Source organism: Cotesia typhae, unplaced genomic scaffold, assembly GCF_013202065.1.
Source record: "Cotesia typhae breed Kobodo isofemale line unplaced genomic scaffold, CoteBio_Ctyphae contig_42, whole genome shotgun sequence".
Lineage (NCBI taxonomy): Eukaryota > Metazoa > Arthropoda > Insecta > Hymenoptera > Braconidae > Cotesia > Cotesia typhae.
The window spans coordinates 96,880-309,592 of NW_027423751.1; the positions used below are offsets into that span (position 1 = coordinate 96,880).

Genomic DNA, 212,713 nt, shown 5'->3' on the forward strand with positions numbered 1-212,713 from the left:
TATAGCGAGCAATTAATATATATTTGAAAAATGATTCTTTTGTAACAAATGTATTATTATGTAGAAACTTTTTGTTCAATATTTAAATTAAAAGATATCCCGTGCAAAAAAAAACTCTGATTCAAAATGAATTCAAGATTGAAATTCATATTTTGACACAAATATGAATTAGTTTTGAGATCAATCCAAATTTAAAATTGATTTGTAAATAGAAATTAGCACGCCTGTAGAAATTTCAATCCTGCTTTAAAATATTAATAAAGACTTGAAAATATTTAGGATAAATTTTATCTATAAAATATTCTCAAGTCTTTCTTAAAATTTTACAGCAGAACCGAAATTTCTACAGACGTGCTAATTTCTATTTACAAATCAATTTTAAATTTGGATTGATCTCAAAACTAATTCATATTTGTGTCAAAATATGAATTTCAATCTTGAATTCATTTTGAATCAGAGTTTTTTTTTGCACGGAATAGTTGTGAATATGAATATTATTTTTATATAACAATAACCTGTTTTTGTTTAGGATTAGTAACCTTATTGAAAAGTATTTCATAATGAATTTTCTAAGTTTTTATTTAACTAGGCAATTTAAGTTTAATACATTGTTTTTAAATGGCTATGTTATTAGTTCCCTATATTCTATCGCTCATCAATCTTTTAAATAAAAGTGTAATATTGCGATCGATTACTTAGCTTTAGTGATTGATTCATAAGATAGCAGGTTAATATATATATATTTTTTTATTTTTTCACCATGGAATACGTAAAAATAAACGGTAATTGATTTCACGCTCTTGATTTATTATACAGCGATATAAAATGTCGATTTGGGGTAAAAGTTACGATTCTTCAACCCCATCATTCGACATGTGTTATATCCATTTAGTAAAAAACCTGAAAGGTCAAAAAATGAGTAAAGGGGTGCCATGTTAAATTTCCTACTTTATCTGCGACTTGCTATTGCGTCACGGACAAATAATTTTCGTTCCAGTTGAGGATAACACTTTCAAATAGTTTTCATAATTCGTAAAACTGGTTCTAAAAGAAAAATGCAAATCAGTTTTTTTTGCTTTGGGTGCCGCTACTGTAATTCTAATATATAAGTGCGCATGCGCCACATTGACTTGTTTGTACGATTGTAGTGGAGAGAGCAAAACTGAAAATATATTTTACCTGCACTTTTTTTTAAAGAACACTATTGTTAACAAATATTTTCGAGCTAATCTTGATGGCTCTTAATGTTTAAAGATCTTAAATTTATATTTTGACTAGCATACGTTGCGCGCGCAAACGCGCGTCTGAATTTTGGTATGGAATTACATATATTTTTATATTTATGATATATTTGAACAATCATGTTATGAATAGTTTGGTTACATGATATATTTCATATTTTTCATCTAAATTATAAGAGTGGAAAATGTTTTTTCTTCTTACACTATCATTATATCAGGTAAATCGATCTATTGGATTCTTGATATTTCTGGAATTAACTTTGATGAAATTTTACCGAATTCTATAATATTGAATGATTGTTGATTAATAAATTATATATGTTTATAAAGAATGATAGTTACTAGATAAGAATTTTTTGTACCTGAGAAAAATATCTTCTAAAAAGCCTTACACCGGATCACTTTCCAGCCATCCCCTAAATTAATAAATCAGTTTCATTGTTGTCGTATAATATATCAAAATATAAAAGAAACTAAGTGTTGTTTTCTATTATATTCTATTTCATATAAATAAGATCACAGGACTTTATAGATTAGCGTAATATTACTCACTATTATTTTGAGTAAACAGATAGCTCCAGCTTTAGAAGAGAATAAATTTCTTTCTTTCATACCATCAAAAACCTTCCATTTTTTCATCTCATTCTTCATCTTTTTTACTCAAACACGGCTTCGGCTTTCAGTAGTTTTTTTCACCATGCATAACTATTCATAGTAGAAAGAAGGCGGATAGGGTGGCTCTTCATTGATAGATTCAGGTCGGCTAATCCACTGATTTTGCCGTCGGTAGATGACACAATTGTCCCGTCCTAAGATTTAAAGTTTCTTTCATATTTTTTTTTTATGTCACTCTAACGCTATTCAATTCGAATTTGAAGTATCCTCTATATAAAGGAATAGGTAACAATATTTTGTTTATAATATATTTTTAAGAGGCCAGTTTTTAACCTTTTGTTCTGAAAATTGTAAATTTTTAATTACTCGAAGTTTCTCAATCACGTTATTACTTTTTGGCCAAAGTTAAAAATTAAGTTACCGTCAGAACTTGATGTTATTCTTTATAAGTCCCGAACGGATCATTCAGAGCATTTTTTACAACGTTTGTGTGTAGACTTATTATTATTATTTTGAACGGTAAACAAATCTATTTGATTGAACCTTGACTTTCGAATGGTTTATGATCTATTGACATTTTCATAAAATTTAAGTTTTATGGATTGAATAAATTTTGAAAAATCTCAAAATAAGTTTTTCGCTTTTTATACATACACTAAAAAAAAAAATAACTTGAATCGAGAGAATAATTCTTTAACCAAGAAAATCATTTTGAAGAATTTTATTGTCTTGAATCCAGAAGAAAAATTCTTAATTCTTAAATATTTTTTTTTTTATTCAAGTCAATTTTTAACTTCTCGCTACGAAAATCAATGATTTTCAAGAAATCAGGAAGTTATTGGTTTCACCCCGGTTTTCGAAAATCGAGTTTTCATCAGGTTTTCATGTTTTGCTCCACGAAACTTAGATTTTCTATACCATTTAAACCGATTCGAACCAGTAGATTTTGAAAAATCTCAAAAATAAAATTTTCAAAAAAATTTTTTTTTGAAATAACTTTTAAACAGCTTTGATGATCAATTCCAAAATCTCATTGGGTCTTAAACATTAAAAACGACGTCGATTGTCGCAAATCGCACCAAAATCAGTTGATGCGTCGAAGAGAAACTGACGAAAAATTTCGAAAAAAGATTTTTTGTATATAATTTAAAAAACGCTCAAACAACTGCATCGAACGCCGCTCATTTTGTCAAAATCAGTCAATTAGTTCGTGAGATAATTAATTTTTTTAAATTGCAAAGAAGCGTTCTTTTGATATAACTTCGAAATTATACGTCGAATCGTTTGGTAGGTAACAAATAATCTTTTTGTGCTTGAAAAACTGCTGCAAGTCTCATAAAAAACTATTGATTCGTTCGCAAGATATCACAATTAAAAATTTTCTCGAAGAGCGGAAGAACGGAATAGATCAGTTTTCGACCGTCTTGTACATAGTGGGATGGTCCAGGGATGGCCTGCAAGGTCAATCGTTTTCCAGATTTTTTTTTCTATGAGCATTTACATATAGTTAAAAATTAATCCATACTTTTAAAAATTTACTGTGTGCACTAGAATGTCCTTTTCTCATTTTTAATACATGTATACTTATAGAAAGAGAGAGAGAAAGTCAAATTGTAAATAGACTTTGTTCGTACACACATGTTCTTTTTATCCACTTACTAGCTGACCCGGTGAACTTCGTATCACCTACAAAAATTTTTTTTTTTACAAATTTTGATTTGTGATTTTTAACCTGTAAACTCTAATTTATTTTTGTCAACAATTAACACTGGTCGTATTGTAGACGGTTAAGTTGGTATTAAGTTATTAAATGAAACTTGTTGGTCATTTTAATATGTTTTATGTGTTTTATTTATATAATAAATGTATAACAAATTATAGAGCCTTTGGCGCGTAACCAAACGATCCGGGTTCGATTCCCGGTCTGGGCTGTCCGAATTACTTTTTCAGTTACCGAAAATTCCTACTGAGTAAAGGTCCTCCCCTTCCCCCTTTATCCTTCATTTCCCCCAGTTCCCAAAAATTTGTCTGTAATGACAAATTTAGCTATTATATATGGCTTTTATATATATATATATAGAGATACCCAAAGTATACTTGTACGTATCTTCCTGCATATTGGACAATTTTGTATACTCTTGCAACCTTGAGGCTCAAGCGTAACAATAGCGATTTCGATACAAAATTAACAATTTTTTATTTTTTAAGCTGAAATTTTTTTCAATTCCAAAATTCCAAAATTTTTTTTTTCTAAACCATCCCTGAACTATAACGAACAAACCAAAAAAAAATTTGAAAATCGGTCCAGCCGTTTTTGAGTTTTAGCGAGACTAACGCACAGCAATTGATTTTTATATATATAGATACGGCACAGTATTACCTTTTGCATTCTGATAATTAATACAGAATACCTGAGTTTTGTGGCTATTCAATTAAACTTATATAACTTTTTAACCCAATACTGATGACCATATGGGACCTTACAACTTTGGTCGAGTGATGAAAAATTCACCGGAATACTTTTAAAACTATACCCTGTTGCCATATCATTCACTTTTGATGGACAGCAGCAAGAAGCCTATTCTTAACATAAAGAAAACGCTGCGAACAAAATTTTTTGTTATATAACGACTCTCTGGTGAATTGATGAGGAAAATTCTTCGAATATAAAGTGATCAGTTTGGGGTTAATTTATAGATTATTCTATAATTTATCAATTAAAGAGTCAATAAACTGTTTTCACTGATTTTTTGCTTGCTGTAGACAGAGTAACCTTGAAGTATTAGATATTTCAGATAAATTGATATGTTTATTAAATTGAAATAAAAATAAATCAGTCACAGTAACTGTATTCGTTAGTTACCCTCCTTATATTTTTGAGATGGTCAATTGTAACGATCAAGGTCTGAATAATGAAAGTGATTGATAGCTATTCATGGAAGCTGATCTGTGTAATTCGCGTACATAAGAGGATCACTGCGAGATCACATTGTTAAGCTGTCAGCTAAAAGCATATAGATTTCCTTCCGTCGGACCAATTCGTTTGCGCACTTTTTTTCATCTTCCACTAAAGAACATTTATACCTGGCAGAATGCAACACACAGAATGAAAATCATTCTGTCATACGCTTTTCTGACATTAATTTCTGCCCGTCAAAGTTTCAAGCATTGAAACATTTCAATTTCAAGTATTGATCCAATGTGTCGAACATATTTTTTTTTTTTTTTTTTTTTTTTCAAGAGATGAAGGAAAGTCATTCAACCAATAATCGATCCAAACAAAAGTAAAAAAAAAGTGAATATCCTACACATATAGTGCAGATGAATCGATGGCTTGAATATTGCTACCTTTGATTCCTACATTATATTATATACAAACTTTGATTGAAAGTCGTAAACATATTTTCGTGCCATTATCAAATAACCAATGACATTTGGATCTTTCTAAAATAATTGTCAACTGTAACTTTTTAACTTCCCGCTAAGAAAATTGAAAATTTTTATTTAATACTTTCACAATCAAATTTGTATTCACAATTTATTCTCGCTAAGAATTTTATTAACAACAAAAATTTTTAATTTCCAGGTTATAGCTCCTATAGACTCTAAATTCTCATTTCAAATTTTTTTCTTCGTGTCAATTATTATTCATTTTTGGAAAAAAGCCACGCGAATGTTATGGTGATTGCACATTGAAAATTGAAATGAATATTAGATAGAATAATCACATGGATAAGAGGTACAGGCCAATTAGATGAAATTTGGAATTTGTGAGAGTCAAAACAATACTCCAATTAAATTTAAAGTTTAGATCTAAAAATACAATTCTATAAAATGCCCAGCGAAGCGGCTGGGTAACAGCTAGTAATTTATAAAAAAAGTATAGTAAAAATATTGATTGCCTTTTTTTTACAGCACCTCAAAAAATTACCTAAAATTCATGCTTTTAGACCAGAATACCCCCTTGAAGCATTGAACTTTCAATATTTAAAATCTTTTCAAATACTGTCTCTTATGAAAGTTCTGTATATGAAGAATCATCTTTAATCCTTTTTGTTTGTTTAGGGAGTAAACAACGTCTTACATTCAATTTTTTTAATTTATCTAGTGAAAATCGCATCGACTTGGCCGTACAGAACCTCTCTCTCTCTTTCTCGTCCTTGCCTGTAAGAGCTGTGTTTGAGAGTCAAATAAAGAGAGAGAATGTGGTCAAATATAGAGAGGTCAAGTTTTTAAATAAAATGGTTATGTGTGCTTGATCACAACAGTAATATAGAGCGCCATATGGGAAATAACTATGAATTCTCAAGATTGTCAGTCAAAATATATAAGACTTAAAAGAGTCAATACTTAGCAATTTCCTAAAGTAATTATTTAAAATTTCCAATTTTCTTAATTGCACGTTAAAAGTATCGAATGATAGATTGAAATTCTTTGTTCTAACGAAAAAAATATTAATTACTAGCATCTGTATTTGAATGTGACTTGAAAACTCTGTAAAACATATATTTTAAAAACTATTCAGTGGACCATCGTTTTTGGTTTCGCCCCAAATTTTGACACTTTTTATTTTTATGGCTACAGGATACTGACACCTAAGACGCATCAAGGGACTAAAAAAAGTAAAACGCGTAAAAAAAATCTGGTTATAAGCATTTATTTCTTAAAGAGTCTACTTTGACGAATTTGTACAGTAACAATCTAGTAGATAGTCATTCACATAGGATATAATAAGAAACAGGGTAAGTAACCGCTAATTTTACAGTCATTTAAAAGTCGATAATTCAAAATGATTTATGTTGGTTGTTTCGACTTACATCTTTTTGACATCATATTCCGTTATTTCGTTCACAAAGATGTGCCGAAAATCATATATTCAGCCTAGCACTTTTATGGGTTTCTTCCGGGATATGCATGTATATAGATATATAATTCTTCATCCAATATCTGATACCAAGATATTATTAAATATTTATAATTATTTAACAAAAGAAAAAACATTCTAAATGATGAACTAAAAAGTGTAAAGTAAAACAAACGCAATAAAAGGAGGTTACTTCGAATACATGTCATCACGAAGGTTTGTTAAAAGGCGAGAAAGCACAAATCGTTGCATAGCATTAGTTTGAACGCTAAAATCAACTTTTACTTTGAACACAATGTTAACGTTTCTCAGCGTGATGTCAAAATAACCAAATGTCAACACAGTCGAGCGTCAAGGGGTTTATGATCGAATTATAGGGGACCAACGATCTCCTGGTGAGACATTTTTTTTCTCCAATTACGTAACAATGTCAGTATAACGCAGCTGCGTCTTTATCCTAGTGCCGCCTTCTGAGTATGTCGTCACGACGCTCTCGAGTGTATTCTGCTCATCAAAAAAGCAACACGGCGATGCACGTTTCAAAAAATTATACAAACTGACCGCCTCCAAACTGGACACACGGCCAATTCTAAAATACTGTTAATAACACTGGGCGGATGTGCAAAGTACTCTTATTCACTCGACTGGTCCCTTATTTCAATGCATGTAAAGTGCTGTCCTCCTATAATAAAATTGAGATGAAATTTATGTGACATCAATTTATTCGTGATGTGATTGGTCGAATATATCATAAGCATGAAAATATATGCAAACCCTACATTCAGTCGCGTGCTTGCGCCCTCATATAAAATTCTAGTTAATTAATATAAATTGTAATTGTAATTGTAAAAAACCAAAAAAAAACACGATTGGAAATTATAGAATGTTGAACGCAATTGAATATTATCTAGATTTAACGTGCGCGCACAAGCGTGTGCCTGAATGTTAGTATAGAATTGTATATGTCTTCATGCTTATGATAAATTTGACCCATCAAATTACGAATAAATTGGCTTCACAAATATTTCATCTCAATTTTATTATGTTGGGATTTAAAAGTGAATATCTAAAAAAAAATAGATAAACAAATTTCCTGAAGGACAGGAACCGGATGAAAAATAATTAAAAGTGCCCGTCGGCTTGATACTCTTGTCAAAGGATCCGCTACGATTTTCATCTAGCGATAGTGTCCTATCGCAGTACAAAAAAAAAATATGACTTCAACCAAATGCAAACATCTCCCAGTAATAAAACCGTGCTTTAACGATAATAAAACATGCCGTTTAGACACACGTGTTTGTTGAAATAAATCTCAGAGCATCCGCGTAGTCTCTGATGTCTGTTAATATGCGATGATAATTTTTTGCAATGTAATAAAAGTAATCGTTTGCGGAGAATTATTTATCTCGTTCCACGATAATTGTGTTATTTCCCAGGAATTCGAGACTCAAATTTAAATAGAAACATGGGATTCCGGAAGTATTTGTATGTCTATGCATCTCATAAAAATAATAAAGTTTACAGACTCTTCTGTTCAAAGCAAGTTTTATTTTTATTGTTTTATGTTACTAACGTCTTTAAATATAGTTTACCGTCTAGGAGCCGGAGATATTTTTTAGATCAGTATGTGTCAAAAAAAAGGCAATTGTTACCTGATTTCTGCAGCTTTGCTTTGCTAAAGTACGATAATAATCTTATGAAATTTTCAATGTCTATATATTCACAGTAATATTTTTAAATTTTCTGATTAAAAAATTATTCATGTATTCTAAGTTCCATTGACTCCTCTTCTTGATCAAAATTTTAACTATAATTCAATTAATCATACCAATTTAAAAATTTTTCTTCCCTTTCATCATATCTATATTTTTAAGTATATTTAAAATGTGAACTAATAAGTAACTTATTAGATGTGCACTGAAAAAAAACCTCAAAACTTAATTCAAGAAAAATGTTTTCATCAAAATTTCATTCTTGTTTCAAAACAATCAGTTTTCATAATTCAATGAATTAACTTTTGAGTCAATTAATTAAGACTCTTAAATAAAGATCAGAAAATTTTCCATTCGATAATTTTGCTCTTCAACGAAGCACTTTACTGTTTGCAAACAACAGAAACTTATGTTTCATCCAAAATTTTTTTCTTTTGGATTTAGATACCAGATAACATTGTTTTCAAGATATAACTAACTTGTATCGAGAATGCCATTGAAACTAACAATTATTGATTTTTTATTTTTTATTTTTTAAAAAATTTTTTACTATTTTTAATACAGAAGCTTATTCTCGAACCAAAAAAATGAAGTTTTTAAAATTTTTAACGAAAACAAAATTATAGTTACAATAATTATCAATCACAAATTTTGGTCTCTTATTAAATAAAATCAAGATGAGATTGAAGGCAAGAAATTCTTGAAGCACGACCTTCGATTATCTTCGAAATTAGTTTTGTGCATCAAAATTATTTCACTTGAAGCAAAATAGTTTTCCTATCAGTGCAGCTGAATGTTTTCTATGGTCTGACCATGGATAGATAACATTTTTCAAAGTACGTCAACTTTTTTAAGTCACTCCAGTATATAAAAAAATAGTATATGTTATTAAAAGGAATGAAGTCTAAAATTATTATATCAATTTATTAACTACTGTAATTTAAAAGAGTAAAAAAAATTTGATTCGAGGGTGCATCACCTGGTACAAACATTTATCATGGAAAAATAGGGTTCCGAGATTATATGATCCGTTGAGCGAGGGTGGTAGGGTTAATTTGTTCTCGTAATCTTTTACTATATCTAAACATAAAGGGTAAATACTCTCTTTGACTCCAAGTTCATAATTTTTATTAGTGTTAACTGTTGAGCCGAAATGATTTTCAATTTTTACTCGTCATATTCTGCGCGTACAGAACGAATTATAATTTATGAAGAAAAATAATAAACTTCTATCGTATAATAATCGAGAGAAAAATCATAAAATGCAGCCGGTGCAACTTTAAATAAATTCTCGCCTATCGAAGTAAGTATAGAGAGCTCTATTCTCATTTATGTTATACGAGGGTGCGAATTAAGCATGAAAGGGGTATAAAGTCGAAAACGTAAAAAAAAATTTACGATTCTCTAGTTCTTGTTTTAATCAACTTTTTGTTTTACCTTTGTATTTCAGCGTCAGACATTTTTTTCATCCACTGCGTCCCTTTTTAGTGAAATTTAACCCACGCAACTACTCTATTATTTTCATTTGTGTAATCAGCTTTTACATATATCCAAACATGATTCGCACTTAGCTTTATTTTCTTCCTATTAGTTCTAATAATTTAATTAACGTATAAAGAGTCATCGTAATACAATAGTTTGCACGAGTTAAATTTAAAGAGTACAATTTATTACTTTCAAAATATAAATCAGAATGATTTTTTTTCCACAACATACCACAACCTACATTTAAAAGTAAAATTGGTTGACAGTCTTATTTAAAAATAATAGGCTCGTCCTTTTTTCATCAAGTATTTTATATCAAAATAACAATAACTTATGCAGATGTTTATTTTTACTTTTTTGGATTTCAAACATTCACAATTGTATAAAAGTAGCAAAATATTTTCAACTATTTACTGAATAAAAGAAGAAATATTTTATTTATTTTCTACCCATGCACGAAAATTTTTGAACGAATATTTCAACTACAAAAGTTTCTAAAGGTAATGTAATTAGTCACAGATCCTTCAAATTTTCCAGTTTGGATTTTATGGTTACTGTTGTACGTGGATGCCCCGTTTTAAAACTTAGTATACAGCTCTGTTTAACTGCAAAATTTTTAAAACTGATCTGTTTTGTCATTTTTGCATTTTGTGTTACTTTTGGTAAATTTACAGTCTCATAAAGATCAAAACTTTGAGAAAATTAAAGTTAGAAAAGTTTATTGACTTAAATAATTTAAGAGAACAGTACAACCTTTAAGATTTTACGTCATTACGTATATGAAAAATGTGAAGAAACTCGGTTAACAAAAGCCCCTATTATAAGAAACATTTCCAGATAAGTCAAGCATTAGCGTTATTATAAAATCAATTTTAATGTAAAATACAATTTAAAATGTATTATATAATTATTTCATGATTTTAAGACTAATATTTCTAGCTTGAAATAAATTATGAGACATTATACAGGTACATATGGTCTCAGTGTTCCATGATACAGGTCCTTATTTTTAAATCGTATAAAAAAAATTGATTTTGTATTATATATTTTCAACTTCCCGCGAAGAAAATTAAAAATTTTCAAAAATCGGGAAGTTATTGGTTTTACTTCGTTTTTCGAAAATCGAGTTGTCATCAGGTCTCGATGTTTTGAGATCCTAGGAAGCTTCCCTAAATGTTTTCGCGATGATGTCCGTATGTCCTCAAAATAACTCAAAAATTATATTTTAGAGCTCAAAGAGCTCAAAAACAAAAGAAGTGAAATTTTGAAAGCTTAAGTATGGATTAAGCGGGAAGTAGCAGGGATGGCCTTTAAGGTCAACCATTTTCCTAACTTTTTTTTTTTTATAAATTAGTGGATTCACATAACGTACCATAAATGGGGATTTTGTCTCTAAAAGTAACTTTAAACTTATTGGAGTTTTTGTCAATTTTGAAATAGAACAGACAAAATTAGTCATTAAAATTTGCCTATAAATTTTTTTTTCAATTTCATGTATTATTCAAGTTTCGCAAAATTTTTTTTTCTTCGTTAAAGTTGAAAATAATATTCTTTATTGCGGTCAGTTTGACGATGAAAGTCTAAGAGAAGCCACAAAAAGACTATAAGTGGTTTGCAGATTCATCAATTCAACTGTTGTCAGGACGTTTTTTTTCTTAGTTTGTTCTCATGTGTTTCTGAGTGATTCTTTTAGTGGGCAAATTACTCAGGCATTACTCGAAAAAATACATTTCTTCTTTACTTCTTTTTTTTTTTTTAACTTCCTATACTTACTCCTTATTCTTATTTTTTTTCATCGACTCTCTTAAACCGCAACGAATTTTTTCCTCTAGGTATCAATTTAAGAGATGCCGTATAATTCGATACCGGTAACTTTATACCATTTGGAACACACGCAAGGTCTCATCATTGGCTGCTTCATTATTATCATGATATGACTTTTAAAGTTTTCTTGATAAAATTAAACTATTATTATTATTATTATCATCATCATTATTTAATTTTTTATATATAAAAACAAACGTTCCAATTCTTTAAAATTTTCTGGTTTTATAAAACTTTCGTCGCATAATTTTATACTAGTGAAAAAAGTATTTATGAAATTTCATGCTTATAACAAATTCATGGAATTTTTTAGAGCATTAATAATATGAGCTTAATTATATATCTATTATATAGCAGATAATAAAGACACATGGTAAACATGAGCACTTATTTGCGATAAGATCTATGCTACTCTATGATTCATCTAAAAGATTGGACTATAAATAAATAATAATAGATAAAATTAACAAAATCAGTCAATTCGTTTAAAAATGGCAACCATCAAAAATAAAAAAAATAGAAATCACCGCAAGTATTGTTTTATAAATGAAAAGAGATAACTTATTTCTGAAAAACATAAGTTAAAAGTAATTATGTTGCTTTCATTTTAACCTATTATACAAAAGATAATTCCAAAGATTCTGAAACTGTAAATTAAATATAAACCCTGATTAAGAAATCTAGTTTAAAATGATTTAAAATGATTTGAAACCATCGGATTTGAATACTATATAGATATACAATTAACATGGAGGTAATAATTTCAAATCATCTTTCTGAATCAGGGAAGTACACAGAAAAAAAGAAATATTTGATCGAAATAAGATTTATTTGTGCCAAAAATATAAGATATTTGGATACGGCCAAATAAATATTTCTTTCTGGTATATATAATATATTTGAGCAATTTAATTGTTTAAAATAAATAGTTTATTTATGGTAAAGATATGGTTTATTTGTGGCAAATAAATCATAGTTGATGAAAATAATAAACCTTAAAAATTTATTTGATGAATTTTCAGAAATTATAATGGTTTTAAATGACACTGAAGTTGGCAGACATTAAAAATTATTTTCAAATTTTATAATAATGCAATTATTAAAAAAAAAAAAATGATTAAAAAGTTTCACATGTGAAAATTAATAAAAATTACAAGTGAATATTTTTAGAAGCATTTTTGTATTGTAATTAATTTGTTAAAAAAATTTTTAAAATTGACCGCTGACCGCTAATTTCAGTATGATTGGCTTTAAAATTAAAAAAAAAAAGAATTGATTTTTTATTCTTTTAGTCGAATAATGAAATATTTTCCATTTCTTCTATTCAATGAAAGTGTCAATTATAGATTAGATAGATTAAGAATAATTTAGATTTGTTTTCCTAAAATATAATATTTTAACCAACTTACCATATATGTTAGGTATGCCTTTTCTTAATTCTCAATTAATTAATAGTTATGAATTAATATTATTTATGCAAACACTATAATGTATGGAAATAAACTATTTTTTATAACACCGCTGAAGCCTGTAGCTTTCACTTGTAATCAAAATAATCAACACTTGATACTAGTGGTGGTCACTTTTGACTCGGTTCAAGTGACGTCATAAGAGCAGTTGTTGAGAGTTTTAATACTAAAGATGTCGTTCTTTTCGAAAAATTTAGCATCTTTTCTACAAATAAATGATATACTTCTGACAAATAATAAAATAATTCGAGTCAACGGTTATATTTACTTGTACCAAATCTGTATAGTTGTCACAAGGAAATATTAAAAAAAAAAAACGACTTAAATAAATTGATTTATTTTCGACAAATATTTCTTTTTTTCTGTGCAAATAAATCGCACTTATACAATTTGTCTTATATCTTGATTAAATTTCGATACGCTAATTCTGCAGATATTAACCTTGAATAATTTAAAAAAGATCATTCGACAGCCGAAATGAAGGTAAGTTTCTCGAATAAAAAAAAAGATATTTTTTATCAAATAATATCAATAATTATATAAAACTTCTGTTGGAATCAAACAATGACATCAAAACGAATGCAAAAGTAAAATTTCATTAAATCTGTCTGAAAAAGTAGGTAATTATTGGCCTAGACTGATGGTGAGGTATGTAAATTAAAGTTTATTTAACCAGCTATCAGATGCAATTTACAGAAATTTGATAGGATATTGCGTTCAATTGTTATTGCACGGAAATATGGTAAAAGAGAAAATTTTTGCGATTTTAAAAAATTTTTGAATTTCTATAATTTCTAAACTATTAAATTTGTAAAGATAAATAAGTATGCAAATTAAAGCTTATTAACCCAGATTCAGAAAGATGATTTCAAAATGATTACCTTCATGTTAATTGTATATCTATATAAACTGATAAAAAAATTAACTGGGCTCAAGAGCCGAAATCTTGAAGCAAGAATACCATTTTGAAGAAAATGATTTTCTTGAGCCAAGAGAATAAATTCTTGAGATTAGATTTTTTAATCAGGGAAATAAGCTTTCACATGCAATTTACAGAAATTTAATATGATTTCGCATTTAATTGTTATTGCACGGAAATACGGGGAAAGTGAAAATTTTTACGATTTTTGAAAATTTTTGAATTGCTCTCATTTTTGAACTAATCGACAAATTTGGCTCATTTTAGAACTTAACCTCAAAAATCATCCTAAGAATGTGTAAAATTTTTCAAAAGTTCCGTCATGAGGACGAATGCAATAGTTTGATTTCTGTGAAATCTACTAAAAATGGGCAATATTGCTCGGCTAATTTCAAAATAGTATAGATGTAGGAGAAATATGAAGATCACTCAGAAAATATTAAACCAAAAAAAAAGTTTAAACCGCTTGTTGTCAGAATAGAGCCTACACAGAAAAAAAAATTTACTTGAATCAAGTAAATAATTTTGAAGAACTTCATCTTATTCTTGATTTGAGTATAAAAATTCTTAAACTAAGAAATTTTTTTTGATTTAAGTAAATTTTACTTAATTCAAAAATTTTTTGTCTTGATTCAAGACAATAAAACTCTTCAAAATTATTTTCTTGGTCCAAGAATTCTTGTCTTTATTCAAGTTAATTTCTTCTTCTTATTATAATGAAACTTGGCACATATTAATTTAAAATTTTTTATTTAAAACTTTATATATTAGAAATCTAAAAAAATCTAATGAAAAATTAATTGTAGTAAGAATGGCAATTGTACAATATAGCACAGAATGTAATCAAGTATTAAAACTTCAATGGAGATTTCTAACGCGTGGTAAATTAAAGTACACTTGTTCTCACTACGATTTATTTTCCATACTATAGTTCTTTCAGAAATTAATTAATTTTTTTGTACTATGGACAAAAAACGACCAGCTGCACATTTATTTAAAATTATATATCTTGTATACATTTCAAGTTGAAATAGACACTCCGACAATTTTGAAAAGTCTTGCGAAGTCCATCTGGTGTTTGCGTGATCTCTTCAAATTAACTTCTTCCTTATATTAAATCAAGAACTTTTTATTGTTTGCTTTGTTTCCATTCCATCAGTATCAACAAAACAAAAATAATAATACTTATTTTATATTATCAAAATATTTTAACAGATCCCTCTTTTTTGTGTCTCTTAAATTTACTCTTCCGAATTCTGAGCTGTTTTTTTCCATCATCATATGTTACCGCCCCTTAAAATTCCCTTCTTTTCATTCCCCGTAACACGATACATACCTCGCAAAACGTTTGAAATAAAACGGTCGATGACGAGGGGTGAATGCTCACAAACCCACTCTGCGCGTTAGCGCGTAACAAAAAGGGCTGCTAACCCCTGTTTCAGCCAATCGCAATGTTCGCAACCCGCCCCATGACGTCATATATTTTCCCTGCTCCCTACGTACGTAATTAGCCAATCAGATTGAGAGATTGTTCGTTGCTTTATGAAAATATTTCTTTTCAACCAATAATACATATTCAGAATACATGTCTGTTGAGGAGCAATTTAAAATTCTGATGTTTCGGATTAATAAGATTATTTTTAAACACGTATAGCTTATAGTATAAATAATATTATTATTTTAATTTAAAGTCTGTAATAGTTAGTTAAAAATATTTCATATAAAAGGGGATCAAATTTATTTTCACCATATATATTACATATATCCGTTTATGAATATGAAAATAACTTGGAATTCGTCGAAAAAATCGGTAAGAGACAAATGACTTATTTAAGCTGTTAAAATCACCATCTTAAGTTGGTTTTCAATAACAATAATTTACCTTTTAGTAGATTTCATAGAAGTCTAACTGTTGCATTTATCGATTCATTTCGTAAAGCTGATTCAGAAAATACTTGTAGTTTAAGAGTTTATATATGCATCTACGAAACAACGCGACTTGTCCTGACGTTAGCGTCTATTTAGCCAATTCTCAAAGGATCTTAATAAAACTCAATATATTTATTTTTTGGACAATCCTCGTGGTCAAGTTCGAAGATAGCTAAATTAGCGGATTAGTTTAAAAATGAAAGTGATTGAAAATTTTCAAAAAATATAAAAAATAAAATTTTTATAAATTTTTCTTGAAATAACTTCTGAACTCTCTAAAGTTGAATTAGTGGATATCCACTGTTTGTTTTCTGCAAGGTATACCGCGGTATACTTTGGACATTCAAAATAGTAAATATTCACTTCCAAATAGAGGAAATCCACTAATTTAGCTTAAGAAAGAATGCGATAACATCAAATTTTTGTAACTTGCACTAAAAGCCCACGAAGAAAGCTTTAAATTTCATGTTATTTTATTTTGCTCGACTTCAAATAACCTACTTATCTATAAGTATTTGATGAAATTTTACTATTGCATTTGTTTCACCAATGATGCAAGTTTCAAGTAATTTAAGATAATAACATTCTGGAGGTCGAATAGGCCTTCAAATGTGAAAGCGTGTATTTAAATCGAAAACTCGTGTGTCATTTTATTTCGCTTAATGTATGATGATCTAGTTTAATCCCCTCTTATAATCCTAATATAAAATTAAGATGAAATATATGTAAAGCCAATTTACTCGTAACGTGATTGGTCAAATATATCATAAGCATAAAAACAAATGCAAAGTGCGCAGTCAGGCGCGCGCTTGAGTGCGCAAATTCATTTCTAGTTCAGATGAAAAATATGAAAACATATCCTGTAAGCAAACTATTCGTAACTTGATTAGTCAAATATATCATAAGCATGAAAATATATCTAAAATTCCATATTAACAATCAGACGCGCGCTTGCGCGCGCGACGTATTCTAGTATCTTAAAGAGTGCCATTCGACAACCTAAGTAGAAGTAGATTTCTTATCTTAAGAATGGTTCCCGTCGTTTTCTCTTCTTACGTTCATCGAAAGACACTGCACTACCTTTATTGCACTCACAACAATAAAGCTATTGCAGATTCATGAATTTTTCTTGAACAGATTGAAAAATCCGAATAAATAAACGCTCTGCTAGAAAATATGTGAATAAATAATCTATCAAGTAGCAGAGCGTATTTTCTAAAAACTTTCTTCATTTAGGAAAAATTCATGAACCGGCTATAGCTAGAACCGCTCTTAACTTTCGATTTTTTACAAAAATAACAAATCTTAATACAGAATTTCGTTCAACAAAAAAATCAATAAATTTAAAAATTATGATTCACGTTAATTCCGAAATATAATAAAGGACTTAAATGGAATTATAAAAGAAATATGTTGAAAATTAACATTTTAATTCTCAAAAAAATAATAGCAAGAATTTAAGTTTACTAAAGTAATAAAATAAAAAAATTAGGAAAACGGTTGACCCTAAAGGCCATCCCAGCAACTTCCCGCTAATTCCATATCTAAGCGCTTTTTATTTAAATTACTCAAAAATATAATTTATGTTATTTCGAGCTCTCCGAGCTCAAAGAGTTAGCTGTATCGAATATTCCAAAATATTTTATTCAAGTTTCAGTGTAACCCAATAGTAGGCACTGCGATCAGATTCAGAAAAATTTATTCAAGTGTTATTGTTGTTAATAATTTTCATCAAAACGATCCAAACTGATGCAGCTTATTCGAATAAGTTTAAAATTTTTAAATTTAAGACGTGTGTACAGGACAACGTCTGTCAGGCCTGCGAGTAGTTATACAAAAAATGAATTTTAATTATCATGGATAGTTGAAAAAATTTGATTGATTTGTCCAAAAAAACTGGTTTAACGCGTTGTATTGAAAACTTACTAACCTATCAGAGCTATGTTGCACTGTATGAGCAAAAACTGATAACATTAGTCTTATTTCTAGCAGTTATTGTAAAAAAGAAGCTTATTTATGCAAGTTAGAAAAAAAAACTTAAACAAGTTTTTTTCTTTAAACATTAATTAAAGAAGAATGTTTATTTCATTGGATTTCCATCATAGTGATCCTAATTCTTAGAAGCAGACGAAGAGTCGTGTGTATCAATGTCAATACTCAAGGATAATCCGCTTATACAGTAGGCTTCTGTTCAATCTTTTTATATCTCAACGAAAATCTCTTTTTAGCTGTATTGTCATCATTTTTCGGCTTGACTACCAGTACCTTTGTTCTCACATCTTGTGAGAAAACAGCATTTTTATCGCTCAAGGTGGCAATCTCTTAACTTATCTTTGTTACAAAAAAATTCAAGTGTATTTAGTTCCTTGATAATTGAAATATTATATAATAATCGACTGATGTACGTTCAACTAGTTTTTATGCTTAATGTTTAGATTTATGATATATATTTTCCAATTGAAGTTAACGGAAATAAGATCAAATGTTAAAATTTTACAAGTACAGGTCATACTAAACTTTTTAATTTAAATCATACAAAAAATTCAAAATTTTACAAAATAAATTATAAAAAAAAATTAGGAAAACGGTTGACCCTAAAGGCCATCCCTGCAACTTCTCGCTAATTCCATACTTAAGCGCTCAAAATCTCATTTATTACGTTTTTGAGCTCTTCGATAACTTACCAACTTTTGAAAATTTTCAATTTTCTCAGCAGGAAATTAAAAAAATCATTTTTTAGAATTTTTTCAACAACGATTTTTCACGAACAAATCAACCGATTTTGATGAGATTCACGGCATTCTACGTAGCCTTTTGAGAGCTTAAAAAGATTATTTATCACTTACTCAACAATCTAACGTGAAACTTTAAAGTTATGTTGGAATAACACTTTTTTTTTTTATGACCTCTTTCATAAAATCAAAGAGACTTAATATAATGTCTGGAAATTAGATAAAAATAACATGATTTTAAAAAGTGAACATAACACTTGCTGCAAAATTTAAAATAGACTCATTAAAATAGCAAAAGCTAAATATGAAAGGAACAGGGTTGATAAATACATTAACGATAGTAAAAAAATGTGGTAATTTGTAAATAGTAAGCTAGGTAAAAATATAAAAATGTCCAATAATATTGATAATATTATTTGTAATGAGAGGATAATTGATGATAGTAAGAGTATTGCTGATAATTTAGTTGAATTTTTTAGTAATGTTGGAGTAGAGTTAGCTAATAAGATTAGAAATAAACCAATTGATGCTGATAAATTTATTAAACATAACAGCAAAAGTTTCTTTTTATTGCCCACTGACTCATTTGAAATAAAGAAAACTATATTAAACTTGAAAGACAAATCTGGTGGCGTTGATAGTATCAGTAGCAAAATCTTAAAGATTTTAGTCAGCGAAATTTCTCTCCGACTAGCAAATATTTTCGATAAATGTATAAGTTTGGCAATATGGCTAGATTCATTAAAAAAAAAAAGCTGATATAACTCCATTATTTATCTCGCTGAGTTCTAATCTTGCCAAAGTTTTTGCAAAAATAATTCACATTAGATTGAATGATTTCTGTACTAGCAATCATTTAATATCGGACAATTAATTAAGTTTTATGAAGGGTAGGGGTTCTAGTGATGCCCTTGCTTTAACTTCTAATTACATTTATGACAATATTGACTCGAAAAAACCTACTGTACTAGCTTTCTAAGATCTTGCTAAAGCTTTTGACACCGTTAATCACAAAAACGTCAAAAAAAAAATTCGAAAATTGAAAAAAAAAATTTTTTTTCGTAAAAGCTTTTCTTTTTTCATTCAAATTTACTGATGAGCCGATGCAAAATTGAGAGTGAAACGAAAAAAATAGTATATTACACTACTAGGGCCGAAAGTTGAATTGTCGGCCTTGCGCGTCATGATGCCCGAGGCGAAGCCGAGGGCACCATGACGCGCAGGACCGAGATTTCAACTTTTGGCCTGTGTAGTGTATACGATTTTTCTTCATAGTCGGTCGAAAGTACGTTATCAATTTTCCTTTTTTTAAATTCAGGTGCAGATAAGTATGTCTTTATGCCTGCCCCGATATTTGCGGCACGAGCGAAGCGAGTGCTGCTGGTCGTGGGGGCAGGCATCAAATACATTCGAAGAGTCAAGTCTGGTCATATTTTTTAAAAATAAATTAATTTCATTTTTTCAAAGATGTATTTATTTTCATTAGTTTAACAAACTATATTAGTTATTATAAAATTCATCAAACAAAACATATTATAAGCGAAAAACTCTTATTGCATTTTTTTTAATCGTTTCAATTTTCTCTTGAATGATCGCAATTATTAATAATCCTTCCATAAAATCCACAGTTTTCAAACTTGATATTGGAGCAGTTAAAAATTATATTTCCACTGAGTATACAGTTTTGATAATTCATAACTTGATTATTCAAATAAAAATTTTTAGATGAGTATTCTGATGATAGTTTACTGGTAGGAACATTATTTTCAGAAATTTTTCTTATTTAACAGATGACAAAACAACATTGATAAATATTTTTAAGGTTAGAGGTAGCAATAGAAATTACAGCGGTTAAGAATTTGCTATAGTGACGGAATAAACAGTCCCTAGTTACAAGTGTAATTACGCATGAGAAATTCTTTCCTCCCGCCGTTACAGAAGGCGCGCGTGTACTTCTCACAGGGAGTTAATGTTAAACTATCTTTCCTGCCATTAGAGAGGAAAGTACGTACTTTCGACCGAGGTATGAAAAAAAATCAATTTTTCATTTTTCTGAAGATTACGCCACAATAATTGATAAAATCTTATTCCTTTAATTTTTTTGAAATTTTGGATACTCGGGGCGGAGAAACTGCTCAATGAATCGATCTAAAAATTTACAGGGTTTTCAGGGGTACATTGAGGTGTAAAAATTCCTGTAATATCTAGCTTCCCCGTCGATGTTTATTACGATACAATCGATTAACCAAAATAAGGGAAAAAGTCACTTTTTTCAAACCGGTATCGTACATCGATAAGATTTTTTTTTCTGGATTTTTTTTATGCGATTTTATTAGGAATTTTTTCCAGTTTCCAAAACTATCCTTTTTTTTTCACTGTACGATTATTGGTTGCAGAGATGTTGACGGTTAAAGGCGTAAGCGTCCTTTTTTGTCTAATTTCGGATATCTCCGCGATAAATGGTCGTATCAAGCTAAATAAAAAATGAAATTGAAGTTATATATAAATATATATAAACTTTTGAACTATATGCATTTTCTAGAATCCGCTTGACGAACTGAGTCGAAATATAACAAAATTTTTCATAAGTTCCGTCATGAGGACCAATTCAATTAGTTAGATTTCTATGAAATCTAATAATAAGTTAAGCCGGATAATAGACTAATCGATCTGAAGTATTTTGAATAATAAATCACACTCAACTCTTTGCTTATTACATACTTGATAGTTTCAAGATACAATTATTTTATAACGGGAAGACATGCATGGATGATTGATGTTCTTATAATGAACACAACATAATACCTATCATTAAAATACTTGAACTTTAAAATGTGTATAATATGATACTTTGTTAGTAATATAGAAGCGAGAAACCGTTTCGCTCAATGAAATAAACGAAGGGTTCTCGTACCCTTCTCTCTGCTTCACGTTAAGAATATAATACCATGAATTCAAAATCGCGTGGGTAAACAGTCGGCACGCGTATGCCTGAATTTTACATTATTCTTGTAATATTTCACGGATTAAATACAACATTCAAACCTTTTTCATAATTTATCGCAACATGATCATAGATTGACTAAAATTTATATTCTGTATTTATCACCCCTTCTCATTTTTTTATTTTCATCCCGAGTTAAAGTTAAAGAAAATAGTGATATCTAGCATTTTATGTTATCATTACTTTTTTTTTATGTACATGAATGAAAAAAATATTGATGGATGACTAGCAAAAAAAAGTATTAGGCATCACTTCTAATGCTTACATGATTTCACTTAAGTTTTATCTAAAAAATCAATATTTCAGCTTTAAGGATTTGTAAAAAATAATAGAACATTTTTATTTATTCACTATAAGAAATTAATGTATTTGTTTTAAGTTCATATTATCAACAACTATACTTAATTTACTACATTTTTACATGATTAATTTTTTCGAATAAATCATTTTTTTAAAAAATGATTTCAACTACAATAAAAACAATTTTAAAATTCATAATTAAAAGAAATTAATATCAAAAAGTTATTCATTTTTTTTTCTTTACAATTATATACAATATTTGAATTAAACTTATAATTATTTTGAAAAAGTTACATATTTTTTTACATTTCTTTTATATTCCATGGGTTGGTTTTTCATCAATTTGTCTTGACAGCTATAATCTGAGAAGACATAATTTACAGTCTCAATGACCATGTTATAAAACATCGTATGCAATAATGAATTTATTAAAATAAGAAAAAAAAACATTACATCAAATAAGATTTTTTTTTCCAGTAATTAATTTTAGTTGAGTATAGTTTTTAGCAATATTAAATACACTTTTTAAGTACATGCTATGTGTTTATTTTTCTCTCACTTATATATAAAATTATTCAATTTTTGGACGGATTCAAAGAGTTAACCATGAAACAATCTTATTAATTAATATTATTAGAGTACTTTAATATTTAAAAATTATCTATAATTTATGTTTTTCTTTTAAAATATAACGAAATTAGTGTTTAAAAATAATTAGATCGTTATAAAAGTTATCATTTATTATAATACCATAAATTTATGTTCGCATAAACAATGAAAGTTGTTTTTAGACTTTAACTCAAGTCCTAAAACTTTGCAGGCCAATATTTATCCACTTTGCTAATTTACATATTTTTTTAGTACACATATATAAATATATAAAATCAAATCATTGGAAAAATTACAATCAATTTTTTTAGAAATACAAAAATATTTAAAAGAAACAACTACACAATTTTAAACATAAAAGTGACTGGTACTTTTTTTCATCATTTAAAAAATTGATTTCCAATTTTTCTAGATTAACTTTAATGAATAAATAAACAAACACAATTTTGCATCGTGATTGTCAAGGTACGTCAGAATTTTTAAAAATTTATTGCGAAATTCATTAAAATTATGTTTTATGCCACTATTATCAATATATAGATGGTTTAATTTATTAATTCACAAGATCTACTATTACGAGAATAAAAGTTATATTTTTATTTTAATATATTTGAAAAAATTTTTTCCTTTTTGTTGAACTAACTGTAATAATATTAAAGTTTCAATAATAGAAATAATATTAATATTATATATAGAGTAAAAACTGAATGTTTTAACATCAGCAAGAGTGTAATAAACTTAATTGGAATCACACACCAGATCGAAGTACATCCATTTCGATCTGCTCTGTTTTTAATGTTTTCAAGTATTCATGATTCCGCACATTATTGATCGATAGTACTACAACGTTTAAGATACAAAGAACAACTATTAGCATAAGTTTTTATTAATCGGGCTGTATCTAATTACTCTAAATTTAATTATATATATTTAAAGGTCTATTCTTATTTATATGATATTCATGAGTAATATGGCATTAAAAATAATATAACAATAGACTGTTAACATAGATCACTTTTGAACAAAAAAATATACTTTTTAAATTTTGTTCCATTCATTCATCTCTCGGAAAGACTAGTCGGCAACCGCGAGGTCAAACAAATGCACTAAAGTACACAATAGGCTTTTATTTCAGTCTCAATTCATGAGATTGGCAATTCTTACACTTTTTGGAAGTTTTTTGTAGCACCGCAGAAACAACGGCTTGTAATCGCCTCGGTCACACTAGCGTATTCATAAGCACATTTATTTCACGGAAAGATGACCCAACTTGTCCTGAGATCATTTGTTTTTTCTTTATCAAAGTCCTCATTGCTTCCAGTTTTTCATAGCATGATAGACATTTATGATATCTATATGAAAGAAATCAAATTCATACTTTTTTTTTATTTTTGCATTTAAAGAATATAAGATACCGGCGGATAATAAGACTTAGTTTAGAGATATTTTAATTTTATCAAAGTATTTATGATTTTAATCATTATTTAAGGATATTTTCTAAAAAATATAAATAAAAAATGGTAACTATTACCACGAAGAAAAATAAAATTAAACATTTTAAAAAACTTTACAGTTAGGCCTTATTTGGCCGGTCGATTATAATTTATATAAGGCCTACTTCAACATAATTAAATAGTTAAATTACAATTTAAATATCTTTGATATTTAATATCAATAATCATAATTTTATTTAAAAATTGATATGATTATTGATTTCCAATACCAAATACATTAAGTATAGTTTAATTATTCAAGTAAATAAGCTAAACCGATAAAAGCCTTATTACCCTATTACACGTGGAATATTTAATTTTTTTTTTTTTAACTTCCCGCTAAGAAAATTGAAAATTTTCAAAAATCGGGAAGTTATTTATTTTTTTACAGCAAAAATAACGATTTTTTGTTTAAATTTTATATAAAGTTTCTTCAAATAATGATTAACATCAAAATTTATAAATAGTTTACTTTTCGTGATAAATATCTCTAAACTAGACTTAATTACAAGAAGGTATCTTATTAATAAGAATAAGGTAATTACCAAATATATTACAAAACATTAATTAAAAATTACCTTTCTTCTCGGGAAACATCTACGCCAATGGTATGCAATGGCGCCTCGACATTTGACTTAATCACTGGAGCAAAGTTCCGCAAAATCAATTTCAACGCCGTGCAACCAACCGTCACATACCTACAAGTAAAACGAGTTTTAGTATAATCTCTAAATTTACCAGGTGATCGAAAAAAATGTATTATTTAAGATACTGTAAAATATATTTTTTCATTACAATTTAGTATTTTTATTCATTTGTATAATTTTGATCAGTAACCACCTACTAAATAGTAACGCCTTATGATTTAGAGAACATTTATTGAAGCATAACAATTGTAATATATAACGGGGGCTTGCAAATGTTCTAATTTAACTCGCTTGAATTTTGTATACCAATAAAGGGTTTTTCAAAGGCTTATTCTTGAAATACTATGACAAATTTTAAATGTCAGCAATAAATTTCTGTTTAGCGTAGTAATAAATAATATATTTTGATATATAAAAAATAATAGATTAACTTTACTAAAAGTAGATAATGATTTTTTTATAAATTTTATCGATGCATCTGTAACTCTGTTCTACAAGATGTATCAATTAAATAATATGTTGTAAAACACATACATGAAGATTTATGGCTGAAATTTTTTTCTCACGAGTTTGGGGTCGGGCGATACGTTGTAAATAGTGTAGCAAATGAACCGTGAAACTAAGCATGTAGTTATGCAAACTTGACTATTCTATACAAAACTGTCAAGCTATAATCCTTACGTGATAACTTAATATAAAAATTAATTCATCCAAATTTAAAAATTGAAACTCTAAAATTCGGACAATTTAATAAATTTTTTGATAATTTAAATTAATGACATTAAATTTAGCTGTTACTTCACAATTTTTTTAATTTTCTTTAATCAATTATGACAAAAAAAATGATTGAAAAAATGGACTTGTAGAAATTTTAATAAATTAAAAATGCAATGTTTTAAAAATCATTTTTAGAACAAATTTTTTTGTTAAAGAAATTTAAAAAATTGTCAACTGACAGCTAAATTTAATGTAATTTTGAATCAAGATCTTCACGAACATAAAAAAATTAATTTTCCTTATCTTCTTATCATTTTGATTTGACACGAACTAAAAAAAAACTTTAATAATATTTAATTACTAATATGTTAATAATAAATAAGTGAAAAACCTTGGTAATAGTTATTGTTAATAATTTTATGTTTAGAAGAGAGGTCTATTCGGTTTTTTGGCAATTAAATATCGAAGAATAGACATTAGCGGTTTTTTTTATATTCTATTAGTAAAAAAGAAAAGAATTCGATAAAATACGAAAATGTAATTTTTAAGTTTTTTAAAATTTATTCCATTTTTGATAAACTTAAAAAAAAAAGAATATGCGATTGTTTAAAAAAAATTTTTAATATTTTTAGAAGTTAATATATTGTATTGTGGAACCTACTGTCAAATAATTATCACAACTTTTATTAAGATTATTATAAAAACTCAAACTAGCATTAAATAAGAAATTTAAAGATAAGAAAAAAAAAGTTCCTCAGATTTTGTCAATAAATGAGTAAAGTATTTAAAAATATACATAAGTAAAAGTGAGTAAGAGATAGTAAGCGCGAGAAAAGGAAACAGAAAATGAGAGAGTAAGTAATAGAATAATCTTCATAACACGATACAACTATTTTAAATATATTAATTTAAAATATTATCACGATAAAAAAAAGAAATATTAATACACTTGATATCTAGCATGGACATAATAAAATAAATTTCAACAGACAAACAAGCACGTGTCTGGTGTCTATCGTGTGACGAGCAATCCTATTGAAAATTGATAATAATAATAATAATAATAATAATAATAATAATTAAAAAAAAAAGTATCAACATATGTGCGCAACTCGTAAGCCCTTTAAAATTTCAATCCACTATTCAATAATAGATACACGTTAGAAAATCTCCATTTAAAAATTTGCATCTGCTACTGTATCTTTTTGTCTTGGCTAATTTTCCAGTAACCCTACGTTCTCTATTTAAACTGCAGCGTTGGGTTTAAAATATTGAATTAGCTTTTCCTATACGCAAAAGTATGAACAGAAAAGGTTTTACTGCAGTAGAAAGACAACTGGTTTTATTCGTGAGAAGATTTACATGTGCGTGCATGCGATGGCTATTGTATTATAAATGTTAACAATAAGAATATTTTTCGAGTTTATATTACACAGTTGTCTTTTATTGATAGTAATAGCAGCAATAATACACATGAAAACTGTCTCTTCAAAATATAAATCATTTTTTATATAACACTTATTTAATATTGTGCCATGAAATATAAGAGTGTAATTTTAGCATCTACTTTCTTTTTATTTTAAGAACATTATAAGGAAAAAAAATAATAAGTTTGTGGCTAAAATATAATAACCTAACCACTAGCAAGATGCGCTCAAACTTTTATAGTCTTTTAACTTTCAAGTTATTTATATGGTGATGGGCGTAAATGATAAATATTGAAATAAATCGCTAATTTTAATCTAGAAATACTAATAATTAACTTACATTTCGTATTTACTCTGGATCAGTTCAGTAATTGGCCTGAGTAGTAAATTGCATACATCCAAATTCCAAACAGTTCTAAAAAATACAAAATAAAAAATATTCGTTATTAGATATTTTTTGTTAGTTAGATATTTAAAACTATGTCAAAAAAGATTATGAGTCAACTGAATTTATCTTTCATTATGCGATATGATAAAATTCTTATTGCTTTCATAGAGTTCAGTTTTAAAATTATAGTAGAACTAAAAAAATAGCTTTTTGATAAAATTGAACATCCATGTAGAAGAACCTTGAAGTAAACTTTTTATTTCTACTTGATTTATACTATGCAAAAATATTTCGTCACAGCTTAACTGTACATCGTAATCTTGTAATCTTGAGAGACAGTGTTTATTAGTAACGAAATTAACTCTCTCAAAAGCCGTTTATACCTTTTTTTCACTCATTAAAAGAAATAATATACGATTCTTCTTGCTTTTGTACAATATTTGAAAACTTTGAAATTAAATTTCCCCTTAACAAATAGATTTTTTTTTTCCAAATCACAGCGTTTTTTTTTTTTTTATTTTCATTTGTTTATCAAATTGTATTTTTTTTTTTTTATTTCAAAAAGAATTGTAATTTTTTGTGGTTTATACCAAGAAATCCATTGCGGTTCAACTTTATGTATTTCTTTTATCGATTGACTAATTTTTTACATTTTTCATCAAGCATTAATTTATTTTATTATAAAAATTTATTAAAGTCAACACACCGGTAGTTTTCGCTATAAGATCTCAATAAAGCTGTACGCGCATAGAACACTATATAAATAGTGAATTTTTATTATTGGTTTTAAAAAACTTTTACGCTATTATTTAAAACTTATTTTAGATAATGAATAGTTAACTACCATTTAAGGTAAATATAAAATTGAATGCATTTACAACTTACGGTTTCAAATTCAGAGCTCCTAAAAGATCAACAATGACAGATAAGTCATTCATTCTAACCGCAGAATCAATGGCAGACTTTATATCTTTATTATGCCAAAATGAATAAATAATTTGAAGAGATTTTTGACGATTTGTTAAAACCATCATCATAGAATCATGTCCTCTGGTTATACTACTGATAACTTCAATTTCTGATATTTCAGTTAATCTCTGGCTATACCCAAGTCTTCCCAATCCTGCAAGGTTATTTGGTAAGAAGTCTTCCATCTCTAAACCAATTGGTTTATCGGATATTATTGGCACAAATTCATCATTCTCAATCGTTTCAATAGGCCTCGGTTGTGATGTTCTTATATCTACTTTTGGACTAGGAGGTACTTGAGCGCGATTATTTTTTTTAACAGCTAATAGGTTTCTAGCTGATAATGGTCCAGAGTTGATAAAGTTTCGAGCTATTGAATTTGATCGGGTTTGCCCAGTATTTGGTCGGTTTAAAGCCGGATCTGAAGGACTGTGTCTTATATTAGTGTTTATTTTCACTGGAAAATCACTTTCATACCCATGTTCACTGTCTTGACAGCTAGTTTGTCGTTTAAAAAAATGTTTTGGAGAATCTGGACTTGGTGCACGACTTTTCGATTTTCCATCACCTCCGACAACTGGAGCAACTGCGGCCATCGGTGCAACTCGAGATGTCAAAGTAGAATTTGATCTTTGAGGCCCCATAGGTTGATGAATATTTGAATTATTAGGCATAGGTTTTTTTCCAGTGAATGGTGTGATGCTTTGTCTTAAAGGTGGAATTTGCGCAAAATTTTTAACATTTCTGCTAATACTATTATTTATACTCTGTGAATTTAATTTAACTTGACTGCTTGAATGAATCAAGTGTCTTTGAACGGGTGGTGATGATTTTATAGAACTGTTGCGAACAGACACAGGTTTTGTGAATAACGTTGATGGCTCTAATGAACTTGAAGATGTTAAATTATCTACAGTACTTAATTCTTCCGTTGTATTCAGATTTGTCATTGAAGTACTGAGATTGTGAATAATTTGTGGTTGTGTAGGATCTATAAAACAAAATAAAATATCACATTGCAGTAAAAAAAAAAAAAAAATTACTAAGTCTCTCAAGATACTTGAAAGATAAAAAAACTAAATAAAACATCAATCATACATAGAACATATCAAACATGTAATATTAAAAGAATGCATTCACAGTTAAAGACGATTTTAAATTTACAAAACGTAAAAACATTTATTACTTACCAAAATCATGAGGCCTTGCAGCACTCTCAGGCTCTGGTGGAGGTGTCCGAGACACTAAAACATAACATGCAAATCATGCGCATTCACAAAAAGTACATAACTCAAATATAATGCTCAAAATTAGTAATATTAAGATTGTTTATAAAAAAATTTAGTACTCAAATTATTTTAGACCACAAAACAATACTATTTAAACATTATAATTTTAAAGATCAATGCTTACATGAACGATGAGGTTGAAAAATATCTTCGCAATTAGCTAAAGAAGGTAATTCAACAGGCCGAATTTCGTCTTCAGGCTCGAATCCTAATTTATCAGGTCCCTCTTCGATAGTTGTTTTTACATTCACTCTAAATGGAAACAATAATAAAAAAATAGTTGATAAAAAAAATTGATTATGATACAATAGTCATTAATACTTACAAAGGTTTTTTAAAATTTTCTTTTGTAAAACTTCTCCTTGTTGGATTTCCATGAGCAAATGGTGAAGATGATTGAGAAAAATTAGTGAAAGGTGCTATTTTTTTTAAATCACAAACAAATAACATCACATTGGAACCATTAAAACTTGCACCAATCAACTGAGTTTGTGCGATAGCAATATCTTGAATTTTACCCCAGTTTGTTGATACTGTATCTAATGTTCGTGCTGGTTCCCAACAATGTATTTTCAAAAGATCTTGACTTCCAGTAAACAAACATTCTCCACCTTGACTAAAATGAAGACATCTTATTGCTGATGAATTAGGTTCTGTGGAAGATACCAATTGAAAGGATTCTAAATCCCAAAAATGAACTGTCTTATCTAAACTTCCACTGGCAAGTAAAAATTCATGAGGATGAAATTCAACAGTTGTTGCTGCTCTTCGGTGTTCTGTAAACTCTTTCAACTGTCGTCCTGCCCTCAAGTCCCATAACTTAACCATACCTTCTTCTCCAGCACTAGCGATCCATTGTCCATCAGGACTAAATTTCAAACTATTAACTATTTCATCATGGCCTTTGTAAGTAAAAATACAACCTTTTCTCCTGATGTCCCACAATTTAATTCCAGTATCCAAACTTCCTGATGATAATAATTCTCCGTACGGATGAAAATCCATACACTTTATTGCAGCTTTATGTCCTGTAAGTGTCCTAGCTAATTTCGCATGTTCCAAATCCCATATTTTTAAAGCTCCAGTTTGAGAACCAGCACAAACTAGGTCTTCAGTTTGCCCAAAACGTACACATTCGATAGGAGTAGTATGCCCACTTAGGCTCATTATACAATTTTGTTTTCCTACTGCCCACAAATTAACTTTTTTATCATCTCCGCCAGTCACTAAAACTCTTCCCGATTTGTGACCTAGTGCAAGACAATTAACATTCGAAGTATGAGCAGTAAAATCTTCTGTAAAATAATAATTATTATTAGTATAGTAAAAATAAAGTAGATAAAAAATTTACAGTTGTATGTTTGCATAAATATATATATGTAGACATAATGAGAATTAATTTAGCAGATATTTAATAATTTTTAGAATTTTTTAAAAAATAAATTATGGTAAAAATAAATGAGAAAAAAAAATTGACATTTAAAAATTTTTTAAAATTATAAATGCAATTTTTTAAAAATAGTTTTTCAGAAAAGATTTATTTGTTAAATAAAATTAAAAAATTATCAAGTGGCTGCTAACTTTTGTCATATAGTAAATGCATATAAATACGCGAATCATTATGTAAATCGAAATAAGATTAATTAGAAATTAATTGAACCTATTTTACTTACGGAGTTTCCAAGATTTTTTAGTTGACGTAGCCATTCTACTAGAATTATAATTCAATTGTACACTAAATTCATTTGATGAAAACAATAAAGTCAACGTAAAAGCCAAGAATAAGAAAATTATCTTTATTAGTAATGTTTGTCTGCATAATTAATTGTTTGCAATTACAATATATGGTCAATATTTTTTTTAGGCGAATTTAGGATGAGAACATAATAACAACAATAAGTCATGAACTGCAGTCTCTTTCTTGAGATACGCTTGAGATTTTTATAAATTTAATACAATTATCCTTTGCTGCATTTTATTTTTATAATCCACCCATTGGTGGGTAGCACGAAGTCAAGTGACGTGTTGATTGAATTGAGAAAATATTAAGAGGAAACTTATATTTAAAATCACTTGAGATACTATTTAATAGCTTGAGGTTGAGATTGTAAAAAATCTCGATCACAATACCATCAGACCCGAGGCAAGAATATTTTACTATACACAGAACAAAAATTAAGGCCGATAACTCCCGAAGCTGGTTTTCTCCCCGTTATAGGAGCTAAACAGATACGATGCCTATAACATCCATACTCGCTGCTGCCTGCTGCTCGTATGCTCGTATGTATACCTGGTATTCACATTATTTGCATGTACTTCGAAGTCGAGTCGTTAGATGTCATATTTGTCGTTTTTTTCATGATAAAACATTAAAATTTTCCTGTTTAGTCGTTTTTTAATAAGTAATAATAATATACATAACATACACACTTAGCTAATAAATATGTTAAGTAATCATTATTAATGTAAACTTAAACTTGTCTCACCATATAAAGACAGTTGTTCTGTTGTAAAGTTATTATGAATTTAATTAGCTTTGTCGTATACCCCAAAAAGGATTTTACTCAAATAAGTTTTTTTTCTGTATAAGTCTTAATATTATTCATGGAAATATCTCAGATTATTTTTTTTTCAAGCAGAATAATTTGATGAATTTTTGTAACAGTTTATAATTGACTTTAAGGATTATTATTAAAAATTTTATAAAGACCTGAGCATTAGAAACATGATGAATATATTGAAGTACTCACGTTTTATTCAAATTTCTAGCACTCGGTCCTTGGTTACTTATATACAAGGTCAATCGTCAAAACCTCGAATACGAGAATATTTTTATTTTATCAATCATCAAGGAATGGTATGTACATTTTGTTAACGTATTCAACATTTATTTTACTTTTATTAATTTTTTTTATTCCCGTTTACAGTTATTTTTAGATGATGCTCGAATGAAAAATTTTACATCTTGTTTTAAAGGTAACAGCATCAGTATTGGTTCTAGTAAAATTTTTTAGGACTTAATTGTTTATGGAGGTATAAATTCATATGTTTATTGTAAAAACAAATTAATTCAACTTTTCAATTTAAAATTCAAGTTATATTAACATTTTTTTGATTCGCAATTTTGATATTTAAGAAAATTTTTTTATTACAAAAATTTTTTAATCAGTAGTTTAAAAAAATAATTCTTTAACTGTATTCGAATTACTCGTTTATTTTGAATTTATTTATTGTCAATAATTTAAAACATTATGAAAACAAAACAGTTTCTAAAAAAAATTTAGTGATTTCAAAAAGATTTTTAGCAAATGTCGGATGTGTAAAAATTTTTTTTGTCGTTGGCCAAAAAATTATCGAAAAATTGAAAGTAGTGTTAAGATTTTTTTTTTTCTAAAGGATAATCATAACAATTATTTGAATACAGTCGAGTCTCGTTACGAGTCCTATTTGTTTTATTTTTTTTTTTAACCAGACTCGCGTTAATATGAGAAGACACCAAGGGCGAATTTTTCAATCATTAATTAAAATTTAATTATCATTGTTAATATATCTCTATACATGAAATGTATAAGATATTTATTCATTTATTTATTTATTCAAACGCCAATCGGCTTTATACATTAGATTTACATCATTTACTTTATAAGTTTAAATTATTAGCATTATAAAAAATTGATATATTGATATATTCCCAATAATAATTTAATTTAACCATTGATTGAAAAACTGGCCCTAATAGCACTCATAACGAGACTCGACTATATTTTTTTCTAGAAAAAAATTTCTTACGTTTTTTTCAAACGACTTAAAATAAATGATTCAAATCGGTATGCTAATGATTTTCCATATTTATCATTATGTGGCAAAGAAATAAATTATGTAAGATGTGATAATTTGCCAATAGTTTTTACTCACATAATTCAAAACAAAAATGGTTCAGGCTTTTTAAGTTATGGCTATGCAGAAGATTCTTTAATGGTTCGTATTTTTTTTTTTTTTATTGCTTTTAATAATGTATTTTTTTGTATTTTCTTCAAAAGAATACTATAAAGTAGTTGACATGAAATAGGTGCCATTCGAGCCAAATAAACTATTTATGAACATTCAAACTGGCAAAGTTTATCATCCAGGACCAATAGCAGCAAATGGAATAGGTCTTGTCAGATCAAAACTCGGTATAGAATTAAGTTCATATTTTGAATTTGACAATGGTGAGAATGAAGCCCCTACATATTTTAATTGGAATGGAACAAAACATTCTCTTGAGAAACAATGGTATCGAGATAAACTTCATTTGTTGAAAAATAATACTGATACATAATTTTTCCATTGTTAGTAATTTGAAAGTTATTAACACTCTAATTAGTAATTTTATAGTATAAAAAATATATGAATGATGAAAATAATCTTGTCTGTTTCCAGCAAGAATGAAGATTTCTATAATTTATGCTTTTTATACTCTCTCTCTCGTTGTTGTTTATAAAAATAATCATTAGATAAAAAAATTAGTATTTATTTTCAGTTAATAGAAAAAAAAAAAAAAAAAAAATTTGGAAAAAATCAGTGTTGAAAATGATACAAAATCATTATTTATACATATTTTTATTTTTTTGTTAATCTTATCATAAGAAAGAAATATCAAAAATTCGAGCTGTGCCATCATCCGATGTTGTTAAAATTATGTTTTGAGCCCTAAAACAAAATAATACAGATAATAAATCACAATAAAAAAAAAAATAAAATAAAATAAAAAAAAAGTTCAATAATTACTTGGCAACGCTTAAGTCAAGAATACTTCTAGAATGTCCATGAAGTTCTTTGAGGCATTGACTCGTTCTTGCATCGTAAAATCTTACGATGCCATCTAAGCCAGCTGTACACAACAATGGCGAATTTCCTATCCATTCAATTTTAACAATACCACTGTCTTGAGTTATTGTATGTCGTATTACTTGTTTAGAAATATCCCAAATAAATACTTCTCCTTCAATAGTTCCTGTAGCAGCTAAATGAAGTTCAAGATTTCTACAAAATCTTATTGATTCAACCCAATTTTTTTGAGGTTCAGATTCAGCTCCTTCATCATCTATTTTTTCTATTTCAACTGCCTTATTTTCTTGTAATTTTTGGAGTACATTAATAATCTTTCCATTTGAAACGGTACTAATCACTGTTTTTCCATCCTGCGCTGCTGACATCATCAATTTACCGTCGACTTGGCACTCTAAGCTTATAATATTTTGAGAGTGTGCTGTATTCGCCGGTATCGTTGATTCTACAACACCCCCTTTTAAATCTAATACACGTATTGTTCCATCTTCGTATCCCACAACAAGCTTTTTTCCTAATTAAAAATGAAAAATTGTAATAAATTACTAGATGATTGATCAGCTTAAAAGAATTATAGAAATACCATCTGGTGTAAGGGTTCCAGTTTCATTTTTGTGACCATATCCTTGAAATACTTTACATTCACCACTTGGAATTTTCCACATATATGTTTCACCTGTTGCGCTACCAGCCAAAATAACATTTGCTAAATTATGCCATTTCATCCACTGCAAATTAAAAATTTCTTGATACAATAAATAATTTTTAACAATTAAAATTAATTAATTACTCACCGCCGCATCACCCATATTAAAGTCCCAAACAATAGCTTTACTTTTCATTCCCCAAACTTGAATAAAACCATTCATATCTCCAACAGCTAAATAAGAATTATCAAAATTGAACTCAGCAAAAATAATAGTATCCGTATGTCCAGAACATTTATAAATCATTTCTCCTGATGATGTATCCCAAACAAAAGCAACATCATCTTGGCCTCCAGTAACTGCAATCTTTCCATCATTTGATAAAGATCCGCAAATGATTGCATCTACAATATAGATGATGAAAGAAAAAAATTGTCAATATCAGTTTGAACTTGATAACAATAATGGAAAATTCATTATACCATTATGATGTCTAAAAACAGTTATAGCATCGTCTTTTTCTACATTATCTGCTTCCATTTGATCATTTTCTGTATCTGATTCGAAATTATCGAATACTTCTTCCATCTCATCCACATAAACGATATCATCGTCAAATTCGTCAGATTTTGGCGAGCTGTCATCTTGAAGCATTTTCTGCAACAATAATAATAACTATTTATTTATATGACACTGAAGTTAGCAGACATCTAAAAATTTTTTAATTTTTTTCATTAATTAAATTTCAATTAAAAAGATATTTATAAATAATTTCACTTATAGTTTTTCAAGTTTTTTACATGTGAAATTTTTTTTTTTTCATTATTTAAGTGAAATTTAAAAAAAAAAAAATTTCTAAAAATTTTGAAATGTCGGCTAACTTCATTTTCATTTATTTATTTATTTTTTTACTCGTTTTTAAGTAAAGAATGATATTTTAACACAAACAAACTCTTGTATATTCATATTTTTAAATTTTAAAAATAAGAAAATGAAATTTTCATTTTTTACATCAATAAATAAGATTATTTTTGTTTATATAAAGTAGTAAGTAATTTTTTACATAATTTTAAACAATTTTTTAGTAACTCTTCTAAAATTCAAATTCTTCTAAAAAAAATGTGTTTGTAGATATTTAAAAAACCTTCATATCTGATTTTTTAGATTATAAAATAAGATCTTTGATTATCAATGTATTAATTAACTAGAGATTTAAAAGTTCCGTTTCGTATCGAATTTACGATAAAAAAAATTGATAGTATCAAAAAATTGTTTGATTTTATAGAATCTATCATTTGTTTAAGCTTGATTAACTATAAACCAGAACTGATTTTGAATTATAAAAAATACTCATTTCTTAATAGGCATATTTATTTGATTGACATACGTGAAGAATCAGAACCCTAAACATTCCTTATTTTTTAAATCTAGAATTTTTTGTATTCTGACATTTCATTGAACTTTAGAACCATAAAAACAATTGATGTAATATGTAATAACACGTGTCATCTAATTATTATTATATATTGATAAGAACGTATTTTTTTCAAAATTTATATGATTTTTCTTTAATTTTTATGAATCGTATTTAATTATAAAATAAAAAATAGACAATACAAAAAGCTTACTCGATCTTTTTTAAATTTTGTACTACACCGTAAATCACAGATACGTAGTCACCAACACGTGAGTCAAAGCTGGTCGGTACATTCGTCATAAATACAAACTGAGTCCAGTTTTTTTTTTAATTTTTTAAAAAATTTTTCTCTACAGTATAAGTAAAATCGCTATATAGTTTCGCAGGTTGTCTTTTTCGCTATTGTGATGACTGGAAACAAAATATTACTGTACACATGTACCAAATGAGATTTTACTGTGGTTAACCATTGTTATGCCTCCATCTAGTGGATATTAATTTATTTATGAGTGTGAATTCAGTCGACATCCGACAATTGAAAGTTTAAACAATCGATAACTTTGTGAAAATATCGATTACTATAGTTTTGAAAAGTGATAATGGCGCGTATTCGAATTCTTTTCAAGAGAATTTTTGTAAATTTTTATTTAATTGAATTCCTTAGCTATAATTTTCAAAATAAAATTTCATTTGGAAATATTGAAAATATATATCGATGAAAATGAATCAAATTCTACTAACAAAGCATTTTACTATTGGTTAAAATTTAGGCGCGCGTAACGCGCTATTTCAATTTCTAATATATTTTATAATGCATTAATATTTGCATTTTGCAAAATAGATTAAACTTATGACTATTTTTGTTAACCTACAATCAAGTTTTCTGCTAAATGAAATAGTTTAATTGTTAATATAATTTAAAACAAAAAATACTCTATATAATAAATATTCTACAACGTAAAACTAAAACTTTCTAATTTTGACAGATTTCACTATTTAAATTATAAATTAACAAAATATGTAAAATTATTTTACATTTAAATTCGCGCTTCGCTGGCAAGTAATGTCATCTACTTAATGCATCTAGAAGCATCACATTATTGTAAAGTATTTTGGGAGATCGAGCCTTTTCTCTGTACCAGCGAGGGAGATGTCGTTACAAGCTGCACAATAAAGTCCATTCGCCCGGGAGAATTAAAATACTCAGTTCTAGTACAAAAAAAAGAAAGTTTTATTAAATAAAATAAAAATAAAAATTAAAAGTTTATTTTTCTGCATTGTATCAATTAATTAATTTAATGATTCACACAAATAAAGCTAATGACTAGTAATTTTTACTAATTAAAATATCGCAATCACAAACGTGAAATTTTTATAAAGCTAGATTCTTTTACCTCAGGTTGTTCGAAACCTTCTGGTTTCTAGGATTTGACTTCCCAAAGATAAGCAGATCACATTCTCTTTTACCCGACTGAAACGGATTATGATTGCCAACGGTATACTAGTCTGAGGATCCAGGGCCCGAAATAATATATCCATTCCAATAACACTGTTATGCATCCGAAGTCTAAATAGTTATCATACTTACCTTTGCCCTAATGATCCCATCTGCTCCTCAAATTCGGCTGCAATGTCTTTAGCCCACAGAATCGATTAGTCAATTTAGCAAAATTTACCAGAAAGCACTCGGAAAATTATGATTTTGGTAAATTTCGATACCCAACCGGTTAGTTAAGAATTCTAATAAGTATCTAACGGCGGATTTAATTTGTTTATAAATTCTAATACTTATACTTATAATTATAATTATAAGTAAACAAAAAAATGTAAATTAAAAATTAAATATCTCTGAAACTGTTAATCTGACGTGTAAAATTTCTACAAACAAATTGTAGAGCTTAAAAAAGCTACAGTTCCTTTTTTTTAAATCCCCGTCCGACCAATAAATCATTAGTTATGACAATCGAAGTTTTATAAACAAATTGATTCTGCGAGCTAAAAAATTGTCCTATTTTATCTCTGTGGCTCTCATACTCGTTGAGAACAACTGCTGAGTTTTCCTTCTATCCTGAGTTTCCGCAATAAATTTCTCGATTTTTTTTAGCACTACGCGAGGTCTGTATAGGTTGTCAAAGCAATATCGGTTTTTTAGCTTTGAAAAATCGCATTTTGGAGATAAACATATTATCAAAACCTTAAAATATTCGTTTTAATGTCAGAAATCTATTAATTAAAGAAAAAAAAATGCACGATCGGATGATTTTTCAGCTCGCAACATCAATTTGCTTATATAACTTCGATTATTTATAACTAATGATCTAGTGATCGGGCGAAGATTAAAAAAAAAAGAATTGTAGCTTTTTTTCAAGCTCTACAATCTGCTTGTAGAAACTTTACACATCAGATTAATAGTTTCGAAGATATTTAATTTTTAATTCCCATTTTTTTGTTTATTTATAATTTATATACTAATTAAATCCGCCGTTAGAAACTTATTAGAATTCTTAACCAACCGGTTGGGTATCGAAATTTACCGAAATCGTAATTTTCCGAGTCCTTTTTAGTACATTTTGCCAAACCGAGTGAAAGTGGCTAGGTTTGGTAGGCTACTCGCTTCAAACAACCGACTATCGTCACAGTCAGGGAGTCAGCTATACAGCTATACAGCAGAGCACTGTATTTGAAAGTAATCAACAACAATATATTTATGGTGAAGAAATCTTTTCCGTGTGACTGTCGCTTCACTGTTACCCCAACGTATCAGTAGTAATTCCCAGTGAATCACGGCAATTTTTTTCTTTTTGTGTAACGTCACAACATTTCAAGATAATTAGTCGTTTATAAATAATACGAATTTGCTAAAAAAAAATTACAGTTGTTATTGAAATGTTAATAATCAAACTCAATGTTAAATTTGTATCATAGATTCATTTTCACATAACTTTGATATTTAAAAAATGTATATCTAAATTCTATATACACTTAATACTGATAGGAAGCATCTGAAAAGTATTTAAATTTATACAAAATTTATTTACAACTTGATAAATTTCTATGAATTTAACAAATTTGTACTTTCCTGAAGACAAGCACAGCCACAACCTGTTGGACAAACTCTTTCATTTGTAAACCACGCTGCAAGATGTTGCGTATGTCCACCGTGGCCGCAAATAAGGCAAAATGTACTATGGCCTAAAATAAGTTTAAATATAATTAAAAAAGTACCATTCGGCAATCGAAATAGTAGATTTCATAATAAATGTAAAAATCTAAAAATTACTGTGATCGGAAATGACGATAGCCGTAATGAATACGGATCATTTTTTTCAAACTTAACATACTTATTCTACAGATAAATATGAAGGTCATGTTCGAAGATGAGCTTAATTGGTCTTGTTATTTCCACCTTAGAATAATAAGTATTATTAAGACTATACACATGATATGGTATTTAAAATTAAGCTTATTCGAAGAGCTTTCACATGCAATTTACAGAGATTCAATAAATTATCCCATTCAAAAGTTATTCAAGTAAGAAAATGAAGAAATGTAAATTTTTATGATTTTGAAAATTTTGAAATCATGACATTTCTAAATTACTTGACCGATTAAGCTCATTTTCGAACTTGACTTCGGTATCTATCTGTAGAATAAGTATGTTGAGTTTGGTAAAGATCCATTGTAAATTGGCAACGCTAAGGACCATTGCATTAATTAGATTTCTATGAAATCTACTAAAAAGAAGATTATTATACAACTAGAGTATTAATTGACTACTCACCTTTAACCGAAATATGACAAATAATGCATTGAAACGTTAAACGTTTACAACTGGTACATTGTGGTCCTCGATTTATTTGCTTACAAAGATGACACTCACTTTGAAGTTTAACATCTTTCTGCGAGTCGAGGTGGGATGCATTAACGTGTTTTAAAATTTGAGCCCTTTCATCAAGAAGTCTCCATCTGTGAAGAACTTCGGCATAAACTTTTTTGTAACGGTCATACAATAGAGTATTGTTTTCATCCAATAATCGAATAATGCGGCCTGTATCATTTAAAGAATCTGGAAAAGTTTTTGAATCATCCAATGATTCGGACCATGAACTTGATCGATTGTATTTCAAGTTTTGAACACTCCAGCTGTCTGAGCTAGTATCCGCATGATGAATTGTGTGATATGGAGAACCTCCAGGCTTAAAAAAAAAATAATAGTATTATTTACTGATCAATTTTTATTACTCAAAAATTGTCATGTCTTGTCAATATATAATTATTTAATTTTGTAACTTAAAACTTTTTATTGGTAATAAACTTCGAGGACTAGTTATGTTTTAAACATCATAGCGATATAGTTCATAAAGTAGCTAATCAAGTACTGTTAATTAAATGCGACGTTCTATTTAAATTGATATACTTTCCAGAATTATATAAAAAATATTCTTTACATCTTATGTATTATTGGTACAAATTATAAATATAACTTACGCTAACATTAACTGATTTACTCGTTAAGTATCCCAGACTATTGTCATGACTTTCTGAACGATCGCTAAAGACACAGCTCAACATTCCAGCCATCTGAATATCTGATTGATTTACATAATGTTGAATCCTAGAAATATAAATTTTAAAGTGTTAGAAATCATGATTAAAAATAAATTTAATATATCACTTTACTTACAAAGAATGTACAAGTTTTTGTCCAAATGGATGAAGTGGCCAAGGCAAAACTATGTCTTGAATTTGACATACATTTTGTGACGGATTTGATAACGGCGAAATCACAAGTGCAGATAAACACCATGCTTGAATTAGATCAGGACGATTTAATAATGAAGCGACATTAGCATTATGTTGACACATTGACGGAATTTCTGACAAATTTAAGCTGGAAAAGATTTGAATATTATCTATAAATTATTGTTAACATTGAATATAAATATAAGTCATTAAAATTTTAAGTGTTTACATATACTTCTCAGCAAGTTCTTTGTTTATAAAAAACAATAATGAAGTATCATACACCGTAACTAATGAATAATAATTTTTGTTATAACAATTCTGATTTTGAGTTACAGATGAATTATAAGCATTTTTTCTTGATGACCTTTGTTGCTATTTATAATAAATAGTAGATAGTAAATTATTAAAATCAAGTGTGGAATTTAACGTAAAAATATTCATAAAAATAATTAAAACATACCCGTTCGGGAAAATAAAATGAACTAATTGACATAGTATCTCCAGACTGGCCATATGAATTGGAATATAAATTCATGTATGATCCGCTATTCCCAATATTTCCCAAAGCAGAAAGAGAACGTGGTGTACTACCATCTGGTTTAATAGAAAACGAGCGTCTGGTAAAAGTTGAGCGACCGAAACAAACAAGAATTCCTAAACTGCAAAATTTAGCACCCGATGTTCTTGGAAATGGAATATAATTATCTTGATAATTTGTACAAATAGTCGTTGAGTTTAAAAATCAGCATTCGACTGAATATGATAATCTAACAGATTAGATTCACTTTCGCTTGGAACACAAGTTTGTTCTAAAGTTATGATAAGTTGTCTTAAGCAAGGTTCTAAACAAGTTCGATTTTTTTTAACTCTTTGTTGCGAAGTTTGTTTAAGAACTCTTAATAATTTAGCCATTGTTGCATTATCGACTGTAGTACCCGAACAAAATTGAAACGTAGGTGGTGCACTATAAGGATAGTTTCCAGGGAAATTTACTTTTAATATAACATGATAGTTTTTGTTTCTCGCTGTCACTGTACAACTTCTTTCTATAACATCCATTGAATTCAGTTCAATATTGGGAATATTCATATTTATTAATGAAAATTCTTGTTGCAAAGTTTTTGGTTGGGTTGGTGATGGTAATTCTTTGTCATGATCTAAATTGGTACTAGCTTCATTAGGTATCATTTGCATATCAACCTGAGAAGATGAATAACTTAATTCATTATCATTTTGAGAGTCATTCAGTTGAAGATCTTGAACAGATTGTAATGTTCCTATAAAAGAAATATATATATATATATATATATATATATATATATATATATATATATATATATATATATATATATATATATATATATATATATATATATACATCTTTTGATTTAAATTATTTAGAAAGAAATCAAAATTTTATTTCTTGGAAGAAAAAGAAATGGAAAAATTGAGTAATTTGTTTGTACTTGTTTTCAAGACTATCATAACTTTGAAAGTATTTTAATTAAATAATTCTATTCTTTCTGTTTATTAAAACAAAAAAAAAATTATATTTTCTCGAGTAAGTAAGTCGGATTATTATCGCAGAAGTATTAACTTACTTAAATTTGTATCTTCAGAGTATTGGGTATATAAGGATGTAGCATCGTCCATATCATGACCACATAATTTTTTTAAAAACCCATCAATTTTGAATATCCTTAAACATTGATCTTTCGACCATGTAATCAACTCGTAGTCATTACTGTTTACTTTAGGATGCCGCCATTGAAACTCTAAAACAACATCCGTGTGCCCGACAAAAGTATGAATTGGCGTATTTAGATTTGCTATGTTCCATAATAAAAGGCTATTTTCTCCTCGACGCAGAGGTGGAACAACTATTGTTACCAGACTTTCTCCAAATGGCTAGAAAGTAAAAATGATATTAGTTTAAAAAAACTTGGCTCAGTTAATGAAAAAAAAAAAAAAAATTAATAAATAAATAAATATATAAAACCGTGTATCTGGCTCTCCAAACAGGATAATTTGTTGATAAAATACTGTCGACTTTACGAGGATTACAAATATCAAAAACTTTAACAGTACAATCTTGACTCGAGGTAGCTATTTGGTTTTGTTGAAATGGACACCAGTCTAATCCATGAATCTTTGTTAAATGAGCGGCAATGTATTGTACAGGACTATTACTTTTTCTCTGATCCCATATTTTAATATCACCGTCATGAGCTGTGGCTAACGTATAAGATAGTAAGGGACTCCATTTTACTTGCGAAGAACCCGCTGTAATAAAACAAATTCCTTGTTTTGTAGAAATTCAAGTTCTTCAAAAGAAGTGAATATTTGTGTATTTAAATATCCATAAGTTTAAATTAAATTATAAAAATGTAACTTCAGTTTTCTCATTTTTGAAGTACAGAAAACTTAACTTATTTACAGTACAAAAATTTTTTCAAGATAAATTTAGTTAGCAAACGCATAAACTAACTGTCATTTTGTAAAACAAAAAAATTTTTCATTCTCACCTACTGCTGACAAAGACAGAGACGGTTTTCTGGAATCTCTCAGATCCCAAACGTGGATAAAAGTATCTATACTGCAAGAAGCTATAATGTCAGGTTCCTTAGGATGCCAATTTAGATCACTAACAACTCTGTTGTGCCCTTTTAGAGTGTGAATTATTGGCAGATCTTGATTATTGTTACCGGCAACACTCAAAATTTCAATTCTTGTGTTACTCTATTAAAATATAATTTATTTCAATCAAGGAACATTTCACTTCTCCGTATAAATCTATTTAATTTTAAACAATAACTCACAGATATGGCACAAAAATGATAATTACTTATAGTAGGATTCCATTCAGCAGAGCCAACTTCATATTTACTTTGTCGTGGATATTTTTTTAATGAATCTAATTCATCACTATCATCCAATTTTTTTATGGCTAAAAATCTGCGCCTAAAAATCATAGAATAAAGAAAAATAATAAAATAAATAATGTAAAATTTTAAGATTTATAAAACGGATTATTGTAAATTCATTGCTTACCCAGCTAACAGGACATAAGATCCAGTAGTATCCAAAGCCATTGTATTGGCCTAAAAATAATGAAATTTTGATATTAATTATTTTCTCGAATATTCTGTTCATAGTTGAATATCATAAGAAGAGATAACTATGATTAAAAGTAACTGATGTACGATAATTTTTTTCTTAAATAAATAAATTAAATATCGAATTTACAAAATCAATAGGTAACATTAGTAAATGTAATTTAAATAAGATTTATTTCTGATTGAATTCTAATTGAATTATTTCGAAAAGAGTTAAATAGAAAATCTTCAAAAACGACGTAAGAATAACAATTACAAAAATGAACATGCTCTTTTAGCTTATGTATATGTATTTAATTTAAATAATAATTTTACCTGTAAATCTCGATGTTCAGTGACAACATAGTCACTTACCCAACGTTTCAGCATTTTACTAAAAAGTATTTCAAGTTCTCACCATTTTTTAGGGTTTTAGACAGTTGACTTTGGGTGTATTATTGTTTGTTTTTTTTTTTACATTTCTCATTCCAATAGATAAAAATATCTCATCATCCTCTATGATAGACAAACTGTATAGCTAATGCATGTACACAGTACATACACACATACAAACCTGAATAAATCAGCAGTTCGATGTTATGTTACATATCCATACCTTACTCATAGGTGTCTCCATCTACAAACATGAGTTTACCCTCAACTAGTGGGTAAAAAATTTTTTTGCCCTCCGGGCGGAAAGTGGCAACTTTCGTCCCGCTACGCTAAACAAAGTTGCCGCTTTCCGCCTTCGTCGGACAAAAAAATAGTATACAGCCCTTGGAAAGTAAAAAAGAAAACCTCAGATCACATGTTTGTCGACCTCGGCTTCGCCTCGGCCAACAATTACATGTGATCTGAGGCTTTTCTTATTTTCCTTCCCAAGGGGTGTAATATACTATAAAAATTTAGGGTCTGTTTTTTTTTAATCCGAGATAAAATTAATAAAATTTTATATGAAAATGAAGTTAGCTGACATTTCAAAATTTTTAGAAATTTTTTTATTGAAAAAATTTCAATTAAACAATTAAAAAAAAAATTTCACATGTAAAAAACTTGAAAAATAAGTTCAATTTTTAAGAAATATTTTTTTAGCTGAAATTTAATTAAAAAAAAAATCAAAAATTTGTAGACGTCTGCTAACTTCAGTGTCATAATTTTATTCAAAGTTGAGGGTAGGCCGTTGTAAATATATTTTCAGAATTTTTTAACTTCCCGCTAAGAAAATTGAAAATTTTCAAAAATCGGGAAGTTAGTGGTTTTACCCCGTTTTTCGAAAATCGAGTTCGTATCAGATCTCGACGTTTTTGAGGTCCTAGGAAACTTTCCTGAATGTTTTCGCGATGTCCGCGTGTGTATGTGAGATGTATGTTGTATGTTGTATGTGACCCTCTTATAACTTTTGAACGGCTTGACCAATTTCATCGCGGTTGACGCCATTCGAAAGGGCTTAACCAAACAAATTTTGAATACAATTTAGACCGATTCGAACCGGGAGATTTTGATAAATCTCAAAAAAACTACAAAAAAAATTTTTTTCAAATGTGGTTTTTTGGGAATAACTCTTACACGGCTTTACCGATCAATTCCTCAAATTAATCAGATCTTAACATTAGAAAAACAACGTCGACTACTGCCAAGCCAATCAAAATCGGTAGATTTGTTCGTGAGTTATCGTTGACGAAAAAAACTTAAATAAATATTTAAGTTCTACAATAATTGTAAAAATAAAATATTCCCATTATTTTTTTGATACTTTACGTCTCTAATTTTAATTTCATTTTTCTAAAAGTTTTATTGAATGATTAAATTTCACGAAGTTTTTTTTTCATTCTAGAGCTGTAAAAATTAACAAATGCGTGATTTGTTATATATATATATATATATACTCAGTCAATTAATTTAATACACTACGAATTATGTGGCCTAAATCTAAGAGTTTGGTATAGATATAGTATGCGATCTTAGTACATCAAAATTTTTTGCTCATTATATAGTAACAGCACCTTGTATTGCGAATAATTTCATGAAAAAAAATTTATCTGAAAGATGCAAACATGCATAAAACTTTTAAGAATCGTTAAAAACGCTTCAGAAAATTCAAAAACACATAAGAAAGAATGTTATAAAATAGAAGTACGAATTCTCATTGTTAATATGTTTTTACTGATGTTTTATTACTATAGTAGCACATTTTAATGCAACAACAATATTTTTACTCTTTGTAAGAAACTATTTTTTTTTTACTTAATTAATGTTTATAAGTAAAAACTTTCGATAACTCTCCCATAACATAGAATTATTAAATAATAGAAAAAAAAAGAAAAAATAAATAGAGTTATACTACTATTAACTGTAAATTATTCTAAAAAAACTTACTGTTTTGAAATAGTTACCATTTAATTAAATACTTTAATTTAAATTTAAGAAATAATCATTTTTGCAAATACTTAATAATTACATGCATCTTGGATGATGTGTAAAATTGTGTGAATATTAATAATCCTTACATGTTAATAACTATTATTAAATTTGATTTTGTATATAGAAAAAATATAGATAATCATATAGAGCATTAAATACGTATTATTGTATTTTTTATGAATAAGTTTAAATACTAAGGACTCGAAACTTTAGTAAAAGAATGCACAAAATTCTATCTCCCAAAAACATATGAAAGTTATATAATTTGAAATATTTCTATTTTCTACAACTAATGTAGAATAATAGATATTAAATACACCCAATATATAATGATAATATTCGATGATTATCAAAGAAAATTAAAATTTTATTTGGCTAATTATGAAGCTGTAAATTTTATCGCAGAAACAGTATTGTTTTAAATAAAGTATTTCGGAAAAAAATAACTAATGTCAATTTTTCTTAAAATTGTGAAAAAACGTTAAATTAAATATCAAAGTACGCTTGAAATGCAAGTAAAAATATTTATCGCTTAATAACGATCGTTGTCAATATCATCATCATCTTCATCCATAGCAAAATCACTACCAACTCCAGAATCTAAACCGTACAGAGGACTGTAACAACAGAAAAAAAAATATTAATATTTACACATATGCTGATATTTATAAAAATGATTGAAAGTCAATACTAACTTTATTGCTCTACAATTAAAGAATACGATGCGTTTCAATTTTTTATTGTAAAAAAAATAGTTGAATGACCATAAACAACCATCTTCTCCAAAAGGATCTGACGCCAAATCCGGATTATAGCTGTTTAGCAGTAATGAGAATTAATAAGTTGTGCGAGAGTCAAAATATTGATATAAAAAAGTATTTTTTTTCTTTTTCAATGTAACAAGTACTATAATTATTACTTATTTATTATTACCTATATACTATTATTACCTATATACTATTGTTACCTATAAATATCACATTCGCTCATTGATATCTCGTCTTCAATTGCAGCCCACAATGCAGATCTTAAATTGCGGTAATGATCACCAGCAGTAGCACTAAGATTACTGTCAACTGCATTCATGACCCATTGCAAACTGGGTTCCTTACTGAATTCGTGACTTTTAGCATCGGAAAAATCGTAATCAGGACAGAATGTTGAATTTAAAGTTGCAATTAAATAAAATAAAGTTTTTCGGCTAATTGTGTCACATAAAGGTCCTTCTTCATCTCCAGAGATACTTTTACTGTAAAAATATTTATATAACGATTTGTTTTTTTTTTGCATCGAGTAAAAGAATGTCAAAATAAATACCTGAAATAAGATTGGGCTGGTGACGTGCCAAGAGATGTTTGTGGTGGAGATAAAGCTTGAAGGTCGTGTGGTGTAACTCCCTGCTCAGAATTAAATCTTTTATACATTTGCTTATCATTTCCAGCCATTTTACAAGAATAACTTTCAATTCTGAAATAACAAAATTATTCATTCATTATTACAAAATAATTTTCTTATATATACGAGTATAAAATTAAAAATGACTACCTTCCAATGATTTTGCAGTCACCGGTTTTAATAAACAAAGCACTGTTTATTGCTTCAAATCTAGTACTTTCCAACAGCTTCATGTTGGTTGATAACGTAGTTAATTAAATTATAAATCAAATTATCCTCTGAATGGTATTTATAAAAATCTTAAATGTTGTTGGAGATGATCTCAACAGTAAGATTTTAACATTTTCTAGATATTTGCCTTTTTTTATAAGAGTTATCAGCTCTTTGACAAATTTTATTGAATTCAATAAATTTACTCTAATTCACTTCATTTGATAATTCAATTCAAACGAAATATCAAAAAATTCAATAAATTACGGCTACTAAATTCGTTCTTCAGCATTTTTTTTATATTTATAAAAATTCCTTTTCTCTTCGAGTGAACAAATTTTATTGTCGATGTAACTGCGTATTCTTCAGTGCTACACTTGCGGTACATTACAAAATTACTGTTTATTTTTTTCAAGTTAATCAAATATTTAATAAAATTAAAATTTTTATTTTAATATTTTAATAGAAAAAGAAAAAAAAATAACAACAGTTAGTTAGTTTTTTATGATGAGTTTTTAAATTCAAACAGTTTTTGTCTTTATTCTCTTGTCAGCGATGCTGCTTATACCTTGTACATAAAAACTACGTACTAAAAATAATACAGTCAATACACTTGAGGGAAGAATAAATAAAAAATTTTTTGCTCTTTTGAGCAACAGATATAAAGTTTTAAATATTTACTTTTACTCAAATAAACCAACTGGTTAATTAATAACCATTTAATTATTCACTTTTTCGGTACTATAGAAAACAATCCATGATTACAAACATTGTTGTAATTGTTTTTTTAACCGGACACTGTTGTAAGTTTGAGAAATGACAAGATTCGCGTAAACAGTATCTCACGTCACACAAATTATCAAAGTAATCTCCGAAATTGCATCAATATAATGAATACGTGAAAAACAATAACTTTAGATTAATTACCAAGTGAAGAAAATCTTAAAATTTCAATATCAATACGATGCGCACTTGTATATAGGTTCGTCTTGCTAAAATAACTCAGACCATATTATTTTCTGCTTCTTTCTTTTGACAGAAGTTGATTTTTATTGTTCCGACATCTCCCTCTATCTAACATGAATTTGTATTTTTGTCTTTTTTCAGTGGTTTATTTGGTCTTTGCGCAATCCTTGTTCAGTTTTCTCACCATTGCGCATAATATTTCGTATCAATAGACTCAGATTTATTCCATTTATTCCCAGTACAGTGAACTCTCAATAAAGTTACACTTTCAGGGTTACGTTTTTTCCCACTCTATAGTGAGTGTTTACTGGTATGGACATGCGGAACGTAAACGCCTATTAAACTCTCTATTAAGTTGACATTTAATCATATATTTTCGTATTTATATATGTATGGGCCATTCCTTGCGAAATAGACCAATATTTAGATTCGACCCCTTTTAATTTGGATGAAAATTAATTTAGCAAATATTTAATAATTTTCAGAACTTTCTTTAGCAAACAAATTATGGCAAAAAAAAATCATAAAAAAAAATGATGAAAATTAACTGAGCAGATAGTTGATAATTTTAAGAATTTTTGTAATAAATAAATTATGGCAAAAAAAATTTATAAAAAAAATTGACATTTAGAAATTTTAAACAACTACAAATGCAATTTTTAAAAATAATTTTGTAGAGCAAATTTATTTGTTAAAAAAATTAAAAAATTGTCAAGTGACAGCTAACTTTAATGTCATAAAAACTGACATATAAAAATTTTTAAAAATAAAAATGCAATTTTCAAAAAATGATTTTTTAGAGTTAATTTAATTGTTAAATGATATTAAAAATTTGTCAAGTGACAGCTAACTTTAATATCATTTAATTTAGACAAAATTTGGTCAAAAATTTTCTTTTAGCATAAAACAAAGATTTGCTGAAAGAAAAACATTTTTCCATGAGTTATTTAAAATTTTACTATTTTTTTTGATTTTTCAACTTTTGTGGTTTTGCCAAGAAAACTTTGTTTTAAGCACTTTTTAATTAAAAAAACCCCAAAATTTCGAATAATGTTTAAGGTAACTGTCACTTGACTATTTTTTAATTTTATTTAACAAAAAAATTTGTTCCGAAAAATTATTTTTAAAAAATTGCATTATTAATTTATCAAAATTTCTAATGGTTCATTTTTTTTTTTTTTTTTCATTTTTTTAGTGCAGTAATTTATTTATCAGGAAATGATTAAATATCTGCTAAATTAATGACATTAAAGTTAGCTATCAGTTGATAATTTTTTAATTTTATTCAACAAAAAAAAATTGCATTTTTTAATTTTTTAAATTATCAAATATGTGCTACATTAGTTTTCATTCTAAATTAATTTTCATAAATTTTGAATAGGAACTTTGATCCTGAACTTACTGCAGTCATTTTTACTTTTCTATAATGTAGTTATATCTTATATTTCATTAGTAAATAAATAATTTGATATAACAATAAATAATCAATAAAAAGATCTTATGGACAATGATTTATTGTAAATTTTATAACAATGAATTATATTTATTCGCAAATTATTTAATATTATTATACGTAATTTTTTTAGTAATTATATAGCAGTGAGGGTCTTCTGATTTTTAGCCATAAAAAATCAAGAAATGAAGATATTAACAAATTTATTTTACTTGTGTATAAAAGTCCTTTATTTTGTGCAGATAAATTTTTTTTTCTGAAAATATATATAATTAAATGAAATGAATGTTTTAACAATAAAATCATAATTGTTGGTCGAACAACCAACTCTGAATTTTATAGAAAAAGTCAGCTCTAAGAAATGAATGTTTCTAGATATAGATAACTATAACTGTGATTTTTATAATATTAATGTTAATAATTAAAAGTCTTATATGAATTATCACAACTAATGTTTAAAATTAAAAATGGTATATTGTGAATGAAGTATATCCACCAATAACTTTGTTCATCATCCAAATTAATCACATTTAATGTCGTTAAAAAAATCGATCCACTCTGTAACTTATTTATCTTATGTTAGAATATAATTATATTACTTATACATCATCACATCCGGTGATTGATACATGCACATGTAAGCATCGCAAAGAAGCCTTTTAGCATACTCCGGTAATTGTCGATCATCAGTGGATTCAGCTTTTTCGCTCCATCTTCACTTAACCAATATGGAAAATCTGGACATGATACCATTTCAGGTATATTGAATCCATTTTGTTCGCCTAAAATTTAACGTCAAATCAATCACATTTTGTGACAAATTGAAAATATTTCTTGTATAGTCTGAAAAAAGTGATATTACCTTTGCGATCAGCCATTGAATCGAAAAAGCACCACGGTGCTTCAGAGCCTGATCCACATTTTACAAATGACACATAATGAGATGTCTCAATGCAGACTACAGCTGATAGTTCCAAAAAAAGTCGTGGAACTGGACAATGCTCTTGTAAAATCTAAAAAAAAAAAAGTTCTCAATTCAGCGTGTTGATTCAGTAAAAATAAAACTATTTATTAATTCGGAATTTTACTTAATTTTTTCCAGAACTTACTTTAAATTCAGTGGGTACGTTCAGTTTTGTAGATGCATGGTTTGTTCTTCTTTCATGTCGATGTACCTAAAATATTTCAGTTAATTAATTTTATTATTACTGTTGTTGATATAATTATAAAATTATATAGTTAAAAATTAATAGTTACTTGATCTAAACAAGAAGTACAGAAAGCAATACTTTCTAAACCTAATCCTCGTTGACCATAGCATTCTTTGCATTCATATTCAGCTAACTTTCCGCAGACTGTACATTGCCTTGGAGCTACAGAAAATAAAATAATTATCAATAATAATTCCTTCTGTATATTATGTAATAAACATTAATTATACTCTACAATCTTCGATGATATCCGTGACATCCAGTAAAAGTGTAGGCTGAATTTTTGAGTACATTTTATATGATTTTCCAAAACGCGGCATTTGTATTATTAAGCATGATGGAACCTCTTTTAGTCTAATATTACTCGTTAAAAAGCTTTGTTCAAGTAATTGTTGTACTGTTGGTAAATTCAAGTGATCATCTTTTTCAACAAAAAGTTGATAATGATATGCATCTTGACCAGAGCTTAACTTTAAAAAAGGCTCTGCATTTAATATTTGAGCAACTAATGAAGTGAGAAATTCTTCCGGATCTTTTTCTTCACTAGTTAAACCAGATACCGATGACAATTTTTCAAGCAATGTTCGTAGTTTCATTACACTATTTGCGTGTACAAAAACATTCTTTCGTAGAGGATTTACGATCTCTTCTCGTAATACTCGCTGTACTTGTTCATATTGTGCGCAGTCTTTCTCAGTTGGAGGCCTAATTAAAATAACAAATTATCGCCTTATTAAAAAATCAAAAACAATTTTTCATGTTTTTACATTTATAATTATTCACCTGAAAAGCAAGTTATCAAAAACACTTGTGAAAGCAAACATACTGAATAATGTAGCGTCTAAATAACATGAATTATGATGGCCTTGAATGCCACTATATTTACCACATATATTTTCAAGACCGTCTTCGACACATATAGGTTTTACAATACCTTTAACTATCAAATTTTCAGATTTACTTAAATTATCATCATTGATTCTTAATAATGAATCGTCTTTCTATAATTAATTAACTTATTTGTGAATTTTCATTTTAAATGTACAATACGTTTAATTTTATAATATTTATACTTACAGATGTTATATTAGGTTGTATAAAAGATTTAGAATCTCCGTAACATGCTCTATTTGATTTAATATTAAAATGTTTTAACTCATTGTACACTCCATCTGTGTTTTGTAAATCAGGCTCATCTTTCTGTAATCATCAAAAAAAAAAAAAAAAATATACGGATAGAATCAATTTTATTTTTTTAATGATATTCTTATTATATCGTAATGATTAGGTATTAATGTATTTTTTATTAAGAAAAAAAGATTTTTTTTTAATTCACAAAATTAAAAAACAAAATTTTGATTTGGAAAAAATTCATCAAATTTTAGAATCTTAAAAATTATAATGTGACATTAAATAACTTACAAATTCAATAGCTGCCATAATTTTTCCAGTATTACTTCCCGGTACATTGTCAATCCATCGAATGATTCCATGTCGTAATTCAGAACCCACAAGAACTTCAACTTTGGCTCCCAAATCAAAAGGTTTGTCATTGCCTTTTCGAATCATTTGATTGTTATCATATTTTGCTAATAAATTATCTAAATAATTAAAAATCATTAAATTAGTTGTGATACCATTGAGATATAAACAAAAAACCAAAAAAAAAAAATTTTGTAAAACGGTTGACCCTACAGGCCATCTCTGCAACATTCCGCTATTTTCAAATACAAAGCGTTCTAAATTTAACCCTTTACGAAGTTTTTTAGCTTTTTGAGCTTAAACGTCTATTTTGTATTTAATAACAACTTTTTCATAATATTTAAGCTACAATAATTTTCGGAAAAATCATCTGCCTTTAGAACGCTTGGCAACATTTATCATGGTTAAAAGGGGTTTACTAAAACTCTCAGAAAAAAATCTGTTCTGATAAATCATATTTTATTGGTTTTTAAAAATTAGATGGCTCTTGAACAAATCAACCGACTTTGATGCGGTTTACGGCAATCGACGTCATTTTTTTAGTAGAAAAGCTGATTAAATCATGAGATTGATCAAAACAGAAATTTTAAAGTAATTAAAAAAAAAAATTTTTTTGAAAATTAAAAAAATCGAATTCTAAGTTCAGCGAGGTACTTTCAGATGCGGCAAATCGCTTTTCGATCGGATACTCCGTTACAAAGTTATTAGATGTTTACATGTTTAGATACATACACACCCACCGAGCCATACACACACAGCCAGAAAAGCTTCTTAGGACCTCAAAATATCGAGATTTTACGAAAACTCACTTTTCAAAAATCGGGGTAAAACAATAACTTTTCGACTTTTTAAAATCATTAAATTTTATAGCGGGAAGTTAAAAAATAACTTTTTGAGGTAATAAAATTTTTGTATTAGTATGAACATATGCATATTTTTATTAAACTGTCAAAAAATAAGATTAATAGTATTGATTTTGTGAATGTTTCATAAAAGGAAAATTAATAAATAAATAAAAAACGAGTTTGAGCTTACGATTCAACGAATTATGGCAATTTGGAGGTGGGAAAAAATCATTGTGCACATTCAAATTCACATCACTGCTCCATTTATGTTGAAGAACAAATAAAGGTATATTTTGTAATGTTGTCATATTAAAATTGAAATAACTTTATTAAAGAAGGAGCCCAGATGTCTGACATAACCGTTTAAAACACGCAAACTGCTGTTGTAGCTATTTTAAGTCTCGGATATTATTAACTCTTTCAGTTACTAGGCAAACCGGAAGCTAATCATAGTAAAAATACTATTCAATCTATATTTTAAAATTTAAATTAATAAATTACCTATTGGAATGAAATTACACTTATTTAAACTTTTCTTTAAATTGATCCCATCATCAGTATGTAGTATACTTGATTTTACTGATTGATGAATAACCTTCGGTAGTAATGCATCATTGAAGCTAAAACTTTCTGATTCTCTATTATTGTTGTTATTGTGATTATTATTATTTTTATCTTCAAAATTGATTAGCTGCTTTGAAGTAACAACATTTGATTCATGTCGTATGCCTTTATCATGGATTGTGTGGTTATTGGAAGTGCTATTAACAAAACCATCTAATTGTTTCGACCAGGACGATTCAATTTCATCTGATGATAGTTTAGCTATAAACCAAAAAAATTTAATTGTTTATTAGGAGTTTTTATTCTTAAAAAAAGGATATATTACAAATTTTTTTACCATTAGCATTGAAAGATGCATGATTGATATCATCATCATTTATCGGTTGAATATTAAGGAGTGTAGCAAAGGTGCTATTGTTTGATGATTCTGCAAAATATTTTTTCGCCACAAGTGATGTTCGGATACTGTCTGGTTTATCCTTAACAAAAATAAAAAATTAATGAAAATTAACTTAGCAGATAGTTGGTAATTTTAAGAATTTTTGTAACAAATAAATTATGGCAAAAAAAATTTATTAAAAAAATTGACATTTAGAAATTAAAAAAAACTACAAATGCAATTTTTGAAAAATAATTTTTTGGAAGAAATTTATTTGTTAAATAAATTAAAAAATTGTCAAGTGACAGCTAACTTTAATGTCATAAAATTTATATTATAGAAAATTTGGATACATTTGTAATGTTACTAAATACTTGATGTAAGTTTACCAATAAATCCAGTCCAAAATAAAATCCTGGACCTAGTTCTTGAACTGCCCCTATGAATTTAATTACAGCTAAATGCTTGTTTGCTGAATTTGATTCTGGATTAAACCAAACTTGATTGTTTATTTTTAAATTACAAACGTCCTTACAAAATTGAGTGTCCATAGCTAATCGAACCCTTTCATTTGGAGCTTGCACAGCTGCTAAGAAATACCATACTAGTTGTGGTACAGGTGTTAAATCAATTCTGTGACATTTCCACTCTGTTTTATGCCAGATATCAGCATTATTCGTATCGTTAACATGAATCCTGAGAGTACCATCTGATTGGATCTCTTTAGCTTCAACGAGCATTCCAAGACGCAATGTACAGACACTTTGATCACATTCACCAGATATTCTACTCAGAATAGTGTTTCTAATTGCTACATAGTGACATGGAAAAGTTGATAAATTCATATTGTCATAGATACTCCACTTATCCATCTTTTTATTAACAACTGCTTCGAACAGTATTCGAACAACAAATAAATTAAATTTCTATTTAACCAAGTAATAATTAAATTTCATGGCTTACATTATATCTTATAGTTTGTAAATGCATTGCAACTCACTAAACCACTAAAAAAACACTTAACATTTTCACATTACTCATGTGAAGAATTATAGTAGAATAAATAATAATATTTGAAAAATCTAATTAACAAAAAGAATTTTTTCAATTTCATAACAGTATAGACACACTTAATATGTCAAGTCTCTATCAATAAATAATAAATGTAAAAAAATTTCTTCCTTATCGATCTTTTTAATTTTGCACAGTAATTTTACTTTTTTTATAGGTTTAGATTTTAAAAAGTTACTTATTTTAAAAAATTTCAAATTTATAGACATAAGTAGTAAACACCTTGTAAAAACTTAATCAATAATTTTATAGAAATGTTCTGGCGTTCTTTTAACGAAGTGGCTCTCCAGAAAACGATGACATTTTAAATGACATATTTGGTTGAAATTTAGGATGGTATTAGTATCATTCAAATAATGACGGTTAAAAATAAATTTAGACAATTGATGACGGTAAAAAAAATAAATTTAGAAATATAAAAAAAATATTAGTATCTTATTTTGTCTAGGAGGCTGGGGGGAGGGGGACTGTGTAGTTAAGAAAAGAGATGGAGTGGAGGGTGAAGAAAGTGAATTGAAAATATTGGCTAAATTATTTTTGATTTTTTTGATAATTATTTGTTTGTTAAATAAATCCAAAAAATAGTTCAAATGTTTGCTCATTTCATTGACATAACTAATATATTATTTGTTTTCTTTTTTCTAGATCTATACACTAAAATTATGAAAATATGTTAAGATACCAAAAAACTTAAAGCTGATAATTTTAAGAATTTATGTTGTAAAAAATTAAAAAAAAAGAAAAAAAAAAGCCTTTATGTGTAGATATTTAAGAAATCTTTGAATGTAATTTCTTGAAACACTTTTTTTTAGAAACGATTTGTTTATTGAATAAAATAAAAAACAGTTTACTTAATTCAGTATTATTTATAATAATAAAGTTAGCTGACGTTTTTAATTTTTTGATTATTTTTAATTTATTAAATTATTTTTACAAATGAAAATTTTTATTTTTTGTAACAATTCTTTTAATAAAAAAAAAAAAAAAAAAAAAAAAAAAAAAAAAAAAAAATAACACTGAAATTGACAGATATTACAAATTTTTTCAGAATTTCGTAGCAATTAAATTATTAAAAAAACATTTAATTAAAAAGTTTCACATGTGAAAATTTTTAGAAGCATTTTTTATTGTAATTAATTTGTTAAAAAAATTTTTTTAATCAACAGCTGACCGCTAACTTCAGTATCATAAAAAAATTCTTAACATTTTTAGATGTCGGTTAATTTGATTTTCGTTATTATTTGGTAAAATATTGTGATGAGATCAATATTTGGATTTAATCAATCTTAACAAAATTCGATTAAATTATTTCTGAGATGTTTTTAACTTATACAATTCATTTGAATAATTCTTAGAGAAAACATTTTTTTTTTTCAAACCAATAAAAAAAACGGTAACTGGTTAACATTTAAAATTAGCGCTTTATCACAGACAGTGTCATCTGTATGCGACTAAGAACATCAAAACTAAAAAAAATTTTTAAATATCAAAATTTCATGAGACCAAGACAAAAACGATTCTAATTTATTATTATTTTATATTAAAAAAAGTATTATTCAAATATATCCATAAATATGAAGTTATTCATTGAATCGGAATTAATTTTATTTTACTTGATTGAAAATATTGAAAACATGTCAAACAAATCACAGTCGATAAAAAAGAGTTTTCAGTAACATAAATATTTGATGTTTGTGTATTTTAGATAATTAATTTCAAACCAATAAATATAAGCCAAATAACAATGTTGTTCTTGATTGGCTTAAGATACGGAAAATAGTTATTATTTACTATATCCGGTGAAAAATGTTTGGGGATCGACACCCACACACCAAGAATTACATTTGTCACACACACAACGGAGTCATTGATCTGCGTGGACCAATCAAAATAATCCACGAAAATTTTTAGAATAGTTAACGCGCTGGAATATATTCACGGCCTTGTTTATAAGTTAGACATTTCGTTTTTACTAAGAAAGAAAGAGAGATCTTACCGACAAAACCATCATGCGAGCATTAATAGGTAATTATTTACAATTATTTATTCATACTTTATTTACTTTCTATAAAGCCAGTCTTGAGAAAGGAAAACATATTAAAATTTTTTATTCATTTTTCTAGTTTTGTTGATATAATGATCATAATTTTTACACGACGAAATTTTTCAGGTCTCTTGTTGTTAATTGCGAGTGCTAATTGTATGTACTCATCCACGTCAGATGTTGTTGAATTAACACCCAGTAATTTTGATAAATTGGTAACAAATAGTGATCATATATGGGTGGTTGAATTCTATGCGCCATGGTGTGGTCATTGTAAAAATTTAAAACCTGAATATGAAAAAGCAGCCACAGCACTCAAGGTATTGTATAAATTATGTGATTTTAAATGAGGCTGAAGTTAGCAAAAACTTGACAGTTTTTTAATTTTTCTTGAAAAATGAATTAGGCATAGAAAATTGTTTATAAAAATGTCATTTATAATTTTTCAGAGCTTCTAAAGATGAAATTTTTAAATAAAATTTTCTTGCTATAATTTGTTTGTTAAAAAAATTCTAAAAATTATCAGATGACTTTAAACTTCAGTGTCATGATTTTAATGAATTTATTTAAATCGTACATATGTTTATATTTACAAAATTATTGTTTAATAGGGAATTATAAAAGTTGGAGCCGTAGATGTAGATGAGCATAAGTCATTTGGATCTAGATTTGGAATTGAAGGTTTCCCTACAATTAAAATATTTGGCGTCAATAAAAAGAAACCTGACAGTTATAATGGTGCGCGAACGGCTGATGGGCTTGTAACTGAAGCTTTAAGAGTTGCAAGTAAAAAAGCTAAAGAAGCATTAGGTGGAAAATCAAGTGGTTCAGATTCCAAAGTAAATATTTAAGTAAAAAAAAAATATTATTTTTAATTTGTAAAAGAATCATTTATTAATAATAATTAAAAATTTTTTTATTAGTCCTCAGATTCTAAAGATGTGGTTGAGCTAACGGATGATAACTTCGATAAATTAGTTATGAACTCTGAAGATATGTGGTTAGTCGAATTTTATGCACCATGGTGTGGACATTGTAAGAATCTTGCTCCAATTTGGGCTAAAGCTGCTACTGAATTGAAAGGAAAAGTAAAATTAGGTGCTCTGGATGCAACTGTTAACACAATAAAAGGCAGCCAATATGAAATCAGAGGATACCCAACAATTAAATTCTTTGCTTCCGGCAAAAAAGATTCAGACTCTGTTTCTGAATATGACGGTGGTCGTACAACAAGTGACATTGTCAATTGGGCTCTTGATAAGCTGTCAGAAAATATTCCAGCTCCAGAAATAGTTCAAGTAACTGGTGAAAAGTCAATGAAAGAAGCATGTGATGACAAACCATTGTGTGTTATTTCAGTGCTGCCTCATATTCTCGATTGCCAATCTCAATGCAGAAATGAATACTTGGAAATATTCAAAGTTTTAGGTGAAAAATACAAGAAGAAGATGTGGGGGTAAGTAGAAAAATATTCACTCTTATAAGTATGTGAAGAAATTGTAACTAAATTTAATTTATTTCAGTTGGGTATGGGCAGAAGCTGGAGCGCAGCCAGATCTTGAAGAAGCTCTCGAAATTGGTGGATTTGGATATCCAGCTCTAGCTGTTGTCAATGCCAAAAAAATGAAGTATTCATTAATGAAAGGTAGTTTCTCAGAAGATGGTATCAACTCATTTTTGAGGGATCTCAGCTATGGTAGAGGAGGTACTGCTCCATTGAAAGGCGCTGAACTTCCAAAAATATATGAGACTGAAGCATGGGATGGCAAAGACGGTCAACCACCACAAGAAGAAGAAATTGATCTAAGTGATATTGATCTAAATGACAAAGATGAACTATAAATTTTTTAATAATACATTGAATTTTCTTGATTTAAAAATCTAACATCATCAGTAAATAATCATAAATCTTTTTCAATTCTTCCATGTCATCTATAAAGTCATTAATAATTTTTTATCTCATTGATTGTAAATAAATTTAAAGTGAGTTTTATTAAAAAAAGTTTTTCTATGAATTTACATTCCGCTGAAAATTTTTATGAGAAAATATCAGTCATTTTTGTATTTTTTGACAGTAATTTAATAAAACAAATTTTAATGTAACATCATAACTAAGAACTAAATACATAAAAATACTAATTTAAATAGTTTTATATGAGTATGTTATTTTTTCTATTGAAATTAAAATAGAAAAAGGATATTCAATTTCTATTTATTGTTGATAAAGGATTTTCAACTGATAAATAGATGATTTTAGAATTTTAACTTCTAAACTCCTGAACTTTGATGATTAATACACTATCCATCTACAATCTTAAAAAATAATTGATTGCTTATTTTTTAAGGATTATTTTGAGAACTCTAAAACTTCAAGTTTTTTAGAAATTTTCATTGCTAAAAATTTAATCGAAGATTATGATTAAAAATTTTTTTATTTAATTCTTTTTTAAAGATCGGGAAAAAATGATGTCTGCTGGTGAATAAATCACAAAAGAGCGACTTATTTTGAACTTTGTGACTGCTAGCATCACATTTAATTCGATGATCTAAACATTTCAACTTAGGCCAATGTTCAATTATAATTCTCAATTAAGGCTGTATTTTTCGACTCTTGCTGCTCTTTTTTTTTGTGACTATACTAAATTTGTTGTATATAAGTATAATTTATACCTAATAAATAGTGTAATAAATAACTCGAAAAGATCAGGGTCATAACTATTTTCTACAGTGGTCACAGGGTATGTCGAGATATATCTGTAATAAAATATTAATTTCATTAGAAAATTATAATTGATAAATCCCTAAAATGGATAAATTAAAAATACGCAAGTTGCAGCGAGAAGATTGTGTCGCTCTCAGAAATCTTATTAAGGTATTTTTCCACAATAAAATAAGTTTTATAACTTTGTTAACTCATTTATTTTCAGGAATTAGCGGATTTTGAAGAAATGCCCGATGGCCCAAAGCTTGATGCTGAAGGTAATGTCAAAAATTGTACCTTTTTATCGTATTCTAACCTACTTGAGATGAAAAAAAAAAAAATTAAAAGCATAAATATTTTTTTAAATTACAATTTTTTACTGTTTAGTATGAGGTAAAAACTCAGCTAAGCTCAAAAGATTATTTTATTTTTCTTCATTTATCTGAAATGTTTGCGCAATATTTTCTCTCATTTCCTAAATTTTATTGAAATTTGAATAGTATTTTTAAAAAAAATAAAATTAGAAATTTATTGTAAGATAAGATTTAAGATAAGAAATTTATTTTAAGATAAAATAATGATAGTACTACATTACAACATATGTAGATAATTAGAATTAGATATATAATCGCGTGTAATCAACAAATAAGTTTTTTTGAAATCGTGTTTCATCCCGTGTCACACATTATATTTTTCATATAAGTTGCATTAAAAATGCTAGTTTTTGGAGCCAATCCCTGGTAAAAAATACTGATTGAAAAGAATTGAGAAGCGGTCACTCCATGCAAACTGTATATCTATACATACAAATAAAAGAATTGAAATTATTGAAAAGACTCTGAATAAAAAAAAATTTAAGACAAAAAAAAGTATTGAAAAGAATTGGATTGACTAGAAAACCAATTCTTTTCAATACTTTTTCCTTTGTCTCAATACTTTTTTTTTAATCAGGGGGATTCGAATTTCATCATTTTTAATTCTTTTCAATCAATATTTTACAACAGGGGTACCAGAACTAGATAGTTTCAGACGAATAGCGAAAGAAATTCAAGAAAGTAATGGTTTATTTTTTATAATAGTATATTACACACCGAGGGAAGTAAAGTAAGAAATGTCTCAGATCACATGTAATTGTTGGCCGAGGCGAAGCCGAGGTTAACAAACATGTGATCTGAGGCTTTCTTATTTACTTCCCGAGGAGTGTATGCTATTTTTTTGCTCGACGGGCAGAAAGCGTCAACTTTCGGCCCGCTGCGCTAAACGAAGTTGCCACTTTCTGCCTTTGGGGAATCCTCACGGGGAATGGCAATGAAACGCGCATTTTCAATGCTGGTTATATGAAAAATAGCATACGCTCCTCAGGAAGTAAGTAAGAAAGCCTCAGATTACATGTTTATTGACCTCGACTTCGCCTCGGCCAACAATTACATGTGACCTGAGACATTTCTTAGTTTACTTCCCTAGGCGTGTAATATACTATTACCTAAGAAACAATAATAAAAAACAAAATGAATTTTTTAACAGATTTAGAAAAAAACGGTTTTGGAGAGCAACCATTATTTCATTCTTTTGTTGCTGAGATTGAAAATCAAATCGTTGGATATGCAATTTATTATTACACTTTTTCTACTTGGCGTGGTAAATCAATGTTTCTAGATGAACTTTATGTTAAGCCGTCTCATCGAAAAATGCATATTGGCAGTTTATTATTTGATGCAGTAGCAAAGGTAATTGTAATACTATGATCATGATTTCTTTTCAATAAAAAATTTATAAATATTAATCAACTTATAGAAAGCTTCCGAAAATAGCTGCTGTCGACTCGATTTTATAGTTTTGGATTGGAACCCTGCTGCTGAATTTTATAAGCGTAGAGGTGTGATTGATATTACAGAAAAAGAAAAATGGCATTATTATCGAATAGAAGCAGATGGCTTACAGAAACTTGTAGAAAAATGAGTTAAAATGAATCAAATGTTAATTGACTGCTTCTTGATTCTTAAAATAAATTAATATTTTGTATTTAACTGTTATTTTATCGATTACTTGTTGTTGAAAAAAAATAACAAGTTTACTAATCCCGTGATAATTATTCTTTAAATGATTTTGCTGATTTCTTCTTTACCTTAATATAAAGTATCTACATGTTATATATAATTTGACGTATTAATTTTCATTTGTTTCAACAAAAAAAAACAATTTTCATTGATTTTATAAATATAAAGTGGTTCCTGATGCTTAATTAAATTCTAAATAAGTATAAGAATGATAAAAAAAGACCAAGTGAAGCTTTCAAAACAAAATAAATGGTTCCCTTTTGCACTTAATACAAATATATGGGATAAATGCAATACAACAATAATTTCAGTGTCAAGCTTTTTATCAGTAAACTTAAATAAAATAAAAACTGAAGAGACTTTGACTGATCGAGTAATCGAATTCTATTCAAGTATATTAATAGCACCGGAAGTTCACTTTTATGCTATAACTAAAAGTGATTTAATAAATTTGGTAAAATTAGATCAATTTTTTATTTTGATTTTGTTCATCAACTTCATAATGATTGTATAAAACGTTAAAAAGTTAAAATTTTATAGAATTTAACAGATGTTCACCTTCTTCAAAAGTATCATTATCTTCAATACTTAGATTTATCTCACAATAATTTATCAGATTTATCGTCTTTAAGTAGGCTTCCTTACCTCTTATACTTAAATGTATCACACAATAAGCTCAAAGATATATCAAACTTTGCACCACCAAGATATTTAACTTATTTAAATTTATCACATAACAGCATAACATCGATGAAGAGTTTAGAAAATTTTTGGAGTATTGTCAATTTAGACCTTTCTTATAATTTTATAAAGAAAATTCCCCGATTACATAATTTTAGGTACTTCTCTATTGTACTTTCGTTTATAATCTAAAAGAGAAATTCTTTTATTTCTGATTTTTTAGGTACTTGAAATATCTAAATCTTTCGCATAACTTTATCGAGTATGTACAACATTTGGAACATTTAAATATTCAAGAATTAAATTTAAATTTTAACTGTGTAAAAAAATTTATATTCGTTGACTTAGATAAAAAAAATAATGTGTTTGTTAATTTGAGAACTTTATTAATATGTCACAATAAAATATCATCATTGAAATTTCTTCGAGAAGTACATTGTTTACGTCTTATAGACTTAAAAGATAATGAAATTGAAGATTTAATGGAAGTATTTCATTTGGATAGTTTAATATATGAAATTGATTTAAGAAACAATCCTTGTACCAAATGGCCAAATTATAAAGAAATTGTTTTATTTTCAATTCCAAGTGCAGTTTTTGTTGATGGGAGTGAAGTTACAGAATCTGAAATGGTATGATAATAATTAACAAGTTAACTATACAATTTTTAATTAATTTTTTCATTAACGAAGTTGAAAATTTATTAATATTGGTGTTAGTGTGGCATTTAAAAAAGTTTTAGTCATTTTGGATTTTTTGAAAATTTACATTGAATCGATTAATTAAGTTTTGAACAATCTCATCAAACAAAATTAAACTTTAAAACTAAAATTTTTATAACGATCAATTTTTCAATTTTAAATCACAAAACTTTGATGAATGCTACAAATCTCGCTTAAATCAATTAATTCGTTCACAAATATTGATGTCGATAATTAATGAGTATTTTTTTGAAAAAGTGCTGGGCTATCCATCTTGAAATTTTTTTTTATGGATCATGTTAAATATAGGTTTCATCGACTATAACATTCAATCCACCGATCAATTTATTAGCATCCCGTGGAGCTACTCAACTTACTTTACTTGAACAATTGAATGTACCCAAAATTGATGACAGTATGACTTCGTATGATGAAAATAGTCCACCTTTAATAATACTTAGTGGTCCATTGGCTGTAAAAAAATTAGCTTTAGGTCGACATTTATTTTTAAAAAATTCTGATAAAGTAAGATTATTTTATTACTTCATAAATTAAATTTTATTCAACCATTAGTTTTTTGATAATTTGTATGATACTGAAATTGAGAGACATCTGATCATTTTTAAAATTTTTTAACAAATAAATTATAGCGAGAAAATTTTATTGAAAAATTTCATCTTTAGAAGCTTTGAAAAATTATAAATGAGATTTTTATAAATAATTTCCTACGCCTAGTTTATTTATCAAGCAAAATCAAAAGATTGTCAAGTGTCTGCTAACTTCAGCCTCATTAATTTGTAATTATTTTCATTGAGGAACACAAATATGAAACCTATACTCAAAGTTATTGAATAAACAGTTTATATTATATAACACCGATTAAAAACAAAATTTTTTTGTTTTTATTTTATGCCTTTTACATTAGGTAAAATATTGTCGCAGCCATACAACAAGAAAAAATTTTACAAATGATATAGAAAATGATGGTTTTTATTTTGTGAACCACGAAGAATTCCATGAAATGGCTCGAAATGGAGAATTTTTAACTATAGAAGAGATTTTAGGAGATAGCTATGGACTTCGTAAATAATAATTAATCGTTTTAACGATTGTTTATTTGTAAACTGGGTGTATTTAAAAAAAAAATAAATTTATAATTTTTTTTCAGATTATAGTGAACTAGTTAAACTAAAAAAAGAAAAGAAAATTGGTATAACACAACTGGATTTGTTAGCCTCAATACAAATAAGAATAAGATATCCACAAGTAAAATTAATACTTGTTTTCACTGAAAACGAAGAAATTCATCGACAATGGATCGAAGATAAACTTCAAATTTTCAGATGGATTAAAAATAGCTCTAAAAATTTATGGGCGTTATCAATTCATAGGGAATATAATATAAATAATGTAGATTCAATGGTTAATAAAATGAACATTGTATCTGCTATTGTCAGTAGAGTCGACGTATCTCCTTATTCTAGTGAGATACAATATTCAAATTCGAAAAGTATGTTAAAAAAATTATCGAAAAATGAATCTACAATACCGAAAATGACAATACTATACAAATTATCAAAAAATAAGAAACATATTAAAATCATGAATTCAAAATCCTTCATAAAAAATTTATATCAGGAGACGTTCACAGATAGCGAAGATACTGAAGCAAAATTAAATGTAATTTTTAGATATTAATATGCGTGAATTCTCGATGGTTTATTGAACAATTTATTAATTTTATAGATTGACTCAGAAGAAATGATAAATAATATTAATAGTAATGAAAATGCGCAAAAAAAAGTGAGTCAAGGAATAATTTCCGAAAAATTTGAAGCCGAAGACATTTCGTTCGATACATCATTTCAGAAATATGATATCAATAAACTTAAGGATGAATACATCGAAAGTATTTTAAAGTTACGACAAGTTTATCTTAATCAACATTTGAATAATCCTGGATTTTATTCTTTGGTGGTAATATATCAAAATAAATTTGAAAACGATCAACCTTGTAGGTTTCTCTGGAATTTCCCGCTAATTTCAAGTTCAAAACGCTGAAAAAAATATTATATAACAAACTTTTTAGCTCGTTGAGTTCACAAATACAACTTTTATACATTTCAAGTTTAACGAACTCGAAAATCTAGAGATTGTATTAATGAAGCCTTTTTTTTTGATCGTCTTAAATTGCGATATTTCACTAACAGATTGACCGATTTCGATGCGGTTCAACTGACTTTGATTCTGTTTGCGGCAATTGACGTTGTTTTTTGAAATTAGTAGATTATTAAATTATTAGTATTAGATTATGAAATAGATTGATACAGTAGTTATTTAAAAAAAAAAAAAAAAAAAAAAAAAAAAAAACGTTTTTATGAAAATTTAACTTTTAAGATTTTTTAAAATCTATTGAGCTGAATTGATTTAAGTTCACACAAAATTTAAGGACAGTAAAATTCTTTAGAATGCCGCAAATCGAGTTTAGATCGTTTAAGCCACACACACCTTTCTGAAATCTCAAAAAGTAAAGAGCTGATACAACAGATAAGATCAATATTTGAAAATTGGGCTGAAACCAATAACCTCCCAATTTTTTTAAACAATTGATTTTCTTAGCGGGAAGTTGACAATTTAGATTAGAAAACAATACTGTTAGAATGTAGAATAAATATTCTTCTAATTTGTTTTTTCTTTTAAGGCATACTCTGATAATTTGAATGCGTTTCTTCAATCATCAGAACATTATATTAATCAGGTTCATAAGGATTTTTCATTGGAAAAATTACGAAAAGTACCAGAAATTGAATACCTCAAGCAATTTACTTTCCCTAATACAATTGACAAGATAATTAATGAACTAAAGATATAATATAAATTTGTAAATCATTTATATTTTAGATACGCCGAAGAAGAAATTTTAAGAATCCAATTTAAAAATATTTAAAAAATTTTATGTTTTAATCCAATCATGATAATTTCTTGAAAACAATAGTTTTCATTTGGTTTCTTAAGCTATATTTAAAAAAAAATATACAACATTTAAAAATTTAGTTATACTTGATAATGAAACTTTTAATAAATTGAAGTTTATGATTATTTTAATTTTAGAGATATAAATAAAGGTAGAAACCGATAATTCAACTTATAATTATCGGATTTCTTTCAGTTTGAGAAACGTTTGAACAGATTGTAATTTGACACTTTTTAAATTAAAGAGCCAGTTTTTCAATTTGCGATAAATTTTATCCAAGGCTGAAAAGCTGGTTTCAATAATTTTTTATGAGAATCAATTTATCAGATAATAAATAATTAAAAAAATTTTTTTAACAAATAAATTATGGTAAAAAAAAATGAGAACAAAAAATTGACATTTAGAAAATTAAAAAAGTAAAAAATGCAATTTTTCAAAAATAATTTTTCGGAGCAAATTTATTTGTTAAAAAAAATAAAAAAATTATAATAGTGACAGCTTACTTTAATGTCATTAACTTTTCAAAACAATTTCTTCACACATATGCCCGCATACCAATTGACGTCAACTCTCATTTATACCGAGATAGCACGCAACGACTTATTGGGTGACATCGCGGATGTTTTGATGGTTTTCATTATTTTTTAATTTTTTTTCGATCATATATTTACTTATTTAATTAATAATCACTGCATAACAAGCATTTTCAAGTTAATAATATTTTTAATATAAATGACATTGAAGTTGACAGACATTAAAAATTTTTTTAGAATTTTATAACAACTAAATTATTATAAAAAAAATTTAATTAAAAAATTTCAGATGTGACAATTAATAAAAATTACAAGTTAAAAAAATTTTTTAAATCAACAGCTGACGGCCAACTTCAGTGTTATTAATATGACTGTTTTTTAGAAAGACGCTTCATATGAAGACCACTAAAATATTAAAATTTAAAAAATTAGTCAGTAAGTTTTATAAGGTATTTGTTACTTAATTATGTAAAAAAATAAACAATCAAAATAAATAACCTTTTTCAAACCAAAAGATGACATCGCGGACATAAAAATGATACTAACGCGATCCTAGCGGTGAAAATCAGTATCAACAATCTAGTATTATCCTCAAACCTCTTAAAAGTTTCGTACGTTTTATTTTTTTTTTACTCTTGTTAATTAATTTTTCCACTAAAAACGTTTTGGCAACAATTACATTTAGTGCTGCTGCCTGTTGACAAGAAAATCTGCTAATAAAAAAGGTAGTATTCGTTGGTTTTTGTAAAATGGCGGGTGTTATTGTCCGCTGTACTCAGATTTTTAAAAGACAATTAAGTGAGTATACTGCGTGTTATTTTTACAATTATTATAATTATCGTTAATTTTGATATTGCAAATGCAATAATTTACTATTTGTGAATTATTTTACTAATTTAAATGTGTACATATATTTATATTGCATTTGTTTTTATATTCATATTTTTTGTTATTAATTTGACATGAGTAAGTTATATAATTTAATAAAAAATTTTTTTAAAAGGTTTTCTTGGTGTTGTTTTGAATAATCAACAAGTAAATACTTTCTCAGATGCTGCACCAGAAGGAAAGGTAATTTTTTACAATTAAACTATTATTATGTATAAATTTTTCAAATTATTAGATGTTATAAAACAAATTGTACGTACAATTCATAAGCGATATCGGTTTTATAAATAATTAACTGTTTATTTATTTTGTCATAGAAATTTGGAAGTCCGTTAAATGATCAGGATAGGATATTTACTAATTTATATGGACGACATGACTGGAGGTTGAAGGGAGCATTGAAAAGGGGTGATTGGTTCAAAACTAAAGAAATCCTTTCTAAGGGAGCTGATTGGATTATCAATGAAATTAAAGTATCAGGATTAAGAGGCCGTGGGGGTGCTGGTTTTCCATCAGGAATGAAATGGTCTTTTATGAACAAACCTTCAGATGGTAGACCTAAATATTTAGTAATCAACGGGGATGAAGGAGAACCAGGAACTTGTAAAGATCGTGAAATTTTGCGTCATGATCCTCATAAATTAGTAGAAGGCTGTTTGATTGCTGGTCGTGCAATGGGAGCTTGTGCGGCTTATATCTATATTCGAGGAGAGTTTTACAACGAAGCTTCAAATATGCAAGTAGCGATTGCTGAAGCCTATCAAGCTGGGTTGATAGGAAAAAATGCATGTGGTTCTGGTTATGATTTTGATATCTTTGTTCAACGTGGAGCTGGAGCCTATATATGTGGTGAAGAAACAGCTTTAATTGAATCAATTGAAGGAAAACAAGGTAAACCAAGATTGAAGCCACCATTTCCAGCAGATGTCGGACTTTTTGGATGTCCTACTACTGTAACAAATGTAGAAACAGTTGCTGTTGCCCCAGTATGTATATTTGTAAAGAAAAAAAATTATTTTCATACAGTAAAAGCTGTTAAAAGTTACCGTAGTTCTTTTTCAATTTCTCATCAAACGCTAACAAGAATGAGAAAGACAACTTGGGTAACTTTTAACAGCTTTTACTGTAATTACAAAAAGAGAAATTGATTACATACGATTTTATTATTAGACAATTTGTCGTCGAGGAGGATCATGGTTTGCTTCGTTTGGTCGACCTAGAAATCATGGAACAAAATTATTTAACATTTCGGGGCACGTAAATAATCCTTGTACTGTTGAAGAAGAAATGTCGATACCCTTAAAAGAGTTGATAGAAAGACATGCGGGTGGTGTTATCGGTGGCTGGGATAATTTATTAGGTGTCATTCCCGGTGGATCGTCAACTCCTATTATTCCAAAAAGGTAACGTAAATATTTAAAGCAGTTGATAACTTTATAAATGCAAATTAGATTATCTATAATTTATAACGTCATTGATTTTTATAATAGTGTTTGTGACACTGTTCTCTTGGATTTCGACGATCTTGTGAGAGTGCAAAGTTCATTTGGTACTGCTGCTGTAATCGTGATGAATAAACAGACTGATGTAATCAAGGCGATTGCTCGACTAATTAGCTTTTATAAACATGAATCCTGTGGCCAATGTACTCCTTGCCGTGAGGGAATTAGTTGGATGTACAAAATAATGAATCGGTCAGTAACTCATATTTATTTATTCTTCTTTATTTTAAAGACTTAAGTATTTAGCAGTACACGGAGAGAACTATTTTATGGAAGTGTGGATAAATATCTGATAAAGTTATAAAATCAGTATTATTAGCTTATCAGTTCATAAATGTTACTTTAGAACATTTTTCTTTGAATTACCTCAGATCGAGTTTTATGAAATTTTTTTTAAAAAGTCAGTTTTATTTTTTCAATAGTATTCGATAGCTTCTGCTATCAGGGTCAAATTTATATTTTTCATTTTTGGTAAAAAAAATACTAGTATTTTTTATGGGTTACGTAACAATTGATCCGCGACATTTCATCCGCGGACGATTGATCCGCTCGACAATTCAACCGCACGACAAATGATCCATGATTAATTTTCGGATAATGTAACCGTGTTGTGACCTTTTATCATGGATTTTGTGTGTGTTTATCTAAAATGAGTGAGTATAAATTGTCGGGTGGATCACTTATCATGCGGATTAATTGTCCACGGATCAATTTTCGCAAATGAAATGTCTCGGATCAATTGTCTGCGGATCAGCGGTCGAGTCACCTTTTTTATGACCTTAAAATACGAATTGGTCTAAAAAAATTATATATTTTATGTATTTATTTATTTATTTATTTATTTTTTTTTTTTTTTAATAATTATTAAATATTATTAAAAGATATCGTTGTTATATCAATATTCATACAGTAAAATTTTCACAAAATCAATTTTCTGTCTCTCTTTTACTATTTTGTTGTTTTACAACATCAACGTGAAAAAATTTTAAGCTTCGCAAAGTCAACTGTAGATTTTTTATGTATACAAAATTAAGAGTAGTACGCGTGAATAACACTTGGTGACTAAAATAAAATGATTTTGTTTTATTCCAATTAGAAACTTGACTCTGAAGAATTAATGTTTGTAAATTAATTTTCAATTAATTAAATAAAGATTTATTGAAAAAATTAACTTTTCGTGAAGTTGGTATTTGAAAAATTTGAAATTTTAATGAACACGAAGAAAAAAAATTTAAAACTTGAATAGTTAGTTCTAAAATAAAATAATTAATAATATTAATAGATTAATAAAAAACTCAAAATATTTCTAATACTTTTTACCTGAGTTGAGTATACTTATATCATGAAATTAATAGTTGAAATTTATAAGATATGTTCTTATTTTATACTAGGGATGAAATCCATAATTGTACTAAAATCTCGTATTTTAATTCAAATCAGTTAAAATTTTCTGTCTTTACAACAAAATTTAATTTTTTACTTTTTACTGTAAATTCAATAATATCGAAGTAATTGAAAGTTTATCAATTTTAAATTATTTTCTTTTTGATAAATACTGGAAGTAAAAGTAGAAGTTGTCATATTCATTCAAGAGTAATTATTAGTATAAATAATTATAAAATTGTAATTCTCTTCGTAAAAATAATCAATTCGCAATTAATTTTGATGTTAATTAAATTCTATTTACATTGACAATTAACATACATTTTTTTTTCATTACAGATTTGTTGTTGGGAATGCAGAAAAACATGAAATTGATATGCTTTGGGAACTCACAAAGCAAATTGAACTGCATACCATTTGTGCTCTAGCTGATGGTGCTGCTTGGCCAGTACAGGGTCTTATTCGACATTTTAGACCTATGATTGAGGAAAGAATGCAAAACTTTAAACAATCAGTGGCTAATTAATGAATATCAAATTGAGAAACATAAAGTAATTTATTGCTGTTGTAATTATGTAGGTAATAAATATTATTAAAATAATGTGTTTTTATAAATTTTGTTGCATTAATTTTTACATAGAATTAAGCGATAATGAATCTTAGGTATGTAATAAATAATTATAACAAACGTTTATCGAAAAAAAAAAAAAAAAAACTAATGATCTAACGTAATAAAACTAATATTCTACTTAATACAAAACTTGAAAATTAATCGATATTAGCGGACATGTAATACAACGAGACAGTAGCGTAAAATAATTGGGTCTTCATATAATAGGATAGAGATCATCTTCAAGCTATAAAACAAGGATATTCGTAATAGCAAAAATAATGACTTCTCATTGTTAAGAGGATCAATTTTTTCATAAATATGTGATGCAATACGATTCAAACTGATATCAAAATATAATACCACATCATGGTCACAAAAAAAAGTTTAATCCTAATAGTTATTAAATAAACTTAAATTACTGACTTCCATAATAATAATGATTTATAGTAACTGAAGAACTTATAGGAAATTTTTCTAACAATTTTTATGACATTAAAGTCAAAGATTAATCCAATCAGGTAAATAATTCGATTTTAATCACCTTTATTTATTGATTATTATTATTTTGTTATTTTTTTTTTTTTTTTTGTAAATTAAGCTAGTTATTTTTTAATCGTTGAATTACATATAATAATAATTAAAAAATTAGAGTTCTAGAGTTATTTACTTACAGAGCGACTTTCTTTTGCTTGTAGAGAATTCAAGTTAAGAAATTTTCAAAATTTGAAATTATTACTTAGCAATAAATATCCATTTATGTAGGATGGAGGTGAAGGATACATGTGAAAATTTTTTGTTAAATTTATTGTAAATTAGCTGCTACCCGCCCACTCCGCTGGGCACTTTATAGAAATGTATCTTTAAATCTACACTTAAATTTAATTGGAGTATTGTCTTGACTTGCTCAGATTCTAAATTCCATTCGATTGGTCTGTACCTTTTATCCATGTGATAATTCTAGCTAATATTCATTGTAACTTTCAATGTGCAATCGCTATATCATTTGGATCCTAAAGGAGCTAGAGCTTGGAAATTTGAAATTTTCATTCTTAACATCCACCCCCGCAGTCCATATGGGGAGTAGGTTGTCATAAAATCCGATATTTAATTATTTCTACATCACATACAGAAGATTCTTACTAAATTTAGAGCTTATAGGAGCTACAGCTCGGAAATTGAAATTTTAATGTTAACACCCACCCCCGAAACTCCCTGTGTCGTGAGCTATTGTAAAATTTTTTTATAAATAATTTTTACATCACTTAAAGAAAATTCCTACCAAATTTGAAGTCGATAGGAGCTATAGTTTAAAAACGGGAATTTTTCATTGTTCCAAGCTATAGCTCCTATAGACTCCAAATTTAATAGGAGTCGTCTACATATAATACAAAAATGATATAAGAACGGGTTTTACACCGAATCACCTCCAATAAAGATCGCGGGGGTGGGTGTTAACAATAAAAAATCTTAATTTTTTAAATATAGCTTTAAAAAGCTACAAATTTGATAAGGATCTTTTATTTGTCATGTAGAGATCATCTCAATACGGATTTCAATAAATTATACTCCCGATTCGATGGAATGTGGGACTTGTGCAAGTTAAAATAATACTTCAAATGAATTTCAAGTCTAGATCTAAAATTACAATTCTATAAAGTGCCCAGCGGAGCGGGCGGGTAACGGCTAGTCTCTTGTATATGTATAGATTAAATTAAAATAAATTATAATTTTAATATTAACTACAGAAGAGATAATATCAGTAATTGTTGATAATAGATAATATTGATGACTTAATCTCCAATTTTAACTTTTTCGCATCGTCATACTGTAACTATTTATTATAATACTGTGACATTAAATTAATTCGATGAGAATCTAGAGTACAGTAATTTTTGAAAATTCAATAGAGTTAAATTATAATAAATAGTGGATCTTTTAAATTGAAAATATCTAAAAATGAAAAGACAATTGATTAAAAATAAGTCGTGTATGTGATAACGAAATTTTGATGTACGATTATTAGAAAGGATAAAAATGATAAAAGGATAAAAGTATTAAATTAACACAGATATTTTACAATTTTTATGATTGTTTTATTTAACAAGAGTTATCATTTATTTATCCATTATACAAGAAGTTTCATTATTTTAAATGTACGAGCATTAATAATTTATGCGTTAAAAGTAAATAAATTTGCAGATGTCAACATTAGTTGATCATTCAGTATTACGTAGAATAAGTTGTCACGATGTTAATATTCAATTATATATTCTATATATAATACTATATACACAAATGATCGCTTTAAGACAATCAGTATTTCTATTTTAATTATTTATTGAAACTTTCTTCTGAGAATTTTTTCTAATTATATAAATAAAAGTTAGTTTTTTCAATACATAAATATAGCAGGTTTATTTGTTGATAAACTCTTTGTTTAAAATTTAATCTTACATTATTATATTAGTCAAAAGCGCACAAACTGTCTTTTATGGTTTATCAAGAGTATCTCTCTTTGTTTATAAGTACATTTTTATAGTTATATCTAAAATATTCTCATCCATTCTGTTCAAAACTGTGATATTATTATTTTAAATAGTTCTAAAAAAAAGGCCAACTTTAAAACTCATATTATGTGATAATATATTATTAGTGCTGGTGCGATTGTAATAGCATTTTGATTTCCACCAGTTTACAGTAAAAATTTTTATGAATAAAATATATATTCATTAAACTCACGGCAAAGAACACTGTAAACATTCAAAAAGTCAGAAAGTTATTGCTTTTAGTCCGATTCTTTTAGCTGTTTGAACTATTTTTAGATATATCTTCTAGTTTACATATGTTTGCAACTCTTGCATGTCTTTTTAACGAAACGAATGATTAAGATCGGAGTTGCAACATTCGAAAAGACTCCATTGAACTTCAAGTTTTTGAAAATTTCGATTGATCGCATTCTTTAAGATTTGGCCATTTAAATTAAATGACGTAAATCCATTAAAAGATTGTTTTGTTCTAGAGTTGTCGTTAATGATAAGATAAGAATGTTATAAGTTTGTCCAACATTTTTAATTGATTTATTTTCTTCTTATTATAACTTATTGTATACTTTAAAAAGTTTGTCAGCTTTTTTATTTTTAAGGCCTTTTCTGATTTTAGTCTAATTAATTTATTAGTTAAATAACTCGTCTTTGTGGAAAATGTGCAAAAAAAAAAAAAACATTTCTTTGGGGCACTTTGTAATCAAGCGCGTAAAATAAAAATACATAAATTTTAGTATCTTCTACTTAGGCCGTTTATTAATATTTTTATTGAAATTAAAAGACTTTGTTGAGAATTATTTTATTAATTAATTTTAATCATGTTTAATGATATATATCAAAAAATGCCTTTTTTTTACACCTGACACAACATTTATAAGTTAGAAGAGTTCAAGAATACAGATAAAAAAATTGTTTTCGTACTCGAAAATACGTAAGCTTTTGGGAACAAAGCCAGTCGTTTCTTAGATTTTCTAATAAACTTATCAATTTATCAGAAAAGATAGAAAATTCTTCAGTAGACGCTGTATCAAGAATCTTGATTGATATAATTTTTATTGGCCTATAAAAATAGAAGTTTCTTCCTTTGATTACTTTATTATAATAATTTAATATTAAAAATAACTCACAAAATGTTGAATATTATTTTTTAATTGAAAAAGAATATAATTTTTATGACACTGAATTTCTTCCGATGTGTTAAAAGAAGACTTTTGTAAATTAATAATTGGTCCAAAACACATAATTTGTGAGTTAAGCTTAGTTTCAGAATCTCATAGAAAATCTACGATACTCTATTATCTATAGGCTTCAATAAGGCTTTCCGAAAATCAAAACCAATGAATTTTATTCTGATAAATAATATTGAAATCAAAAAAATTGCGTGAAAAAAAATTATAATTTATAAAAATAAAATTTATTAACAATAAATTAATTTTTATTTAAATTACATAAATAAATCTAAAAGATTTTTTATTCGGCTTTTTCTTAATCTATTTAGACACAAAATTATGATATTGCACGCGAGTGTTTGGTCTTATAATTTTGGGACCAGAAGCTACAATATTTCAGATTAAAAAAAAAGTTCATAATTTGATTGGTCATTTGATGCTTTAATTTCGAATGAGAAATTTGCTTTATTGTTTTCGTTTTTTGTATTTGTTTTAATTAGCATGAATTACATACAAATAAGTTATTGGGATAATAATAATTCACGTTATCAAATCTAACTACTCGGGATAATATAATCTTGTTAAAAAATTTAGGACTTGGTGATTTTAGTAAAACACTTGAATAATGCGAAAGTGTCCGTAATATGAAATCCCAAGTGACTTCAACTTATTATCATAATCCTAATATTTTTCAAACCTTAAGTTTTATTATAATGAATGGAAGGCACGGAATAACATTTAAAAAGAATATGAAGGTACTGTTACTTTTAAAAGATATGAATTTTACTTAGGAACGATGGTTATTTATTAACTATCGATCACCATCACCAGTCCAGTCACTCGCTGCCCAAGCAGGGAGTGGTGTTTCATATTCCCAGCCTGGACCACAATATCGCCAAGCATGGAGATACATCACTAAATCTGAAGGCTTAGGATCTCTGTATTTTACTTTACATTCATAACAGTGAGGATCCACAGTGAGTTTATTATCTGTATATGTTGAATCAGGTGGTTCTGAACCCGTTTGAGTGCCCACTGTAACTTTAAGAGTAGTTGAATTTTTTTGCTCTTGTGACAAATTCTGTTCCTCTTTCGTAAAATTAGTTGTTGGCAATAATAATCCTTCTTTGTCAGTATTTGAATTAGAAACAGTATCCTCTATTTCTAATTTCGATTTGAAAAGATTCATTTCAGAATCCCCGTCCATTCCAAGCCAATTTTCAGCGTTATGAATATTAATAAGGTCTTTAACCAATTCTTCGTCAGTTTTACCAATGTTACCTCCTTTACCCTTTTCAGGTCCAAAAACAACATGGTTATACAAAGGATCGTTAACAACTGGAAAACCTAGATACTGCAAATGAACGCGAATTTGATGCATTCTGCCGGTTTGTGGTTTGCAAAGAACTACTGAAGTTTTCCCGTTGTAGCTTAAACGTTTAAAACGGGTAATGCAATCTTTGCCTTTTGGCGATACTTTACAAACTCCAATTTTATAAGAAACCACTTCGATTGCTTCTGAACAAACTACTTCGTCATCCAGAAATTTACCCTCTACACGGCATACGTATTGTTTATGAACCTACAACATGTAAATGAAATTTATAATTTATAATTAGGATTTCAAAAAATAATCTATTATACACTAATGTAGTCAAGTAGAACAAAGTGTTATTGCCTATTTACACTAAAATGAAGAATATGCTCATTAAGTTAGACTAATCTTTTCTATAGTGTATGAGCTGATGCGAGAGTGCTTAGTAGATGATACACCGCGGGATGGTGAATATTTTAAATGTTAAATTATTATTATACAGTGAAATTACGCTAAAATCAACCCCTATTCTCAATTACAAGAAAAGCTATCATTCTTACATTTTGTCTTTTTTCTGTAAAGTACCATTTTTGACATACAAGCTTTTTGAAGTTCTATTTTAAAGTCCCGTTAAATTGATTTTAGTAGAATTCTCATTCATGATAGGTATATGTCTATATAATTATATAATTTACGTATACATTAATTATATATCAATTTTTATATAATTTATTATGTTATATGTTAACAAATACTTTTAATCTTTATTTGTCAACTTTCCACAAGGAAAATGATACCCGGAGTTTTTCAGTATATATGGGTGATTCTCTGTAAGGATGTTTTTTGCTGTCCCAGGTATGTTTTTATTAGAAAAATTGTTATTTTGTAACTGAAAAAAATTTATTACAGAAGTAAAAAAACATTTTTATTTGGAGCATTAAAAACTAAAATGAAATAAATTTTGTTTTTTTTTTTGCTATAAATTCGTAAACCACTAAAATAACAGTCCCCTGGGCTGTCCCATTCCCAAAATTGAAACTTTAAAATCAAATTTTAAATTATTTGTCCATAATATATCATTTGGTCCATAATGTTTATAAAATTAATTAGATAAATAACAATCTTCTTCAATAAAAAGTACTGAAAATTAATTTGTTTCATTAAATTCATTAAGCCAAAGCTTGTCTCAGGCATTTCAAGAACAGTCCCCTGCCAGAAGTTCAAAGCAAAAAAAAAATCCAGTGTGTTATTTTACCTTTTGTAAAGTTTATAAGGATCTAACTAGCCTTAAGTTAATAACCATAGGGCTGTTAGCGCTTTATCGCCAGTTTATTTAATGTCAAAAATACGGTTTGTGCTGGAAATATGTGTCTGGGCCACGAGAAACTCAGTCCCTTGGCAACTATTTTTATTTATAATTTATGTATAAAATATGTTGGATCCATAAGTTTTAATATTATTCTAATTAATGTAAATATTCATGGAGAACTTGAAAAGTTGAATGCATTGAAATAGTTCGCTTGATTTTTCTCAATTTGATAAAAAAAACAGTCCCCTGGCAAAGAGTCCCGTCATGGTATACGGCAAAAGATACACAAATATCGAAAAAATAAAAATTTAATCGGTTGTGTACATATTTAAGACGCCCTTACAGAGAATCACCAATATAATACTTTTAAAATCTTTACACAGAAAAAAAAATTTACTTGAAGTAAGTAAATAATTTTGAAGAATTTCATCTTTTTGATTTGAGTAAAAAAATTCTCAAACCAAGAAATTATTCAGGGTCTCAGTAAATTTTACTTGATTCAAGAATTTTTCGTCTTGATCCAAAACAATAAAACTCTTCAAAATTGTTTTCTTGGTTTAAGAATTTTTTTCTTGATTCAAGTTAATTTTTTTTTATTATAAGTGGATTTTACAAAGTCCTCAAAAGTCATTATGATAATTTCCAAAAAAAACTCCGTAAGCCTGTAAATATGTTTTTTTTTTGCTATCAAGTTACTTATATAAGTAAGTAAGATTTGATAATATTTTTGACTAAAAACTATATGTGAAAGCGTAAGAAAGAATAAACTTATTTTATAGCCAAAAAGTTTTGAATTCTAAAAGATAATCAATGATTATCAAACCTGTCGATTCCTAATTTGGTGTTCCATTTGTCTGGCTTTCTTTGGAGTGCGTCCAAACAATAGGATACCACTTGTTAGTCGGTCCAGCCGATGAATAGTGCGTAAGTTCTTCAAGTTATACTCTTTTGCCAGAATAAAAACAACAGTATTGTGCCGATAACGACCACAAGGATGGACCTGTAATCAGAATAAAGTTAAATTAATACTTAATCATATATGATAGCGGTGTGTCTAGTAGTATTTCCCAACAAACTCAATAAAGAAAAATTATACTGCACACATCAAAAAATCGTTTGTAAATTTTAGATAGACTTTAAACTTTAAATTCCGACTCCTTCTATTAATTCCTTTTAAAAAAATCTGGAAAACGGTTGACCCTAAAGGACATCCCTGTAACTTCCCGCTAATTTCATATCTAAGTGCTTATAACGTTTTTGAGCTCTTCATTTGACTCACCACACGAAGACAAATCATTTAATATTTAAAATTCAAATAAAAATTTAAACATTTTTTTAAACAGATAAAATTATTTTTTAATTTAAACTATAAAAATTAATCATTTAAACTATTTTTTATACGGATTAAAATTTTCAAGTGTATGTTTTTCGATGAAATAAAAAAAAATAGTTTTTAAAATTTATTTATGAATTTCAAATTCAACAAATAAGTGCTTTATTTCTCATTTAATTTTTGCATTGTAATATTACAAACTTATGGATTCATTACATGCATTATATATGGTGTTCCTAAGATTTGTTACTTTCAGTATCAGACCTAATGTACTGAGAAGAAAACTTTAGGAATTTTTAACATGTTATAAATCCTGTCCTTAAACAATATTTCCTCCATTATTTACTTTATAATAATATTATCGAGCTGACTCCGGCGCCACTGCAATGCCGGGTAACTCACGACAGACTCGGAGCAAGCTCCATAGTTCCATCAAGTTTCAAAAATTAGGTTAATATACTGGATTCTCAATGAGAATCATACCAGATATTAAGCTGATAAGAACAGATACTACACTTGATCTTAGCCATGAGGCCGAGAAGCGATACCTAATCGTCAAAATAAATAGAATTTATGCATTCTGAAATAACTGTCTTCAAACGGACAAAAAGTTGTTATGTGCGACACCTCACGGTAACTTACGAAGTTCTACTCATTGTCAAGCATACTCGACTACCCCTTCTAACTTTCCCCACTCCTGATAAAAGATTAGAATATAACATTTATTGCAATGCTTTCTCTTTTTCGTGTAAATATAACCACTTTCGGAATTAGCGAATGGGGCTATTTTTTCGGAAGAAAATAAAAAACATTTTTTTTTTCATCCATTAATTTTTTGTTTTTGTATACTGGCTTGTATACAAATAATCATATTGTAATCTTTCTTTTTTATGAAAGTATTTTACTAAGAAAATTATCAAATTTAAAATAAACAAATTTTTTTGGGGGTTGAATGAAAAAACCCTTTTTTTTTTATCTAAAAAAAAAAAATTGTCAAATGGTTGACCCTTTAAATCAATCCCTGCAACTTCCCGCTAATTCAATACCTATGATTTTTATGTAGCAAACAATAATAGTAAAAACGATAACAACAACAGGAACAATAATATGTATTTCTTGTAAATATCACCATAGTTTTTGTCCGTACACATAATTATCAAATAAGTTCACGAATTTAGTTTAACTATTTTTTACCAATAACAAATTTTTACACACTGAGCCTGTAAAAATAAATTCAAACACAAGCGTTAAAACTTAATGTACTTGAGTTTGTTTTACAATTGTGATTAGTCGCTGATTGTTTGACTTAGTGAGATACAAACAAAAAGTCACAAAGACCAGATTTACTTTGTGTTCCTCAAAATTTATAAAAAAAACTTAAGTCAATTGAATTTTTAATTTTTTTCTTATCAAATTTTACCGCAATCTACCGTAAATATTATTAGGTTTTATAAAAATTTTATTTCGTTTATCATAAAATAAATGAATTTTTTTCTAACTTTTATTTCAGAGAAGGTAATTAATCAAGGGTCGCACTATATTCCACGGTTGCAATGAATTTAGCGGTAATTTTTAAAGAAAATTTATTTTCGTGTACAAACATTAATATAGTTAAATCTGAATGATAAACAGGAATTGATTTGAGAAGAATTAGATTAATTTCCCCGTTTGTGAGAATGTAAATCATGGCAACAAACCCAGACACAGACAAATGGACAGACTTAGGTAAATGAATTTCAAGCAAGAATAACCACAGTCTTATTGATGAACTCAATGCCATCTGGTCTGACTTCAGACACAAGCTGTCGAAAGATGTGTAAAATTAGTAACTGCACTATTATCAAAAGTATGTGATCTAGATTCACGAGAAGATTATATCAGTGATAAACTACAATCTTGTGAAGAAATGCAGTTACAAAGAAGAATATAAAACAAAACTAAATATTTACAATAATAACAATAATGTTTCCAGAAATTAGTTTTAATACTTTCCGTAATTAAGCTTTTAGTCAATAATTAACGTGTTGTGCCCTATGAAGTGAATTAGATGTTGAAAGAAAGAAAAAAATTATTTCATAATTTTTCAATTTTATTTTTATCATAAATTTCATTTTTACGACTTTTCAAAATCTACTAGGTCGAATCGGTTCAAATGTTTAAAAAATTAAGCCCAATGAAACCTTTTTGAATGACGACATTTTCAAAAACAAATACACACGCACATCGAAATTTTGCTGTCTGATGAAATTTCAATTTTTTAGAATTGAACTGAAAACAATAATTTTCCGAATTTTTGAAAATTTTCAATTTCATTCTGACATTAAAAATTAATATTTAAATAGAAAAAAGTATTACCTCTGTGATTCAGATAAAAATATTTCTTTTCAAAGACACGTTAAAAAATGCTTTCTATTGTGTCTATTGAGGGTACAGCAAAATTATATTGTGTATCTGATGGTCGAATAAGTATAAAATCTCTAAAAATTGAAAATTCATAACTTCAAGGGTATTTGATACACTGTAAAAAGAGAGACAAGAAAGGAAACTTTGAGCACTAGGTTTAGAAGATGTGGGTCACGAATCCTCTCAGTTCGTTTATAAGTTGCAATCCGCTCATGACATTTGTCTTTTATTTCTTTAGTGAAAGAAGGATTACTATTCTAGCTAAGCTCCTATGTAATCATTAGTGCAAACATTTAAGGAAAGAAATAACTCTTGATACAAAAAAAAATTTTAAATAGTAAATTATTTGATATAAATAAAAAAAAGTTTTATTCTCAATTTTCTGATTAATTATTTCTATGATTTTTTTATTCAACTGCAGTTAATTTCATTTTTTAATTCATCAACTTACTATTGTTAATGAGAAATTTTTTCATCAATAAATTTTTCTTCAAAGAACATAATAATAATGGAAAATAACCTCTACTTTATCACTAACTAATTAAAAAAATAGATGATTTTATGAGATATACAAATTCGGCGGAGAAATTTTCTCGATTTTTTGAGTGATAGTAGACTTGTAGCCATAAAAATATTAACACTTTCAGCATAGAATATATTTTCGTTTTTACAAATCAAGTTTTCGAAATAAAAATTATCATAATACCGCCAATTTGCGTATTTTTATCTCAAACAACAATCTCATTTTTTTGTTTTTGCATGTAGTTTTGGAAAAAAATACGAAAAAATTATTCAATGCTTCTTTGAATTTTTGATGTAACTTTATTGGAAAATAATCAAATCTTATCGATGATTGTCACTTTTAATTTTTATTTTCATTTTTTTTCTCGGATTTTGAAATTTTATAAATCTGCAGAAAAATTTTTAGTAGTATAACGAAAAACAAACACTTAAAAAAAATTTTTTTTTTTCATTTCTAAAATAAAAATAAAAAGAAAAAAAAAATACCACTCCGAAAATTTCAGGAAATTCGCAGAAAATACTGAAGTTTTTTATAAAAAAAAAATAATAGAAAATCAAAAATGTCAATCATCCCGAAATTCTCGCTTTTTTCCAAAATTTTCAAAGAAAGCGTTGAATATGAATCCAAATTATTATTTTTATATTTTTTCTAAAAAGTACATTTAAAAACAAAAAATTAAAAAAAAAACATCCCAATAAGTTAATTTTTAAAAAAGTAATAGTTATTTAACAAAAAAAAGCTGTCTTTTTTAAATAACTAGTAATTTTTTTTTGGTTGGGTAAAAAAATTTGAAAAAAATTCTGAAAACTATTTTCTATAGGGTAGAGAAAGATATTAAAATTTCAGAAAAATCGAAAAGGGTCGAAGTCAAAAGTGGTCAATTTGGCATGAAATACCCCACATTCTTAATTGGTCACTTATCAGAACTTTTTTGGATGAACGCGACAAACTCCGAAAATTAAAAAAATTTTAATTCGATCAGCTTAAGACAGCGATTAACAAAACTCGTATATATTTTCTTATGCATTCTAATACTGTAAAAAAGCAATAAAAAGTGTATTAGATCAAGCTCCTCGATCGAATCTCTTCAAAAATAATATGCCTGGAGATAAGTGGCTCAAATTATTTTTGAAGTGACATCCAGAGATTTCTTTAAATAATACCAAATTTCTATCTGAAAGTAAAGCAACAGTTCTTAAAGAAAATATCCGAGATTGGTTTCCTATATATTAAAATTGATAGTTGATTGAAGTTAGCTTAGCATCGAAATAACTCGAAAACGTGGACCCTGATTTCTTATTGGTTCAGGATTAGAGCGTGCGCAATTTGAATTCTTAGTTCAGACTTAAAATATCGTCATTAATAACGGAAGGCACTGTTGATGTTCTGAAAAATCCTTCCCGTATTAGCAATATGGATAAAACATTAGTGTAGCTATGTCCTAAGACAGGAAAATTATTGGGAGCAACTGCAGAAAATAATAACTACGTAATTTCACCAGGACAAGAAAAAGATAATATTACTGTGCTCTATAATTATCGAGCTGATGACAAATCATTCGACCGATAATTGTTTTTTCTTATACAAGATTCCCTCCAAAGAATGTGGCTATTTCAGTACTTGATGGTTACGTGATTAAATACAGTCCAAATAGCTGGATAACAATAAACATTTAATACAAACAATGAGAATGGCTTTTCTACGCAATTGGTTGAAAATGGTGTCAAGTTTTCTGTTCTGTTGTTACTTGATGGTGATTCATCATACATAAGTCAAAAAGTTGACGATTTTTGTAAAGCTCATCTATTATCTTGTATCGCCTTTATTCCAATGTTACACGCATATTACAAGCCCGAGATATAGGAATATTTAGACCGCCTAAAAAGTACAGGTAAAAAAAGTAGCAAATCATTCTCAAGTTTTAACAGCAGTAATAACAAAAGCAACTTTTTCTCTCTTGTTTCATGAAACTTTTAAGGAAATTTCTAATTCAGGAACAATAACCAAATCTTTTAAATGCTGTGGTTTATATTTATTCAATCCAAATAAAATTGGTCATACTAATCCTTAATTAAGCTACCAAGCTCAAACTTTCAGCACGTTTTTCCTCATCTACTTTCATGAAAAAAATCGGTGTCTAAATCGGTGATTCACCCGCGCACATTTTCTTCAAATAGTACTGGATCTGTCTATATATAAATATATTTTTAATATCCTTGAGTACCATTATTTATCTCTAATGTAAGTTACAGTAAGTACTTCAAAAACTATTCAAAAATCTAAAAAGTTTAACTACTTTCTTAAGTTGTTTCAGGATCAATAAATAAATTCACAGTTTAACGAACATATTTTTGAAAACAACACAAAAAAAAGAAGAGATTGGTTTTAGTTGAAGAAAAGAGACCGGAAAATGTTAAACGCCACACATGTTTAACATTAAGAGAGTTGATGGACAGTTTTTCTTTAGAATTTCATTTAGTAAATATTAGTGATCGTAAATATTTCGACGTTGAAAATAAACTGAAAAAGTTTTGAAAATTCGAAAGTGCACATTTTATATTCTTCTATTAAAATTTCAGTGGACTAGATAGTATACTTTGAAAATTGTAGCATAAAAGATAATCTTAATTTTCGTTTCTTTCTTAAAAATAGGTTTCCAATTTGGGGATAGCAATTAAAACATTGTTTATTAAAAACAAATCTTAATAAAGCGTTTTTTTTTTTTTTTTTTTTTTTTTTTTTTTTTTCCAATTGTATACTAATTCGAAATGTTTTAAGATCATGCGTTAGAACTTGGGTGAATTCTTTTTATTTGAATTTGAATAAGTATCTGTAGCAAAATATTCGGGGCAGATTCAACATGCTTATTATCGAGCTTTGTCCTTACAAACATTGGAAAATTGATCTAAAAATTATCCTGTGTTTGAAACCGACATTATTTAATACTCTATGATTAAATTTATAAAAATATAACTGTATATTATTCAAAAAATAAAAATCATCGAATATTAAATGTAGAAAGTAAGTAGAAAAACAAATAATGGGCTCGCGAATTTCTATCTGATATAAATGTTGCTGGTGTTTCTAATATCTCTAGATCAAGTCTTCTCTCGATAAAAAAATTGGAATTAAAGATCAATCATGACTAGTCTTAAATTTTATGCATGATTATGTTTGCATAATATCCACTTACAATATATAAGATTTTTCACGTTCATACGTAAATATGCATGATCATACACACAATATGAGTATGTTTGATTTTTCTCGGTTAGCTAAAAATAAAACAATAATTAAGAAATTGCAAAGCGCTTCAAATTACACCTATTACGAAATTTAAAAGCTCTTTAAGCTCAAAAAAATGGTTTTACAGCTATTATAAGCTTTTAAAGCCCCGAGAAGTGTTATACATTTTTGAACTCTTCGAACTCAAAAGTCTACTTTGTATTCAGCAAAAAAGTTTTTTTTTTTTTTGAAAATATTTAACTGCTATAACTTTTGGAAAAATCAACTCATTTTAGAATGCTCGAAAAAAAATCCAATCTGATAAAAAATTGATAAATTATGTAGTAAAATCCCTTTTTTTTTTAATTTTCAAAAATTGAATATTTCAAGAAGAAATTTACTGATTTTTACGAATTTTGCGACGCTCGACGCAGCTTTTTTAACATGAATAGTTGATTAATTACACCAAAAAAGGATTCGATAAGAAATATTGAAGTTATTTGGGAAAAAAAAAAAAAAAAAAAAAGCTTTTTTTTAAATTTTTTGACAACGATTTTTTAAGCTCTAAAAATTATTTCCTATAATCAAAAACAATCCAGGAAGAAATTTCGGAGTTATGTAAAAAAAATACTTTTTCCCGAATTTTTCGTTTACGATATCTCACGAACGAATTAACCGATTTTGATCGCGTTGACTGCGATCGATGCAGTTTTTTAAGCTTAAGAGCTGATTAGTTTTTAGAATCGATCGGTAAAGCCGTTTAAAAGTTATTCCAAAAAACAGTTTTTCAAATTTTTTATTTTTGAGATTTTTTAAAATCTACTGGTCCGAATTACCTTAAATAGTATAAAATATTTACGGGCCCAGAAACTCCTTCGATTGCCGCTAAGTTCGTTCAAATCGGTCAAGCCGTTCAAAAATTATAAAAGGTTTACACACTCACACACACACAGGTATACAGACACCATCGCGGGAATTGTCAGGGAAGCTTCCTAGGACCTCAAAATATCGAGATCTGATGAAAATTCGATTTTAGAAAAACGGGGTGAAACCACTAACTTCCCGATTTTTGAAAATTTTCAATTTTCTCAGAGGGAAGTTAAAAATGTTTGTGTAAGAAAATGGTTGGCTATGCATGATCATATATATGCTGCGGGTACGAATTTTTCTAGCTGATTTTTTATTGAAATTATCTTTTATACTTAACAAACTTTAAGATTATTGAAGAATAAAAAAATCATAAATGTTAGTTTTTATATGAGTGTAAGTCATGTAAAATCATACTCGTTAATGTATGCTCATATACGAGCAATCTTTCTGTCATGCATAATTAAGTATCATTTTGCATGATGCTTAATTATGCATGATCAAGCATGGCTTTATATAAACCATTTGCGACTTTGCATCAATTATTTATTGTCAAAAGTGATAATTTGATCATGGATAGTTCAAAATCATTCTTGAGTGCTCATATATGACTGCACAAACTAGTTGTAATTATTATTTTTTTTATTTTCATCCATTTTTGGTATTTTTTTAATAGTTTGAAAAAAGATTTAAAAATTTAATTATCTATCGTAGTTAATTAATAATAAAAGTGAAGGTAAGAATTAGATAATGTAAAACGAGATCTAAAAAAAAAATGTTTGAAATTTCTGATTGAATTGGATGAATGAATGAACTAGTACGTGATAAATGAAACTGAATGAAAATTGCTAATAAAAAAGAAATTGAAAAAAAGTGCACTATGAAACAAAATATACTTGGCAGTACAGTTATAACAGTACACCACTTACAGGGATAGAGGCAGGCTTGTTGACAACGACGACATCCTCGTCCATATGTATCACTGTGATCGGCTCCGAGGTGACAGGCACCTCGTGTCTGTAACACACCAATTGTAACCAGCTTAACATGGCTTTGTTTTTTTTTTTTTTTTTAATTGTAAACTAATAAAATATAATACTAAAACCATTGAAAAATAAAGGAAAAATTTTGACTTTTCAATGATTTTTAACAAGCTATAGTCAAGAAAAAGTGCCTGTTAAAAAATCTTCAATGATTCTAATTTATAGTTTTTAGTTCAGTTTTTGAACCATCACTGGTGTTATTTAAGGTTTTTTTTTTTTTTTTTTTTTTTTTTTTTTTCACAGAAACTTCTTTCTGAGTACAACTTGTTAAAAATTAATTGTAGAATAATTTCGGAGTTTGTTTATTCTATTATTTTTTCAAGTAGAGTATACAATTTACAACTGAGGAGCTGATTTTCAAAAGGGTACATTTTTCTATTTAAAAAAAACAGTTTTTTTGATCTTTTAAATATTAAGTACTTCGAGAATTATAAAGATTTCTAAATGAAAATTGGATTGTAGCTTCATAACCGATAGAACTTTATAGCTAAATTTAAAAAGTTCGATAAAAATATTTACAACTGAAGATAACCAGTTTTTTGTCTCGATTAGTCAAAAATAAAAAGATACCCTTTTGAAACTCAACTCCTCAATTATTAATAGTTGTGATTATAAAACTTTTACATTTAAAATTATGAAAACAGTTTGATTAAGAAATTATATACGTTAGAACAAAAATAGTCATATCCTTTTAATGGCATACTAATAAGATGATTAACTGTACTTTCCAATCTCCTCCAAAATAAATCTACTCCAAGAAAGTTTTTTAAATTGAAATTAAACATAATTATAAAAGCTAATACTAACATTATAGTGAAACATGTAAAGCACTAACTTTTTGTATCGAAGTAAGTTGATATCAATTAATGTAAATTTAATTGATAGATGAAATTTTACTTTAGATAATTTAATATTAAAATTTTCTATTACCATATTAAATTAATGCAAAAGATTGTGTCAAAACTAATTAAAATATAAGCTGATAATTTGATTTGAAGAAAATTGTGTCTTTCAAGATATTCAAAATATTTCTGCATGAAACAAATTAAATATTGGCTTTCGGTTCCAAACATCAGTAATTGAGATAATTTTTCTTTTATTCGATTCGATGGCTTTGACCGACGTTTTCATTGAATATTTTCATTGTATCAGAAATGTTATGTGTATCATAAAGTATTAACAGAAGTAGATTTGATGATAGGCCCATTGCATGTGATTGCTATTTTCACGGTGATAGTTGATGAAGAGGCTAGAGTTGATGATAGACAGACTGGAGATAACCATCATTTAAATGAATTGCCTTGACGGCGAAAATTAATCAGTAAATCATTTTGCTGACTTTGTATAGTTAGATTGATGATTGGTTCGGTGATAACTTTTGCTTGAAAAAAGAAGAACGATTGATTTTTTTGTGAAGATGATAGTTGAGATTACAAATAATTGGTGTTTTTTACCGGTGAACCGGTTGCGAAGGAAAATAATAGCAGATGTAAATATTGGCAACAAAAAATACCAATTTCTTCACAAGAATGATGAAAGAACAACTGGTATAGAACGTAGCCTTGGTTGTGATGTTGATAACTGCTGAGGTATTGTCGACTGTCCTACTAGCGATACAGGTAGTCTTTTTCGTTGGTAACCGTGATTGCGAAGAATCATAGGTTGCATGATTTGAAAGTATCATGATATAGATGTTCTTTGTACTTGTAGAGAATGTGAAGGCTCATTTACTGATGGTAATTCAAGGTGAGAAATTAATGACCGACCATCTTCGCAAAAAATCATGATGCCAAGATGTATAGAGGTAGTCTTCTATGGATTATAAAGAAGAAATCACGTTTCACCGTATTCTGAGTATTTGCACTACCAACCCAGATTATTCGGCCTGGACGGATAAGCCATAGCTTAAAATCTTGATGAGGAAAACTCAACTAAACACGGTCTTGCGGTAACTGTAGTTTAGTATTTTCACGAAATAGACCATTAGATCTGAAGGCTATGTCAATATTTTCCTAAGACGACGTGTTTTTTGTTGATTATAGCAAGAAAAAAGAACTACATCTACGTACAAGTTTTAAACTTATAGGTTTAAATTTCGTTCGTGAATGAATTATCTTCGAAAATTTTCTGCAGTTACCTTTTTTGCTTTTTGATGGATCAAATATACTTTATTTTAATTAACTTCAGTTTTAATTATTTCTAACACTGTTCTTCATCGATATTCTGTTTTGAAATCGAGTTAGAGTTTGTTAATTAGAGTAATTAAGTTAGACTTATATTTCCGTTGTCTTTTAATTACATTTTGTTATAACGTAATTTTCTGGGGCAAAAGTTAAGGATATTCTTATTTGAAAGTCTCACTCTTATAAAGCAAGATCTTAACTTCTTTTCAGACCTAAATATTTACATGTCAATCTAATTAAATTTATATAAATATAATTTTTTATTAGATTTGCATGTAGATCTATATAGACTGAATTTTAGATCCACTCAGATGAAATTTAAATGAACTATTAATAAATTTGATCTGAGTGCATCTAAGTAAAATTAACGATTCATTTTTTCTGATTATTGCTCAAGATTGATAACACACATATTGATCGATATGCCTTAATGAATATTACTCGGATATTTAGAATTGTAATAGAATTTTTCTTCAATGTATACAATATAATTTCAAGATTAAATAAAAAAAAATACTGGTTGGGTAAAAATTTCTAAATTTTGGAATGTTTTTATACATAATACATAATAATTATGTTAATAAATGAATATTTCTTTACCTGTGAACTACGTTAGCAAGTAAATCATTGTGTCGCAATTTGTAGTCAACATCTACTCTTTGATAATTGACTGTTAAAGTGCCAGCACGGATACATCTCTCGTACTCTTCTGCTGGATGAGCACGAAATTCACGTGCGAATACTTCCAAAATTTGTTCACCAACCCAGCGTCCTTTTGTAAATGTGGTAAACGTGAAGTAATATGGATATACTTTCCGCAATCCTGAAAAAATGTTGAGATTTAAAATAAAGTTTTATTTTAATACTCTACGATTTATAGAATACTAGCTATTTTTCACCTACTTCGCTAGACATTTTATAAATTTGAATTATGAAATCTATACGTAAAATTCAACTAAAATATTCCTTTTCTGTATGTTGATATGACTTGTGAAATTAGAGAAAAATTTAATCCATTCAAATTTTCTGAATAACTTGACCTCAATTAATCGAATAAGTTTATAAAAATTTCAAAAATTTTCAATTTATAATCTTAAAATTTTCAAATGTGTTTTTTTTTTTCAAATTAGTGCTACTATAATCTATAAGTCTATATGAAATCGGCTGGCTAGTCCGACAGATATTACTTTTTTACTCAACTATAAGCACACGTTATTTATTAAGCAGAAAGACGTGTTTAAAGTGTGTTAAAACTTATAAAAGCTAAATTAGGTATTATAATGTTATATTTTTTTCTTCTATTAGAAAAATCGAACGCCCTTTGCGCGCTTCTATCAAAATGTTTATTATTGATAAATTAATTAATATTTTTAGGAATTTTATTCATTAATATTTAACCGTTGCCATGGTAACCGTTGCCAAAGTGGTAACCATAGCAACGAAAAGCGACAACAATGAAAACGTCCCTTCAGCTTTCTTAATAAAAGACTAGTGCATAAAAGTATTGATTTAATTACATGAAAAATTTAGATAAATTAAACCTTCATTTTATATGAATTATATTTAAATTTTTTGATCGTTGAAAAAAAAAAGAATTTTTTTATATACATTTTAAATTAAGAAAAATTTTAAAACATTAAGCTCGATCAAGCCCGATAAAAGTGGAAAAAATTATATGAGCTTCGAACGGTTAAAGTAAAGTATTGCAAAAACAAATCGGAATTTTTTTTTTTTCTTTTACTTATAACTTCTCTATAGTTGAAACTACGGCAATGTAGTTATTGTTACCACTGTTAACATTACTTTTTGTAATGTTTTACAGTTATGCAGGTTAACAATTATTGCTCGAATAATTACAATTATAATCACTATATTTATGCCTTACTAAGCCAAATAGTATGCATAAAGATCAAATTGGTTTTTAATAATTTTGTAACGAATTTAGTTTGAAAGAGAAAATGATTAAACATACAATTAATCAGCATAACAATTAAAAATATAAAAAATAAATGTAAACTTACCATTTTCGATGTAATAACTAGTCTCATTGTAACGATCATCCGTGAATCCAGGTCTCTTAGCTTTCAGAGCTTTCGTTTCCAATTTAGCCTAAAATAATAAAATAAAAAAATCAAATTAATTTAGTCGAAATAAATTTATCTGTAGATACTTTTAAAAATTTCTTGAAGCATTTGGAAGTATAAATTGTTATATTTTAAGCTCTTCGATCATGAAAATATGATCTCTTAAACATTTTTTAAGTCTTCATAAATTTGTTGAAATTAATAAATTTTTTCGATAAAAAAATAGCTGTTTTTCATGATTACTTCAAGATTTACAGTATTTAATACGATTTTTCAAGTGTAATGGAAAGTTGAATGTCCAATCAATAATTTGCTTAAAAGTTATAAGACATTTACACATAGAAATAGATGCAACATCTCCAAAAAACTTACAAGAGTAAAAAAATGTTGAAATTTAGAAAGAATTTGATTTTTAAAAATTCAGTTGAAAATGATTTATTCTGGAATCTGATAAATTTTTCACAAGGAAAAGTTAAAAAAGAAAATATATAAATTTCACGTCTATTTTACCGTTATAATTTATGATTGAAAACAACAGTTGGATAATATAGTGTAATAAACTAATAAGGCTTATATTTATTTTATGAAAATGGTTATATACGTTCTTTGAAACTTTATAGTTTAAGTAATTAAAGTTCTCGTTTCAAAAAATTATCAACAACTTTGTTCTCAGACACTTTAATACTATTATTGTTCGCTAAAATATCCTTTTTTTGTGAGCGTCTATGCCCATAAAAAATATCAAGTTAATTATATGTAATAGAACTTTAAGTTTAGTAAAAAATAAAAAGTTAATTATTCTAAAAATATACTCTAAAGAATGTTTTTATTGTTAGTGGAAGCAAAAAAAGTTTGTGAGTTTGTATATGCGCGCTCAATCATTTCACAGTTTTATTTAACTATAATTTTCATGTTGTAAAAAAGGAAAAAAGAATTTTTAATACTTAAATATAATAACACTTGTTAATAGGCAAAAATAAGAAAATTCTATAATAAATGAAAATTACAGTATCGTTTGATATTTCATTTGCGAATAATATTCGAACTGTTTATGAACCACCAAGAGATATATTTCTCTCGTCAGACTTGTCGACAGTAGCTCCCGATTTGAAAATAGAGCATCATGGTGTGAGTAATCTATTGTGTCGACAGGTAATGAAAGCATTGATCGATGCAATGAGATGTAAAGAGACAGAATAATAACAATGCGAAATAGCATAGTTAGTCGTTCGCTCGAGAAAATCATTAATTAACTGCATATATGTTTCAACGTACGTGGTTACGATACTGATAAAGTTTCCGGTAAGCTTGAACAGTTTAGTTGTACTTATAGATTAAAAAGGTATTGTAATAGCAAGGGAAAGTATTTCAGAGAAAGAAATATAAAAATCTAAGTATTATATAGACAACGGAGACACTCTAATCGGAAGTATCAGAAACTTGTAATTTTCTATAAACTGATACTGTTCTACAGTGTTAGTGATAGTAAAATTTTTATTATGATTGAGATGGGAATTATAGAAACCGAAAATTTTTTTATTTATCCATAATATAGTTATTCAAACTTTTAAACATTTTCCGTTTATAAAATAGAGAATTTATTAAGGATTTATTTATAACAAAGTTTAAATTAAATATTTTCTCTTTTCAAGTTCAGTATTTCTAATAAACCTTATTTTCATAATAAAAGAGGATAATGCATAAAATATAAAAAAAATATATATAATTGATTTAGTTTTCTTGTGTTTATCTTACAAAAAATCGATTAATATATTGACCATAACGAATTCAATAAATGATTTATCTAGTCTTTTATAAAAAGTAATTATCTAAATTGAGCTAATTTTAATATTATAAATATAAATATAATAATATTAAATAGTTGTAAATGGCTGGCGATTACGTACTAATTTTGTGATGAACTCAAATAGATTTGAATGATAACTTGAGTCTACTGAGGATTTTATAACTTTCAATGAGACTACATTCAAACTATGTGCATTGAACTAAAATTATACATGTCTAGAGAAGCGCGGGTTCACCCTGGTCAGTAGGTCGCCTCAGTCACCAAAGTTACCAAAAAAATGACCTACTATGATTTACTTAAACTTCATAAGGGGAATTATTAATTAATTTTGCTTAACTAGAACTAACTTGATAGATTTCCATAGAAAAATAGAATATTTATTTGAAATAAAAATCGTACGACCATCTCACCTGAGATGCTGGTTATTTTTGAAAACTAACTCGAAAAACCTAAAAGTAGTTAACTTTATAATTAGCCCTCGGAACGTTACCGAGTTCAATTTTACATTTTCAAATTTTTCAGACTTAAAAGTAGTTTTTTAACTGGTGCTTCAAGTTTTTCGAAGTAACAAATTAAATGTTAATTATTAAAGAAGTTATTTCTCTTTCCACTTTAGAAATTGATAATTTAAGAAAGTAGGCCGTTGAGAATTGATTTCGGTCCGACTTTGAGAATGTGAATTTTAATCAAATCTCCACGTTTTCAAGTCCTAAGAATCCGTCCCGACTATTCCCGGTTGGACTTCCCTCGCGTGTATGCGTGTGTGTATGTATCTATGTTTGTGTGTATGTACATAAACTCTTTACAACTTTTGACTGCTTGATCGATTTAAACGCGGTTCACGGTAATTGATAAAGTTTTTTTGACGTTAAATTTAATGTAAATTTGAATCACTTCGGCTCGGTAGATTTTGAGAGATTTCAAAAAAATGTTATTTTAAATAACTTTTAAACCGACGTAACGATTAATTTCAAATTCGAATCAGCTCCTAACTTCAAAAAACAACATTGATTGCTCCAAGCATCATCAAAATCTGTTCATTCGTTCAAGAGATATTTGGTTTTGAAAAATTCCGAACAAGTGTTTTTATAAAATAACCAAAATTTTCGTCGAATCGTTTAGTAGGTAATAAATAATTCTTTGTGCTTGAAAAACTACATTGAATGCTGCAAATCCCAACAAAAAAGATTAATTCGATTGGAAGATATCGCAATTAAAAGTTTTAAAAAACGTATGTATTCAATAACAACTAGATTTTTAAATTTGAAAAGCTCGTAAAAGTATAAAAGTTGTGTTTTTAAGCTCGATGAGCTTAAAACGTGGGGATACATAATTTTTCGGTCGTTTTGAACTTTTATATAACGGAGGGTCAACCGTTTTTCATATTTTTTGAAAATATTTTTAAAAATCGTGAGAAATTTCTAATAAAACGAGGCATCTAACTCTTTTACACGTTATTTTTTTGACTATGAACAAAATCGTAAAACTTGCTTGAAATCTACAAAAAGACAACTATCAATAGAAAAAGAATAATTCTACCCAAGTAGCTTATAACTTTACAAAATTAAATCGAATAGCTTGGTGGCTTTGTAAAATATTTTAAACGGTACATTGAAAAAAAATTAACTTGCATCAAGAGAAAAATTATTGAAACAAGAAAAGAATTTTGAAGAGTTTTATGATCTTTAATTAAGAGGAAAAATTTACTTAAATCAAAAAAAAATTCATAGTTGAAGAATTTTTCTACTCAAATGTGGACCATAAAGTTCTTCAAAATTATTTTCTTCATTCAATTTCTTCTTTTTTCTGAGTAAATACATCTAGGAGAAGATGGTTTTCATCTAACAAATTTCAATATTACGATAAGGTCGTTATATACTAACGAAGTTAGTAAAATAGGTTCGAAACGAATCACGTGTTGAGGCTTGCATACCCTGAAGAAGATCGAAATTCATCGAAGAGATAATTGGGTGTAGATGTGTTTTTATCTTTTTGGAATATAATAAACAATAAAATACCATTAAAAACAGAATTATCTAACTCTTAAATCTGAGGATCTATTTCGTCTAGGTACCTAACAACCACCATGAATCCGTATCCAAGATCCATACTTCTATCTAACCGTTCTATCAGTCGTTGATAGTACGAGTCAGTAGAAGATGATGGAACGTGATTTTTGGTTTATACCTGATAAGACGCGCTTTATCTGCCTTTATATATTTAGTATGTACTTCAACTAAAAAATTATAGCTTTTTTAGAAGATTCATTTTGACCTTGCAATCTTTAAGAATCTGAGAAAAAATTTATCTCTGATACACACACATATCACAGTTATACGTCCTACTACAAAAACTTTGCTTGGTATAAAATAACCACTATTGTTGGAACTAATATCCGCTGTGACATGGATTTTCTATTGTAATGACATGAATCGTCCTGGTTATTTCAATCAGAAAATAACTCGTCAATTCAAACTTTTTTACGTCTTTAACGACATATCTAAAAGCTAGGCTGAAAATTGCTTTACTCATTATGCTAGTTGTCATAATAATAAAAATATTACAAAAAAATTTTGAAACGCATCGTACGAATGCATTGAAGACTCTAAATTAGGGCGAGACGATAGTGCAATAACAATTTTAATTGTTATGTAATAAAAAATATTTTTTTTTTCACGATACATCATACTTCTTCAAAGAACAAATAATATAAAATATTATTTCACAATTTATGTTTTTCTTTCAAAATGAGTAGAGTTACTAGGTGAATTTTCGGGTGCCAAAATTCAACTTCCGTAAAAAACCTTTTAAAACTGGAATTTTGACTTCCGCTTTTAACAGGAGCTTTATTTAGGCATTTCCTAAAATATTTTGGGGTGAGACGATTTATTTGATTTTCATAAAATTTTTAACAGGAACTTTGTTTGGGCATTTCCGCTGAAATTTCAACTGTAACACATAACTTATGTCACTAGTAATCAGCATTGGGACTAGTATTACTTATTGCAAATTAAATAAAATCTAGATAAAAAAGAAGAGTGTAATTAAATTAATTGAAGGTTTTATATCATATTTAATTTGATTTTTTAAAACTTTCCTGGTATATTTCCACAGTCAAATTTTTAAACCTAAAAAAAAAAATTTTGCAGGAAAGTCTAATTAAAAGTGACTAGAAATTTGAATTGCGGGCTACGTATTTTAATTTAGAGGATAAAAAAAGACAAATAATTATACAAAGTGTGTAATACTGTAGATCACTGAAGATAATTTATGATTTAAAAAGAAACTGTTTAAATTTGTCATTTAAAAGTGATAATAATAATAGCAACAAAGAAATAAAAATAAAAACATACTATATATTTTTTCCCTTCCGGGGGTAAAGCGTGTCAACTTTAGCCCCGCTGCGATAAACGAAGTTGCCACTTTCCGCCTTTGTCAGGGAAAAATAATATATACTCCTCGGGAAGTAAATAAGAAAGCCTCAGATCACATGTTTGTTGACCTCGGCGAACAATTGCATGTGATCTGAGTCATTTCTTACTTTACTTCCCTAGGGGTGTAATATACTATTTTATATCTTATAGATATTATTCATCTTAATATATTTATAACAATCCTGTGATACATCAATAAAAGACAAATTTATTAGCTTGATGCTATCTGAAATACTAGTTCAACTACTGCTCCCGAGTTGTTTAACAACTGTGGTACTTCAGAATTGTTTGTTCAACTACTACTGCTTTATAGTACATCTTCAAAACTTTATAAAAATATAAATATTTAATCATTTACGTTTTTTTACGCGTTAATAGATTCAAAATTGTTTATATTTACATGAGAAACACACTGATAGAAAGATTTCTTAGAATTAAACAAGATTTAATAATATTTAACAAATGATTTCTTAACGAGCTGTATTTAAGAAATATTTATTAAAAGTGAACAAATTATTTTTTGTATATAATAAATATTTCTTAGCATCTAGTAAATGATTTCTTAATATTTGGTAAATCACTTTTTAACATTCAATGAATCATTTTTTAATGATTAATAGATGAATATTTTATATTGAACTAGCTTTTATCCGCGGCTTCGCTCGCGTTGAAGCCCATAGATAAATATCAAAGACCATTATATTTCAATAGAACTAAATCAATGTGATTCTAATTTTTTGACAAACAATTTTTTTATCTTTTGTAAAAAATACATTTTTCTTTTTTATTAAAAAGTATCCTATGTTACTTCTAATACCTCCAAGAATATGTGTACAAAGTTTCATAATGATCGGTTGAATAGTTTTCGCGTGAAAGCGTAACAAATAAACTTACATTCACATTTATAATATTAGAAGGGATATGTTATTTTCTATTATTTGATCAAATTTTTTTTTATATTTAAGAAATACTCTATTAAGATATTTATAAAATTTTAATTAATAAAGCCACACAATTCAAAGAAATAAATAAATAAATATATATATATATATATATATATATATATATATATATATTTTTTTTTTTTGCAGCTAGACACATACATTAATATTAATATTTATACACAAAAATAATTAAAACAACCATCATATAAAATGTTCTGCTCTTTTAATTTCAAAATACAATTACATACTAATTAACACTATAAACTAAAAGCAAGTAAGAACGGAGTAAACAAAACGACGTCGTAACCACACACAAGTATATAGCTCTTTCTAATACGTGTACACTACCGTACTCGTGTGTAACCCTCTACCGAAAAATTCTCTTCAGAAATATTAATTAAATATTTATAAATCTTGTTTGGTACTAACAAATATTTCGTTTATGTGAATAAGGCTTTGTTATTATTAAAAATATTTCTTACTAATGAAAAAAGTACTTCATTATAATAAACTTATTTCATTATAATAAACATTGTTAATAATTACTAAATATTTTTTATTTCCAAAAAAATCACTTGAAAAAATTTTGTGAATCAATTTATTACTCCCAAACAAATCTTTCTATCAGTGCACTTCTTTTAACTAATAAATACATTTTTATTTATTAAAAATAGGGTTAAATACGGTTTACTTTGAAAACTGTTCAACTACTGGATATATTTTTTTTTTTATCTTATTTAAGTCCATTGAGAGACTTTATTAATTTAAAAATTTTTTCAGAAACTTATGAGTAGTTTACCTTTTTTAAATCTTTACTAGCATCTAAATCTTCAGCTCTACGTTTTTCTGTGGACTGGGCTGGTGATAAAATTTTGGCTGGTTCTCTGTGAGGTTTAAGATCAACCTAAAATTGACAAAAAAAAAAAAAATATACGTAAGTATGGTAGAATACGTGCGATTGCATAAGTTATTATTTAATATGATTTTTTTCAAATTGTACAGAAATATCATGCTCGTTTCAGTTAGTATGTACACGGAGAGAAAAATATCGTCAGAATGAGAATGCGTATCGTTATTCTAACGATACGCCGTATACTCATTTTTCTTAGAGATATTCTGTAAAGCATTTAGTTGACTCAACTATACAGATCCTTACGTTGACAAAACAGTTGCTCACTTTGACGAAATTATTTATATAATTAATCCTTAAATCAGAAAACCCGATTTTTATTTTGAGGAGACGTGATTTGAGGATATGTTGGATAATAATTTTAACACGATTTTTTTTTCCGTGTATTAAATAAAATAAGTTCTATTTTTTTAAACTATTCCTTTTTATCAATTTTAAAAAATAATTAATATTTTTAAGATAAGATAATACAGATTATTGTTATTGAAAATATTTTCTATTTATAAAAATGGAATTCTTCACGAAATACAGTACAGAAATTTAAACATTTTTTTCATATCTGGCAGAGTAAAAATAAGATAAATCCTAAAAATAGAGAAGCCGTTTTCAAACACTAAAAAATGATGATTTCAAAGATTAGAATTGACCAATAAATAAAATGATTACGCTTACATTTCGGTCAACTGTTTTCAAATATTTATAAAAACCAAGTAATTAATTTTTTAATTCTACATCAACTTGTTTTATTGAAAAATTTTATTTACATTCAAAAATAATGGCAAAAGCTTCAAGTTATAAACTTATAAGTTGCGTGTCTTTTCGGAAATGAAAAATATTTGAGTATAATAATCGTTCTTAATGGTAATGGTATGAGGACCATATTTATTAACTGTTATAGGAATGATTTTTATTCATAGTATAGCGATGATATGTATGATGATACATAATTGTGATTATATTCTTCTCGTAACCACAACTATTAATCTGGTTCTTCGCATACATGCTTATTTTGTATAGAATACTGTTTTAGTCAAGAATTACTTGAAATATAGATTTTTTATATTCAAGAACGTTGCACATGGTCATTTTGGAAGTTATCAAACACCAGAATAGCTATTACTCTAGCATTTAAAAGCTTTTTTTAGGAGTGTTTGAAATGAGTAAAGATATTGAAAGAGTTGAATAAAATTATCTCGTCTGAAAAAAGGCTATTTTCAGACTAATTGTTGAAGGATAATAATGTAATCTGAACCGACTAAAGTTAATTGTTATGGCATTTAATTCCACAAAATTTCGATAAACTTATAAAGCTACTTAGATTATATTTATGCCGACAACCTACATTTTAAATTTTATAATGTGATTAGTGCGTAAATGTGTAACAATTAAATTTCTGGATAAATTAATTTTACTAATCTCATCACTTTTAATGTTTTAAAAATGACATCTAACACTGTAAAAGCAAAAATAAATCGATTAATTTGAAAAGAAATGTTGTCTAAACTTTTCAAATATTTTTTTAAACAGTTTTTACATTTTTCGGTTCGGAGAGCTCAATAATTAAGAAACATACATGTTTTCAAGTACTCAGAGTTTAAAAATAGCGGGAATTCCCAGGGATGCTCTACACGGTCAACCGTCTTTTGAAATTGTTTGAGGATTCGTTCATTAAATAAACAGATCGATTTTAATGTGATTAATAGTATTCAATATAAATTTTATTTGAGAATAAATTTTAAAATTCACAGGCCTGTAAATTTTTATTTATATGTGTTTGAGTGATGAGTAATAACTGAGTAGAAAAGAAGTATGTGCATGTAAAGGATCCGGTAGTTTAAATGGTAAAAAATCTAATATGTAATTAGGAGGTTTAGATTGAAAATCTAATTTAAACCGTCTTATATTATTTTAACAGCAATTTTTTTAATTCAACATTCTCAATAAATTGAAATTGAATACTAACTGTTTCATAAAATAGTGTATCGTTTAAAATAAGCATTTCAACTATAACATTTCTAGTATGATTAGCAATCAATCGTTGTAATCTCAAATTTTATTTAATTATTTAAAAAACCCAAACAAAAAGAAAACAAAATGCGGATATGAAAAGATTAATAAAACAAAGTAAATATTCTAAAACTTTAATTCATATTTAGCTTCTCTGGTTTCTTTATCACTATGCATGATCTTTAGAATAGTGGTAGTGATTGAAAACTTCGGATGAGGAAGAAGGCGGAGGGTGGTACAACGTCGCACTGACGTTAATTAATGCGCCCCAAAGTGTTCCTGGCACTACCGGTCTAGCTGATTTACCTTCATCGCTTATTCTAGCTTTTTTGTTAGGATACAAATAAGAACACAATCTCATTATTTATCCATATGGTTACTATCTAAAACATCATTGCTGCAATCTACTATTTTACTAATGAGTTATAGTTTGTGTTGTAACATGCTCCAAACATAAAACATTAGGTATTCCAAATTCTTACATGAAAATGAATTCTTGAATTCATATCCACAGTAGGAAATTTTTCGTCAAATTCAGCAAAAAAATTTGGGATGATGACTTTTTTTTTCACAAACTTAGAGTCAATTCAACACAATCTGTGTGTAACGATGAAGTAATTACAACTCTGGTGTTAAAAGTAATACAGCTTTGTGTTAATAAATCATTGAAAAAGTGTTACTTGAGGATCAAATAACAGTTTTATGCGTTGAAAAACAGATCGATTGTGTTAAATCAAACACTAAAATGTTAAATATTCGACACTTGAAATTTTTCACTTCACATTATAACAAAAATTTTTATCTGTGTATATGTTCAACTTTGCCTTAGATAAATAAAACACTAAATTAAACAGACTGATAAATGCTATAATGATCTTATAAAGAAATCGCGCAGGTGTAAAATTATTGTTCATTTTGGCAATTTATAAATGAACGAAAAACTTCGATTTTTAATCGATAAGCCATATAATCATTATAATCATTGATTAAATAATATCATTAGCTGTGAAGTGACGGGAAGAAAACATGAAAGTTTGGCAAAAGTTTGTGCTTCAGATTTAAAATCAATAGTCTTATACGCCTACAAACATTACACACCCGTCGCATTACATAAATCCGCCGACTACATCTTGCAAATGTAGTTTGATATACAGTTATAGCTTTAAAATCGAATTGTTAATTCTCAAAAAAAATGTAAGTCTTAATTTTAAACAATACTCCAAAATATGTTCGTCCATATATTTTTTATCTCTACAAGTTCAAATAAAAATAAATATTGGGTTCAGTTTATTAACGTACCGATAAGTGCACTTTCTAAAGCTTAGAGCTTGAAAATATTAGAAAAATTTCTGAGCGGAAGGAACTTTTAGGTGACTTTATTAACAGTGAGGAAGTGTAAAAATAAATTCAAAATAATTAAAAATCGAATATACTGTATTAAAAGTTAGTTTTCATGACAATTAATAGAAAAAAAATGTTTTCTTAAATCTTCAAAAATTAAAAAAAAAAATATTAATAATTATCGAAGACCTGCGACCAGTCCGAGATTAAAAGTTATTAAGGAAATAGAAGTCTTTGTTAAAAATTTCTAAAAAATCAAAAGATGCAATCACTTAAAAAAAAAAGATTTGATGTTCAAAACTTAAAAATCACATATGGAAATACTTTAAATAATTTTTTTTTTTTTTTTAATTACATAAGAATACGTAGATTTTTAAAGGAAAAGGTTTCCACTGATTCGTCTGGGAATGGTCAGGAAAGCTTCCTAGGACTTCAAAACGTCGAGATTCGATAAAAATTCGATTTTCGAAAAACGGGGTAAAACCAATAACTTCCCGATTTTGGAAAATTTTAAATTTTCTTAGCGGGAAGTTAAAAAAAAATTTTTCAAACCGTTCGATTTAAAAAGTCCCATATATAAACTCATTATTAATTAAGTTCGCTCGCAGTGTGGCCAGATCGTGCGATTTTTTTACCCCCACTTTGTACCGCTTTCAATATAGTCAGATGAGAGTGTCCTACAACGTGGGGGTAAGAAAAGAGCACGATCTGGCCACGCTGTTCGCTCGTATTGTTTTTAAAATTTGGCCAAGCCAATAAAAAAACTCTGATTTGAAATGGTTACATTTAATTTGGATCATTCAAATAGCTTATAATTAGACTATTGCTACATCAAAATATTAAAAAACTAGCTGTTACTCGCCTGCTCCGCTGGGCGCATTATAGAATTGCAGTTTTAGATCTAAGACTTGAAATTTAATGAGAGTATTGTTTTGATTTGCACAGATTCTAAATTCTATCGAATTGGCATGTACCTTTTATCCATGTAATTATTCTAGCATATATTCATTGTAACTCCTGATGTGCAATCATTATAACATTCCCGTGTCTTTTTTACAAAAGTGAATAATTGATGTGAAAAAAAAAAAAACTTGTAATGAGCATTGAAAGTTTCAGTTAAAGAAATTGCAGGTCTTTTAAGTTAAGAAATCTGCCTAATATATAAGTATAACCAATGGAATTAAAAAATTTATTTTAAACAAATGACAACCGAATAGAATAAATTTAGATACAGTGAAAATTCATTATTTTTAAGTCAAAAAAACATAGGTTCCGGATAAGTAATCACCAACATATCATATACTAAAACTTTCTCCGTAACACGCTGCATCTTATGGTATAAGTATTATTCCGATCGCTTCAGTAGTTTTTGCAGTATAAACGAACAAAAAAACCAACTCTTCATTTATTAGTGTAGATTACTCTCTAACAAATAAGGAGTTAGTCCAATTGCTAATTACACCATCGACATGAAATTATCTCGATGTGATTTACTAATTATCTAAAATTTATATTTCACGTTTTATTGAAAGTTTAATTTTTTTTAACGTTTTTAACAAATTATTATAAATTTTATTGTTAAGTTGTTAATTAGTCTTAAATAGATAATAATAAATAATTTGATTGATTTTTATTGCATTTAGAAGTTTTAAACCTACGTACAAGAAAAAATACAGAGATATTATTCAGAAATTAATTGGTTACATTATATAAATTAAAATCACATGTTGAGTCTTTAGATTGAGCTTTTAAAATACGTAATATCTTGAACCAGACCTTTCTTTTTTTTTCTATATTTTTATCAAGATTAGAAATATGAATTGCGTAGAGTAAGACATCCTTGGAGGAACTCAAATAGAACTTTAAGATTGGGTTTCTGCCTGGCGCAGAGGATACTGTGATCATTAATTAATAATATAACTACTGTTTTTGTTTTAAAAAACTGTGTTGTTAATTGTTTATAAGCTATATAATTCAATTTTTTGTTAAATTTTTCAGTTCAATTGATTTTTTTCTCATTCACTTTACCCAAGGTAAATAACACCGACCTGAAAAGGCCTAAAATAATGAATTCTTTAAATTTATCACAATTCTAAATAAAAAAATTTTTTTTGTTAAAATTTTGCGTGGTACATTATGCTCCACACATCTCATATTGGCTCAAAATATCATAAAAACATCATAGAGGTCATAACGACGGAAAATGAAAAAAAAAATTCTTTACCTAAATTTAGAGAGGGCCCATCGTGCCCCACTTTTTTCTAATCTAACATTTTTGACGCAAAATTTTTGTTGCAATAAATTTTGTATACCTTTCTTAAAATACTCAACGTATCGATCCTTCAAAGATCGTTGTTACGTGTAATTGTACGTGTTAGCAAATTTTTAGTTTTATTCAAAAAATTAAGAAGATTTTTCGAATTAGTAACTAAAAGTATGTAATGCAAATATATTTTACAAAAAGTATTATTCAGACCTACAATTGAGTGCTCTTGTTCAAACAAATACACACGTATAAATATGTATGTACATATAAAATTTTTTTTTGTTTAGATTTTCATTCATAATTTTGTAAAATCATTTATTTCAAGTAACGTATCTTTAATCAACCTACCATTATTATTAGAAAGTCTGCAATTAAAATTGGAGGACCGTAAATTGATAAAAAATACACATATTATTTAAAACGTATAACCTAATGCAGTTATATCTATATCTTCAAATTTACAAAAATGAAAATTGACATAATATTATATTATTTAAAAAAAAAGTATCTGCACTACTAATTCATTGAGTTCTGTACATACCCGTATATCTACGTGGCTGACCGCCTACAGAACCTACGCGAATCGATGAAACTTGTGCTAGCTAATTCTCATGTCTGTTGGTCGTTTTTCTTCTTATACGTTTACTATCTGTTTCCTTTACATTCCTTCCGATTTTCTCAAGAGAGTTCTTGCGTCACGCGTTCAACAAAAAGCGAAAAAAATAACTTTTTCTAACCCTATACTAAAGAATTTATAATCAATGTGATTATTCGAGATTTTTAATCAAACTATATTACACTTTATGTTTAATACATAGTTTTTGTTGAATACCCCCGTAAAAACAATTAACATCATAAATAGTTAACTACGAGTATTCAAGCAGTAAATAGACTTAGCAAAGTTCCAAACAGTTTTTTTAGCAAAAAATTTGAGATTCGTCTATTTAAGAAAATCCTAGTACGTCTACGCGGCGTGGATTTATAAAGGTTTTTTTTAAAGTCGGAATACTAATCCCTGAAAACATCTGTGTTTATTCAACCAATCAATCATGAGATATGAATTTTTTAAAGTTGTACTGATTTTTTTTAAATGGTCAGCATTTCGTTCAAATTAATCCGATGAAACTTTTTTTTTAAGTGGTGTAATTTTTGCTAAATATTCTAAGAACTTTATGGAAATAATTATTTATAGCTAACTTAATTATTGTTTTTTTTTTTTTTTATTTTAAAGTTAGCGTGATTTTATTTTAGAGCGTGATTTTTTCTTATTGTTTGTTCTCTTTGATTTGCTTTTTACTTTCTCAAAAATATTGACTTACAAAATAACTTTTAAATTTAGTATGGAAATAATAGGTAACAAATTTTTACGAATTTTGAAATGAATTGATTATTTTTTTATTCGATGTTTTAATGTAAATAGAAACAAAATTATTTTTCTAGATAAAGTTCAAGTATTTAATCCTTTAATTCAGTGATTCCTGAATAGTTTGGATTCGCAGTTGTTAATAAACATCGTATGAGATTGAAATTGTGAGACTAAAAAGAGAACCGATAGTTTCTGAGAAAAATAAATGAATTTTTACCACAAGAGTTGTATCAATAGATTGCACAGACAATTATTTTACCGAACTAAACATCATAGTACAGAATTCAATGATTGAAAATCATTAAAATACGACCGCAGATTTAAGTATTCTTTACCCTAAAGCTAAACTATTGCCGGAACGCTAATTCTATCACGTTATCTCAAACTCAAATTGATCTCTCAATGATACTGATTGCTCATTCAAATCAAAAATGTGACTGTACAGAAAGAAATTTTTCCTAATTTTTATTTAACAGTCGATAATAAATCAAGAGTTACATAATACCCTACCATTATTGCAATTATCAAAGTAAATTTCTTCCTGAGCACAAAATATCTAAACATAGAAAAAAAAAACAAAATAAAAAAAAGAAAACTTATTAGGCGTAAAAAAAAAATTGTATCTTTCCTGAATTTACGTTTTAACTTTCCTCGATGAAAATCAATGATTTTCATAAATTGGAAAATAAATGCCTTCACTCTCATCTTTGAAAATCGAGTTCTCATCAGATCATAGTTTGAGGTCTTGGAAAGACATTTTTATTATTTGACTATGTCCTGACCTATCAAAAATTCACAAAAAAAAAAAAAAAAAGTTACTTCTCTCATGTCGCCATTACCGTACTAGGCTTAAAAGTTATGTTTTGTGAACTAGTATTTTTGAAAAAAAAAATCTAAGAAGACAACAATAAGAAAAATGGTGTTTAAATTAAAAAAAAATTAATCAAGTTATAGCTATGATTAATTTTTAGCATGAAATTTTCAGAAAATTTATCAAAAAATATAACTCTAAAATAATAAAATTTCAAATCGGATATTTTTTCTAAGGAGTCTAAAGAAATACCAAAACATTAGCTAGATCGAAGTTACAAAATTCAATAGTCGGATGATTAGGAATAAAATGCCCCATATCTTTTTCATATAATCATAACTAAACTGTGGATACTCTCCAAAGTTGTTGATTATTGTGGCAATTTGCCGAGCAATGGTGTTTCGTATATTAATATAATAGCTGCATCGAAATTCTGTACTTCAAAACTTGCTATGCAAAAGTTGAAAATAACGAAAAGTTTTGTAATTTTTACGTAGTATTATTTGAGACTTTAATACCCAATTTAAACTAAATTTTTAAAATTAAATTTGATAAAGAAAAAAGTTAAAATAGAATAAATACCACTCTATTTTTGGATCGCTAATTTTCTCGTTTACTTCAGTCATAAGTTTGTCTTCCTGGTTGTCCGAAACTGGCCTATTTAATAAATATGATTTAATTTATCTAATGTTTTCAATTTTATTACGAAGTATAGTCAAGCCTCTTAAACTTTCCCGTCTTCGAAACTTAACTACCCGCCATTTTTCACTAAAAAATAATGGAGGAACTTGTTGTCTAATGTGTATTTACTAATTTTGATTCCAGGTATTTCAGTTTCGATTCTAAGAATTCAAGACTTGTTGCAGTTGAGGTTGAGTTGTACAAAGCCCAGAGTCCACTTTATTGTTTAAGTCGACAATAGCTTTTCAAGCTCGGAAATCACAAAAAGTTTCAAGGATGGCTTTCAGGGTTAATCATTCTTCAGAATTTTTCGATTGATATAAATAAATAGATTTCTTACAAGTAAATATAATAGTTGGTTCAAGTTATATAATTATTAGACTGAAACATATAATTCATTTGTAATAAATGAGTAGTCGTATTTATGATAAAGATGCTAACGTGTGGCAAATAAAAGTAAATTTAGCGTAACCTGTAATACATTAAAAACTAATGACTACTCCTAGCAGAGAAATTTATTATTATGACAATACATTCGTTAAGTGGTAACATTTTTTTTTAACTTTCCACTTTGAAAATTAATAATTTTCAAAAGTAGAAAGAGATAAATTTTGGCCCGATTTTGAGAATGCGAGTTTTGATTAGATCTGCACGTTTTGCGGTCCCAGAAAGTGTGTGTGTATGCGTGTAAAAAAGTTTTGTCGTATGATATCTTGAAAAAGAATCAACCGATCAAGATGAATGACATGGCGTTAGAAAGTTTCAATTGAGACTTTGAGCTGAATAGATTTTGAAGTCAATCGGTTGAGCCGTTTCAAAGAACTTCAAAAAATAAAAAAAAAAAAAAATATTTCTGTGTAAGTTTTTTTGAAATAACTTTCAAAATATTTAACTATTCAAGTCTAGTATTCAGAGATACTTTTTTAATTTAAAAAACTACGTTGAATGCTGCTAAGTAAGTCAAAATCGAATGACACGTTCAAAAATAATAGCGATTTAAAAATTTCCAAATTATTGTTTTTTTTATTTACTTCTTAAATTCTTCGATCCATCGACTCAAGATTTCACAAACAATTGACATAACTTTTGAATTTTTTACCCCGAAGAGCTCAAAAATTTACCAATAGCAAGATTTTCAAGCGATTCAAGCTTAAAAAAGTGGAAAGTTCCGGGGATGGTCTGCCGGTCAACCGTTTTTCAGATTTTTTAAAAATTATTTTCCTTTCAAATCTCATGAAAAAAATTTTTCAAATTTTTAGATTGAATCATTTAGAACATCAAGAAGAAATCAATGAAAAAATGATATAATTATTATCTAGTATAATGATTAACTTAGACGTTATTCGTGATTAAAAGGACGTAAAAATTGTAATTGGTACTTTAAATTTATTTTAGACTTCATTCAACATGTCTGGAAAAGCATGTTAAGTATCGTGGACAGAAATAAACAGTATCTGCTATAGATAATATTACGATTTACATATCCATGTTCTTAATGACGAGCTAGAAATGATGCACTTTGATGTTAATAATAACAACTATGTATTTTTTTTTTATTACAGCCTAAAGATTATCAGAAATAATAATAATTACTAAGTGATTTATTAATTTTACTCAATAGTTATCATAGTAAATAAAAAGTAAAGATTATTTAGAAAAAATACGAGACGGTCCGAGCCAGAATTTGAATTCACGAATTACTGATCACATTGTTAACTATCGTATTCACCTGATTGATGAAGCCCGCTTAATAATTTCAAAAAGTAATTAACAATTGTTTCCATACTACTATAAAAAAAGTCTAGAAAGCAATTGGTCTTAAAGGTTATCCCTGACAGTTTTCGCTATTTTCGAGCTTAAGATTCTATCTTTGAGCTCAAAAATCAAACGAATAGTCAAAAATTTTTAAGCTATTTTAAAAAATCGATTTGACAGAGCTCAACAGCATTTGACGCAATTTTTTAAGGAAAAAAAATTATTAGATTTTTTAATTGAGTAGCACATTAGTTTAAGGTTTATCTCATACGGAAAATAAATTGTGGTGAAGGCGACGATAAGGGTAGTCGAATTTACCGCTAGTTAGAAATTTCCATTGAAGTCTGCATACTTTATTCCATTGTGTGCACGATAAAAAAATTAATTTGACTCAAAAGCCGAAATTTTGAACCAAGAATACTATTTTGAAGAAAATGATTTTCTTGAGTCAAGAGAATAAATTATTGAAACAAGAAATTATTCTTAGTCCAAGAATAATTTCTTAACTCTATAGAGCCGAATCGACTCAAATATTGAAGAAATCTCAGGGCAAAAGGGGTTTTTCAGATAAAACAAACCGCGTTTCGATTAATCAAGCCGTTCGAAACTTATGCAAGGATTACACATGCATACACACACACGTGCTTTTTTTATTTTCGGCTTAAAAATTAGGACAGTCATTGTTTTATTCTGAAGAAGATATAATTTATGGAAACACATTAAATCAACTATAAACATCTTTGAAGCATCGAAGCTATGCAATGATCATTATGTATGATAATGATAAAAAAATTTTCTAGCGCAGATCGAATATTATATCTTAATCGGAACTAAATGTTTATTTAACTATATTTAAGTAAATAAAATCTTTGGCTTAAATAAATCTCATATAGTTTGAATAATCGTTTTCTCTGTAAATGTGAATCGTTCAAAAATACATGAGCGTCATAATGTTTGAATATTTAAATATAATGAGAATAAATATTTGATTTGACCCCGACGTATTTAAAGGCTTTCCAATATACTTGATAATAGTTTTATTAACTATTGATCATACCAGTGCCGATGCATATTGATATACTTTTATTATTCTCAATGAAAGTTAATAAAACTCGAAAAAGTATTTATGTACAAAATAATCAAATATTAACTTTTCCTTTTACTAAAATTCACAACTATTTCTGTTTAAGTCCTCCAATGTAATCATCATTGAGACCTTTAATTCAAAAGATAATAGTGAAACTAACAGTGTAATAATATTATTGTAATTATTTATAACCATTAAGAAAATTTCATTATTTACACTTAACTACTTATTGTTTAAAATAAACACAACAATGTAACCTCAGTTGCTGAATATCGTGATTTTGCTTCAACAGTTTGTATCTTTTATTGATTAATGATGATGCGTAATTTTACTTCAAGGTTGACAAGAAAATCAAAAAATACATTAATTAAGAAGTACGTCCAAATATCTCATACCACTTTACACATTATGAAAAAAATTTTGCAAACGGTTTTGCAAACTTTGAAGTACTGCTAGTACAGATTATAATTCAAATTAAATCATTTGACTGTAAAAAAAATGATGAGTTGAGTTGGATAGAACTGAGTAGATAAAGTTGAATGAGCCGTATTTTAGTTCCATCGTTTTAGCACATACATTCAAAGTAAATTTGTATGCTGACGTAAAGTGAATTTATTTGTAAGATATCAGAGGCCACGATAATGTTAAAGAGAAAGGATTCTAAGAGGATCAGAAGGACATTTGTTTCAATTACGTAACCGTACATTGACATTTATTAATCGTTAATAAATATAATTACCTTAATACGAAAATATTAAAGTTGTTAGAATTATTTTTAAGCATTATTGTCGATATTTCAGATGTCAAATTTAAAATTAACCTTTTCAATTTATAGAGTATATAGTACAGGCATTACTGCACTGAAGAGAAAAAGGTAAAATACATTTGGAAAGTAACTAATTTTTACTATTACATATTCTAAATCCGTAAACGAAATGGGGATTTTAGTAATTATTTACAAATGAGGTCAATCCCATTTTTTGCCATAAATAGATGAAAAATTAACATTTAAAATTTTTTTTTATTCTGCTTATTTTTACGGCGCATTTATGATAAAAAATGTCGTGGAAGGAAAAAAAAAGATTTTGATAGCTTTTTTTCCTTTAAAAGTTAGAAAAAAATATTAGCTTTCATGTTTTTGGAATAAATTTCTATTTTATCTTTTTTGAATGTTTTTTATGTATATTTTTTTTTAAAATACATAAAAAAAAACGAACAATTAAAAAAAAAAAAATGGATCAATTTGATAAAAAAAAATAATTTTCTATGGTCTAACATAAGGCAAAAGAGGGTTGACCCCACCTGTAAATAATTACCGATTTTTTGTTGTTATAAATTTGTCAGAATGTTTTGTAAAATAAGGTAAACATTTTGATTTTCGACCAGACCTAAGTTTAAAAGCTTCAAATTTAAAACGCTAATGTTTGTTTTACTGATGCTCTGCAGCTTTTAAAAAATTTAATGAGACCATTATCTTACTATTAATCTACTAATGTACCAGATTTCATTAAATTCAGAATTATCATTGTAGAACTGACAGAACTAGCTTAATTAATAAAAAGTTCACTGAACATAAATTAGGCCATTTGACGTACTATTTTTTAACGTAAAATAAATACAAAAAACGATGGGTAAAGTAGTATTAAATTTACGCGACAAAAAACTTTATAATATTTTGAATAATTTTAGAATTTTGCATATATGCTAGAATTTGAAGGTAAACAGGATAATTTCTTTCTTCAATGATATTCAATGATAGATTGTAAATTTCATATTTCTTTCTTCAATAACACAGCGATGTTTTTTGTGATTTCAATGATCAGAATAACCATGGTAAATTTTTATAGAGATCTAACCCGAATAAAAACTTCCTAAAATTTGTCGTTTAGTCGATTATTTTGAAACTTATTCGAAATCAAACGTGAAGTTTTAATAAACTTTACGATTTAATAACTTTTATTGCCAAGCCATCAACAGTTGAAAAAACCTCTATTTGTCTTCAATTTTTATAACTTAGGCAAAAATTATTTGAAATGAAAATTAGAATCAATTTTTAAGCTTTTTTTTCAAACAAATTTTTCGACATTGATCAGAAATTTTCTGTTTTATATTACTGTTTTGAAAAAACGAGCAGAAGACTTAAATTTCAAATAATAATTTTGGATCTGTGAAAAATTTCAAGGGAATGACTATCGATATCTCCGAACTAAATTTAATATTTTAACACTTATTAAATAACTAAAGGTACTGGAAATTACAATATTATGAAAAGAATATTTAGAAAAATACCTTTCTCGGTTCTGGCGCATAAATACTTGGCAGCGGTGCAAGCAAATGCAAACCAGCTGGACTAGGTATTCCAGTAGTAGGATGAGCCGCAGGTAATGGTAAGGGTACGAGCTTTAAGCTCCAAGGTAGATACCATGGCGCTGTGTGATGCATCCTTTTACAACAATCAATGATGAAATAAACTTTCCTAAAATGTTTATAGAATAGTGAATTTTTACTGCTTTTTGACTGAATTTAAACCGATAAAATTAAAAACGAGTTAAAGACGAATTCAATTCTAGAGAACTGCGCAATTGTTGCAATGATTGTCTTGCTTTATATCACTTTGTGGTAAAGTCATTAATAAAGGTCAAAGAAAAATAAATATAACAGCACTCACGATTCTAAGCACCAAAATAAAAAACTTGATAAAAAGATTAAGTAAAAGTTTCAGTCGAATCAAAAGTAAATAAAAAAGTCGTTGAAGTATTTTGATATGGATTTAGAATAATTTTTTAAATTCAGCTGTTAGATCATTTTTAAAACTTCAGAATCACAATCAGAAAAAAATTTTGCTTTCAACTTTATAATTTTTTTCTTATTACAAAAAAAAAACAAACAGTACTTTAATTTATATTGCTTTTTTTACAGAACAAATTATTAATATTTAAAAAAAATTAAAAATGAAAGTAGAAGAAATCAAAGCTTTCACAATTAAAAGTTGTTGTACACATTATTTTATGATAATATTGTCTAATACATATTTCCAATTAGACTAGAGTATTAAAATTATTTAAGTGGTAATACCATTTTATTAACAGTAAAAGATTTGTAATGTTTTGTTATGATTATCTAATAGTCGACACCAGTTTAAAATACACTGAAATGCTTTGACGTGCCCGCGACGAGCGCACTGCAACAACTGAATGTTAAGTAAGTAAGCACGCGTGAGCACATGGCGACTAGACGTCCCCGCTTACGTCTTCGCTTCCCAGTCACTTACTAGGACCTTTTTCATGTGACTTAAAAAACTTATTGTGAGTTGAATATACCGTATCGTACATTGTATACGGATATTGAAAATCGTGATATATCGCGAGAATTGATTCAGAATATTTGAAAAACACTACGTTTTCATAAAAAGTTATAAATATGTATATAAATACGAATTAAAGTAGTATAAAACATATACAGCAAAAAAAAAATAAGAAAACGGTTGACTCTAAAAGTCGTCCCTGCAACTTCCCGCTAATTTCATATCTAAGCGCTTGAAATTGCACTTACGACGTTTTTGAGCTCAGCGAGCTGAAAAATATAATTTGTATGTTAATTCGAGCTCTCCAAGCTCAAAAAGTTAGCTGTTCTAGGCTTTTGAGCTCTTCGAGCTCAAAAGTATGATAGATGTTTAATGAAACATTATTATTTAAATTTTCAAACTGCAATTCCTTTTGAATGAATGAACCGATTTTCACATGGTTGACAGCATTCGACGCAGTTTTTTGAATCCTATGATTTACTTAAACACAAATGGATCAGACCAAAAATTTTGAAAAAATTTGAAAAATTTACTTTTGTTCGTTAACGATAACTCACGAACGAATCAACCGATTTCGACTGGCTTAGCGTGGCGATCGACGTGGTTTTTTTATGTTAAGAGCTGATTAATTTTTGGAATCGATAGGTAAAGCCGAAATTGTATTCGAAATAAAAATTTGGTCGAGCCCTTTCGAATGGCGTCAACTACGATGAAATCGGTAGAGCCGTTCAAAAGTTATGAGGGGTTCACACACACACACACACACACACACACACACACACACACACACACACACACACACACACACTAGGGTGATTCAAAAAAAAAGAAATATTTTTTTTTCGTTTGGTACTCTGAAAAATAGGTTCCTAGACACCTCTAAGAAAGCCTCTCCAAGCATGAGTTCTTAATTGTAACGGGAAGGTCCTCCTTCTTACAGTTTTCTATTTTTTCTTATTATCAGATAGAAAAATTTATATCTCGCTTTCAACTACTTGAAAAAATATCTTGTTCCTTAGATTTTGTAGGAAATTGAATGCTCTACAAAAAAGGTCTCTTACGATTTTTTCGTAAACCCAACCGTTTAAAAGATATTAACGGTTAAAGTTTGATTATTTTTGGGAAAATTTTTTATTTCTTATGAATTTTATAACTCAATGAAAAAAAATCATTATGAATGATGAAACTCATAGTTTTGTAGGAAATTTACTGCTCTATAAAAATGGTCTCTTATGATTTTTCGATCAAGTTGAGCGTTTACGAGATATTCATCGTCAAACATCAATGCATATTAATTTTTCTAGTTTTTGATCAATAATTCGAAAAATTTCAATTTATTCTGTGAGTTTCAAGGAAATTTAGACAAATTTGAGTTTTTATTATAAAAGCAACTCCTATAGATGTTTTCTGTTCAAAAATTCATTTGAAAGTTTTTATTCTAATAATATTTTTTTAAATTTTATCTTTAATAATTTAAAATCTTAATCGCGTTGTCATTTATTATTATGAAATTTGTTCAGTGCGTATTTTTAAATTGTTTTTCACAAAATATACATAAAATTTTCGTTCGAGGGGATTTTTGTTTTGAATTCCATTTCTTCTTCTGTTTGTCTTCTGAAACTAACGCCATCTATGTTTTTACTCTCAACTATCTTCAGTATCTACCCATTTAATACCGTATTTTCAGTGTTCCTAAAACTGATCATCTTGAATACGTAATAAAATAATTCATTTTAAATAAGTCTTATAATCATCACATAAATTTATTTATCATCAATTAACCTACAATGAATAAAGAAATACGTTTTATCGGAATACCTCTACAAAGAATTTCGGAACGTAAGTTACCAAAAGTGAAAGAGGTTATGCGTGTGTTTTTCTACCAACTTAAAATTTTAAAGTATTCAATCAAACAAAGTGCTAAAAATTCAGTTGACCAAGTTATTGAACTGTGGAGAAAAATTAGATTCCAACTAGTGGAGCTCCTAATGCAGTCAAAAAATTTCTTCGCTATCACAGTCAATGGTTAAAATTACAAAAAAATTTCGATAAAAAGAATTCAGCGCAAAACCAAAAGGAAATGAAATTTCAGACTGATCTTGAACAATTATTCGACATTGTGAGCGAAAAATCCTTAAAAGTGCTTGATGATAATATTAGAAAGTTGTATTTGGATCAAAAATTCGGTACCCATAAAGAGATTCTTTCTAATAATGTACCTGTATCAAACTTAACCACAACTATGATGGGAATAGATGAGAGTAGTAAGTATCTGAGATATTTAATTATTATAAAGTCAGGTAGTAGTGTAACTTTTCATAGATGACTAGATGACATTTGACTAGACAATTTTTGGAGTCCTTTCTTAATTATTTGTCATCAAAATGAATAAATTCTATACATTTTCTTCGTTTAATTTATAAAACAGATCTTATTCCAGACTTAGATTAACCGTCTACCAGTCATGCGATTGTTCCAAGTGAAAAATCAGAGTCGTTCTCTACGTATACATTAAGTGGAGTTACAAATTTTGGATCTGATTCAGAGTATGAACCTCCAATTCCGACAAAACGAGCAAAACTTGATGTCTTAACTCCTGAAGTCATTTTTGGACTCGACCGAGCTAATGTCAGCAGTAGAAATGCGATGTTTATTATTGCTCCGGTTTTACTAGCAGTAGGTATTAAAATTGAAGATACAACGCTCAGTTATAGTTCAATTCAACGAGCTCGTATGCTTCAAAGAGAAGACATTGCTAAAGGACTTAATGACAACTTTAAGACACACGATAAATACGTTGTGCATTGGGACGGAAAAATGCTGAATGACCTTGTTGGATCAAAATCTGTGGAATGGCTACCAGTTATTTTAACTGCATTTGGTACCGAACAATTACTTGGGGTTCCAAAAATGAATTCTGGGACGGCAGACAATCAAACATCAGCCATTTTATCGACATTGAGTGAATGGGGTATTACTAATTATGTTAAGGCGATGTGTTTTGACACGACGGCAGTTAATACAGGTAACTTATCAATGATAATTTAATCTAAAAAATATTTAATTATTAACGTTCTAGTTTAATTTTTATTGCTTACTGAATTTCACTTTTGAAATTATTGAGAATTATTTACTCATTTGGATTTTAAATATAATCTACAATTTGTTGAAAATATTAAATTTAACGATAGTTATCTATTTTCTTTATACAGGAATTCATAACGGTACATGTAAGGCAATTGAAAAGACTTTGGGAAGAGAGTTAATCTGGTTACCATGTCGTCACCACATTTTGAGATCATATTGAGAAGTGCATTTGAAGTATATTGGCCTGTGTCATCTGGGCCAAACGTACCAATGTTCGGAAGATTTAAAAAATCATGGGATGAAATAAATAAAACTAATTATAAATCTGGAATTGAAGATACTGTTGTTGCTGATATCATTTTGGATAAAAAAATGAAATATCTAGTTTAATTGCACAATCCTTACAGGTATGATTTAACTGCGATTTTAAGAAAAAAATTTTCTTGTTTCTGACAAATTTTTAATTGTTTTTGATAGTTACTACAACCCCGAGATGACTATAAAGAATTGTTGGAATTGTCGTTGATTTTCCTTGGAGAAATGCCTCAAGAAGAAATTTTTTCAAACGTCCTGGTGCAATTCATCATGCTAGGTGGATGGCGAAGGCAATTTACAGTTTAAAAATGTTTCTATTCAGAAATGAATTTAAACTTTCTAATAAAGAATTGGACGGTCTTCGGCAAATTTGTATATTTATAGTTACACTGTATTTAAAAGCTTGGTTTTCATCAACTTCTGCAACAACTGCTGTTAATCATGACTTGCAGTTTTTGAAAAATTTATTCGAGTACAAAAATATCAATTCATTGATTTCTTCAGCAACTTGTGAAAAAATGATTTTGCATTTATGGTATTTAAGTGATGAACTTGCCATTTTATCATTATTTGACGATACCGTTTCATTGGAAGTAAAAAAAAATATTGTTGGAGCTGTTAATACTCGTAACGGTACAGATTCTAAAGCTAAAAAATTTATAATTGATAAAAACGATTTGAATTCATTAACGCAAAAAAGTCTGAGTGACTTTGTTTCTAAAAAGTCTTTAAATCTCTTTAAAATCTTTGATTTACCATATGACTTCCTTGATAAAGATATTGAATCGTGGCCTACTAATGACAGTTACATTGAAAATAAAGAATACTTTAACCAATTGAAAGTTGTTAATGATTCAGCAGAACGAGCTGTTGCATTAGTTAGTGAGTATAATCAATGCTTGACAAAAAATGAAGAGCAATTCCAATACTTATTGCAAATTATCAAAGAACATCGAAAAAACTACCCAAACTGCAATAGAGGAAATTATTTACAGTAAAAGTGTACCGTTATGTTGAAAATATTGAAAATTATATGGCAGTTGATAATTAAATAAATAAATTCTTCGATAAAAAAGTGAAACACATGTGAAACACACTAAATTGAATTATATATTTAAAAAAATGCACTAATTTTTTGTTTTAATGTAATCAAACATGTCCAAGACTAAAAAAACTAATTAAAAAAATAGTTCATAACATATTTCTATTCATAGAAACTCAAATTTGTCTAAATTTCCTTGAAACTCACAGAATAAATTGAAATTTTTCGAATTATTGATCAAAAACTAGAAAAATTGATATGCATTGATGTTTGACGATGAATATCTCGTAAACGCTCAACTTGATCGAAAAATCATAAGAGACCATTTTTATAGAGCAGTAAATTTCCTACAAAACTATGAGTTTCATCATTCATAATGATTTTTTTCATTGAGTTATAAAATTCATAAGAAATAAAAAATTTTCCCAAAAATAATCAAACTTTAACCGTTAATATCTTTTAAACGGTTGGGTTTACGAAAAAAATCGTAAGAGACCTTTTTGTAGAGCATTCAATTTCCTACAAAATCTAAGGAACAAGATATTTTTCAAGTAGTTGGAAGCGAGATATAAATTTTTCTATCTGATAATAAGAAAAAATAGAAAACTGTAAGAAGGAGGACCTTCCCGTTACAATTAAGAACTCATGCTTGGAGAGGCTTTCTTAGAGGTGTCTAGGAACCTATTTTTCAGAGTACCAAACGAAAAAAAAAATATTCTTTTTTTTTGAATCACCCTAACACACACACACACACCGTCGTGGAAATAGTCAGGGAAGCTTCCCAGGGCCTCAAAACGTCGAGATCTAATGAAAACTCGATTTCATTACTCAACGAGTAATTAATTTGAAAGAATTTCATCTTTTTTATGCGAGTTGAACAGTTGTTAAACTAAGAAATTTTTCTTGGTCTAAGTAAATTTTACTTGGTACAAGAATTTTTCGTTTTGATTCAAGACAATAAACTTCTTCAAAATTAGATTTTTGGTTCAAGAATTTTTCTATTGATTCCAGTTAATTTCTTTTTTTCAGTATATAAAAAAAATTTTAAATAAATGTTTTTTAATAATACCTAAAAGGAAAATGATAAACTGCAGCAAAGTCTTTGTCTGGGATCTATCTATTGATTTTTCCATGTTCTTTGAAATGAAATGATCAATTTTCTGAGTTTTTCTATACCATTCAAAGAAACTTTTCAAGCAGATTTCAAGATGTTTTTCTTTTAATTATCCGTTCAAAAGATATCAAGTATTTGAAGTATTAAATATTTATTTCTCAATGTAAGTTTATACACACCATATTTCTTTGAATGTTTTTCATCATAAATTTCCTTCATTGAACAACTTTTAAGCTTGAATGGATGCTGATACATTTATAAAATGTTATTTTTAACTTTGCGCTGTCGAAATTTGTAACATTAAAAAATTAGGTTATTGGTTTCATCTCGATTTTCGAAAATTGAATCCTGATTGGATTCCCACTAAGAGGTCCTGATGTGTTGTGTGTGTAGCTTTTATTATAGTGTATCGATCAAATAAAAAATCTGATTATTAGCTCTTAATCTAAAAAAACAACGTTAATTGTCACAAATCGCTTAATTCCTTCAAGAGATATCGTTGTCGGAAAATTTCGAAAAAAGTGTTTTTTTTTTGTATAACTTTAAAATTTCTTATCAGATTATTTCGCGATGGTAATTAATATTTTTAGGTTAAAAATTGCGTTTAATGCATCAAACCGGATTGAAATCGGTTAATTTGTTCAAGTGATATTGCAAATCAAAATTTTCAAAAAATCGCTTTACAAATACAACTATCATACTAGATTTCCGAGCTCGAAGAGCTTAAGACTCTGTGATAGAAAATATTTTGATCACGTTAAGCTCGAATTTCGCGGATAATTTCAGGGATGACCTGCAGGATCAAACAATTTTCAGATTTTTTTCTTTAAAATCAAAGAAAAATCAATACAAAAAATTTTAAATAGTTTTTACTATTAATTTACCTCAATTGAAACTCATTTTCATTATTATGTATTTTGGTTACCAGTCGTTGAGAAATTATTTCTACATGTTTTCAGTTATAAAATATCCTGAGAATCTTTTTTCTTTAAACATGATTAAGCCACCTTTAGAACAAAAAAATTGAAAAGAAAAGAAGTTTTTTTATTTTTATATTATCGAATTACGCTTAAAATTTGTTAAATTGACAAAGAATTTAGAGAAAAATCAATCAATACAAGATTTATTGAAAATTACAACTTATATTTGAATTTAAAAAATTTTATATTTACGTATAAGAATTTTTTCCAATATTATGTTCATAAACTAAAACTTTGAAAGAAAATCGTTTAATTGGATCTATTTTTTACGTGGTTACACACGATCAAATGGAAGTAATATATTTCTAAAAAAATTCGTATTTTCTCTATAGTGCAATAAAAAAAATTACAGATATAAATCTCACACTGCACTAAAATTACATCCTTATATAAATCAAAATAATTATAGATCTATCGTTGTGAGTGCATCACACGAAAATTATTCGATAACTTTCGACAAAATTTTTCTAATTTTATCTGTCAAATACTTGGTCTTTATCTAACTAGATGATCTTCGTTAAATAAAACAAAATACGAAAAATTAAAAAATATATAAAGTTTGTTAAATGAATTATACTGAGAGCAAAACGTTTGTGCAGTAGAATTTTTCATAATTTTACATACGTTTCAGGTTCTTAATATAATCGATCATATTAGACTGACTGTATCTCGTTATTGATGTTGCTTGTTAAGTGATCGAAATAATCATTGAAGAATGGTCCCAATGTGTTGTAAAAAATGAACTAGACAGATAATATTTTCAGGCAGAAAAAAATACTCAACTCCTCAACTGAGCCATCTATAACTCGAGAGAGAAAGGGATAGATGGTACGAGTAACTCAAAAGAATCAGTTAGCGTGGAGCTAGCCCGTTGTATACCGAGTTGGTTTCCGAGTTTATAAATAATTTTTTGAAGAGATATTGTATAATTTTTGGGTTAAAAAAGTCAATTTAGACAGAGAAGAAAATGGTTGAAATGAAAGCTTAAAAAAAAAACAAAAATATATTTTGGAAACAGGAAAAATGGTTATAAAACAATAAAATTCGAAAGTGTGAGAAAACATTTCTGTCCAGATGGTTTACAGATGTGCCAAAGGTTTTTTATATGAAGGTAAAACTGTTTAGTTTTTTAACTCTAGACTGGACACTTTTTGAACGAGAAGCTACACTAAATCTTATTTAGTTATTTCAACCCAACTATCCACTGGAATAATTAAAAAAATTTTACTTTGTTCTTTTAAAGAGTTTAGAATGTGAAGATAATTTTTTCGAGCTTGCTTAAAAGTATAAGACTACAAAAAAATATTGTCTAAATAAAAAAATTAAAAAAAACATATAGGCGAGATTTTCTTCATTACTTGACCGGAGTCATTGACCAATCGAGAATTATGCATTTTTAAATTTAATCTTTCTATATCATTAACCAAGATTAATGTCTTTGTAATAGTGTAACAGCATCAAAAATGATCATCTAGAGTCTAATGTCAGCGACAGCCGAATATGTAAGAATATGTTTTGCTGTAGTAGCGATCTACGAGTAGCTATGTAGTAGATGGCTCCAACAGCAATATTTTTTCTCCGTACAGTTTTCGAAAAAAAATTAATAAAGTTTTCTGCATGGATTCGCAAAATTATGGTACGCTGATTAATTCATCACGAGCTTTTCAAGGCTTCTCAAGAAAATTCGGACGAATCCCGGAGGAACTACTCTGCGGACCGCTTCTAGAGTCCTTGCGGAATTAGGGTTGGAAGCTAGAGTTCTGCAGAGTTTCCTCCGGATTTTTCTAAGAATGGAGCCATTGTCTTAATATATAATTATTGATATTTTGAAGTGTTACGATGCACGCACGCACACACACACACACACACAAATTATCCGATTTTTCGAAAAATTTTAATCTTATTATTGTGTAGAAAATATTTCTCTTGTTATTAATTGTATAATTGATTAAAGTGCTTAGTAACTTATTCGTAAAAATCTAAAGTGTTCATTTTCTATCGATAGAATAGGTTATTCAACAGTAATTATTTATAGTCACATTAAATAATTATGTTCTCTGTTTCTTAAAATTACAAATCGTCAAAATCTGATGAAAGCTAGTTTTTATCCGAATTCTTTAACAGAATATTGAAAATTTACAAAATTATATAAAAAATAAATTATAACTAAAATTAAATTGAATGATATAATTAGTTCATACGAAATTGATGCCGATATAATATTGAATTACGCGACCACGGATATCCCTCTGCGTACCACAGTAACTGCTTTTTACTCCCCAACAGGTATTCCCCACGCTGGATTTCATAAAAGCTTCAAAACGTCATTGTTAGTAGCATTAAAGGTATTCGATCAACACACATGAGTCAAATGACGTGTAATATTTAGAAATAACTGAATAATATTAGTAGTTCAATGATTATATAACAATGTTTATTCAGCGAAGAAAGCAATCAAACTTCCCTAAATATAATTTGTAGCGTATGAATAGTCTCAAAAGAATACAAATTACGTGTATAATAGTTAAAACTTGAAAAATTTATATCCATCGAAAAACTTTGAAAAATGCTTATAATCAAGCGTTCTGAGCTTATAATTGGTGGGGAGTTATTTTTGAAAATAAACTAACGTGCTTTTGAACCATTTTAAAAATTTTTTACTAACCGTAAATCGAGGGTAATTTATATTTCTATCAAAATACAAATATTTAAAAATTTAAATAAAGTAAAGAAAGATTTTTATAGTTGAATCTGATCACCAATTCTAATTAGATGAAGCGTTAGTTTCACTTGCGGTGCTCAAAAGATAACCTTGCAAACATGCAAGAACTGTCAACGTAAAGCTGTAAGCATAAATAACCTGCAGAAAATCCCTGAATATGGTTGAAATCTTTCAAAGTATATCTAAGAAAACTTTTGAGGATTTTCAATGTCAAAATAAATACTCAATAAGCCAGAAGATTGAGATCAGGTGAGACATCTCACAAGTCTACAGAAAATTCATTTCAACAATAACTTATTATTTTTTTTTTTATTTAGATTTCTATTATTTAATCGGTAAAGTTGTTATTTTTTGAATCAATTTTTAAGATGACTGCATTTGTTGATTTTGACAAATAAACAATTTCAATAATTTGTTGAAATATATTCGTTGCACTATGTGTAAAAAACGTAAACAATTTCCAAAGTTTAACAAGGAAAAAACAAGGTCACTCTGGAAAACGTTTTAGATTATACTCAGTGACATCGGCAATAAAAAATTTTCTCAGATAGTAACTAGAATAATCCAGATTATACTGAGTAATATCTCAGGTTACAATCTCGGATTATATCCAGTAGAATCTTACGCGGTATAATCTGAAATTTTACTGGGAGAAATGGAAGATTACAATGAGGATAATCTAGATATCACTCAGTATAATCTGGATTATACTAGCTACTATCTAAAGTTTCTTCTCACTACAGATGTTACTGAGTATAACCTGGAATGTTATCTAGTGTAATCTTGTTCTTTCCGAGTAGAAATTCATAACTCTACGGTTTTTTTAACAAACTTGTAAGCATTATTATTTGAATATTTTCGAGCTCAGAAGCAGTTTGTTCCGGTTTTTTTAACTTTGAGATTTGATAGAAGATAAACCAGATGTTAATGAAGACATTTTTTATTTAAATTACCAAAATTAATAAGAGTTAACCCCCCAAGTAGCGCACTGAGTATGAGATACTACGTATGAGAGTGAATCCATATTTTGACAATTTTTTATCATTTTTTTTTTATTTTTTCCGTAATGTCTAAAACAATATTTTTTAACTTCCCGCTAATAAAATCAAAGAATTTCAAAAATCGGGAAGTTATTGTTTTCACCCCGTTTTGCAAAAATCGAGTTTTCATCAGATCTCGAGGTTTGAAGGTCACAGGGAGCTTCCCTGACTATCTTCGCGAGGTTGTCACTATGTATGTATGTATGTATGTAAGTATGTATGTATGTATGTATCAAAAACTAATCAGCTATTAGCATGAAAAAATTACGTCGGTCACCGTCAAGCCGATCAAAATTAGTCGATTCGTTCAAGAAATATCATGAACGAAAGAAAACCAAAAAAAGTGTTTTTTTGGAATTACTCCAAATTTCCTAGTTTTATCAATTCAAACTTTAAGATTTTTCATGAAACTAAAAAAATTGCGTCAAATACTGCCGACCGCGTGAAAATCGAGTGATTCATTTAAAAGTAAGTGTGGTTTGAAAATTTTAAAAATATTGTTCTATGATACTTTTATCAGACTTTTGAGCTCGAAGAGCTCAAAAACGTCATAAGTGCAGTTTTATGCACCTAGGTATGGAATTAGCGGGAAGTTGCGCGGATGGCCTTCAGGGTCTACCGTTTTTCTAATTTTTTTTCTATGGATGAATTAATTTGAATGTGAAATATAAAGGATTGAAGATGTACAGACGTATCCTACCTAAGTGCGCTACTTGGGGCTAATTTTACAGGAAAATGAAAAAATTAATAATACTTATAATAACTCACATCCATTATTAATCAACAATTAATAATAACTATTTATATTGTTACACCCTTAGATTATGAGGAAATATAAAAAAGTGACTGTTTTTACACGCTTTTTATTAGCTTCACCTGTATGTATGTTTGTAACCGACTCCTTTGGACGCGATTTTGACCCACTTTAAACGACCAGATTTTATTCAAACTTTGTAGATTTATCGAGTACCGATGACAATACACTAATTTGATAAAATTATTCCATTTTTCAATTTGCAAAATAAGATTTTTGTTAATTTTTATAATTTATCTCTATAGTCGATAAAGCAGGAATTTTAATTTCCAACCATTATTTTTAGTCGATTTATCTAATGTTAATAAATTTTCGAACACCAAAGAGAATTTTTAATTCAACAAAACAACTAATAGTTTAAAAAAACTGAAAAATCACGCTTTTGTAAATAAACCAAACTAAAAAGTAAACAATAAATAATAGTTTTAAAAAACTAAGAAACACGCTTTGTATAGAAAACCAAACTAAAAAATTAAAAATAAATTTAAATTAAGAATAGTGTTAAACATTTCAATAAATATAAATTAATAATAGTGTGAATAAAAAAAAAAATTATTTCATTCTAAAAAAAGCGTCGGGTGCTTATTAAGATATTATCAAAATGATAATCATTCTACTCATATCTGTCAATAAAATATTTATAACTATTGACACCCTGCACAAAATATTCTTCTTCCTGATTATTTTCTTAAGTGAAAAAAAATTTTTTTTGACACAAGAAATTTCACTTATTCCAACAAAATTAATTCTCTTGCTTTAAGAAATACATATCTTGATCCAAGAAAATTTATTTAAGTCAAAAAAATCTTCTTGTTTTGAGAAAATTGAGCCTCTTGCTCCAAAAAATTTAGTTCTTGATAGAAGTAAATTTTTTTTTTGAGAAAATTTCTGTCTTGCTTCAAAAAATTAAATATCTCGATAGAAGTAAATTTTTATTGACTAACATGTCAAATGGAAAGATCAAATAATATTTAATCATTTTTTTTCATTCAATATGCATAATTGCACGCTAAAATAATATAAAATGGGTATCAAATATTCAAAAGAAAAATTTTCTCAATTAAAGTAGGTCGCGCTGCTTCTCTAAAGTATCTAAAAATCTTGATCAAATATAAAAATTTATTGTATCAAGTGTTTATGATAATTTGAATTAAGAAAAAATAGCTCCACCAAGAAAGGAATTTCAAAAAAAATTTTTACTTCGGCCAACACAACTTTGGTCTTTCTTCAGGCACCCGAAAATTTTCTTGATCCATGAATTTTGTTCTCCTGAATCCAAAGATGCAGAAAAAAATTAAGTGGAACTGCTTGCTGTCCAAAAAAAGTTTACCTAACCTCCGCAAATTTATGAAATGTAATTTAATCAATGTTGCAAAATACCTTGCCCAGATAATATTAATAACTAATGATTTAAAATAAGAATAAAAAAGTTAACATGTAATAAAAGGTTATGTTGTGTTTAGATGTATCTCGACCAAGAAGCGATCGAAATGCTGTCTGGTGAATTTAATGTGTTCAGCAGTACTGTGTCGTCAGAAAATAAAATATTTATTCTTTCAATAATATATACAGAGAGGATGGATTCATTTGAATCAAGAAAAAAAAAATTTTTATTATTGATTTTTTATATCATCTCAAAAAAATTAAGTCTTCGATGAAAAAAATATTGTCGTTGATTCAAGAAATTTTTCCTGGTTTAAGAAAGTTTAGTTTCTTCCTTCAAATAATTTTCTTTGAGCTCAAAAACTAGCTATTCTATGCTTTTGAGTTCTTCGACTTATGAAAGTTTGATAAAGCATAATTTTTTTATTTTTCAAACTACACGAAAAAAAGGAAACTGTAAAATTCACTCGGATTTCGGTTAATTTTTATAGTTTCAAACAATCAAGCGGACATCGGGGTGGCAATAATATAAATATTACAGAACTTAATGTAGAAAGTGTAAAAGCCACAATTTATAATGTAATATCGAAAATAAGAGATGAGTAGCTGTTACTACAGTAAATAATGACTCTCTTATCTTCACAAATTAGAGTTTCAAACAGTAAAAATTGGTGTTTCAATATATAGTCCACACTATGAGGAGAAGAGGGCCTCACTCTGGAAGAATTTAACATTTGAAATAGTAAAAATTCTACTTTTAAAATATATATTTTACTAGTCCGAGCAAATCAATAATTATAGTTTGATTTTTAGCGTTGCGTTTAAAATTTATCATTTTACTTTGTAAATATTAACGTTGCTTGTATTAGAAATTTAGTAACTGCATTTTGTATTTTTTACATATCATGCAATCATTTTTTAGGTACGAAATGATAAATATCAAAATCAAAGTTTTTAATTATTATACTTTAACATTTTAGACATTTACGTAGCGAATATTGCTGTTTGAAATAGTATTTTCTTCCATGTAAAAAATAAATTGTAGCATATAAATGATAAATATTACATAGTGATTATTAAAATCACGATTTTACTGTTTGAAATTGTAATTTTTAGCAGCTCGTTATTACTTATTACAAATCGACTATTTTTTAATACAGTTTACTTTTTTCCGTGTATAACTTTTGAATAGATCAACCGATTTTCACGTGGTTGGCGGCAATCGATGCAGTTTTTTAAGTTCTTGAAAGAATTGAGATCACCAATTAATCATATGGAAAATTTTGAAGAAATTTCAAAAAATTACTTTTTTCGAATTTTTTTCGACAACGATATCTCACGAGCAAATCAATCGATTTTGACCGGACCGGCTGTTTTAAAAAAACAGTTTTTCAAATTTGTTATTTTTCAGATTTTTAAAAATCTACTGGTTCGAATCGATACAAATATTCAGGAAATCTAAGATTGGTGGAACACACACACACACACACACACACACACACACACACATGCGCGCGCGCGCGCGCGCGAAAACATTCAGGGATGCTTCCTAGGACTTCAAAACGTCGAGATCTGATGAAAACTCGATTTTCAAAAAATGATGTAAAAGCAATAACTTCTCGATTTTTGAAAATTTTTAATTTTTTTATCGGGAAGTTAAAAATACATATAGATTAAAAATAATTAACATTTCTGTGAATAATACGCAATGTAATGAATTTTAAAATAAACTGCGTTGAGAAATAACTTAAAAACTATTTGATAATACGTGGGTAAGACATTCTGAATGGTTTGCTTTCGGTAATATTAATTGATATGCTTTAATAAGGGAATCAAGTCCAACAGTTATACATTTTTTGTAAGAAAAATAAATAGTTTGGTTATTAGAGATAATAGAAATTATAATACCAAACATAGGATTATTAATAAGGAATAAACAACCAATATGGCACCTTGGTCACAAATTCAAACGTGTATCACACAGCCCTTACTGATACATCTAGGCATAAGTACACAGACAAGTCGGGGTACAGCTATTGACCGACTATTTCTCGTAAAAAATATTTCTTAACTATTAAGAAATCTTTTTTGGTGGTAAGAAATATTTGTATCAATCTAACAACGCTTAGTTAGGGTTAAAAATATTTCTTAAATGTAAAGAATTAATTTCTTTTATTTTAATAAGTTTTTTTAATTATTAAGAAATCTTTCTATCATTGCAATTAGATAAAGAAAATAAACCAAGTACAAATAGTTAATATATTTGTTTTAAATTAAATTTTATATTATTTTCAAAAAAAAAATTAAAAAATTGCCTAACGGTTATCTATTTTTGTTTATTTTAATGAATATGACTCAAATAAATCTTTTTATTTAAATAAAATAATCGTGTGAAAATTTAAGATTATATAAATAAATTATAATGTATTAATTACTAATATAAGTTATCGCTTGATGTTTTAAATTTTTGTTGTTAGAAATGAACTTCGCAATTTTATAAAAATAAAATCTTTTATTTTAAACGATATTATTATAACAATACTTTGATATCATAGACAAACATGAGTTATCTCACTGTTACTACTAATGTAGCACTTTGCCGCGTAAACCGAAGAAAGAAAGCGTCAACGCACAAACTTTGTATTGCTGTTGACTTTTTAACACAAAATTTATATTGTTTTTTCAGTATTATAAAAATGGTGTTACGAAAGACTAAAATAACACATTTTTTATGTTAAAAAAGTGAATACAAAAAAAAATCAACATCATTATTTTGAATTAAATCTTGTGAACTGGCGTTCACAAGATTTAATTCAAAATCCCATGATTCGGAATGATCGTTTTTATAATCCCGAAAAAATCAAAAAACACAACTATTTTTTTCTAAGATAATTTTTCTTTCATCAACGCTTGTAAATAAAAGCAAGTAAATATGTACGTTTTCACATATCACTATAGTAAATGATTTTGGAAAAATTGATTCTTGATACTTCTGGTTTATTCTGTTCTCTTCTCTATCTTAAGGTAATACTACCGGTTTTAGAATTGACGTTCAGAATTTAATGAAATTTGGCAAATTGGTACTTTATAATATCATAACTAAGCAGTAAAATTTTTGGAGGCCTGGCGAGTCCTAAAAAAAAGATATTAATATTTACATATTTTTGCCTTTACCATTGATCCTTATGGAAAATCACAGACTTTATTTTATTTCATAAAACTGGACGTTCAGATTCTTATAAAAATTAAGACAACGAGAGAAAATAACATCTAGAACATATTTTATAACAATCAGTATGGTTTCCGAGCATATGAGAATATTTATTAATAAAAAACATTCAAAATTTATCTCTGTCTCTCTTTCTTCAACGTGATTTAGTATAGGGAAATCTACTACGTTAATCAAATAAGGTTAGGCTTTGGGATTTGACTCTTGTGGTAACGGTAGTACTACCTTAAGCACAATTAAGAAAATTTTCTTCGATAATTTTTTACTATACTTCAGAATGTTTATTCCAAGAACTCAGCTTTTTGATTTTCTTTCACTGCAGTACTTTTTTTTTGATTAACTTTTTTTATTATTTTTATCAAAAAAATTAAAAAATTCGACGCGTTAACCACTTGAATTTCAAGCAAATACATTTTATTCCCTTCACTCTCAGAGTTTCAGCATGTTATAAAAGCAAACAGTACTTTTTACCGCAATGCAGAACATTGCATTCAAGTAACTCAGTGCGAGACTCCTCGTTTTCATAGGACAGAATATAGAACTGTAGATGGATAAACGTCTACAGTCTGTAATATAACATAAGGTTAAATCAAGATTCACCCGCTGTTTCCTTTTCATTAATTAAAAATCGATGTACGCTTTGCACTATTATAATTCATATGATGATTACAACGATGAATACAAACGATTAATTTCCATACATAATTGTTAATTTGATAATGTTAATTGGAGAATTAAAAAAAGTAAGATTTTTAAAACTCGTATTTACTAAATCATATATGAACCTTAGCTCAATAAATTCTTTGGCTTAAATAAGCTTAAATAAGTGGGTTGATATGTGATTACGAAACTACAAAAAATCTATAATAACGAAAAAAAATCCATGTGGTTAGCCTCATATAGAAAAAAAATTTTTCATCTTTTTACACATAAAAAAACATTTATGAATTAAATTCTGAAAAGGTATTTTGCTGATTTGAACCTTTCAAACTATTCACCACCATTCCATTAACTAAACGATTCTTCTTAACTTTAAACTCGTTTAACATGATTACTTAAAAGTATAAATGTACGGAGTATAATTACAAACTATTAAAAATAATTGACGCAATTTATACTCAAGTATGATAGAATGTGAGTTTTGGCTAACAACTAATTTTATTATTATCTTTAGCAAACATTTTTTCAAAATAAAACATCGGATTAATTCAAAAATTATTTGAATAATATAACTCACAAAAATGGCTTTTTTCACGATTGCATGTTTCAAGCTCAAAGCTTGACAACTATGATAAACTATCGCCCAAACTTTGAAAATCAATATGTGTAAATAGATATTTTCTATACATATGTTTGCAAATATAGAGATTCCAACAGGCTTTAAAAGTGAGATCACGAATCTGAAATTATGGCGTATTTTCAAGAAGACCGAATATTTCGTGTGCGAAATCTTGTTAACAACATATCATCCAATCATAAATAAGTGAATACTCATGAAGTCTATCAGGACTTTTCCCTTTTGAAAAATATACCATATTGAACTATATCTTTTGGGACATAAAAAATGGAGTTAGAATTAGAATCAAAACAACTTAGTCATCTAAAATTTGTTAAGTAAACATAAACGATATACAACGAAATTTGCATATGGGTGGATTCTCTGTAAGGATGTTTTTTGCTTTCTCGGGCATTTTTTTAATAGAAAAATTGTTATTTTGTCAGTAAAAAAAATTTATTACGAAAGTAAAAAAATATTTCTTTTTGGAGGATTGAAAACTAAAATAAAATAAATTTTGGTTACTTCGATATAAATTCGTAAACCACCGAAATCTCAATTCCCTGGGCTGTCTCTTTCTCAAAATTGAAACTTTAAGATTAAATTTCAAGTTATTCGTCTAGAATATATAATTTTGTTCATAATATTTATAAACTTAATTGGTTAACTAACAATTTTCTTCAATAAAAAGTATTGAAAATTTATTTGGTTCATTAAATTCATTAAACCAAAGTTTGTCCCCGGTGTTTTACGAATAATTCCCTGCCAAAAGTTCAAAGTCAAAAAAAAAAATCCAGCGTGCTATTTTATGTTCTGTAGAGTTTATAGGGATATAATTAGCTTTAAGTTAATAACCGTAGTGCTGTTAACGCTTTATTTAGTGTCAAAACACCGTTTGTGTAGGAAACATGTGTTTGGGCCACTTTGATACTCAGTCCCCTAGTAATCATTCTTATTGATAAAAGTAGATCCATAAGTCTTAATATTGTACTAATTAATGTAAGTATTCATTGAGAACTTGAAACGTTGAATGCATTAAAATAGTTTGCTTGATTTTTCTCAATTTGATCAAAATATACAGTCCCCTGTTATGTTATGTGGCGTAGAGGTAGGTAACGAATAATTATTTACCAAAAAGTACAAAAATAGAATTAAAAAGTTAAAAACTGATAGATGAATGATACATTAATTTTGAGTAAAATATTTATGGTTATGAGTTTTACTTGTATACCGTTTTCTAGTTTTTACAAGGCTGATTGACTCACCCATACAAAGTTGCCGTTAATGGAAACAATCCCAACCATCGGCCGATATCTGGCAGCCAACGATTGGCCAGTTATAGGGATATGTCAACGGGCCATACTTGGTTAAACGCTGGTCGCCGTCTATTGCGGACATTAATGTTTTGCAATTAATATCCATTTATCGCCCAAAGTCTGGCTGTTCTTGGCCAATTTGTTATTTTATAATAACACAAATTTGGGTTTTCGGAGATGCATTACGCGAAGTATAATATTTAAAAAATGAAAAAAGATATTGTAATGTTTATTTAAGATTATTATTGATACAAATAGAAGTTATATATAAACTTATATAAATAAATAAAAAAAATATATAAACTTTTATACAAGATTATCGTAAATCTAAACAAAAATAATGAGTAAATAAAACAAGACAATAAAAATTTTAAATGTGATTTTGAAGTTTGACTTGAGAAAAGAATGGCATAATTTTTTAAACAAACATATAACTATTGGAAGGATCAACTATCCCTTATTAGAAAAAGACATTTAAAAAGATTAAAATTGTTTGAAAAAATTGAAAAAGATTTGATTTTTACTACTACATAGATATACACTTTACATTGAGGTAATCTTTTTGAATCTCTTTTTCTAATAAGGGATTAGCCTAAATAGGTTTGGTGCAAATTAAATTTAGAATAAAAAAAAATAATCGTCTTCAGACATTTAAAAACTTTATACAAAAATCGACAAAATTGAGTACTAATAAATTTCATAATCTGTATATGCAGTAATAAAATATATTTCAATAATTCAAATAGCTAAGTAGAATTTTTCAGTTAGATTCCAGCATGCAGCGCAGCCGGTAATGATTGAGACTTTCACGCAGACGAACCAGGTTCGATTTCCACTTCCACTTAACCTTCAAAATTTTTTCAGAATATCCGACTAGGATCGATGCTCCTGTGCTACATCTTCTACTACTTGACTTCATAACGCCAATACGACTATAGGAATCAAAAATTCTACGGCATATCGGCTAAATTTTTAGTTTTTTTTTTTTTTTTTATTTTAACATACTCAGCCGATGATCAGCCATTAACGGCCCGATAACTTTTTTTACAATCGGCCGATAATCAACTGCCGTTAATGGGCCGTTGTTATCATTTGGACATTCAGCCGTCCGTGGGCCATTAAAAGTCGCCAATGATCGGCCGTCAACCAGTATCCTTCGCCCGTCGATGGGCCATCCGAGGGCCGGTTTTCGAACTTTGTATGGGCAGCATCTCAACATATAGTCTTTTTCAATTCTCTATTATCAACATGTTACAATATTATATAATTGTGTAGCAAGGAATAAAACGAGGCGGTTGCAAGACTGTTTCGTCCGAAGTCTGAAATCTTGTTTGATTCAGTTATTTTGAGATTTACAATAAACAAAAACATTGCTTATATCATTTCTTCTTTCTTATAAATATTTGCTTATAAATATTTCTAATTTTTAATCAGCGTACAGAAATTGAACAGTTTCTACTGTCAGGAAGAAACCGGCTAGTTTCTTCTGTCGAACATCACATTGGTCTAAAATAATCTTGTTAGAGGCTCAAAAGTCATTAAAACTTCAAGTTTCAAGACAAGCGCTGTGATAAATTATTTTTTTTTTATAAGAATACTACCAGAAAATCTAATTCAGCTTTATATTTATGGCATATGGTGAGATCAACACAAAGGATGAAATGACGTATGGCCTCAATGTTGCAGTAATATAAGCGGATATAAATGCAACTTGAAGTAAGACTATACGGTATGTAAAAGTGTAATGAGTTCTCTTTAAACCAGTAAATAAGAAAACAGGAGAGCTTTATTGTACTTAATATCGAGTTGGCAAAGATGCACTTAATGGGCACATTCATCAAATGAATTTTGCCAAGAATACCAGACTGGTCTCGTTTGTCTATTTTCTATATATTTTTCTTCATTATCAGTACACAGCCCAGTGTAAAGTATTCAATAATTCGAAACATTTGTTAAAGTTTTTACTTATGCAAACGACTAATATAGAATTTTTTATGTCAAGTTAAAAACTTCGAACTTTTGTAGAGCTTAGCACCCTGAGCTCGACACTTTGTTTTTAAAAATTTTTTCAAACTCCACACTCAAAAATTTATTTTTCTTGTCATCTTAAAAAATTATTTGTAATTTATTTTACTTTCGATACTGATTAAGAAAGAATTTCAATTTTTATTCATAAGTGCTCTGAGCAAAAATACATTTTCTTACTAAAGATGTCAACAAAAAATGCGAGCAGCAGATATAAATAATTTTAATGCAGTTCTGATCATACAATTTTAAAATATGCGAGAGAAACATAAAAAAAATGTAATTTTTTAAGTTTTCCGGTAAATTTTAGGTTGATACAATACAATACAATACTGCTTGAATAATTTGCGATCGAATAGGAAATTTCTGAATAAAATTTTTAGCGATTTCAAGAGCTCACATAATTATTTATTTGTTTTTGAGTTCAAAAAGATCTGTCATTTATTGTTGGTTAGATTTCTTTGATTAGATTTTGCACTTGGCATTATTTTTGTTTTAAAACTCTAACACATTGAGAAATAGAAAATAAAAAATAAACATTGTTAAAGAATTTGATGTATATAAATATCTTTTGAACGAGTCAATCAATGTCAGTATGTTTGTGACATTCAACGCAGTTTTTTTTATCTAAAGAGGCAGTTAAATCTAAAAAATAAATCGGCCGGGATATCTTCTTATTATTTAAAGAAAAATATTTTTCTTTTCCTAATTTTTTGACATTTTATAACATAATATAAATTAAATAAATCAATTGATTTGGACAAGGCTGTGGCATTCAAGCATTCAAGACAATTTTATGAGTTTAAATAAACATAAAATATTTAGATTGCAATTATCGAGCAGTCGATAAATATATCGGTTTTAATAAAAATGTTTTGTGACTTTTAATGTTTAATTAAACTTATTTTTACGAGTAGGGGCTTTGCCCTCGGACCCTTTTATTGAGGTTTCCTTTTTCTAGGAAACTAGTAATGGAAAGAAATTAATATTTAGGGGCACGATTATTTTTAAATGCCTTCTTTCAGGAAAATAATGAAAAAAATTACAACTAGCATGGTACTATCAAACAACAGAAGTCACCGTCATTTTGGGGTGTCTCTTTTTCGGTAAAAATTATTAAATATTATATTAGAGTGATCTTTTATAGCAGAAGATTTTCTTGCACTAATACGATGCAGTACGTTTTAGACACCGGAAAAAATGAAGTAAATTTGCACTCAGACCATCTTTAATTAAATTTCTGTATTTGGTACTGCTGCATAGACAGTTCGCATAAAAGCAGTAAAATAACTACAAGGAAAATGCTCGTAGACAGTATACAATAAATCAAAGGTCAGAAACAGCACGCAAAACGACCAATAGAGATATACAGAGAAAAGTAAAACAAAAACATACAGGTCGCTCTCTGCTTTCTTACCCAGTAACAGCCAAGAGCTGAAAGACACTGGAAGTATATTTGGCTCAGAGCACGTGATTGCCCGGGGAACAGTTTCTGTTATTTTTTATGTTGCTTTTCTACATAACAATGTTGAAATAAGGTAGCAACTAAATTTATTACGAATAAGTAACTATATATATATATGATTGAAAATCAGCTTGGGAAAAAGCGTTGATAAATGGCATTTTAATCTTTTAAATGGTAATTAATTACCTAGACAAATTTTTAAATCAACTACAAAGACTATTCAGAAACATATTTAGCCAGCAATATACCACAGAATGTTTATGTATACAAAATATTATTGGTGTATGTTATCAAAAAAAAAAAAAAAAAAAAAAAAGTAATGATTTGAATGGTGATTATCTGATTATCATAATTGATAAAACGAAGGTTTTCTAGAATAATTCTGTAAAACTTTTTGGTTTCAAGTACTATGATCTCTGACCGATATTCGATTGTTTTTAGGTTAATTGAAATCAATTAATTAAACCACAGAAAATATTCTCATTTTTTCTCTTAAGCGTATTCCTTTCCTTAAGTTTGACCAAAAAATTTTTGAAAATTTATAATATCTTTGAATAGTAAAGGTAAATTTTTACTTATCAAAATTTATTTATAGACAAATTTTTTTTTTTTTTTTTTTTTTTCAAAATTTCTGTGAAATACAATTGTTTGTAACAGAGATAAAAATCATAAATAAACAAAGTAAAAACAAAGAAGGCCGTTGTATGAGCCAATTTTTCATCTACGTATAGCATAATAATAAATCTGCCGTGTACTTTTCTCGTCTAAGATTCATCGTTTATCGCGTTATCTTGATGTAATTGCCACTTTTAACTGCTTTTATAAAATTAATTAATTCGTCCTCTGATTTAGTTTGATCCTAGATACCACATGAGACCTTAAATAGTTTTATCTTTGTCAGTCACTTCGTCAGAACTTAATAATTAGTATTTTGTATTGTTATTATTTTCAATTACATCAGTGACTGTAAAGTAGCTTAATGAATATATAAGTTAATTATCCATTTCTTCAGTTTTTTTTTTTTTTTTTTTTTTTTTAATACTTCAGTGCTTTTAATACTCTTCGGGCAGTTTTAGTTTGAGTTCGATTGGACACGAAAAATTGAAATTCATCTGTTAAGAGAAAGACCTGTGAATTCTGTTGAATTTTGTGCTTTGTATTATAAACCTAAATTTTTTAATTCAATACTTTGAAAAGCAAAAACAATAAGTTTTTCCTAATTGTTAATTCTAAATAAGCTGAAAAAAAACTCCCTTTGCAATTTCTCTGAATGTTTCTACATAACATATGTGCGTAACGTACGAAGAAAAAAATTACTTGAACAATCAATATTTTTGAGAAAAATCGAAATAATCTTGATTCAAATGACAATTTTCTAGAAGCACGAAAATTTTTTCTCTTTAAAAAAATCTCCGTCCTTTTAAATATTTTCTTAGAATCAAAAAAATTTATTACACAGTAAAACTTCTATTTCTGTGTTGTATTAAAATTAAACATATTTATTTGTTTACAATAAATGTTTTGAGTGTTAAAACCTAGCTTTTACATTTTTAATAAAAACGTAATTAGTCACAGGCTGACTAAGTTTTGAAATTTAAATTTCAACAGACGTCAACATTTCATAATATTAAAAAAAAATAGCTATTTTTAGGAAGAGTGCATGCACGTGTGTTTGTATACGTGTTTATTATGCTGATATAACAAGAGTCTTTAATGGAAACAATTCGATTTTCTACACGAGTTATGTGGTTAAAATACGAAAAAAATATATGATATACTTGCACGAGACGGATATTTAAATGTGATGTCATCGGTGAGGTAAGTAGGAAAATAAATTTTTTTTTAATTTTAGAAAATTTGTCTTCCTCGAAACTTCCGTTAGTTTGAACTCGAAACATTCTAAACTGTACGTATCTTATATTATTAAGCTATTTAAGCTAAAAAAAATACAAATATCGTTGATAAATTTGTGGATAAATCAATTTATTTCTACAAAATGGCGGATTCCAAAAAAGGAATGCTGATTTTTTAATGAAAATTTCTTGCATTAAAATGTTTTTGAAAAAGCTAGTATCAATTGAAAAAGTTAATCTTTAGTTATTAATTACTAAAATAAATACCTATAAAGCTTATATGAAAATTTCAGATTGATCAGTAGAGCCGTTTACGGAAATGTTACTTTTCAACTTTTAAAATATAGTTTCGAGAAAAACACTTTTGAAACTATCAATTATAAGTATGAGAGAAGAGATTTGAAGTTGATGTTTACATGTGTTAAATTTGTTTATACTTTGGGCCTATTATTCTTTTCGATATTTTTTTAACTTTCTTAAACTAATAGTTTAATAAAAGAAATTAACAATAAATGATGTGCTTATATAGTTTACTATATCAATTCTAGATTAAACATTATATCTTATTTTATCAATCTAGATCTGATTAAATCTAAAAATTTTATTTCGTTTAAAAAAAATACCTGTTAGGCCACACTGAAAAAAAAGTTTTCTGCTCCGCACTACACGGAAAAAACAAGATTTAACTGATTTCCATGTCGGATGGAACCTAGTTCCATCTATAGTGAAGAAATATACAGGTGGTAACTACACAGAAAGACAGAAAGACAGAAAGTCTTGAGTCAGGCGTAAATTTTCTGAAATCAAGAAAATCTTAAGGAAGATTGAAAATTTCTTGAATGAAGTTAAAATTTCTTGAACGAAGTTAAATTTTTTTAAGCCAAGAAAATTTCTTCTTGCTCCAAAATAACTTCGGTCTTCTTTATAATTTTCTTGATTCAAGAAATTTTTTTTTTCTGTGTACTTCTATGTAGATTGTAATGGGGACAATCTTCGTTGAACTGAATCCTATCTCGGATTGAACTGAGTTCAAAGAAGATTTACCCCACTACAATCTACATAGAAGTAGTAACCATCTGTACATTTTTTCACTATAGATGTAACTAGGTTCCATTCGACGTGGAAACCAGTTAAATCTTGTTTTTTCCATGTATACAGTATTGCAACTGTCAGCATTATATCCACATGTTGTTGTCTAGAGGAGAGTGATGTTAGGAAAACAGTATACTAGCGGTAGCAATAATTTCGTGAATGGCACCGAATAGATCGTGACGGCCAGTATTCAGACTGCTACTCGTAGCTGTACGGATTGTAACCGTAACGATCCACTCGTTTCAATCTAGTTACTATACAGCAGATGCTGCCGAGTAGAAAACTTTTTTTTCAGTGGCAGATCTGGTATAATCTGAAAAGATAAAATCGGATCTATGCCGTTTAAAAAGTATGAAATTTTTTTTAATTTCAAAACAAGTTTTTGACTTGCCATTTTAAAAATTAATAATTTTAAAAAGTAGAAGTTATTTATTTCAGTCTAACTTTCAAAATGCGAGTTTTCATCAGATCTCTACGTTTTGAGGTCCTAGGTAACCTTTCTGACTATCCCCAATATAACTTAAAAATTCTTCGATCAATCCGACTGAAGACCCTGTAAATATTTTAATATTTAAAAAGCTGCATCGAATACTACCGGAAAAATTAAAATTGAACGACTCGTTTAAAAAATATTGATGTTTGAATCAAAAAAAATATTGATGTAATACAGATGGCCTGCAGGGTCAACCGCTTTTCAGATATTTATTCATTTATGAACTGATTTTACGTGCTACTATTTATTATATACAGCGTTCGAACCCACCAAAAACATTAGAATAATTCTTATAAATAATTCTTATAATAAAGTAAAATATTGTAAATTTTTAGAATCAGCAAAAAATAACATTTCAAAGACATCGACTAGAAAAATTATTTAAAAGTATTTCACGTTAACATCTAGAAGTCATAAATTTCGTAAGTTCATTTTTAATAATTGAAAAGGAGAGATTTTTTTATCATTGTACGTGTTTAAAGTACGTTTAAAATGATGTTTTTGTGCAACATATGATCATTGAATACCCCGTATCATGAGAGCAAAGAGCGCTTTTAAAAATACACTTAATATAGACAAATGAATCCAATTCTTCTTTAAAATTTTTGATTTCTAAAGTCAGACGTAATAGAGTTCCTAGGGAAGAAGAATTTCTTAAAATATGTTGCCAAGAAGAGTTGAACCTTGCTTGATATATTTAATAGCAGGGCGATTAAAGCTACATATTGTTCTCAGATAGCTGTGCTATATAAGTTTTCCCTGAAGTTCGTCAACTTCATTAAGATTTAAATTAAACACAATACTATCTCATAATGTTATAATATTGAAATTTTAAACTTACATATGTTACAACTTACATATTGTTTTTGTTTGTGAAGGATATTCACAAAAGCTGGAATAATTTTAGTGTTATAAAAATTTTATTAAATCAAGAAAAAATTTTTTAGTTAAAAAAAATTATTTTCCTTCTAAGACTATTCAGTGCTTTTGAAAATTTTATTCGTTCCAGTAAATCTTTTTCATTTTCCGGTATAGAAATGATAGATTTTCGAAAATTCAAGATGTTATCGATTTTAGTTCAATTTTATGAAACCGAATTTTCATAAAATTTAGAAGTTTTCAAATATTTGTATCATGAGAATCGGAGCAAAGAGTTTATACCAAATTATGTAGCATAGACAATCAGGACTGTAATCAGGACCTTAAAACTAGTTGTTTCTGTACTTTTCCTAGTCAATCGCGTACGAGTAATTATTCATTTAAAAAACCTGACACCACGGTCCAATTTTATAGTTTTAAGAAATTTTAACGCATGCACGCTTTTTTCATAAGTCAAGTACAGGTGGTGTTGTCAGCTTGTTGTTAATATATCTTTTTACTTCTTGAACACGACATATTTTTCATAATTTAACAATTAATATTTAAAAACTATGTTGCAGATAGAGTAAAACTATTGTAAAAATGAAAAATTTTTGCTCATTGTTGGTTTAGTTTTTTATGACAATCTTAAGAAGGATTTCTTAGTTATCATCACATATACGACTAACTTTTCGGTATCATGTATAGTACAATGTAAAAAATGCGCCTCAAAATATGGAAGTTTGAAATTCAATATCGCCGAAACTGTATTGTTAAAAAATTTCATTTAGTGCCGTTCGATGCAGAATATTAGAAAAATGATCTGTGCAAATTTGAAAAAAAAAATCCTAAGAAAATGCATCTGATGGTACAACTCCTCAAGGCTTCAAAAACTTCGTATCTTTTTCTTAAAAAGTTGATTGACAGAAGTCGACGTCATTTTTGTAATCTCTTTTATTAGGTAGGTGATAAGTCGAATGAGATTATGACGGGTTTCTGCAGATGTATCAATTGTTTACTTTTCACAAAAACTATTGGAGCTATCTAGTATAAATAGTTGTAATTATATCAATAATAATTATTCCGACTAAATAGTTCAAGTATAACTTTTCAATCATCATAAACATATCGTTTCGTTGTGACGATTAAATTATAAATTTAAATAAATTAGGAAATTTGAACTTTATGTTCAATTACAAGAAAAAAACTATACTTTTTTCTTTTCATTTTTTGATGCGACAAAATTACACAATGTAAAGCTATATTTAGCTTCAAAGAAATCTTCTTCAACTATTAGAAAAATTGTTGGTGTGACATGAGTTTGACACAGCGTAGTCATCCGAATATATCCACATCCATATACATAAAAAAAAAAAGAAGGGTTCGAGAAAATAAATTTTCTGAAAAATAATATTTTATATAATACCAAAGAGCAATATCTCAAGTATAAGATTACTTTTGTATCATTATTATTTTGCAAGCTTCAAAGTAAATTATGTTTTACAACATTAAGATCACGGAGAAAAATTTATCGATTTATTTTACAAAAAATTGTTAATTGAAGAAATATTTCCACATGCTAACATAAATAATTTTTTAGCTTTTTTCTTGGAAAAATTTCCACTGTCACAAATTTGAAAAGTATTTATTATTAACGCAATTTAAAAAATTAGGATTTTTATCACATTAGGGTGCTTCGTTTGAGATGACTATTTTTTTTTTCTTACTCCATTCTCAAAATATTATTGCAATCACATAAAGAAAAATTCACACAAAAAACAGGCTCTTAATTTCAATTCTAAGTACTCACATAATGAATTTGAAAATTTCCCAATTAATTAACACGTAAATTTATATTTTTCAATTATCTATAACTTCGTACTATCCAATATTATTTCATCGGTCATACGTGAAAATTGTAGGCAAATCTTTGTTATTCGAAAATGTCTATAGCTAATTTATGTTCTCTAAACCGTCTTGCCGCTAAAAATTCTTGAGTCGATTTTTACTCAAATTTAATAGTTTTTTCATTTTTCTCGTAAAGTACTGATTTCCCAACAAAATTATAGAAAAAGTTTTTGATAGAAAATTCATTTTCCTAAAATTCAAGCCACGTTAGTCATACCCGTAAAGTTCATTGTTTTCAAGATAAATCTGATTACACATCTTAAAATTCAAAAAATCATAATGTTGTTCGAGAATTTAGCAGATTTTAATTAAGCGATGTTAGTTCTTCTAAATTTTATCCAAAATTTTGTTGGAAATATCTCAAAAATAATTTCCTCAAAATTTGAGCCATTAATATAAATCCTTAGTACTCTCCTGGAGCGTAAAAAGATTTCCTATTTAAAGCCTGAACCTGATTTTTGTGAAAAACGTTAACTCTGATCGGACTAAGGTCCTCTTTTATAATTGAGACAATCCAGCCAGACGTCAGAACTAGGTATGGATACCACTTTTTTCAAAGTAGCTTAAATTAAAAAAGAACATGTTTGAAATTTTAATCACCTATAGAAAAACTTTCGAATATGATAAATAATATCATAAGCTCGAAACGTAGCATCTAACTTTGGGCTAATCCAAAAATTTTATCCTGTCTCAAGTTAGATTTTTACTATTTTCTATTTGTATCAAGAGAATTGAGATATTTAATATAGATTAAAATGAGTTAAGAATCAGTCTCACTCAAATAAATGATGCTGAAACCATGTTCTCTACTAAATACGTCTAATGTGCTTGACAACCAGGAAGCGCATTCCACTCTCAGAGTCTAAAACGGCGGAGAAACTTTTTGGCAGTAGAAATAAACGAATATTAAGAACAACAGAAGTTGGATAAACGGAATAAAAAAAAGCGTGCGAAAAAAAAAAAGAAACGGCTGGCGAGTATCTCAACCGATGACTTCATTACTTTTGAGAAAACGAACATGTGATGGCAGCTAAAAGAATGACAAAAGTATACACATAAAAAAATCAAATTATATATACGGAATGAACAAGATTACACTGGATAACATTTCAGATTATACTCAGTGACATCTGTAGTGAAAAGAAATTTCAGATAGTAGCTAGTATAATCCAGATTATACTGAGTGATATCTAGATTATCCTCATTGTAATCTTCCATTTCCCCTAGTAAAATTTCAGATTATACCACGTAAGATTCCACTGGATATAATCCGAAATTGTATCCTGGAGAATTTAGATTATACTCAGCAGAATCTTGGATTATACCCAGTGATATCTCCGCGATTTTTTTAACAGCCCATGGCAAAGGGCCTTATGACGGAGTCGGTGGGACAGTTAAAATAAAGTTAATTAAGATAAATTTTAGATTCTCAACAACCGAAGACTACAATTTGATGAAAGAGAAATTAGAAGATCGTTTCATAAATGCGAAAACAATACCAGCAACACAAAAAATACATAAAATTTCGCCGGTAGAAGATTATATGGTGGAAGTTAGGTCATTTTCTTCTTCAAAAGAGCGTTTAAATTGCAGTATAGTAAAAAAAAAAGAAGGCAGTCATCAAGTAAGAAAAAATAAAAAAACAAGATTTAATATTGAATATTAGGATCTAAGAAAAGTGAAATGTAAGTAATTTAATATAGATAAATTGACTTGAACAGATACAAATAATATTTTTCATTTATTTAAAGATTTTAGGTTAAAGCTATGAATTTATTTCAGAGTGCAGATCGTCCTCCTCTTTATTCCTTACTTTTTTAAAAGAAAAAAAGATAAATAGATTTTCAATACAATTTGGATCGATTCGGACCAGTAGATTTTGATAAATCTAAAAAAAAAACTACAAATAAAATTTTTTTCGAATGTGGTTTTTTTGGAATAATTTTTAAACGGCTTTGCTGATCGATTTCAAAAACTAATCAGCTCTTAACATTAACAAAACCATGTCGATCGGCTCCAAGAACGTCAAAATCGGTTCATTGATTCGAGAAAAATCGTTGACAAAAAATTTAGAAAAAAATGTTTTTTTTTTTTTTTACACAACTCCGAAGTTTCTTTTCGGATCATTTTGATGGAATAAAATAATTATTAGAGTTTAAAAAACCACGTTGATCACCGCCAAGAACGAGAAAATTTTTTGGTTGGTTCGACAGATACCATCGATGACAGACTTGGGAACAAGTGTTTTTCCCATTACTCTGACATTTCTTTTCGGATTATTTTTGTACTCAAAAAATTGGGTCGTATGCCATCAAACAAGTCAAAGTCGAACAACGCGTTTTAAAATTATAGCCATTAATAAATTTTCTTAAACTCTTCGAGCGTTACGCTCGAAAATAAGCAGGAAGCTCCAGGAATGGCTTCCAGAATCAACCGTTTTCCAGATTTTTTTTTTTCAATTTGTAACTTTTTTGAGTCGTCATAAGGAAAAACATAATTTGTTGGCTTAGTAAAAGTGACAGCGACATTAATTTTTTTTTTTAGTCGAAAAAAAAATCATTGAACGAGAATGATATATAATCATATGTGAGAGTTCATTTTTAGTTCGCATTCAAATAAATAAATAGATTTAGTTACTTCACAGGTTGACTGATAGATTGAGGTGCACACATTGCTGGTAATTAAAGAATTCTAGTTTATTTTATTTAAAAAAAGTTTAAATAATATCACCTCAGTGTTTGAATTAAATAAATACTTGTACTTAATTAACTGCATGGATTATAATCAATATCATGACAAAAGGTCGTACAACTCAAGTTTTTTGATGAAATCTCTAATAGAGAAGCAATAAAAAATTACTGATCATTAATGGCTCAATCATTTTTTTACTTTAAATTCCCAAATACCTGTGAATTAACTTATTCTATACGTGAAAGCATTTGGTCGACGTCAGTGCATTGTACATTACTGTCATTATATCAAATTTTTCATTATGTACAGCTTTAAACTTTAATAATATATGAAATAGTTTTGGATATCGATAAACAAAAATAAATAAAAAACAATATCTTACCTCATCATCAGAAGAAGGTTCTTCATAATCAGATTCTGTCTGTTTAAAAACAAAAATAGAGTCCGAAGAATTCAAAATTCGACTGTTACCAAATTGAGTCTGTTTATCAATCAACTGATTGGATAGATCACTAGTTTCTATCATATTAATCAATTGATTTAACTCGCGAAATTTTTACAAGCTTTAGGTCCTTTGGGAGAAACTGAAGATAGCAGTTAAATTTTATAACTTATTATTACTTTTATACTTCGTCAGGTTTATTGGTGTCTTCAAAAACTATCATCCAATTTGATTCGTAGTAATACTAACTGATCAGTCTTCTGTTGACACCTAAAATAATATTGAGAAATTCGTTTTTTAGAAACTTGAAAAAAAAAAAAATAACAATTACAAAAAAAAATTACTGATTATAATAACTATAAATATTAATTTCGATCGTAGATTTTTGGATAAATTCTATATAAATATATTTATTGCATTACACTGATGTAAGTAACAAATTTTGTCTTTCTCCATAATTACGACTTATAATTTTTAATATGGGTATCAATATATGGTACCATAATGCAAAAGTAACATAAGGTGAAAGATTCAGTTATTGACACTGGCCTAGTTCTTTGACACTTGCAATTTTATTCTGACTAAAAAAAATAAAATTTTCTCAAAAAATCAATCATCTTAAAATTTATAATTCAAAAATTATAATTATTAATTTATCAGAGTTAATTTATTTTTTTTTTTTAATTAAAATAAAATTGCAAGTGTCAATAACTGAGTCTTTTACCTTATAATAGAAAAAATGGATATATTTTCGGATTTCTCAGTCAAAAAATAAATAATTGTTTTCCTGTGTTAAGTGTCAAACAAATTTTAAAACTGAATGGAACATTGTCATTCTTATCAATTTTCATGTATATATATAGATATATTACGATCCACAATTTAAAATTTTTCACGTACCTATTAATGACATTAAAGTTAGCAGCCACTTGATAATTTTTTAATTTTATTTAACAAATAAATCTTTTCTGAAAAACTATTTTTAAAAAATTGCATTTATAATGTTTTAAAATTTCTACATGTCAATTTTTTTCTCATGAATTTTTGCCATAATTTATTTGTTAAAAGATTCTAAAAATTAATAAATAGCTGCTAAATCAATTCTCATAACTATTGAACTTGAAAAATTTGGACTTCTATCAATCAAGTTACGCTTGGAACTTTTATAAACAACATCTACTTAATAAAAACTTCTCAAGTGGTAAAATTTTTATCGCTCAGACTCTTAATAAAATTCCAAAATAGATCTTTCGGACACCTATTATATTAAATATTGACATTGTAACTCCGTAGACGACAATTCTATAATTAAATATTTTAGCAACCACTTGAAAAAATTAAATTTGCATTTGATTATTTATGCCTCTGAAAATAAGTTAAAATAAAATAGTTTTGAAATGAGATAAAAGAAAAGAATTATTACTAAAATTATACATGATTGTCGCTATTAAATTCAATATACCTTTAAATTTTCTATGTAATTATCGAACTCCGGCTTACAACTCAAAGTACACGTGTTTCCAGAAATAACAAATCAAGTTTACAGGTTATAAACAGAAATGTGTTACTCTGTATGAAATTGTTTAAATTTTGATGAATTATGAAATTCAACAATTTTGTCATTAATATATTTTTATCGATTGATATTTTTATATTAAATTGTCTTTATCATCATATTAAATCCGAAAAAACACACTCCACTCAGGCAACTTAAAAATTATAAATATACATATATATAGATATATCTAGTTGTGTTAGTCAAAGGCTCTTTCTACTTAAATTTCTCCCACCAGGCGGCTATTTAATATATATAGTGTAGCGAGTAATTTTGTCATAGGAAAATATTATGATAGTGAAAAATGTTTTTTGCAGATTCAATTATATATCTATAAATATATAAACTGGTAAAATACATTCGCCGGGATTGCAAGTTGTAATTGTAACTAATAACCTTTTTATTTTATCTTTATACTTTACCGAACAATACTAAAGTTAGGGGACGCTTTTAATTTTTTGATTTTTTTTTTTCATTTATTAAATTATAACAAAAAAATATTTTTAAAAAATAATTGCATGAGTAATTTTTAAAATTTTCCACATGTGAAATTTTTTCTTTTAATTTTTTTTAAAATAATTTTTCAATAAAATTATTAAAATTTTTAAATGTCGGCTAACTTAATTTTCATCTTTACTGAAGCAAATTTCAGTAAAAATTAGTACTCGTTTTTAGGTAGATTTCTTTAGTAATCCATCTATCGTAGCCGGTCTTGTATCATAATTTTTAAAAAATTTTATCATAATATGTTTCATTTCATCGAGTTATGTCGAAAAATGACATTGGCTCAAAAGTTTTATAAATGTATTTCTGTATATAACGCGTTATGTCAGCAGGATTGCGCCCACAGTTCTCAACCGATCTCTATGAAATTTTGTGGACTTATTCTGAGGATCAATACTAAGACCAAGTTCGAAGATGAGCAAAATCGGCCGGTTAGTTTAAGAGTTGTGGGTGTTCGAAAATTTTTTTCATTTCTTAAAAATTTTGAATTTCGTATAATTTATGGAAATAATTTCCCAGCTGTAAAAAAATAGATAAAATCTATTAAATTTATCTTAAACTTTATTTAATTACCTTCAATTTGAGCTATTGTTCGTCTAGTTTTAATGATTTTTTTAATTAATTTCATGATTTTGAAAATTTGAGAAAATTTTCAATTAATGTATTTCAGCCCTTTTTCATTAAATAATTTTTAAGTGGTAAAAGTTAGCTTAAATCTATGAAATTTAATTCAAAGTTCACATGATTATCTTCAACTTAAGATATTATTTGTCGACTTTTGATACTTTTTTCAATTTATTTCGTAGTTGAGAAAGTTAAAAAAATCAAGAATAAATTAATTTTTAGCTTTTATCTTCGAATGACTTTTATCTGTAACAAATCCTATTTTTTAGGTAGATGTTTTTGAATATCTATTTGTTGTAGTCGGTTTTATATCGTTATTAGTAAAAATATTAAAAAAAAAAAAAAAAAAATAAACTTTAGGACATTATTGCCTTTTAATAACTTTTTTTTTTTTTTTTTCAATATTCAAACAGGAAATCTACCTATCTATATCGGGTCCGGCCGAATGGCGCTTTTTTAAATAAATATTACTATCAAAAAGTGAATTAAATAATTATCAATAGAAATAATTAAAATTTTTAAAAATATTAATATATCATCGTTAACTAAATGGTATATTTTTTTACAAATTATTTTCTCCAGCGTTTAACTGCAGTAATATCACACATTTTTTAACAAATCTTTTTACAAAAACTGATCGAGAAATAGAAATTTTTAATAAATTGATTCAATTAAAAAAAAAAAAAAAAAAAAAAATCAAGAAAAAATTTCTGACAAGTCATAAACATTCAATATTTTTGTTCATCTTTTAAATAAATACTGATATAATTAGATAAATTGTAAGGTGATCTATTAATATATTAAACTTAACACTTTGAAAACGAAAATTCATCATTTTATGTTTATTACTAATGAGATTTTTTAAAAAATAACTTTTAAAAAACTTATTTATTGTAGATAAAAAACAGATACTGAGAAAATTACAAAATTAGTTTTTAACATCAAGTCGTTATTGTTTAAAATATCAAATACCACTTAATTATTATAAAAAAATAATGTATTTATTTATTGGATGATTTTAACAAATCATAATTCCATTGGATTTTCATTATTCGGTATTATAACATTCATCGTACGAGGTTTTAATAACACATCTCCTTGGATATTATTTTCGAAAGTACAACCTTTCAAGGATATTTCTGTAACATCCACTAAAAGATTTAGACTGCCACTTTTCCCTTCCGCGCTGGTAAGATATTTTTGGGTTTTTAAGCGAATGCCGTACTCCATAAAGCCTGATAAACAGCAATTTGTGAGGCGTACTCGCGATTCATCTTGGAGCTAAAATTAGATTTAATTAATCAATAAATAAAATAGATTAAAGTATAAACTTGAAAAACTTGAAAACCATACTTGAATGCCTTCCGTACATCTTTCAAATTTACAATCTTTCAAAGTAACTTCTCCAGCAGCATGAACAACAACTGCAGTTCCAAGATCCACAAAAATTGTATTTTCAGCAATCAATTTACTGTTTGGCAATACAACAATTCCTAGCTTCATAACACTATGATTCGATGCAAATATTTTACAATCTCTTAACTTAATGATGCCTTTCCTTGCTAAAATTCCCACTAGTAGCTCACCAAGATCAACAGTAACATTGTCTAAGACCACCTTAAAATCATAATGTATTTATAATCGTTGAATTATTATTACTTGAAAGTGAAACCCAAATCAAAACAGTAATATATACCTCCTCTCCAGAAAAATCAAATAAAGATGAACTACAGACATTTTCCTTAGCATGAATAATAGTATTTAAACTACTGCCAATACTTTTAATAGTACCTCCATACTCTAGGCCACCAGCTCCTGAAATATAATGTTCTCCCTCTGCTACAAATACTTTATCATTTGTCTCAGAAGCATCTAATGCTTCTTGTAAATCTGCTGTAATTCTAAAAATGATGATAAACAATTTAATCCATTATTTATAAAATAATATTAATTGAATAAAAAAACAAAATTATTCTAACTTGATAAATGTATCTTTTGTCACAAATTTATCAACTTTTTTAAGTTTATAATTGTATCCTCCAACGATCCTCCTTGCCAAACGACAAAAGCTTCCGGTTTTCTATCTAGATTTTCTTTGCTTTTTACTTGTCGGTTTGGTGTATTAGAATTAGGATTCCGTTGTAGTACATCTCTCATTGCTGGATTTTCAAGCACGTTAACTTCTGCTTTAATTTGTTGCATTCTCAAGTGAAGCTTCATAAGTTGACAAGTTTTTCCTTCATCTACTAAAAACTTGGTGTCTTCTGTTTCTTCGTCATCATCAGAAATGTCTGCTTCTAATCTAGATATTTTATCAGAAATATCTTTAGCTTCTTTTATTAAAGTCCTTATAATATCAGCAGTTTCTTTATTTACATTGTTCCGTTTAATGTCAAAAAATAATCTTAACCGTGTTTCTAAATGAAGTAATACCCAATCGAAGTTTTCATCATCATCAACATCCCAAGGCATCCACAAATGGTTATAAAAAAATCTCAACTGTTCAATGCATTCAGCAGTACCGATTACATCTAATGTACTGTTGTTTTGACTTTTTGTTGGATATAATTCAATCAAAGGTACTTGATATTTTTCTGGCAAATGTATCTCATCTTGTACCGCGATTATTTTTACAAAAACAGTCAATTCAGAACAATCAATGTGTTCTGCTGATACGACAACAACAGTAGGATAATGAATTTGTAAATCTTGACAAGTTAATCGAGGAATTTTCCACAACGCTTGCCAGCCAACTGGTTCAATCACCAACTCAATGTGGTACGACCATTCTGATTTAATTCTAGATGCTGGAACAATTGTTTCACGGCCTGATAATATTTCGGTAAATTCATTAATACGTTCTTGAAAACTTTTGTCAAAAGTGTAAACTTCCATTATTTATTCCTAGAAAATAAATTAATAAGCATGTACGTATATTTACCAATAATCTACCAAGTGGCACAAAAAATTTTTTGGTAAAATCTTGTAAAAATTCAATTATTAGTCATTTTTTACTTAAATAAAATTGCTGAATAAAATCTATGAAAATTGACTTAGCAGATAGTTGATAATTTTAAGAATTTTTTTAATAAATAAATTCTGGCAAAAAAAAATTGACATTTAGAAATTTTAAAAACTATAAATGCAATTTTTTTAATTATTTTTTGAAACAAATTTATTTGTTAAAAAAATTTTTAAATTGTCAAGTGACAACTAACTTTAATGTATAAAATTTACCCAAAAATAAAGACTTTTTTGTGCCGCCTGGCTTAATAACAGACTTATTACGTTTCTGGTGAGTATTTGTTTAATGTATTATTAATATTTTTTTATACTTACAAGTTCAATATTCAAACCAATTCAACCGACTGAACTGATAATTGATAATTTTGGTGAACTTACTCACTAATGATAAAATAAGCTATTATTTGCTTATTTGGTAATTAATGTTGACAGTGAATGTTTCAAAAATGTTCAGTTGAAAATAGAAATACGTTACAAGTCATCAGCTGATTCAGATATGGCGGTTCGACGGATAAAAATGATTTGAATTTATGAATCCCAACAGTGGCCCAAGCGGCACAAAAATTTTTTGGTGATGTTTTGCTTAATTTAAGTTGACAATTATAAATTTCTGACTTCTTGTTAAATAAACTCTCCCAATAAGTAATGAGGCTGAAGTTAGCAGACACTTGACAATTTTTGATTTTTCTTGAAAAATTAACTAGGCATAAAAAATTATTTATTAAAATGTCATTTATGATTTTTCAAAGTTTCTAAAGATGAAATTTTTAAATTAAATTTTCTTGCTATAATTTGTTTATTAAAAACATTCTTAAAATTATCAGATGTCTCTCAACTTCAGTGTCATGAAAAATAAACATTTTATTTTGTGACGCTTGAGGGGTTATGTCAAGTTCTATGGCACACTCTGTGGATTCGTTAAATTAAAAAGTTAAGACTAATGTGATTTATAAATATTAGGCATTATTGGTTTTTTAAGGAAACGTACACGAAGATTTTTAAGAAACAAGTACGTACATATTTCATTTAAACAAAAAAAGTTGTTTTTTTTTATTTTTATTCTAGACAAAAATTAGAAAAAAAATCAAAAAATTTTAATGTTTTCGAAATAAATGAAAAAACTAAAGAGAAAAATAATGTACAGACAATTCTTTGATAAATACACAAGTAGTTTTTCGTTTTTTTGCCGATATTTTTGAAAGTATCTAAATTTGAAAAAATCCAAAAAATGTGCATGTGTATATTTTAAAAATAAACAAGTACTTTTTTTTTTAATTCAAAAAAAATTTTTTTTCAAATTCATATCCGTACCCAAAAATTAAAAAAATTTTTTGGATTCGAATATCTTCAAAAATATTCAAATTTTAGAAAAATCAAAAATGTAAATGTGTATTTATGAGGTTGAAGTTAGCAGACACTTGATAATTTTTTGATTTTTCTTGAAAAATAAACTATAATTTTTCAGAGCTTCTAAAGATGAAATTTTTAATTAAAATTTTCTTGCTATAATTTACTTGTTAAAAAATTCTTAAAATTATCAGATGTCTCTCAATTTTAGTATCATGTGTATTTTTATAAAAACTATATGTACAATTTTTTATTAAAAAAAAAAAAAAATGATTTTTAAGGAGTTATTCTGAACCAAGACTCCCAGCACAAAAAAACCAAGTTGAAACGATCTACAGATAAATAATTGAAAACAAATGAAAATAACGAGTTTTTGAGAAATTTGGATGATTCAGAACTTATAGAGAGCTTTCCAAAAATTATTTTTGGTCATAAAAAGGTTTTGAAAAATTTTAGTAATTTAAAAAATTTTGTACATATAGATATTTTCGCGCCAAACAATCTCATATGCGTCCATTAGCCGTAATTCGAGATATCCTTAATTAAAAATCGGCTATGTGCTAACTTCAGGGTCATACGTGTCCAATAGCCGGTAACATATTTGTCTTTAAATAAATTTTATGAGTTGTTAGAGAAATTATAATTAAATTTTACTAAAACTAAATTTATTAACAAAGTACATGTTATTGATGAAGTTAGTATTATGCAATAGATTTCTACGAAATTAACCAAAAAATATGCAAGATATTCCTAAATTAATCAATTAGTATTTGCAGCATTTTTTTCAACTAATCCTAACGAAATTAATAACTTATGATAATTTCCTATGAGATCAATATTTCTTGTTCCAGACGATCGCTCTAAATGAGATTAGCAGTATTCAACATAACTTCTATCGTAACAATGATTAAATTTAAAAAATCCATCATTTGGGAAATTTTAAACTCATAAGAAAAAAATTAAATTTTTGAAAATTTTGCGCTAACCCAATTCTTAAATGAATCGACCCATTTTAACGGACTCTATGGTATTTGACGCTTTTTTTTTTTTTTAAATAAAAACCGAACAGCTTGTTGAAATTGGCTAATTGAAAAACTAAAAAGTAATTTTAACTAATTACTAATGAGTAATGCCAGTAAATTTTTTAGAAAAAATTTTCGAATAAATAGAACAAGTTTACAACAGACAGCTAATTTTTGAGAATTTTTAGATTAATTTTAACTTAATGCTTGTAAAAAAATCTAAATAATTGAATATAGAAAGAACTTGTGACAATTTCCATATGCATTTTTTTATACTATTTCTTCTGTAACAAATAAATTGTTTATAAATTATTAAAAAATTATCAGATGTCTGCTAAATTCACACTTATAATTTTAATGCGTTTCTTTTTTTCTATAAATATTTATCATATATCAACAATTCTATTTGTATTCATTTTCATTTTCTTCTTTATTTTGGTTTTTCATTCTTGGTTTTTTGGTTCTTTGGTTTTTCGGTCTTAAATTTGTATTAAGTAGCTCATGAAAATGAAGTTAGGCGACATTTCAAAATTTTTAGAAATTTTTTATTGAAAAAATTTCAATTTAAATAATTTAAAAAAAAATTTCACCTGTAAAAAACTTGAAAAGCTATAAGTGTCATTTTTTAGAAATATCTTTTTAGTTGTGATTTAATTAATAAAAAAATCAAAAATTATCAGATGTCTGCTAACTTCAGTGTCATAATAGCTCATGGTCTTATATGAATGATAGTTCCTAAGGGATGATAATAATAACAATACATAAACACCCTCCGAGTGTATGACACGCCTAACCAACTTCAACGTATACAAACCAACGTACACAAGGCTTATGGGCATAATTAATTATTATTATTATTATAAACATTTAATTTTCAACATTATTTTTATTCTTAAATGAAGAATGAAAAATTGTCGAAAAAAATTTCATTGAAAGTATAAAAATTACTTTTATTTTTAAAATCTTAGCACAAAAAAATTTGAGAAAATATTCAATGCATTTGCTAATTTTAAAATTAGTACGATAAACAAATAAGTAGTTGACGTTAAATAATTAAATAAATGTATAATTGTAAACATCTGAAACTTACGATCAAATTCATCAATTTTGAGTTTCACTATTTTAATGATAAAACCAACAAAACAACTATAACACAATATTGATTTATTTATTATTCAACAGTGAGCGTTGATATGGAGCAAGAATATAATTTTGACAGCAATAATTGTAATAGTTCATTCAATGAAGTCATTGGACACATAGAAGATATTTTAATTGGTAAATGTTTTATTTCTTAATAGTATATTGTTTTTTTTTTTTGTTTATTTTATGTTATAATGAAATAATTGATGTGTACTAGAAACTGATTTTCAAAAAACTCAACAATGTATCTTGGAAAAATATTGGCGAGAATTTGATTCGGGAGAAGAAAATAAATTGATTTACATGATTATATTTGAAGAATATGTAAGTATGAAAAATATTTTTTCAGCCAAGAAAATAATCACTCACTTATTATACATGTATATATATATATATATTTTTTTTTTTTCAGCATAAAACGATAGAAAATTACATAGAAACTAATTTGAGAAAAATAATACCGAAATTTTCAATGGAGATGTTATATAAACAACTGAGGTAAATTAAAGTAAAATTATAATATTATAAAAATGTAAAATTTATAATTTTTATATGTTTGAATTAGTGATAACAGTTCAAAATTAGAAGGTGAAGTTTTCGACATTCTTTACGGCTTAACAGACTTTTTAGCATTTAAAGAGATGATTTTGGATTATAAAGCCGTAAGTAAAATAAATGGTATAATCAAATTACAATTAGTAACAAAATTATCGTAAAAATATGATCTTTCTATTTAGGTAAAAGAAGGAAAGGTTCAAGATCTAAGTACTGGTATTACAATTACTCCTTTAAAGCTTAAAAGTCCAAGTAATTAGAATAGGTACGAATTATTCACAATTCACTCAAGTGTACTTACTTAATATATATGAATAATAATAGATATATTAGTACATACTCTCATGGAATCATTTAAAAAAAAAAAAAAAAAAAAAAAATAAATAAATAAAAATTCAATGTATCGAGGTTAAATTTTATTTATTTAAATTCATAATTAGAAAAAATGGTACCAAATAAGAAATAAACAATTAATTTTTTTAATATCAATATCAATGCATCAGTATTTCCATCTGGACCAATTTGCTATTGGTTTCATTAGGCATTCGGTAAGGTAAAGTACCAGCGAAACTTGTTAATGCTTGTGCCTGCTCTCGTAAATCTCGAAACTGTTGTTCTCTAGTGGCTTCATCACCCGGTTTAGCAAATCGTAATTTTTGATACTGCCGATAAAGAATTGTCATAGTAGCTAAAAGAACATCTGACAATGTCCCTGAAACTTCAGGTGACACTCTTCTTAAAGCAGTAACTCTTTCATCAACTTCTTGAACATGAAGAGGTAATAATTTTGAATCGGAAATTGTTCGTAAAGCAGTTTGATACTGTTCATTGTGATACTGGTCGAAAAATGTCATTAAATCACGTAATGTGTAGAAAGCAGCAACTAACTCAGCAGATACCTGAATTGCAATCCCTTGATAACGTGAGCTAATTACATTAGCAATTGTTTGTAAACGAGACCTCAATGACCCAGCGGTATTTTTTTGACTTACTACTTGTGCTAATAACATACACATTAAGTTAAGTACTTTTTCATGATTACCAGCTAGATCGTACATAGTTACAGCTTCTTCTAACAATCCTTTTTGTAAAGAGTTTCAGCGCAAATATTAATAACTTTATCAACGTTGATCTGGAATTGGTCTAAAATACCGGGAAGTCTTCGGTCATTATCAATTTTACCAACTAACAATGAACGATTTTCTGGTGGTGAGTTGATGACCATTTCAGCAGCAGAGGCAGCAAACATATTTTGTCCGTTAGGATCTTTTATACACCTCAGTAAGAATAAGTAATGAAGACTCTCTTTTGGATCAGAACATTCAAAACGTTTAATGTACAATAAAATAAGTCTAGCAAAATTTAGTCTTTTTGCTGGTGGTTTATCGGCAGGATCAACTGTTATTAAAGGTGCTAGAACACTTTGACTAAGCGCTAATAAATTGTGTTCATTCATTGCTGCTGCTAGATGAACAGCATGAGGTAAGTGTCGGGCGTTGGCACCTCTTGCGAGAAATTCAATAGCTGCTTCAAATTGTCCAGTTAAAAATAACATTGAAAAATACAAAAATGGTTGTTCATGAGCATGATAATATGATTCTCCGTACTCTTCCAAAATAGTTGTTTGTAAATTCTCAAGAGTTAATTTATTTTCTGCATCTGATTGAGATCTTACTTGACATAATTTAAGCCATAAATAATCATCAGCAGTAGACATTACTTCAGAATGTAAGTCATCTGGATCGCAAGGTACGAGAGTACAGTAAGCAGCTCTTTTATAGGGATCTGTAGATGATCTTACGTGCTTACGATAGTGAAGCTTGATAACAGACTCACTTCGAGAACTGGGTCGTCGCTGTGGATTCTCGAGAGCTTCTTCCAGTGCTTGTTTGAATTCTTGAAATGATGAACCACGATTTCCGGAACGACGAGAATTGTCTACAGACTCATCTAATGATTGTCTGTATTCATGTGATGTTAATCCGTACTGATTAAGACATTGTAAAGCAGCTTTTAAATCTCCTGCTCTCATGCAATAATAAACAAGAGGCCAAAGTGGTCTGTCATTAACTACAGCATCTTCTAAATCACGTAAATTTTGTACCTTAATTCCAACAAAACTTGCTACTAATGGTACAGTACCTGGAATCCCACCGCGCTTTGCTTGGGCCAAATTATCATTAACCAATGAATTCATAAATTCACGATAACGATTTTCCAGATATTTTCGAGCTTGTTCAACTATTTTTTCTTCTATTTCTAAACTGCTACGTGATTTTACTTGATCTCCTCTAGTCGTTGGTGGAATATTCACCATGCACCCGACCATGTTCCACATGTCCAAAACTTTTTTGTCGTCAAATGATTCTGCAGCTTTTGAAAATGCGTTAAAAAGACTTGGTCTGGTGATACTTCTTAGTACATAGTCGTTGTATGATTTTAATTCTTTGACATAAGCCATTTCAATATTAGACAGTCCAGTCACCATAGAACCAGCCAATTTTGTTCTTTGAGGCGTACCTCTCAAATCAACAAGTTCGCCAGAAGGAGCAGTCATTGCATTTATAATCTCAAATCTCATCTGTTTCCATTCTCCAAGCATATGCTCCATTTGCTGAATTCTATTAAGCTCAAATGTCTGTCAAAATAAAAATTAATTGTTATTTATAAAAACATAAAGATTAAAAATTTTTTCGGTAAGAATACTTACGTCTTTGTGAACTTGTTCAATAATTGAAAGAATAGCATTTTCTTTTTCATTTCTCAAGTAACTGACAATATCAGTATCTGCGATCGGATCTAACGGTTCAAACGTACGTCTTGCGCTGAGTGAATTTAATTTCTGAGAAATTTGTGGCAAATCAATACCACGTGAACCTAACAAAAGGTGTCTGTAAATGGATAAATTTAATTTTAGCCAAATTAATCTTAACAACTGAATTATTACAACTACTATGATACATAGTGAGTAAATAACAACTTACGCTTGTACTTGAGTATCTTGAGTGCCGGTTTGTGTTACACGAGACCAAAGTTCATTGGAAGCTTCTAAAATTTGGCGAAGATTTCGTTCAACTTGTAACTCAGTAATGCTTTCAACAGTTGCAGACAACTGTTCAGCTGATCTTAATAATTCATTAAAATCTGAATCACTCATGATGATAAATATCTGTAATCAAATTTTAAATTATAGTATGATATTGCATGGATCAATTTATTTAAAGAATATATAACCTATACATTTATGTTTTTAATGTTTTTACCGCGCTTCTTGATTGACTTATAACCATCAATTTGGTAAATTATTTATGTGCTATAACATACTATACATGTATAAGTCACCAGTCACATTGGTGATACATACCAGTGTAACCAGATCGTGCGATTTTTTTACCCCCACTTTGTACCGCTTTCAATATAGTCAGATGAGAGTGTCCTACAAAGTGGGGGTAAGAAAAGAGCACGATCTGGCTACACTGATACTTACTTGGAATATAGAATCAACAATTATGGGTGCATTCTATTCAAGCGACATCAGTGGTGGTTTCAAATTAGTAATTTTATGGTTATTAACTGGCAATTGGTAAATTGTGCAGTTAAATAACCAGTAAAATGAAGTGGACAAAAGGACATACAAAAATAAATCGATTAAATCATTAATCTCCTAATTTTTTAGCATTGAGTTGATTGCCGACAGTTTTTCATAATAATCCACTCTTATAATTTAGAAGAAAAATATGAAAATTCCACTCTTATAATTTAGATGAAAAATATAAAAATGTATATCATCGAAGCAAACTATTCGTAACGTGATTGGTCGAATATATCATATGCATGAAAATGTATGCAAACCTTAAACTCAAACGCGCTCTTGCGCGCGCAAATTCGAATTCCAGTAATTTTTATAATACGAAAATAGGAAGGGGAATGAAACAAGAGTGACATGAGAATGTAAAACAATTTATTTTTCTCTACTTTTTCTGGCTGAAATGTAACGACCTCTACATTGAAATAGTTAGGAGTTCTAAGTTAGAACCTCACCCATTCACGTAAGCGCGTCGAGTGTATCTTTATGATGTTAATTTTTTTCAAGGTAGCCTTTATTTTGAATTCTGTCGTGATAACATTTGAAGCTAAAATCTCATGTCAAGATTTACATTTCAAATAAATTTAGTAAATTCGTTTCTACTATTTCAGAAAAACTCTACTTACTAAGAAAGCTTTTTAAAATGAAAAGTTATTGTTTTATTTGATTTTTAATGACATTGAAGTTGGCTGTCACTTGACAATTTTTTAATTTTTTTACCACAAATTTGCTCCAAAAAATTATTTTTAAAAAATTGCATTTGTAGTTTTATAAAATTTCTAAATGTCAATTTTTTTTTGCCTTAATTTATTTGTTACAAAAATTCTTAAAATTATCAACTACCTGCTAAGTTAATTTTCATGATTTTTTATCAAATTTCCTACTAAATTATTTCCGGAAAAGTTTAAATCAAAACTTGACATGCTCACAACATAACAGATCGATGTCGAGAAACATTTAAAACTAATGCTTGCTTTGTTTTCTAACAAGTCTAAATTTTAAAATAAAGTAAAAATTAAATTAGAAATAAAAAAAAATTTACATTAGAAAACAGAAAATGAACTGAAGGCACAAACTTAATTTGCATTTAAATACTTTTTTATTAAAATGTAACATAGTTTAAAATTTATTTGTCTCTTGATGTTTTTTAAAATTTTGTCGACCCTTAAACTTTTTATTACCCGCTAACTTTCCTTGTTTTCGAAGAGAATGTAACAATTGATTCTTTTTAATTATTTCAGATTTTTTGCCCGCATTTTTGGAACCACTTTGAGTATATTGAACATTTATTCTTCGGCCATTTAACTGAGAGTGATGTAGTGATAATCCTTTCTGTAATAAATAAACAGTTTATGAGTTTTACAGTTATAATTTTAAATACTCAAATTTAATAAATTTTTTTTGTTTGATTTAGTTTGTTACCTCATAATCGATACTATTGCTGAATTCAACATAAGCGAATCCTCGAGGTTCATTTGTTTTTTTAACAGTTGGAATTCTCACACTTACTACTTGACTAACTTCTTTAAGAAAATGATTTTTAATTTCTTCAACAGTTGCTCTAGAACATTAAAAATATAAAAATTATTCATCAAACTATTTTGAAATATTAGTCATAAAAAAAAAAAAGTATAACTATGCTTACTCATAAGGGATGTTACCGACAAAAAGAACATGTCGCGTTTTTTTTGGTTGTTGTTCTTTGCCAATCTCTTTTTTTGATTGTTTAATATGATTTGTTTTAGTTTCTTCTGTTTCTTCTTTGTTGGATAATGTTTTGATGTTATTGGCATTTTCTTTTTTAGTTTTGTTTGATGGCACGTCATTTTTATTTTTTTTATTTAGGTTTTTCTCATTTTTTATATTTTGAGTTTTCTTCGCGGGTGGTTCAGAATGTTCTTTTTCGACACTTTTCTCTATGTCATCAACAGTAACATCAGAGCCACATGCTTCTTCTGTAAATTCTTCTTCAACTTGTTTCTCCGGTAACGTTGTTTGGGTAATATTTTCTTGAACGCTTATTTTTTTTTTTAATTTAGCTAAATTTTTACGGGCATTTTTTGTAAGATTGTCTTTGCTAGAAAGAATTTCGATTTTTTTTTTCAGTTCTTCCACACTGTAAGTTCTTTTTTTTGGCTCACTTTCTTCTACTGTATTTTCAGTCTCCGATGAAACATGATCTGATTCATTAGTTGTATCATCCAATTTAATTTTTTTCACAGTAGTCTGATCCATATTATCTTTGGGAACATCTAAACTTTTTGTCTTTCTTTTTTTTCCTTTCAGAATAGATTCTTCCGGCAAATTACATTCATTATTTGTATTTTTCAAAGTTTTCTTTTTAAGAGTCTTCATGTTTTCTACTTTTGGTGGTTTCATTTTTTATGTATTTTGATGTTTAACTTTATGCTGCTTGATGGAACAAATTAATTATTAGGTAATCTAGGTTGGCAATTGGCGCACATTGTGACAGGGTGTTTCATGCTATTATTTTAATAAAACATTGGTTATAGAGCAGTAAAACCAAGTGCATAAATCCTGAAAAGGAACTAGAAATAAAATTGGTATTTTAGGAAAATAAATGCAATAAATGCAGGTAAAATTATATTTTTAATCTTGCATCAAGTTGCACTGGTGAGAAAGATAACCTACAAATAGCAGAGTAACAATAGAAATAAGCAGCGCAGGCGCAATGGGTGTCGTGAAGGCGGTAAATTCAAATCACAACAGCCAAGAAGTAAGCGACAACACATGTGAAAGTCAAGTGACCCTGAAAAAAAGAGGAAGAAAATCCAAAGCAGAAAAAGATATAAGAGCAGGTAACACGCAAAAAATTAATAAATTCCTCAAAAAACCTCCGCAACCATGGAGGAGTAATGAGATTGAGACTCTAGAAGTGGATAGTCTAGACGGTAGTCTGCCAAATTTTTTGGAGGACAGTCTGAATAATTTCACAGAGTGCAATGAGCGTTCATATGTATCAACACCCATACCAAATAAACGGAGTAACTTTAGCAGAGTTAGCAGTACACCAAAAAGAGGAGGATCGCAAATCATCAAGATCATAAGCAATGATTCCCTGGACAGGACAATTATTCCGGTGAGAAGAAGGTGTCACAGCGCAGGCAGATGCATAGAATGTACGAAGAAGGAGAGGCAGCTAGAAACATTGCAGAAGGAGCAGGAGGAGCTAAAACGAAGTACAGAAGAACAGCTCAAGGCAATGATGCAAGAAATAAATAAACTGAAGGTACAAATGAGCAAGCTAAAAGAGAAGAATAATGAAGCAAAGTTAAGCCCCACAACGCGTAAGAAAACAACACAGGAGAATACCGACAGGTTCCTTCAAAGACTCGACCACTTGCGTGAAAAACCTCCAATCAACCACCTGACAAAAAACAAAAAAGCAAGAATAAATCCTAGCCAGGAACAAGCGTCGCAGAGTAGAGGAAGAAAACACCAACAAGGCAATATTGAAAATAAAAAAGACAACCAAAAGATCAACGATGATGGAAGCAGGAAACGTAAACCTGAGGCTACAATAGAAAAACCAGGTGCCATGAGATTTGGAGAGCTCAAGAGAGAGGTGGACGAAAGACGTAGGAGAAGAAATAACATTGTCATCACAGGAGATTTTAATACTGACTGGATGGACACCAACAACATGTCCAACTGGCTAAAGATAGAGTTTGGCATCAGTACAAAAGTAAAAAAGGTAGTGACAGGCTAGAAGTTACTGATAGCAACGCTAGAGTCAATTAATCCAAAGAAAGTCATAATGGCGCAGAAAAGCAAGTTAAAAAGATCTAACCTATGGATAAATGATGACTACACCAGAAGAGAAGCCCATGTGCAAGCATGGATTAGACAAGAAGTGGACAAAGAGATCTCGCAAGGGAGAGCAGCAAAAGACGCCTGGTGGAGATGGGAAGACCTAAATGGCGACTTAATGCAGCAGCCATTTCGGAACCATGAAGAGCAGTAAACAAGAAATTAAAATTATACTATGGAATATTGCAGGAATCAAAAACGCTAAGTATGCAGATAACTTTCTAGAACTTGCTGACATAATTATTTTACAGGAGACGTGGGTAACCAAGGAAGCGCAACATAAGGCGGTAAAATCGCTAAATAATAAGTATCACTGGTGGTGCAAGGCTGCAGTGAAGCGAAAGAATACCAGAGGCAGAGCAAGCGGTGGACAGTTTCTCGGCATAAGGAACAGTATGTCCAAAAACTGGAGCATCAAAGAGTGGAAGCTAAGACTGCTGGCCACGTCTGATAAGTATAAAATAATAACTATATACAATAATGTTGGACTTAACGTAGCACGCAGAGATCTTGAAGAGCAGCTTTTCGAAGCTGTGAAATCTGGCAAAGCTACATATGTGATAGGAGACATCAATGCGAGAGTCGGTGAGGAAACTGGATACATCGACAGTGAGTGGGAAGAGCATGTTGGCGAGATAAGAAGATCGCAGGACAAAACTATTAATACTGAAGGTAGGAAGCTGCTGAAGATATGTGAAGAATGTGGACTGTACATCGCAAACGGACGAGTCAATGGAGATTCAACTGGTGAAGTCACTTTCGTAGGAGGTAAAGATGAGGTGTGTGCATCAGTACTCGATCTAGTAATATGCCTTGGACCAGATGCACTAAATAAAGTAAGCAGTCTGCAAATCCAGGCTAGACCAGAGTCAGATCATTTACCAGTAACAATGACTCTAAAAGAAGAACTACTGAATAGCCAGGACCAAGATCAGACAAAAGAACGTAGTGAATTAAGCAAAGAAAAACTAAAGTGGTGCGCAGATAAACAAGAAGAGTATACAGAGCTCATAAAAGAAGAATGGGTGTGGTTGGACTTAGGAGAAAACCCTGTTGACTGGCCACAGCTAAAGGCGTTATTGATAAACGCTGCGCGAAACTGCGGCATGTACAAGAAAAGAAAGAAGACTAAGACTCGAAGCACAGATCCTTGGTACAATGAAGCATGCAGAACAGCTAAAAAACAAACATGAGTGAATCTCAAAAAATTCCTGAAAAATAAATGCGAGGAAAACAAACAACTGTTGAAAAACAGCCGAAAGAAATTAAAAGAAACTTGCAAGGACAAAGAGAGAAAATGGAGGGAAGCCCTATAGAAAGATCTGGATAAAACACGAGACATGTCCCAATGGTGGAACAAAGTCAACTACTTCCGCGGAAACAAAAAAAGTACTCCTAGTGAAAATATCAGCGCGAAGCAGTGGAAAACACATTTTGAGAAAATACTAAACAGCAAAAACTCAACGCCAGATAAGTATGAGCAAAGAAAAAACAATATAGAAGAAAATAGTGTACCTGCTGGGATAATAAGAGATGAAGATCTTGATGCTGAGTTCACGAAAATAGAGCTACATGAAGCACTCAGCAAAATGAAGAATGGAAAAGCAGCTGGCGAGGATGGAATAACAATAGAGTTCCTAAAAGCAATTCCTGCAGAAAGAATGGATGAACTACTTAATTTACTGAACACCATCTGGAAAAACTGTAAACTCCCTGAAAGACGGGATATAGCAATAATAGTGCCGATCTTCAAGGCTGGTGACCCTGACATGCCAACCAATTATCGGGGAATATCACTACTAACTGCAGGATATAAAATCTTGACCAACATGATGGCCAGACGAATGAACAGATGGATAGAAAAGAATAAACTATTGAAAGAGAGTCAAGCCGGATACCGTAACAAAAGAGGCACCAGAGACCACATCTTTGTGATTAATGCGCTGGCACAAAATAAACTGAGACAACCAGGAGGCAAACTTTTCTACTGCTTTGTAGATTACAAGTGCGCCTTCGACAGTGTAAGCAGAGAAAAACTCTTCAGTAAACTGAACAAAATTGGCATTAACGGAAGGATGTTTGAGATGATTAAGACAATATACAGCAGAACCGTGAACCAAATAGACACTGAGATCTTTGAATCGTACGAAGGGGTGCGACAAGGCTGTGCACTGAGTGCAATCCTTTTTAATATATTTACTGACGACGTAGATGAAATTTGGAGTACAAAAGGTATTGGTGGTGCGGTGATGGGCAGTAAGAAATACTACGTAATCAAGTACGCTGATGACATGTGCCTAGTCACAGAAACAGCTAAAGGGTTGAAACAAATGCTAAAAGAGCTAGAAAAATACACGGATGGTAACGATCTGGTAGTTAATGCCTCAAAAACAAAGATCATGATAGTAAAAGCTGGCTGCAGAGAGGTAGAGGAACAAGAATGGAGCTTCAAGGGAGAAAAACTGGAAGTGGTCTCAGAATTCAAATATCTAGGATACTGGTGTACAGCCTCAGGCTCCTTCAAGAAGCACACTAAATGGCTAGTGAGCAAGACGCAGCAAGCGATGAATGCGACGTGGGGACTCATCAAAAGAGCAGGAAGAGCAACACTAAAGGAGAGGCTCCACCTGTATAACTCACTGGCGAATTCAGGAGCACTATATGGTGTAGAAGTGTGGGGTTGGGCCTTCAATGAAGACTACAATAGGTTGTATGCAAGAGCACACAAAATGGCGCTTGGTGTAGCCAAAAACACGCCAGAGTATATCTGGAGATTGGAAGCTGGAGTAGAGAGCAGCCTGTTCATGACAAGAAAGAGAGCCAGCAGATACTTAGTAGACATACTGAGGATGGAGGATAGCAGGTGGCCTAAGCTATGTCTTAGAGAAGAAGTGAGGAATATAATGAATGGTAAGCCGTCCAAGTGGGGTAAAGCAGTCGTACATACGCTAGAGTTGATGGAATGTGAAGATGTATTAGAGCTCATCTGGAGACGACATGACCCAGACGAGGTGCAGCAAAGACTAGAAGTAGGTTTTGGAGTACTACAAGTCCTGGAAGAGAAGAAGACCAGAGAAATGGTGTTTAAGTCAACTTACTGCCCACTATACAAGTTCATAAAAACCTCAGAAGGCTGCGAGGACTACTGGAAAGACAAAACTGGTGAAAGCTGGACGAAAGAAGTGTGGTCCAGACTAAGATGCGGCAGCGTTGACCGTTGCTTTAAAAAAGGATACAAAGATTGGACCTGCCGTATCTGTAATAGTCAGCAGGAAACACTTGCGCATCTGTTAACATGCAGAAAAGCCAGAAACTTATGCAGTGAAAAAACAATGCAAGTAATCCAGTCTTTGACAGAAAACAAATATGAGGCAGATCTGGACTTCTTAATCAAAGAACTTTTAAGAGGGCCCCCAGTACGTGAAGTGTGTAGCCTGATCGCAGCAATTGAGAAAGCAGGAAAAAGAGACGAGTAAACAGATGTAGTGCAATAAATATTATATAAGATAAAATATATATAGTTATGTTATAGATAATACTAAATGTAAAACTGTGCCCTAGTCATGAAGTAAATAAGTAAAGTAATTTATGTAAAATGGTTAAAAACTGTACAACGTGAACTAATAAATAATATTAGGTAATCTAATTTTTTTAATTTACAGGAATGTAAATGTAACAAACATTTGTTAATTTTTTTTTTTAACTTTTTAAACCAAATAAAATATTAATAGATTAACAATAAAAAAAATGCATATTCAGAAAATTTCAAAATCAATAATGTGTATATTTTCTAATGTGACATATTAAATAATTTACTTTACATAATTATAGTGCAAAATTTGTTTTAGGCCTGTTTCATCTACATTCATTCAATTTGAATCTAATTATGTTATGGGAAATAATGAAAAATTTGATTAATTAATTTTAAATTCAAAACTAATAGAATCATAAAATACAAAAAAATTGTGTAAATTTTTCATATTTTCATTATTTTTAAATATATAAAAACTACTTACGTTTTTTGATTATGTATTTATAAATGTTAAATCGTTTTTTGAAAATTTTTTGTTTTGCCTGCAGCACACGTGGTAATTTTTAGGTTACTTGAATCAAATAATTGACATTGGCCGAACGGAGTAAATTCTATATAGTATAAGAGTTTTGACGTCCCCACTTTGCTTATTTGTCATATGATTTCCTTACCTCACTTTGAGTAATTTTAGGGTGTGTGGGTGTGTGTTTGTGTAGGTAAATAGTATCATAATGACACTCGACGATGGGTTTTAGCGTCGAAATGTTGAAATGTTGCCTCTCCTGATAATTCTTACAACCATCTCGATGAAATGTCGGAGCGCCAAATTATAAGAACGTTATATTTTCTATAACAGAATTGCAACAATCAATTGAACTATTCATTAATTTTTCATAATTAAAATGAGAATCAATTTAGCAGATAATAATTCATTTAAAAAAATTTTTTAACAAATAAATTATGGCAAAAAAAAATAAGAACAAAAAATTGACATCTAGAAAATTAAAAAAGTAAAAAATGCAATTTTTCAGAATTAATTTTTCGGAAAAAATTTATTTAATAAAAAAAAAAAACAATTATAATAGTGACAGCTAACTTTAATGTCATCCAATTAAATTAAGACAACTGATACTGACAACTAATCGACGATTAATCGTAAGAAATTATTAATTTTAAAAAGTCGATTTATTAAACAGATTTATCACATCAGAACGTAATTATAACATCAATCGTAATTCTTTGTGAAAAAGTATAAATAGAGATAAAAAGTAACATTCGATGCACTTTAAGGAAGATATCTGAAATCGTGAAGGCATTTACGTATTTACGACGACGTGTGACACCTGTTCGGTTGGGCCAATCATGTTGATCTTCTTGCGCTATTGCACGTCTCAGCGCGAAGCATAAGTAGTGCTTTACTCTCACTCTCTCAAGGTTAAGCAATTATCTCGGCTTAAATTACTTTTATCCGAACTTTTTTGCACTTTGAGTATTGAATGAGTTTTGACAAATATCAATAATAACACTTTTGTATGACAATAGATACTTTAAAAAACACAATTTTTTCTGATAGTATAAAAAAAACCGTTTTGAAAATATATTTCGGTGGACGTCGGGTTGTCTGTGTATGCGTAGGATGTATATGGTCACGATAACTCCCCAAAAACTTCACTTTTTAAGTTCATTTTTTTTTTTTTTTCATTCGCTTCAGTATAATTCTAAGTGATAGGTTATTTAAAATTAGCGTCTAATTCATTGTAATTTAATTGCAAAATGAATAAATTCATTAACAGTAAAGCAATAACTTTTGAATACATCAACCGATTTTCATGCAGTTGGCGGCATTCGACGTAGTTTTTTCAAGCTCACAAAGAATTTTTAAGTTTGAATTGACGAGCTAAGAATTTTGGAATAATTCTGAAAAAACACCTTTTTCGGTTTTTTTTTCGTTCGAATGTCTCGAACGAATCAAGCAATTTTGGCCGGCTTGGCGGCGATCGACGAGGTTTTTTAATATTGAAAGCTCGTTAGTTTTTGGAATTGACCGGTCAAGCCGTTCAAAAGTTATAGAAGGCTTACATGCTTACACATGCACACAAACACACACACATACATATAGACATAGTGACACCTTCGCGAAAGTACTCAGGGAAACTTCCTAGGACCTCAGAAAATTTAGATCTGATAAGACTTCGATTTTTGCAAAACGGGGTAAAACCAATAACTTCCCAATTTTTGAAAATTTTCAATTTTCTTCGCGAGAAGTTAAAAAAAAAACATACACACACATACAGACACCATCTTAAAAATCGTCAGGGAAGGTTCCTAGGACCTTACAACGTCGAGATCAGGTGAAAACTTGATTTTCGAAAAACGGGGTAAAACCAATTTCCCGACTTTCGAAACTTTTTAATTTTCTTAGCGGGAAATTAAAAATTAAAGGATTTCCATGAGGAGAAAATTCAATTTTTATACCCAAAACGGCCGAAAAGACCCTAAGAATAATTTTATTTCGGTTTTTTATCCTTCCAAATAGTACATAACATAAAAAAAATTACCTCTGATAAAGTTTGAGTACCTTAATTATTGTATAAGTTACGAGAAATTTAGAAAGATTTCTTCAAAACTGACTACTTCAATACGTGTTGAGATGAAGAACTATAAATTTATATTGATTCTTCTTTTATCATTTATAATAACATTCAAAAATTAAAAATTTTATACTTTTTTTTTTCTAAATAACTTTTATGAAAACTAAATTTAATTTTCTTGAACTGCAGAAGAAAGGTTGTAAAATAACTTTTAATTTCCATATCTCCACGAGTTTCTAGGGTAAAATGAAATAATTTTTAGAAACTGTAAGAAATCTATTTCCATTTCGGCTGTTAAATGGTTTTTTTCCATGATTGTATGTAATCGTGCATGATTCGGACAAAGTTATGCCTGCTTTTTCGTCATTCAAATTCATGCTATCAATGAAGTGATTAAAGCTTGTGCTGTATACTTCAAGGATTCTAAACTTGAGCCTCGCCACGAACAATTACAAGTCATATCCAGCTCAAAAAACAAAATTACAACTAACAAGTAATACAATAAGATATGAAGATCGAGAAGAGATCTAGACAAAATGTAGGCCTAGATTCATGAATTATATGATATACAAATTGCAAATAAATGCAGTATACAAATATTAGTGAATCGTTATCTAGCAGAAATATGATGTTTTTATCTTAAGATTTTAACAAACAAAAAAAAAAAAAAAAAAAAAAAAAAAGACAAGTGAAAATAAGACAGTTTTAATTTCTGACGAATTTTATCACATGTTGAACGTTTTGATTTAGTACTCATAAAGTAACTAATTTTTAGTTGATTCCTCATTTAATACTATGTACAGCTTTTGTCTTGCTTATTTTCCAACTCGATAAGTCTATTATATGTGTAAAAGTGTTCACCATATAAAAATCGAGGGTGAACATATATATGAAACTCGCTACATGTCGTTAAAACACTCACTTCTATCCCAGGTTGTAGTAGCTGATAAGAAAACGTGACCGTGACGTCAATAAACACAGGTATATGAGCAACGGTGAGACTAAGTCCACGTCACTTGTTCTTAAACGCTGCTCCATACATTTTTCTTAATTATTAAGGTTCACTCAATTGTATTAATTTTACATATTTTCACGGTCCTGGCAAATTCAACACTTACAATTATAAAAAGTTTTTTCGTAAAAAATAAAAAAAAGAAATTTATTTTTAATCAAGAAAGTTGAGAAGGTAAGTAAAAGAATTATTATAGAAGTTTAAAATTTTGAAGTATTGCACACTTTAAGCGCGAAATATTATATATGTTCGACTCTCACTCATATTTTTTTATTTCTTTAGTCTCTTATTGTCCAAAATAAATAGAATCTTTTTCACCCAAATTATAGTTAAAAAAAATAATTAAAAAGAATAAATAATAATAGTAACAATGACAGAAAATCATACATTTACACGTGATGTTATAAATAATTTCGATTCAGCTGAATTTTCTAAGGTCAAAAATTTAAACAGTAAATTATAAACATACTATTATTACAACCAGTACATTATTCTTCTTTCAATAATCATCCCGCAGAAACTTATGTAATATTTATACTACCAGATAACACTTAAATAAATTGTGATTTTAACTTTTGTGATTCATTGTATCATATTTTTGTTAGTATTCTAAACTATTTTGAATTAATAATAAAGTATTAATTAAAAGAATATAGAGAAAAAAATTAAATTTTTCCATATTACAGTCTTGAATAAGACATTACTTACAAGTTTTATATTTTTATCTTTTGATATCATTAAAAATGATATCTTGACATTTCCTTTTTTAACAAATATACGGTAGATTTTCGGAGGTATGTCTATTTCACTCTTATTATCACATTCCTTATCATATCTCGTCTGCTTGATTATAGATAATGATATATATTTTCTTACTTTATGATAAAGATATAAAAAAAAGTTAAGAAACAATAGTGATTCGTTTTGTTGTAATCATAATTCATTGTAATTTTATCGTTCTATTTTATTTAGGTCCTTAAATATTATAAATTCAACTATAAGAATTTATATTTTAATTAAATCTAATTTAAATTTTATAGAAATTTAATATTCTATCGATAAAAGAAAAAAAAAAATGCAAGAAATCTTCATCATCATGTATGTCTTCGCTCGGTTAAATTATTGATAAAATTGTTAAGAATTTCCAAAATTTAATATGAATAAAACAATTATTTTTATTGTTTCGACAGCTGTTTTTTCTTACACAATATAAAATAAAAAAAAAATTTTAATACATGATTGTTATTGAAAAATAATATGATAAAATTGTACGTGAAGCAACGTGTTTTTTTCCTTTCCTTTTCTTTTTTATGAAATATATTTTCGATTGATCTAAATAAATTCTAAAAAAATGCACCGTACACTTACTAACATGAATGATTGAACTATTTAACCAGTTGTTGAGCACAGGTGAATACATTATATGATCAAATAAAGAACGTTAACAGACTAATATAACACTCCCATTTTACAGAAAAGAAAAGAAAAGACGGATAAAAAGATGGAGACCAAATGTCCCATTTGTTTGTTCAAACATTAGGAACACTGTGATAATCGCATGCTGTTGGAATGAATTTAACGAGTTCTTAATCTTACGCAAAATGTCCCTACTCTTTAGACTTCAGAGACGTATTTTGAACCTCTTCGTTCACGTATGTTTCATCGAACACCTTTTATTTAGTCGTTCTTTGAACGTTGAGTGCGAACTACAGCTCGATTACCTACGACACCGGTCTGCATTTTTTTTAATTCTATTAAAAATTCACACTTTTTCTCATTATAGAAAGTAACAAATTCATAAATAGGCTAAATTTTCAATAAATTACTGATAATGTGGATATTATTTTTAATCTGTTTTTAAAAAATTAAAAAAATCAATCGATCAATAGATTCCTTTAAAAAATATACGTAATAAAATTAAATTTTCATGTCAGAAAGTTTGCCGCGCAATCAGATAAGTGCTAAATAGAATTGTCGGCTAACACTACCTCGATAACGAGCTAAATTTGTAGAAGATATACTTGGCCTTGTTTTTTTTTTTCGTACTGAAAATAATAGAAAGAATTTCGCCGATATTCAAAGTACTCTGCAGGAATTCAAAACAAGTTTTGGATGGATCAAATGAAGAAGAAATTATGAGAGAATTAATTTAAAAAAAATTTTTAAAAACAACAATATCTAGTGTATAACTACTGTGAGTGCATACAAAAGATAAAATATCATCAAAGATGGACGCTATGAAGAGAGCTATCCATCGACAGTATGGTAATAATGACACTGTCATGGAATTGCTCTCTTTGTTGACGCCGTCGAACTCAACGATTTATTCTTTTGAAAAGACTAACTGTTTTGCACACTTTCAACATCAAGTCACTGGACGATTTATATTCATATAGAGTTTTAGGAGGATGTTTTCGATTGACTTTTAAAATTAAATTATTGAAGCTACAATAAATAATCATATAAACTTAATATTAAACGCATATTGAATGATTTTATGTTTAAGTTTAAAATTAAAATCATATGTTTATATTTATACGCAAGCTTTGTTGATAATCTTCATGTAATCATGAAACCTAAAAATTCTAAATATACATTGTAATTATATAATTATACATTATGAAATTATTTATCTTTCTTGTAATTTTATTTTAATTGTAACCAACAATACTTTTTTCAAACTTACTTGATCAAAGAAAATAAATTAAGATTAATTTTGTAACTCTATCTTGATTATGTAATTGCTAAAATATCTTCCAGGTTTTCACGCTCAACCACAGTTTTTTCAGTAAAGTTTTTGAGTAAGCTTTTTAAACTATAAAATGCTTTCTATCGTGTAAATAAAAAAATTTTATAGTATTACATTGAAAATTATTTAAAAAAAGTATAATGAATTAAAAAGTCGGTATGAATGTATGATTATGCACAAATCATGCTCAATCATAAGTTACTAGGGGAGAATATTTGAATATTATCACGCGAAGTTATACAGAATAACTTTGCATGAACGTACGTTAATATATCTAGTTTATTTAAATTTGACTTAAGTCAAACTTGGTCATGCATGTCTGCACTTAGCGAAAAAATCGGCTTCGCCTCGGCCAACAATTACATGTGATCTGAGACATTTCTTACTTTACTTCCCTCGGTGTGTAATATACTACTCCATGCATACCATATTTTGAATTTTCATCAGGGTATCCGAGTTTTTCCAAACTTGGATTAATCGATTTGGAAAAACTGTTTCATGTATCGATCTACAAATTAACAGGTCTATTAGTAAAGTATAAAAGTGTAATAGTTTGTAGGAAAATTAGTTGCCGCATCAAAATTCATCAAAGATTCGGTCGATTTATTGAAGAAAAGAAAAGAATACCTTTTTTTGACTTTTTTCAAAGTTATATGGAGAGAACAAAAAGTTGATGTTTATTCAGAAATTACAAAAGAATCTCGTAAAAAATTATTCCAATTTCTATTCTCAAATTTTGTATACGACCATTGGTTTTTGAGATACCAGTATTTAAGGGGCACAACCCTAGTGAAATTTTCAAAAAATCGATATTGTTTTTTTATTTCTTATTTCGATTGCAATCCATGGTTCTACCTTTAAAAATAACATATTAAAATTTCAAATCGTTACACTCAAATAGTTTTTTAGTTACATCCACTTAAAGAGCAGCCGCTCGGCCGGTAGAATAGGATCATTTTATCTTTAAACGCTTTTTTCTTGAAACAGCATTTTTCGAATTTGCAAGAGTGATTACTTGAAGACAAATAATCCGATCACTACTAAATTTTTTTTTTTGTATGTTCTGTATATAGTTCTCCATACGACAACCCTCCAGTTTTTTGATCTGATAAAATATTGAATTTTGGCAGGCCAAAAACGACCAAAATTTTGGGTAAAATTCAACTTTTTTTTTAAAAAGCCGTCATTTTGTCAATTTTTGATATTTTTTTTCGACCGTGGGTCATCCCGTGGGTACGGACAATATCTTGTAGTTTAACAAGAATTTTTTTTTGATTTCATTCACGGAAAGGCCGGAATCACTCCAGCAGTGGAGGACCTTTTTTTTAGCGCCGTCGGAGATCGCGTGTAACTTGGAAAACATTAAATTTTTTTCTTTAAAAATTTTACTGTATATTCTGAAAATATGTATTGATATACCCTTAAAATTTTAAAACAATTCAGCTTTTTTTATTTTAATTCCCAAAAATTGCCTTTTTTTAGGCTGTCACACTGGTTGTACCCCTTAAGGACAAAAATATCCTTTTTTATTAAAAATTTGATATGTCCGTGAGAACACATAGAAAAGTTTCCATTGAGAAATTAGACCTGAACAAATAATTGATAATTTTCTAAAGTAGTTATTAATTCCGGTATTTTGAGGTCTTAAAAAACCGTTCCGATTATTCTAGGCTGAATAACCAATCACGAGCCGCTTCCAAGATATTGAAAATGTGAAAACCACCAAAATAGTTTTTTTAACGATTTATGGATTATTTTTTCACGATAACTTTATTATTCTTTGACCAATCGACTTAAAGTGCCAAATATATTTTTCATGATGAAATAATTGCGTCAAATACAGCCAAGTAAATTAAAATCGAACGACGCTTTTAAAAGTCATTAAGACCCTAGCGATCTCGACGATCCGGTACAGAGTAAAAATGAAATTATTATTTTTTACGAAAAAATAATAAATTTCGTTCGACCGCCGCACCACCGCTGCACTACCACCGTTTGGTGGACTACTACGCCGCACGCTAAGAATTTACTCTCCCTAGTATCGCATCACCGCGCCGCACCCATTCTAAATCATACCTACAATTTCACAAAAAATGGCATCATAATTAATTTATTACGCAATAATTAATTAATAAATAACTTGAGTAGAAATTTTTATTCAAGATCTATTGTTCATCCTCCTTTTATTTAAATGCCTAATATTCAAACAAAAAAAAATTATTCTTTATCAAGCCAAAGTACCGCGAAAATATTGATTTTTTAGTCGTATCGTTGATGTAGATTTTTAATTTCGTCTTCGGGTTGAACAGAACCGGCACGCCTATCGAAATACCCTAAAAGAATTTCTAAAATCAAACTGCAACGGGATTCAAACCTCGGTCGTCTGCATAAAGGTCTCGAACATTGCCAACTATGTTGCAAGCCTTAAGTTAACTAAGCGAATTTCGTTTAGCTATTTGAATGATCAACAAATATTTTATTTCAATCGAAATTTATTATTTTCTCGTTAAAAACAATAATTTAATTTTACTCGGGAAGTTGATAATTTGTAATTCGTCACAGCTGTAGTGCGGCGGTGATGCGGCGAATGAAAATATTTTTACTTGTCACGGCGGTGGTGCGGAGGTAATGCGGCACTTGTAAAATAATAACGTGAAAACTTGGATGAAACTATGGAGGGTAGAAGTACCTTTTTGGGGAGTATACTCCTTTATAGAATTTAATTGGGTACCAACGGAGTTTAGGCGGTGTTTTAGCGGAAGAAACGCGGAGTATGTGTGTAGATGCGACACAAGATTCCAACGGTGTCTCATCAGGGTTTCCGTGAAGTATTACCAGTATTCTCACTGAGTATTATCGGTATTCTTACGGAATATTGCTGGTTCTCCCGCGAAATATCGATAGAGTATTCACAGGTATTACTGGTGTTTCCACGGAATATTGCCGGCGTTCGAGCGGGGTCTTTGAGTAAATTCTGCAGTGTTATCGCAGGATTTAACTGGAGTTTTGTCGGAGTTCTCGTAGAGTCAATACGATATTTCATAGAATTTTCGCGGAGTTTTAACAGTGGTTTCCGATTTTTTCAAATAACCTTAGATGCTGTATTGTTTATAAAAACTGAATAACCCAAAGAAAATTATTCACAATAAGAAGTTCCATCAATTTGAATTACAAAATTCAGTCCCAATTATATATATATACACAGAATGTATCAAGTTTTATAAGTTTCTAGAAGACATAGATAATTCACAAATGACGAATTCATAACAATTCTTCTTCAGTACACTCAACAAAAGCGTCTAAAAAATTTCGTTATAATATATTCTTTCCAATAATCAAAAAACACAAAAGTTCTTATTAAAGTAATGACTAATTCATCTCAACTCTCAACTATAATACATTTCGATAAATAATAAACCTGATACATCAAATAATTGTAAATAAAACATCTGAACATTTCACTTACATGACTTGGATCAGTGAGTAACGTAACAGAGTGATAGTCGTAAGGTACTGCGTTCAAATCCACCGGAGACCCATAGATTTTTTCATGAAATATTAAGATCATCCTCTAAAATAAAATACATGAAAGTCTTGAAGTTAATTAAAGGTCGAAATTCGCAAAAAACGGACCACGATTCATTATTGGTTAAAATTTAGGCGCGCGCGTAGCGCGCTATTCAAATTTCTAGTAAGGTAAAAACTTCATTCGTGGCACTTTTTCTTTCAATGAAATAATGTTCTACTTGGAATAATAATTAAAAATTTTTTTGATCTAAAGGTATTAAAAATTAGAAATAATTTATTCGTTATTGAAATTAACCCTCTGAGCCTTCTGGGCGTTTCCCCCACTGTTGGTGAAACGCCCCCTTCTACATTTATTTTACACGCTCCCTACTCCGGTGCCACGCGGCTCACTTAGTACAACTTCGGCGTTAAAGGGTTAATGTTTTCATTAATTGAATAAGTACCAAAATCAAAGAAAGTGTCAGTAATGGGGTCTTTTACCCTAGTTACTAATTGAATTCAACATTAATATGCAGTAATTGATCTTTTTCGTATGCCTCAAGCGCGAATGCGCGGAGACTATTCTCTTCTAACGCCTGAAAAACTAAATCCTCGATTTGATTATGTGAAATCTTGTCCATATTTAATAATAGTTTTGAAAATCTTATAAAAATTATCCTAATAGGAAGAAAAATGATTAACCAATGCATCAAGAATAATTTATGGTAGACTAATTAAAATATTCAGTAAGAAAAACTATTTAAAAAAATTTTTAATTGGCATGTGGAGACAAATTATGAAGACCCTATAGACTTGATGCTTTATATTGAAAAAAAAAAAAAAAAAAAAAAAAAAAAGGCGGCAATACTCTGTGAAAAAACTGGCAATATTCCACGAAAACTTTGACAAAACGCTTTCAGAATCTCGTGTAGCAACTGCAAAAACTCCGCGTTTCCGCCGTTTAAACAACGCTGGGCGATATCTTGAGTTTCAGCCAAATTTTCTCGGAGTTTCGGCGATGGTGCCTAAACCGCTAGAGTGATTCAAAAGTTTTTTTGAAATAACTTTAAAATTCTTCGACCATTTAACTAAAAAAATAATATTATATAAACTTTATGTATTTCAAAAAATTCGTCTATTAGTGTCAAAAGAATCAAAATTACACGACACGTTCAAAAGATATTGTAGTTTAATAATTTCAAATAAATGGATTGAAAAAATCATCAGATTTTGAAGCTTTAAAAATTCAGTAAAAATATTTTTATAAGAACAATAAAATTGCTTACATACAAAAATAATTTATTTTTTGTATTGTTTCGTATCTACTCAATACTTCATAAACAGTTTTTGAAAAGTAATTACAGAAACCGATAAAAATGTTATCATTCAAAAAAATCCTCACAATTGTTGATAGTTTTTTTTTTAAGTCTGTAAGTGCATATGTAGTTAAATCGAGCGACAAACCTTCCACAAAAGAGCACCGCAGTGACTACGAACAAGAGATTTAATCTGATTTATTCATCATCAACGATACAATATTGATTGGTTGGCAAGTGAATCTCTTGATAAGAATAAAAATATATGTATAAAGCCGTCTAAAATTTAGACATGACCGATCTCAATATTTCGAAATAGTGGTAAGAGAATTTTTAAAATAAAAAAATCCGAAGTAAAGCGACTCTTAAATAATACTAGTAACGATAATGTCTATTTTTAATGTCTCCTAGGAAATTTATTTAATTTAGGATAAAATTTTTGAAAATTGTATCATCAGTATTAAATTAGTTATTTAATTGTTATTATAATGTTAAAAAATTGTAATGAGTATAAACGTACTATTATTAATTAATATTTATACACTTCCCTATATCATTTTTTTGAATTCATAACCCAAATATATCGACTGGAATGTAAAATTAAAAAATATCCTTTTATTTGATTTATGCTCAGACGTTTGTTTATATCAAATAAGTCTTATGAACTTTTTTACCTACTATGTACCTACTAGGCTACAATATTTTTGAATATTGAATGTAAAAAAGCAATTTCAAACGAAATGATGATCGACGATCTTGTGGATGAATCTTGATTATATCAAATCTCGACATTTTAAGATCGAAATAAATTTCTCTAATTTCAGAATAAAGACTAGTTGAATTTTGAATTACGTTTACGAAATTTACCAAATGAAATGAAATTTAGAAGCATTCAAAAAGATTTGACATACAGACTGAATTTAGATTTTGTGATAATTTTTAACATTGATCGGCTAAAAAGATTTTGAGAAATTTTAAGTAAAATTAAAAAACAAAAAAATTTTTTTAATGAATTTTTAATTACTAAACTGATCACCGTGTGTTATAAAATTGTTGAAATTTTATATTATAAAAAAAAATTTTTTTTAAATTAATACTTTCAACTTACTTTTAAATCATTTGAATAACCAATTCCTTCAATCTAATCATTATCGCTTCAAAAACCGTTTTACGCGACGAAAACTTTGTGATAGTCGATTGATTTATTTGAAATATAGCCACGAAATATTTTAAAAATGAATTTTCGAAAAATTTACAAGGAAAAAAAAACAATAATGCGGACGACTTCTTGTAAGTTTTCAAACAAATGATAGGATTAAAAGTAATTGCGATTCAAAGTACTTAAATGGTAGAGAGTGATACGTACCACAAAAATAATTTGCCTTCGGATGTAAGTCATTTTTATTCTGACAAATCATTACTATGTAAAATTTCTCAAAATTTAAACTCTTAATATTGAGCCGTTTTTAAGCAATAATTTTTTTAATTTCGATAAATTTTAATTTTATTTTTATTTTTTCAATGACTGCTTGTTAACAAAAACTATCTTAGTAAAAAAATACAAACTTACGAAATACGGCTATTTTATGTATGAAAATATGTACCGCCATAAGATGCCAATTTTTTAGACGGTTATTCTTAATTATAATTTATGACGAAAACTAATTATAATTCAGAATGATTCATCGAATTCCATTTCCATTGCATCTTCATTTAACATTTTTTCAATATCCACAGGCTTCACATCAATTATTTTTCTAGCTAAAGGTTTTTCATTTGTTCTGGTTGGTGTTCTGATGGGTGTTCTAGTAGAAGGTGTTCTAGTAGAGGGTGTTCTAGCAGTGGGTGTTGTAGTGCTGGATGTTCTGGTAGGTGTGAATTTTTCGGACTTAACTTTCATCTTTTGTTTGGGTGTATTATTTTCTGATGGATTTTCACGAGAACCTGTAAAATAATACGATTATAGCAGATAAAAAATAACTATTGTGATATTACAAAGAACATGTTTCGAACTATATATGTACTAGAAGGATTTGCAGTAAGTTTATCAATAACACTTCGACTGTCCGAATAATAAGCATTTGGATGCATCACCGGATGCTCTGGTGGAACTTTATGAGTTACTTCGAAACACTTAGCACATGCTAGTTGATAGTGATGCTCTTCAGCTAATGAGACAATCTCAGAAACATCTATAATTTTTTTTTATTAAATAAATTGTTTTTTTAACTCAATAAAGAAAAAAATATGTTTATATTGTATTTATTACCTGTGGCTAATAATCCGTAACTAGTCAATTTCTTTCTAAGGGTACCACTATCCATCAGTCTATATGGACAACCGTGATACTCTCCTGCACCTGCAATATTACTAATAATTTTGAAACACCCCATCGGTGTATAATTTTTCTGGCTCCCGACTTTTCCATAGATAAATTTAATAGTATAAGCGTATTCTTTATCAAACTTATCAGCATCAATTTTTTTTGTGAATTCTGTTCGCCACATTTGCAATGCATCATCCATTTTAACACCAATGCCTTTCAAAAAAAGCCCATATTGTACACGCCCTGAATTTTTGAGATGATGATTACTTTTTAATGCTTCATGTAATATTCTCATACATAATGGATAAGAAGTTTTTGAAAGCTGCAGCAGAATAAAACCATTTAAAATATTTAATTATTAAATTACAACACAAGACAAAGAATTGGAAAAATACTTCATCTAATGCATCGACTGGAGTATCTGTATTTGACCAAATAGTACGATCATGCTCAGGAAAGTAATTCGGTAAGTTTTTGAGATACTTAAATATTCTCTCGTCGCCTTGTAATTCATAAAAACACTGCGAAGCGATCTGGAAAGAGAAATATTTAAAAACGTGTAAAATAATGAAAATAAGCTTATAAATTACCTCAACAGCTTTTGTTAAATGTCGCTTATATTGTGATATAACTAGAGACGACAGTTCAAATTGTGGAGTATATGCGACACCTTTTTTGAGAAAAACTTTTCTGGATTTAACTAAATCCAGAACTTTTGTAAAAGGTACTTTGTAAAAATCAACGTTATCTACAACAAATGATTTAGATATTGAACAACTTAATTCTTCTCGTAATTCATCTTTTTCTTCTTGTGAAATCTATGATGAAAACAGTCAGGTAAATAACATAACATTCTTTTCTATTATTTATGAAAAAATATATCAACAAAAGACATATACTTTTATTGATATTTTGAAAAACGTATCGAAACTTACAGGTTTGTACGTAAAATTATTGATAGCTAATAGCTTAGACATGCCTTCATTATTTAATGAACTAAGCCTGAGTTTCATATATTCAACTTCCATAGCTACAAACCATTTTCTCAATTCTGGATTCTGAGAATATGCAAGTCTCAAAATGTAATGAGATAAAGCATCTCGTTTTCGTGCTTCTATGTCCATATCTGTATGAGATGAACATCCCACTGCAGTTAATAATTTGGCAGCATAATTATAACCATCTTTTTTTAGAGCGTTTTTAAGTGCTAATTTTCGATCTTCAATGGTTTTTAAATCTGATCTACTGAGCATTAATTCAATCAACTTAAGAGCTGAAACAATAAACGTTTATTATCAAATTTTGAATAACGATTAAATTATGTTTGTCACTTTAAACTTACTTTGTCGTCTTTCATACCCTAATTCATAGAATAGTTCAAGTTGGACAGAAGTATCCGGATAATCGAAATACATCTGAACATCATGATTATACTGGTTTTTTGCATCGTATTGTTCTTCAATTTTACAATATCTTCGATTTTTATAATAACTCGTCAAATCCATGGTAGATTTTAAATATTATCTTAATTAATAATTGACTTGAGATTATTAAATCGCTCTATGTGCACTTTAATTTGTACATTTGTTCTAGGAGAAATAAATTTATTTTAAGAAATATATCGATAAATATAACGCTGAAGTTGACAGATATTAAAAATTTTTTTGGAATTTTACAGCGAGTAAAGTATTAAATAAAAATTTAATTAAAAAGTTTCACATGTGAAAATTAATAAAAATTACAAGTAAAAATTTTTAGAATCATTTTTGTATTGTAATTAATTTGTTAAAAAAATTTTTAAAATTGACAGCTGACCGCTAACTTCAGTATTATCGATAAATTAGTTAAAAATGTTTTTTTACCAAATTTTTTTGGGTCAAAATAACTATTTTTTGTTCAAAATTACCTGCATCAAAACAATTAGTAGTACAACAACAAAACCGAATAGTAAGTTACGCTAATAAATAAATTTTAATAATCAGTAGGCATGCGCAAGCTGGTCATGAATGTGAATGTAGCCGACATCCGACAATTAAAAACTTTAACAATCGATATCTTCGTGAAAATATCGACTGGTACGATTTTTCAAACCGATGATGGTGTGTATTTGAATTGTCAGTGAAGGTATTTTTTATGTTTTTTTTTATAAAATTCGTTATTTAAGCTGCAATTTTAAATTTTAATTTTTGTTCAGAAATTTCGTAAATATATTTTTTTTCAAAATCTACGAAATTCAGCTATTTTAAGATTTTTTTTACATCACTCAGACAGTGATTACAATCGATGTTGAGATTTACAAATTAAAAAAAACAACTAAAAAAAATTGCTAAAATAAAAGCAAAAAAATGGTCTTGTAGATTTGATCAAAATCTACAAAAGCATTTTTTTAATTTCCCGCTAAGAAAATTGAAAATTTTAGAAAATTGAGGAGTTATTGGTTTTACCCCGTTTTTCGAAAATCGAGTTTTCATCAGATTCCGACGTTTTAAGCTCTTGGGCAACTTCCCTGACGATTTTTAAGATGGCGCGTGTGCGTGTGTGTGCACGCGCGCGCGTGTGTGTGTGTGTGTGTAATCCTCTTACTTTTTGATCGGCTCAACCGATTTCATCGTGGTTGGCGCCATTCGAAAAGGTTTGGCCAAACTTAGATTTTGAGAAATCTAAAAAAAACTAAGAAAACAAATTTTTCCAAATGTGGTTATCTTGGAATAACTTTTAAACGGCTTTACCGATCTATTCCGAAAACTAATCAGCTTTTAACAACAAAAAACAACGTCGATCGCAGCCAAGTCAGTCAAAATCGGTTATTGATTCGTTCGAGAAATATCGTGAACGAAAGAAAATCAAACAAAGTGTTTTTTCGGAATTACTCCGAAATTCTTAGTTCGATCAATTCAAACTTGAAAATTCCTTATGAAGCTGATGAAACTGCGTCGAATACCGCCAACCATGTGAGAATCGGTTGATTCGTTCAAAAGTTATTGTGGTTTGAAAATTCAAAAATAGTGTTCTATGAAACTTCTATCAGACTTTTGAGCTCGAAGAGTTCAAAAGCATAGAAAAGCTGGCTCTTTGAGTTCGCAGAGCTCAAAATAACACTTAAATTGTATTTTTGAGCTCAAAAACATCATAAAGATCGTTTTAAGCGCCTAGGTAAGACATTAGCGGGAAGTTGCAAGGATGGCCTTCAGGGTCAACCGTTTTCCTAATTTTTTTTTTAAAGTTTCATTAAAATTGATAAAAATCATAAAAATTTCATTATGATTCGATAAAATCGTATAAAATTCTTTTTTTCCTCTCCGGGCGTAAAGCGTCAACTTTAGCCCCGCTGCGCTAAACAAGGTTTCCGCTTTACGCCTTCGTCGGGGAAAAAAATAGTATACACTCCTCGGGAAGTAAATAAGAAAGCCTCAGATCACATGTTTGTTGACCTCGGCTTCGCCTCGGCCAACAATTGCATGTGTTCTGAGACATTTCTTACTTTTCTTCCCTAGGGGTGTAATATACTATTAGACTCGGTAACAGAACTTGCGATACTGAATAGAAATTGTATAGATTTTTACAAATTATGAAATTTTATTAAATTTCATGAAGCTATGTGAGTAAATTTTTACAGAATTTTATAAAAGTTTGTAAAATTATAACTAAGAACTAAATATCTTACTTTTATTAAATTAAAAAAATTTATATGAAACTTTAGTAAATTTTAGAAATCTTATGCAATCTTTTTTTCTTTTAGAACATTATAATTATAGAAATTCCGCAAAATTTGTGAAATTTCATAAAATTAAAAAGGGCGATGATGAACTTCTTTATGTTAAGTTCTCAAATAGATAAATCTTATCAATTAATATCCCACTTCTCTAAATAGAATATTGGTATCAAGAATATTAAGGCTAGATAGCACTGAACTTATTTCAGAAATTTTATCTTGTAATATACTTACATTTCAAGTAAATTTGGAAGTTTCTAAAAAAGCGAGTTTACTTAAAAGATTTTTTAAAAAGTAATATGAAAATATAAATTTTTAAATATGCATTTACTTCTGATCAGCTTTCAATAGTAATTTAATGAATCTGCGTTACAATAATTTACTTCTCTGTTTGCGATAAAAAAAAGTTTTTTGCCATGATCGCAACCCGCCAAAACTTCGAAGTTGATATACAGAACAGAAGCTGATATAGAACGCACTCTAGCGTTTGCACCAATTGCGTGTGATACGCCTAATCGAATGAAATGAAAGTCAGTCGAATTTTCAGAGGAATTTAATTCACTGCACTAGGTGGAGGCATCAAATAAATACTGGAGGATACTTCCAAGATCAACGTTGGATATAAAAAAGCAACGAAAGTTTGTAGAACAACGGCTTTGACGTCAAATTCCAACTGGAAAATTTTTTCTCAAGTTGAGATCAACTGTCTTACCTTCGTGAATTGTGACTTTAACCTAAAGCAATACTGCCCGTCTGGAATTAATGTTCAATATATCATATGTATATCGTTCATGATTGTTCTTTTTATTATTATTCTGAGTATTTACTAAATTGTTTTTCATTGAAAATGATCAAAGTCCAGGATTTTTCATGAACAAATTTTTGTAATGATTTTTTCAAGTAATGTTTATATTGTCGACTTTGAAGTAATCAATATAATTTTAAAACTAATTTCAATTAGAGTGTCAAATAATTATTTAAAAAAAATCAATATCATTCATAACAAAAAATGATATTAATTTTCAAATTACATTTTTTAATTTCATTGATTAAATTAGCGGTTTGAAGTAAAAATCTTGAACAAACTCTAAAGAATTAGTTATATGTAATTCATCGAAGATTATAGTTATGTTACTTATATAATATGGCGTCTTCCGATATATCTGATGATAAATTCGAATGTAAAACTTTGGAGTACAGAGTTTTTAGAAGTTCTAGTTATTCACCCACATATTTACCTGAGTAAGCACTTCTAATTGAGCGTGTAATTATTATTCAATTATTTATATCCTAATAAAATTATTTCATTTTTATTTTTTGCAGAAATATTCTAGTGGATAAGCCTCAAGATCAATCTTCTCGATGGTCGTCCGATCATGACCACTATCCACAGGTAAAAATAGGCTCAAATATAGACGTTTTTATAAATATACATACAACAAAATTAACAAAGATTTTGTTTATTCAACTTGAAATTTTAGTATTTAGTTCTTAAATTATCTCGGCCGGCGATTGTTAAATTCCTCACATTCGGAAAATTTGAAAAAGCTCTAGTATGCAACATAAAGAAGTTTATAATTTATGGTGGTATGGAGCATGAAAATATGACCGAACTTTTAAAAGGGTGTGTTGTAAATATTTTTATTTATTAATTCATTAAAAAAAAGATATATATATATATATATATATATATATATATATACGTATAAACTTACTAATTATTTTTTACTGTTTTTAGGAGCTTGAAGAATGATTCAGTAGCAGAAACATTTGAAATTAAACATAAAATTGGTTTGGATCAAATATACTATCCAATAAAATACATCAAAATAATGCCTATTCAATCATGGGGGCCGAGCTTTAATTTTAGCATTTGGTATGTTTCTTTCTATTATTTACTATAATTATATTTTAATTGATGTACACGTGAGTACGTAAATTTTTAATATTTTCTTAGGTATGTACGCCTAACCGGTATTGATGATCCGAAAATTGTTGACCCTTGCATCAAGTCGGTTAACCAGTATTTTGAAACTGAAATTCTGAGACTTTGTATGAAATATTTTCGCTGTATAAAACAGACAGAAATATTTGAAACTCTGGGTAAAGTAGCTAATGTTCAATTAGAAGATCACCGATTGTCATATTTATACGATATTTTAGTAAATAAAGGAGATTATCTTGAAGCTGAGCGATTTATTACCGATGCTGTTTCCAGTGGATTAATTGATGAATATACTAAAAATCAACCCTACTGTGCGGCTTGGACAAAAGTTACATGCGACGATCCAAGACCAGGTATGAGAGGTGGTCATCAAATGGTGTTTGATTCCGTAGCAGAAATTATATATTTGTTCGGTGGATGGAATGGGCATAAGGATTTATCTGATTTATGGTCTTATGATATAAGAGAAAAAAAATGGACTCTTATTTGCCAAGATACAGAAAGTGTAGGCGGACCAGGAGCTCGGTCTTGTCATAAAATGTGCCTTGATCCTGAAAAAAAACAATTATTCACATTAGGAAAGTATTTAGATACGCAATATCGGTGTGCTGAAAACTTAAAGAGTGATTTTTACGTTTATGATATACAATCTAATGAATGGACTAAAATATCTGACGATACAAGTGTTAACGGAGGCCCAAAACTTATATTTGATCATCAGATATGTATGGATGTTGAAAATAGAGTAATTTATGTCTTTGGTGGTCGAATTCTTGTAACTTCAGCTGGTATGGATGAACATGCAGTTGGAATATCATTAAGTTCAGTTGAACCTATTTTCTCGGATCTTTATTCATATGACGTTTCAACTAATACTTGGAAACTTTTAGCCTGTGATATTGCTCGATCAAGTATTCCAATAAATGTACCTACAATAAAGTCTAGAGTTGGCCATTCAATGCTTTTTCACCCAAGTGATCGGAAATTGTATATTTTTTCTGGTCAAAGAAGTAAGGAATACCTAAATGATTTCTTTACGTTTGATGTGGATACAAGTATAATTGAACATATTAGTTTATCAGATTTTGAAAGTGAAAAGTTGAATCAGATACCAGCAGCAGGATATACGCAAAGAGCAACAATTGATTCCGAGTCAAGTGAAATTTATGTCCTATCGGGATTTAGTAAAAATAAAGAAAAACGGGATGAAAATGTTCATAATTCATTTTGGGTGTATAAAATAAAAAGCAATACTTGGTCTTGTGTTTATCGAAATGAAAATGTTGGTGAAAAATATTGGAATAAAATGCAAGATTTTGAGCCATGTCCTCGTTTCGCTCATCAATTGGTTTATGATAACGTTAGAAAAATTCACTATTTATTTGGTGGTAATCCTGGACGTACTTATTTACCAAAATTAAGACTTGATGATTTTTGGGAGCTAAAACTTAGTAAGCCACAACAAGATCAAATTCTTACAAGATGTAAACTTATAATTAGGAAACATAAATTTAAAGAACTTGCTTTTTGCAATAGTATGAAAGCACTTGAGTACTTACAAAAAGATATTTCTGAAATTATTGACCATAATGATGTTGAACAAACTAAGGACTTTCAACTGTTGACTTCTGTGCTCTTCTACGAACAAAATTTAGGGAGACATTTGACAAAAGTAACTGACATTTCATCAAATATGAGTAGTTCTGATATATTAGCGAAAGAATTCCATCAGCGTCGTACAAAATTATTTGATCAGCTCATAAAATTTTTCCCCGAGAAACTCACTCAACCTCGCACTAATTTAGTTGATCTTTTACTTTTGTGATATAGTTATTGGTGAATTCGTTGCTTAATTTAATGAACAATATATTGTTAAATATTCAAATCATACAATCTTATAAGAAATTTTCATGTAAGTAAATAAACAAGATATAATTTTTTTTTACTGTTTTTTATCAAAGATTTGAAAATATTAGGTTTCATGCCATGTGATACATAAAAATCGGTAAAATTTAATGTATATCGCGTTGTAATCATTTATTATGAATTAATAAAAATTTATTATTATGATTTCATCAATTTCTAAAGAATTACGATATTTTTATAGGCTAAATTTAAAAATCGTTAAATTGATGCATATTTGGTGAGGAATTTTTGATAAAAAAAAACTAAAGTAATCGTCTTTTGAATGATGGTGCCAAAGAAATATTTTCTATTGTTCAACTTGATTTAAATTTTAAACTGAGTTTGAAATAACTTAAAAATAACATATTAAACATACTAAACAGTAAAAGAAGAAAGAAGGACATTCCAAATCACGTCCTAGATTCACTCTACTTACCAATAAAATTACACTAGCTTTGAAATTATGGAGTGTTTTGCTATTTAAAATTTTTACCATAGGATGCGGAAAATTGTGAAGTCATGTCAATGAATTTTATTTTGAGTGACAAGTGCTACATCATTTTTTTAAGTCAAGGCTGAAGTTTCAACTTTCAGTACAAATATATTGTAAAAAATTGAATGTAGTTACCAATAATGAACATACATGAATTTTTATTTCCAGCTTTATTCAACGTTCGATTTTTTAAATTTTATCATGCAAATGTTTCATTAAAAATATAAAATTTTTTTTTTCTATTCATTTGTTATTTAAGAAAGTATTTATTAGTCTCCAGATGTTTTTATTTTTGTATTCTCTTTAATAGATTTTTATATCATTTACTTTATTGTAATCAAAAAATTACTTATGTTAACCAATCGATTTTTATTTGCATATAAAAACTTTATACTCATAATTTAAAAATCGCAATGGCAACTGACAATATTAAAACATGAATAAACTAGTCGTCTCATGTAATTAGTTTTGCTGAAGACATTTTTTTTTGTTAAGTTCTAATGAGTTTAAGAATTGTTTTAAATCATAGTTTATATTCTCTAATGTAAGATTTTTAAATGAGAAAAAAATGTATAAATTTCATAAGTATAGTGTAAAAAGGATAAGGCTAAAATAAAATAATAATAATAATATAAGATATTGACGGAATTGTAAATTTTTTTGTTGTGTAAATAGATCAGTTGGACATTTATGATATTAAAAAGCGATTTTTTTTATTAATAAACAAACATATCATTAAACATTATTTTCCAGTTAATGGAAATTTTATGCATTATTTTATTACTATTCTCGATAATTTTAATTTTACTTTTATGGTGTAGTACTTACCAAAATTAACGTTAGGAATATATAATAGTGGTAAAGATACCATACATTTTTTTAGACATTTCGCTAAAAATAGACCAAAAAATTTTGTGCAATGACTACACAAAAAAATTAGGAAAACGGTTGACCCTTAAAGCCATCCCAGCAACTTGCCAGTTATTCCATATCTAAGCGTTTTAAATCGCACTTATGACATTTTTGAGCTTTTCAAGTTCAAAAATATGATTTATGTGTTGTTTTAAGCTCTTCGAGCTCAGAAGTCTGATAGAAGGTTAATAAAACGCTAATCTTTTCCGAATTTCTTCGACAACGATAACTCACGAACCAATCAACCGATTTTCACGTTTTTGGCGGCGATCAACTTGGTTTTTTGGGCTCTAATAATTATTTTATTCCATCAAAAACGATCCAAAAGAAATGTCAAACTTGTGGATGTTCGAAAATTTTTTTTATTTTTAAAAAATTTTGAATTTTGCATTCTTTATAGAAATAATTTTTCAGATGTAAAAGATAGATGAAATCTATTAAATTTATCTCAAACTTCATTTAATTACCTCCAATTTAAATTATTATTCATCTAGTTTCGATGATTTTTTAATCAATTCCGTGATTTTGAAAATTTGAAAAAATTTTTCAACGAACGTATTTCGGCCCTTTTTCTTTAAATAATTTTTAAGTCGTAAAAGTTAGCTCAAATATATCAAATTTAATCGTTAGTTAATACCATAATTCGAGAAAGTTATGAAGGTCTGACTTTCTCGTAAGACTCGAAAAAATATTAACATTTTTAGAATTTTTTTTTTTTTTTCAAAAATTTGCACGGTGAAGAATAAATTAAACTTCACTAGTAGATAAATAAGGACTTTAACTATTAGATAAAATTAATTTTATGCATTATCTAATATTTTTTATTTAACATTGATGGCGAAAGGACTTCCTTAAATATTAGGAATAACATGCTCGCTCCGCTCGCCTTCATTCTTTCAAAAATCCCGCCACTATCTCAGTCGACCAATCAACGACCGAATAAAATTTTTATAGAAGTGACGTTTTAGAAGAGGATAGAATCCACCAGTGGAGGCTTCAGAGTAGCGGTATATAGAGATCAGTGAGAATAGTTATATTTTTAACCACTAGGTCGAGTAACACCAAGTACTACACAAGTACAAACTGGATATCTTAAGAATTAACCTTCTAATAAACTCTTTAAACTTCCGGCTTTCATTCTCGTGGTATGTAAAGATCACATGCCTCTTTCAAAATTAATTAAAAAATCAATTAATTTCTTAGAAACTCATTTGAATTTCTTCATTACTAATTTTAAAATTAATTTTTTTGCAATTAAACAATATTTTGATTACTTTGTTTACGCTTAGAATCTATCTGGCTTCCATTTCACACAATATAACCTCCAAATGCAATGTTAAATTTTAAAAATTTGTTAAATAAATTAATTATTAATTTTCATTTTTACAGCAACGAGTTACAAAACTCCGTAGAAATGGCCAAGTCTAAGAATCACACTAACCACAATCAGAGTAAGTATTGTTCAATGGGCTAAAAAAGTAGAAATTATTACTGGCGATAGCAAGTACTAGGAGATTTATTTTTGATATTTGCATAAGCAAGTTAAAGCACATGATTTTTATATGCATAACAATGATATTGAACAACCTAGAAGCCAATTTTTTTTTCTCGAATATTTTTATCGACCATGTCATTCATTTCATAATATACCTAGTATCTGCTGTTTCAGAAGAAAAGTATCACACGAAATTATTAAAACTCCCTACAATTAATAATATTTGATTTTACTTTTAGACCGCAAGGCTCACAGAAATGGAATCAAAAAACCTAAGCGTTACAGACACGAATCGACTCTTGGGGTAAATTTACACGATTATTATTATTATTATTATTATTATTATTATTATTATTATTTTTGTTGTTGTTTTAAAATTAGCAGACTGAGGACAATTCTATTTAGTTTTTCTTTTCTGTACATGAATACACAGTGAAGAAGTTGTCAATTTTTTCTAACAAAAATTTGTCACTATTTTTTTCTGATCACAATCCATTAACAGCCGGTCCCCTACTTTTCTCGCGTTGCACTCACTGCAAGAAACGGTACTATCCTTATTGCACTCATTATTATAAAGTCGTTGCAGTATTATGTTTTCTTTTTAAACAAATGAGAGTTACGAAAAAAACACTGTGCTATGAAATAGATAATTAAAAAATCTATTCGTAGCAAAACGTTTTTTTCAAATTTCTTCTTTGTCTAAAAGAGAAATATAATGCTGCAATCCTAGGGACTGGCTGTTAATGAATAATACAATTGATAACACTGAAGTTGACAGATATTAAAATTTTTTTAAAATTTTATAGGAATTGAATTATTTAAAAAAAAAAATTAATTAAAAAGTTTCACATGTGAAAATGAATAAAAATTACAAGTGAAAATTTTTAGAAGCATATTTTTATTGCAATTAATTTGTTAAAAAATTTTTAAATTGACAGCTGACCGCTAACTTCAGTATTATTACAATAGTCGGATGCTAAATATTTTCAGCATCATTACTTAATGATTCTTTCTATTACGATCCTTTTTCTAAATGAGTTTTTATTTTCTATTCCAGATGGATTTGAAATTCCTTCGCAATCAAAGATTTGCTAAAAGCATAATCTAAACCCTAAACAACAAGTAAAACGAGCAGCGGAACGTAAAGCCATTCGCGAATCTAAAGCGAAATAAGCGGAGATGACTGTTTGTAATTGAAAATAAACATTTGATAAGTTCGTTCCTTATTTATTGTGTTATTCATTTTTAGCTTTATTTATTAGATATTAACAAATTCAATCGACAATGTCATTGAAAATAGCTATTTTCAACTTCTATTCACTTATGTATTGTCAAGGAGAATTCTCTTTGAATATCTATTTATATGATACGTTATTTTTTTCATTACTTTTATTTGCAAGTTATATGAGTGATTCTCCAGACTTAGTTCATAGTCTATGATTTGGTACCTAAATAGATCGACAACATAATCGAGTCTCTGTAAATTATTATGACATTAAAGTTAGCTGTCACTTGACAATTTTTTAATTTTCTTTAACAAAAAAATTTGTTCTAAAAAATTATTTTTAATTTATTAAAATTTCTATAAGTCCATTTTTTTAATAATTTTTTTTTGCTATAATTTATCTGTTAAAAAACATTAAAACAATTGTGAAGTGACAGCTAAATTTAATGTCATTAATTATTGCGTGGCAGGTTAATATTCTTTTAAGATGTAACAATCTGTATCTTTCAGGTAGCATCTGTTCTTGCTTAAACTTATTGTATCAACTTTTTCTATTCAAATTAATTTTATACTATTTTTTAAAGATGAAAAAACTAGTCAGCTATTTGCTTTCCTTGAAATTATTAGCTATTTTAAGTTGGATTAATTAATGATTATTTTTATAGATTTTATAGATTTTAGTACAAAAAGGTATCATTTTTTTTTTTCTAGAATTTAAATAGTTACGGTGTATTCATGAATACAAATACGGTACTTTGGAGTGAATGATAAATGAGATTGTTAGACACGTCAAAACTAGTTGTGTCTATATACATAAAAAAGAAAAATTGATTTTAAAAGATGACAAATGCTCCAGATCGCATTTTATTATTTAGCGGTAAAAGAAAGTCAGGAAAAGACTATATTACTGATAATTTATTTAAAAGGTAAAATAAATATTACAATAAATAATAAGTGAGATTAAAGTATTTTTGGTTATGTAGGCTCGGTCCTGAAAAAAGTGTTATTATCAAACTTTCGGGTCCTATAAAAAGTCATTGGGCAAATACATTCAATCTAGATTTGAATCAGTTACTAAGCGATGGAAAGTATAAAGAAAATTATAGGCTTGAAATGATATAAAATGGGGAGAAGATAAAAGACGTACAGATATCGGATATTTTTGTAGAGCAGCAATTGACATGTACAATGGTAACGAACAATTAAGTATTTTTTATTTTGTATTAAATTACTTATTTTAATTAAATAGTAATATCTATTAAAACTATGACATTAAAGTTAGCTGCCCTTTACAATTTTTTAATTTTCTTTAACAAGAAAATTTGTTCTAAAACATTTTTTTAAAAATTGCATTTTTAATTTATTAAAATTTCTACAAGTCTATTTTTTAGTAATTTATTTAAAAACAAAAAATTAAAACAATTGTTAAGTGATAGCTAAAATTAATGTAATTTAAAATTTATTTAGCAACCAGTAAACAAATCTGGATAGTAAGTGATGTTAGACGTAAAACAGATATTGAATGGTTTGAAAAAACTTATGGAGAACTTTGTAAAACCATTCGAATCAATTGTAGTAATGACGTAAAATCTCAACGAGGCTGGCAATTTACACCAGGTAAAATTCATAGAAATGGAATCATGTTCATATTTTTTTTTTTTTTTTTTTTATCATCTTTAACATAAAAATTTTCGTAGGTATTGATGATTCCGAAACTGAATGCGATTTAGATGACAGAAGTGAATGGAATTTAAAAATAACTAATGAGGGTGATGACTTGGATAGTATTATAGATAAAATTATCCAAATTATTCCATAAGATGAATCTCATGATTGAAAAACGACTTATATTTTATACTTGCTTTTTTATCATTATTTATAATAACTTAGTTGGGTTCTTTTTTTTTTCAATTAAATCCATCTAAAATTTTCATAGATTATCGTTTCGTATATAATATGAATGAATAATTTATTGTATATTATTAGACATTATTATACACAATCACGTATATAAACGTAAATATATATTTTTAAAAGAAAAAAAATTTAGTTTAGATTGATTCCAAATTAAGTTGTAATTATTATTTAATTCAAAAAGAAAAAATGTAATTAAATAAATGATAGGGGAAAAGGGGGTCAATTGAACCATTCGAATTAAAAAATCGAAAACATTAAAAAAAACGCTTTTTTTTTTTGTAAGTCAAGTTATACCACTTTTTATATTTGGTATTGAATCTACCTATAAATTGGAATATTACTTTTTTAAGAGTTAAGATAATCTCGTTTTTTATAATTTTCTATATTATATTATATTACATAATAACAGAAATTGATGAATACTTAGCACATCAGAGATAAAATGATACAATATCAAGTTTTTTCCAAAAATGTTTTGGTACAGTAATAAACGGCTTTTATTTAAACACATAATGTTTAATACATAATAAATTTCAGAGGTTGACCAACAAGTTACATTAAACGCTACAGAAAAAAATCTAAAATACTTATGACGATCTACAATAAGTTTGATAATAAATAAACTTAATTAGTTTTTTATTATTATGGTTTTCTTTTAATAATACAAAATAAACTTCATTAGCCTCACGAAACTTTTGCTAGGTCTCAAAATCTGACTCGAGTTCTAATAAATAATATAATAAATTAACATATACATACTTAAAGTAATAAGCGCTAGCGAAAAGTTCAATTGGATAAATCTATTGGTAAATATCACAGTTAGATTTTTTTTTTTTTTTTTTTTTTTTTTTAATGATTACGAGTTACAATTGTATCTACAAAAGTGGGATTAAAATCATTTATAGAGATATAGAATTCATAAATTAATTTGAAAAAATTAAGAAAAAATCAGTTAAAACAAAAATCCCAGAATATCACTGAAATATCTTTACTTGAAAAAAAAAAATGCAATTCTACTAATTTTTTAGAATAAATTAGTTTAAAGACCTAATATATCTTTTTGAAGTTTAATCCAATCCACAGCTGCCTGAGATGCGGTTTTCTTTTGACTTAACGCAATTGCAGCTTGATTAAATTTATCTTCATTTTTTCTGATATACATTTGAGCATCTTGTTCCAACAATGCTACTTTATCAGGTCTTACCTCATCCATAGATATCATTTCAGTTAAATATGGATTAAATCGATAGTATACGTGATCAGGTAGAAGATCATTCAATACTATATGTACTCCTAAAATTAAAGTATCATCATTTGTTTTTAATTTGTTAATTGTGTTTACAATCAAATTTATGTCTTTAGTTGAATAATTACCTTCTGTATCAGTAGCACTTGCTAGAATTTTGTAAAATTTATCCTTCCAACTAGATGACCCGATATTTCCTTCTTTTATATGGCCTTCATTGTTTGGAATAATTGGTGGGGTTCGACCAGTTCCAAATGATACAACACATTGAATTGGCCTATTTGGCCATAAACGTTTCGCTTCATGAATTGCTACTGCACATGGATTATTAACCATTATTCCACCATCAGATAGAATATAATCTCCATGTTTAAATTCTTCAAAATATGTTGGAGCAGCAGCCGATGCTCTAACAGATTCCCATAACTTATGTCTATATGAGCCCATATACTGACTTTCAACTCGAGGTGGTAATGTATAATTTCTAAATATATATGCCGCTACGTGGGCATCATTAAAAACAGTTGCAATAGCTGAAAACTATAATAATTAATTTTGATTTAAATGGCTTTTCATTATAAAATTTATTTAGTTATCTTAAAACTCTTTGGTATCAGGCTTATTGATTCCCGACAAAATATTCCTGGACAAAATATTCTCAAAAAAATATCCCCGGTCAAAATATCCCTGACAAGTTATCCTTTAAATTCGTTATCGTTTTCGAAAATTAAAAAAAAAAAATATTAAAGGGTACAGCACGGTTAAAAGCGTATGTGATGGTTTAATATTGAATAAACACACACAAAAACTATGTTAAAAGGGCGCAACACGATTACCCGCGTTTGTGTTCGCTTATTACTGAGTAAACACACATTAAAAAAATAAAAATTATTTGTTGTGATTATTATGATTAAATAAATTGATTGATAATAATGTTCAAATAAATTTATAATTTTTTTACGTAATTTGTTGTTACTTCTTATTTTAGCTCCCCACTTTGAAAATGTTAATGTTATTTTACTCGTGTAATTTTAATGTTATGTGTGTATTTATCTTTGTTATTTATAGTTTTACTAATAAATTCTGTCTGTTTGGTATCAATGGTCGGGGATATTTTGTCGGAGGATCAATTATCATGGAACCAACTCTTTTACCTTTGGTGAACAAGGATCACGGGCTGTTTTTATGAGATCTTCATTTCCCAACTGTTCTTGTAACATTTTTTCCCATAAAGCAGTATCATAGTATGCATGGCTCCATACTAAACTACTTGTCCCACGAAGTGCATTTTGATTGAAAATTTTCATGCTGAGTGCTTTATATAAATCAGAAATTTCTTCTAAAGATTTTCGTTTTGGGGATCCTATTAATTAGAATAAAAATATTAATGATAATGATCAAAGTTTTTATAGTTCTTATCAAAATAAAAGTAAATTAGTTCAAATTACAATTAAATTAGTCATTTGAGATAAGTACCATCATCTGTATTAGTCCATTTTATGACTGTTTGCAATAAAAACAATACATTTAGTCAAATTAATAGACCATATCTTGTTAATTGAATATTCAAAGAGTGTGAAGAGATACAATATATTGATAAATACCTAAATTCGCTGCTAATATGGCACCAGTACTGACTCCACACATATAATCGAACATCTCATGTACTCGACGCCCTGTTAATTTTTCTAACTTTTTCAACATTTCAATGACTAGAAGCCCTCTTAATCCACCACCATCAATTGAAAGAATTCTAATACCTCGACAAGGAAGTGGTTCAATGTATCCTATGACAGCAAGAGCTTCTCGAATGGATTCTGTTTGAGATTAAATTACACGTTATTGCTAGTTATTGACTAGTTAATTTTACACTTAAAATTTGTGTCAACTAGAGAATGATCTTTAATTTGAATTTGAGAGTAAATGTAAATATTAATTAATTGTGATCTTTGTGTGATTATTTTCTCATTTCGAATATTAAAAAAAAAATTTATGATACAATACATTTTTTTTTCAATAGTAACTATTTCTTCAGAAAAATCGATGGCTTTTAAATTATTGTAGATTTAAAGTGACTGGTACCTACTGCTAAAAGTTTTTTCAAATTGTTTAATTCAATAAAATTACTACCGCAAATATTTAAGCAACAGTGATTAACTATTCTTTATCAAAATTTTATTTTCTTCAATTTTTCATAACAAATTTTTTTTATTTTGAATCAACTTAATAAATATTTAGGTGTATTGAAGTTTTAGTTGATAATCATTTTTTTACGGATAATCATAACTTAAAGAACCATCTAGCTCGTTGATATATTTTTTAAAGAGTAAATAACTATTAATACTTTTTTCAAATAATAAAAAGCTATAAAAAATTTTTGTATCACATAATTTCAGAAGAAAAATTAACAGTAATACCTATATTTTACGAAAATAAATTGTTTATTCTTACCATTTACTTTCTCATTTTCAGACTTTTGCCTTGCTCTTAATAATACTTTTACTACTCCTTCTTTAAGAGTGTGATACCTTGCTTCCGGATACTGCTCTATATGGGCTAGAAAATCTTCGATGCGTTTCAATTGTGAGGTGCTTGATTCAGCAATAACTATACTGTTCAGTATGTGTTTAGTTCTCGATAAAATACTATCTTTTGTGATATTACTTTTAGTATATGTCTTCCATTTTGGTACTGTAGTCAATGGCAAGGATTCTTTGACTCGAGGATTTAATTTTGTGAATAAATTGTTCAACAATTGTGGTAATGCTAGTATTTGATCTCTTGTATTCTGCAATAAATCGTCTGATGCAACAACAGATGATTGTAAACTCTGTTTTTTATCATCAATATTTAAATCACTAGCTCCTCGATTAATGCTTTTAATTCTTTCATATTTTGTTTTTCATTTTCGAATATTTCCGTTTTCTGATCACCATTTTTATTATTTACTGTATTATGATTATTAAAATTTCTCTTTTTATCATAATCATTTGAAGAAAGCGTCAACTTTTTGGTAACATCTACCCAGTACTTGTTAAGCGTCAACTTGAAATTTTCATTATATTTTACAATCGACAACAAACTTTTTGAGTTGATAAATGATTTCCATTGATTTTGCATTTTGGCTTTAGATTCTGTTAAAATATTCATAGAATAAGATAACTTTCCGGTCACATTATTATCATTTCGCTTTGTTACACCTTCTATGAGCTTTCTGAAAAATAGTTAATTTTTTTTTTTATTATTATAAATATCTCATTTTTGATATAAAATATGACACTGAAGTTAGCAGACATCTGAAAAGTTTTGATTTTTTTTATTAATTAAATTACAACAAAAGATATTTCAAAAAAATTGCATATATAGTTTTTCAAGTTTTTTATAGGTGAAATTTTTTTTTTTTTTAATTGTTTAATTGAAATTTTTTCAACAAAAATTTCTAAAAATTTTGAAATGTCGGCTAACTTCATTTTCATTATAAAATTATTGTCAAAAATGAAATTAAAAATAATAACAGATAAAGCGTTCTCACTAAAATAAAAGTTTTTGGTAATTGTGTCAACAGCATATTCGGACTCAGAATTTAAATTAGCAGACATCTGATCAATTGTTGATTTTATTTAAAACAATAAACTAGTAAAGAAGAATATTTTAGAAAAATTGCACTAATAAATAGTTCTCTAAAATTTGTGTGATGTCAATTTTTTTTTCTTATAATAATTTGTTTGTAAAAAAATCCGAAAATTTCCAGATACCTGTTACTTCTACTTTCATTATTTCAAAATGCTGAACTAAAATACACTTTAAAAAAATTTTTTTAACGTATTGGTCAAGACTTTATTGCTTATGATTTTCCAAATACAGCAATAAGTATTTATAAACAATAACACAACATTATATTAAAGCGTATAATTAATATTTATAAACATGGTTTTAAATCACAACATACGTAACCTAATATTTATTGAATGCAAGTGTAAAACTAACTGAGTAACTGTACATATTCTCGAAAAGTATGAGTAAAGTGCGTCGTAATGATAACTGAGTCATAAATTTGGTTTTTTATTAATTATAAAGGATAAAAACAATTAAATTTACTTATTAAGTTATTTTGTATCGACTTGTCATTAATTCTGGGACACCTTACAATAGTTAGTAAATTTAAAATCCATAAAGTCGAAGGGGATTATTATATATAACGTGACACAGTGACAGCATGACAGTAAGTATACGTAAAAAAAGGTATATATTGGTATATAAAAGAATTGCCGTGATATACATGCACATATATTGGTGTTTTGATGAATAAACGGCGTGAGGAAAATAAAAATTATGTTCAATTGTAACAAATATTCATAATCTTCACCTTCTTGATGAGACACCTTGTTTGCAGTATTTAGAATTTTTATGTAACGCCATTTTTCTATTCAACATTGAATAAATTATTTTACCTGATTCTGCGTTGATTATCTTCATTAATACTTAGTTGAAAAAACAAATGTTCACTTGAAAAAATAAAAACTTTTTCTTATAATATTACGATTATTCAATAAATTGAACAGTTATTATTATTAACAAGAAACAAATATTAAACTGTTTATATAATATAAATTACAAAAGTAATCAGTTAGACTTATTATTTTACTGTGTTAAGATGAGACTACAAACTGTATCCTTTATAGATTTCTTTTGGCAATATATAATTATATTTGAAAATAATATCGCGCGATATTATGACGCGATTTTGGCACAATAATTCTTTGTTATAGATATACTATGACTCTTTTCTAATTTATACTACAAATCTAATCATGTAAACAAAGCAAATTCAATAATAAATTAATGATGCAATAATATACTTAACATTTTAATTCAATTATTTGCCTAAACATCATCACATGTCTTTATTTTTCTCCAACGAAGTGTAAATATTTTTGTTTACGATGTGAATGTCAATATTTACATTTTATTTTTTTTGCACACCTCACGAGGCTACTACAGCTCTATACAAAAATGTAATACGTTTCAATAAAAAAATTAATTATTTTATAAATATACTGTCATTCTGAAACGAATATTATTCAGCATCGATTTTTAGCCTGCTAGAATAAATTTTCAGTAAGTATTTGTAAAAATGATTAATATACTTACCTGAGAACTGTATAAAAAGTTCAATTTCCTATTTCTTTTTTAAAATTAACATTTGTAAATAAACCTATATTATATAAAACTGACGTGATTTTTTTATGAAAATAATTTAATAGAATCACATTATGCATGCATTGGTGCTATATAATTATGATACAAACAAAGTTACTTAAATTCGAATTACAAACTTTTCAATAAATAAATAATTATTAATTTATAAAATATTGAATCTAATACTTTTTAGTTTTATATACAATTATTAAAAAATATCACAAAATGCCAATTAGATGTACAATAAAATATTCGATCGGCCTAAATGTATAGAATTTTATTTTTACAGTTGCTTAAAAAATTTATAAAATACTAGTGGCGAAATACCATGAATATATTAATATTAAATTAGTAATTCTTAGAAAAAATTTGGAAAATAATACTAAATTTAAAAACTAACCGTAGCATAGTTTTTATTGCACAGCGATTGAAAAATTTTTCTACCGTATAAATTTTTTTTCAATTGTACAATTCAATCTTTTTGATTTATAAGCATTAATCTCTCAAAAAAGTTAGAACCAATGAAATAAATGAAAAATAATTTCTTAACAAAGCACAGTTTGATTTTTAAATTCAAAATTCAACTAGAAAATTTTTGGTCATTATTCCTTTTCAGTTTGAATCTTTCTATTGAATGCTTTCAACTTTAATTTTAATAATCGATATAACAAATAGTATATGTAGACAAGTAAACGATTTTTCATATTATTTTTTTTTTTTTTTTGATCAAAAAATTAAAACGGTGAGCAAAATTGAAATATTTTGTTTTGCTTAAAGTTATTTCTCTAACTCAATATTTTCAATGTGTATGCATTATTATATGAAATATATAAAAAATATTAATAAATTCCCATGAATTACAAAGTATTTTCATTTAAGTGCTGCTTGAATTAATACTATTTTACAAACAATAAATAGGTGACTAAAATGCCGATTCATTATTGTGTTGTTTCCATGACTCAGTTACAACGCCATTCAATTGATAATCACTGGTTTCAGTCGGTGCTCGAGCAAATTGTATAAATAATTGTTCTAATGTTGAAGATAGTACAACAAAGTCTTCAATGCAGTCGATATTATTTTTCAGTTCATTCATAACTGTATACATAGCGGTCCATGTAACGTTGGGATCAGTTATGTGATAACCGAGAAATCCATTGTTCTCATCCGTAAGTTTACATGGAAAATTAGACTCTACTTTTAATTTTATTGCTTCAATATCTGAATTATTATCTGGTAAAAGTTTTATATGAATATTGTAACCAGCTCCGAATCGTTGTTTTAATTCTTCACTAGCTCCGATACAAACTATTTTTCCTCCTACCATAATTACTAAGCGATTACAAAGTACTTCACATTCTTCCATACTGTGTGATGTCAATATTATTGACTGACCAATATTTTGACATGACTTAAGTGTATTCCATAAAGATCTCCTTGCTGCAGGATCAACACCAGTTGTAGGTTCATCTAGTAATACAAGTGGCGGGTTACCCATCAACGCCATAGCAATATTTAATCTGCGTTTATTTCCACCACTGTAGGTACCACTGGGCTGATTGGCACAGGCCGTCAAGTTAAGTTTCAAAATCCATTTTTTTACTATTGAATCAACTTGAGAACTAGGTATTCCTCGAAGTTTAGCAAACAAATACAAATGATCCCAAGAATTGAAAGTATCAATTATAGCATCTTGTTGCGGACAATATCCCATTTGCATGAGATACTTTATCCGCTCCGTTGAAATATTACTGTCTTTTAAATACATTGATCCATTAGTTTTTATTGAAGCACCAGTTAACATTCGAAAGGTCGTACTTTTTCCTGCACCATTTACACCTAACAAACCAAAACATTCACCTTCTTTAACTCTGAAATTAATCCCTTTAACAGCATGGAAATTTCCATAATATTTTTCTAGTTCTTGAACAAAAAATATATTCTCACTTTGATACATTTGATTTTTTTGTTTTTTCATAAGTTTCGAAATCTCTTCAAACACAATAGATTTTTCCTTTAATACCATTTCATCTATTCCAATAATAGAACTTTTATTTGTTTTTCGTCGTCTGAACATTGCAGTTAATTCAGCGAAAATTTTCATTTCTAACAAAGCAATGACCGTAAAGAAAATGATAGGTAAACAGGTAAGATAGGTCATACTTTTCCGAAGACTTGGAAGTATGTCAAATAAATCATCAAAATAAGACATTGGTTTTTTACATACACCGTTAAAACAATCCATACCACAACATGGGTCGAAACCATTTATACAAGAAACTTCCAATAATTTATTAGGCATTCGCCGACATCGTGCATTTTGAATCAAAGAATTATGAAATGAAAGGTGTCCATAAATAAAACTCACGTGAGGAATGAGTAAAAATAAGTTACTCTGAATTTTCCGGAATATTTTAAATGCATCATGTTGTACTTCCATCGAAAAAGCAAATAATATTAATTCCACAGCAGCTAAAAAAATGATAATGTTATAATTACAATATTTCAAAATGATAATTTTTTGTAAATAAGTACTTACTTAGAACTAATGGTGCTACACACAAAGCGATGATGGTTGAATTTAACGTTTTTTTCAAAAAAACTTGTCAAATAAACAAAAGGCAATACACTAATTCCAAATAATAGTAGCAATCCCACAAAAATTCCTAAAAAATAAAAATATATGTACTCATTCTGTTCGAATAAATTGGAGATTGACTGTAGTTTTGTGAAAAATAATTGACGAATTCAAGAAGTTGAAACTTGAATTACACATTTTAGAAAAAAAAATTTTAATTTAACGCATGCATTCTCAGAAAAAAAATTTCTTAATATTGGAAATAAAATTTTTAACTGAATTAAGTACTTCAAGTTTCTTTCATTCTTATGACTTTTCATAAAATTAAATGAAGATTTAAAAATAAACTTACCAATTTCCTCTAAATGATAATACTCAGTTCCTAATGACTTATCAATAAAAATAAATGTTGCTAAAAGTAGTAACACAGAAATAATGTATTGTATTAAATCGAAAAGGAATGTTGCTGCCCAGTACATCAATGTAGGGGCGCCAGTCATCAGTTGTAATTGTTTTATTCCTGACAATGATTCTGTTAAGGGCTGTGTAATATACATAGCTATTGCTGGAGCTAAAAACACGATCATCGAAAGAGTCACATCAGTGTTTAGCATGGGTGGTTGTTTTAATTTGTCGATATCTGGAAGTGATTGTGCAGATGTTTCGATACCATAGGAATTATCTTCAGTAAGTGCTTTTAATAATGTATTAGTAATGCAATTTATAGTAATTGGTATACTAAGAAGAGCACTCCCGGAGTAAAAACCATTAGCTGATATGTTATTGGTTCCATTGAATTCAGCTGATACTATTAATTTATTGCGATAAGTACTCAAATCATTATTTGCTAACTTTAATAAAGTATCCGTGAGACTTAAGTTTGTTGGGGCAATAATTGCATTACTGCGATAGTACTCAATAGTGTCTTTGTACTTGTTACTAAATGTATTATTTTCTGCGAAAACAAAAGCAGTTGAATGCTGATAATTATCCAAAGTCAAAGGTGTAAATTTATCAGAACCAGAAGAAACTCCATAATCTAACAAAATTAATACTGCCGCTAAGCATGGAAGTATTAAACTTATCAAAAATTCCAGGGATTTTTACGAGCAAATATGATTTTTTCACTAAAAATGCCATAAAAGTTTGTATATAAAAAGCAAAACCTTGAGTTTTCTTGAAGGATCCGATTGAATCACTTGAATCAACAACGTCACTATTTTCTCGAGTGACTTGCAAAAATACTTGTTCTAAAGTTATCATAGATACGCTTATACCTGTGATTCCTAATTTTTTTGGATGCTTCTAACTTATCCAATGCTTGCGGCAACTTATTAACACGTGGAACAGTTAATACTGTTTTCCCATCATTTTGATTCAAGGCCTCTACTATAATTCCGATTTCATTTGAAACATTTCTCACATCAAACCATTGTTCAGTTGATAAAGTTATTTCAATTTGACCATTTCCGTACAAATTTTTTAAAAACATTGATGTACCATAACATTTTACGTTACCAGAATGCATAATTGATATCCGATCACCCAATATATCAGCTTCTTCCATATCATGAGTACTAATTATTATTGTTTTTTCACCTCGCATTTTTAATATAATATCCCAAACTTCTCGCTTACTTTCAGCATCCATACCTGACGTTGGTTCATCCAAGATTAATACATTTGCACCACCAATTACTGCCATCGCTAAACATAATCGTCTTTTTTGACCTCCAGAAAGTTGATTGGGAAACGCGTATTTTTTATCAGTCAAATTTACTTTAGTTAATAATATTTTCACTTCTTCTCTTAACTGTGCTTTTGATTTTGTTTTTCCTTTTAATGTTCCAAAAAACATCAATTGTTGATGAACATTTAAATCTGGAAATACCATATTTTCTTGAGGACATAATCCAATATTGTTACTAATTACCTTTGGATTAGTTGAAATATTTTGCCCATTTATGAATATAACTCCTTCAGACGAATCAGTTAATCCAGATAAAATCGACATCATAGTAGTTTTACCAGCACCATTGTGACCAAGTAAAGCAGTTATTTGACTTTTATAAAAGTCTAATGATATACCTTTTAATGCATGAACTTTTGTATTTCGAAACCAATCTGTGGTATAGACTTTCTTCAACTCTCGAATCTTGATACCTGATACAAGACTACCTTCAGGTACTACTTCAAATTCTTTTCTATCAGCATTAGTATTTCTAAAACCATCTAGATCTTCTTCGTTATCTATTTTATTTATTCTTTTTCGCTGAAAATATGAAAAGATTTTCATTATTCAGATACTTTTAAAAATTAGTTAAAATCACATTATTCACTATTTACTATTACAAACCTGGAAACAATAAAATGGACTACGTTGAATTCCATATTTTCCAGGACGGACATTATACAGATAGAGTGTCATGTAAAAATGAAAAATAATACCTATTATTGAAAAAATCATCAAAACTCCAATACTTCCTTCAGGAGCTCCCGTATTCGAACTAGTTTTAAACAAATTATACCAGTTGATACCAGTCACTAAAATAAAATGCATAAAAAATATAAAAAATGTTCTCTATAATAATAATAATAATAATAATAATAATAATAATAATAATATTTAACGTTTTAAGTATGTACATTTACTCTCGTAGTCTGTAAGTTCAGCAAATATTTTTTCAATATGAAATTCGGAGATAAAATTCCAGCATATAAAAAAACCGTTCAATTGTATATCCATGTACAAAAACAGCTAAAATATTCATAAGCGTTGTAACCATGAAAGTTAGGAATATTCCATGAGAAGCTGTAATATAATCACAAATAAGTAAGTTTCTAAATTTTATCAAATTAATAATATATTTAACAATACATACGTTTCCAGAAATATGATGAAATATGATAGCCAAATGTAATGACATGACATGTGTGTAAAAATAACGCAATCCACACAATGAAAGCATTACCATAAAGTAAAAAAGGCTTTACTCTGGGAGGCATAAAGTGTTTTAAAAGTACAACTATCGGTAATAAATAAGTTGTACTATATAATGCTCCACTTATTAACCAACTTAACATATTTATAGAAGTTTTTAAGCCATTTACTGACATAAGAATCTGAAAATAAATTAAATTCAATTAGGTATTATATAAAAGACATGTTGATTTAATGACAAGAAGAAATAAAGTTTTCTGTTAACGATTATTAAAAAGTATATACGTCTAAAAAAAGTCAGGAAGAATCATAATAATTTTATAAATATTATTAAAATTATAATAATACGTACATTGATTCCGATATATTTTTCACTGGCTGGAAATGATATTTCTATACACAATATTATAAGAAATACCAGTCGAGCTAGTTCTGCAAATGTATCTCCAGTAATAACAGTATCTTTATCAACTTTAATATAGGGTGGATACGGCATTTGTTGTATTGTTAACTATTAAAATATCATATTAATTTATCGTTAAACTAATTATCAAGAAAAATTATTTCAATAATAGAAAATCTTACCTCTGAACGATTAAATTTAGGGTTTGGTACAACATAATCAATATAAGCTTGGTCTAAACACATTTGAACTTGAATTAATGGTACTTTTAAAAATTGAATATTAGATAGGTCGCTATTTTCTTGTGAATCAAATAACTCGGATGGCATCAACGAGGATACTCGTAGTTTATATTTTAAACGTGTACTGTTTTCTAGTGAACCAAAAACTACACCAACACATTGTGGTGCACCGTCCGATGATGTTGTAAAATCGCGTTGAAGTTCAGCAATCAAAGAATCTTCATTTTTGACCCAACAACATCTACAAAATAAATATATAAACTTATTTTAGAAATATTTCATCTAAAAAAATTAATCTTAATGAATAGCTTTCTGATATCTACAATTAGCGTGTTTGTTTGTTAGCTTGCATTCAGTTAAGCAATTAATTATAAAGAATGGATTATTTGTATGATAAATTAAAAATAAATTATTAATAACTATTAAAGAGGTCGATCAATCGGTAGAAAAAGAAATGAAAAAATTGACTTATCTCGATCCTAGAATTAAAAAAATTTCTAAACTAAGAAATACTCAGACATCGTTTACGTTTTTAAGATTAACTATAATGAGCAATAATTTTTCACATAAGACCTTTTTAGCTAACTTACTGATTAAATAAAAAAATAATGAAAAATATTACAATTAAAAGTTGTCACAGGTTCCAATAAATAATAATTGCAAAGGCAAAATTAAAGTTCATTACCTGAATCTTTTAATTGAAGACAATTCCTTGTGGCTTCCATGAGTTTTTAGTAAAATTATTCTGGGGTGTATACTTAATAAACGTTCCAGAAATTGAAACATCCTTCAATAAGTTAGATTGAGTTTGAATTTCATAATATGAATTGTGAGGTATACGTGTAGGTGTACTATCGATCATTAATTGGATATTTTCTCCAATTAAAAATAACAAAATTGGAATGATAATTTGTACAAAAATTGATTGTATCCAATGTTTTTTTCTTACTAGAAAATTTTTGTTTAGTAACAAGAAAAATATTTTCGTTGCTTCACCCATATCGTTTTTTATAAATCTATTTTGATGTATAAAACAAATAAATATTTTAAATCTTCTCACTATCTTCTAATTGTTTAAAGTTGAAATTATTTCGAAACACCTGAAAAATTAAATTATTACTTTACTTAGTAAATGTGTATATAAAAATGTGAAAAACTGACTTAAGTTAAGAAATTGTTTTCCTGAACCCAAGAATTATTAAAATGATACAATGATAAGTAAAATACCTATGTCTCACGTTCGAGTCAGATACAATATCTTATACGTATTATCTATTAAAAATCCAACAATATTTAGTGAAAATAATCTAAGTTTTTAATTTTTTCAATCATTATCAACAACAATGATAAAACAAAACGATTGACGTCTCTAAATGATAAAATAAACGTGCATAACATATAATTAATAGTTAATTTGTATTTTAGATTACAGCTTATGAATACTGATAAAATATTTTTTCAACAAAAATGAAATTGATGACGCATTAAAATATTTTAAGAATGCCCTACATTATAATATGTACATTATTATATGCAGTGCATTTTATACCAAGTTTTTGTTGTTAATTTATTTGTAGCTCGATTTTGTTTATTTAATTTTTTTGTACATTTTAAGACATTCATCTGACTTTATTAAGTTCAAGATTTTTCAAATACTTTAGAAAATAGTTTAATATATTGAAAAAAATTTTTAAACGAATCATTTTATCAATCAAAATTAAAAGTTTTTGGTGCAATTATCCTAAATCGTTTGAATATTAATCTGAGTTTTCAGCAAAATTGTTGTTATTTGATGATAGATGAATTCCGAGCAAACAATACATCAATTAACATTAATATGTAAAAAAAAACATTGTTTATATAGAAACAGTTGTATCATTTATTTTTATTTACAGTGAATTAAGTATTTAAAATGTATTCACATTGCAAAGTGAAAATTACTGAAAAAATTATATATATTTAAGTTTCACACATAATTTAAACTCATACACGTGTAAATGAATTTACTAGATAATTATAGTAGTTCCCATTATTAGAAACTCTTGATACCTACTGATTGAATGCAAACAAAAATGGACATACTCATTTTTCTTAACTAAATAGATAAATCGAAAAAGAGTATATTACTATTTTCCTATTAACCATGCTGCTATATCCATTTTCTCCTCTACACTCAATAAGGCATTGACATATTTGTTTGTTTGTTTCTATACAGTCAATGTGAGTAACTAAAAAAAAATAAAAATAAAAAAAAAATTGTAGTGAGAGATATTCACTGTCGCTGAAGTCGCTGATGACTCAATTTGTTGAAATAGTTTTAGGACTAGGACTAGGTTACATACTAGCAGTGTGGCCAGAACGTGCTTTTTTTACCCCCACTTTGTAGGACACTCTCATCTGACTACATTGAAAGCGGTACAAAATGGGGGTAAAAAAATCGCACGATCTGGCCACACTCCATACTAGATGTAAGTGCGCCACCTCTCGAATAAAAATTGCGGATTCAGAAATTTTATTTTTTTAATTATTTTTTGGAGAAATTTCAAAATCAAGTACATAATTTAAAAACTTTCGAATAAAACTGAAATAAACAGATATCGTTCAATTTTGAAGATTTTCTTCAATAAAAAAATTATTATGAAGAAAATAGGAAAAAAATAATTTCACAGATACAATGAATTATCAAAAACTATGAGTGTAATTTCTTGTAATTACAAAAGATATATTAACTATTGATAATTAAAATTTTATTGGTTAACTGGACTATTTTTACTAGTTTACTGGACTATTTTTAGTTCAAATTGACCGGTTAAAAATCATAAAAATTTCAAATGTTTGCTAATTTCAATATCGAAACTTCTGCAATAGTAAATTATCGCTTTCTTTCAAGCATTAACCATTCTGCCACTTAATTAGCTGAATGAATAACCAATAATTGTTTATTATTGGAGCCGTTTTCAGAATTCAAAATCAGCCCATATAAAAAAGAAATAAATGTTATTTAAAGAATTTTTTTTATTCGCTATTTACTTATTTCCTTATTTTAATATAATCCTACTAATTTTGAATGTTATAGTTATTGTATTAATGCAAATTTAAAAGACAGGTCATTTCTCAGTATACATTGGTTTATATGTACTTTCGGAATTATGATGTCAGACTTTCCGGGTTTTTTTTAATTAAAATTTTTCTTAATTTTAAAATGAGCAGGAAGTTTTGGAAGATCATTTTGTTTCTGTATTAAAAATATTTGATTTTTAATTAAGATACGTATCAATTTTTCATGAAATATAATAAAGTATTCAAGGTAGTTTTGCAATTTCAGCAATAAAGCGAATTACAGCACTTTATATTAACGTTGAATGTTTCAAATACAGCGACGCTTCGCAAAATCGAGCACTCTCAAAAGTATGTAAAGTCGTCCCGGACAGAAAGTCGCCGTCGGAAATGTTCGGTTTTTTCTCCCACCTTTACAGAAAATGAGGCAACTGATGAGATGTGTCTGATTCCACGGACAAACTTCCTGTAGAAGCAGTAGCAGCGAAACTTGAGGAGGTTTTTCTCGAAAGATAAATTCAATCTTGAAATTTGATTTACCGATACAGCAAAGAGATAAAACAATTGCAAATATATGAAATAATTTAAAGCACTTCTAAGGCACATTTAACTTTAGGCACTTGATATAAAAATTAAAAAGATATAAATATGAATATCGCAAAAATATTGAATTAGAGACTCGCTAAATAGTATAAATCAATTGTATTCTGATAAGAATTTCAATTAGAAACTAGAAAAAATATTTCAATTGATGAAAGCTGTACAGAATTAAAACACATTTTAACCAGTATAAGTCTAATCGTACTGCAAAATAAAGTAATACAAAAAAAATTCTGCAGAGAATTTATTTATACACTTCTCACAAAAATTAAGGGAGCAGAAAAAAAATCCAAATTTTTGGGGGATTTTCAACAGGCTGTAACTTATACAAAAATGGTCGTACAGCAAAAAAAAAAAGCAAATTGTAGCTCTAAGTGTTTTGTTTTTGGATCTGAGTTTGAAAATTTTTTTTTTTAAATATTTTTCGAGTAATCATAAGAAAACCACCGAAAAAAAAATTTTCAAAATTTTTTTGGTTTTTTTTTTTAATCTACGGACGTGGAAAAAATTTTTTCGACTCAACCTCCATATGGACCGGATAGCTTGTTTATTCAGATTTAATTTCGTTTTTTTTAAATCTCGATACGAGCATTTCTCGCTGAGATATCATTGTTTGAATGGAAAACGATCATTTTGTCTTTGATTACCAATATCTCAGCAACCAATGATTGCACAGAAATTTTGAGGTTAGTTTTAAAAACTTGAATAAATTCTCTACAAGGATTGGCAATTGAATTTTGAAAAAAAAATTTTTTTTCAATCATTACATGAATTTGAAAAAGCATCCAAAAAAGGGCTTTTTGTCGTTTTTTGGAAAATCAAGTGCCCAATCAAAAATATTGCGGAAACCACTGACGTTAAGTGTGCCTCTTACTGTTCAATATACCCACAAAAACCCTACAAAGTTTCAATTCAATCCAGCCAACCGTTTTTTTTTTTCCCACTTGATCGAATTTTTGAAAAAATTAAAGGAGCAAGAATTTCGCTCTGAAAATGTCATAATTTTTATCAAAAATGAAAAAAATTTTCGTTACGAGCTAACGTTCGTAAATTGGGATAATTCTGGCGCAATCGGCGCTTCAGGATATCCCAGACGTGCTCGATAGGGTTAGATCAGGGCTTACCGCTGGATACCTTAACAACGTTATGTCGTGTCTTTGGAAAAACCGACGGGTGACGTTTGCTGTGTGAGGCCGGGCATTGTCTTGCATAAAAATAAAACCTCTAGTTTGCTGCCGTAGAGGCAAGACAACAGGTCGTAAGATCTGATTAATGTAACGCGTAGCGTTTAGATTTTCATGGACGATTACCAAAGGAGTTCGTGAAAATCTCGAAACTCCTCCCCAAACCATCACCGACCCTCCGTTGTAAGCAGCTACCGGTCGAGTGAAGTTACGTGAAAAACGCTCTCCCTGACGGCGCCAAACTCGGGGTCTTCGGTCATTTCTAAACAGGCATACTCGACACTCATCAGAAAACAAAACATTGTTCCATTGCCTTACGGTCCAATGAACATGTTGACGAGCGTAAGCCAGACGGTTTCGGCGATGTATGGGTGATAACATCGGTACTCGGGCGGCACTTCTTGATCGCACTCCAGTCTCACGGAGACGATTTCGAACCGTTTGAACTGAAATGTTCCGCGGTTGTTGTCGTCGTCGTCGTTGTTGTTGCTGTTGATGTTGTTGTTGTCGACGGTTCGGAAAATTTCGGGCGACAACGTTCGCAGGAACGAAAGGTTCTTGACAAACGCGCCGAACGATCGCTCGGTCATCATGAGGATTTGTTGCGCGACGACGACCTTGGCCAACTCGTCGTTGATAACCACCGGTTTCCAAATACCGATTGTATGCGCGGGATACGACAGATGAACTAACGTCCATACGATCCCCGACTTGTCGGTAATTGTACCCTTCTTCCACTAGAGTCACTATCTGAGCGACTTGTGGCGCAGATAAATGCCGCCTAGGCATTATGAAAAAAAATAAAAAGAAAACTAAAGTTTGCAAAAACTCAGTTAATTTGCTTTTCTAAAAATTAAAAAATACGGTAGTTTTGAGAAAAACTGTTGATTGGCTCGATTACCAAGAAAGGAGGTTAGTTTTAAGAAAAACTGTTTTTTTTTAGACACTGTTGGAATTCGCACGAAAAAATTATTGTCCCAATATTCGTAGAACGAATATTCGACTTGCCTTGGGGGTATCAACTTTTAATTTATTCAATTAATTTGTGACTAGGAAACTTAAAGTGCGGAAGAGTAAAATCGGTGAGAAAGTGAGTCGCTACATTTTTTTTGATTTGGGCCAATTGAAAAAAATTTAAAAAAAATTTTTTTTTTTCTCAAAAATTTTCGATTTTTTTTTTTTTTTTTCCTTAAATTTTTCAAGTCACTAATACAGAATTGAGAAAAAAATGAAAAAAAAAAATTTTTTTTCATTTTTGATAAAAATTATGACATTTTCAGAGCGGAATTCTTGCTCCTTTAATTTTTTCAAAAATTCGATCAAGTGGGAAAAAAAAACAGTTGGCTGGATTGAATTGAAACTTTGTAGGGTTTTTGTGGGTATATTGAACAGTAAGAGGCACACTTAACGTCAGTGGTTTCCGCAATATTTTTGATTGGGCGCTTGATTTTCCAAAAAACGACAAAAAGCCCTTTTTTGGATGCTTTTTCAAATTCATGTAATGATTGAAAAAAATTTTTTTCAAAATTCAATTGCCAATCCTTGTAGAGAATTTATTCAAGTTTTTAAAACCAACCTCAAAATTTCTGTGCAATCATTGGTTGCTGAGATATTGGTAATCAAAGACAAAATGATCGTTTTCCATTCAAACAACGATATCTCAGCGAGAAATGCTCGTATCGAGATTTAAAAAAACGAAATTAAATCTGAATAAACAAGCTATCCGGTCCATATGGAGGTTGAGTCGAAAAAATTTTTCCACGTCCGTAGATTAAAAAAAAAAACCAAAAAAATTTCGAAAATTTTTTTCGGTGGTTTTCTTATGATTACTCGAAAAATATTTTCAAAAAAAAATTTTCAAACTCAGATCCAAAAACAAAACACTTAGAGCTACAATTTGCTTTTTTTTTTTTGCTGTACGACCATTTTTGTATAAGTTACAGCCTGTTGAAAATCCCCCAAAAATTTGGATTTTTTTTCTGCTCCCTTAATTTTTGTGAGAAGTGTATAAATAAATTCTCTGCAGAATTTTTTTTGTATTACTTTATTTTGCAGTACGATTAGACTTATACTGGTTAAAATGTGTTTTAATTCTGTACAGCTTTCATCAATTGAAATATTTTTTCTAGTTTCTAATT

At 28.0% G+C, this 212,713-nt stretch overlaps 21 protein-coding genes, 1 long non-coding RNA gene and 1 other non-coding gene across 42 annotated transcripts; 9 read left to right on the forward strand and 14 right to left on the reverse strand.

Moving 5' to 3' along the window:
- Positions 1–22,130: 22,130 nt before the first annotated feature.
- Kat80 (katanin p80) lies at positions 22,131–31,905 on the reverse strand. Of its 2 annotated transcripts, XM_074243874.1 has the most exons (8): positions 31,307–31,905; positions 29,959–30,928; positions 29,758–29,885; positions 29,535–29,588; positions 28,261–29,335; positions 27,328–27,402; positions 24,775–24,894; positions 22,131–24,055 (listed from the first exon to the last, which is right to left on the reverse strand). In XM_074243874.1, exons 1-8 carry the CDS (start codon positions 31,338–31,340, stop codon positions 23,923–23,925), a joined length of 2,589 nt encoding a protein of 862 aa, XP_074099975.1. In that variant the 5' UTR covers positions 31,341–31,905; the 3' UTR covers positions 22,131–23,922. The 2 variants fall into 2 exon arrangements, with proteins under 2 accessions (XP_074099975.1, XP_074099976.1); XM_074243875.1 differs by lacking the exon at positions 29,535–29,588 and having other exon boundaries at positions 31,307–31,904.
- Positions 31,906–32,085: 180 nt separating this feature from the next.
- On the forward strand, positions 32,086–34,222 carry LOC141528042 (UPF0598 protein CG30010). Its single transcript, XM_074243879.1, is given in 5 exon segments — positions 32,086–32,490; positions 32,561–32,609; positions 33,408–33,423; positions 33,425–33,611; positions 33,703–34,222. Coding segments are annotated over 5 exon segments (636 nt in total). The 5' UTR covers positions 32,086–32,358; the 3' UTR covers positions 33,955–34,222.
- On the reverse strand, positions 34,220–38,110 carry LOC141528041 (angio-associated migratory cell protein). 2 transcript variants are annotated; one of them, XM_074243876.1, is made up of 7 exons: positions 37,922–38,110; positions 37,563–37,736; positions 35,593–35,767; positions 35,258–35,514; positions 35,047–35,191; positions 34,404–34,977; positions 34,220–34,325 (listed from the first exon to the last, which is right to left on the reverse strand). In XM_074243876.1, the coding sequence occupies exons 3-7, from the start codon at positions 35,762–35,764 to the stop codon at positions 34,256–34,258; spliced, it is 1,218 nt and encodes a 405-aa protein (XP_074099977.1). In that variant the 5' UTR covers positions 35,765–35,767; positions 37,563–37,736; positions 37,922–38,110; the 3' UTR covers positions 34,220–34,255. The 2 variants fall into 2 exon arrangements, with proteins under 2 accessions (XP_074099977.1, XP_074099979.1); XM_074243878.1 differs by lacking the exons at positions 37,563–37,736; positions 37,922–38,110 and adding an exon at positions 36,739–36,931.
- A 1,325-nt stretch (positions 38,111–39,435) lies between these two features.
- Positions 39,436–44,940, reverse strand: Wdr59 (WD repeat domain 59). The gene is given in 13 exon segments (XM_074243873.1): positions 39,436–39,719; positions 40,309–40,723; positions 41,016–41,142; positions 41,212–41,418; positions 41,500–41,645; positions 41,734–42,011; positions 42,014–42,550; positions 42,875–43,181; positions 43,273–43,556; positions 43,799–44,012; positions 44,093–44,234; positions 44,325–44,374; positions 44,705–44,940. Coding segments are annotated over 13 exon segments (2,901 nt in total). The 5' UTR covers positions 44,759–44,940; the 3' UTR covers positions 39,436–39,579.
- Positions 44,941–47,135: 2,195 nt separating this feature from the next.
- On the reverse strand, positions 47,136–49,442 carry Maf1 (repressor of RNA polymerase III transcription Maf1). The gene is made up of 5 exons (XM_074243853.1): positions 48,335–49,442; positions 48,107–48,256; positions 47,757–48,038; positions 47,485–47,604; positions 47,136–47,406 (listed from the first exon to the last, which is right to left on the reverse strand). Exons 1-5 carry the CDS (start codon positions 48,415–48,417, stop codon positions 47,322–47,324), a joined length of 720 nt encoding a protein of 239 aa, XP_074099954.1. The 5' UTR covers positions 48,418–49,442; the 3' UTR covers positions 47,136–47,321.
- Positions 49,443–51,000: 1,558 nt separating this feature from the next.
- Positions 51,001–56,415, reverse strand: Cyld (ubiquitin carboxyl-terminal hydrolase CYLD). Its single transcript, XM_074243917.1, is given in 13 exon segments — positions 51,001–51,515; positions 51,518–51,595; positions 51,676–51,826; positions 51,923–51,988; positions 52,071–52,186; positions 52,260–52,729; positions 52,808–53,025; positions 53,102–53,224; positions 53,447–53,625; positions 54,853–55,176; positions 55,253–55,394; positions 55,684–55,733; positions 55,830–56,415. Coding segments are annotated over 13 exon segments (2,361 nt in total). The 5' UTR covers positions 56,167–56,415; the 3' UTR covers positions 51,001–51,408.
- A 1,779-nt stretch (positions 56,416–58,194) lies between these two features.
- On the forward strand, positions 58,195–60,554 carry Cabp1 (Protein disulfide-isomerase A6 homolog CaBP1). Its single transcript, XM_074243918.1, has 5 exons — positions 58,195–58,390; positions 58,536–58,729; positions 59,021–59,248; positions 59,333–59,865; positions 59,933–60,554. The coding sequence occupies exons 1-5, from the start codon at positions 58,375–58,377 to the stop codon at positions 60,249–60,251; spliced, it is 1,290 nt and encodes a 429-aa protein (XP_074100019.1). The 5' UTR covers positions 58,195–58,374; the 3' UTR covers positions 60,252–60,554.
- A 279-nt stretch (positions 60,555–60,833) lies between these two features.
- Positions 60,834–63,830, forward strand: LOC141528115 (thialysine N-epsilon-acetyltransferase). Its single transcript, XM_074243989.1, has 4 exons — positions 60,834–61,281; positions 61,337–61,388; positions 62,635–62,837; positions 62,905–63,830. Exons 1-4 carry the CDS (start codon positions 61,216–61,218, stop codon positions 63,067–63,069), a joined length of 486 nt encoding a protein of 161 aa, XP_074100090.1. The 5' UTR covers positions 60,834–61,215; the 3' UTR covers positions 63,070–63,830.
- Positions 63,831–64,333: 503 nt separating this feature from the next.
- On the reverse strand, positions 64,334–68,616 carry LOC141528118 (uncharacterized). The gene is made up of 3 exons (XR_012479314.1): positions 68,027–68,616; positions 64,927–65,021; positions 64,334–64,472 (listed from the first exon to the last, which is right to left on the reverse strand). It is a non-coding gene; the product is annotated as an uncharacterized LOC141528118 (long non-coding RNA).
- A 97-nt stretch (positions 68,617–68,713) lies between these two features.
- Positions 68,714–72,430, forward strand: Nd-51 (NADH dehydrogenase (ubiquinone) 51 kDa subunit). Its single transcript, XM_074243988.1, has 6 exons — positions 68,714–68,854; positions 69,060–69,127; positions 69,262–69,930; positions 70,115–70,347; positions 70,435–70,638; positions 72,169–72,430. The coding sequence occupies exons 1-6, from the start codon at positions 68,806–68,808 to the stop codon at positions 72,353–72,355; spliced, it is 1,410 nt and encodes a 469-aa protein (XP_074100089.1). The 5' UTR covers positions 68,714–68,805; the 3' UTR covers positions 72,356–72,430.
- Positions 72,431–76,372: 3,942 nt separating this feature from the next.
- On the reverse strand, positions 76,373–147,014 carry LOC141528112 (pseudouridylate synthase RPUSD2). 5 transcript variants are annotated; one of them, XM_074243984.1, is made up of 8 exons: positions 146,760–147,014; positions 145,238–145,567; positions 99,424–99,528; positions 92,377–92,464; positions 90,956–91,178; positions 88,059–88,146; positions 79,602–79,778; positions 76,373–77,736 (listed from the first exon to the last, which is right to left on the reverse strand). In XM_074243984.1, the coding sequence occupies exons 2-8, from the start codon at positions 145,379–145,381 to the stop codon at positions 76,966–76,968; spliced, it is 1,596 nt and encodes a 531-aa protein (XP_074100085.1). In that variant the 5' UTR covers positions 145,382–145,567; positions 146,760–147,014; the 3' UTR covers positions 76,373–76,965. The 5 variants fall into 5 exon arrangements, with proteins under 5 accessions (XP_074100085.1, XP_074100087.1, XP_074100082.1 ...); XM_074243986.1 differs by lacking the exon at positions 146,760–147,014 and adding an exon at positions 146,198–146,350; XM_074243981.1 differs by lacking the exon at positions 146,760–147,014 and adding an exon at positions 113,138–113,324 and having other exon boundaries at positions 145,238–145,386.
- Positions 80,468–80,657, reverse strand: LOC141528134 (U2 spliceosomal RNA). The gene has a single exon (XR_012479320.1). It is a non-coding gene; the product is annotated as a U2 spliceosomal RNA (small nuclear RNA).
- On the forward strand, positions 115,805–117,604 carry LOC141528081 (uncharacterized). Of its 2 annotated transcripts, XM_074243939.1 has the most exons (3): positions 115,805–116,416; positions 116,593–117,177; positions 117,365–117,604. In XM_074243939.1, exons 2-3 carry the CDS (start codon positions 116,799–116,801, stop codon positions 117,457–117,459), a joined length of 474 nt encoding a protein of 157 aa, XP_074100040.1. In that variant the 5' UTR covers positions 115,805–116,416; positions 116,593–116,798; the 3' UTR covers positions 117,460–117,604. The 2 variants fall into 2 exon arrangements, with proteins under 2 accessions (XP_074100040.1, XP_074100039.1); XM_074243938.1 differs by having other exon boundaries at positions 115,805–117,177.
- LOC141528116 (ADP-ribosylation factor-like protein 2-binding protein) lies at positions 135,929–155,459 on the forward strand. 6 transcript variants are annotated; one of them, XM_074243992.1, is made up of 7 exons: positions 135,946–136,033; positions 137,612–137,778; positions 154,556–154,651; positions 154,734–154,840; positions 154,929–155,014; positions 155,082–155,178; positions 155,254–155,459. In XM_074243992.1, the coding sequence occupies exons 3-7, from the start codon at positions 154,567–154,569 to the stop codon at positions 155,329–155,331; spliced, it is 453 nt and encodes a 150-aa protein (XP_074100093.1). In that variant the 5' UTR covers positions 135,946–136,033; positions 137,612–137,778; positions 154,556–154,566; the 3' UTR covers positions 155,332–155,459. The 6 variants fall into 6 exon arrangements, with proteins under 6 accessions (XP_074100095.1, XP_074100093.1, XP_074100094.1 ...); XM_074243990.1 differs by lacking the exons at positions 135,946–136,033; positions 137,612–137,778 and adding exons at positions 151,561–151,646; positions 151,829–152,013; XM_074243994.1 differs by lacking the exon at positions 137,612–137,778 and having other exon boundaries at positions 135,929–136,033.
- Positions 148,849–151,475, reverse strand: Nesd (SHC binding and spindle associated nessun dorma). The gene is given in 6 exon segments (XM_074243987.1): positions 148,849–149,261; positions 149,334–149,597; positions 149,677–149,881; positions 149,960–150,014; positions 150,017–150,884; positions 151,320–151,475. Coding segments are annotated over 5 exon segments (1,638 nt in total). The 5' UTR covers positions 150,876–150,884; positions 151,320–151,475; the 3' UTR covers positions 148,849–149,006.
- A 15-nt stretch (positions 155,460–155,474) lies between the features above and the next one.
- LOC141528110 (nuclear pore complex protein Nup93) lies at positions 155,475–158,376 on the reverse strand. Its single transcript, XM_074243980.1, is given in 5 exon segments — positions 155,475–156,161; positions 156,164–157,709; positions 157,782–157,962; positions 158,056–158,240; positions 158,335–158,376. Coding segments are annotated over 5 exon segments (2,538 nt in total). The 5' UTR covers positions 158,362–158,376; the 3' UTR covers positions 155,475–155,562.
- A 1,357-nt stretch (positions 158,377–159,733) lies between these two features.
- Positions 159,734–166,791, reverse strand: LOC141528068 (uncharacterized). 4 transcript variants are annotated; one of them, XM_074243925.1, is made up of 4 exons: positions 166,505–166,791; positions 160,303–161,069; positions 160,080–160,218; positions 159,734–159,989 (listed from the first exon to the last, which is right to left on the reverse strand). In XM_074243925.1, the coding sequence occupies exons 2-4, from the start codon at positions 161,034–161,036 to the stop codon at positions 159,777–159,779; spliced, it is 1,086 nt and encodes a 361-aa protein (XP_074100026.1). In that variant the 5' UTR covers positions 161,037–161,069; positions 166,505–166,791; the 3' UTR covers positions 159,734–159,776. The 4 variants fall into 4 exon arrangements, with proteins under 4 accessions (XP_074100026.1, XP_074100025.1, XP_074100024.1 ...); XM_074243924.1 differs by having other exon boundaries at positions 160,303–161,195; XM_074243923.1 differs by having other exon boundaries at positions 160,303–161,206.
- Positions 166,792–178,761: 11,970 nt separating this feature from the next.
- LOC141528022 (DNA primase large subunit) lies at positions 178,762–181,537 on the reverse strand. 4 transcript variants are annotated; one of them, XM_074243847.1, is made up of 8 exons: positions 181,428–181,537; positions 180,864–181,110; positions 180,457–180,794; positions 180,112–180,339; positions 179,917–180,054; positions 179,465–179,843; positions 179,220–179,387; positions 178,762–179,139 (listed from the first exon to the last, which is right to left on the reverse strand). In XM_074243847.1, exons 2-8 carry the CDS (start codon positions 181,024–181,026, stop codon positions 178,868–178,870), a joined length of 1,686 nt encoding a protein of 561 aa, XP_074099948.1. In that variant the 5' UTR covers positions 181,027–181,110; positions 181,428–181,537; the 3' UTR covers positions 178,762–178,867. The 4 variants fall into 4 exon arrangements, with proteins under 4 accessions (XP_074099948.1, XP_074099947.1, XP_074099949.1 ...); XM_074243846.1 differs by having other exon boundaries at positions 181,384–181,467; XM_074243849.1 differs by having other exon boundaries at positions 178,956–179,139; positions 179,209–179,387; positions 181,384–181,467.
- A 2,244-nt stretch (positions 181,538–183,781) lies between these two features.
- Muskelin (muskelin 1) lies at positions 183,782–188,307 on the forward strand. 2 transcript variants are annotated; one of them, XR_012479304.1, is made up of 6 exons: positions 183,782–184,475; positions 184,557–184,626; positions 184,715–184,857; positions 184,972–185,109; positions 185,191–187,090; positions 187,286–188,307. XR_012479304.1 is itself a non-coding variant. In XM_074243935.1 (5 exons), exons 1-5 carry the CDS (start codon positions 184,378–184,380, stop codon positions 187,001–187,003), a joined length of 2,262 nt encoding a protein of 753 aa, XP_074100036.1. In that variant the 5' UTR covers positions 183,782–184,377; the 3' UTR covers positions 187,004–188,307. The 2 variants fall into 2 exon arrangements, 1 of the variants encoding a protein (XP_074100036.1); XM_074243935.1 differs by having other exon boundaries at positions 185,191–188,307.
- A 1,182-nt stretch (positions 188,308–189,489) lies between these two features.
- Positions 189,490–191,209, forward strand: Rpl29 (ribosomal protein L29). Its single transcript, XM_074243881.1, is given in 5 exon segments — positions 189,490–189,633; positions 189,878–189,939; positions 190,223–190,287; positions 191,041–191,077; positions 191,080–191,209. Coding segments are annotated over 4 exon segments (216 nt in total). The 5' UTR covers positions 189,490–189,633; positions 189,878–189,902; the 3' UTR covers positions 191,157–191,209.
- A 565-nt stretch (positions 191,210–191,774) lies between these two features.
- Pmvk (Phosphomevalonate kinase) lies at positions 191,775–193,812 on the forward strand. Its single transcript, XM_074243880.1, is given in 5 exon segments — positions 191,775–192,134; positions 192,192–192,324; positions 192,327–192,399; positions 192,676–192,825; positions 192,906–193,812. Coding segments are annotated over 5 exon segments (564 nt in total). The 5' UTR covers positions 191,775–192,048; the 3' UTR covers positions 193,028–193,812.
- Positions 193,813–193,949: 137 nt separating this feature from the next.
- Positions 193,950–199,320, reverse strand: LOC141528045 (calcium-independent phospholipase A2-gamma). Its single transcript, XM_074243882.1, is given in 8 exon segments — positions 193,950–194,418; positions 194,500–194,911; positions 195,526–195,734; positions 195,848–195,874; positions 195,976–196,188; positions 196,823–197,249; positions 197,252–197,585; positions 198,738–199,320. Coding segments are annotated over 8 exon segments (1,929 nt in total). The 5' UTR covers positions 198,791–199,320; the 3' UTR covers positions 193,950–194,164.
- Positions 199,321–199,642: 322 nt separating this feature from the next.
- LOC141528038 (ATP-binding cassette sub-family A member 17-like) lies at positions 199,643–208,044 on the reverse strand. The gene is given in 18 exon segments (XM_074243872.1): positions 199,643–202,042; positions 202,110–202,170; positions 202,172–202,236; positions 202,501–203,238; positions 203,241–203,267; positions 203,270–203,439; positions 203,441–204,420; positions 204,505–204,692; positions 204,795–204,830; positions 204,833–204,871; positions 204,874–204,960; positions 205,031–205,271; positions 205,442–205,600; positions 205,675–205,961; positions 205,964–205,975; positions 206,420–206,467; positions 206,470–206,834; positions 207,788–208,044. Coding segments are annotated over 17 exon segments (4,953 nt in total). The 5' UTR covers positions 206,735–206,834; positions 207,788–208,044; the 3' UTR covers positions 199,643–200,492.
- Positions 208,045–212,713: the final 4,669 nt, after the last annotated feature.

Bases quoted from the DNA above. Each gene is read 5' to 3' on its own strand.
- Kat80 (XM_074243874.1), bottom strand. From the start codon at position 31,340: ATGGCTACGTCAACTAAAAAATCTTGGAAACTCC. The intron at 29,589-29,757 runs GTAAGCATTGAT...GTTATGTTTTAG, and splicing joins TTTTCAACCTCATCGTTCAT to TGTCTCGGACACCTCCACCA. The intron at 27,403-28,260 runs GTAAGTTGTAAA...TGTATTTTTTAG, and splicing joins GGAGCTCTGAATTTGAAACC to AACTGTTTGGAATTTGGATG.
- LOC141528041 (XM_074243876.1), bottom strand. From the start codon at position 35,764: ATGCTTCAAGATGACAGCTCGCCAAAATCTGACGAATTTGACGATGAT. The intron at 34,978-35,046 runs GTATTTCTATAA...ATTTTTAATTAG, and splicing joins TGGAACCCTTACACCAGATG to GAAAAAAGCTTGTTGTGGGA. The intron at 34,326-34,403 runs GTAATTATTGAA...ATTTTGTTTTAG, and splicing joins CTTGACTTAAGCGTTGCCAA to GGCTCAAAACATAATTTTAA.
- Maf1 (XM_074243853.1), bottom strand. From the start codon at position 48,417: ATGAAGCTGTTGGAAAGTACTAGATTTGAAGCAATAAACAGTGCTTTG. The intron at 48,257-48,334 runs GTAGTCATTTTT...TTGTTATTTCAG, and splicing joins GACTGCAAAATCATTGGAAG to AATTGAAAGTTATTCTTGTA. The intron at 47,605-47,756 runs GTAACAATAGTA...ACTGCTAAACAG, and splicing joins AGCGAATGTGATATTTATAG to CTATAATCCGGATTTGGCGT.
- Cabp1 (XM_074243918.1), top strand. The intron at 58,730-59,020 runs GTATTGTATAAA...ATTGTTTAATAG, and splicing joins AAGCAGCCACAGCACTCAAG to GGAATTATAAAAGTTGGAGC. The intron at 59,866-59,932 runs GTAAGTAGAAAA...AATTTATTTCAG, and splicing joins TACAAGAAGAAGATGTGGGG to TTGGGTATGGGCAGAAGCTG.
- LOC141528115 (XM_074243989.1), top strand. From the start codon at position 61,216: ATGGATAAATTAAAAATACGCAAGTTGCAGCGAGAAGATTGTGTCGCT. The intron at 61,282-61,336 runs GTATTTTTCCAC...ATTTATTTTCAG, and splicing joins CTCTCAGAAATCTTATTAAG to GAATTAGCGGATTTTGAAGA. The intron at 61,389-62,634 runs GTAATGTCAAAA...ATTTTTTAACAG, and splicing joins CCCAAAGCTTGATGCTGAAG to ATTTAGAAAAAAACGGTTTT.
- Nd-51 (XM_074243988.1), top strand. From the start codon at position 68,806: ATGGCGGGTGTTATTGTCCGCTGTACTCAGATTTTTAAAAGACAATTA. The intron at 68,855-69,059 runs GTGAGTATACTG...TTTTTTTAAAAG, and splicing joins GATTTTTAAAAGACAATTAA to GTTTTCTTGGTGTTGTTTTG. The intron at 70,639-72,168 runs GTCAGTAACTCA...TTTTCATTACAG, and splicing joins ATGTACAAAATAATGAATCG to ATTTGTTGTTGGGAATGCAG.
- LOC141528081 (XM_074243938.1), top strand. From the start codon at position 116,799: ATGTTTATTATTGCTCCGGTTTTACTAGCAGTAGGTATTAAAATTGAA. The intron at 117,178-117,364 runs GTAACTTATCAA...TTCTTTATACAG, and splicing joins CACGACGGCAGTTAATACAG to GAATTCATAACGGTACATGT.
- LOC141528112 (XM_074243981.1), bottom strand. From the start codon at position 145,263: ATGAAGAACCTTCTTCTGATGATGAG. The intron at 99,529-113,137 runs GTATTTTTCTAA...TGTCAATTTTAG, and splicing joins ATGCGCCAGAACCGAGAAAG to GTTGATCTTAAACCTCACAG. The intron at 91,179-92,376 runs GTAAGTTTACAT...ACATTTTTTCAG, and splicing joins TAGTTATTACATCGAAAATG to GATTGCGGAAAGTATATCCA.
- LOC141528116 (XM_074243990.1), top strand. The intron at 154,841-154,928 runs GTAAGTATGAAA...TTTTTTTTTCAG, and splicing joins TGATTATATTTGAAGAATAT to CATAAAACGATAGAAAATTA. The intron at 155,179-155,253 runs GTAAGTAAAATA...CTTTCTATTTAG, and splicing joins TGATTTTGGATTATAAAGCC to GTAAAAGAAGGAAAGGTTCA.
- LOC141528068 (XM_074243925.1), bottom strand. From the start codon at position 161,036: ATGAAACCACCAAAAGTAGAAAACATGAAGACTCTTAAAAAGAAAACT. The intron at 160,219-160,302 runs GTAAGCATAGTT...TTAATGTTCTAG, and splicing joins GTCGGTAACATCCCTTATGA to AGCAACTGTTGAAGAAATTA. The intron at 159,990-160,079 runs GTAACAAACTAA...TATTTATTACAG, and splicing joins GCAATAGTATCGATTATGAG to AAAGGATTATCACTACATCA.
- LOC141528022 (XM_074243847.1), bottom strand. From the start codon at position 181,026: ATGGATTTGACGAGTTATTATAAAAATCGAAGATATTGTAAAATTGAA. The intron at 180,055-180,111 runs GTAATTTATAAG...TTCTCTTTCCAG, and splicing joins ATTTAACAAAAGCTGTTGAG to ATCGCTTCGCAGTGTTTTTA. The intron at 179,844-179,916 runs GTATTTTTCCAA...ATTCTGCTGCAG, and splicing joins CAGTCGATGCATTAGATGAA to CTTTCAAAAACTTCTTATCC.
- Muskelin (XM_074243935.1), top strand. From the start codon at position 184,378: ATGGCGTCTTCCGATATATCTGATGATAAATTCGAATGTAAAACTTTG. The intron at 184,858-184,971 runs GTGTGTTGTAAA...TACTGTTTTTAG, and splicing joins ATGACCGAACTTTTAAAAGG to GAGCTTGAAGAATGATTCAG. The intron at 185,110-185,190 runs GTATGTTTCTTT...ATATTTTCTTAG, and splicing joins AGCTTTAATTTTAGCATTTG to GTATGTACGCCTAACCGGTA.